General features: G+C 45.9%; 2 protein-coding genes and 2 long non-coding RNA genes across 9 annotated transcripts; 1 reads left to right on the forward strand and 3 right to left on the reverse strand.

Moving 5' to 3' along the window:
- The first annotated feature begins 29794 nt into the window (after positions 1-29794).
- PRSS23 (serine protease 23) lies at positions 29795-57842 on the forward strand. The gene is made up of 2 exons (XM_053312889.1): positions 29795-30261; positions 55783-57842. The coding sequence occupies exons 1-2, from the start codon at positions 30254-30256 to the stop codon at positions 56912-56914; spliced, it is 1140 nt and encodes a 379-aa protein (XP_053168864.1). The 5' UTR covers positions 29795-30253; the 3' UTR covers positions 56915-57842.
- On the reverse strand, positions 47608-60847 carry LOC128352352 (uncharacterized). The gene is made up of 3 exons (XR_008320347.1): positions 60729-60847; positions 52253-52362; positions 47608-47880 (listed from the first exon to the last, which is right to left on the reverse strand). It is a non-coding gene; the product is annotated as an uncharacterized LOC128352352 (long non-coding RNA).
- Positions 60848-78322: 17475 nt separating this feature from the next.
- Positions 78323-154167, reverse strand: LOC128352089 (uncharacterized). Its single transcript, XR_008320199.1, has 2 exons — positions 153732-154167; positions 78323-87566 (listed from the first exon to the last, which is right to left on the reverse strand). It is a non-coding gene; the product is annotated as an uncharacterized LOC128352089 (long non-coding RNA).
- Positions 154168-155750: 1583 nt separating this feature from the next.
- On the reverse strand, positions 155751-243392 carry FZD4 (frizzled class receptor 4). Of its 6 annotated transcripts, none has more exons than XR_008319704.1 (3): positions 242961-243392; positions 234570-236475; positions 155751-156130 (listed from the first exon to the last, which is right to left on the reverse strand). XR_008319704.1 is itself a non-coding variant. In XM_053310773.1 (2 exons), exons 1-2 carry the CDS (start codon positions 243222-243224, stop codon positions 235144-235146), a joined length of 1596 nt encoding a protein of 531 aa, XP_053166748.1. In that variant the 5' UTR covers positions 243225-243392; the 3' UTR covers positions 228725-235143. The 6 variants fall into 6 exon arrangements, 2 of the variants coding, with proteins under 2 accessions (XP_053166748.1, XP_053166749.1); XR_008319702.1 differs by lacking the exon at positions 155751-156130 and adding an exon at positions 161863-162093; XR_008319705.1 differs by lacking the exon at positions 155751-156130 and adding an exon at positions 203857-204000.
- Between the last annotated feature and the right edge of the window lie 6067 nt (positions 243393-249459).

Here is a 249459-nt window from a genome sequence, read left to right on the forward strand (position 1 = left end):
CACTCTCTTACCCTCCCCTCCCATCTTCCATGCCCCACTCTCTCTTGCCCTCCCCCTCCCCCTTGCCCTCCCCCGCCCCACGCTCTTTTGCCCTCCCCCTGTGCCACTCTCTTGCCCTCCCCCTCCCCCTCCCCCTGCCCACGCTCTCTTGCCTTCCTTCCCCTGCCCCTTGCTCTCTTGCCCTCCCCCTCCCTCGCCCTCCCCCCCTGCCCCATGCTCTCTTGCCCTCCCCCACTCTCTCCTCCCCCTTCCCTACTTTTTACTCTCCTTACCGAGCGGCCAAAAAGGGCCCCGCCGCTGCCATTTCTCCTCCCGGGCAGTGAGCAGGGAAGTCCCGCCGCCCAGTTCCCTCCCACCCCAGCATCCCGTGGGCGCCTGGCCTCGGCAGCCGGTCCCACCACCTCCTGGCTGAGAGCCACCTCTGCAACTGGGCCCAGCACCTCTGCGGCCTGGCCTGCTTCCGGGCCGAGTACTGCCTTTGTGGCCGGGCCCGCTGCGGCAAGTGCTGCCTCTGTGGCTGCCGCTGCTTGCCAGCCTCTGTGGCCGGCCTCTTCGGGGCCGGCTACCTCTCCCCCCACCTTCTGCCCCAGTCTCCGGGCGGGGATGGGCCCAGGCTGCCAGGCCGAGTGCCGCCTCCGTGGCCGGGCCCGCCGCCTCACCTCACCTTCGCGTCCGGGCCAGACCCGCCGCCACCATAGCCGTGGCCTGGCCCGCGCTGCTGGCCAATTCTCCTGGGTGCGCCAGCCAATCAGGCGCCTCTGCTGCCCAGCCAATCAGGCTGGGTGCCGGGACGCACATTCGAAGGCACAGCCAGGAGAAATAAATATATCGATATTTAGATCAATTTAGAGCCTAAATGAAATACTTTTTCATTTAGCCTCAGGGGAAATAGAAATAATTCATCCATTAAAAATAATTATGCAGATCTGAACCATATTTCTGTTCCTCAACCGAGTGCAAACTGGCAAGCATGCCACTGCGAGACCTGGATGAGGGCACAGATCAGGGAACTGAAGCCAAAGGAAAGTTACCCAGAATGATCAAGCTGCCACCTGTGGTGTTTTTAGTTAATCTGTTCCTTGATCCAGGCCAGCTTTTGAATGAGGCTTTAGATACTTTTATTCCAGTCCTGGAGTAGAGGCAGGGACTCGGGATAACAAGTAGCCCGCAGCAAGAACACTGAAAAGCAGTCTGCACGTGCCTCTCTGTACATAATATGTTTTTAATTTTTTTAATTTTAAATTTTTTAAATTGTGTTTTAATAGTTTTAACTTTTTAAATTCTAATTGTTGAAATCTGTTAATCTTTTTATTGGTTGTTTTTATTGTCTAGTAAACCTCCCAGAGAACTTGCATTTTGGGCGGTATTAAAAACATGTTAAATATAAATAAATAAATAAATAAATAAATAAATAAATAAATAAATTCTATTTCATTAAACTATTAATATTCCTGATTCCAATCCACTGCCTTGTCCTTGCATACCACAACTCTTTCCCTTGGATTTGACACTACCTTCAGTTGCACTTATGAATCTGCCTTGAACTTTGCCAGCCCTGCTCCTTCCAGCCAAGCCAGCAATTCGACATGTCATTCTAATGACATGCTGCCTGTTAATGCCTGCACTTGGTGTGTGCGTGCTTAATGTTTGCTTTACAGACTGTGTCTCCAAGCATAATGGAAAAGTAGGGAAACTCAACAGCTGACCGTGTGTCTTCGTCATGCCTTTGTAATTTGGATGAGGCACAATTAGCAGCTGAAGAGTCGGGATCAGCTTGGTTGGTGGCAACCAACACGATTCTAGGACAAGCTGAATCACTGAAAGGGTTCTGTCTCTCGTCCCATCCCGCCCACCCCATCCCAGCTGGCTATGCAGGCAGCTACTGGAGTCTGATCTGCACCAAGAGACTTAATTGCAAACTGCCATCCTGCTCGCACAAGAGGGAAGCTGGGCTCCTGGGACAATGAGGCATTTGCATTTGTATGGAATAAGAAAAAACAAAGTAAGATATACTCAGCAAAAGGAACAGATTCCCCCCAGCCCAAAATGTTGTGCTGAGAGAGACTCACAATGCACTGAAGGACAGAGATCCATCTTCAGTCAGTGTGCAGGGAAAACCTAAATATGGTTTGTCTGAATTAATGTTCTTAAAAATAATAATAATCAATTTTACCTATCTTTTTAAGGTGGCGAGGGGTGGGGGCAGGGGGAGCCACTAGCAAAGCAGTTTCACAAAACAAAAAGCACAATTGTTAACATTCCAAGGGATATCTTGGACGACTGTGGGGAGACATGATAGAGGTCTATAAAATCATGCATGGTGTGGAGAAAGTGGAGAAAGAGAAATTCTTCTCCCTCTCACATAACACTAGAACCAGGGGTCATCCCATGAAATTAATTGCCAAGAAATTTAGGACCAGCAAACAGAGGTACTTTTTCACACAACACATGATCAACTTGTGGAATTCTCTGCCACAAGATGTGGTGACAGCCAACAACCTGGATGGCTTTAAGAGGAGTTTGGATAACTTCATGGAGGTCTATCAACAGCTACTAGTCGGAGGGCTATAGGCCACCTCCAGCCTCAAAGGCAGGATCCCTCTGAGTACCAGTTGCAGGGGAGCAATGACAGGAAAGAGGGCATGCCCTCAACTCCTGCCTGTAGGCTTCTAGAGGCATCTGGTGGGCCACTGTGTGAAACCGGATGCTGGACTAGATGGACCTTGGGCCTGATCCAGCAGGACAGGGACTGTTCTTATGTTCTTATCTGTCAGGTTCGAGACAATTATCAGAACGATAAAAACAGAATAAAAGAGCCTCTTCTTCTTCTTGCAGGGAGAAAGAACAGCCTCCCAACCTGTAAAATGTCTCCTAGAACCATGAAAGCTATCCAGATATTTGTATATAATACTAATAAAAGGGCTTGCTGTTCTCAATCATCCCGCCTTTACCACAAAATTACCATGCACTGTCTTTTCACTCCTTGTTAGTTGAAGACCAGAAGCGCTGCTTTGTTTTGAGGATGTAATAGTGTTGCCACCAAGAACCTTGAAAAATACAGATTTAGGAGACTGAATGAGCCAGACTAATGAGTGTGAAAATTTCTGAAGCAAGTTTTGTGGAAATTCGATGCAGATGGAAATGCGGTGAACTGAAACAATAGATTGTTTGTTTCTTCATCATTCTGTGAAATTCTGGACTTTCTGTCTCGGAGAGTACTCAAGAAAATGCCCAAGGTTTATTGGAAGGCATCATTTCTGATGCTTTACCAATGATTTCCCACAATTTCAGGGAAACTAATGTTTTTTTCTGGTTTTTTATTTTTATTTTTCTGATAATGTGGGTGAAGTCTGGAATCTATCTGTGAAAACTGCATGTTTCTATCTTTCGTGGTTTGGTCTGGGAGTTTCATGTTACTGAGTGAGTGAATGAGTGAGACTCAAACGGCTTTATATATTTAGATAAGAGGGTAGCAATGGTAATTAAAACAATCTGAGGTGGAAGATGGAATACCTATAAGATGGAATCCCTATATTAGGGATTCTCAAACTTGGGCCCTCAGATATTGTTGACCTTTATAGTGTTCTTTATAGGATCTTTATAGTACTCCCAGATGTTGATGAACTACAACTTGCATCTTCATCAGCCTCAGTGGCTGAAGACTGGGGATGATGGGAACTGTAGCCTTGGGATGAAATGAGTTGTAGTCCAACAACTTGTAAGGGCCCAAGTTTGAGAACTCCTAATTTATAGGATTTTTATTTTTTATTTTTAAACAATTGTATCAAAGAACATAGAAAAGTGTTCATATTTTTTTTAAAAAGATTGTACCGTCTCTTCATAAATGCCATGAAAGATGACCAAAATGATTCTGAATGTCAATTGTCATCTCTTAATAAAATGTATTCTATAAGTTCTAACATTTCCAACACCCTCTACATTTTAGCCATCCATCCATTCAATGGAAATAGAACAAGTCACTTTTCTGCAATCAGCATTTTACCTGCACTTAATTGGTTCCAGAGTAGCTCATGATACTCTTGTCAGATTGGCTCATCAAAATATCTGAGTAACATTAGAAGGAGATGAACAATGATTTTTCCCTAACCAGAATAACCATTGCCTCTAGTTCTCTACACAAAGTCATTAATATTGCTTATGCCTTTTATGCCTAGAGTGACTTCCTGGCACATCCACATGATCCCCTTCTCTCTGACTTCCTTCAAAGCCTTCCTCAAAACACAAATTTTCCATGAAGCCTTTGACACCACCCTCTAGTTCTCATACCCTTCTGTACCTAAGTGAAATAAATTACATTAATTTATTGACAAGATTATATAGCATCCTGCTTCATAGTAGGGCTCTTAACACAGGCCTGCAGCAGAGTATCATTTAGTTCAAGGAAGGGAGAGAGAGCAGAGTCAGGAGGCTGGGCTACACTTAAGGGGAAAGTGCACTGTTCCTTCACCATGCTTGAATGCAGCAAAAAACCAACAAAAAGACAGGCATAAATGTGATGTTTGGGGTTAACCCATTCCTTGATCCAGGCCAGCTTTTTGAATGGGGCTTTAGTTACTTGTATTTCAGTCCTGGAGTAGAGGTCGGGCTAACAAAACAGCCAGCAACAAGAGCACTGAAGGCAGACTGCACTTACCTCTCTGTAAAGTGAAGTAAAGTGTGCCGTTGAGTCGATGTCGACTCCTGGCAACCACAGAGCCCTGTGGTTGTCTTTGGTAGAATACAGGAGGGGAAGAATACATCTCCCTATATTCCAAATATTCTATTTGGTAGAATACATCTCCCACACACTGTGAGATTATGCTTTTCAGCACCTTCCTATATTGCTGCTGCCCGATATACAGGTGTTCCCCATAGTCTGGGAAACATTCCAGCGGGGATTCGAACCGGCAAGCTCTGGCTTCCTAATAAAGTCATTTCCCTGCTGTGCCATTAGGTGGCTCCTGTCTCTCTGCACATAATATCTATTTCATTTTAACTGTTAATATTCCTGATGCCACTCTCCTGCCTTGTCCTTGCACACCACAACTCTTTCCCTTAGAGTATATGATAAAGAAAATAATTCATGGACACTATTTGAGGGGCCAACATCTCCTCTTGCACAATGGCACTGAAATGAAAAAGCTTGATTTTTACAGTGTTTTGTTTTTCCCTTTGCAGGAAATATTATCAGTTTCAGCGGTTTGGCTCCTAGCTCCAGATTTCCTCTTCTCCGACTCCTTTGTTCACTTGACTCTTGGATCAACCCTGCCACTGGCTCCGATTTTAGAGTTGCATCATTCACATTAATGTTTAATCGAAGCAGTCCTCAAATCATAAGTGGAAGCTTTTCAGTCCCTCTTCCATACGCTGCCTCCTCTCCAGTTCTGAGCAATGCTTCAAGCTCAGCTTGGTTGGCCAAGACCAGTTACTGTGTTTGTGTTGACGTTGTTTCTCGTGACTGTTCTACATTAATTGTGGCTTTACTGCACATCCAGATTTGGGAGTCCCTCCAAACAGAAAGCAGAAATCCCACCAGGCATTCATTGTCGCTTGCCAGAATCCTGACACATCACCCAAGGGGCAGTCCAAAGTATTGTGATGCCTGAGGCGAAGGCCAGAGAATGCTGCCTTCTCTCATGCCATTAATGGGGAGCAGTGCCCATTCAAAATTGACCCTTGCAAGTTTTGAAATTACTCAGGGGGCAGGGAGGAGGGAAGGTTGCTAGTCCAACAACATCTGGGGACCCAAATTTGAGAACCTCTGGCTTAAGCATTAGAGAGAACCTCTGACTTAACCATGTAGAGTCAAAGCAACTGCGGGGGGGGGGGGGGGTATATAATTATGCACAATGTGGAAAAAATGAATAGAGAGCTGTTTTTCTCCCTCTCCTGTAAATACTACTGTTTATATACTGCTTTTCACAAAAGTTCTCAGAGCAACTTCCATAGAATAATAATAATAAGATGGTTCCCTGTCACCCAAAGAGCCCACAGTCTAAGAAGAAATACAAGAGAGAGACCAGCAACAGGCACTGGAGGAATGCTGTGCTGGGTTTGGACAGGGCCAGTTGCTCTCCCCCTGCAGTGATCAGAGAATTACTACTTTGGAAAGTGCCTCTTTGCCTGTTTAGCAGGGGAGAGCAATTGGTCTTACTAGTAGTCATACCTGAATTTGGTCATCCAATTACATTGATCAGCAGATTTTGGACTGGTCTTGTGGTAGCAAGCATGACTTGTCCGCATAGCTAAGCAGGGTCTGCCCTGGTTGCATATGAATGGGAGACTTGATGTGTGAGCATTGCAAGTTATTCCCCTCAGGGGATGAAGCCGCTCTGGGAAGAGCAGAAGGTGTCAAGTACCCTCTCTGGCATCTCCAAGATAGGGCTGAGAGAGATTCCTGCCTGCAACCTTGGAAAAGTCGCTGCCAGTCTGTGAAGACAATACTGAGCTAGATAGACCAATGGTCTGACTCAGTATATGGCAGTTTCCTATGTTCCTATGTTCCTAATACTGATGGAATTTGCTGTTTGAAGATATGGTGGTGGTCTATTGGTTTAGATGTCTCTAAAAGGGAATTTGGCAGATGAGGTCTGTGATGAAATGGCTTGGGGCTTTCTGTGCTTACTTTGTACACACTGGTCCCAATCAACTTCTTTGAACCCTCAGTCCAGGCACAGCAAGATGGTGTAGCTAATGCCCAAATGCACAGACACGTAACTGGTAAATCCAGGAAAGAGACACACAGATTGATTGTGTCTTGACTAGAAATAGACAGCATCTTGCCCTGAGGCAAAATGCTGACCACAGCTTTCTGTTGAAAAGGGTGGCAATGGTGATGAAGAAAGACTACATTGTCCGATTCAGACTTTGCTGGATGTGCTTCTACTAGCATAATCAGGTGAATAGGTTAAGGAACCTGTGTAGGGTGGAATGAAATGGGTGCATCAAAGCTTACCTTGTGGTCAGGAAGGACCTTGGGAGTGACAAAGAATGTTCTAACAAGCTTGATTCCCTTGCCTCGAGCCAGCCATTAACACTTGTTAGAGAAGGAGAAGTGCCTGTTACCTCTTATCTTATTCCTTCCTGTGAAGGTGATAAGCTTGAACTGATCTGATGTGCCAACATAGGAGAGCATTTGGCTAGTTCTTTAGAAGAAAATTGCTTAATTAACTCATGTCTACTCTGGCTTCCTCACCTGGTTTGGAATCAGGCAGGTGAGCAGAGGGATCGTCCTCCTGCAGTGGTGGGTTAACTTGACCTAGAGCCACCTTTCCCAAACTACATGCCAAGTGACATGCCCCAAGAGTTAGCTCATGTGAACCAAATGGTAAACTCACAATCCCATGGGTTCAGAGAGACATAAGTGGAAACCACAAGCCTGTCGCTCCAAATCAGGTGTAGGGGTGGTCCTGGGAGCTCCCAAACAGGCTATCGGTGTAACAGCAGATGTGGAAAAAATACATGGAAGATTAGGGAAGCAATGTACATAGAACAACTTTGTCCTACTATAAACATAAAAGAGGAAATGAGGGAAGTGATTACATTCATTGCTTTTTTAAAATTTAACATTTATATCCTGCTCTTCCTCCAAGGAGCCCAGATCATGCTTACCCTCACAACAACCCTGTGAGGTAGGTTAGGCTGAGAGATACATGATTGGCCCAAAGTCACCCAGTGAGTTTCATGGTTGAGTTGGGATTTTATTTATTTATTTTTATTTATTTATTAAAACATTTTTATACTGCCCCCAACTTGCGTTTCTGGGCGGTTTACAACAAATTTGAACTAGGGTCTCCCCAGTCCTAGACTTGCTGGATTCAAAGAAATGTTTATGTCTGTATATAATACTATAATCTTGTTCTTATCTGTCTGGGTAAAAATTAGGGACTAACTGAAAATCAGACTCAGGCAAATGATTTACAAATAAATCATGTGCATATTTATGCAAACAAAAGTTATACGTATTCATTTGTGCACAGCGATTGACATTCAGAGCAAGGAAGCAGTGAGAGAGCAGCCTAACAGAGCTTCCAAACTAACTGCAAAAGTACAGTGGGGAAGCAGCAGGTTTTGATGCCCTCCCGTTCCCCAGGAAGCCCTCTGTGCCACCCAGAAATACATCCTTGAGAGTTGTGCAGCCCTTGGGGACATATTTTTGGGTGACATAGAGGGCTTCCCCTGGGGAAGGGGAGGGCGTCCAAAATGTCCTTGCCACCTCTCTGGTGCCCCAGTAATCTGCTGCCTGGGGCAACCACCTCAGCTCACCTCATGGAAGGGCAGACCCTGCATTTTATACATTTAAAAAATCTGTTCCTTCCCCTTGTCCTGTTAGGTTAGGGAAACGTTCTCTCTCTCTCTTTTAGATCAGAACAGTCCCATAAATATGTATGATTGCTACTTTTAATGGGGTTTTATTAATTGTGGTATCCGAACCATCCCTCAATGTGCAGGCAAAATATTGCTTCGAAGTTGTATTTTATTAAGAGTCAGTGCAGACAAAACAACCACTCATGGGATCAGTTGGTGGCGTTATGACACACAGGACGGGAGGAGTTATGCACCTCCATGATCCTCCCTCATGCTTTTGAGAGGGTTGGCAGACTTATTGTTAGCTGGTCCAAAGTGTTTTTGTTCCATTTGAACAGAAGGGTGTAGGTGGGGGGATTCTGCAGTTTGGCAGTGCAGTAGGGAAGATTGTCAGAGATTCCGCTGAAATCTCTTTGCTCCTTTCACCAGTGTTTGGTAGCTAAAAAGCATTCCTTTGCATTTGGCAAGCGCCAGGTAATGTGTTTATTCATGGTGATGAATTGCTTAGATTACAAGGCTATTTGTTTTTCTCTCCAGCAATTTATTGGTTATAAAATCCTTGGAGAATCAAGGGTGACATGTTTTATTTCCAGGCGAATAAACATTTTGGTCAGCTTCATTCCGGCCTGATTTTAATGTGGGAAAGAAACAAACTGTGGTGGTGAGGCTGATCTGGGGAATTTTCTGGAGGTAGGCATTTAAAGAATTTGTCACAAAGAACAACAAACAGACTTGCAGTACCATAAAGACTAGCAGATTTATCGTGGCCTTGGCTTTCATGGGCTAGACCCCACTTAGAAAAATGCATAAAGCCTTTTATGCAGCTTGTGATAATTGTTTTATTATTTAGAATATTTATGTACTACTTTTCGACAACAAAAATATTTCAGAAAACAGTTTACATAGAAAATGAACAAAGCGAGTTCTGTTCTGTGAAAGCTTATATCCCAATAAATCTGTTAATCTTTGAGATGCCACAAAATCCTTGGTTGCTTTTGCTACTACAGACTCTGGGATCCATCGCTACAGCAACCTTCGATGTAACTGGTAAACTTTGCAGACAGCTATTTGTTTTTGGTATAGCCCTCCCAAGTTCCTTCAAGCCAAGAAAGTCTGATCTGGAGGTTCCTCAGCCTCCAAACTCAATTGAGACATGATTCTTCGGATCTTTTTCTGAAAGAAGGCAGTCAGGAGAGCTGCCAGGGCTAGAACTAAGAACCATAGCAATATGCACAGTTGCCCTGCATGGTAGTCACGAGGGCTACAGGTTGGAGCATCGCCTAGGCAATAGAGGATTCCATTCACACAGACTGATCTTTGGCTCTCCTCAACAGAAAGGGCTATAAAAGCTTCCTGTTCAGGTTGGGACTTTGCCTAAGTAATCATCATCTTCAATGGCTTTCTGCTATGACCTCAAGACCAGAAACCTGTACTCTTTTCTGGTCAATACACTAAGAGCTAAGACTACTCACTTCCCTGAAGTCACCCGGTTGAGAAAATAGAAGGTCTACCTTCAGGTCCCTCAAAAGCACAGCAGTGCTCAAAGACAAAGCACTTCCTGTTTAAATTCTTGCCAGCCTCAGGTGATGCATGGAACTTGGGCACCCATCAAACCAGCACTGGGATAAGCATTCACTTTTGTTGGATCAACATCTCTGTTATATGCTGAGCTGTCTTAGGTGCTGCAGACATGATGCAGACCTCAGTACCTGCTCCCTTGTTATCCTGCTGCCTTTCTATTTTGTTGACAATTATGACTACTCACTAATCTGTAACGTTCTCCCTGCCGCTGGTCATCTTCATTGCCACAGATTAACATGAGTCCCTTCTCACGATCAGAGAAAGGACTCAAAAGGGGTGAGGGGAGGAAGCCTTCAAAAGCGTATGTTCCCCACAGACGATCCTTTTGAAGAGTCTGGGAGCAGAGATAGCTGTAATGACCTGCCTTGGGCAACTGCCCAGCAGCTGCGAAAAAAACCACTCTTTTCAGAGGGGAAGGGAAAGCTGACAGACAGGAACGGAGAGTAGTCATAAACACTGCCAGAAGTCAACACCGGGAATTCCATAGGATCAGGGGTAAACAGGAATCGGGGTCAGACAACAATAAAGAGGTCCAGATTTCTAGGTCAGGGTTGCTCACAGTAGTGCTGGTCACCACGGATGTTGTTTCCAGAACAGACCCAGCTTTCAGGCTGCTCTATATAGGCAGTGTGGTGAGAGCCGGGCCTTGTCAGGGAGATGCAGCCGGGCCAGAGCTGGGACACCTGTTCCTTCTGGCCAGCCTCTCCGACCTGCGGCGTTCCTCCCTCTGAGCCTGTACTCTGGCCAAATGTCACTGTCGGGGATCTGGGGCAGGCACCTAGACTTCAGCAGCCTCGGAGGTTTCATCAGGAGGAGGAGGGAGGGAAGGAGGCAGAAGGGCCTGCAGGCCTGTCAGCTCTGGCTCTGCTGAGTCAACCGGAGTTTCAGCCGGCTTCCCCTGCTCTGGGTCTTCCTCTGAGGAATCCTCCTCCATGACCCCCATGGGAGTCATCACAATAGCGCGCCCAGATGTGCAGCTGCCTCCTAGGGCAGGGTGGAAGGTCGGGGGGCTGGGAGCCTCTCCCCACCCCCGGAATTCCCATAATGCCCCACTCTAGTTTGCAGGGCATTATGGGGATCCCCTGGTGCTGGCCAGGAGCCCTGTAGCTGGGGCAGGGGCGTAGCAAGGTTGGAGTGGGCCCAGAGACAAGATTCTAAAATGGGCTCCCCCACCATTTAATGGTACTGGAGAAAGACATGCTGTTCTGGTAGCTCCAGGTCTTAACACTCACATCAATTTCAGAGGATGAATGCAACTGAAGGGAGCCTTGGCAGGTGTGCGGCTGGTGGAGTCAGTCATGTGACTTGTCTCTGCCCCCCTCCCAGGCAGTGGGCCCCCAGACAACTGTCTCCTCTTGCCCTATCGTAGTTACGCCCCTGAGCTGGGGCTACTTGCTTTTCTCCAAGCAGCCGGGGCTGGAAGATGATTGCCAAAATGAGGTTATGGGAGTGCTTGCTCTCTTAATCTAATTTTGTTGGTGGCTCCGGAGATGGGCTTGTCTCTTTGTGGGCTGGTCGCTGCACTGCCGCTGGGAGCCAAGCAGTTCTCAGCAGTTCTCGTGCACGGGTGAAACTGGGCTGGGCTGGGCTTCCTCAGCCCAGTTTCACCTGAGCGTGAGAACAGCCTCTGTCTGGTACTGACAGGAGACCCATTCACATGTTACGTTCAACACTTGTACAAGTATAAAGTGTGCACAGGTACAGAGCTGTACACAGCCATTCACACATTATGCTGAACACAGGTACAGAAGTACACTTTTAAAATGAATGCAGGTACAGTCATTCACACAAATACATGTACGCATGTACAGACAACCGTGCACTTGTGCAGCATAATGTCTGAATAGGGCTATGGTCTTCTAGCTGGCCACTGCAAGCAGCCGGCTACTGTTTTGACAAAGCATGGCTTTGTCAAGAAAGAATGCCTCAGCTAGTAAGTCCCTCTGCGCCTCAACGATTTTGAGGTGCCTTTGTGGGTTCCACATTACGGAACCTTGAAATTTCCCTTCATTTTCCCTAACTGTAAAAGTATTGGCAAAAATGAGAAGGGATCTGGGACCAGCTTGAAGCACTGTGTGAAGTTCTATATACATATTGGCTATTGTTATTACCATCATTGCGCCATAAGGTGAGCACTGCCAATGTGTCCACATGTCCACATTCAGAGACATGCAATGGAGAGGAGAGCTGGTCTTGTGGTAGCAAGCATAACTTGTCCCCATAGCTAAGCAGGGTCTGTCCTGGTTGCATCTGAGTGGGAGACATGATGTGTGAGCACTGCAAGATATTCCCCTCAGGGGATGAAGCTGCTCTGGGAAGAGCAGAAGGTTTCAAGTTCCCTCCCTGGCTTCTCCAAGATAGTGCTGAGAGAGATTCCTGCCTGCAACCTTGGAGAAGCCGCCACCAGTCTGTGAAGACAATACTGAACTAGATAGACCAATGGTCTGACCCAGTATATGGCAGTTTCCTATGTTCCTATGCACTCCCATCGCTGTCCACTTTGTCCTGCCTGTTCATTAAGTTATTCTGGATTGATAGTTCTGTGTCTCCGGATCCAAAAATTAGGCTCAAGTATCTGGTGAAATTTCTGGGCTTTTATTGGTAAGGATTTTCAAGCTATGCATGTTCCAGGGTGCAGAATCCAGAGGAAAGAGTTGTGGCACAAAAGGACCAGGCAGTAGAGTGTGATTTAGAATACTATTATTTTTATTATGTTATATTATTTATTTAATTGATATACTGACTGACTCCAAAGGCTCTAGGCGGTTCACAAACAAACACAACAAAAATAAACAGTGAAGACAATTTAAAACATTCAGAAATTACTAAAAGCCAGGCTAAAAAAAAGTGTCTTAAGGGCTCTTTTAAAGGTCGGTAAAGATGATAAACCATGAATGTCTATAGGGAGCACATTCCATAGCCCAGGAGTGACTACAGAAAAGGCCCGTTCCCGAGTCACTGCCAGACGAGCTGGAGGCATACGGAGACGTACTTCACTCTATGACCTTAATGTGCGGTGGGAATCATGCAGAAGAAGGCACTCTTCCATGTAACCCAGTCCTAGGCCATTTAGGGCTTTAAAGGTAATTACTAGCACTTTGTATTCTGCCCGGAAACCTATTGGCAACCTATGCAATTGTTTTGAGACAGGCCCCGGAGACCAATCTGGCCACTGCATTTTGGACCAACTGAAGCTTCTACAGTCTTCTACGATCTACATACAAAGGCAGCTGCACTTAGAGCACATTGCAGTAGTCATGCCTAGAGGTTACCAGAGAATGCACCACAGTTCTGAGATCATTATCTTCAAGGAATGGATGTAGCTGTCGTATCAACTGGAGTTAATAGAAGGTGCTCTTGACCCTAGCCTCAGCCTGAGAAACCAGTGAGGCCTGGGTCCAGAAAAACTCACAAATTAAACACCTAATCCTTTAGGGGGGATGCAGCCCCATCCAGAACAGGAAGATCTATCACATCCCTCGAAGAATGACCCCTGACCATGAGTACCTCTGTCTTGCTTGGATTCCATTTCAATTTAGTATCCCTCATCCAGTCCATTACTGCCTGCAAGGCATTTAGGGGGTTATGCCATTTAATATTGATTGATTGATTGATTGATTGATTAAAATTTTCTTATATACCGCCTCCTCCAAAGACTCTAGGCAGTGAACAACAACAATACCAATACCAATTAATCTTAAAATAATAATAATAATTGTTGTTGTTATTTACACAGTCAGACAGGGGTTATTGACTGGTTTGTTTTATACAGACATTGAGTCCTTCCCAAGGACCTGGGATGGCTGGATTTTATTATCAATGTTGTTGCTGTTATTATAGATATTGTCGCAGAATATAGGCTGTTCCCAGTAAAGCTGCTTTTTGTAATTGTCTGATGGTAATTTCTGTGGCCCCTATGGTGTTGAGGTGCTCTTCAAGTTGTTTTGGAATTGCATCTAGGGCACCAATTACCACTGGGATTATTTTGGTCTTTTTCTGCCACAGCCTTTCAATTTCAATTTGTAGATCTTTGTATTTTGTTATTTTTTCTATTTCTTTTTCTTCTATTCTGCTATCCGCTGGTATTGCTATGCTGATTATTTTAACTTGTTTTTCTTTCTTCTCGACTACAGTTATATCTGGTGTATTGTGTGGCAGATGTTTGTCTGTTTGTAGTCGGAAGTCCCATAATATTTTTGCATCTTCATTTTCTACAACTTTTTCAATTTTATGGTCCCACCAATTTTTGGCTACTGCTTCTTTACAAAGGCGGCACTTGCTGTTTGCTGTGGATTTTTTGACTTTTGCTCTTATTGCATTTGTTCTTAGTGCCTGTTCTTGTGCAGCCAGTATTAAACCCTCTGTTTCTTTCTTCAAGTTGCCATTCTTAAGCCATTGCCAGGTCTTGGTGATGTCTGATTTTCCACTTATATTGTGCAAATATTGACCATGCAGGGGCTTCTTTTTCCATTTTTCTGCTCGGTTCTTGACTTGTTCTTTCTTGTAGGCCTGCTTTCTTTCATTGGTGTTGAATAGTTTTGCATTATTGACCATTTGAAGTGCATCTTCTTCACTGTCCTTGATATATTCTTCAAGGCCTCTTTTCTCCTCCTCTACTGTTTGATGGACTTGCAGCATTCCTCTTCCACCTGAGCTGTGAGGGAGGTATAGCCTATCAACATCACTGCGGGGGTGCAGAGCATGATTGATGGTCATTATTTTCCTGGTTTTACGAGCTAGTGTCTCTAGCTCTGCCTGGATCCAGTCTATTATTCCTGCAGTGTATCTGATAACAGGTATAGCCCAGGTGTTTATGGCTTGTATGGTGTTCCCGCCATTGAGTTTGGACTTGAGGATTTTCCTAACTCTCCTGATGAATTCACTTCCAATTTTTCTTTTAACTTCAGTGTGTGCGATATTATCAGCCTGGAGAATGCCCAAGTATTTGTAAGGTTCTTTCTCTTCCAGGTTCTTGATCTTGCTTCCATTGGGCAGTTCTATTCCTTCTGTTTTTCTTATTTTTCCTCTCTTCATTATTAATGCAGCACACTTGTCTAGTCCACACTCCATTGCTATATCGCTACTGAATATACGGACAGTGTTTAGCAGTGATTCGATTTCTGACTGGGACTTTCCATACAACTTCAGATCGTCCATGTACAGCAGATGGTTGATTTTACTTGATGTTTTAGATGTTTGGTATCCGCGGCCTGTTTTGTTGAGTATTTGTGAAAGTGGGGTCATGGCAATTACAAACAACAGAGGGGATAGTGAGTCCCCTTGGAAAATGCCTCTTCTAATGCTAACCTGTCCAAGTGTCTTGCCATTGATTGTTAACTGTGTACTCCACATGCTCATTGCCTTTTTTTATAAATATCTGAATGTTTTTGCTGACACCAGTTGTTTCTAAACATTTTAGTATCCATGTGTGAGGCAATGAGTCGAAGGCCTTCTTGTAGTCAATCCATGCAACACTTAGATTTGTTTTTCTTCTCTTGCAATTTTCTAAAATCATTTTGTCAATCAGCAGCTGGTCTTTTGTGCCACTGATGTTCGGGCAATTTCCTTTCTGTTCAACTGGAAGCTGCTTATTAGTTAATAAGTGTTGCATCACTTCATCTGCTATTATTCCAGTAAATAATTTGAACATGGTTGGCAGGTTCGTTATCGGTCTATAATTACTTGGAACTGCACCTTTTGCTGGGTCTTTCATGATGAGATGAGTTTTCCCAGTTGTTAGCCTTTGTTCAATATCACCTTCTTGCAAAATGTGATTGAATTGTTTTGATAGTTGTTTATGGAGGCTTGTTAGGTGTTTAAGCCAAAAGCCATGCAGTTCATTGTTGCCTGGTGCAGTCCATTTTTTAATTTTCTTTGTTCTTTCACTAATTAATTCTGGTGTTATTATTAGATCTTGCATTTGTTGGTTACATTTTTCGATCTCTTTCACCCAGCCTGCTTTTTTATTATAATCTATTGGATTGTCCCATAGTTTCCCCCAGAATTACACTGTTTCTTCTTTATTTGGTGTTTCTACGTTTCTTGCAGTTTCTCCTTCTATGCTTTGGTAGAAACGTCTCTGATTCGACTGGAATTGGAGATTCTGCCTGTGTTGTGTAATTCTAGCTGCGTATCTGCTAATCTTCTTTGACACTGCTGTTATTTGCTGCTTTATTATTTACAGGACGTCTCTAATTTTCCTTGAATCTAGATGGTATTTTTGGATCAGATACTGTTTGGTGTTTTCTTCAGCTTCTTGTCTTTCATATCTTTCAATTTACTAGCATCTGATCTAAGCCTGGCGATTTTATTTTCTAATCTAATCTTCCATTTAGGTGATGTACTACTTTATTTTTTTTACGGGTCCACTGATCTTATATCCGAGCTCTTGTGTTGTTATTGTTGCTGCACTGTACATTAGTTGGTTTGTTTCTTGCAAATTCTTGGTTGTTATTTCTGCAAGTGCAGCATTGACATCTTTTAATGCCTGAGCAAGTTGTTTTTTGGCAACTGTTTTAAGAGCTGGAAGTCTAACCCTGGTGGTTGTTTGGTTCATGTGCTCAGTTATTTTTTGCTTTAGTTCTTGTTGCTTTTCTGTTAAATGGCATTATTATATTAGGTTAATATTATATTAGGTTATTTAATAACCTCTTCTAGTTGGACTGGTAATAGCAGATCATTATTTCCTTGTTGGCATTTTTCGTATATTTTTTCCAGTTAAGTGACATTTCTTCCAGTAACCCTGCAGTCTTCAGCCCTGGTTGCTCAACTGAAGATCCTGAGTCCTGTAGCCCACTTGCCACCAGATGTTCACCAAATGTTCAGGGACTCCAGCACCTGGCACAGTCCTTGTTGACCCGGGCGATGACCGATCCGATATAGATTTATTAAAGTTACGTCTCACCATCAACCATATTGTTGATGGGAGAGGCACTCTTCATCTGGCTCCTCTAGTAAGACCTGTCCAGTATGGTTGGACCTCTGGCATAGCTCTCACCTTCCTCAGAGCACGCAAGCCCCACAACCATGCCAAGATAGTGCCTCACTGGGGGATAATAATAATATTTATTTATTTATTTATTTATTTACACAGTCAGACAGGTGTTATTGACTGGTTTGTTTTATCCAGACATCGAGTCCTTCCCAAGGACCTAGGATGGCTGAATTTTATTGTCAATGTTGTTGCTGTTGTTATAGATATCGTCACAAAATATAGGCTGTTCCCAGTAAAGCTGCTTTTTGTAATAAGGGCAAACACTTCACAAAACAGGTGGGTCCTAAGAAGGGCTTAAAAGCAGCCAGGGAGGGGTCTGAAGGAATCTGGGGGGGAGAGTGTTCCAAAGATGAGGGGTGGTCACAGAGAAGGCTCTCCTACAGGCCCAGGCACCGATGATGTCATGGAATAATAGGTTTGGGTGTCATCAGCATATTGATAACACCTTGCTCCAAACCTCTTGACATTTGGATGTAGCAGCAGTTTCATGTAGATGTTAAAAAGCATTGGAGATAGGATGGAGCCATGAAGGACACCATATAATAGCTCTCACTTCAGAGAGCAACTATTTCCGAGTGACACCATCTGGAATCTACCAGAGAGATAGGAATGGAGCCACTGCAAAGCAGTACCATCTATTCCCAAACCCCACAAACAACCCAGAATTATACCATGGTCGATGGTATCAAATGCCGCAGAGAGTTCCAAAAGAACCAACAGAGTCACGCTCCCTCCCTCCATTCTTTGGTAGAGATCATCTATAAGGCTGACCAAGACTATCTCCACCCCTTAGCCCACTTTAAAGCCAGTTTGAAATTGATCTAGATAATCAGTATATTCCAAAACTGCCTGGAGTTGATCAGCCACCCCCTCTCCAGTACCATGCCCACCAAAGGGAGGTTGGAGATTGGCCTATGATTAGCCATCACTGAGGGCTCTAGGGCAGCCTTCAGTCTTAAGCGAAGGTCTCACAACTGCCTCCTTCAAACATGAAGGCATCCTGCCCTCCCTCAGAGAGGCATTTATGATGTCAACTAGGCCATCGCTCAGCCTCCCTGTTAGATGTTATAAGCCGTGTTGGGCATGGGTCCAAAGAACAAGCGGTAGGCCAAACACTTCCAAACAGTAAACATATTAATCATTTAATTAAACAGGTCTAGTTTCCAGAAAGGCAAGTGCAGGCTGTTTCTACTTTTCTGCTGCTTGTGGTTTGTTCGCCCTGCCTCCAGTCTAGAGTGGAGTGAAACTTTAACTAATCTAGAACTGGGGGTCATGCCGAGGCCAGGCAGAGGCCCATTGTGCAGGTGCAGTGGTCTCCAAAATAGTCACCGCACTGGGGGAAAGGCCTGAATGGGCCGAAGAACAGCTGAACAGGGCCATTTTTGAAGGAAGAAAGGCTGGCGCGGAGAGGGGGAACCTCTGTAGACCCCCCCCACCTGCCCACCGCCTTGGAGAACCCCCTTTATGCTGGTCTCTGAACGTAATAAAGGATTGATTGATTGGAGAACTACCACCCCCCCGGAGGGGTAAGTTTAATTTTTTAAAAAATATTTTTTAACCCTAAAAAGGTTCGCAAACCCCTCAAATGAGTATGGGGGGGAGGGTTTCGGTCTTGGGTTGGTCCGGGGTCGAGCCAAACCGGGGATGGTTTGGCCCAACCCCGAGCCTTCGAACCAAACCAGTTTTACTTCAAACTGGTTCAGTTCCGAACCTGTTTGCACATCCCTAGAAGCAGAGGGACAGGCCATGGATTCAGCAGAACAATGTAAAAGCTGACAGAACTGACTGTCCCATTCAGCACCGAATGCATGAAGCTGCCTTCTTTGGAGTCAGACCATTAGTCCATCGAGGCTAGTACTGGCTGCAGCTTTCCAGGGTTTCAGATCGAGGTCTTTCTTTGTCCAAGCTGAAGATGCCAGGGAATGACCCCAGCCCCTGTTATGACAACGGCGAATACAACAAATATCTATGCGCAATGCATGTGCTCTAGCACTGAGCTATGACCCCTCTGCAATTGAGGGAATATTCCCTCCATGCTGAAAATGGGGCACACAGTGTCCCTGTGTTCACAGGACAAGCAACCAGGCTTCGGTGACCAGCCTAACACCTTGTCATTCCTCCTGTCAATATGCAATGCTTATCAGTACGAAGGCTGGTACTTGTTGCCGCCTTAGAGCATATTATTGTCTCTGGTACCGCACTTGTTTCCTTCCCATGCAAACAGTGTTCATATCGGTGTCCCTTGTTTAAGGAAAGATAACATCAGATGTAGTCATTCTGTAAACGATCCGGCATAGTCTGACCTCACAACCATGCCACCATTTCATGAGGGAAGGAAGTATGTTTGTTTGAGTGCCATCAAGCCAAGGTCACACTTCTCCATGGTGGAATCCAGATATGGATAGGATCGATGACCCCTGCTAACTCAGCAAAGAGGCACCCTTTAACGTTGTTTCTCTTTATTTAGCAGGGGGAGAGTAACTGGCCCCATCCACCCCCAGCACAGTACCTCCAGTGACCGTTGCTGGTGTCTATCTTCCGTTTCTTTTTAGATTGTGAGCCCTTTGGGGACAGGGAGCCATCTTATTTATTTATTATTTCTCTGTGTGAACTGCCCTGAGCCTTTTTTGGAAGAGTGGTATAGAAATCAAATGAATGAATGAACAGTTTTGCCCATTTCTCTTTCTTCCAGGGGCCTCAGTGTGTCCTGTCTGCTAGTCCCTGCTGGCATCTGTCCAACCTTGCCAAGATCCAGGGGCTAGGCTTGCAACTCATGAATGTCTTATCTCCCAGTTAATTTCTGGGCAGGGACATCCTTAGTGGGTGCCAACTGCAAATCTCAGGAGCCACGTCCCTCCTCCAGAAAGGAAATGCAGCAGTGGAGGCACCTACACAGACTACTGGAGAGGGTTCCTAGCCTCACCTAATCCTCCGCGGCTTCAACCTTCAGAGGTGCTATAGAGACTTTTGAAAACACACGTCATTATCTTTGGGGAGGCATGATTGAATTTAATTATCAAAAGGGGGCTGTGGGCCTGGGGCCCGGATCTCTTAAGTACCTAGCACTGCCTCTGTTTCTGGGCACTGTTTAAGATGCTGGTTTTGACCTTGAAAGCCCCAAGTGGTTTGTGAGTGGAGTAACTAATGCATTGCTTGCACCCATATAAACCTATGAACATGGCAGTGAGGAGCTGCTACTGAAATTACTGTCACTGGCCATCAGTTGCAATTGTCTTCAGGCTTGCTGAAGACTTCTGGCTAGCCACTATGGAAAGAGGATTACTGGGTTAGATGGACCTTTGGTTTGATCCAGCAGGGCTCATCTGATATCCCAGCAGCTAAGATCATTATGGGATGCCCTCCTTCAAGTACCTTGAGTGGTGGAAGCTGAGCAGCTGGCTACCAGAAGCCTTTTCGGTGGTTGCAACCCAATTTTGGAAATCCCTCCCAAGGGAGTTGTTGGACTGCCAATCCCATCATCCCCATTTGGCCATCATGGCTGAGGATCAGTGTTCCCTCTAACAGGGGTTCCCAGATGTTGTTGACTACAACTCCCAGAATCCTCAGCTGCAATGGCTTTTGCTTGGGGTTTATGGGAGTTGTAGTCAACAACATCTGGGAATCCCTGTTAGATGGAACACTGTTGGGGATGGAGGCTTCATAGTCAAATAACATCTAAGTTTAAGAATAGGGGTTTGTACAGTTCAGTGTGAATTCAGACTGAATTCGGACCGGTCTGTGAACCAGTTTGGTCGAAAGAACCAGCTGGTCTAGTTCGTCCAACTGAACTGGCTTGAACTGGTTCGCCTGTTCGAGCGCTTGTAAAGGGCAATCCAGTGAGGATTCCTCTTTACTTCCAAAGGGAATAAAAGGCGGCAGGGGAGAAGCGCCTTTAAAACGGAAGAGGTGCTTACCAGCAGGCCTGTCTGGCACTCCCCCCACCTTCTCAGCAGTACTTCACTTACCCTCAACATGCAAAAGGCTTCCGTGCATATGCAGATGTCATTTGCATGCTGCTGTTGCTGCTGAGAGGGTGGGGGGAGCTTTGCGAAGGCCTTCTGGTAAGCACTTTCTCTTCCATTTGTAAAGCTTCTCTATCTCCCCACTCACCCGCCACCTTTTATTTTATTTGGAAGCAAAGTGGAATCCTCACTGGATTCCCCTTCACAGGCACTTGAATCGGCGAACTGGTCTGTCAACTAACCAGGTTTGGTCCGGTGTGATTGTGGACTGGACTCCTTTTGCCAGGGCTGGTCCAGTCCATGATCAAACCAGTCGAACCGGCTCGGTTCGCTGTGGACTGGTTCTACTGAGGACTGGTTCAGCACACCCCTGCTTGAGAACCCCTGGCCTATGTGAATGGTAGCAGAAACTCTGCATGACCAAAGATGGAGAAGCATGGCCCAGTTCTCTGTTACTGAGAAATCTTCTCCTCATCCTCCAGGATTCCTTTCTATGTCACAACAGAAAACGGCCTTTTTAAAGCCTCCTTTGGTTGCCTGGGTTGCTAAGTGCCTTCCAGCTGCAGGACTCCATATCTTTAATTAAAGACACATGTTTAAGAACGTGCTTATTTCAGCCAGGGCTTGTAGTTGCTCATTCTGGAGGTGTAACATGGTGGCACCTTGTTGAGTCAGCAATTAATCAGGGATTGGTATCAGGCCAGAGGGCCACAGCAAAACCCAACTTGTTAACCCCCATCAGAAGAGATTAACTGACAACTGATTCTTGGGGGATTTGCAAGCCACTGTCGAGGTGCTGTGCCAGATCCTTTTCAAGTTAGCAAAGATGGGAGCTTGTGCCAAAAGCATTTACCTGCTTGCCTTTCAGTGCTTGCCAGGACATTCGTTTGGACTCCTTTCTACTTAGGTTTCGAGCTTAGGAGACTGTTGCTTGCTTTTGTCATTTTTTGGGGGAGGAAGAAATATACGTTTTATCCTGAATTGTGGATGAAAGACAGATATGATGCTCATGTGTTTGTAAGCGTGAAGTATAGCCAATGTTGTTGCAAAGTTAAAGCACTCTGGTGAACTCAAATAATCCATAGTTGTCAGATTTTACAGTTGTGCTGCAGTTTATGGGTCTTTCCAGACAATCATTTTATTGTGCAGCAAATGACAGTTATTACTCACCGGTTGCAGGAGATCCAATTTCTCTCTCTCAATCTAATGCATCTGTTGTGGGGAGGGTGGGAAATACTGTCTTTCCAGCAATAAATATCAATTTATGCACTTATTTTTTGCTGAGGCAATGGGTTTTCCCCTTTTCCCCAGCTAGCAGATCCAATTTGGAACACTGTGCACTGAGGTTGCACAAATGTCATGGGCACCTACTGGCTAGTGCTTGTTTCTTCACTGGTGTACACTATCCCAGTGACTGAGTGCCAAAATCAGTACGGAAGATACACTCAGATGAGTGCATTGTTCAGAAATATCTCTGAAGAGACTGGTTTATTTTAAGGCGCAGTATGTTAACCAACACTGATATAAACACAAGAGGAAAGCAAATGAATATTTAAGGCAAATAGGACAATATAGCAAATAAAGCATATAAAGTAAATGAATAGTGGAGAGGTAAACTCACAATACATCTGGATGCATTATGAACAGAGCAAGCAGCAATAATTACTGATGAAAAATCTACTTAAGCCTTAACTTTTCTATTCTCCTGTTGCCTTCTGCATCTGCCTTATATCCAAGACATTTTAAAGCTTCAGAACCTCCAATGATCTAACAAACTGAAGAAAAGAATGAAAGAACATTACAGGAAAGAGGAAGAGCAAAAAGAAACTAGTATAGTCCGAGGAAGAAAAGCAGTGTGAAGGGGGAAGGTGGGGACAAAGGGAAGACAAGAGAAGAGTAAAGAGAGACTCCAAGAAAAAGATGTTCCCAGGGAGTTATTTGCACATGGCTTCATGCTGCGGAGTAAATGTTGAATGAAGCCACTTAGAATCACACTTGTGGCATTGAGGGATGCAGCCTCTCCCCTCTGCTTTCGGGTTTTGTTTTGGTGCAAGTTCACATCACATGCCTCCATGTTTTCCTTCTAGCCATTGTGGGGGGCAGATACTAAAGAGCTACTTACTAAAGAGCTACTTCTTCATTTCTAAAGAGAGTATCCTTCTCATCATGCTAATGATTTTATGTCAGTGCTTCTCCCTATTTGTGCCAGCGTTTTCAGAAAAAGTAGCTTAAAAAAACAGCATTTTAAAAACCCGGAAATACCTCGAGATAAGTTAGAATTGGCAAGACAAACCCCGACTTATGTGTGGAGTGGGCCCAAGGATCTCAAAGGGACTTTGGAGTAAGTTTGACTGGTGTGTGAATGTACACACTCTTTTCTGAAGGAGATTTGAGGTATAAACTCTGTCTGTAAAGCCTCCAGGCGACATTGCCTAGATACTCCCCCACCCCCACCCGGCCTTTGATTCCAGTTTACAGTTATCAGAAGCATTGCACAGACGGAGATAATCTTTCCCCCACTTCTCCACTCAGTTTTCTTTTAGGGGCAGAATGACCTGGTTGAGTTCCAGTAAACTTCATGACTCAGTGGAATTCCTTTGGCTGTCCTAATGAAGGTGCCACATCTCTGGACCATATCGCTGCTGCCGTGGCCAGAGTTAGCTCAGGCCTTTGCGTGCCAGAGGTGATGCTGTCAAAAGCTACCTCTCCTGTGCTGAATGCCTCCACTGATGCCCCCACCCCGAACTGGCAGTGAATGCCACCTGCCTCACCTGTCTGATTTCCTCCTCAGATATTTTTCAAATATCTTTTCGGCCATTACTGTAATTAATTATGTTACCTATAGGGATCAGTCATGGATGGCTCAGTCAATAGGGAGGTGACAATTTTGGGGACTATTGGAAAACCTAGTTTACGGCTGAATTCTTACAGGAACCTTGTGCTAATTTTGTGTGGGAGGTGGGCTTGTTTTTATATTTCCGTTCTAAGTTACTTTCCCCCACCCTACTGGAACAAAGCAGTTTTATTCTAAGTTTGCATCAGATGTTTGGACAGGGGCGCAATTTCAGTGCTTGCCCTGGGCACTATTTTCTGTAGCTACGCCTCTGGATGGGGCCGCTCTGGGAAGAGCATCTAGGTTCCAAGTTCCCTCCCTGGCAGCATCTCAGCAGATGGGGCTGAGAGAGATCCCTGCCTGCAACCTTGGAGAAGCCACTGCCAGTCTGTGAAGACAATACTGAGCTAGGTAGACCAATGGTCTGACTCAGTATATGGCAGCTTCCTATATTCCTATGTAAAACTGGCACAAATGGTGGATTTTTTTAACCCCTGGATATAAATCAGGTTACACTCTAATGCACAGTGAAAACTCAGATTGTGTGTGAACTCCTCCCCGATCATTCACAGGGACTTCGGGGTAAATCTAGCTGACACATGAATGCACCCCCTCCATTCCTGAGCAGATGTGATTTAAAGGGCTTCAACAAAACCCCATGTGAGAAGCTTCCAGGTAAGTCTGGAAGAGACCCCTGCCTGCAAGGGGCGTAGCTAGGGGAGAGGGGGCCGTGTTCATCCCTCTCTCTGGCGCCCCCCCCCCGAGTGAAGGAGATAATGAAGAAAATAGGGAGGTGTGGAGCTGGAGGGCCCTCAGGAGCTGGGGGCCCATGTTCTTTGAACCCGTCAGCTTAATTATAGCTGTACCCCTGCCTGCAACCTTGGAGAACCGCTCCCAGTCAGTATAGGCAGTACTGAGCTAGATGGACCAATGGTCTGACTTGTTATTGTTGGAAGTTAAAGGACTTTGCGCTGTCTCTTTGTCTCAGACAGTGGAGGACAGACTAGTAAATCAGAGGGCTAGAGGGTCAAGATATTGGTCATCCCTTCTCCACTGCTCTGATACTATCCCTTTGAAATGTAGATTGCTAATCTCAGGGACTTCCTTCCTCTCTCTCTTCCCTACCTGGCCTCCTACCTTGCAACATGGCAAGCCTCTCTCCCTGCACCATATGTGCAGAGAGGATGCAGAATCCATCTGCATCCAGCTAGCTAGCTAGATTAGAGATCCTAACTCCTCACTTTCCTATCTAGAATGGAGTTCCTTAATAAATGCCTTATATATTGATTTGAAACTATGAATTGGCTCCAAGTTACTTTACTCTCAGCACACACGCATGCCTAACTAAATTTCCGCTGTGTTGTGCCTCTGTGCACTCTGCTATAATGAGAAAAGGATTCTCTCACCACAGAGAATTTCCAACAGTTATAAGGCAGCTTTCTATGTAGGTAGGAGACCATTAATTACCTCACCTATAAGTATTTATTGTATAGCAAAATCCTTCCCTGAATAACGTTCTTTGCGACCCCTTTGTTCCCCCAGACTAATGACTCTAGAGTCACTCCTGACAGCTTTACGTCAGCCACTGTTTCCACTAGTCAACTTATATGTTCAGAGGCAATAAAGCACCAGATGCCAGCAGCTGGGAGGCATCCGCAGAGTGGGTGGTTGCCTCCACCCCCTGCTTGTCTGCTTCCCGAGGCATCTGATTGGCCAGTGTGGGAAGCAGGATGCTAGACTAGCTGGACCTTTTGTCTGATTCAGCGGGGCTCTTCTTATCAATAGCATAGCCAGGCTGCAGGGGGCCTGGGCACAAAATCCGGAGTGCAACCTCTTGCTTGTCACCCACCACCTCTTCGCTCACCGCTCACCACTCCACTCGCTCCCCAGTGCTGTCTGAGATTAGGTGGGCAGTGAGGAGGCAGATCTCCCACTGTTGTCCGGCATCTCACATGGCTAACCTGTCACTCAGCTGGCCAGTGTGCATACATGCGGCAGCCATTGGAGGGGTAGCAGGCAAAAACTTGTCTTCCCGTATTGAAGAGAATGCCTTCTTTGCTATGAGCCTTGCCTCCTACTGAGAGGGAGGTCCACCTGCAGTTGCCCCCGACTGGACTGGTGGCCTTCTCTCTTGCTGCCCCAAGCTTTGGAATGTGCGCCTTGATGAAATAAGAGGCTCCCCATCTCTGGCAGCTTTTTAGAAGACTCTTAAAACACATTGGTTCACCCAAGCTTTTATCTAGATGTGCAAGTTGCAAATTTGTTTCAAACTGTTTTTAATGTTTTGATTGGCTGTATTTGTCGTAAACCACCCAGAGATGCAAGTCTGGGGTGATAGACAAATATACTAAACCAAATTAATTAATTAAATAAAAACTTGCTGGCCCCCTTCAGATGAGGTCTTGCCTGCTGACCCCCCAAATAGGTGCTGCGTATGTGTGCATTGGCCAGCCAGCATGGAGTTGGGGCCGGTGAGATTGGCGGGGGCGGGTGAGGTGGCAAGTGTGGTGGCCCCCAGGCACCCGTAGCCCCGTTCCCCACACGTCCGCACCCAATGGAAGTTATGCCACTGCTTCTTATTTGTTTATAGTAAATTTGCTCATCACACATGGCTATGCTGAGTTACTGAGTCCCTTATGAAGAGACGGGCAAAATTCTTCCCATATGATTCTTCTTTGGAAACATAACTTGTGGTTGCATATAAGTTAACAAAAACAACAGTGAGGGAAGACGCCCTTAGATTTTTGTCTCATCTCAGCCATCACAATATGATGTGTGTGGGGGAAGTCCACTTTTGTGATTAGGCTGCTGCTGCCCTCTGTCTCAGACAGCTAAAATCTGTGTGTCTGGAATCAACCTTGCCCTCTGCATAGATGCAAATTACCTTTCACTTTTGCATGGTGAAGAATTCTGCGTAGCTCAGATGCTTACAAATTCTTATCAGCAACTGGTGTTGGCCCAAATGCAAGAAATTACTGTACCTGTTTGGTATCTCTTAATTTCTAACATTGTGAGCTAGCAACTCTAAAACTAAAGATATTTGCCAACCCCACACCCGACCCATCTCACTGTATTAAGTATCAATTTGTGTCTGGATATAACAGAAATAAACATTTGGTGTGCAGCAGGGTTTCAAGTTCTAAGTGATTTAATAGGCTAATCAATCATTAAAACCTTTCATTGATTTATCAATAATTTTTCAAATTTCTGACCTTCAGTCCTTTTGGATAAATTTTCATCTTGTTGGAGATGGACTCGGGAGAACAAATTATGTTGTTATGGGTTTTCTCATGACTTTTTAGTTTCATTGGGATACGTAAAAGCCACATTAGTGATTAGGCAACAAATGCACAATATGAAATGACAAACAGATTTAAGTCATGTATCAAGAAATGATATCCTAGGAAAATCAAACTACAAATATCACTAGCTCGTCTTGAAGCACAACATATTAGAGATGTGCATGAAACGGATTTAACATTCAGTTCCAAGCTTGTAACAGAACGCTAAATCCGTGGAATGTTCCATCGGAAGAACCGGTTGAGCTGGTTGTTCCAACGGAGTGATCCCATTCTGTGCCGGAACATCCCGGCGCTGACCACACACATGCTAACCATTCAAATGGCCAACACACTAGTGCAGAGACCAGAAGAGTGCCATTTTGGATTCCAAAATGGCACCCAGAATGTTCTGACTCGAAACAGGCTGTTCCATTCTAAGCTCATTTGAAGGGCATTCTGTTCCAAGCTTGGAACACTCAAGATAACCTATTTTGAGTCAGAACATTCTGCAGCAGTGCTCGAGGGAAGATATAAGAAAGTGCCTTATGCTGAGCATCTTTGCCTGTGTAACACAGAAAGCATCGAGACAACTGCTCATGTATTGCTCTACTGTAACTATTATAGAACATGCTATAATAGAACATTTATAGATAGATATTCACAATTATTTTCTCTTCCCCTTTTTGAAAGATTACCCAAGATGATTGGACAGTTTTTATGTGAAATTTCTTGTATCAGATGAAAATGATTTAATATCTTTAAATGCTGCTAAGTTTTGTTCAATGACAAGTGAAGTCCATCAGAAGATGATCACTTCACTTGATTAGCAAGCATTATGTGTGATTAAGTAGGCACAGGGTTTGTTTTTTTAAAACCTTGGGTAATTTCTCTAGTGTTTAGATTCAATTTTATGAGAGGTTATTAATTAATTGATGCTAATTTGTAATTGTTTGTTCTGGTCGTTGACCGAAATAAATATTCCATTCATTCATTCATTCATCAATGGAGCAAATTTTAATCAATGGGACTGAGGCATGCTTGTTTATTTTTGAACCTATTACAGCTCTGGTAAGCTATAATAGAGAATGAAAAATAAAAATTAATAATAGTTTTTCTTTCTGAGTGATAGTTTTTGACTGATGCAACTGTAGATTATGTCACTTTTTCTCCAGTATCCTCAAAGAGGAACCTTTGTTAAGGAAGGTTAATATGTGCATTTATTTAACCCATCCATGGATTCATCATTAACAGAAAGATTATTAATCAACTAACATTTCCCTCCATTTCAACATTTACATTAAAATGCAGAAAAGCAAACTGTATAGTTTGAAGTCCTGTACAGGAAGGTGCTGAAAGGCATCGTCTCATACTGTGCGGGAGAAGGCGATGGTAAACCACTCTTGTATTCTACCAAGAAAACCACAGGGCTCTGTGGTCACCAGGAGTCGAAACCGACTCGATGGCACTACCTTTACCTTTGTAGTTTGAAGAGATGAAAAAGGTGCACAGAGAAGGGCAACCAAAATGATCAAGGGGCGGAGCGATTCCCCTGAGGAAAGACCACAATGTTTGCACTTTTTTAATTCAGAAAGAAGGTGGGTAATAAGGACATGATAGAGGTGCATAAAATTATGCACGGTGTGGGTCAAGTGGATAGAGAGAAGTTCTTCTCCCTCTAATATTAGAACCAGGGTCATCCGTTGAAGGTAAACGCTGAGAGATTCAGAACAGAGAAAAAGTACTTCTTTACACAACATGAAGTTCAACTATGGAATCCACTGCCACTGGATGTGGTGATGGCCACCAATCTAGACAGGTTTAAAAGGGGGTTTGACAAATTCATGGGGGATAGGGTTATCAATGGGTATTAGCCATGCAGTCATCCACCAAATGCAAACCAAGGTGAAACCAGCTTAGCAAGAGGGCAATTCATGTCCGTGACCACAAGACCAGCTCTCTTGTGGCAACTGGGAAAGACCCCATGCATTCCAAAGGCCAAGCCAGCATAATCTATGACAGGGGTGTGCAACCCTTGGGCTTTCCAGTTGTTGTTGATCTATGACTCTCATCATCACCAGCAACAATTTATTGTGGCTTGGGATGATGGGAGTTGTAGTTCAACAGCAGCTGGAGAGCCAAGGTTGCATACTCCCAACCTATGAGATACAAAGATCTTTACATGGTGCAGAAGTTAGTGATAATCCTAGTTCGAAGTTCCTACTTTGTTTAGAGAGTGATCAGGACTGTGGTCTTAAGCTTTCTGCTGTGTTCCTTTCTCTCCCTGTGACCACTAGAAGGGGACCCCCTGCATTCCACAGGCCATTCAGTCTTTTCCGGGAATGCATCGCCCCCCCCCCCCGCACAATTCCTTGTGTTTGGAACTCTGCTATTTTTTTTGTTCTCTATTGAACAGAAACGGCCCAAGTGGCTGAACTGAGTTAACTTTGGGCACTCCCAGGAGACGTTCTAAGCCACACACACACACCCCGCCGCGCAATCAATGAAACAACAGGAGAATAAATAAAACTTTTGGGGACAGGAAAACTGGAGAGCTAAAGGCACACAGAGAAAAACACGGGGGAGGGGGAGAGTTCTCTCTCTTTTCTTCCCCATTCCAAACCCACCCACCCCAAATGCTTTGGAAAAGAGGGGGCCTGCTGCAACACAGCCTTTGAAATCTGCAGCAGCGGATCTCTTTCCCTACTTTGAGATTTGCTTTGCAGGGAGGGGCGTGTGCTGGGGGGGGCGTTGTTTAGGGAGGGGAGGGGCAATAGCTCCGCAGAAAGAATGAAAGGGCGGCTTGAGTCACATGGCGCCTGCGCTGCAGTGCCGGCAGACGAGTTGCAAAGAAGTTTTCCTCGCTGCTCCCCCCGCCCCGCCGGCTCTCTCCTTTTGCACAGAGGGCTGAGAGCAACAGATTGCAGAAGGAGAGGACCGGCTCCGAAGTGACACCTGCGAAGAGTGCGCGTCCGAAAACCACCATCCTTCCCGGCTCCTCTCTCTGCATCTCCTTCTTGGATTGTGAAGGTCCAGGAGTTTGGTGACTGGTGGCGGAGGAGGGAACCGTGCAAGCCCCACAAGTTGTTTTGTGTGTGGGGCCGCGGGTTTGCACTGATCTGTGCTGGGGCGAGCAGAAGGCAGGTCTGAGCTAGTGGGGGAATTCCCGCCCAGCGTCAGCAGCATCAGCACCACAAACCTGGACGCGATGGGACCTCTGTCGTCACCTGCCTAACTTTTCTTTTTTCAAATTGTCCTCTGGGGCACTTGGAATCCCAGATCGGCGCTCGGCACCGGGATGAAGCGGTAAGTAAGTTGGCAAAAGAGCTCCAAAGCCAAGGAATGAGATCTCAGCCAGAGCGATGCGCACTTCCATAGCAGTAAGCGCTGCTGAACCGAGGGATACTTGCCTCCAAGTAAACATGCGCGACAAGGGACTCTTTCTGGGAGGGTAGCTAGAAACCAGTCTGTCAGAGCGGAGTGAGTTTCTGCTCGGGTTTGGGTTGCTGCTGCTGTATCTTTAAAAATAGGGTAAAAAATAGCATTTATTTATTTATTTATTTATGCATGCATGCATGCATGCCGAGGAGTGGGAAGGGCTATTGTGCATGGGATACCCGTGGTTTTCATCTTAATCCATGGGATTTGAGCAAATCTCAAGAGATTAGGCAAATTTTCTCCTTTTAGGATGTAAGAGAATGGTTTGAAGTTCTTGCCTTTGGGGTGGTGCTGATTCTTCATACCCGTTTCTTGTCCACCTGATTTCTGATTACCTGGGCTGCCCAACTTTGGCCCTGCTGCAGATGCTGGACTACAACTCCCATCATTCCTGACTGTTGGACACTGTGGCAGGGGATGCTGGGAACTGTAGTCCAAGAGCAGCTGGTGGGTCAACGTTGTGCAGCCCTGTCTTAAATGCAGGGAATCTCTCTTTGGCACAGATCAGAGGTGCCTGATCCCACAACAGGGGCTTTCTAGCCTGGGTCCCCAGATGTTGTGGAATCCTACAACTCCCAAAGGAGATAATGGGAACTGTATTCCAACAAAAGCTGGGGACCGACACCTTTCCTGTAACACTTCATTATGGCCACTGGGATAATTTTCTTCATTCCCCCTTTTTGTTCACTCTCTGTGGTCTTTCCCAATTCCCAGGGATCTACTAGATGGTTTTGTGACAATCTCTTTTGCAAAGGCGTTCCCCTCAAGGCACATTCTGGGACCTTGCAGTTTTCTCCCTAATTCCTGATGAGTATGTGGGTGACGAAAAGAGAGGAGCTGGTGGCGATTGCTATGTGCCGAGCATCAGGCACTCTGTGCATGCTCAGTGACTCTGATAATAATGCCTAGCACTTACATAAAACCTTGCAGCTGTTCTTCTGTACAGTTGCCAGCCAGGTTGTGATCTGGAGCTGCATCCTGCGCCTTTCAATTTGACATGAAATGGGGAGATGAAACAGCGGCAGCAGTTTTTCATGGCTGTTCCCTGCCCCATCCTTTCACCTGGATGTCCATCTGCTCTGCAGTAGACCTGGAATCCTGCTTGCAGTAGCAGGCATGTGTCATTTCAGTAGCCCCTACAGAAATGTGTCCTGGAATAGCGGCTCATAAAATTCAGACTTGTTTAAGAACCTATTGAGATTTGGGTTGCGTTAGGATTGGAACCAGGGCCTTCCCAATATATACTTTTAGCCGCTGTGCTAGGACTGAATCAAACTCTGCATTACACCTCAGGTGCCAAGCCACCTAATGGTGCAGTTGGGAAATGCTTGACTAACAAGCAGAAGTTTGCCAGTTTGAATCCCCGCTGGTACTATATCGGGCAGCAGTGATATAGGAAGATGCTGAAAGGCATCATCTCATACTGCATGGGAGGAGGCAATGGTAAACCCCTCCGGTAGTCTACCAAAGAAAACCACAGGGCTCTGTGGGCGCCAGGAGTTGAAATCGACTTGACGGCACACTTTACTGGGTGTTTGCTTTGATCTGGCTTGGGACCCACCCATTCTTGAGCTCAGCTGTTTAGTTAAGCTTCTTGCCATTTCTTGGAATGCCTGTTTTCAATGCCTTGTTAAGGAGAAGTCAGGGCTCTTCCAAATGATGACTTTCCTACCAGGAGGAAACTGTAGCTCAGTGGGAAAGCACATGCTTTGCAAGCAGGAGATCCCGGGCTCAGTTGCTGGCACCTTCAGGTAGAACTAGGAACAGACCCCGTATGAAGCCCTGGAGAGCTGCTGTCAGTCAGAGTAGGCAACACTGAGCTATGTGGATCAATGGGCAGCACTGAGCTAGGTGGATCAATGGTCTGACTCGGTATAAGGCAGCTTACTATGTTCATGAGTCTGTTTCCAAACAATATGTGCTTCATGTGGGAAAGTTATGCAAGTACAGGTTGAGTATCCCTTATCCGGACTGCTTGAGACCAGAAGTGTTCCGGATTTTGGATTTTTTTCGGATTTTGGAATATTTGCATAATGAGATATCTTGGGCATGGGATCCAGAGCACCAAAACAGACACCAACAGAGCAGGCACCAAACTGAGCAGGGAGTGGAGGAGGGGTTTTTCCCTTTTCCCTCTAGTGCCAAAGCAAGAACATCAAAAGCCTTAAAAAGCTTCACAATAAAAACAGAGCCGCAACTAGAGAGAATTGCAGACAAAAACAGCCTTCTGAAATAAGTAAGTTTTGACTGCATGTTTAAAAGCAGCAAAATTGGGAATCTGCGGGTGAGTGAGCTGAGGCGTTGTTGTTACGGCGTGGTGTCCGGATTTTGGAGCATTCCGGATTTCGGATGTCCGGATAAGGGATACTCAACTTGTATCTATTTTGACATGATCCGATGTAAGAGCTAACAGAAAGACACATAACTTCAGCCAAAAAAAAAAAAAAAAAAAGAGTGCAGGTTTCATACATGAAGGTGTGCATAGTTTCCCCTACATTTGGGTAATTTCCATGCAGCAGTGTTTTTTTGGCACAGTAGTGCCGAGCGATGGCTTTTCAGATCATGTAATTTCAGCAAGAACATGAGAAGCTGCCATATACTGAGTCAGACCATTGGTTCGTCTAGCTCAGCATTGTCCACATTGACTGGCAGCAGCCTCTCCAAGGTTGCAGGCAGGAATCTCTTTCAGCCCTGTCTTGGAGATGCCAGGGAGGGAACTTGGAACCTGATGCATGCAAGCAGGCAGATGCTCTTCTCTGCATGGCTCTATCTCCAAAGGGGAATATCATACAGTGTTCACGGTGCATGTAATCTCCCATTCATATGCAACCAGGGTGGACCCTGCTTAGCAAAGAGGACAATTCATGCAGGTTGGTGTTCATGGCGTGAGTTTCATATTGTTGGACTACAGCTCCCATAATTCCTGACCAAAATGGGAATGATGGGAATGATGGGAGTTGCGGTCCAAAAACATCGGGGGGGGTCCCAAGTTTGTGGACCCCTCCTCTGGTTTATTTCATAGGAATATAGGAAGCTGCCTTATACAGAGTCAGACCATTGGTCCATCTAGCTCAGGACTGCCTACCTACACTGAGAAGCAGCAGCTACTCCAAGGTTTCAGGCAGGGGTCTTTCCCAGCCCTACGTGGGCTCCTTCCAGAGAACAGCAGTAAAATGCTTTGGCTTGGCAGGATTTGTTTTGAAAAAGACCCCCCAGAATCTCAAACTCCTACAACAGGGAAAATACAGCTGTTTTTCTGCAATGGTCTTGCAACGTTATAGCACTAAATCGCAAAGGTAAAATCCAAAGTAAGGCATCGGAAATGTGAACGGCACCTTGCTGTCAGCACAGGGAGTGCGGTGTCACAACACAGGGAGTGCGGTGTCACAACACAGCACACCTAGCAGATCTGTAGTGGCACTGTGGAAAAGGTTCATCTGGAAAGCGCCCTGGAGATGCTTGGGGTTGAACTTGGGACCTTCTGCTTATAAAGCAGACACTCTACTACCATTGTAAAGATAAAGTGTGCCATCAAGTAGGATCAACTCCTGGTGACTACAGAGCCCTGTGGTTGTCTTTGGTAGAATACAGGAGGGGTTTACCATTGCCTCCCCCCACACAGTATGAGATGGTGCCTGTCAACATCTTCCTATATCACTGCTACCCGATAAAGGTGTTTCCCATAGTCTGAGAAACATACCAGCGGGGATTCGAACCGGCAACCTCTGGCTTGCTAATCAAGTCATTTCCTGCTGTGCCCTTGTACCATGGCCTCATCCCCAAAGGTGGCATATGTGTCTCTCATCCAGGCATCAAGACCTGCTTAGCTTCAGTTGTATCATGTGGCTTTCTAGGGTTGCCAACAGTCCCTTATTGGCAGGGACGTCCCTTATTTCATTCCAAAATTATCTGTCCCTTACAGGACACCATTTGTCCCTTATTTTCAGCTAATGGGAAAAACCTATGACTGAGATCAAATCATTTATTTTCACTAATAATGAAATGAAGGTCATGTCCATGTGCTTCAACTCCTCCCCCTCCCTACCAGAGTACTCTGTGGTTCTTGTGGGCTGGTTGGGTTCCCCCAGTAGTCCCATATTGGGGACATTAACATTAACAGCCATCAGTGATTGGCTAACTTACCATTCTCCAGGTATCAGGCTCATGAAAATCACGCAAGTGATGATTGCTAGATAGTGTTCGTGTGCGAAATGACTAACAACTCAGCTAACTATGGCTATATCAATAAGTGGAGGAGAAGCGATCTAAGTTGTAACCACGTTCCCTCTAACAGGGATTCCCAGATGTTGACTACAACTCCCAGAATCTCCAGTCAAAGGTCACTGCAGCTAGGGATGCTGGGAGTTATAGTGAACATCATCTGGGTATCCTTGTTGGAGGGAACAGTGGTTCTAACTAGTTTAAGTTGAAAGTGGTTAGAACACACATAGCACTGCTACTCAGGCCTCTGATGTGGCCCCTAACCCACATATTTCCCCTCTGTGTCCCTTATTCTGCTAATGGACTGTTGGCAAACCTACTTTAAACCATGCTCTGGGGCCATGTTGGGAAAATGTCCCATCAGAAGCAACAGGGAGCCTCGCTGCTTCCATGAGAATTTCCCTGCATATGGGGCAGATGGGTACTTTTAAAAATCATATGTGGTGGACATGTAAAAAAGCTCAAAAATGTTGGAAAATAATCCATTCCAAGATGCAGCAAATTTTACATATAAACTTCCCTTTTCTTCCAGAAAATTTCATGTTAAATTTTACTAAACCGCATATTCCTGCAAAACGTATTGAACTTTCTTTATATATGATAACGGCGGGAATAATCCTTTCCTGTTGGAAAACAAATTTGATTCCGACTTTAGATGACTGGCATCTCAACCTTTGGGAATATGCCTCAATGGCCAAAATATCTGAATATATTAAAAATAAATCTGAAGATTTTTTTCTTTTCAAGTGTGGGAACCATTTATTCAATATAATATACCACAGGGATTGGAACCCCATCCGGGATATGGCTTTTCTTTGTAGAGGAAATTAATGCAGACAGCAAGATATCATTGTTGTTTCAATTCTGTACTCAATAATGCGCAGAGTATGGGGTGAGGAGATATGTTGGCTGAAGGAATAAAGGTCAGTGTATATAGACTATATTGAGAATCTTTGTAATTGCTGGGTTTGACTATTCTATTTCTTTTTTCTTTTTTTCTTATTTCTCTTTGTTTATATCTTTTTAAAACAATATTAAAAAGAGAGAGAGAGAGAGAATTTCCCTGCAAACATACTTCAAAGCATAGCCTAGTTCAGGAATTCTCAATGTTGGGTCCCCAGATGTTATTGGACTTCAACTCCCATAATCCCCAACAAAAGGCCACTGCGGCTGGGGATTATGGGAGTTGAAGTCCGAAAACATCTGGGGACCCAACACTGAGAACCCCTGGCCTAGTTGAACTTGTAGAGGCAGCGGGCGGCCCCCTCTACAGTTGGTATAATAGCATTAAAACTGGAAAGGAGGGAAGCTACTGCAAGGAAGTAGTTATGAAGAGTGGCATGGGGGATTGTGCAGTAGGTACTGGACAAGGGGGTGGGATGTGGGGATCGGGCTCTGCATAAGAAAGCTTGGCACCAGTGTTCCATCTAACAGAGATTCCCAGATGTTGTTGACTACAACTCCCAGAATTGCCAGCCAAAGGTCAAAGCTGGGGATGCTGGGAGTTGTAGTGAACAACATCTGGGTATCCCTGTTAGAGGGAGCAATGCCTGGCACTCATCTTTCTGAAAGTGTCCTTAGAGCAGAGCTGGGCAGACTTGGCCTTCCAGCTGTTGTTGAACTACAACTCCCATCAGCCCCCCAACCACAATTTATTGTGACTGGGGATGATAGCCGTTGTAGTTCAGCAACATCTGGAGGGCCAAGTTTGCCCAGCCCTGCATTAGAGTGACTTTGGACACAATCCCATTTGTTTATCACATCTGGGCTCCCTCTTTCCTCCAGGGAGTTCAGGAAGGTATATGTCCTTGCATTTTATCTTTGCAGCAACCCTGTGAAGCAGATCAAGGGCCGTGAGAGCAATCCGCATTTCATGCATGGTGCAGTAAACCTTGGCATCATGTGCCAGGGAGCTCATGGTCTGTGCCTTCCCCCTGGATGTTTGAGAATGTAGATCTCCCCTTCTCCTTTATTACATGGATATCCTCCCTTTCTTCCACCAAGAGGTTCAAGGCAGTGTCTATGGGATGCCCAGGCATTCACCCATCCAGGCACTGACCAGACTTAACTCTGCTTAGCTTCAGGAAGGTGTTTCAACACATGCCCTCAAACCAATCCTAGGACTATTTTGTATCTTGAATCCACTGAAAGCATGAAACATCCCTTCATGACATCCCCTCCTTGCTAACTGAGCAAAGAGGCACTTTTTAAAGGTGTCGATTCTCTTTATTGAGCAGGGGGAGAGCAACTGGCCCTATCCAGCCCCAGCACAGCCTCCCTTCAGTGGCTCTTGCTGGTGTCCATTTTATGTTTCTTTTTCAGATCGTGAGCCCTTTGGGGACAGGGAGCCATTTTATTTATATCTATGTAAACCACTTTGGGAACTTTTGTTGAAAAGCAGTATATAAATATTTGTCCTCGTCATATTCGGGACTACATGGAGATGTAAGTCCACCCACACTGGCTCTCTTCTAATGTTTCAAAGGAGGCAGGAGTTCCTTTTATTTCCTGTCCTCCCACATCTCTGAAATAGAACTTGTGCATCTCTCCTCCTTGTTGGGAGGAGAGCTGGTCTTGTGGCAGTGAGCATGAATGGTCTCCTTTGCTAATCAGGGTCTGCCTTGGTTTGCATTTGGATGGGCCAACCTCATGTGAGGGCTATAAGATATTCCCCTCAGGGAACGGGACCATAGTTCAGTGGAAGAGCAGCTCCCTGCTTGCCTGCAGTCGGTCCTAGGCTCACTCCCTGGCCTCTCCTGGTAGGGCTGGGAGAGACCCCTGCCTGAAACCTGAAACTTGGAGAGCGGCTGCCAGTCAGTGTACTGAGCTAGATGGATGAATGGTCTGACTCGGTATGTTCCTGACTTGGTAGGTCTCGATATGTTCTCCGTAGGTCTTGGTATGTTCCTTGGTATGGTCATATGTTTCATGACCCAGGATCTATGCACTTCATAAATGCAATGTAGATCCTGAATGAGAGAAGAAATGCAGTAATTCTATATTGGGCAAGGCAAAGATGTGGAGCAATAGGAAGAGCTCCCTCTGCTGTATTGCCACATCTGCAGCAGTCCTTAAGGCTCAATCTAGCAACCAGCAATGAGGAGGAGCTGGTCTTGTGGTAGCAAGCATGACTTGTCCCCTTAGCTAAGCAGGGTCTGCCCTGGTTGCATATGGAAGGGAGACTAGAAGTGTGAGCACTGTAAGATATTCCCCACAGGGGATGGAGCCGCTCTGGGAAGAGCATCTAGGCTCCAAGTTCCCTCCTTGGCATCTCCAAGATAGGGCTGAGAGAGAGTCCTGCCTGCAACCTTCGAGAAGCTGCTGCCAGTCTGTGTAGACAATACTGAGCTCGATAGGCCAATGGTCTGACTCAGTATATGGCAGCTTCCTATGTCCCTATGAGGAAACCCTGTTCCTTGAGCACTTTAGAATCCTGATTGAGGAGAGGGCTTTTATAATTGATTGCTCTTTCTTACAAAAACATCCCCTACCCGAAGACAACTAGATTTCAGGGAGAAAGGTTTTGATCTCGCCCTCTCCCTGACACGCTATTTTCTGTGTTCCAGGATTCTTCTTCTTCTTTTTCTTTAAATGCAGGGCATCTAGAAATCGAACAAATAATAAATTCATTCATCTGAGGCCCCACTTGCAGCCTACAGTGGCATAGTCCAGAAACAGGTTGGCTGCTTTGTTAGCTGTTTGTGAGAATGGGACGCACATTTCCAACATGTACATTCATTTGGCATGCAGGGGTGGAGAGAGATGTTTGGTTAAAGACAGTTTGCAATTTCAGTATAAACTCTGAAATTCTTTTGCACACTCTATACTTATCAGAAAGAGGCATGTTTGTGGTTTAAGAATTCAACAATGCAGCTCTGCTCTCGGGCTTAATTTTGCTCCCCCTCCATTTTCCTTAAGGTTTTTTTTCTTCAAAAAGTGCTATTTAAAGTGGTTTCTTTGGAGATAGATTAATGTTTAACTTCTTATCTGTATGCCTGAGCACACACCCTGGCTGGACTGCCCTGCTCCCCTCCACCCCTCAATTCCATCTGGCCAAAAATAGACTCGCTTTTCTTTGTTCCTGTGTGTATTCTGACTGCTGACTCCAGAAGCAACACTGATTAGAGGCAAATGTCCAGCCATTATACTTCATGCTTTAATGAGGTAACGAGAGCAAGTCTTGCCTGTGGCAGGATAGTGGAGGGGTGAGGAATATTGTGTGCAACACACATTTTGGAAACACCAGCAATGGATGGACTGTGCAGCTCATGATTAAAATGACGCTTGCTTTATTGGGTGATGCTCAGGGGATCTTGGCTATTTCCACCAGCTGTAAAAAGTTTGCCTTAGTTGCAAAATCACTGGGCTGCTGTGTCTTGTGATGGCCTTGGAAGATTCTTGGAATCTATAGCAGTAAAGTGAGTTCTGCTGGCCTTGAACTCTTGGTATGATTGGGGTAAAAGGCACTAATGTCTCTAAAGCACATATGCCATGTAACTTAATATGGATGTGTTAGAACATGAGAGGAGCCTTTCTGGAGCAAACCTAAGTAGGGATGTGTTGAACGTTCTGCAGGCACAACGTTCTGCCTTGGAACGGGCTGTTCTGAGCATTCCAAGCTCGAAACAGAATGTCCTTAACAAGGGGGCCTGTTTCGAGCTCAAAATGACCCATTCTGAGGTGGAATGTTTCAACCCATTCTGAGTGCCAGTTTGGATTCCAAAATAGTGCCCATGCATGCGAAGAGGCCAGAAGAGCACCATTTTTGAATCCAAAATGGCGCTTGGAACATTCCATTCAGAATGGGGTCATTCTGACAGAAGGATCTGCGGTTTCTGCATCCCATTCTGTTCCATTCCATTCAGAATTGAACGCAAAACATTTTCCGTGCACACCCCTAGACCCAAGACCTATCTGGTCCCATAAAACTTTTAAAGAAATTATAACTGGGTGTCCACTGTTGACCCATATTGTGTCACAGCCGTGTTTTTAAAAGCCACTCTTTCCCATTAAACTTAATAAAAATTCATGAAAACTTTTTGTATGGTTTTGTTATAACTGCTGATGCAGTTTAGTTACAACTACTGTTGGCCTATAACTACTAATATTTCTTAAAATAAGGCCTGTGACTTTAAATGTTACTAGAAAGGGTTTGTTTAAAAATATTACAATTTATTCATATTGACAATGCCTGAGATGATTCCCCCCCCTTCATTACATGAATGTTGTGTGTATAAATCATGCTTACTGGGTGTCCACTAGCTAAGATTGGGTGTCCCGTTTGGTACACAACTCTAATAGCCTCTCTAGGCCAACACCCTGTTTCCTACAGTGGCCCAACAGATGTCTTGGGAAGCTACACTACTCGGAGATGAAGGCATGCCCCCTCTCCTGCCACTGCAGCTGGCATTCAGAGGGATCCTGCCTCTGAACCTGGAGGTAGCCTGTAGCCATCAGGATTAGTAGACACTCATAGTCCTCTTAAAGCCATCCAAGCTAGTGGCCATCACCACATCCCATGTCAGAGAATTCCATAGATTAATTATGCACTGTCAGGAAAAGTACTTCCTTCTGTTGGTCCTAAATTTCCTGGCCATCAGTTTCATAGATGATGCTGATTCTCCCTTTACACATTCTCCAACCATGCATGATTTTATAAACCTCTATCATGTCTCTCCTTAGCCACTTTTTTTCCAAATTAAAAAGCCCCCGGTATTCTAGCCTTGCCTCATAAGGAAGGTCCCTGGGCCCCTGATCATCTTGGTTGCCCTCTTCTGCACCTTCTCCAATTCTGTAGTGTCCTTTCTGAGTTATGGTGACCAGAACTCTACACAGTATTCCAGATGTGGCCATGCCATAGACTTGTATAAAGGCATTATAGTATTAGCAATTGCATTTTTGGTTTTATTTTCATGATCCCTAGCATGTGTTGCCCAGAAGGCTCTCTTTGTACCCCCATGGAAGCCACTTCCTCTCACAATTGTTAGAGTTCTTGGATTGCACTTCCCACTGGCTCAATATGTGCTGGAAAATGTATCCATCCGTCCCCACCCTTGTGAGTACCAAAAGGCGTTTTAGGACTCCTCCACACAGAGAGGTGCTATTCCAGGTCCAATCCCTGGTAGCATCTCAGACAGGGCTGTCTGAATCCCTGCCAGTGTAGGAAACCCTGAGCTAGATGGGTCTTGACTCGCAGGATCGTGAAACTTTAGGGTTGGAAGGGACCTCAGAGGTCTTCTAGTCCAAACCCCTGCTCCGTGCAGGAAGCTGCTACAGCATCTCTGACCAACGGCCATCCAGCCCTCTAGTTCAAAACTTCTAATGCAGGAGAACCTATTGCTGCAGGAGGCAGACTATTCACTGTCTGACAACCCTTAGAGTTAGGGAAATCTTCCTAATGTCTATCCTAAATCTGCTTCCTTGTAATGTTGACTGATTGGTTCTAGCCCTGCCCTCAGAGCAGTAGAGAACAAATCTGATCCTTCTTCTCTGTGTGAGAGCCTTTGAGATATTTGAAGATGGCTATCAAACCCATTCACCCGCAGTGTTCTGTTCTCTTTGCTAGGCTAAACAGACCCAGCTCCTTCCACCTTTCCTTGCAGGATTTGGTTTCCAGACCCCTTGCTATCTTTGTTGCCCTTCTCTGAACCCCTTCTAGTTTTTCAATGTCCTTACAATGCAGGGTCCAGAACTGAACACAGTATTCCAAGTGAGGAAGCTGCCATACACTGAACATAGGAAGCTGCCATACACTGAGTCAGACCATTGGTCCATCTAGCTCAGTATTGTCTACCCAGACTGGCAGCGGCTTCTCCAAGGTTGAAGGCAGGAGTCTCTCTCAGCCCTATCTTGGAGATTCTGCCAGGGAGGGAACTTGGAACCTAGATGCTTTTCCCAGAGCAGCTCCATCCCTAAGGGGGAATACCTTACAGTGCTCACATGTGGTCTCCCATTCAAATGCAACCAGAGCAGACCCTGCTTAGCTAATGGGACAAATCATGCTTGCTACCACAAGGCCAGCTTTCCTCTCCTTAAGGTCTGACCAGAAGAGAATAGGGTGGAATGATTACATGAAGAATACGACTGATACTTATATACTGCTTTTCAACAAAAGTTCGCAAAGCGGTTTACATTGATATAAATAAAATGGCTCCCTGTCCCCAAAGTGTTTACAATCTAAAAAGGAAACATAAGACAGCCACGGTAGGGATGCTGTGCTGGAGATGGATAGGGCCAGTTGCTCTCCCCCTGCTAAATAAACAGAATTGCCACTTTTAAAAGGTGCCCCTTTGCTCTGCTAGCAGGGGTATATCTATCTATCATATTTCTATGCTGCCTGACATGTGCATCCCTAGGTGTTGTACGTAAGTTAAAATGCAACAAATATAAAAACAGCATAAAATGATTAAAACAACTATGATATAAAACCAGTTAAAATTAATATAATTATAATGAGATAATGACATCTCATTATCTGGACACAGTGCTGCTGTTAATGTGACCTGAGATTGTATTCACTGTTTTAGCAGCTGCATCACACTGCTGGCTCAGGTTCAACTTATTGTCCGCTGACTAAAAGGCAGCTTTCAACAGGTCACAACTAAGGAAGCTTCTCATCTTTATTGTGCTTCATGTTGGGAGAGCCAGTGGCCAACTTGAGAACCTTTCAGTGCTCAGCAAGAGGCTCCAGCCTGTAGCCCTCCCACCTGGGGCAGGTATCTACAGAACTGTGGGTTCCCATTCAGCCTTTGACAGTGGGGGAACTGTTTTGGGGAGCACAATCCTATAGCGCAGGAGAGTGTGCCTGGACAAAGCAGCCACATGGTCAGGGTCCTCCTCTCTGGATGGTGATTGGATGAGAAAGATCCATGTTATAATTCCATCAGCTATAAGCTTGGATGGCTTTAAAAGGGGCTAAGACAAATTCATGGAGGAAAGGTCTATTGATGGCTACTTGTCTAGTGGCTATAGGCTACCTCCAGCCTCAGAGGCAAGGTATGTCTAAATACTAGCTGAAGGGGAGCAACAGCAGAAGAGGGGGCAAGCCCTCACCCCCTGTCTGTGGGCTTCCAGTAGCATCTGGTGGGCCACTGTGTGAAACAGGATGCTGGACTGGATGGGCCTTGGGCCTGATCCAGCAGGGCTGTTCTTATGCTCATGATTAGCTCCATCCTCTGGACTTGCATCACTAGAAAGTAGCTCACAAACTATTATGGTTGTATGTGAAGCGGCCTTAACCATCCCTGCAACCAGTGTGGTTGAAAGGTAGACCCCCCCTCCTTGAATTATTCAATTGCACTTGTTTATCAAGCTGAGGTTTTAACGTAATAACCCAATCAGCTATAAGTACGAAGCTAGAGGAACTTAGTTATTAACAGTTATAGTGTCATAAGAACATAGGAAGCTGCTATAGACTGGTCAGACCATAGGTCCATCTAGCTCAGTATTGTCTACAGACTGGCAGCGACCTCTCCAAGTTGCAGGCAGGAGTCTCTCTCAGCCCTATCCAGGGAGGGAACTTGGAACTTTCTTCATGTAAGTATGCCAGTGCTCCAGAGCAGCCCCCTCCCCTAAGGGGAATGTCTTCCAGTGCTTGCACTTGTAGTCTCCCATTCAGATGCAAACCATGGTGGGCCCTGCTTAGCAAAGAGAATGATGCATGCTTGCTACCACAAGACTGGTTCTCTTCTCTGTTGATGTTGGGTAGGAAGTCCCATCTCGATGCTGTCACTAAACCCCCCACCCCCCAGCCTTCTCTAGCCACTCACGGTACAGCAGCATTTGTGTGCACAGGGAAATGCTGTCACTGTGGTGGCCAGGTTCGTCTGTCATTGGCAGCCTGGGGCATTCCAGGCTGCCAGTCACGGAAGCGCCTGCCCTCGACATTTATTATTCTAGGCACCAGGGCTCCCTAGTGTTTAGCATTTGTCAAGCCCAAACTTCATAGCCACCTAATGACACAGCAGGGAAGTAACTTGCCTGGGAAGTAAGAGGTGGCTGGTTTGAATCCCTGTTGGTATGTTTCCCAGACTATGGGCAACGCCTATATCGGGCAGCAGCGATATAGGAAGATGCTGAAAGGCATCATCTCATACTGCGTGGGAGGAGACAATGGTGAACCCCTCCTGTATTCTACAAGAGACAACCACAGGGCTCTGTGGGTGCCAGGAGTCGACACTGACTCGACGGCGCAATTTTACCTTAACTTAAGCAAAGAAGCACCTTTTAACATTGTGATTCTCTTTATTTAGCAGGGGGAGAGTAACTGGCCCTCTCCACCCCCAGCACAGGACCTCCAGTGACTGTTGCTGGTGTCTGTCTGATGTTTCTTTTTGGATTGTGAGCCCTTCGGGGACAGGGAGCCATCTTATTTGTTTGTTTGTTATTTCTCTGTGTAAACCACTTTGAAAACTTTTGTTGAAAAGCAGTATATACATATTTGTTGTTGGTTGTTGTTGTTCAGTATAGCCAGTACTAAAAAAGAATGTGAGATGGATAGAGTGAGGCTGTGTGGAAGGGAACAGCTCCGTTGATTCCACAGCACGTTTCTTTCCAGTGGAACACCCAAATTATTTTTTAACGGAGGGAGGGAAAGTGAAAACCAGAACAAGTAACTCTGAAAGTAGCTTTGCCAACTGGTAACAAAATAACACAATGATCCTATTACTTTGCATGTGGGTGCACTCCTGCCCGCGTGCCAACATACCTGCTGTGTCTCCTGTATGTGTTGGCAGATACCCTGGGCTTGACACTCTTGCAACCTGATTCAGTTTTTCCAGCACGTCTCCGCTCATATCCTTCAAATTAGCAGGGATTTGGCAGGGGAACAGATCTGAGAGGTTGCTTTGCAGAGTTCTGTGCAATATCCCTGATAGACTGCATGGAATATATACAGCTTGTGTTTAAAACCCTGTTGAGGGCATCTGTCAGCCTTACTACACTTTGTAGCCAGCGACCTTGATTTGTGTTTTTAACAAGTTGCATGGCCAAGGAAAGCTGTTTGGATATTTTGGCAGGCGAAAAACTAGCTGGATTCCCATTCTGAAATTGGTTATAAGAAAATCTCCTTTCTTTCTTCTCTTCCCCCATCCCCCACCCTGGCTCGGCTTTTCTGTTAATCATTTTGGCCTCTTGCCTCGTGGAAAAACTGTCTTCATTGCAAAAACTGTAATGGAGACTATTCTTCTCACACAGTTTATGCACTGTATGTTGTGGGAATGGCTTCTAATTAGTGGGCTGGAAGAAACACCTCCTAAATAGCAACCTTAAAAAAAACACAAAAAACCCATTAAAAATGGATGGCCTTATTGAAAAGAGAGATTCATGGTATATAAATGCTGGGGAAACGAAACCAATTTCTTTCCAGGTCATATTCTTTGAGGCGGAAAGGGCTGTTCGTATTTCATTCAGATGTATGTGGAACTTGCAGCCATCGGGACACCGCTCAACTGACGACTGAGTATTTTACTGTGGTCAGACCGTCAGATGGTGAAGGACACCCTAGTGCCGGTCCACCCAAGCTGTGTGCTGTAAGAGAACTGCCAGTATGCCATGAGAAACTGATGAATCACATAATTAAAGGCTCCTGTGAGCACAAAGTTGCCACCCACAGAGGAGCCTGTCGGTGGCCACCTCTCTGCATGATTCATTGCTCGGTGTTGCCTCCTAGAGGTAGTTCAGTGGCAGAGCATGTGCCTTGCAATGCAGAAAGTCCCGGGTTCAATCCCTGGTATCTCCAGGGTTCAATCCCTGGTATCTCCACTACACCACGCTGGCTCACTGACAGTTACTGACATTGCTGTTGGAGAAGACTTTTGAATGCACCCCCCACCCGCCCAAGGGCTTTGTTGGCCTCCCTCTTTGCTTAATTTTAAAAAGAATTAAAAACCTTTCCTTCTAAAAGAAGCTTTTTTTTAAAAAAAAACCTGGCTGTGATTATCTTCTTGTTGAAATCCTGGCTGCTGTTTTGCTTTGATTTGCTCTGTCTTTTATTATGTTTTAGGATGATTCACTGTCTTGTTTTTTAAAAACATGTTTTTATACACTTTATGTGTTTATGCTTTTATTGTAAACTGCCTCTAGCAGCAGAGTGCTGGAGGGGTGGGATATATATAAGTTAAATGGGCAGCTTTGGCATTTCTCAGCTGCGAAGCAGCTTGCTGTCCATTTTAAATGACCCACACAGCTTCTCTCAGCTGAGAGGTGCAGGGCAGGGAAAAGCCCTGCTGGATCAGGCCCAAGAAGGCCCATCTAGTCCAGCATCCTGTTTCGCACAGTGGCCCACCAGATGTCGCTGGAAGCCTACAGGCTGGAGTTGAGGGCATGCCCTCTCTCCTGCTGTTTCTCCCTTGCAACTGGTACTCAGAGGCAACCTGCCTTTGAGGCTGGTGGTGGCCTATAGCCCTCTGACTAGTAGCCGTTGATAGACCTCTCCTCCATGAAGCTATCCAAACCCCTCTTAAAGCCATCCAGGTTGTTGGCTGTCACCACATCTTGTGGCAGAGAGTTCCACAAGTTGCTTATGTGTTGTGTGAAAAAGTAATTCCATTTGCTGGTCCTAGATTTCCTGGCCATCAATTTCATGGGAAAGTGTAAATGACTTTACATTTCACATTACACTTTTACATTTGAAAGTGTAAATGGTGAGTGCTGTGCTTCTCAGCAGAGAGGCACCAAGATGGCCATTTAAAGTGAGGGTCAAGTGACCCTCGAGTGGTGTGGGGGGTGGTTGCACCTGGAGGGGAGAGGTCCCACACATCCAGCAGCAGAGTTTCACTGGTGAAGCAGATCTTTATGCCTGGCTCCTTCCGCTTTTGCAGCTGCCCACGGCATGGCTCCCTTGTCCTTTGGCAAGGCTTTTGGGGGAAGAGGCAATGGGACTCTGTGCCACAGAGCATCCCCCTGCATGCGAGTAATACTGTGCATGCCACAGGGGCAGACTACTCGGAGGTCTCTCTGTATGCTGCCCAGATAGCATGGCAGGCATTCTCCTGGAGCTGTTTCTTCAATGCAGTTTGCTTACAGATGGAGAGGGCAGATAGATCCCCAGTCTGGCCTGCTGGAGGATGGAGGGGCCTGTTTTCTCCTTTTAATTCGGTAAAATGGGATGCTTGACATCCAGTGCTATGCAGCCAGCTTATACCATACTGCAAGAGGGCCAGTGGAATGGAGGTAGACGTTGGGCACTTTCATTGGCTGTGTTGGCTTTTCTCCCAATCCCCTCTTATGCCAAAACCCGTAATTAAAGGGGTGACAGGTGTGTGTGGGGGGGAGAGTTATCTGTCTGCCAGCTTTATAATACCAACTTGGATATAAATCATCCCTCCTGTTTTGGAGACCCCTCATCATAAGATCACTAAAGGGGATGGTGCAGGTAAGAATGTGGGAGCACAAGAATTGCTTTGCTGGTGGATGCATTTTTGTTTCCAATAGTGGTCAGTCAGATGCATCTGGAAACTCACAAATAGGGCTGTTCATAGTGATAAGTCTTTGCCTGTTTGTCTCCAGCACTTACTATGCAGAGATATAGTGCTCCTGAACATAGAGGTTCCATTTAGCTCCTCAATGGATAAATCTCCCACACATTTGGCCATTCCTCTTAAAAGGCCAGTCAAATAAATGACCATCTCGTATCTTACGATACTGGATTCCACAGATTGTGTGCCACAGAAAAACAGGTGCACCCTGTCATCTGTCCTGCACCGATAGCTAGTCAGCTTCATTGGGTGCCCTCGAAATCACTGATATGAGGAAAAAGTATTTTATATCCACTCTATTCTGCTCATAATTTTATGTACCCGACTCTGTACCTACGTTTGGTATGTCCCCCCTGCCTTCTAAGCCAGACATATCAATTGTAGGGTTTTTAAACTTGGATCCCTTGGACTACAACTCCCATCATCCCCAAAGTCATTGTGGCTGGGAATGTTGAGTGTTGTAGTCTCACGACATCTGGGGGCCCAAGTTTAAGAATGTGTGAGTTAAACTATTTCCAATAACATTGATACCGCCTCCTAAAAAGAGAGAAGAAGAAGAAGGTATGCCTTAAGAGTGTAGTAAGAACTTTGGTCCATCTTATGAGATGGTATTTTCTGGAGCCAGCTTGGAATCTGACAAAGACAACTCCCTCTGTTGCCATCTGCTGGACAAGATTGTAGTGAACGAAAACTAGGAAATGTGAAAACTATCATTAAGTGATGAAACCGCTCCATTCTTTTCTTCCTATTGAAGCAAGCCAGCTAATCTGCAAGAGGGATTGCCTCCAACCTAAAATGCAACAAAAATGAATGGTACACTCTTAAGAAAGACAGTCCTTTAAATTATGAATTTCCATGGCAGTGAGCAACTTCTGCCTGTCTAAAAATATAAAACAGCATTTCAAAAATCACAACATTTCAAAAAACCAACCCTAAGATTAAGGCAGCAGCTTAACGGTAAAAGCAACACTATGAAATATGAAGCACAATCACGGCAGCATAACATGTCAATAACTGTACCTGCATAAGATCTGTACCTGTGTGCACTATACATGGGTTGTATGAGTGTTGAACTTGATGTGTGAATAGGACTCATGAAACACGTGTATTTGCTTCTTAAAGTACAGGCATGTAAAGACTAAATTTTTAACATGTACCTGGTAAAAATCTACAGGTGAAACTCGGAAAATTAGAATATCATGCAAAAGTCCATTAATTTCAGTAATGCAAATTAAAAGGTGAAACTGATATACGAGACAGACGCATTACATGCAAAGCGAGATAAGTCAAGCCTTAATTTGTTATAATTGTGATGATCATGGCGTACAGCTCATGAAAACCCCAAATCCACAATCCCAGAAAATTAGACTATTACATGGAACCAAGAAGACAAGGATTGTAGAATAGAACAATATCGGACCTCTGAAAAGTATACAGTGTACTGTGCTTGATTGGCCAGCAAACTCGCCTGGCCTGACCCCATAGAGAATCTATGTGGCATTGCCAAGAGAAGGATGAGAGACATGAGACCAAACAATGCAGAAGAGCTGAAGGCCGCTAATGAAGCATCCTGGTCTTCCATAACACCTCAGCAGTGCCACAGGCTGATAGCATCCATGCCACGCCGCATTGAGGCAGTAATTGCTGCAAAAGGGGCCCAAACCAAGTACTGAATACATATGCATGCTTATACTTTTCATGAGCTGTACGCCATGATCATCACAATTATAACAAATTAAGGCTTGACTTATCTCGCTTTGCATGTAATGCGTCTATCTCATATATCAGCTTCACCTTTTAATTTGCATTACTGAAATTAATGGACTTTTGCACGATATTCTAATTTTCCGAATTTCACCTGTACTATCTGGAAGAATGTGTGTATGGTTCTTAAAGGAATGGCCATAGCTCAGTGGAAAAGCTGTCACTTTCCATGCTGAAGGTCCCAGGTTCAGTCTTAGCATCTCCAGATATGGTCGGGAAAGTCACTGTAAAACTCTGGGGAGTTTCTGCCAGTCATTGTAGGCAATCTGGATCCATATAAGACAACTTCAGATGTTTCAGATGAATTATTGCAGAGTGTAAAGGTGCACACCTGGTGTTTGTGATGCTGAAATCAGTGGCTGACATGACATGGCAGCCCCTTCTGATAATGGTGGGGACCCCAAAAGCCTTCTCTGCAACTTAATAGGCAGCCCTGACAGAGTAGTGACAGGGCTGTTGTGGCATGACTTAAAACCACATCTGGGCAACCATGCAGCGCTTCTTCCATTGGTAACAATGAGGATGTACTCATGACCTCATATTCTGATGGAACGATCACCGTCCCGGACGCTATTCTGGATTTTAAAATTGCCACCATGCACGCATGGCCACCATACTGGAATCTAAAATGGCAGCTGGAACGGGTTGGGATGTTCCGGCCAGAACAGGGTTGTTCCATTCCGATCTTGGAACAGGACCCCCTTTTCAAGCTTGGAACGTCCTGGATTGCATACCCCTAGTGAGAACAGCGTCCATGAGTCCCTTCTGTCAATGGAGAGTTGCCCATCATGTTGCCCACTGGCCCATTTTTTATGTAAATGTTCCTAGCACTGGAAAAAGGTTGGGTGCGCTGCAGTATCGGGTCCTTTCCCTGGAGCCAGGGATCACAGAGCCCTGCAGGCTCCCGCAATCCCCAAAGGGAAATGATAGATTTGGGACTGGGTAGGCCATGGTAGGGGACCAAATTTGGATTGGCTCAAAAACAAGCCAAGCTGTTTCTCATTTCTGAGGGACTTGTTTAATTATTCTTTTATTTATTCGATTTCTATACCGCCTTTCCAAAAATGGCCCAGGGCAATTTATGTAGGAAGCTGCCTTATACCAAGTCAGATCCCGTTCAGTGTTGAACTCGAACCCGACCGGGCAAATACGGTCCAGCACCCCCTCAAACCCCCCCCCCCGGGCTCGGTTCAGTCGGGGTGGTGGTGGTTTGTAGACCTTTGTAACATTTTGTTTTACCTTATCCCCCCTTGGGGGAGTTCCTGGAGGCGGTGGGGGTCCGCGGAGGTTCCCCCTCCCCTGCTGGCTCCCTTTTGGCCAGCTCTTCAGCCAGTTTTCAGCCTTCTCCCCTCAGCTCGGCACCCATTTTGGAGGCTGTGCGCCTGCATGATTGGCCTCTGGTCGGACCTTACTTGCAATACTGTGTTCAGTTCTGGATCCTGCATTTTAAGAAGGACATTGAAAAACCACGGAACACCCCCCCCTGCGCCTCCAGGAACTCCCCCAAGGGGGATAAGGTTAAAAAAAAATTAAACAATGTGGTTCGGTTCAACCCCGAACTGTCGAACTGAACCAGTTCGACTTCGAGCCAGTTTGCACATCCCTAGTGTTGCCTGCAATCACTGGCAGCAGCAACCCAGTGTTAAGGGTGTCCTTCCCAGACCTAGCTATATATGCCAGGACGTGAACGTGGGACCTCTACTGAGCTGTGGACCTCCTTTTAAGAACAGTTGATCCAACTAGCTCAGTTGTCTACACTGACTGGCATCGGCTTTCCAAGATTTCAGCCAGACCATTGGTCCATCTAGCCCAGTCTTGTCTGTGCTGTCTGGAAGCAGCTCTCCAAGGCTGCAGGCAGGAGTCTTTCCCAGCCCTACCTGGAGATGCCAGGGAAGGAACCTGGGACCTTCTGCATTCAAAGCAGATGCTTTACCACTGAGCCAGGCGTGGGGGGCGGCGGACGGCTTCTTTAAGTGTAAACGGAGCCGGTGCTCCGTGCCTCCCAGCAGCCCCCGTGGCGGGGAATCGTGTCCACCACTCATCTGGCCATTGGTGGGGGCTCGCCTCCGTGGGAGCCAGGTGAATGGCGGAGGCGACTCCCCACCGCAGGGGCTGCTGAGCAGCACGGAGCACTAGCTCCGTTTACTCTTAAAGAAGCCACCCACCACCACCCCGGAGGTGCGTTCACGGGCCGCGCCTGCACTGAGCGATGGCCCCATCCCTAAAGTAGCTGGGTTTCTTTCTGAGCCCTTTCAGTGTGAGTGATGGGGAACTTGCCCACCAAATAGGCTTGAGCACAGAGGATTGGTTTGTAAATGCCTGGGAGACAATTCTGCCTCTGGATAGCTGTGGACACCTTCTGTGTTGGGTTTTGTGTTTATTTTTAGCAAAGTGCCAAGAAAAAGGAAGCTACCCCCTCCAGTTACAGAGTAGAGTGCAGAGTTTAGTTGTTGCAGTTATTTAAAGAACACACATGGAGATTGTTGTGCAATCTAAACTAGGTTTATTGCTGAAGTACATTTTGGATAGGAAAGACCTAGTCCTATCTATCAGCCACATAATGGATAGGGAGGGAGGGAGATATATATATTTCTATCTACTCTCTAAGAGGACAGGAAGAGGACAGACTCACCACAGGAAGGAGGAGTCAAGGCAGGGGTCATAGAGTAGAAGTAAGCAGGGACAGGAAAGGAGACCCTCACTAACTACCTCTGCTCCCATTTGTTTGGCTTATGGCCGTAAATAAAATGATTGATTGATTGATACCTCTGCTCCCAATGCCCCTAGTGGTCATTAGGATAGCTGGTGCATAAAGTCAATGCACTGGAACTCCATCTCCAACATTCTGTAGGGCCTGGATGAATTCTGTCCATGTGAGGTATTTCAAGAATGATGCTAAGCTCCAGCCATTATTGGTTTAACCCCAGCCGGGTTTAAATATGCATAAGCTGCATCTAATAGCCATGATTTGTTTGAATAATCCTTATCGGGACTGGGAGAGCTCTCCTTCCCTCCTTCCGGCAGGGAAGATTTTGGCTCCTGCTGTTCCTCAGCTGCCTGGCTAATTTTCAAATAAGCCCCAAGTTCCATATTTTTCTTGACACGGCTCCAGTCCCTGCGGTTCTCTTCTGCTGGAGATCTCTCTTTGCCTGTCACTCACAAATACATTTGGAGCTTTTACCATTTGAGCTATGGTTTGGGAGGGGGAATGTTGGTCTGGGTTGTGAAAGGATTTAGTTTCATGTGGAAAGCAGAGGCTTGAGTAGCTCAAAATGTTGTATTCCCCCCACACTTTAGCTGCCCCGGGGCTGTTTTCCCCATAGAAGAGGGTCTATGCTTGCGTGCTATTTAAATATTAATGCTCTGGAGCAAAATAAACAAGATCATGTGTCTCTTACCTTGTCGCAGTCCATGGGTTTGTTTCAGTCATGGGATGCATCTTGTTAACAAGTTACTGGGGGAATCTTGTGTAAAGCCCTTCAGAGCCAGTCATGGATCCAGTGTTGGACTAGGAGAAGAAAGACCTGGGTTCAGATTTGCCTTTCATGGAGTCAATCACTAGGGATGTGCATGGAACCGGATGGGGGAAGTTCGAAGGCAAGCGGGGGGTTGGACTTTAAGGGCAGGGGAGGGTGCACTTACCCCTCCCTCTGCTTTCCCCCTGCTGGTGCTCCATTATCAAAGGCTCCTTTGGGGCGGCAGCATGCCTCCCTGCGCCCCCCGTCTCCTCTTTGTCAGGAAGTAACAGGAAGTACCTGGCATGCGTGGAGTAAGTGGAGTTCACCTCCCCCCGCCCTTAAAGTCTGACCCCCTCACCTTCAAACTGGCCAAACAGCCGGTTGTTTGAACCCGTTCGGAGGCCCTTTTAAGGGCCTCCATACGGGTTCGTGTACATCCTTGTCAGTCACTGATCCATTGAGCTCAGTATTGTCTACACAGACTCTCTGGCAGGGTTCCCCACCCTCCAGTTACCTGCTACCACCTTCTTTTTCTTTTTCTTTTTCTAAATTGGAGTTGTCGGGGATTGAACCTGCGGCCTTCTGCATGCAAAGCATGTGATCTGCCATTGAGCTATGATCCCTCTCATCCGGAGTTGCTTGATTGAAGTGCAGGATAAAAATGTAAGATTTTAGGGATATACATCTGGTTGATCCAGACATCGTGGAGAACCAAACCTTCGTTGGAGACTTGGTTCTGTATGCCGTCCCTGAGCCTTGGGAGCATGCACTCTCCCCCTGGCCTCCCCTCCCTACATGAGCCTCCAAAGAATTCTACTTCTTGTTTTTGTTTTCAGGTCAAAGACTGTAATAAGCAAACTGATTAAGAATTCTTAAACAGAGATTAGCTGTGACCAGCGGCGTATCTAGGGAAAATAGTGCCTAGGGCAAGCACTGGAATTGCGCCCCCTGTTCAAACATCCGACACCCATCTTTCAGATAACTTTACCATAATATCAGCTCAAAAATACAAGTCAAGCTCGTTAATCTTTTAATATTTCAAAAACTATTTAGCTGTGGGTGTAGCCAGACCAAAAAGTGCTGGAAAACTACAAATTTCAGTATGCTGGGACTCATGAAATACCCAAATACTATGTGGAGGTATACTTGGAAAACTAAACAGAAGTGCCTGTCTAATTCTCTACTATGCATTGTAGCATCACTATTACATAAGTTTTAAAAATAAATGGAGAATTTGGCTTTTCCCAGATACTCTGAAAATAATTAAAGGATATGCAGAGTGAACTGTGTCACTGCTTGGAATATATTCTATTTTATATATCTATAATATATTTCAGAAAGACAGTTAAAATGAGAGAAAGAGAGCAAGAAACTCCCAGTGGGCCTTAATACTAAGGATTTCACACTGAATCAAAGACAAACTCACCATTAATAGCCATATTATTAAGACATCACATTTAACTCACTTGTCACAAGAAGCAAAGTAAGAGCAAATGAATACAATCCTAGCTCATAAGCTTCAGCTCATTATTCACAAGCCCTGATTCTCTGTACATAGTGCCAAACTGAATATGTGTACAGTGACTTATATTATATTAAAATTTTAAAAATACCTATAGCCCCTTCAGGGGCTTCCTAAAGGCTGTGGGGTGGGTCTTCAAAGGTTCCCCCTCCCCTCGCTGGCCTCTAGGGCTTTACAGGGACCATTTGAGCATGTGCGGTGGCATATATATGGCCGCTGAAAACAAAATGGCTGCCATGCAAGCTCAAATGGCCTCTGTGAGGCCTGGCATAGCCTAGGGCCTCACAGAGGCCATTTGAGCATGCACAGTGGCCATTTTGTTTTTGGTGGCCATTTTTTTAAATTTTAAATTTTACAAAATGGCGTCCCCTTCAAGTGGTGCCCAGGGCACATGTCCTGCCTGCCCTACCCTAGATACGCCCCTGGCTGTGACATCCAGATCAACCAATCTTGGTTTATCTAACCAACTTCCCTAAAATAGTCTGAGATAAAGAACATAGGAAGTGCCTTAGACTGAGCCAGACCATTGGTCCATCTAGCCCAGTCTTGTCTGTGCTGTCTGCAAGCAGCTCTCTAAGGCTGCAGGCAGGAGTCTCTCCTACCTGGAGATACTGGGGAGTGAATCTGGAACCTTTTGCATATAAGGAGATGTTCTTCCACTGAGCTACAGCCCTGTCCCCTAAGGGGATTATCTTACAGTGCTCACATGTAGTCACCCATCCAAATGCAATCCAAGGCAGACCTTGCTCAGCAAAGAAGATGACTCACGCTCATTACCACCAGACCAGCTCTTCTCCCCAAAAGAAAAAAGCCATAGGAACAAGGAAGCTGCCTTATAACAGATCGGGCCATTGGTCCCTCTAGTTCAGTATTGTCTGCATTCCCTGACGGGCAGCAGCTTCAGGCCGGAGTCTTTCCCAGCCCTACCTGGAGATGCTGCCAGGGATTGAACCTGGGACCTTCTTCATACAAAGCAGATGTTCCGCCACTGAGCCTTTGGGTCTGAATCCAGGCTTTGAAGCAGGTTTCATATTTCAGTTTATTCTAGGGAATTTGGTTGAAATAAACAAAGGTCTATCTGTCTGGATGTCACAAACAATTGTTTGTTTAATTCTGACTTAAATCAGATGTAGAATTATTTGGAGGCTCATGCAGGAAAGGAAGGAGGGAGCATGTGCTCCTGAGGGTTGGGGAACATCACATGGAATTGAGTTTTAACCATTCTGTGTGATGTCTGAATTGTCAGTTAAATCCTATTGAATTAAACAAGATGTTGAGGCAAGAGTTTTCTCACTTTACAAATGAGAAACTGAGACTAAGAAAGGGAGACACAGGGTGGCCTTCAGAGCATCATTGCAGCCCTCTTCAGAAGTTAGTCTCCATGGAGGACCATGCATGAGTGGGGCAAATAGAAGTGTGCTGGCTATCCATGTCCCTTTTCCTGATTTAGAATCTCCCTAGAGGGATGTAGTGGGCTGGTATACTCCTGTTTACCATTTCCTCCCATGCACTGGTCCTCCAAAGAGGATTAACATCTGAAGGGGGCTTATTGCTAACCTGGATCTAAACCAAGGTTTAATGGGCACGTGTCCAATAGTCCTCTCTGTTGGAGCATGTTGGAATCAGATATGGGGATGATGCAGTTAAAAGATCCTAAGGGCCTATATCTTCTCTTAAACTGAATTAAGAGCCATTCCTTTCTCCCAGGGTACCAGAACTGTGATTCTGTAACAGGGCTCTTGAAATTTCTGTTGGAAAATTCCCTACACTTCCCCACACTACAATTCCTAGGATCCTTTGAGGAAGCCATGACAATTAAAAGCGGTACGAAGCTGATGTAAATGTGTAATGTAGATAGGTTCAAAGAATTCTGTCTTAGCAGAATTGTTTAGCAAGGTGCTATGTTAAGTCTGCATTTAATAATAAGAGTGTTGTTCCTTTTCTGCAGGTTGGGGTTCAGCATGGTGGGCCTCCCAGCTCTTCTCTTACTCCTATGGACTGTAAAAGGTGTTATGTCCTCCAGTCCTCACCGGAAGCCAACCTGGCCATCCTACAAGGTCCCAGTCGTCCTCCCACAATCGACCATTAATTTGGAGAAACCACAGTTTGCGGCAGAAGCCAAACTGGAAGTGGTGTCGCCTTGCGGCCCATCTTGCCACAAGCGTTCCCCGCTACCGACTTACGAAGAAGTGAAAGACTACTTGTCCTATGAGACTTTGTACTCCAATGGCTCCCGCACTGAGACCGAAGTTGGCATTTACATTGTTACCAGCAGCAGCACAGGGGGACAGAGCAGATCTCGGACAAAGAGACAAATCTATGGATATGACACGAGATTTAGTATTTTTGACAAAGACTTCTTGCTCAATTACCCATTTTCCACTTCTGTGAAGTTGTCCACAGGCTGCACCGGAACATTGGTGGCTGAGAAACATGTCCTAACGGCAGCTCACTGCATCCACGATGGCAAAAGTTATGTCAAGGGAGCCAGGAAACTACGTGTGGGGTTCTTGAGGCCCAAGTTGAAAGATGGTAGCAAGGGGGCGAATATCAGCACCTCCTCAGAGCCTGAGAAGATGAAATTCCAGTGGATTCGAGTGAAACGGACACACGTCCCCAAAGGGTGGATAAAAGGGAATGCCAACGACATTGGCATGGATTATGACTACGCCTTGTTGGAGCTCAAGAAGCCCCACAAAAGAAAGTTCATGAAAATAGGTGTGAGCCCCTCAGCCCGCCAGCTGCCTGGAGGGAGGATTCATTTCTCAGGCTACGACAACGACCGGCCTGGAAATCTGGTGTACCGTTTCTGTGATGTCAAAGACGAAACTTTCGACCTGTTGTATCAGCAGTGCGATGCCCAGCCGGGAGCCAGCGGTTCTGGAGTTTACGTGCGGATGTGGAAGAGACAGAACCACAAATGGGAGCGTAAAATTATTGGGATATTTTCAGGGCATCAGTGGGTCGATACCAATGGCTCCCCTCAGGATTTCAATGTGGCTGTTCGCATCACACCTCTCAAATATGCACAGATTTGTTATTGGATCAAAGGCAACTATCTTGACTGTAGGAATGGGTAAAGGCGATGAACATCCCAGAAAAGACCTTCATTGCTTATCTGGGGCACGGTGGGGGTGGGGATAAGGGTAAGCCAACCTTCTCTATATTGCCAATGTGCACAATTCTGTTTCATAAATAGCTGGATGTGGGAATTAACAGGGTGATCTGTCTTGTTTGTGTTGGCTGATAAGCACAGTTGGAAGATGTGTGTCTGGCAAAGAGATCTGTGCTGCTCCTAGATAGTGGGGTGACCTGAGCCCTATTCACTAATCACACGTGTACAATCTGTGCATAGTGTACTTGGGTACAGATCTCTATGCAGGTACAGTTATTCGCATGTTATGTCGAATGCTGGTCCAGCCCTACACTTCCTATCTGTATCCTTTATTTCAGGGGGCCTGTACCCAGATTCATTTTTAAAATGAATGCAAGTGCAGTCATTCACACAGAAACATGTACAGACATCTATGCAACATGATGTCTGAATAGGGCTTTCTTATCTGTATCCTAAATTTCAAGAGGCCTGTATCCAAGTTCACACAAGTCATTCACACAAAAATATGGATATGCATACAGACATCTGAACAGAAGTATGACATAATGTCTGAATATGGCTCTGGCATGCACACTTCACCCCATCCTTCTTGAACATGATTTCTTTTTCCTGTGGCTTCCAAGCAGACACATCATGACATCGCTTCTGTCTTTTTGCTCATCTGCCATCTTAGGGCCTTTCTGCACTGGCCCAAGTTTGGAGAGTTGGTGCTGCACCCAGTTCACCTATGTCACACCTAATCTATACAGCCTGCTTGGAATCAGGTCAACCTACAGCACAGTGTGGGTACAGTCTGCACCGTAGCAGGGATGGTGGCAAGGGGTGTTTCCATTTTACATTGTTGCTGCTTACTGGAGTATATGAATTTGGAATAATTAAATGGCAAGCACAAATGTTGCTGTGGCTTTGATTTTGCGCGGCTGTGTCCACTTTTACTGGCAAAAACGCCAGAGAGGACAACCCTCAATTGATGCTTCCGTAGAAGGGACAGCAAAAGAGGCATTGCTATATGGATGCTTTGAGTGAGTTTGAATTGATCAACCCTGAAGGAAATGTTTCACCCCAAATGTGTTGAATTACAGCTGCTCTGAATTCTGTTTTTGATATCTTCTTGTATTCAGGTCTAGGTGTGTGATGATTCTGCATAATAGCTGCAGAATATACCCGTTGCAGAATCTAGTTTCCTAAGAATCTCATTGTGTGTCCATAATTTTTTCAGTAAGTCCGCTGTAGAAGCACATTCACCGTATTTTAGTCAAAAGTACAGCCTTCTCCCTTGGAGTGAGTTAAAACACCTACTTTTCTAGTTTGCTCAGATCTGAGTTCTGTTTCTGTATTGACCATAGGTTGTAACAAACTTGCCACTGGAGTTAGAGTATATTTGCAGAATGCTGCTTACTTGGCTATTGTATTAATCTTGAAGCCAGCTCCCCTTTTGGGGGGAGAAGGGCTGTACCCAACACTGATTGGCTGGCTTTTGTTTCAACCACAAAGCCAGTTCTCCTCTTGTCAGAGCAGGGCTTTGTACAGCACTGATTCCGTAAGTGCCCGTCTGTCAATCACAAAGCCACCATTTTATTTTTTTTTGCAGTTTTTCAAGAGTTAAAAAAGTTGTTTTTAAAAGTGTTAACACTTAAAAAGTAAAATGAAGTGCTGAACAAAGTTTGCTCAGGCAATTATGCAAGACACACAACAAAAAAACAAGAACAAGAGCAGGCACCCCAACTGAAAAATGGGCGTTGTGGGTGGTTTGCATACAAGAAAAGGCAACAAGAATTCCTAGAGGCTGTACATGTGTTCTTTGAGAATCAACGATGGGGAGAAGCAGAGCTATGACTAGCAGAAAAATCCACCCACTCCACTTTCAAGGTATGTCTTTAAGCATTCTCAGCTTAAATTAAAAAACAAAATAAAACCCACAACTTTCTAGCTCTTCTGTCTTTAAAGCTATGATTGAAAAGTGTAAGAGTTCGTGCAATGCTTAGAAACATCTCATAAGTTAAAAGGAGTTGCTGGATTTCCAGTTGTCAGGGAGTAACATGACATATAGTTACGGTATATAAGTGTATAGAAAAGTAAAGGTAAAGTGTTCTGTCGAGTTGGTGTATAATAGGGATGTGCAATTCGATCTTGATTCGAATCTGGAGGATTCGAGTGATTTGGATTCAAATCAAATCAGCCCTTTAAAAGGGCAATTCATTTTGAATTCAGTTTGAGAGCCATTTGGCATCTTTAAAACAAAGCCATTCAGGTCCCTTGATTGGTTAAAAAAAAGGCGCCCAAACAGAGTCCAATTGATTTGGATTCAAATCAAATTTTTGGACCAGATTCAAATTTGATTCAAATTCAAAACAATTTTTTGGAAATTCAAATTGAATTTGAAATGAACAAAAAAACTTGTTTTGTGCACAACTCTAATGTATAGCTCCTTTGTTTCAACCACAAAACCAGTTCTCTTCTCAGAGCAGGGCTGTGTACAGCACTGATTGGCTGGTTCCTATGATTAGTAAAGACCCAGTATATGTTCCAAAAGAAGAGAAATCCTGAAAATATGTGTAATTTATACAGATGGCAGAATTCAGTTTTTAAAATTTGGATATATTTTTTTTAATTAGCACAGGGTTCACTATATTTTCCAGGGGCAGTTGAGAGGTCTTCGGTTAGTTTGGCGCTTCCTCCATTTTCCTCCCCTTTTTAATAAAGGGGCCCTACAGCTCATTGGCCAAGCATATACTTTGCATGCCAAAGGTCCCAAGTCCAATCCTTAGCATGTTCCATTTAGAAATCTCAGAGAGCAGGATTAGGAATGACCCTGGGGTATTGATGCCAGCCAGAGTAGGCAATACTGGAGTAGATGGATAAATGATCTGACTCAATAGCCTGGTTCCTATGATCGTTGTGAGGTGGTTAGGAGCCGAGCTGAGATGTTGCCCTGTAAGCAGCACGATAAACACCCCTGCTGACCTTTGCCAGCCCAACCAGCGCATGAGTACAACTGGCAGCAAGCCCGTTGTTGAACTCGAGGACTTCAAGTCCCGCCCCCTGTGGGAGGCCCTTCGAAGCCTGGGATGCATTCTCGGCATCCCTTTCCTTGCCAGCAGACGGGAAAAACTTCCTGAGCATAGAGTGCACTTTGGAGGCTAGCGTGTCCTTTGTCAGCAGCTGCTCTGGGCTTCAGTGTCTATGGTTGCTGTGTGGATGGGGCGCTTGTGGGTAGGCAGTGGCAGATTAGCACAGAGGACGAGGAGGCATCTGCCTCTGGTGGCAAAATTTGAGGAGCGGCTCCTCAGATTTTTCTGCACACCTCTGTCCTTGGGGTGGTGGCAGGGGGCGAGAGGAAAGTCCCCCCCCTTTACTTCAGTTTTTTTAAAAGGCATGGAAGCAGTAGCTGCTGCGGGGTGGGGGTGTGTGGACCAGGCAAGATGAAAGTTCTCCCTTTCCCCCCCCAAAAAGATCACCGCTGCTGGTGGCGGGATGGGACAGGGTGTCAGCGGCTGGCTTCAGGGAGGCTGGCGGGGGCGAGGAAGGGAGAGTACTCCCTTTTTAACCTCTAAAAGCCTTCCACTGACTGCGGCAAGCTCAGCTCCTCCCAAGTGAATGCACTTGGGCTGAGGCTCCACCTGGCTGGAGCAGCAGGCGGGTTCTCAATAAAATGATCCGGCTTCTGCTCTCCTCCCATCCTTGGCAAAAAGCTGGGTGGCCCTTCCGGGAGCAACTTCGGCTGCAGGGAAATGTGTGAGTTCCGATGATCATACAAATCTGGGTAGCCCACCTCCTACCTTGATTTTAACGGTCATGTGAACCAGCCTGATATCAGGATGCTTCACAAGGGGATGTGACCGGAATACCTGTGGACGGAAAGAAGATATGTTCAGAGATGAAACAGCAGAGATACATGGGAGCAGTGTTCCCTGTAAGAGGGATTCACAGATGCTGTTGACTACAACTCCCATAATTCCCAGCCAATGGCCATTGCAGCTGGGGGCTATGGAAGTTGTAGTCAACAACAACTGGGAACACTGCCTGGGAGCGGGCATCTCCAGCAGCATCAACACCAAGAATAATTGCCCAAAGGTGGTCCAGCAGCAAAGCAACCTATTTTCCTTCAAGCCAGGTGAATTGGGAATGCTTGGCTGAGGTGGGTATTGCAGAAAAAGCAGACATGGAGCTGTATTTTTCTATATGTCATATGAAAGAGATACTGCCGAGTATCGTATGCCTAATTGGTAATACTGATTTCAGGAGCAGTGTGTGTGTGTGTGTGTGTGCTTGAGTTGCAACCTCTCGGGTTTTGCCTGCTATGAAGGATATGCTCCATTTGTTTATGCTTTCATTCTTGTCTCACTAAGTTCACCAATGTTTCTCATCAGCTGGGCAGCAGGCAGGAATGGTACAAATGCAGCCTCTCCGTCATCACCCACACAAATACATTGAGAGGGGTGTTTTGAGACGTTGGCAAGCAAATATGGCAAATCCCCATCAATCCAGTTTCAGCTGCTTTGAGGGCTGCTTCTGGGGCTCCTTTTGAAGGACGTGGTTATTGCACTCTCCTTGCTGAAGCCCCAGCACAGCTCGATGCGGCAAACGGGGCCACACTTGCTGGTGCCCTGTCAATCCCGCAAGAAGTGGAAGAAGATGGCTGCAAGATCATTTCTCCTTTGTAAATTGGCTAGTGGGCAGCAGGATATCCAGGGCCAGCACAGCTTTTGGAAACCCTCGGACAGCAGTTCTACACCTGGCTTCAGTCTGGGACCCTAGTTGCCCCTGAAAACTATAAGGTAGACTTTCAACAACAAACATGGGGCCAGGAACCCCAATTTCTGCCATACAGCTGTGAAGTTGCAGGGGGAATGGTGACTTGCAGGGGAGGCCTCACCCCCCCCGCAACCAATGTTCCCTGTAATGGATTCCCAGCTGTTGTTGACTACAACTCCCATAATCCCCAGCCAAAGGCCATTACAGCTAAGGATGATGGGAGTTGTAGGCAACAACAGCTGGGAATTTGTGTTACAGGGAACACTGCAGCCCTCCTCCACCGCCCAGAATACATGGGGGGAGTGTCTAGGAGTGGGGATTGCAGGAGGGAAGGTGTGAGTGCTTTGCTTGCTGCTTTCCCCCTGCAAACCATCTCCTCCCCCCACCATTTTGCAGCTGTTTGGCAGAGTTTGGAAACGTATATTAGCCCTGGGCTGCGGTCCAACTGTGTAGCAGGGTTCCCTCTAAGGCGTGTGCATGTGTGTGTGCACACTAGGTTTTTGAGGTCTGCTCAGTTAATTTTAGATCCCGCTCAGGTTGAATCAAGAAAACCTCATTCTGACTGCATGGGCACACACACACTGAGGTCATTCACACAATCGAAAACTGTGTTCTACCCAGGTTTGGGAGCTGTGTGTACTCCCAATTTCTGATTGTGTGGAAGTAAGGTTAGAGGAAAACCTGGGTAGAAGTGATTGTGTGGAAGCAAGGTGGGAGAAAAAGCTACCCAGGTTTTCCTCTAACCTTGCTTCCACACAATCAAAAATTGGGAGTACACACAGCTCCCAAACCTGGGTAGAACACAGTTTTCAATTATGTGAATGACCTCACTGCCTTGGTATTGCCGCCCAGAACAAAACCCATTCCACAAACATGAAAAAAGTTAGAGGGAACATTGCTTTGCATCAGTATGTAGCTTACTGTCAAACGGCATGAGCTGCACTTCTGCACGAGTGTGGCCCAAGTTTGAATCGTCTGGATTACAATATGTCTGGCTGTGGTTCTATCCTGTGCATTGTATTAATATATATATTTTATTTTCCTCCACTTTCTTGAGGACTAGGGTGCTAATATATCCACGTGAATGGTGCTTTATTTTCACTTCTGGAGGCAGAATGGCCTCCTGATACGTTCAAAACACCAGGTGTCGCTTTTGCACATAATGGGAACCCCATGCTGTTTCTTTCTTTCTTTCCTGGTGTGCTCTGAAACATGCAGTTATGAATGATTTGTAAGTCAATATGAACAACCTCTTTCTGTATTTGACAAAACCGACATCTGCTTCATTCACAGACAGCTGACTGAGAGCTGTTTGCTGGAGCACTCCTATTTTTGAATGCATCCCAGCAGGAAATCAAGAGAATTGATGGAACTTCAATGCAGATGATCATGCAATTTAATGTTCATATATATGTGCCTGAAACTTAAATTGCATTCATTGCAAGCAATGTTACTTATTTTGTATGGATGTTCCAATACAGCACTGTTTTATCAACATTCACATCAATGCTCCTTTATTTGTTTCTTCTTGCAGAAAGCTGAATCTATCTATCTATCTATCTATCTATCTATCTATCTATCTATCTATCTATCTATCTATCGAATTTGTCTACCGCCCCAAACATTCATCTCTGGGCAGTTTATAACAACACAAAACAAGTTAAAACACAGAAGATAAAAACCTTAAAACAATTGAAAACCACAGTCAAATTAAAATAGGCTTGTTTTAAGCATTCTTGTGCTTCCTATCCCTGAACGGTAGGAAGTTCCAAGGACAGTCAGTTACAGGATCATGTGAGAAGAGGGTTTTTAGAGAATGTAAGTTCAGATGCTACAATAATGCTCATTTGCAAGTAGTCCCCCTCCCCGAAACACAAAGCAGTCTCAGAGGCTGCAGCTGAGAATGGAAAGAGAAGGGATCAGAAGAGTAGCTGAGAGTTAACCTTGTCCCTCTCTTGCCATCTCAAAAGTGCTGCCCTGATTTGTTTTCCTCTACCCTCAGATCCCTGTGGCTGACATCTGGACAAACACTGCACTAGTGCAAAGATATTGCACCAGTTCATTTTGCTCAGTGAGAAACTTGCATTCCAGACTGATGTTGCACTGGTGCAAGAGGGTATGAAAGCTCTTCCTCACTACATATATGTTGCAGGGAATGATGCCAAGCTATCTGCTATGCTTCCTGTGCAAGTGAAATGCTTGTGCAAGAGGACCAAACATGCGAAAGACAGAGCAACTCTGAGCATCCACCCAGCCATGTGACTTTCTTGCATGGGCACATCTTTATTTGTTGCATCCAGTACAGTGCCAGGCTGTATTTTTCCCTTGTGGAGGGAAAATCAGCTGGATAGGAATTCTGAACAACCAAATGGCAGGATGAGAGAAAGCTCATCAGTTCTCTTTTGCACCCTTTCCACTGCTGTATGCAGCTTCCATATTGCATTACTCAAAGTCCCAGTAAAAAAATCATGCAACAAGGCATTATATTCAGCTTCTCAATGTCTTTGTAATGAACTAATTTTTAAAATATACAGGCTGAATAGGTGAGAAGCAAGCAGATTATTGGGTAATACTAATCCCCAAGCAACTTCAGTGGAGCTTCACAACATCTTAGAAGTTGCTTCGGTGTGTAGACAAACCAGACAAACTGATTTAGATAAAAATATTAAAGCAATTGGTATCCATAGAAATTCTACAATAAACTTCAAAGCCTAGCCCCAGAAAAACGTTTTAAAAGCCAGATCTTTGCACGCTGCGTTTTTAATTTGGGTTTCCTGATAAGCTATACTATCTCTTCTCTCCTTCGCTCAGGGCCGGAGGGTTGATCTGAGAACTGGGAGAGGGGAAATAACATACATATTTTAGTAACATTACCCAGTAAAAGTGAAACTCAGGGTATTTTTCTCCCTTCTCCTAAATGCACAGAACTGTAAATAAACATCCCAAACACTTTTTCCACCCTGCCTGCCTGGAGGTATGTGTGACACATTCCAGAGGCTTAGAATTTGGCTATCAAAGGCCATCAGTTCGAGTGCCAGATTGGAGCTGTACAAAACCCTATGAAGGGCTGGGGGCTAGGGGCTTTGGGTCTAATCAAGGCAATTGACAAGACAAGAAAAACCTTAAAGATGTGCAAACTTCAAAAATCACTTAAAAATCAGCCCTTTGCCCAATCCTTTCAAATAATTCTGGTAGCTTCCTTGCCCCCCTTGGAATGCTCATTATTTCCTATGAGGAATTCAAAAATACTTTTAAATTTCACCAATAATTGGAGGAGTGTCCGATTGCCTTGGGTGACCCTAGGCGCTCCACAATAGGGGATAATGGGCTGGTTCGAGTCCCATTACACCCTATGAGAAAAATAATTAAAAATATTTCAAGTATTCATAAAAAATCGTAGGAGTGTCCAATTGCTTTGGGGTTTGGGTGGTAGTTGGCACGCATGGGTGCTTCACAATAGGGAATAATGGGCTGGTATAAGTCCCATTATACCCTATGAGGAAAAAACAATTCAAAAATTCATAAAAATCATACAAGTGTCCGATTGCTTTGGGGGTTGGATGGTAGGCACCCATGGGTGCCAACTACCACCCCATCCACTTTTGGAGATTAAAACCAGTTCAAACTGGCTTGTACTGGTTCAAATCGGAAACACAACACCCCCCCCCCAGTTTGGTTCGAATTTGAACCTGCAGCTTGAACCTGATGGCTGGTTCGGTTCAAATTTGAATCATCAAACCAAACCAGTTCAAATTTAAACCGGTTCCTATTTGAACCGGTTTGCACATCCCTAGAGGCTTTACTGCAAACTCAGAGTTGTCCCAACCCCGCCCCCCCGCTGCAAATAGTGGATTTTTTTAACCCCGGATATAAATATGTGAACGAATTAAAGGAGATGCGAATTAAAGGACTTCCAAAGCCCTGTGTGAAAAGCTTCTGGGAGGTTTTAACCCAGGGCTTCTACCCCAAATCTCCTTCAGAAGAGAGTGTGTGCGTTCACACACCAGCCAAACTTACCCCGAAGTCCCTTCAAGATCCTTGGACCCACTCCACACACAAATTGGGCTTTGTCTTGCAAATTCTAGCTTATCTCAAGTTATTTCCGGGTTTTTAAAATACTGGTTTTAAGCTACTTTTTCTGAAAACACCAGTGCAAATAGGGAGATTAGCATAAGAAGGATACTCTCTTTAGAAATGCAGATGCAGCTCTTTAGTAATCTCCCCCCCCCCCGCACACACACACACAATTGATCAGGCATGTCATGTGAACTTGCATCAAAACCAAAACCAAGAGCAGAAGGGAGGGGCTGCTTCCCTCAATGCCGCAAGTGTGATTCGAAGTGGCTTTGCTCAACATTTACCCCGCAGCACGAAGCCATGTGTGAATAATTCCCAGGGCATTTTTCACACAGCAGGCTTTACTGCAAATTTACTGCGAGTTTGAAGTTGCCCCCCCCCCAAACCATGCAAAAAGTGAATTTTTTAAAACCCTGAATATAAATAGGGCTACATGCTAATGTGCAATGGAAAACCTGAATCGTATGTGAAGTGCTCCCCAATAGCTTGCAGGGACTTCAGGGTAAATCTGGCCAATTTAGGAATGGTGTCAGCGGGGCCCTTTTCGGCCGCCCGGTAAGGAGGGCCAGTGGCAGCAGTGAGGTCCAGCTGAAAATGGCCACCTGCCGCGGTAAAATGCTCAGTGCAGGTGGGAGGGACGGCAAGAGAGAGTGGGGCAGGAGGGGGGAAGGAGGGTGGGAGAGAGGGGTGAGAGGGAGAGGGAGGGCGAGAGAGAGTGAGGCAGGATGGAGGGAAACAGCTGGCCCCAAATAGCACGCAGATGCTCTGTGTGGGTCGGCCAGTAGTAGCAGTAGTAGGAACATAGGAAACTGCCATATACTGAGTCAGACCACTGGTCCATCTAGCTCAGTACTGTCTTCACAGACTGGCAGCGGCTTCTCCAAGGTTGCAGGCAGGAATCTCTCTCTCAGCCCTATCTTGGAGATGCTGTCAGGGAGGGAACTTGAAACCTTCTGCTCTTCCCAGAGCGGCTTCATCCCCTGAGGGGAATATCTTGCAGTGCTCACACATCAAGTCTCCCATTCATATGCAACCAGGGCAGACCCTACTTAGCTATGGGGACAAGTCATGCTTGCTACCACAAGACCAGCTCTCCTCTCCTCTAGTAATAGTAGTAATAATAAATAAATAAATAAGATGCCAAATTCCTGTACACAGAAGAAACCAGCTTCTCCCTGATGTGCTAACTTTCTGCATGCAGGGGAAAATACTTGTTGGTATGGTATATTCTGTCATGCAAGTCTCCACCTGCAGACTGAATTGGTGCAGGCCAGACCATGGGTGTTGCTAGATGCTTAAAAGGCCTGGGCCCTTTGATAATTAAGTTCCGTCATGCCCCCTCCCCCGAGAGTAATGATGTCCTTTCAAGAAGCCTCTTATCATACAGCACCTATGAAGGTGGGCGCAGCAGAGAGCTAGGTGAGGCTAGGAGTTTTCTCCCACACTCTATGCGGCTGCCTCCAGGGCTGTACTTCCTTTCCAGAAGAGATCACGGAGGAGGGAGGTGGCTGACAAATTCCAGGGCTCGGAGCCGTTCACTAAATGGGCCATCCCCTAATGGTACCCTTGCACAGACACAGGTTCACCCTCTCCAACTGAAGTAGGCCAAACCATCTAGGCTCTGGTTAAGGAAAAGACAGAGAAGAATTGGTTTGGCTGAGTGGACGTGAGGCACTCAGCTATAAGAGCAAGAGGCCGTGATTACATGGCCATACATCCACAGTCTGCCTCTGCGTACAACTCTAGGAACATAGGAAACTGCCATATACTGAGTCAGACCATTGGTCTATCTAGCTCAGTATTGTCTTCACAGACTAGCAGGGGCTTCTCCAAGGTTGCAGGCAGGAGTCTCTCTCTGCCCTATCTTGGAGATGCTGCCAGGGAGGGAACATGGAACCTACTGCTCTTCCCAGAGTGGCTCCATCCCATAGGGGGAATATCTTGCGGTGCTCACACTTCTAGTCTCCCATTCATATGCAACCAGAGCAGACCCTGCTTAGCTATGGGGACAAGTCATGCTTGCTACCACAAGACCAGCTCTCTTCTCCTCTCCTCTCTCACAGGAGCCTAGAAATGTTTCCGCCCAATGTCTTCTTGCAAGCCAGAACAATGCATACTTCAGATTCTTCTCTGTATTGCCACTTGTTAGCACTTCTTGGTGGAGTGCCAGCACAACACACACACACAGAGCCTGTCCTTAAGAAGGGAAGCTTTCAAGGAATGGAAAATCAAGGCAGCTGGTAGGCAGGACCAGGAGAGGCGAGTATGCAGCTGGGCCTGAAGGGAATGTGTCAGGCAGATCTCTGGCCTTTCATGACTCAGACAGAGAGAAGGACCTGAAGGTAGCATTGCCAACCAACCAACACCCCCTCCAAAAAACTCTTTTCTTTTCTTTTCTTTTCTTTTCAGGCCAGCTGTGGACAAATAGTAGGTCTTTTATTTATTTTTATTTATTTATTCTTTTCCCAAAAAGTTCTGTACTACTTTTTATCAACTGCAAAACAGCATGCAAACCACACAAAATAAATTAAAACAAAATGGGGTGGAGAGCCGGTCTTGTGATAGCAAGAGCTTATTGTCCCCTTTGTTAAGCAGGGTTTGCAAATGGATGGCTGACTGCATGTGAGCACTGTCTGCTGTAAGCTGTTACCTTAGGGAATAGAGCCCGTAACTCAGAAGCAAGAGTATCTGCTTGCTTGCAAAAAATCCCAGGTTCCCTTCCCTCCCTGGCATATCCATGAGCGTCCCAAGATGACGACTTTACTTTGCTTAACCACAGAAGAGCAAGTGTTATTTCACATATCGTCCAGAGTCAAAGTCCCTGTGAGCTATTGGGGAGCATTCCATACATGATTCCGGTTTTTAATTGCTCATTGGAACTCAGCCCAAGTTATGGGGTCAAGAAATCAACTTTTTGTGTTGGGCTTTTGAGCAAATTCAAAATTAGTATTATTATTACATTTATATCCCGCTCTTCCTCCAAGGAGCCCAGAGCGGTGTACTACATACTTAGGTTTCTATTTCACAACAACCCTGTGAAGTAGGCTAGGCTGAGAGAGAAGTGACTGGCCCAGAGTCACCCAGCTAGTCTCATGGCTGAATGGGGATTTGAACTCGGGTCTCCCCAGTCCTAGTCCAGCACTCTAACCACTATACCACGCTGGCTCTCAAATAGTCATAACTCGCAGTTCTTCACCCCTCTTAATCCCACAGTAAAGCCAGCTGTCTGGGAAAGCTCCAGCTAGTGCTCGAGATTTCAGGCAGGTGTTGCCTGCCTGAAACCCTGGAGAGCTGCAGCCAGTCTGAGCTAGATAGACCAATACTGAGTCTATACTAGATAGAGAGGCACTTCACACGATCGGTGTGAAGCGCTGGAGGGGGTTCTGCAGGGAGATCGGGCTTAGCCCGCTCTCCCTGCAGAAGATCAAGAGGCAGCCCTGGGCGGCCGGATCGGCTGCCCACACGGCTGCTGGCTCCATCACAGAGCAGGCGGGGGCTGCGGAGATTGGGGGCCACACGACCCCCAGAAGTTCCAGGATGCCCCGCGCGAGTGCGTGGGGCATTCTGGAGAGACCTCCGAGCCTGGGAGGCTGTTTGCAGCCTCCCAGTCGGGGGGGTCTACTCGTGTGTCGCCGTGCGCCACAGCAACACACAAGCAAGAAGACGAGGTTAACAGAGCCCTTGCTCCATTAACCTCATCTAAGGGGAGGGGTAATTAGGTGGGCTAGCCACCTTGGGAGCACCAGGCTCGCCTGCAAGCCCAGTGGTTCCCACGATCTCTGGAAAGTGGGCTAAGCTCCCTTAGCCCGCTTTTCAGTGATCGTGAGAATAGCTTCACTGAGTTAGATAGGCCAATGCTCTGACTCAGTATAAGGCAGCTTCCTATATTCTTATGGAAATATTTATTTATTTATTTATTTATTTCATTTCATTTCATTTCATTTCATTTCATTTATATCCCGCTCTTCCTCCAAGGAGCCCAGAGTGGTGTACTACATACTTGCGTTTCTCCTCACAACAACCCTGTGAAGTAGGTTAGGCTGAGAGAGAAGTGACTGGCCCAGAGTCACCCAGCTAGTATCATGGCTGAATGGGGATTTGAACTCGGGTCTCCCCGGTCCTAGTCCAGCACTCTAACTACAAACAAAATATTTATTTTTATACTGTCATCTCTGGGCATGGCACTTTACAAAAAACTTCTGGACCCTGTCCCACAAGTTTGCCAATTCTGACTGAAACTATACTTGGGGTTTTTTTTAACCCCTCCCCAATATTTTTCACCCCATCAGGCCATTAAAATCTCCTGCATTGCTTTCAAGAGTCACCTGCAAATTCATAATGATTCTAAGGAATTGTGGGCCAGTCCTGGAAGGCTGGCAATTCTGTCATTCCAAGGGGGTCATAAGGGAAACATTTGTGTAAAATACAGCTAAATGAATGGAAATGAAAGCTCAAAGGATTTTGGGGAAAGAACATTACTGAATGGCATTTGAAAAGCATCAGAGAATGCCACCTCTGAAGTGCTAGTATTCTACTTACAGGGAGATCTTTCTGTAGAGGATCATTGCCAAATGTGATCCTGCAGTCCGTAATGATAGCTCTAGGTCTCTGCCCCCCACTAATAGTCCATATCACTTAAAGATACAGTAACACTTAAATCATTACACTTCAGGTCTCTATCACTTACCACCTCATTACTACTACTACGACTATTTATATGCCACTTTTCCACAGAAAAAGTTCCCCAAACCTTTTACATAGGAACATGGGAAGCTGCCATATACTGAGTCAGACCATTGGTCTATCTAGCTCAGTATTGTCTTCACAGACTGGCAGCAGTTTTTCCAAGATTGTAGGCAGGAATCTCTCTCAGCCCTGTCTTGGAGAAGGCAGGGAGGGAACTTGAAACCAGAGAGGTTGACACATTACACTGTGCAAAAGCTTCTGATTGCCTTGTAATGAAGTATGTGTGCAATTGTGCAAGAATGCCCTTGCACAAATGTGCAAAATTATGCAAATGGAGTTGAATAAAGGATACCATTATTTCCAATGGCCGTCCATCATGTTTTCGCAATTGCACATATGCTTTATTACAAGGCAAATGGAAATTTGCATTGTATGTCAACCACTAAAAGGAAAACATGATTCCCATCCCTTTCCCTAGAAGGCTCACAGCCTAAACAGAAATGCAAGGGAGATACCATCAATAGCCACTGCAGAGATGCTGTGTTGGGGCCGTATGGGGCCAGTTGCTCTCCCCTGGCTTAATATAAAGACAATCACCACTTTCAAAAGTGTCTCTTTGCCCAGTTAGCAGGGGTTAACATCCAGTTAGCACCTCATTCAACTGCTTGGGTAGACCAGGCCTAAATTGCAGGCCACATATTATGAGGATGGCACTATTGGCTAAACAGATATGGGATTCCCACCACCCCGGTACTTTTGAACACAGCAGGCTTTACCTCGAGTTTACTGGGAGGCTTTATTGCGAACTCGAAGTTGTCCCCAAAAACCCGACACAAATAGTGGATTTTTTTTTTTTACCCCGGATATAAATCAGGCTACACTCTAATGCACTATGAAAAACCCGAATTGTGTGTGAACTGCTCCCTGATAACTCGCAGGGACTTCGAGGTACATCTGGCCGATATGTGAATGCACCCCCTCCATTCTGGAGGAGATGCGAGTTGAAGGGCTTTAAAAGCCCCGTGTGAAAAACTTCCAGCAGTGATGTGCTATGCACTCAGATTGGAAACGTCCTTTCTCTGGGCACAAAAGCGTGTTTCTGAACCTCCCTTCTGGATATACTTAGAACGATGCCAGGGATGATACAGGTGCAAAAGGAGGTGGCAGTGTTTCAGGAACAATTCCTCAGCAGGTTTGATCTGGCAAGAAACCCTTCGGGGGCACTATCAGAAGGACCCCATGCTGCCTATAAGACCGCACTTTATCCTGGAAGTTGGGTCTCTGAAAACCAATGGTGCGTGGAGGTGTGGAGTATGTGTGTCCCAGTTACTGTTGCTACTGTAAGCGTGAGGGAACAGGCTGTGCTGATTCTTGTCAGTGAATTATTAAGAACCAGTCACCTGCATTGGAAGCCGAGTAATGGAGCTTGCTCTGTTCTTTTTTCTAAGTGGGAAAAGGAACAAAGGGTTTTTTTTTAATGGTTTGGAATCCTGAGCTTGGCAAAGGTGCCAAAGGAACAAATGGTTTTTGTTGAAGAAAACCTAATTGTTAACCATTCGGCCGGGGATGGAGAGAAGAGGGCAGGAGACAACAGACCATTGTCCCTTTCCCCTCTAAATCTCTTGGACACCACCCTTGTTAATTTGATTTATTATCAGATTAATGGTCCTGTTCCACTTTTCTGCACTGTACCCAAGGCAGATTAAATACGATAATACTTCCCTTACGGTAAAGCTGTACAAGTTCTCTTACAGTCACAGCGCTTCTTGAAAATCGGTGTTACATTTGCTACTCTCCAGTCCTCTGGTACAGAGCCCGATTTCAGGGATAAGTTAAATATTTTAGCATTTCACATTTGAGTTCTTTGAGGACTCTTGGATGGATGCCATCCGGCCCTGGTGATTTGTTAGCTTTCAGTTTTTCCAGACAGTTTAGAACATCATCCCTTGTCACTTCTATCTGACTCAGCTCTCTAGCCTCCATCCCTAAAAAGCCTGGTTCAGGAACAGGTATATGCTCAGTATCCTCTGCCGTGAAGACAGATGCAAAGAACTCATCCAGCTTCTCTGCAACCTCCATATCCTCCTTAATAATCCCTTTCACTCCCTCATTGTCTAATGGTCCAACTGCCTCCCTGGCAGGTTTCCTGCTTCTGATGTACTTAAAGAAGTTTTTTGTTATTCCCCTTGATACTTTTGGCTAAATGTTCCTCAAACTCTCTTTTTGCCTCCCTTATTGTCACCTTGCATTTCTTTTGCCAGAGTTTGTGTTCCTTTTTGTTCTCTTCGTTTGGACAGGCCTTCCAATTTTGGAAGGAAGTCTTCTTCCCTATTATGGCTTCCTTGATGGTACCCGTTAGCCATGCTGGCATCCTCCTGACATACGAGACACCGTTCCATGTGGGTTTTAACAGAATGTGTGTGCAGTTGCACAAGGGATGGAGAGCTGGTCTTGGGTAGCAAGCATGAATTGACCCCTTTGTTAAGCAGGGTTCATCTTGGTTTGCATTTGGATGGGTGACTACTCCCCTTAGAGGATGGGGCTGTAGCTCAGTGGCAAACCTAATGCTTTTCATGCAGAACGTCCTAAGCTCAATCCCTGGCAGCATCTCCAGGTAGGGCTAGGAACAACTCATGCCTGAAACCTTGGAGAGCTACTGCCAGTAAGTGTAGACAATACTGAGCTAGGTGGACCAATGGTCTGACTTGGTATAAGGCAGCTTCCTATATTCCTGTAGTGACCAGTCTCCCCTCCCTCTAAAGCAGGGTTTCTCAACGTGTGGGTCCCCAGATGTTATTGGACTCCAACTCCCATAATCCCCAGCCTCAGTGATTTTTTAAGGTAAAAATAAGTTCTCAGAATAGCTGGTTGCATAACTCCCCCTTCTGAGAGTTTCCCTTGATGTTCGCAATTACCCTTGCAGCTTTACACCTCCATTTTAACACTGTGCATCACGGCACTCCAGATTTCTATCTCTTCCAGGCCTGCTCAACTTTGGTCCTCCTGCAGATGTTGGCCTAAAATCCTTGGCTATTGGCCACTGTGGCTGGGGATTCCCAGAGAGTTTGGAGTTGTACTCTGAAAACAACCGGGAGGCCAAAGTTGAGCAGACCTGACCTATTCCCAACATTTGCTCAGAAGGTCTTTAACTGGTTCTTTAACAGGTTAAAGAAGTTCTTTAACTCCCCCCCCCCATTCAGGTTTGGACCATTCACTCATTTCCTGTCAATCTATTTCCCCCGCCTGGTCCTGACTCTCATCTCTCTGCTTGTCTCTTAGCTGTGTTCTTCTGCTGGCTAGTTAACAGTATCCGGAATGTGGATGCTGCTTTTTTTTAAAACCGGGGGTGGGGGGGGAGTGGGAGGGGGGACAAAACCAGGAAAAACCCACTTGCCTCTTGCAACCTTTCCTCATTACCCTTATCTCAGCCTTTGTAAGCCCTCTTGTTCCGCACGGAATGGCCATTCTCTTGATAAAGATGTCTGCTTTGAATTTATTTATGTCATATTTAACCTTAGTCGCCTTAAATGGTAATTGGTTTGCTTTCTCTCTTGTGCTTGCTCCTCCTCCCTCTGTTTCCTGACAATTGTCCTGTTTGTTCTCTGTTGTGATTCTCTCTTTTCAGGATATAAAAAGATTTTTTCACATCTAGCCAAGCCACCCACTCTTAAAACATTTGGAAAGGTCAAGGAGTGTTACCACCATTTCCCCCCTGACAGGACTCCTCCTGTGTTTTAGCAGCTGCTTGACATGCAAAATGAAGTTTCTTCTGGGAGAAGAGGACCATTAATGGCTGTCGGTCCCTCTATATTTAGACAGTATAGAAATAACTCTGTTCCATCCCCAGTGCTAATTAAAGTGCACAGGCCAGAGGACAGAAGTGAAGGAGGAATGTGCTAGTTTTTATATCAGCAATATCAGAAATTAACTTCTGGTGCTGCACCAGGTAGAGAGTCAAGAGAAGCCAAAGTGGTAGTATCACCTACTGGTTGGAAGTTATTTATTTAACCTTCAAGAAGTAAAATCCTATCTTAGGAACATAGGAAGATGCCTTCTACTGAGTCAGACCATTGGTCCATCTAGCTCAGTAGTGTCTACACAGACTTTTCCGAGGTTGCAGACAGGAGTCCCTCTCAGCCCTATCTTGGAGATGCTGCCAGGGAGGGGACTTGGAACCCTCTGCATGCAAGCAGGCAGGTGCTCTTCCTAGAGTGGCCCCTAAGGAGGATATCTTACAGTGCTCACACATGTAGTCCCCCATTCAAATGCAAACCAGGGCAGACCCTGCTCAGCCAAGGGCACAACTCATGCTTGCTACCACAAGACCAGCTCTCCTTCAGGTGGAAGAAGACTATTTCTCTCCAGTTTCAAGGTTCCTCTGCTGGGGCAGCTAATTGCAGTGGCTGACATGACACACAGGGAAACATCAGTGCTCTGGACCTGCTGGGGCTGCTGTACATGGGAAGGCCAACCCTGGCAGGATTGTACAAGTGGGCAGTTGTGCCACTTCTTAAAGTAGCTCATGGGCCACTGTGCTGGGGAACTTCAATGGTGTACGATGGACTTCACTTTTGCGGTGTACGTACCCACACACTATTTTAAGGGTTGGTTTTCCCATGCGCTGCAGCCCAAGCAGGTAGAATGTTGACATTTGACTGTGAGTCATGTCAACTGGTATTTCTCAATTTGCATAAAACCTGAAGGTAGTCATTTTGGCCCATTAGAAAAAACTCAAAAATGCCCAGTGCTCCTCCTCTTCCATCTCAGAAGCCCTGGAGCTTTTTCAGACATCGACTGCAACTTTACTTTGGGAGGGTGAGTGTCTGTTCAAATATCAGCCAGATTTACCCTGATGTCTGTGCAATATTTCAGAGATCATTTCACACATGATTTGGTTCCCCCCCTCCATTTTGGAACCTAACCCGATTTATATCTGGGGTTTTAAAAAATTCTTTTTAATGCATTGGAGTATACATTATGCCCCAAACTCACAGTAAAGCCTTGCAGTAAACCTGTGGTAAAGTCTTCTGTCTGAAAAAGTTCTTGGGTGCAGTCTGAGATAATGTCTAGCACCCAATGAAACTGAATCAATATGCATCTGCTTAGCTCTGCCTTCCTGTACTTCCATTTTAAGATTATGCAGGGTTTCATGGCTATTGCACCATGTCCAACTACCATCCCTTCCTCTTCCTTCCTTCCTTTGCAACATGCAACTTGTTGAAGAGTTCTGAAGAATTCATCAGGCTTGCTTAAGATGTTTGTGTCCTTTTAGTTTGTCCTAATAACAGTATGACCAGAACACGGCATTCTTTTATTAAATTCCTAGAGCTCCCTCTGCTGGTGACCTTTCCCTCTTGTGCAGTTCAGTGGACTGCCTGGCTGTTTTTCATACAATAGGCTTTACTGCAAGTTTATTGCGAGTCTTTACTGTGAGTTCAAAGTTACCCCCCAAAAATGATGCAAAAAGTGGATTTTTAAAAGCCCTGGATATAAATTTCAGCTTTGGCTGATACACCAACTGCAACCTTACCTGGACAGAGATAGCTTGGCCATAGTTACTCATGTAACCGCTTGCTTAGATTACTGCAATATGTTGTACGTGCGACTGCCTTTGAAACTGGTCTGGAAACGGCAGCTGGTAGAAAACAGAGCTGCAAGATTATTAACTGGAACTGGACATTTTGATCACATTGCAGAAGTGCTTCATCAGCTGCACTGGCTCTCAGTCTGTTTTTGGGCCCAATTCAAAGTGCTGGTTTTAACCTTTAAAGCCCTAACTGGCCCTATCCACCCCCAGCACAGTATCCCTGCAATGACTGTTGCTGGTGTCTACCTATGTTTCTTTTTAGATTGTGAGCCCTTTGGGGACAGGGAGCCGTCTTATTTATTTATTTCTCTATGTAAACCGCTTTGGAAACTTTTGTTGAAAAGCGGTATATACATATTTGTTGCTGTTGTTGATGATGGCTTGGGACTGAGTTACTTGAGATAAGTGCCTTGCCCCATATGTCCCTACCCGTACCTTAAGATCTTCTTCAGAGGCCCTCCTCTGGGTGCCCTGCCAAACGGGGTGAGGTGGGTGGCTAACAGGGAGAAGGCCTTTTCGGTGGTTGCACCCCATTTATGGAATAGCCTCCCCAGTGAAGTTTGCCTGGATTCATTACTTTGTTCTTTTAGACACCAAGTAAAAACCTTTTTGTTCACTCAGGCCTTTTAAATTTGGGTTTTCAGATTTGTTTTGATTTTTAACTAATTTTAAAATGAATTTTAAAGCTGCTTTGTATTGTATTTTGTATTTTCTCCCCCCCTCTTTTTTGTCTGTTATGATTTAATGTGTTATGTGTTTTCATTGTATGTTTTAATTCTCTGTTGTGAGCTGCCCAGAGAACAATTTGTTATGGGGCTGCTTACAAATAAAGTTGTTGTTGTTGATGATGATGATGCTATTTACACACAGTCTACCAGATGTTATTGACCAGATTTGGTACTTATCAGACCCTTTCCAAGGGTCTAGGATAACTAATGAAAAATTAAAGATATTGTCATAGTATTTGTGCTGTTCTGAGTAGTGTGACCTTCTGTAGTTGATATGTTGTAATTTTATTGATGCCCAGGGTGTCAAGATGGTGTTCAAATTCTTTTGCCAAGGGCGCCAAGGGCACCCACAACTATTGGCACCACAATTGTTTTCTTTTTCCAGAGCTGCTCAGTTTCAATCTGAAGGTCCTTGTATTTAGTTATTTTCTCCAATTGTTTTTCATTGACTCTTCTATCCCCTGGGATTGCAATATTAATTATCAGAACCCGATTCTTCTCAATGACTGTCAGATGAATCAGGTTCTAATAACTAATGTTGCAATCCCAGGGGATACACAAGTCGATGAAAAGCAATTGGAGAACAATGGAACAATCATCATCATCGTCATCGTTGTCGTCATCATTATTATTAAAGTAGGCTACACTCTAAAATGCAATAAAAAACCCAAATCATGTGTAAAGTGCTCCTGAATAGCTTGCAGGGACTTCAAGGTCAATCTGGCCGATATGTGAATGCATACCCTTCATTCCAGAGGAGATGCAAGCTGAAAGCCCTGTGTGAAAAATGCCCAGGCCATCACCACACTGGTTGTCATGTTTCACTTCTGTTTTATCTCCCGCTGGTTTGGAAATCATCTTCATGAGTTTCTTGTTCATTCACAAACCTCCCTACCCCACCCAACAGCAGACCTGGCTTATCTGGCAATATTTGTAAGAATATGCAATATATAAGACTGTTTAATTGTAACCTCTATATTTAATGTGTCTTTTTTTGGAGTGAGTGTTTATTAATTTGAAACGTTGATATTATTCTTTGGTGTCAAATGCACAATATTCTATAGTGTTGATAATTGCGAATTTAGTGGCTTGCATCCTGCGCAGAGACCTGTAGGTCCAAGTGTGCTGCTTCGATACCACTCTGCAGTCCACCTAGGCTCTGCACCTACTAAGTGGTACATCATCACACATAAAACAGTACTCCCAATGGACATACCACTCCAACTGTGATGATGCACTCTTTGGAAGGCACAGAGCCTCCCTGGAGCATAGGAGGCTTGTACCGAGTCAGACCATTGGTCCATCTAGTTCAGGATTGCCTACACTGGCTGGCAGGACCTCTTCAAGGTTTCAGTCAGGAGTCTCACTCAGCCCTACCTGGGGATTGTGCCAGAGCTTGAACCTGGGACCTTCTGCATGTAAAGCAGATGCTCTACAACTGAGCTACAGCCTCATTGAAGTATCGGGGTACCCCTGACCCCAATAGGGGAGGTTCGTTCCTGGGTGGACGGAGCCCAATAATCAGCCCAGACGAGAGGACTTAAGATCAAAGTTTTATTTGCCCTTAAGTAGCAAAGGTGCTGCTCGGCTCGCACTCAAAGCAGGACAAAGACCTAATACAGAAGCAGCACATTTATACACCAAAGCATTCTTAAGAAAACGGTCACAGATAGTTACAGAAAAAGAAACAGTTATATGTCATAGGTCATAACTCATAGTTAGTTCCCCTTTCGTCTGGAAATGGGTCTGGCATTAGGTCATAAATTAGTTGTGCAAGCAGTAGGCCAGTCTGGTCTTTATCTTGCTCCCTCAGCACTTGCGGTTCCCATGCTAAATATGAATTCTGCTAACTGTGGGAAACCAGGGGTGAGCATTGTTTCAGCGTAAGCAAATTCCTATTACAAACTCAAACAATATGGTGAAACTTATGTCAAGCAGTTAACTTCTATATTCAACTTATATAGCCCATACACCATCATCCTAGGGAGGAGAGCTGGTCTTGTGGTAGCAAGCATGACTTGTCCCCTTAGCTAAGCAGGGTCTGCCCTGGTTCCATATGGATGGGAGACTTGATGTGCCAGCACTGTAAGATATTCCCCTCAAGGGGATGGAGCCGCTCTGGGAAGAGCAGAAGGTTTCAAGTTCCCTCCCTGGCTTCTCCAAGATAGGGCTGAGAGAGATTCCTGCCTGCAACCTTGGAGAAGCTGCTGCCAGTCTGTGAAGACAATACTGAACTAGATAGACCAATGGTCTGACTCCATATATGGCAGCTTCCTATGTTCCTATCCCTTAAGGCAGTCTTCTTCATTGTAAGGCCTTGGGGCCAGTGGTGGCCACCATCAGTTCTAAGAGTGGCTCCTTGAACAATGGTTTATTGGGCCTGTGTGAAGCTTCAGCCGAAGCTGAATACTCTGCACAGTCCCCCTGGCACCATGCAGAGGTGACCGTTCTCAACATGCAGTGCTGGTGGGGAGAGGTTCTCCTTTGAGGGAAATGAAGCCACCTTGAGCCCCTGCACCACCTTGGGAGGTGCGCACAGAGGTCTAGACGTTTAGCCCTTCCCAGTGCTTTCCTTCTAGGGCTCTTAAGATTGGGCTCTGTCTCTCTTTATGGGCCCTCCCCACACTGAGAAAAGTGCAGTACCATGCAGAGGTCAACACAGTGGGAAATGGCACTCATATTGTTTTTTGCTTTGCCAAAGTGGCCCTGGCTGTAAAAACAGTAAAGATCACTGCCCTAATGGGAATATCTTACATCAGAAAGTGTTCACGTGTGATCTCCCATCCAAATACAAACCAAGGCAACCCCTGCTTAACAAAGGGGAGAATTCATGATTGCTACTGCAAGACCGGCTTTCCACCCCTGCCTTCCAAAGGTGCATGAGTGGACTGTAGCACGGTGGCACAGAAGCGCTGTGCCCTTGGACTCATGGATCTCTGTGCACAATGTAAACCAAGGTTCTTTATTTTGTGTGTCTGGCATTGTACTGAAAATGGTAAAAACAAAATGTTCAGGAAAAGAAATTAGATATAGATCGATTGCACTTGAATATCCATATACCCCTGACGGAGAACCCCTGAGGTGGAGCTGATTGCCGTGGGGAAATGCAGCAAGCTCCATAATGAAGCTTCCCCTGCCCGGGTCTTGAGGGGACGAGCCTAACAGGGGGGAAGAGACAACAAAACGCCCACCTGGAGGCGTTTACACTGGCCCCGGCAGGGAGTTGCTGCCTCACCATTAAACGGCGCCGTTTCGCAGGCCTGAGAGAGGCTCTGTCAGATCTCTCTGCAAGATCTCGTTCAATGATGAGATCTCGTGAGACCTGCCCGGGCTGTCAGGGGACATTTAAGGGAGGACTGGCCACTGATGAGCGGCAACGCCAGGACAGGACTGGTGAATAGGACAAGCCCTGACCATAAACTATAAACACTCCTCCAGCTGAAAACTTTGAGGCCACCTCAACCTCCTGGGCAGTGGACAGCCGATGGAAAACCTGACGACACCGTAATTTATTTCGATGACCTATTTTGAGGTGGCCAACCTGAGGCTTTCTGGCTGTTTTTGGATTACAGCTTCCATTATCCCAAACTGCAGTGGCTGCTGGAAAGGTTGACCTCCTGGTCCATTTCAAAAAAGGGGAGAACCTTGAGAGACACTTTTGAGGCAGGCAGCTTCTTGGATGGTTACAAAGGTCGACTTAACTCCCGCTGAACAAACTCAACTAGCAAAGTGTCTACAGAAAATAAGCATGTCGGTTCAATGGTGCAAATTGCTGTTTTAAAAGGGGTGGGTGGTTTGATCACACAAAGGAGGCAAGAATTAATTGCGCATAGATAGATCTGAATAAGAGAGACGGATGGAGCCTAACCTGCTGATGAAAATAATTATAGCCTGGGGAAAGAGCCAAACACCAAGTGAATGTCACTAGCAGGCCTCTTTAGAAGCAAAGGGACCCATTTATGCAATTCCAAGACAAGAGGTGGGAAGGTAAACTTGGAGGCTGCATTTGAAAAACTGCTGAAAGCTAATGAGCTTTGGCCCAGTGTGCAGTTACTCTTTTGTGTGTGCGAGAGAGTTATTACTATATAACCAAGACTTTAGCAGGATTTCAAAGGTTTTACGGTGAAGGCGGAAAGTTTGTTTTTGAAGCAGAGGAGGCTCACTTTGGAAATTATCTCGATGGCTGACATTCAGAAGAAGGAAGCACCAGTGCAGTGAGAGAGCATAAGAATGTAAGAACAATCCTGCTGGGTCACGCCCAAGGAGGCCCATCTAGTCCAGCATCCTGTTTCACAGTGGCTCACCAGATGCCACTGGAAGCCTACAGGCATGTCCAGCCTAACAGAGTTCCCCAACTGGTGCAGCAAGGAAGTGGCAGTTTTTGGCACCCTCCCCTTCCCCAGGAAGCCCTCCAAACCACCTGAAAATATGTCAGTGAAGGTTGTGCAACCCTCGGGGACACATTTTTGGGTGGTTCAGAAGGCTTCTTGGGGAAGGGGAGGGCATCAAAAATTATCTCTTCCCAGCTGCGCAGGTGCAGTTAGTTGGGAAGTTCTGTTAGGCTACTCTCACGCTGAACTGGTGCATGGGGTTTTGAACTAATCTCACCAAATGGTGCTCTTGCGCAATAAAACCTCATTTTTAAAAAAATCACTAAAAATTGCAAGATTGTCTGCTTCACTTCAAATTCTCTACACAGAGTCCTGCCGATCTGTACCTCTCCTGTGCCAAATTTCAAAGTCCTAGGCCCAGCCCTTTTATTTTTCCTGAATTTCTTTACATTTCCCCATTGGGCTCTATGGGGAACAATCCAATGTTAAGTCGGGTTTCAATATGAATTGCAATATTCCAACATGAATTTTGGCAATTCCGAGCCAAAACGGGGACCTGGTATTGGATCAGAATATGGGTCACTTTTTAAATTGATGTTGCAACAACGTTGGATCAATCCTGACACTGCCAATCCAACTTTGCACAGGCCTATTAGCAACTAAGGGAGAAATAAGCATGAATAAACAGTGGATAGAGAGAGATGGCTGATAGCTGTACCATCCGCTCCAACATTTCTTGTTTGTCTCTGGGGAAGCCTGAAGAATTCTCAAGAGTCAGAACCCGGTCTTCCACAATGAGTGTCACATCTAGCCAGGCTCTACAGCAGGACCGCTCAACTTCGGCCCTCCTGCAGATGTTGGCCTACAACTCCCACAATCCCTGGCTATTGGCCACTGTGGCTGGGGATTATGGGAGTTGTAGTCCAAAAACAGCGGGGTGGTGGTGGTGCAAAGTTGAGCAGACCTGCTCTACTATTTTTACTACCTCTGTTACAAAGCAAGCATCCATCATCTTGAGTTTTGACAGATACCAAAATGTTCAGTTTTCAGGTATTAGGAGCAAACTGGGGCTACATGTGTGAAAAATGGCAGCTTCTTCTGTTGCGTTGCTTGTTTCACTATTTCACTATTAATAGGTTTTACTATTGTACATATAGAACTTGTTACAGGCTTTGAGCATGGAATCCCAGCAACCCATTAGCAGTGGTATATTTCTTAAGCACTGCTTAAGAATTCAGACAAGCTTTGCAAGCCCAAATCCCTCATGAAAGGAGAAAGAGGGAGCAATGGTCTGTGAAAATATGTTTATTTACAAATGTACAGATTGACAAGGAGTGGCAGGAATGTAACAAGTATCACAGTCAGTAGCAATCCAAACATAGAAATGAAGGTTGGTCCGAGACTACAGCAGAATCTGAACAGAGTCTGGCTTTTGTCAAACTCCTACTTTTCAACATCTCGCAAAACCAGGATCAAACTCTCTTCCAGACATTTAGGTCTTATCTCTGGCTTCCAAGAAAGCATCATCTCTGCAGGCCTCCATGAAACCACTACACAGGAAGATTATACAGGAAGCTGTCTTTATATCAAGTCAGACCACTGGGCTACCTGGCTCAGTATTATCTACACTGACTGGCAGCAGTTCTTCATGGCTTCAGGCAGGAGTCCTTCCTACGCCCTCCTGGAGATGCTGCCAGGGATTGAACCTGGGACTTTCTGCAAGCAAAGCAGATGCTCCACCACTGAGCTATGGCCTCACCCCAACTAGTAGAATTGGGGGATGTACAGAGAGTTTAGGGATGCAATGTGATCAGTATGTAGTCAGCACCCAACTCTGTCTCTTCCTGATTTCAGGGAAGTTACTGAAGTTTTGAAATGGCCCCTGAGAAAGATGCTTTGGGCAAACAAACTGAACAAGAGGGAAAGTCACGCTAGGCTGCTTCTTGGGACTGGCTGGTTTGAAGCTATCGGTATTATACCAGGGCTACATCAATAGCACTGGTTGCCAGTCTGCTTCTGGTGCTGATCTCGAAAGCATTAAACAGCTTAGGACCAGTCTAGCTGATGGAACGCCTTCTCCAACATGTTCCTGCCCATTTTTTAAGCTCATCTTCAGAAGCTTGCCTCTGGGTGTCGCCACCCACAATGATGCGATGGGTGGCTACTGGAGAGAGAGCCTTCTTAGTGGTGGCGCCTCATCTTTGGGTCACCTTCCCTGGGCGCTTTCCAGATTACACCCTGCAACGGGGTCACAGCTGATCTCGGAAGTCTGCTTCCACACTTCCTGTGTTGTGACACCGCAGTTGCTGACAGCAGGGTGCTGTTCAAATTTCCGATGCTTTGTTTCGAATTTAATCACTGCAATATAAGGCTATGACGTCGTGTATCCGGCGTAAAAAGGTTGCTGCTTTTTCGGGTCGTTAGTTTCCGTGAGACTGCTCCCCCTGCTGTTTACATTTCAAATGTGTTTTGCCTGAACTAAAGCATTTTGCTGCTGTTGAGCAGCTAATCTGGAAAGCGCCCTGGTGACTTCTTTGTAATTATTTAGGTGCCACGCGAAAGCCTTCCTTTTCAGCAGCCTTTATATCTGTAATGGCCACTTCTCTTGACTTCTACTGGCTCTGTATCGGCTTGCTGGCTGTTTTAATTGTTTTAAAGTTGCATGCTGATTTTTGCTTTTATCATTTTAGACGTTCTTAAATGTTCTTGTTGTAAACAGCTTCAAGGACTTTGGTCCATTGAGTGGTATATAAATATGATAAATAAATATCTGGGGAGAAATGTCCAGCCGGTTCTTGGAGGAGCAGCATCCCCCCTAGGAGAGCAGGTGTGCCATTTGGTAGTGCTCCTGGACCCCAGCTTTGCTCCTGGAGAGACAGGTAGTGGCTGTGGCCAGGGGTGCTCCCTTGTCCAGGTTTTGCTGGTGCACCAATTGCAGCCTGTTCTGGACAGAGCTCACCCAAGTAAACATGCCTGGCTCACTTTCCTATTAGACTACGTTGACATGCTCTACTTGGGGCTGCCCTTGAAACGTTTCTGGAAACTACAATTGGTGGGAAATGTGGTGATAAATCAGGAGTGCCACCACATGACCAGACTGCAGCAGTTCTTGTGTCCAGTATGTGAGCCCCCAACGGGTCTCCAGCTCAATCCAGCATGTTTCACACTCCTGAATAGGAGGTATTATACCTTACTGTCCAGGGTAGTAAGTTCTGGTTCGCCCTCTAAGCCATTCAAGTGGAAGATGGAGGTGGTTTTGACTGAATGTGCTTTTTGTGGTCTCCTCTGAGGCTTGATGCTTTTTGTTGCTTCTTCATTTTATCTTTATTTTCTGCCTTTGCTCCATGAATCTCTGACGTCAGCTGCTCGCTCCTTGGTGATCCTCAATGCTGGAGTAAGCTGATTATAACATCGGTATAACATATGCCATGTTAAGCCTCTTCTTAAACAGTTGTAATGGCTGCCGATATGTTTCTGGGCAAAGTACAAGGTGCTAGTTATTACTTTTAAAGCCTTGAATGGCTTAGGTCCCAGTTACCTGAGAGTGTGCCTTTCTCTACAAGATCCCCACCACTCAATAAGATCATCGCGGGGGAAGGGTCCATCTTTGGATGCCACCGATTCATCTGGTGGCGACCTGGGATAGGGGCTTCTCTGTTCTTGGCCCCTAGGTTGTGTAACATGCTCCCCGTGCGTATCAGAGGAATGTCTTCCTTGGAGGCCTTCGGGAGAGCCTTAAAGACCCAACGTTTTGCCTGGCTTTTAATGATATTTCATTTTAGCTGTGATTGCAATCTGTTTTTAATTGGCTTCTGATTGTAATTGTAATCTGATTTTAATTGTTATGTATTTTTTATTTTACTGTAAACCACCCTGAGCCACTTTGGGAAGGGAAGTATAGAAATCAAATAAATAGATAGCTAAATAGCTAGATTCCAGGGGCTTGAGTGGGCCCTGGGACAAAATGTGAAGATGGGCTCTGGCCCCACCTTCCTTTTCATTTGTGGGGCTGGTGGCACTGGCGATACTCTTCTGTTTATCAGGGGGAGAGCACCTGGCCCTATCCAACCCCAGCACAGCATCCCTCCAGTGGCTGTTGCTGGTGTCTATCTTATGTCTCTTTTTTTAGATTGTGAGCCCTTTGGGAACAGGGAGCCATCTGATTACTTTATTATTGTTTCCACTGTGTAAACCGCTTTGGAAACTTTTGTTGAAAAGGGGTATATAAATATTTGTTGTTCGTTCGTTCGTTCAGAGCATCATGAGATGGAGAGCAAAGAGCAGGCTGTCACCCAGGCAATCTCCCCCCTCCTCCTCAGGGACATTTGTCCCTCCGCCCTTGTTCAATTATAGCTACACCCCACCCCCCGATGCATTTAACATATGCTAGGGATGTGCATTTTGTTTTGGTTACAAAACGTTTTGTGTCCGAAAATGGCACATTTGGACATTTTGTACAACTACTGAAAAATGAAAAATGCCACAATGAAGATTTTTGTAGACGAATCAAAATGACCTCATTTCGGAAACGAAGCTTTGGGTTTTTTTGGGTGGGGCGGGGTGGACCTGTTTTGCAATTGCAAGCAGTCTCTCAAGAGTCTCCCTTCAGTTCTTCTGACGTCGGTTTGAATTCCCTGCAATTCAGGCCTGCAGATTGGCAGGCGAAAGCAGGGCCAGATGCGGCAGGGAGTTTCCGGAGCGGCAGGGACAGGGACTGGGAGCTTGGCTTGCTGGCCCAAGAGCTCCTTGGTGTGGGTGGCGGCAGCGGGCACAATTATCTCAAGGGTGACACACAGCCATCATGGGTGTTGGGCGCATGGCGGGGTGAGGAGGTGGCGGTGGCGGGCCCTGGCAGAGGAGGCAGGCGGGCAAAAATGGCAGGGAGGAAAGGAAGGAGGCCAGTGCCGGGGAGAGAACAGACAGGAGAATGGACTGGGGAAGGAGAACAGAACAACAGGGAACGGGGAATGGACTGGGGTGGAAGGGAGTGAGGGAAGCAGTGGGGAGACTGGCAGCCTGTAATTTGGTTTCGGGGCAAGTTGGCTTCAGAACTGAAAATTTGGGGTTTCAGGGGGCTTCATTTCAGACCATATCCAAATTCGGGGGGGGGGCTTCAGATTTGGCTGAAAACAAAACAAAACAACATTCAAAATGCACACCCCTAACATATGCAGTCTCTCAATTCATGCAAACGATGCTATCCAGGCCTGAGCTCTGTAAGTTACCAAAATCGAGGGGTAGAGTGACACTGTGGTATGTGTCGCTGAGGGGGACCCAGGTTCAAATCCCCATCCAGTCATGAAGCCCACTGAGTGACCTTGCCTCAGTCACTCTCTCTCTCAGTCTAGCCTACCTCACAGGGTTGTCGTGAGGACACAATGAGAGGACCTCAACTGTAGAGGGCGTCTAGATGTTACGCATGGAAAGAAAGAGCAAGTGTGATGAAGTGCATGCAAGTGTTGGACGAGGGAGACCAAGGTTCGACTCGCCATTCCACCATGTCTGACAGTGGGTGACCTTGCACCAACCATCTCGCAGCCTAGCCTACCTCACAGAATTGTTGTGTGGACATAAGAACTGGGGAAGAAGAGCCATTAAGTTTATCCCTGAACAGGATAAAAATGTGATAGACACATGTAAGGGATCTGTGGTCCTAACTGAGCAGGGTTCACTTTACTCCAAACAGGAATGAGGTTGCATTCACCTCAACCACTACGGACTCAAAAGGATAACTTATAGCAGCAACTCATCCATTAATGGCACTGATCAAGCTCGCCATTTGCATCAAGGCCCATTTTTCCTCACTGCAGTGGCTGTTAAAGAGGGAGGTCTCTAGGGGGAGCTTTCAAAAACTAGAATACCAGACAGGAAGAAGCAATGCACTTCCATTCCAGCTTCTGAACACCTCTTAAGGGAACAAAAATGGCCTTCTAGCCAGTGGCCCCAGGAGCTTGGCTCATTGTATTTTGACCCAATGTAGAATGTAGCCAGCCTCTGAGTATTAATGCATTATTCAGCAGAGGAAAGTCATATGTATATCACCAGGTTATTGATAGAAAGCTTCACAAGTCTTTTGTCTTGACTGAGTCCCCTAGAAAGGGCATTTCTCCTTTTTAGGGTGTCTCCCAATATGTATCATTTTAGGAATGGACCATTTCTCTGACTCATCGATGTAAATCTTGTTCTTCCAGGCTGGGCCATTGACCATTGAATGATGATAGGGTTACACTTGCTCTTCCGATCTGCTTGGGTCTAGTCTCCTGTCAGGTACCACCTGTGTGGATTTACAGCAACCAGTGCAGATGTATTTCAAGAAACACAAGTAGGCACTCCCGGAGATGATGACGGTGACAATGATGATAACAGTGGCACTGAAAGCTGGAGACACTGTGTCTTCCATAACAGAGTGGAGTCCACCAGTGGCTGAGAATGTAGGTCGCTCTGTGTTCTCTCCTAATGAAGAAAGGAAAACACAAAATTGCATAAGACAAGGGATTAGCCCAGTGGTTTCCAAGCCATTTGAACTTGACTTCAAATCCCCACTCAGCTGTGAAACTCACTGGGTTTCACTTACCTCTCAGCCTAACTGACCTTACAGAGTTGTTGTGAGGATAAACATAACCATGTACACCACTCTGGATTCCTTAGAGGAAGAGCAGGATATAAATGTAATTAATATGGTTTTAATTTTTTTTATGTTGGTTTTAAATGATTTTAATGTTGATTATTTTAATGTTTAAATGATTTAATGTTTAATTGATTTAGTTCTGATTTTAATTAATTGATTTTAATTGTTTTTATTTTTAGGTAAACCACCCTGAGCCATTTTTGGAAGGGCGGTATATAAATCAAATAAAAATAGATAGATAGATAGATAATAACTTTGGAATAGAGTCAATGGTTGACCAGCAGAGCAAGGACGCACCGGTCCAGTGAGAGAGCAGCCCAACAGAACTTCCTAACTAAGCTGCACTGGTGCAGTGAGTATGCACCAATTTTTGATGCCCTCCTCTTCCCCAGGAAGTCCTCTGTGCCACCCCAAAATATGTCCCCGAAGGTTGTACAGCTCTCATGGACATATTTTTGGGTGGCCCAGAGGACTTTCTGGGGAAGGGGAGCATGTTAAAAATAGCTGCTTTCCTGCTGCACTGGTACAGTTAGGAAGTTCTGTTAGGCTGCTTTCTCGCTGCTCGGATGCATCCTTGCTCTGCATGTTGGCCAGTGCAGGGGTGTAACTACTATTAGGCAAGGGGAGACGGCTGCCTGGGGCCCCCCACGCCTCGAGGGGCCCTGCAGAGGCAAGTCACATGTGAACTGTGTGTGTGTGTATCAGCGAGGGGCCCATTTTAAAATTTTGCCTCTGGGCCCATCCAGCCCTGGGCCAGTGTATGTACAAAGCTCCATTCAGAAATTACATTGAACTTATGGAGGGCAGGGTCAGCAGGGATGATCTCAATCCCCCTTTTGCAAGATATGTTGCCTGAGCCGAAAACTAGTTACTTGACTCTCCTATGCATAACCAATGGTATCACCAAAGCAGAGGGATGTCAGTCGGAATGGCTGACAACTGGACCTCTCCCTGATTGAATCTTCTAATTGGACCATTACCTCCAACCCAGGGGACAAGGTTTTGTCAGCATGCTGCATTTTCATGATGCACTCAGCGTCAAACTTTGTAGCTAACAGAATATCCTACTTGGATGATGGCTTGTTTGTGCATCATGTCTGTATCCTAACCTTTCTCTGATGAACCCTGGGCAGCATGAGTGGGATTATTTGGTAGGCTAGGCTGAGAGAGGAAGTCTGGCTCAAGGCCGCCTCCTCCTCCTCCTCTGGATATTTAGACACTGTTTTTCAACAAAAGTTCTCAAAGAGGTTTCCAAAGAAAATAATAAATAAATAAATATGTGAAGAACTGACTTCCCATGCCAAAGGTTTAGTTAAAAATTGTTTATGTCTCTTTGTATTTGGCATCTCAGGCCTTGCTCATGGCCCCACCACTGATGGAGATCCAGTTGGCGAGGAATAGAGATTGGGGCCTTTTAGGTGGTGGCCCCCTTGGCTTTGGAACCCCCTCCCAGGGAAGCTTTACTATGCTTTCTCCATCAGGGTTTTTTTTTTAAAGAACTACTTACTTGACCCATCTTTTTAGACAGGCTTTCCAATGTTTTATCTGCTGCTTGTATCTGGTGGGTTTTTAAGCTTTTACCTTTTAATTTGTAACTTTTAATTGTGTTTTTAACTGGGTCTCTTCATTTTTTTTATTAATTGTATTATTTTTATGTCGTTTTATCCATTTTAGTACTTTTGTGAGCCACCCCAAGCAGTAATGCACTGGAGGGGCCAGTTATAAATATTTCAAAATATAAATAAATAAATAAATAAATAAAGTTGCTTAGTGAGCTAAGCATGGTAACTGTTGCTAGGTACTGGGATTCATGGAGGAAGTCTATGGATGTGAGAACCTGGGCAGCAGAATGCAAATTAGAAAGGCACCCGACAAGGGAGGAGAAGCTTGGAGAAAGGGAGACAGCTGGAATGACAGTAAATTAGTTAGTTGTGCTATGAACACTGTAAACTACACCAACACCGATTCTGCATCTCAAGCCAAAAGACAAGCCGGGTTCACCCAGAATGATAGTGTCCATTTGTATGGCCTGATCGTTATTGTGGGTAATTACTTATCTAGCAGAGTATTTCAGGAGGTAACTCACTCCCATTACAGCAGAAGTTAACACTGCCTCAGGGGCAATAGCTTGTAAATAGTAAGGATGGAGATTCATGTAAGGTTAAACTAATCTATTTATTCAGAAGTCCATGATGATAGGAAAAGACCTATATCTTACTGCAGGCTACATGTTGGCTAGAGAGAGACCTACAGAAGCTAGGGGTGTACACAAAACCGGTTGCCTCGGTTCGGTTCGAATCTGGACCAGACTTGAACTGGACTGAGCATGTTCAATTTTGCACACCCCCGAACACCCCCCAGCTTGGCTCGGGGAGTCTAACTGTGGGGGGAAATTTAAACTCACTGCTGGGTACAGGTCACCCGGTGGCCTCTGTGGGGTGGGTCTCAGAAGGTTCCCCTGATGTGTTTAGAAAACCAAAGAAACTCCATGTATGCCCAGAATACCTCATTCTAACTTAAAGTAACCCCAGCCCAGCTCAGGGACATCACTGCCTCTCATGATCAACGCCATTATCTCTCTCCACTAAATTGTATCTATGAAACTTGGTTCTCACAAGGTTCTCACTGTTTTTCGCTGACAGTTAAGAAACAGGATTTAACCAAATAAGGAGTAATCACTAGATGAACAATGAATCATTCGCATGCATACTAGATACTTAGACCACCATTTTATTGTCACGTATACTATGTCTAGGGTGTCAGCATCATTCCGATTGTTTGTATAAATGTAAGACGCACCTGTAACCAAACTGTAATCGGTTTGAGAGCGAGAGCCTAATGATTACCTATTGCTAAAGTGCAGTAGCAATAAAGCCTCTAAAATGATTCCCACTGAGTCTGTTTGATTGACTAAGAGGCAGACCCAGGGATGGACCGAATTCACATCACCCCCTCCCCCAGCCGGCCTCCCCTGGTCTTCTTCAGGCTGTTAAGGCCCATTCACAGGTCCTTCCAGCCCTCTCCCAGCTCACAGCAGCCATTTTGAAGGCTGCTGTGCATGCACACTGGACATTTGCATGCCCGGGCTTTCACAAAAAGCCCTTCGGTGTGAGAGCCATTTCTCATTATGCTGACCTCTGTGCACTGCAGTGCTGACCTTTTCCTAGTGCTAGGCGAGCCTTTAAGAGAAATGGAGCCCTGTTAAGCCTCAGAGCCCTCTTGGAAGTGCCAAGATACAAATGGCCAGTGTGCATACGTGACGGCCTTCAAAATGGCCGCCACAAGCCAGGAGAGGGCCAGAAAGGCCTGAAAATGGGCCTTAATGGCCCGAAGAAGACAAGGGGGAGGCCGGCTAGGGGAGGGGGAATCTTTTGAGACCTCCCCCCCACCGTGACTGCAGCAAGACCCCCTGGAGGTTACCAAACGACCCAGACCCAGCAGGGTGTGTGTGTGTGTGTGTGTGAATATATATATACAGTATATTCACATTTCGAACGGCTTGGCTCAAAGCTGAGCCGAACCGAACCGGGTCCATGTCATCTGGATTGCTTAGTCCACCTGGATTCACCCGGATTTCAGTTTTCACTTAAAATAAAAATCTAAGCTCTAGCCCTTGTAGAAGTGGAGTTATGGAGCAAAATGTGCTGTCACGATTCTTCTCAACCGCTGGACTTGGATTAAGGCAGGTAAAGCATAGGAGGCTAGCCAAGAGAGGTTCACAAGTACACTAATCCCCCAAGGAATGTTGCCTTTGTTTTTTATCAGCAGGGGATCTCTATCACGTAGTTGAGAGGGTAGCTTGCTTTTTATGTAAATCACTGCCTGCCTACCAGGCTGTGTATTGTAATGTTTAAGGACTTTGGCTTTACATTCTATGCATGTCTACTTAGAAGTAAGCACCCTTGTTTGCAATCAGATCTTCTCTCAAGTAAGTGTGTACAGAATTGCAGCCTTAACTGAAAAGCTGTGCATTTCCCCCCCTATTGCTGCTGTTAATACGTCAAAGAAAATGGCCAGGCAAAGATATCTTCTCCAACTACTGGAGCAGCCAACTGTGTGCTCCATATCCCCTGCTGGAACTCAAGCCTGAACTAGGCATTGCTATTTCTTTGAGGGGATTAGGGGTGAATAAAATGGTTCCAGGGCAGGTGCTGAGAGCCCTATGGGGTGCCAGATCTTCTGGGCTCTCTAAAGGCCCCCAGGAGTGGCAGTCTCTTTTGGGTCCAGTGCCACTGATCCCGGGAGTTCAGTATGAGAGCTGAGCCTCTCTCTCTTTTTAAAATCCTGTTTCATCTTGGTTTTGGAGCCACCTGTAAACAGTTTTATCCTGTTTCATCTTGTTTTCAGAGTCATCTGTATGTTGCCTTGATACTTTAAATCAGAATTATGCATGCATGCATAAGTGTGTGTGTGTGTGTGTGTGCGTGTGCGTATGCGCCCACATAGATAATGGTCTCCATTCTCAGTCTGCATTCAAGATTTTTTATATAGGCAGATGATCAGAAATGGCTACCTCCCTCGCCAGTCAAGTGTCATGTTACAAAAGGAGGCGAGAAAATAAAAAAGCTGTTTCAGTGCTATTTGCTCTGTCAGCTCAGGCACTTTAAAGAGCAGGTTAATATTAATAAACAGCTTCCTCCTGGGCTTCTTGGTGTCAGTCTTCATGCTTCAAAGTGCAATTTTCTAGTATTTATATGCTTGCCTCCAAGGTTTTACCCTAAATAGCAGACAGCAAAACAGGTTGAGCTGCAAACAGAAAAAGAAAGGTCAAAAGATGGTTTAACTGATTTATCTTCTGCCTGGGAAGGCTGTGTAGGCTGGATTAAAAAATGGAGTGGAAAACAGGATCGGTGTGTCTTTTTATAACAAATAAATGAATATAGGAAGTGGACTACATGTGTGAGCACTGAAAGATATTCCTCTTAGGGGATGGAGGCCACTCTTTAGGCCACTCTAGGAAGAGCACTTTTATGCTTGTATGCAGAAGGTTCAAAGTACACTCCCTGGCATCTCCAGATAGGGCCAAGAGAGACTCCTGCCTGTAACCTTGGAGAAGCCATCTCCAGTCTGTGTAGAAAATACTGAGCTAGATGGACCAAAGGCCTGACTAAGTATAAGGCAGTTTCCTATGTTTCTATGTACCCCCTTAGAAACACAGGAAGCTGCCAAATACTGAGTCAGACCATTGGTCCATCTAGCTCAGTATTGTCTACACAGACTGGCAGCGGCTTCTCCAAGGTTGCAGGCAGGAGTCTCTCTCAGCCCTATCTGGAGATGCCAAGGAGGGAACATAGAATCTTCTGCATTTAAGTATGCACATGCTCTTCCACTGAGCTATGGCCCCATTCCTGAAGGGGAATATCTTACACTGCTCACACATGTGGTCTCCCATTCAAATGCAAACCAGGGTGGACCATTCATGCTTGCTACCACAAGACCAACTCTTCTCCCAACCCACCCTGGTCCTCTGCAGTCTCACACAGCTGACATGAGTCAGAGCAGAAATAAGGTAGGCGGGGCGGCCCTTCCATGAGGCAAGGTGAAGCAGTTGTCTTAGGTGGCAGATTACTGGGCCCCAAGCAGATCAGAATGATGGCCCCTGCTGCCACCTTTCAGGACCAGTGTGACCCTTGCAAGCTTTGCAAGGAGTAACTCTCCTCACACTCTTTGCAAAGCTTGTAAGAAGCAATGGATGAGAAGATGTTTTTGGTAAGCTTCCCTCCTTCCTGTCCCTCCACCATCCATATTCAAAACTTGCAAAGTTCAGTTTTGAAAGGGGGCCAGCCCCCACCAGGTGCATGGGCCAGGAAGCATGTTTGTGCCTCACTTTAGGTCCCACAATTCTTGGGCCGCTCCTGAAGATGAGCTCTGGCATCCAAATAACTGGGTTCCTTCTTCCTACAAAGAATGTAAGAAGAGCCTTGCTGGAGGCAAGGTCCAAAGGTCCATTTAGTCCAGGGGTCCCCAACCATACAACTCCCATATAAATTGTAATCACAATAAATTGTAACTGGGGATAATGAGAGTTGTAGTTCAACAACATCTGGAGTACCATAGGTTCAAGCCTCCTGATTTAGTCTACTGATCTTCCCTAGGCCTGTTCAAGGAGTCATTCAAATCTAGGTTTAATTTGGTCTACTGACATTAGTGTGATTGTGTGAACTCATGGCAAGGGGGTTTATGGCCCAAGATGAATCTGAGATTCCCCTCTTGATGTGGTTTCATACAATCATGGTAATGTTGATAACTCACATTAAAACAAGATATACATGATTGTGTTAAACCAGGTCACCATGTTTCAGGGGCACTTTAGCAAAAAATCAACAACCCTTCAGTGTGAGAGCCATTTCCCAATATGCTGGCCTCTGCGCAGTGCTGACCTTTTTCCTAGTGCCAGGAGAGCCTTTAAGAGAAATGGAGCCCTGTTGAGCCCCAGAACCCTCTTGGAAGTGCCAAGATGGCATTGGGGCTCAACGGGGCTCCACTGAGTGCTGGGCAGTGCAGTCCTTCCTAGCTGCTTTCCTCATAGAGCTTTATGGGGAAATCATTGTGAAGGACTACATTCCCCAGCATTCCATATGTGCCTTCCAAGACTTCCTTTCCCCTTAAAAAGCCCCACTAAGACTGGGCAAAGCCCAGCACTGTGTGGTGGGAATGGTCACCTCAGTGTGGTGTCAGGGAGGCTGTGTGGAGTATTTGGCATTGGCTGAACTTTCACACAGGCCTAATAAACAATTAGGCAGGGCACCAAACTTAGGGTTGATGGGAGCCCACCACTTGTTCCCAGGACTTGTAATAGCAATAGCAATAGCAATAGCACTTACATTTATATACCGCTCTATAGCCGGAGCTCTCTAAGCGGTTTACAATGATTTAGCATATTGCCCCCAACATTCTGGGTACTCATTTTACCGACCTCGGAAGGATGGAAGGCTGAGTCAACCTTGAGCCCCTGGTCAGGATCGAACTTGTAACCTTCTGATTACAGGGCGGCAGTTTTACCACTGCGCCACTAGGGGCTCTAATGAAGAACACAGATTTTGTCCAACATCTTTCCCCCCAGTTTAGCCAGCCAGATGCTACTGGGGAGTCCACAGGCAGGGCATGAAGGCAAGAGCCCTCTCTATAGTTTGCTGGTCTTCACCTGGAGGTTCAATTGGGCTGTTGTGGGAAACCACAATTGACACTGAATTAATTTATCTAAAAGGTCACTAAAGGCAGTGGCCATCACCATGCATATGGCAGCAAATTCCATGTTAATTATGCACCGTGTGGAGAAGTTAGGGATGTGCACAAACTGAGGTTTGTGCAAAGGTTTGGCGCTCTGAGGCATGGTGGTGGTGGGGGGGGGGAGGGTACTGTACTGTACTGTAGGGAGTACTGTACTCCCCTCCCCTCCCTTTGCATGAACCTAGGTTCGTGCACATTCCTAACTTCTTCACATGGTGCATCATTAACATGGAATCAAAAGGAAATACAGCAGGCAATTACCTGCTCTCTGCCACCCCATGCAGCTTCCTGCGGCGATGGTGCTCCCCGCAACAGCCCAGGTGGCGCCCGAATACACATGGACATTGTGCATGCACAGATGCCATTTGCCTGGTCAGCAGCAACACCTTTGACGATTTCCTGAACTGGTTTGGCACCAAGCCTTGGTTCGTGCACATGCCTAGAAGAAGTACATTTGTTTTGTCTGCCCTGAATCTAATTTAATTGTAGGGGGTGATCCCAAGTCATAAGAATGTAAGATGCTTCAAATTATTATTATCCACCAGATAATATAACAGAATATAACAGCAGCCCTGCTGGATCATACCAAGATCCATCTGGTCCAGCATCCTGCTCCCTATAGTGTCCAACTAGATGTCTACAGGAAACCCTTAACAAAGGCATGAAGCCAGTAAGTGTCCCCTGCTGTTTTCCCCATCCCAGCAATTGGAATTGAGGTATATTGCCTCTGAACAGGAAGGCTTCACATATCCATCACTGGCTGTGGGTGCCCACATGCTAGCAAGAAGCATCTCAGCTGTGGAGAGCTTCTGAAGCTTCCTTTGTGGCTATTGAGCAGGAGGGGCAATGTTTGCCAATCTCCACTTCCTCTACAAGTGCCCAGAAACACTCAAACATATGTCCCTGATGGCCACTCATCCCTCAGGTATATATTTTTGAGTGGCACTTGTGTGGGAAGGAAAGATCACGGAAAATCACTCCTCCATGTGTGATAGCCACCTCAGCAGAGCTCCAGAAGCTCTCCACAGCAGGGATGCTTCTTCCTGGAAGATGGGTACGTGATTAGTGAAGTTGCTGGCCACTGACTACTTGTCATGATTGCTCTGTGGAACCCCCATGTTCAGAAGCAGTATACCTCTGAAGATTGAGAAATTATCTCAAGCAGAGAAGTTATTTATTTGCCATGATGAAATCTTTGTGAGTCCTGGGTAAAATTAAGCCTCAACAGCTTCAAAAGGGATGGTCCTGAAGTCAGAGTAGACAATAACAGCCAGAGAACTGTGCAACTACCCACTGGATCTCATGCAGCTTTGGATGCACACACCCACTTTTAAATGTGCAAGTTTCAAAAGCAGTTCAGTTGCTCAACCAAATAGCAGCTTATGGAGGCCTCTGGTGTGATCAAGCCCTTTAAAGCCCTGTGTACGGTCATAGATATAAAATAATAATTTGATGTGTTTATATTTTGTTATACGCATGTAGAGCCAACCCACTCATGAACTGAATTCATGAAGATTTAAAGACGTGCCCCAAATGTCTTCTGAAGCAATAGCAGCAGCTGCATAGGGGGTGGGGGGGGTGAGGCATTAAGCAATCAGCCAGGAGACACAATGACACCAAGCGGCATAACAAAACATAAAGCAAGCAAACAAGCAACTAACAGAATCATACGTGTGTCCAAATGGTTTTTGGAGAAAGGATCCTATCACACTACATTTGCTAGTTCACATCAGAGAATCAAAACTATAATCCTGGGTGCCATCCTAAACCAATTCCCTCTGAATTGTTGTCATCTCCTTAATTCAAGTTATCTGGCGATACTTCTCTGTTTCCGCGGATTCAGAAAAAACCACAAACTGGTGTTCCCAGCTCAGATACTGTGAACACAACTCATGGCTTTCAGTCTCTTGGGAGTTTTCAGACTCAGATTGATTAGTTCAGAGCACTGAGCCAAGGCAGAAATGGAAGAAATGGTTAAGATTGCAATCAGGTACACATATCCAGGCAGAAGGCAGAAAAGCGAGGCCTGGAGGAAACAACCAGACGCTCCATATTTTAAGCTTTGGGCCACTGACTAAATGTAATATCTGGGGGACAGAAAAGGTCGGGATGTGTGAGGCCAAGAGGCCACGCAGTGCAACAGAGATACCATTAGAAATTTCACATCACTATGCAGAGAGCAAATTTAATACAAGATTCAAGCACCACGGTATGATCCACTCTCGGCACGGGGCCACTGGCCGTGAATTACTTTCTGCAGTAAACTAGCGATTTGTTAAGATTTCCATAGTGTTAGACTCGGCAATGAATTCCAGCTTCATGCTGGAGTCTACCCAGGTTTGTTACATGCTTCCTGCCATAGGTAGTGCTGGGCTCAGGGGCAGCGGTTGCAGGGCGGGGCGGGGGGGGGAGAGACCTTCACACAAGTAGCTTCTTCCACCCACCCACCGCTGCTCCCGACTGCTGGACCCCTGCAGCAAACTGAAGGAAAGGCACTTTCTGCATCCTCGGAATGCTTTTCTTTGTCATCTTCAGTGTTTATATAGATCACATCACTATATTGCAGGGGGTTCTCCAACTAAGGTCTCCAGGTGATGTTGGACTACAATGCCCATCCACAACTCCCCAGGCCATTGTGGCTGGTGCAGGTGATGGAAGATGGAGTTAAGCAGCATCTGGGGCTCCAAGTTTGAGAACCCCTGGCACAAATAAAGAGCAGTTCCCCATGGGCTTACTTGCACATGTTTAGGAGGAAAGCATTAATGTGAAACACTCCGTTGTTTTCTTTTAAAATTTTTAAAAAATGTTTTATATTTTATATTATGTTTTAATTCTGTACAGGGATCCTCAACGTTGGGCCCCCAGATGTTAGTGGACTTCAACTCCCATAATCCCAAGCCCCAGTGGCCTTTGGTTGGGGATTATGGGAGTTGAAGTCCAAGAACATCTGGGGGCCCAACGCTGAGGATCCCTGCATACACGACCTAGAGATTTCTATATTAGGCGGCATATAAATTCAATAAATGAATACATAATAAATAAAATTCAACCCTTTCTCACCAAAAAGGCACATTGCAACTTCTTTACTCCTCCAGTATTTTTCTGGTGTTGCCACCCAGATCACAATACACAAACCACTAGGTAAAGTGTGCCATCGAGTCGATGTCAACTCCTGGTGACCATACAGTCCTGTGGGGTTTTTTTTTGGTAGAATACAGGAGGGGTTTACCATTGCCATCTCCTGTGCAGTATGAGATGATGCCTGCTTATTGCCAAACCCTTTGAAATAACTGCATTTACTCTAATTTATTTACTTATCTTTCACATGTATATCCTGCTCTTCCTCCAAGGACAAATCAAGGCAGTGTACATGATACTTTTTATTCTCACAACAACCCTGTGAAGTAGAGTAAGCTGAGAGAGAAGTGAGCATCCCAAAGACACTCAGTGAGCTTCACGGCTGAATAGGGATTTGAACTCAGAACTCTCTGGACCAACTCCAACACTCTAACCACTCTCCACACAGGCTCCAGTACTTGCCTAGCTTTAACAATAAAACTGCACCATATGTACTGTTCCATAAGTTGTGGAATGCACTCCCTATGTGAATAAGAGCTTTATCATCCCTGGAGGCTTTCAAGAGAGCCATAATGACCCACCTTTTTAGTTTGGCTTTTAATAATAATGCGGTTTTAAAATGAGTTTTATGTCAATATTTGAAATGGCTTTATTTTATGTTTTATGCTGCTATTTGAAATGGTTTTATTTTTTGATTTGGAACTGCCCTGGGCCATTTTTGGATGGGTGGTATAGAAATGAACTGAAAAGGGGGAAAAACAAATAAATATGCCCATTGACCACTCTCTTTGGGTGCTCTCTATTTCTCTACAGAAGTTCATTTTGTCTAATTTCTTGTATCAAAATTTCTTTTTCAGAGATAGGAGCTCTATTCACACATTATTTGTCACAATCTGTATGAATACACATTCAGTGCACATACAATATATGTACAGCATACAAACATACAGATCTATATGCACGTACAGTTATTCATGTTGTGTTATGTTATGTTATGATTTATGTTATGTTTTATGTGGTGTGGTGTGTTGGTTAGGTTAGGTTAGGTTATGTATTTACTTATCATATTTTCATACCACTTGTTCAGTATGTTCAGCACCCTTATGGTAAGGATGTGCACAAACTGGTTCAGAGGCCCTTTTATGCACCTCCGAACCGGTTTGAAAGTCCAGGGGTTCGGCTGGCTTGAAGGTGGGGGGATAGCTTGAAGGACTGGGGAGGGTGCTCTTACCCCCCCCCCATTTACCCCTCCGTCACTGTGCTTTAAAACAGTCCCACGTGGGGCAGTGTACCTCCTGGCCACCTTAGTGCATGGTGGACCGGAAGTGCCCGGTGCACATGCGCACATCACACTCATGCACACACATATCACAAGCACGCATGCGCACCGGGCACTTCCAGTTACTTCTGGTCTGCCATTCACTGGGCTGGCAAGGAGGTATGCTGCCGCCCCGCAGGACCGTGTTAAAGCACAGCACGGGGGCGGGATGTGTGTGTGTGTGGGGGAGAGCACCCTCCCAGGTTCTTAAATCCCCCCCCCACCTTCGAACCGGCAGTCGCCAATTTCGTGCACATCCCTACCATACAGTAGCACACATCCTATCTGCAACTTGCATTTGAGAGAGCCTTTACATGAACAACATGTACAGTCATTCACACAAAAATTGGAACATGTGTACAGACAATTGTAAACATTTAAAACATAATGTCTGAACAGACCTATTACATTCAGCCGGCTTTCCATTGCAGATTAAGGTTTCAATGGCTGTTATAGCCTCCTCTTTCTCCCTCCCCCTGCCCCTGCTCCATCCACACGTTGTTGCATATGTGTATCTTCCATCATAGGAGGCTCGCTTCTGCTTTATGTGACTGCAAATGAGAATGTCAAAGTGATGAAACGTGTTTCCTGCAAAAGGGGTGGGAGCTGAAGACACCCACATTACTCTGAACCGGGGCACAAACATCGATCATGTCATGAGACAGAGAAAAGACCCAGTGCTTCCTGAAGACATTTTGCATGCCATAAAGTCCAATCACAACAGAGCAAGCAGGAATGGAACTTCTAGACTATGACTCTGGAGCTTTCACAGATGGTGACTTTACTTTAGGGGGGTGGGTGTGTATTCACATATTGGCCAGATTTACTCTGAGTTCATGAGATATATCAGAGAGCACTCCATACACAATACGGGGTTTTTTCTCTGTGTATCGGAGCTTAGCTCGATTTACATCCAGGGTTTAAAAAACCCCAACTTTTTGCACTGGTTTTTTTGGGCAAATTTGAACTTGCAGTAAAGCCTCTCAGTAAACCTGCAGTAAAGCCTTTTTGGGGAAGCTGCTGGTGTGTCATGCCTCAGATTTCTGACTCAGAGGAATCAGGGCAGGAATGGGAGGATTCGCCTGCTGGTGAGGGCACAGCAAAAGGACTTGGCAGGGAGCCCAGACTCTGGAGCTGAGCATTCGCAGCAGCTGCCAGACATGATTTCTGATGGGGAAGAGCCGGGGATTTCACCTGTCTTGAGAAGACGGCTCAAGAGGGAGGCTCAGTGGAAGTCACGCAGGCGCAGGAGATCACTAGAGAGGATGCCGAAGTGCTGACTCAGGGCAGCTTGATTGGCTGCTGGTTCTCTTGAGCCCTTTATATTTGGTACTCTCTCAATTGCTCAGGGCTGTTTGCAACGTTCGCTGGCTGCAGACAGTGTGCCACTGAATTCCCAAACTTTGTCCGAGTTCTAGTTTGCCTTGTTTATGCTTCCTGCTTTGTTCTGTTAATTCCTTGCTCTGTTGTCCTTTGCTATTTTCATTCCTTTGCTCTGTGTTTTCTTTCACTTATTACGCAGTTATTGTTAGAGGGGGGTACCTAGTGCAATTCAGGGGACTTAATTCATTTACTGTTTTCTTTGTGAGCCTTTTATTTTTCACTTGTGCCGTTCCACTGCACCGGGGAGTGCTGAAGGGGGTTGTAAATCCTGTTGGGTTAGCCAAGTTAACAGATTTACGACATGGTGATGGCAAAACAGGAAGTGATATAGGAAGTGGTGTGATTCCAGACATCTTGGATGAGAACCCTGTGTCTTGCCTCTTGGGCAGTCTCAGGGCCCTGGAATGAGCCAGAAGTAGTTTCTTGAGCGTATCTGCCCTATTTGCATCAGGAATGATGGTGTGGCGTTACTAGACTCTGGATGTGAACTGGTCAATTAAGACCTTTCAGATGAAACATCGAATAATCTTGTGACACTTTAAAGATAGGCTTTCCCCCCACTACCCATATTTCCTGCTCCTCTTTCCACGTTCTGAACCAACTGCAGTTTCCACACTACATACAAAGGCAGCCCCACATAGATTGCATTGCAGTAATCCAGCCTAGAGGTTACCAGCAGATGTACTAATGTTTTGAGGTAGTTCATCTCAAGATATGGACACAGCTGGCATATCAGCCAAAGCTGATAAAAAGCACCTCTGGCCACCGCCTCAACTTAGGACACCAGGGAGAGGTTTGGATACAAAAGCACCCCCAGACTGTGCACCTATTCCTTCTGGGTGAACGTGACCCCATCCAGAACTGGCAGATCAAACTCATCTCCCGAGTTTCAACCCTGCACAATAAATACATCTGTCTTATTTGGATTCAGCCTCAGTTTGTTATCTCCCATCCAGCCCATTACTGCCTCCAGGCAGGCATTTAGGGAGGTTATGCCTTTGCCTGATGATGCTGACATGGAGAAATGGATTTGGGTGTCATCAGCATATTGATAACACCCTGCACCAAATCCCCTGATAATCTCTCCCAGCAGTTTCATGTAGATGTTAAACAACATTGGAGACAATACGGAGCCTTGAGGGACACCATATGAAAGTTCAGATTTTGAAGAACAACAGTCTCCGAGATACACCATCTGGAATCTGCCCGTGAGATAGGAGTGGAACCACTGCAAAGCAGTGCCTCTCACCCCCAATCCCCTCAGACGTTCCAGAAGGATACTATGGTCAATTGTATCGAAAGCCGCCGAGAGATCCAAAAGGACCAGCAGAGTCACGCTCCCTCTGTTAATTTCCAATTGGAGATCATCCATTAGGCCGACCAAGGCAGTCTTCATCCCATAGCCTACCCGAAAGCAAGTTTGAAATGGGTCTAGACAGTCAGTTTCCTCCAAGACCTCCTGGAGCTGGGAGGCCACCACCTTCTCAATCACCTTGCCCAACCATGGAAGGTTGGAGACAGGCCTGTAATTATTTAACTCTGAGGGAGCCAAGGCAGGCTTCTTAAGAAGTGGTCTAATGATTGCCTCCTTAAGACAAGGAGGCATCCTGTGCTTCCTCAGAGATACAATTAAAGCCATGTCTGGCGTCCCTTCCAGAGTGCAGAAAACTGTGCAGTCTGAAGAGCTTAACCAGCTTCCAGTTATTTCCAAGTGCAAGTTCTCAGGCTGGTCGCACGGCCAGCAGGGGCCTTGCACAATTTCACAGCTCCATCTGCTGACCATTGGCAAGCCATCGTAATAAAAACCAGACCTTTCGAGACTACTTTAAAAGTACTTTAATGTCCATCGTGCATTGCCTATAAGTGGCCAACAGATGGTGCTGTGAAATAGCATGAGGTCCCTGCTGGCTGTGTGACCAGTCCATGAGCTCATGCTGGTAAAGAAGGCAAGAGCCTGCAGGAGTGTCTGGACGGTGAGCAAGCTCTCACTTCCAACTTGTGGGCAAGCTCCTTGGGTCATGCAGTTTGGCACAGTTCAGAAGCCCTGCAGATCCAGTGCCAGTCAGTGTAGACAATACGGAGCTAGGCGGACCAATGGCCTGACTCAGTATAAGGCAGCTTCCTATGAAAGTGTACTGTGCTCTATTGTTGATCTTCTGATGGGTTACAAACTTGCAGTCCTTGCACCTGGATCTCAGGAGGAGCTGTGCGCCTTTTTCTACATGGCGTAGAACTGTCTTCCATGTGTATGTGCCCTTGCTTGGTTGAGTACTGGCCCCATTACAGCTTAGGAGTTTCTGCCTCTCCCACGAGAAAAACAACCAAATGCCACCCAATAAATAAATACATTATCTCTCCAATAGGGAGCGAGACAACATTCTGTACCTCCAATCAACAAAGCAAGGTTGAGGTATCTTTTTCTCAAGCTAATCAAAGCAAAGTTACCTTAAGTGGTGCAGCAGGGAAATGCTTGACTAACAAGCAGAAGGTTGTCAGTTCGAATCCCTGCTGGTACTATATCAGGCAGCAGCGATAGAGGAAGATGCTGAAAGGCATCATCTCACACTGCATGGGAGGAGGCAATGGTAAACCCCTCCTGTATTCTACCAAGAAAACCACAGGGCTCTGTGGGCCCCAGGAGTAGAAATCGACTTGACGTCACACTTTATCTAATCAAAGCAAAGAGTGTTGAAATGGACCCTTTCTTAAATTAGCATAGGAAGCTACCTTCAGCTAAGCCAGACCATTTAATTGGTCTATCTAGCTCTGTATTGTCTACACCAGGGCTGCTCAACTTCGGCCCTCCTGTAGATGTTGGCCTTGAACTCCCATAATCCCTGGCCATTGGCCACTGTGGCTGGGGATGATGGGAGTTGATGTCCAGCTGGGGGGGGGGGCAAAGTTGAGCAGGCCTGGTCTACACTGACTGACATCAGCTCTCCATGGTTCAGTCTGGAGTATCTCCCAGCCCTACCTGGAGATGACCCTGGGACCCTCTGCATGCAGATGCTCTACCACTGAATTATGGCCCCATCCCCTAAGGGGAATTATCTTACAGTGCTCACATGTAGTCTCCCATCCGGAAGTACTCCCGCAAACGGAAGTACTTTTTCACCCAAAGCATAATCCACTTGTGGAATTCTCTGCCACAAGATGTGGTGACGGCCAACAACCTGGATGGCTTTAAGAAGGGTTTGGATAACTTCATGGAGGAGAGGTCCATCAACGGCTACTAGTTGGAGGGCTGTGGGCCACCTCCACCCTCAAAGGCAGGATTCCTCTGAATACCAGTTGCAGGGGAGTAACAGCAGGAGAGAGGGCATGCCCTCAACTCCTGCTTGTGGCTTCCCATTGGCATTTGGTGGGCCACTGTGTGAAACAGGATGCTGGACTAGATGGGCCTTGGGCCTGATCCAGCTGGGCTGTTCTTATGTTCTTATCCAACTGCAAACCAAGGCTCACTGTGCCTAGCAAAGGAGATCGTTCATGCTTGCTACCACAAGACCAGCTCTCCACCCTGAGGGGAGCTCTAACACTTCACAAACCTTACGAGAATGGAACAAAACAGTTGATTTCTTGCTTGTTCTTAAAATAAATGTGTCTTCAGAACAACATTTCATTCAATCCTAAAGGAAAAAATTAAAAGAATGAAAACCATTCACCTTTCCAGTTTAAATGACTGGATAAATTCCAGGGCTGTCAGTTTTCTACATTCAAAGTTGAAAAACAGAGGGGAAATTATATAGATTAGAGCGGAGGCAAAAATTGCCAGCTAAGTGCTTTTGTGAACCAGCCACCATTTCGGAAGCTTGTTACCTTTTCTTTCAAAATGTAGCAAACAACCACCACTACCAGGAGAAATCTAACAAGTGAAGCAATAAAAAGGTTTTATTCCATTATCTATGTCTAATTTGCTCAATTGGAAGCTATTCACAGTCATGGCCTAATGGCTTGCTTGTGGAAACAGAATGCTGCATGCATTTTTAAAAAGAAAACATGGGCTAACTCCACATCATTCTCTAGGGCTTCTCATGGACTGCGATCCAGCTAACATAAGAACAGCCCTGCTGGATCAGGCCCAAGGCCCACCTAGTCCAGCATCCTGTTTCACATAGTGGCCCACCAGATGCCACTGGAAGCCTACAGCCAGGAGTTGAGGGCGTGCCCTCTCTCCTGCTGTTACTCCCCTGCAACTGGTACTCAGAGGCATCCTGCCTCTGAGGCTGGAGGTGACCTATAGCCCTCCGACTAGTAGCCGTTGATAGACCTCTCCTCCATGAAGTTATCCAAACCCCTTTTAAAGCCATCCAGGTTGTTGGCTGTCACCACATCTCGTGGCAGAGAATTCTACAAGTTGATTCAGGATAAGCAACATATTATTGGGTTATGAGCTACCTGATGTAGCAGATAGCTCAGATGTCTCTTATTGTGAGGAATGTGGCATGGACAAGGGACTCAAACAATCACCCTGTTCAATTTTTTTGTCCTGTAACTGGATATTCTATACCAGGCGGAGGCAACCTTGGATCTCCAGCAGTTGCTGAACTAAAAGTTGCCTACCCCTGTTGGCGCAGTGGGGAAATGGCTTGACTAGCAAGCCAGAGGTTGCCAGTTCGAATCCCCGCTGGTACGATGGGAAACACCTACATCGGGCAGCAGTGATATAGGAAGATGCTGAAAGGCATCATCTCCTACTGCACGGGAGGAGGCAATGGTAAACCCCTCCTGTATTCTACCAAAAGAAAACCACAGAGCTGTGTGGTTGCCAGGAGTTGATACCAACTCGACGTCAAACTTTACCTTTAATGGCGACCTAATGGCACAGCAGGGAAATGACTTGATTAGCAAGCCAGAGGTTGCCAGTTCGAATCCCCGCTGGTATGTTTCCCAGACTATGGAAAACACCTATATGCGGCAGCAGCGATATAGGAAGATGCTGAAAGGCGTCATCTCATACTGCATGGGAGATGGCAATGGTAAACCCCTCCTGTATTCTACCAAAGACAACCACGGGGCTCTGTGGACTCCAGGAGTTGACACAGACTCAACGGCACAACTTTACCTTTTTACCCCTGTTCTATACCTTAAGAATTCCTAGCAAGTGCCTATTCAGAGTCTTCCCTTTGGAAACCTGGAATGGGGTTGAAATTGAATTGCTGATCTATACATTCAAAACCAATGGACACATGGCTTGCTTGAACCATGTAGATCAGGGCCTCCAGCTGTTGTTTTTATTTTATTTTCATTTTTCATTTATATTCCACTCTTCCTCCAAGGAGCCCAGAGTAGTGTACAGTACATAGTTTCTCCTCACAACAACCCTATGAAATAGGTATGGCTGAGAGAGAAGCGACTGGCCAAGAGTCACCCAGCAAGTCTCATGGCTGAATGGGGATTTGAACCTAGGCCTCCCCAGTCCTTGTCCAACACCCTAACCAATACACCACACTGACTCATTTTTGCACTGCAACTCCCATTCCGACTGTTGGACTACAACTCCCATCACTGAGTTATACCGAGTCAGACCACTGGTCCACCTAGCTCAGCATTGTCTACACTGACTGGCAGCAGCTCTCCAAATTTTCAGGCAGGAATCTTTCCCAGCCCTATCTGGAGATGCTGCCAGGGAGTGCAACTGGGACCTTCTGCATGCAAAGAAGAAGGACTGCCACCAGCCTAAGGTCCCATCCTCTAAGGGGAACATCTCACAGCAGCAGTGGTCACCCATCCAAATGCAAACCCAGGTGGACTCTGCTTACCAAAGGAGTATATGATTTATATTCACTGCCACAAGAGAAGCTCTCCTCCTCCTCCTCCTGTTGTGAAGGGAGAATGTTTTGAATTGTGGGTGTAGCCCTGATCAAAATAACCCTACGGAGGCACTTATTAGCCACGGAGAGGAAAAATATACAAGGACTTGTTGTATCTGTATATTTCCCCCTTTGTGGGTAACAGCAGCTTTGAGTGAGGGAATTCAGATCAAGGAGACAGTGCAAAGGGAAACAGCAATCCTGGCTTTCCTGTGGCTGCTTTGAGTCAAAGACGACATCAGGAGATTAGGTCTCCCCCATCATGTGAAACTTGCCCCCTTGAATCCATATATGTGGCTGAATTAGGTGGCCGAATTTTTAGGTTGTAGAAGGGACTATACCATTTCAGACTGCAAGTGGGGGAAATGCCGTTTTTGCAGATACCGCACATTTTTAAAAACTGCCTGGTTGCAGAAAACTAGCACGTTACAGAAAACGTTCCAGCCCCAACCACTCCCTGCTTTTTTAGTTTCTACTTGCAGTTGTTGTTGTTGTTGTTGGTTTAAAAACAGAATTGCATTCAGGAACACAGTCCTCCACCTGTCGTTTGAAGTGGTACAATCCATTCTATCACTTCTGGAGTCTCTTCCATCTCACTCACACCTGGGGGTGTCGGCCCTTCAGATTTGGCCTGGGGTCTCCAGGGATTGCCATCAATCTTCAGGTGTCTGTGGACACAATCTTGGGGATTTTAATTGCTATTGTGAAAAATATTGGAGAGAGAAATTGAGGGATGAGGGAGTTTCCAGGAACAGCTGCAGTCAGAGCTGGCAAGCCCACTCCCCCTTCGTTCTGGTGCATATGTAGAATAGTTCTAAGTGAAATTTGGTATGTTTCCAGGCAGCAATAAAGCACACAATTTCACTCACTTTCCACACACACACACCATCAGGCTTCTGTTGTCCAAAGCTGTGCGAATCAACACTTTGTCTAGATGGACAGCAGAAACCTTGCGTGATTTCCTCAGCGCCACCTGCTGGCCAGTGATTGCATCTTATGAAAAACTGATTGCTGCTTTAACGGCAAACTAGCTGGGTCAGGCGCAGAGCATCTGCGCCTCTGATGGCCTGCCCAGCCCCCTTCTCCCCCTGACTGCGGTTTCTGGCTGGCTTTCAAGCTGGCCCGTCCCCTCCTGCTGCTGCCTCCTCATTCCGGTGGACGGCCTGGCCTGCTGCCGCCTCCTCATACCAATGGTGAGGGCCCACTGCCACCACCTCCTCCTGGCAGCCCAGCCGCCGCCTCACCCTGGTGGCTGGGCTGAGCTTTCCACCGCCTCTTCACCCAGGCCAGGCCCACCACTGCCTCCTCCTCACCCCGGCAGCCGTGCTGGGCCCGCTGCCACCATCACCGCCACCTCCACTTAACCCCGGCAGCTGGGCCCACCTCCTCCTCCTCCCAGCGGCTGGGCCGGGCCCGCTGCCGCCTCATCCTGGCGGCCGGGCTGGCCTGCCACCGCAGCCTCATCACCCCAGTGGCCGTTTTCTCCACATCCTGTCGCTAGTCTAGCAGCTTCTTGTGAGAGCTGCCACGCATGGGATTAGCGACAAGTACGCCTAGGAGAAATAAATATATAGAAGACTGTAGTTCTTCAAGAAATGCAAGAGCTGGCCAGAAGGTGGCACTGAGAAAGTCACACGTGGTCCATGCTGTCCATCTGGACAAAGCATTGATTCGCACATCTTGGACAGCAGAATCCTGCTAGCGTGTGTGGGAAGTGAGTAAAGTTGTGCTTGGAAATCTGCTGTTCCGGGGTTTTTTAAAATTGTTGTCTGGAAACATCCTTGCTTTGGATTTGTGTGTCCCATTTTGCACTCCTCTCCCAGCTGAAGGTGCTCATGTTTTGTACCACTGGAGTCCTGCTCAAAGGTGGGCATTTTGACAGAAACAATGACGGGAGGCAGGCACTGTTCCCCCCTAAGGCATGCGCACAGGCACACGCTCACAAGTTTTCTGATGTCCGCTCAGTTAATTTTAGATCCCACTCAAGTTGAATCAGGAAGGCCCCACTCTGAATGCACATGCGCACACAGTGCCTTGATACTGCCGCCCAGAACAAAAATCATTCCACACAGAGATGGGGGGGAAAGAGGGACAGGAGATGGGAGATCTTAGGAAATCTCAAGTTATCATACTAAGGACAGAATACAGAGACACTGATTCCCTGTACAACAACATGAATAAGTGGTTCTGAGCATCCATATTCATGAAAAGCTCCCAAATGACACTTTCATAAAGGAGTTAGGGTGGAAATATGCAAGGTGGGGGGAGGGAGATATGTCTGATCATACTTAAGAACGACATTCTTGTCATAGGAGCTTAAGTGATAGGCAAAGCAATGGGGATGGCCAAAGCAGAGGAAAGTGAGCAAGTCCAGGCTGTCTCCTCTTTTGCCAACTGCAGAGCAGAGAACTATATTTAAGAACCATCATCTGCACAGAAGGGAGTGGGGAAAACATACTGGCAGCATGTAAATAAAGTGTCTGCAGAGTGCATGCGGAAGGAAGGAGAAAGAGCTCTGGAAATTACAGCTATTTAAACTTCTTTCTGCTATAATGCCACCTGGTGGATTAAGCACCGTGTAACTGCAGGCACATGAGAAAGGAGACTGTAAATACTTTTCTTTTAGCTACTAAATGGCTAAGAAAATTCTTAAAGGAAAACAAAATAATCCTTCATAAACTGTTCTCTGCCTCCCACCAACAGGTGACAACAAGCACTGTGGCAGGCCATGTGATGGAAATATGCCTTGACCACGCTTTGCAATATCCTGTTGCTAATAGAAACTGTAACTCCTCCAGGAGGCTTGAAGATCTCAAACTCTGGTTCTCCACTATTTTTTTCTGTCTTGTACAAAAGGATATTTCAGTACATTACCCATCGCTTGCTGTAAATTACAGCAATTTTAACATTGTTTTAATATCTGCAATGATGTTCTAAAGCCCAAATTCTAGGCCATGATCTCTCCACATTATTATAAAGTCTAGATTTTAAATGTCACTATGCATTTTAATATTAAAATGCATAGTGACATTTAAAATGTAGACTTTATAATAATGTGGAGAGATCATGGCCTAGAATTTGGGCTTTAGAACATCATTGCAGATATTAAAATAATTACTTCATTCAAATTAATTAATTCATTAATTTAGTGCATGTATAAACCACCCTATACAAAAAGTCCCTGGGCAGCTTACTCAAAAGTCAATCACTAGATTTTTGCTCAGAAGTCAACCACTCTCCATTTAGCAAAAACTAGTTATGTTTCCACAACTCTAACATCCCATAGTTCAGGGGTTCTCAAACTTGGGTCCCCAAATGTTGCTGGACAAAGCTCCCATCATCCCCGGCCATAAAGGATTTTGGATCCCAAGTTGGAGAACCCCTGTCGTAGTTTAATCATCAATTTTTCACTTTAGGTACTCTACGATCCTTCCAAAACTGAACTAAACACATCTGGGCAGTCATTAATATTGAATTAAAATTCCGTTCACCTTCCTAAATTCAATGAGATATTTCCCAATTTCAGGGCAGTCTAATAACTGAGGTTCCCATTGTGGGGAGGTGGAGCCATCATGCAAGGGATGTGATAGTGCTGCCTGTATTGGATGGGATAACTCTTCCCCAGAAAGACCAGGCACAGAGTATGGGAGTACTCCTGGATCAAAGTGTCTCTCTGGTATCTCAGATTGAGGCGACAACATAGGAACATAGGCAGCTGCCATATACTGAGTCAGACCATTGGTCCATCTCGCTCAGTATTGTCCACACAGACTGGCAGCGGCTTCTCCAAGGTTGCAGGCAGGAATCTCTCTCAGCCCTGTCTTGGAGATGCCAGGGAAGGAACTTGGAACTTTCGTATGCAACCAGGGTGGATCTTACTTAGCTAAAGGGAACAAGTCATGCTTGCTACCACAAGACCAGCTCTCTTCCCAACCACTAGGAGTACTTTCTATCAGCTTCAGCTGATATATCAGGTACACCCATTTCTGGAAGACAATGACCCTAATATAGTGATGCCTATAGGGATATGCCTGAACCATAGTTCGAAGTGTGGTTTGAACACTTTTAGAGAAATTAGAAAGGTAACTTTAAGGAAAAGGTGCTTATCTGCCACCCCCTCCAGCTTCCTGATGGAGCGGGGCGCGTCTCAAAAAGTCCTGCGCACTGTCAGGATGAACATGGCATCGGCACATGCGCAGGCTTTTTGGGATGCACACTGCCCAGCAAGGTCTGACCCAGCCAGGCAGATGGCCAGCGTGCATGCGTGGCAGCCTCCAAAATGGCTGCTGCCAGCATGAAGAGGCCCAGAATGGGCCCCAAACAGACTAAAATGGCCTGAACTGGGCTGATTGGAGACTGAGGGGAGGCCGGCGGAGGGCGAGTGAGCTGCTGGAGACTCCCCCACGGCTGCAGCACCGCCCCCTGGAGGCAGTGAGTTTTATTTTATAATGTGTGTGTGTTAGAACCCCTGGACAGGCTCGAATTCAAGCCGAACCAGTGTGGGTGTGTGTATATTCAGGATGCTAAAGCCAGACATGCCTGGTTCCATTCGAGTCCGGTGTGGATTTGAATTGAACCAGGCATACCAGTTTCATGCACACCCCTATGAGAAGCCCACAGGCTGCCATCACCCACAGCAGAGCTGTACAACTTTGGCCCTCCAGCTGATTTTGGGTTTACCATCATCCCAAGCCATAGTGGCCAGTAGTTAGGGCTGATGGGAGTTGTAGTTCAACAACATCTGGAGACCAGTGTTCCCTGTAACACAGATTCCCAGCCGTTGTTGCCTACAACTCCCATCTTCCCTAGCTGCAATGACCTTTGGCTGGGGATTATGGGGTTTGTAGTCAACAACAGCTGGGAATCCCTGTTACAGGGAACACTGCTGGGGACCCAAGTTGGAGAAATCCCGCTTTCAAAATTTTGCCATTTCACTTTAAGTGCCTTTTCTTGTCAGACACATAATTTATTTATGGCTAATAAGAAGATCTGATTTTAAAGTATATTCTTCTTCTTGTCTCCGGACCATTCCTTCTGACTAGTAGATCTCTTGAGATTATCGACCCCAGAATCTTTAAAGTTGCTCAACACAAGCTTTTTGATAAGGGATGCTTTTAAAAAAAGAACAGCCAGAGAATGTGCAAAGACACAATAACTTCAATTGTTTTATTGTGTTGTTATTTCTGGTAAAAGGCCAGCAACAATGCTTGCTTGCAAAGACTGTGATAACAAAACAAATTCACCCTGAACTCAAGAAAGTGCTTATTCTCAAAGGGCTTAGAATCCCATTAGAAATCCCAAAACTGCTAATAAGAACTTCAGCTTATTGATCAGGCTGTCCTCATAAATGTCAAGATTGTTTGTGGCAACTGTGAGCTCCTGGTAGAGTTCAGTGGGGGCACTGTTATAACAACACGAAAATATCATAATGAATGAAAGAAAAACACACACAGAGAAAAGTCAATATTCCTTAGCAATGTTAAAAGCTTGAGTGTATGATCAGAATGTCCTTATTGTCTTCGCTATGCAATTCATATATAGGGTGGGTTGTTATAATGAGTTATGGATTGCACAGATATCTCCCAGACAGCCAGTGTTCTTTCTGAAATCAAAGAACATATTATATTTAAGAAGGTACATCGCGGGCTTCAGTTTTAAAATTTTAATTTCCCTGCAGTTAGTGGGGAAATTGGACAGAGAAATTTTGGTCACGCTTTCTTCAAGAGAGAGAAAAATGAAGATACTCAAGTGTTTCTTTTGGCATTTTGAATCCCTGCCAACCCCATCCAGTCTATGAAAATGATGCAGCAATGTGAATCTGGTTTGCTGTGTGATCATCTACGAAGAAGATACAACAGCTCCAACTGATGCTATACGAATTTTGAGAACGATACTTCAAAAGAAGCCAAAGAGCACACGCCAATTAAAGACCAGTAATATCAGTGGAATGCAGTAGGTTGGAGCCCGAAACATTTCGGAGGCCATTATAAAGGCCTCTGAAACGTTTCGGCTCCGGGGGCCATTTCGGCGCTTGTGGGGGGGGTAGTTCTTTAAGGGCGGAGGTGGGTGCACTCAGCCCGCCCGCCGCATTTCCCCCGCCGGTGCTCTGTTCTTTTAAAGCCCCTCGGGGCGGAAGCATTCCTCCCTGCCGCCCCATTGTCCTCATCGGCCAGAAGTGGCCGGAAGTAACGATCGCACGTGCATCCGTCGCGTGCATGGCAGACGGGCGCACGGACATGATGGGCGCACACGCGGTTGCTACTTCCAGCCACTTCCAGCTGATCAGAACAATGGGGCGGCAGGGAGGAACGCTGCCGCCCCGAGGGGCTTAAAAAGAATGGAGCGCCGGCGGGGGAAATGCGGCGGGAGGGGTGAGTGCACCCTCCCCCGCCCTGAAAGAACTGCCCCTGCCGGCGCCGAAGCAACTTCGGGCACATCCCTAGAATGCATGATACAGGAACTTGAGGCAAGTCTTTAGATGCCTTATGCTACTCTTGTATTCTTATTCTGTTTATTTGTTTAATATCTGGTTTTAATAGTGAGGCTGTTATCACAAACAGCCAAGACTTGGCTAGGGCAGCTAAGCCCGAGCTTGGCTGCCTGTGGGAATGGCGGGGAGCCACTTGGCTTCTGGCAGCACGTTGGTGGCAAACCCGGCTAAGACGGCGGGCTATTAAATGAGGTTAAGGGAGCAAGCACTCGCTTAACCCTGTTTCATTGTGTCAGCACCAGCTGCTTTCAGCCAGCACTGAAAAACTGATGGGAGCCTGCAATTCGCTCAAGGGATCTCCACAATGCACCGTGCAGCAGAACGTGTGGGCACATGATCTGCGCATGCAGACCCGGCACCAGGAGCATCTGTAGGTAAGACGAGCTTCTCCAGCCTTCCCCACTGCCCGCCCACAAGTCCGCTCACATGATGGTGAAAAAAGGGCTCAGTATCTGGCTTTAACTATGTTGTAAACTGGCGTGAGCAACTGAAGAAAGACAGTACAAAATATTTGGAATACATACACATTTCTTTATGATTTTCTAATCTATTTGGGGTCTTCAGTGGGTGAATTTTGATCTACAGATGTGTAATGACAGTGTTGCTTCGGGCACATGAATTAAAGGTGTACTGCTCCCCTATGTATAGTCCAGCTCCCCTTGTCCCTCTCTTCCCTTAGACTCAGAGGAATCCTGCTGCACGCCTGCATTCGGAGCATTGGCAGGGAGCTGTATATAACCTTCAATCAATTAACAACTAAATCCTGCAACAGCTTATTCAGATTTAACTTAGATTCAATAGGACTGCAGCCCAGGTTTATTTTTATTTTATTTTTACATGTATATTCTGCTATTCCTCCAAGAAGCCCAGAGCAGTGTACATGGTTATGTTTACCCTCACAACAACCCTGTGAAGCAGGTGAGGCTGAGAGATAAGTGACTGGCCCAGAGTCACCCGTCAGTTTCATGGCTGAACAGAGGTTTGAACTTGGGTCTCCCTGGTCTTAGTCCAGCACTCTAACTACTACACCATGCTGGTTACCGATACCAACATGGATCTTGAATTCAGTTCAATAGTCATGATTCAACAGACAGCAAAAGCAGAACCTTAGGGAGATCTATGGTTGGGCCAACCCAACAAGCAGTACAGGCAATTGCTTGGGGTGATCAAATTCCATGGACTTCAGATGAACTGGAAGAATTCAGGGAGTACAGCTCCCATCCCAATCCCCTGGGACAACAGGGTCTGAAGTGGAGTGCATATTTTTCCTCATTCCAAGTGAGTGAGTGAAACCAAATTCCCTTTGCTTCACTCCATTCACTCATATGGAAAAATATGCACACACATTTATTTATTCATTGTTCAGTTTTTATACTGCCTTTCATAATGCATCTCAAGGAGGTTTGTTTGTTTGATTGATTAAGTGCCGTCAAGTCGGTATCAGCCCTTTGCGACCACATAGATAAGATTCTCTCCAGGAGGATCTGTCTTCAACTTGGACTTTAAGGTCTCTCAGTGGTGCATTAATTGCTGTTGTAATCGAGTCCATCCACCTTGCTGCTGGTCGTCCTCTTCTCTTTCCTTCAACTTTCCCCAGCATTATGGACTTCTCAAGGGAGCTGGATCTTCACATAATGTGTCCCAAGTATGATAGTTTGAGCCTGGTCATTTGTGCCTCGAGTGAAAATCCTGGATGGATTTGTTCTATGATCCATTTGTTTGTTTTCCTGGCTGTCCATGGTATCCTCAAAAGTCTTCTCCAGCACCAAAGTTCAAAAGTGTAAATGCTTTTTCTATCTTGCTTCTTCAAAGTCCAGTTTTCGCATCCATAGAGTATCACAGAAAAAAACATTGTAAACCAAGGTGGTTTACAAAAGTTAAAATACAATAAAATTCCATAGAAGTTGTTGGAAGTTAAAGGACTTTGCGCTGTCTCTTGTCTCAGACAGTGGAGGACAGACTAGTAAGTCAGAGGGCTAGAGGGTCAAGACATTGGTCACCCCTTCTCCACTGCTCTGACACTATCTCTTTGGATATGTAGATTGCTAATCTCAGGGACTAACTTCCTTTTCTCTCTCTCTTCCCTACCTGCCCTTCTACCTTGCAACATGGCAAACCTCTCTCCCTGCACCATGTGTGCAGAAAAGATGCAGAATCCATCTGCATCCAGCTAGATAGATAGATTAGAGATCCTAACTCCTCACTTTCCTATCTAGAATGGAGTTCCTTAATAAATGCCTTTTATATTGATTTGAAACTATGAATTGGCTCCAAGTTACTTTATTCTCAGCATACACGCATGCCTAACTAAATTCCGCTGTGTTGTGCCTCTGTTCACTCTGCTATAATGAGAAAGGGATTCTCTCACCACAGAGAATTTCCAACAGAAGTTACATTTAAAACCTTAAAATCAAACATTAAAACCATAAAACTCCAAGAAACCATTGAAAAGAAACAAACGCAAGAAACCTGAGAAACCTGGAGCCTCCAGAAGGTAAAAGCCTGAGTAAATAAAAAAAAGTCTTTAGTTCTTTTTTACAAGCAGCCACAGTTGTCACAGAGTGAATGTTTACTGGGGAGCATTCCAGAGTCTGGGGGCAACAACAGAGAAGGCCCTGTCCCATGTGCGCAACAATCTAGCCTATCTCAGTGTTGGCACACAGAGCAAAAGCCCTCTAACAACCTTGTTGGGAGGGCAGAAAGCAGTCCTTCAGCTATCCAGGGACCAAGCCGTTAAAGGCTTTAAAGGTAATAACCAACACCTTGAACTGGATCCAGAAACAAATTAGCAACCAGTGTAGCTCCTTCAAAATAATATGCTCTGAGCAAGCAGTTCCAGAGAGAACCCTGGCAGCTGCATTCTGCACCAACTGAAGTTTCAGAATATTCTTCAAGGGTAGCCCCACGTAGAGTGCATGCAGTAATCCAGCCACGGCATGACTAAAGCATGGGTAACCGTGGCCAGATCTGTCTTCTCGAGAAACATACCTTCACATCCTGTAACATACAAGATGCTGGAGTGGGGACAAAATGCAGTTTTGGCTAGTTCACAAAATCAGCATGACCTGGCTCTGGATAGATTGCGCCACTAGAAGTGGTACCATTTCCTCCTCTTTAAACTAATGCTTTTCTTCAATTCAATTCCTTTATTATGATCACAGACCAGCACAATTTACAAACAGAAGCCCCCCCCCCCAAAAAAAACACCCTACATAGCCTACAGGTTTGTGATACAGTAGTTAATCACATAGTTAAGCATAAAGATCAACAATTATTCTTAATGAACTCCTGGCAGATTTTACTGGCTATTACACAGGACTTAGCCATATTATAAGATTTCAGGTCATTCTGGTCAGTTAAAAGATAATCAAGATAAAAAGAATCTGTACAACTTGGATGGCAGCTAATAAAAGGGGTTATATGTTTATATATCTTGGTAAAACTGACAATAAAGGAACACATGAGCAGTTGTTTCAATATCTCCCGATTTGCAGAGGCAAGTGTGTTCTTTGTAGGGGATTTTTTGATATTTCCCTTCCAGGACTGCTGATTGCAAGGCATTGCATTGTGCCTGTGTCAGAGCTCTGCAGTATTTTGGCACAGTTATCTGTTTTAGGTGTCTGGTGGAGTTGAAACTCAGAACTTGGTTGCCCAAATGGACACCAACAGAAATAGAATCCTGATCAATTTGACGCTCCATGTCATTTATTCTTTGTCTGAGTTTGACCCTGGCATTTTCATATTCCAGAGTTATCAGTGCAAAAGGGGAGAAACCATAATGTCGCAGCATCTCCTCCAGCTCTCTTTTCCACCTGGAGTGATAGATGTCCTTTAGCACAAGTGGAGCTACACCTGCAGGGTGGAAAACCAGCTTCAGCCAGAATTCGAAGAGATTAATCCATTCTCTGGCCTCTACTTTAAGCAGTCCTGCTTCCAGATGAAGGACAGCATTGGGCACACACTGGGGTACCTGAAAGATGTTCCTCAGGAACTTAGATTGCACAGCTTCTACCTTAGAGAAGTTAGAGTACATGCCAAGTTGAGCTCCATATAGGAACTGTGCTCGTACTTTAGCTGAAAAGAATTTTATTGCGGAGGAGATAAACTGGGTACCCCTGGAGCGCTGAAAAGATTGGATTGCTTGTGCACTCTTGTGTGCATTCTGCCTTACATATTCTCTGTCTGCACCCCTTCTGCCTGAAGACTGGAATATTACGCCAAGGTATTTGAAATACTTAACTTGTTCTAACCTGTGCCTATTTAGTGACCAGTTCCGAATCTTTGGTCTCTTCGCAAACACTAGGATCTTAGTTTTGTTATAATTAATTTCTAAATATTGTTCTTTGCAATAAGTAGCAAGAGAGCGAAAAGCTCTTCTTAGACCTATTGGAGTTTGCGAGAGAATGACAGCATTGTCTGCATATAGAAGTACAGCAAGATGTCTGTCTGCTAATTTGGTGGATGATGGTCTAGATTATCTAAATGGGGGACAAGAGAGTTAATATAAAAGTTAAATAGCAGTGGAACATGCTTTTCTTTGCCACTGATACTTAGGGGAGAATCTTCCCTATGTTTGTCAAATGGCCTTCACAGCTGGTGGCTATGAGCTAGCTTTTGAACACACCCCGCCTACTTGCAGGTGGGGGTGGGGCCCAAAGAAAACACTGGTTTTCTGGAAAGTGCCAAGAACAAGATCTTTATTCCGGATACTGTGCCTCGGTTTTTCTTGATTTTCTTTTTTAATCAATGTGGACAAGCAGTTCTGATAGAAGACAGTGAGGTGCTTCACATGACAAATGGGAAGCACCAGGGGTTTGTGCGAAGAGAACAGGCTCATCCCGCTCTCCCAACACACAAGCAGCTTCCAAGCCCTGGGCGGCTGGATGATCGAACACTCACACAACTGCTGGCTCCATCACGGACCCAGTGGGGGCTGTGGGGATTGGGTGCCACTCGGCCCCTGGAAGTTCCAGGATGCCCTGTGCAAGCACACGGGGTATTCTGGAGAGACCCCCAAGGCCGGGAGGCAGGGGTCTACTCATGTGTTGCTGTGCACCAAGGTGGCACATGAGCAAGAAAAATTAGGGGAATTAGGTGGGCTAGCCGCCTTGGAACCACTGGATGTGCCGACAAGCCCGGTGGTTCCCATGGTCAGTAGAAAAAGCAGGCTAAGCTCCCTTAGCCGCTTTCTACTGACCATGGGAATAGCTTCACCGTAAAAGAAAATTAAATAGAGGAATGAGTAGAACTGGCTAGGAATCTCCTTAATGTCCAAGGTATAAATAAGAAAAGCTTTTTGGGTGTGGGGAAAAATGATGTTGTGTATGTTCATCATGGGAGCGGAAGATTTAGTCTATTCGTTGTACATAAACAAGATGTTACACCATATTTATTGGTTGGGATGGGGAACATACAAGTATTGATACACTTAAAGTAACATCTGAGATATTACTTTAGACATCAGATTCCGCGAAAGTTGGTATATTAATCTGAACGTGTGTGCCTATGCAGTTTCTGTAAAGCAGGTAAAGAAATGCAATACAATGTCATTTCTATGCTGTGTGTCATCTCATTTTGTGCTGTATCCCAATTTGCAAAATAACATGGTCATATCTCAGCAGGAGCATTTCCAGATGGGGTTTTTAGCTCACTTCCCCACCCCTGGAACGGAAGGTGTACATCCACTTATCGGTCAGATTTACCTCCAAGTCCTGCGAGCTATTGGGGAGCACCCCAGACACAATTTGGGTTTTTCATTGTATGTTAGAATGTAGCCCGATACATGTCTGGGGTTTTAAAAAACCCAGTTTTTGTGTCAGTTTTGTCAAGTCTTGTGGCAACCTGGGACCGGGCCTTCTCTGTGGCTGCCCCAGGGCTTTGGAACGTGTTCCCTGCTGAAATAAGAGCATCTCCTTCTCTGTTTTTAGGATGTCCTTGAAGACGTATCTGTTTCCCCAGGCATTTAATTGAATTTTTTTAAAACATTTTAATGTATTTTTATCTATTATGATTTTTATCATTTTTATGAATTTTAAATTCATAAGAGACATAAGTTTTGGGTGGTATAAAATATGCTAAATAAATAAATAAATAAGCAAATAAATAAATAATTAAATGTTTTATATTTTATACTATGTTTTGATTCTGCACACCGCCTAGAGATTCCTATATTAGGCGGTGTATAAATTAAATGAATGAATGAATGAATGAATGAAATAAGTCATTCCAGAGACTAACAGACTGGCTGCCAAATTTTGTACTAATTGAAGTTTCAAAAACTACTTACAAAGCCAGCCCTACCACAAAAACAACAACAAAAAACTGGGGGAGAACATATCCAGGGATAGCTTCAGTCAGAGCTGACAACTCTCTCTGTGCCAAAGGAAAAGGTTTGCAAGTCCCCACTGCATTTTACTATTCTAAAGGAGGCCAGTATATACCTATGGCTCTCCAAGTTTTTCGAGCAAAGATTGTAGCCCAATTACTTTATGGTGTCCCACTTTGGATTCAGGGAGTAACATCAGAGATGGAAACGGTTCAGTCATTATTTCTTAGGGCTATCTTTGGGGTACCCAGGTGTGTACCTTACTCCGCATTATGTTTGGAATCTGGATCCCTCACTATTCTTTCTAAAGCATGGGAACTTACTTTTACCAGAAGGATCAAACTTTGCTTGGATATTCAGGAGCCCTCCTATTTTTTGTTTTTATGGAGAGACTCCTTTCCTAGTCCTTGGCTGTCATATGTTAACAACAAAATATTGCAAATGGGTCTATCTCCCTCTGAAATTCTACTCATGGGAAATGAGAAGGCGAAGGTTACACTTATACAACGCCTTCATGACATTGAGCACCAGACTCTTGTTTCTAGGGGAAATAGGACCTGCTCTCCCCTATTTTTTGGTATCATGCCCCCCTTGGGGAATAGAGGTGCTAAATATTTAGCTTCCCTACACTTTTCAAAGTTTAGGATAGCTTTTACGAGGGCCCGTATGAATGTGTTGCCTTCAGCCCTTTTGGAAAAAAGATTTAACAAGGGATCGTCAGATTATGGCCTATGACCTTGTGGTGCAGGCCTCCTGGAAACAGTTTCGCATGTGCTGCTATATTGCTCCCTGTACTCTGATACCAGGAAAGAACTCATATTCCCTCTATTAGAGCATTTTCCAGGAAGAGCTGACCCCTTTTATTTGAATTTTTGTCTTGAGGATCAAGATAACGAAATTACTAAGGTGGTGGCGAAATTCTTCTATGTTGCTATTAGATTAAGATCCTGTTTAAGATCTAATTTTTAGGAGCTATTGTTTATTATTATGTACCATACTACTGTTGGTATGTTTTGCTTTTAATCTTGTTTTAACTTTTGCATGTTTTCTGTATGGCTTACGGCTGTAATAAAATTGATTGATTGATTGAAGTCCCCACTGCTCTGGAATGGGCAAAAGGTTTCAATTATCGTCTGCAATCTCTAAAATGCTTCTTACTCGGATGCAACCTATGCAACAGGAAGGAGAGCTGGTCTTGTGGTAGAAAGTATGAATTGCCCCCTTTGCTAAGCAGGGTCTGTCCTGGTTTGCATTGGAATGGGACATAACATGTGTGAGTACTGGAACATAGGAAACTGACATATACTGAGTCAGGCCATTGGTCTATCTAGCTCAGTATTGTCTTCACAGACTGGCAGCGGCTTCTCCAAGGTTGCAGGCAGGAATCTCTCTCAGCCCTGTCTTGGAGATGCTGCCAGGGAGGGAACTTGAAACCTTCTGCTCTTCCCAGACCGGCTTCATCCCCTGAGGGGAATAATCTTGTAGTGCTCACACATCAAGTCTCCCATTCATATGCAGCCAGGGCAGACCCTGCTTAGCTATGGGGACAAGTCATGCTTGCTACCACAAGACCAGCTTTCCTCTCCTTCCAACACAACATGTATCCTGTGTACCATCTGCAAGATGATAAACCACTCACTGCTTCCCTTTCTTAACCTAAATGTCCCTGACTGGATATGGTATTGATGATTGCTCTCTATCTTCTTTCCCACTCCTGACACTCTTCCAGGTAACACTTCCCTAGTTTCATATATACCCAATGGACCTTTGACACTCAGTACTACTGCACAGTGAGCAATCGGCTGGTTCATACCTATTAAGATGCAGATTACTTCCTCCTTATGCAAACCAATCTCAAGGCCAATTTCTGTATTGTGTCTATTATGAGAATCATAATAACTTCCAATTGCACTTGGCTGCTTGTTTCTTAAGGCTTTGTTTGATTCTCCTTTTAATGCTGCTGCTTGATGCAGACCCAGAATTAAATTACAGGGTATTTATTTAAACACAAAAGCTGCAGACAAGTGTGTCTTGCAAGTGTACCAAAACTCTAACCTTGCATTCTCTTCTTTCCTAATGGGAGCACAACCTAATGTCTGTCTTCTGAAACACACTCTTGACCAGGGCCGGCTCTAGGGGATCTGGCGCCCAGATGCAACACTCTGTTGAGCGCCCTTCGTTATCATGAAAAATAAAAATTTGGAATACAATTAGTGTGTATTCAAAATTTAATACACAAAGATTTTATGTAATTATGTACATAATATTGTATATAATATAATTATGTATTATTATTTTTATTTTATTATTATTTTGCATTTATATCCCGCTCTTCGTCCAAGGAGCCCAGAGTGGTGTACTACATACTTAGGTTTCTCCTTACAACAACCCTGTGAAGTAGGTTAGGCTGAGAGAGAAGTGACTGGCCCAGAGTCACCCAGCAAGTCTCATGGCTGAATGGGGATTTGAACTCGGGTCTCCCCGGTCCTAGTGGGTTTCAGGCAGATTGGGTGGAAGATACTGTATGGGACGGAAGTCTTAGGAAGAAGGCTGAAGATGGAGTCAGAGCTGAAGGAGGAAGGGCAGGCAAAGAGCTAAGGTGCCTGTTCCCTTTCAGGAAGTCAGTTTACCAGGGAAGAGAATCATTGCTGGCTAGATACTGATGACCTGGGGAATGGCTACCCAGTTTTAATAGTTAATTTGTTTAATTGTTTATCATGTTGTGAACCACCCTGAGCCATTTTGGAAGGGTGGTATATAAATCTAATAAATAAATAAAATAAAATAAAATAAAGAGAGACCAGATTGAGGACTGCAAGAATTCAAGCAAGCCATCAGGGAACAGGAGCCAAGCCTGTTTGAAAAATTCAAGGCTGAAGAATCCATCCCAGCTGTCAAAAGGCAGGCCTGGCTCAGAACCGTCCAAGGCCTGTGGCATTTAAAGGGATAGCACACCTTTGTCATCAGCTTCGGTGATTGCCACTTGAAAGGACAATTAGGGGGAACTGGTGGAAATGTCAGTTACAGATTCAAACTGATATTATAGGAGGAGAGCTGGTCTTGTGCTGGCAAGCATGACTTGTCCCCTTAGCTAGCTCCGCTCTGGTTGCTTATGAATGGGACACTTGATGTGTGAGCACTGGAAGAGATTCCCCTCAGGGCATGAAGCTGCTCTGGGAAAAGCAGAAGGTTTCAAGTTTCCTCCCTGGCTTCTCCAAAGATAGGGCTGAGAGAGATTCCTGCCTGCAAACTTGGAGAAGCTGCTGCCAGTCTGTGAAGACAATTCTGAGCTAGATAGACCAATGGTCTGACTCAATATATGGCAGCTTCCTATCTTCCTATGTTCCTACACGCAAATAATGTGCCATGCACAGTGTGGCACACAAAAACATTATATCTCACCTCCAGCCCCTCACCTCTGGCTCTGACTTTACAAGAAGTAAGGTCTCCAGGATAGCTGAGAAGAGATAAGTATCTGCCTCTCAAGCTATATTATTTATGGCATATAGAAGAACAGGTTCATTTCTCATGGGGTTATGAAATCTCATGGCTCCTCTGTCCCTTACAGATTATTATGACATTTATATCCTGCTCTTCTTCCAAGGAGCCCAGAGCGCTGTACTACATACTTAAATTTCTCTTTCACAACAACCCTGTGAAGTAGGTTAGGCTGAGAGAGAAGTGACTGGCCCAGAGTCACCCAGCTAGTTTTATGACGGAATGGGGATTTGAACTCGGGTTTCCCCAGTCCTAGTCCAGCACTCTAACCACTACACCACGCTGGCTCAAATAGTCCCTACCTATGCCTGTAAATTCTACTCAATTAACTCAAAATAATCATACTGAAAATTAAATTGAACATTATACTGCATTAAGCAACTAAAACATATTGCATTTTTTGCATTTTTGCCCTGGATTTTACAGGCACTGCATGTTTTGCATTCAATACTCTGCCATCCCCAGAATCACAGACACAGAGTGATTCCATGCCTGGTATCTCCCCATTTCATAAAACATACATCCCCCATAAGCACCCCCTCCATTTCTGCTTACTGTTTTTGAAATAGGAATGATAAAGGATGCTTCTTCTTTGAAATGAGACTGTGCCTGTGGTCTTGCTCGCTCCCCATGTCTCCTTTCTCCTAGCCCAGAGCAAGCAAGGGGAGGAGGAGAGCCTCTGGTCAAGTTTGAGAGGCCCTTTGCAAAACAAAGAGAGTCCCTTTGTTTTGACTTGATGACTTGTTGACTCAGACTGAGCCAGAGCCCAGAGGGGGCAGCTGGGAGAACAAAGGGAAGCCACCCCACCCACCCCCACCTCTGTGAGTCTGTCTGTCTTTGCATTGCAATCCACTTCGGAATCCATTTAGCTGCCTGCAGAGGATTCCCTGTCCTGAAAGAGACAGAAAAGCCTGTTGCTTTTCTTCAAGTTCCATTGGCACCTTCCCAGACTCCAGTGGGTGGCGCTCCGATGCTACGCATCTCTTGCTTCATAGAAAAAGCTGGCCCTGCTCTTGACAGGCTGTTGGAAATTCTCTGTGGTGAGAGAATCCCTTTCTCATTATAGCAGAGTGCACAGAGGCACAACACAGCGGATTTAGTTAGGCATGCGTGTATGCTGAGAGTAAAGTAACTTGGAGCCAATTCATAGTTTCAAATCAATATAAAAGGCATTTATTAAGGAACTCCATTCTAGATAGGAAAGTGAGGAGTTAGGATCTCTAATCTATCTATCTAGCTGGATGCAGATGGATTCTGCATCTTCTCTGCACATATGGTGCAGGGAGAGAGGCTTGCCATGTTGCAAGGTAGAAGGGCAGGTAGGGAAGAGAGAGAGAAAAGGAAGTTAGTCCCTGAGATTAGCAATCTATATATCAAAGGGATAGCATCAGAGCAGTGGAGAAGGGATGACCAATGTCTTGACCCTCTAGCCCTCTGACTTACTAGTCTGTCCTCCACTGTCTGAGACAAAGAGACAGCGCAAAGTCCTTTAACTTCTTTCCCACTCCTCACACTCTTCCAGGTAACACTTCCCTAGTTTCATATATACCCAATGGACCTTTGACACTCAGTACTACTGCACAGTGAGCAATCGGCTGGTTCATGCCTATTAAGATGCAGATTACTTCCTCCTTATGCAAAACAATCTCAAGGCCAATTTCTGTATTGTGTCTATTATGAGAATCATAATAACTTCCAATTGCACTTGGCTGCTTGCTTCATAAGGCTTTGTTTGATTCTCCTTTTAATGCTGCTGCTTGATGCAGATCCAGAATTAAATTACAGGGTATTTATTTAAACACAAAAGCTGCAGACAAGTGTGTCTTGCAAGTGTACCAAAACTCTAACCTTGCATTCTCTTCTTTCCTAATGGGAGCACAACCTAATGTCTGTCTTCTGAAACACACTCTTGACAGAGGCATGTCTGGTGAGTGGCAAGGAGAGAGAGAAAGAGATGTATGGAGAAAGAACTGGAAAGGAGTAGAATAGAAAATGGATTCAGGTAAGGAACTTAGGAACATGGGAAGTTGCCTTCTACTGAGTCAGACCATTGGTCTCTCTAGCTCAGGATTGTCTACACAGACTGGCAGCAGCTTCTCCAAAGTGGCAGGCAGGAGTCTCTCAGTCCTATCTGAAGATGCCAGAGAGGGAACTTGGGAACTTCTGCATGCAAGCATGCAGGTGCTTTTCCCAGAGCAGCCCCACCCCACAGGGGAGAGCTGGTCTTGTGGTAGCAAGCATGACTTGTCCCCATAGCTAAGCAGGGTCTGCCCTGGTTGCATATGAATGGGAGACTTGATGTTTGAGCACTATAAAATATACCCCTGAGGAGATGGAGCCACTCTGGGAAGAGCAGAAGGTTCCAAGTTCCTACGAAGTGAGGGACTATACGCTCTCTCTTGTCTCAATGCCATAGGAGGCCAGACTAGTGAGTCAGAGGACTAGAGGGTCAAGACACTGGTCATCCCTTCTCTACTGCTCTGACACTATCCCTTGATATGTAGATTGCTATTCTTAGGGACTTCCTTCTAGCCACTTCCTACTTCCTTCCCTTCTCTTCCCTTTCTTCTACCTTGCAACATGCAAGCTCCTCTCCCCTGCACCATTAGGGCAGAGATGCAGAATCCATCTGCATCCCACTAGATAGATAGATTATAGATTATAGAGCCCCTGGTGGCGCAGTGGTAAAACTGCCACCCTGTAACCAGAAGGTTACAAGTTCGATCCTGACCAGGGGCTCAAGGTTGACTCAGCCTTCCATCCTTCCGAGGTCGGTAAAATGAATACCCAGAATGTTGGGGGCAATATGCTAAAAGCGGTATATAAATGTAAGTGCTATTGCTATTGCTATCTCTTCACTTTACTATCTAGAATGGAGTTTTCTAATAAATACTACTTATATTGATTTGAAACTATGAACTGGCTCCAAGTTACTTTACTCTCAGCATGCACACATGCCTAACTAAATTCCGCTGTGTTGTACCTCTGTGCACTCTGCTATAATGAAAAAGGGTTTCTCTTACCAGAGAGAATTCCCAACATATGTCAAGCTGACATTTCCAGAAAAAGAGATAAAGTTCTCAGTCACCAGACATTTATGAAAATTTAGCACCTTGTGAAAATCAGATTAACGCACCAGAGCAAGAGACCTTGGTAGGATGCAAAACTCACTGGGTGAAGAGCTGGTCTTGTGGTAGCAAGCATGAATTGCCCCCTTTGCTAAGCAGGGTTCACCCTGGTTTGCATCTGGATGGGTGGACTACATGTGAGCACTTTCTGCTGTAAGATAATCACCTTAGGCAATAGGGTCATAGCTCAGTGGAATGCAGAAGGTACCAGGTTCACTCCTAGCATCTCCGGGGCCATTCCCTGACAGCAAATTTACTTTGCTTCACCACAGGAATGGTGGGTGTGCGTTTGCACATTGGCCAGGTGGGGTTTCCTTGAAGTCCCTGTGGGATATCGAGGTGCACTCCATACATGATTCTGGTTCCCCCCTGCGCATTGGAGCTTAGCCCAAATTATGCCCCTGAAAAAAGGTCCCACTTTTTACAGTGGTTTTGGGGGGCTCAACGTTTCTTCTGAGATGTATGGAGGGGCCACAGTGATAGAGCAGCTCTTCTTAAAGCTTAACTTTCCCCATTTAATTTTTTTTTTAATTGCTTGGTGATCTTGCGTAACATCGTTCTATGTACCCACATAACACATTTTGTTTCCCTCTTTTAAAAAACATTATCTCTTTTCCCCCCTTTTGAAAAGCTGTTTGACTTCCAGTGGTACTTTGTGGTAAACATAAGAAAATAAGTAGAGTTTTCTTAAAGCCTTACATTTTGTCTGCCCACCCCCCACCCCCAAGCACAAGCATTTGCTTGGTGATCTTGCAGAATATCATATGCACCTGCACCAAGCAGGTTCATATAATGTTCCACAAGACTGCCACAACAAGCATGATTTTATAGGCCTCTATCATGTCTCCTCTCAGTCATCTTGTTCTGGACTAAAAAGCCCCAGGTCTTGTAGCCTTGCCCTGTAAGGATGGTGCTCTAGGCCCATGATCATCTTGGTTGCCCTGTTCTGCACCTTCTCCATAATGTCCTTTCTGAGATATGGTGACCAGAAATGGCTGCACCACAGTTGTGTATAAGGACATTATAATATTAGCATTGTTATTTTCAATCCCCTTCCTAATGATCCCTAGCATGGAATTGGCCTTTTCCACAGCTGCCGCACATTGAGTTGACACTTTCAATGAGCTGTCCATCATGACCCCAAGATCCCTCTACTGGTCAGTCACTGGCAGCTTAGATGATCCCATCAGTGTATATGTGAAGTTGGAGAGTTTTTTGCCCTAATACGCATCACTTTACACTCGCTAACATTGAACGGCGTTTGCCATTTTGTTGCCCACTCCCCCAGTTTGGAGAGATCTTTTTGGAGCTCTTCACAATCTGGATTTCACTACTCTAAATATTTTGGTGTCATCTGCAAATTTGGCCACCTTGTTGCTTACCCCAACTTCTAGATCATTTACGAATAAATTAAAGAGCACCGATCTCCATACAGATCCCTGAGGAACCCCACTACTTATTTCCTTCCATTTAGAGAAATGTCCATTTATACCTACCCTGTTTCCTGTCCTTCACCAGTTAAAGGTAAAGTCTGCCATTGAGTCGGTGTTGACTCCTGGCGACCACAGAGCCCTGTGGTCATCTTTGGTAGAATTCCAATACACAACGGAACCTTTCTCCTTATCCCATGACAGCTAAGTTTTCTCTAGAGTCTTTGATGAAGAATTTTGTTGAAAGCTTATTGAAAGTCCAAGTATACTATGTCAACCAGGTCACCTTTATTCACATGCCTGCTGACACTCTCAAAGAACTTCAAAAAGTTAGTGAGGCAAGATTTACTTTTACCTTGAGAATGCTTTCCATCAATTTACCCAGAACAGACATTTCCCAAATCCTCCGATACCTTTTTGAAAATTGGTCTTGCATGATACTTTCCAATGTAGCGATTTTACATATTTTTGCAAGGAGGTCAGCAATTTCACATTTGAGTTCTCTCTGGCCGATGCAATCTGTACCTGGCAATTTTTAATTTTCCCAGTTTAGGATGTCATCTCTCGTCACCCTGTTTTAGTCCCAGAGAAACTCAGTTCAGGCACAGGTATACACTCAGTATCCTCTGCTGTGAAGACAGATGCAAAGAACTCATTTAGCTTCCCTGCAATCTCCATAGCCTCTTTAATAATCCCGTGTCATCTAACAGTCCAACCATCTCCCTTGCAGGTTTACTGCTTCCGATGTATTTAAATAAGTTTTTGTAATTCCCCTTGATGCTTTTTGCTTAGTGCTCCTCAAGCTCTATTTTTGGATCCCTTATTGTCTTCTTGCATTTCTTCTGCCAGAGTTTGTGTTCCTTTCTGTTCTCTTCATTTGAGCAGGCCTTCCAATTTCTGAAGGAAGTTTTCTTCCCCTTTATAGCTTCCTTGACTACTTATTAGCCATGCTGGCATCTTCGCAGACTTAGTGGTATCTTTCCTCCTTTTTGATATACATTCTAACTGGGCTTCTAGTATTGTGGATTTAAATAAACTCCATGCATTCTGTAGTGAAGTGACTCTCCTGATTTTCCCTTTCAGTTTTCATTTCACCAAACTTAGAGAAGTTTCCTCTTGCGTAGTTTAAAATGTCTGTGTTAGACTTCCTTGGCAATTCTCTCCTTTCATGTATGCTTATTTTGCTCACACTATAGTCATTGCTTCCTAAAGGTTCCACAACACTGACATCTCACACCAAATCCTGGGCACCACTCAGGATTAAGTCCAAGGTTGCCTTCTCTATCTCATTCTCTCATTCAGCGTTTCTAGAAATGTGAATGTGAATGTGTATTTATCCAGCTTATGTATGGGTAAAGCCACCTTATGGCTCAGCAGGGAAGTAATTTGCCTAGGGAGCAAGGGGTTGCTGGTTTGAATCCCTGCGAGTATATTTCCCAGCCTATGGGAAACACCTATATTGGGCAGCAGCAATATCAGAAGATACTGAAAGGCATCATCTCATACTGCACGGGGAGATGGCAATGGTAAATCCCTTCTGTATTCTACTAAAGAAAACCACGTGGCTTTGTGGTCGCCAGGAGTTGACACAGACTTGACAGCACAACTTTACTTTATGTGTGGGTAATTGAAGTCACCCATTATTACTGCTCTGTCTCTCTTTGATGCCTCCCTGATTTCGTCCTGCAACTCCCAGTGTAATATGCAGTTCAGGAGAGAAAGAGGGCAGGGGTGTTCAGATGCCAGAAATGCAATCCCTGTGTGACTTCCAACACACATGGAGGATCTATCCTCCAACCCAGGTTTGTTGGTCTCAGTTTATACAGGCGAGATAACAGGTGAGAGACTGAATTTTGATATTTTAATATTTATTCCAAAACATACAGATTGTTGCTGCTATCAGGCACATAAGAATCAGGTTACTTGTGAGTCCTTTCCTTGTGGCTAAAATGTTAACGGCCCAGTAAGGGAGATTTGGATCCTCACCCACTGTGAAGGAATGTTTGTTAAAATGGAAAATATTAAAAATTTCCCAGATAGACTGGCTGACAGACAGGAGAAATGAACTTTGATGGGGGGGGGGGTTGTCCAGAAATGGCTACAATGTATTACATACTAGAATATACATTGTGATACAAAACTATCCAATCTTTTTTTATTTTCCTCAAAAAAGTATTTTTATAAAAACAATGGAAATGGTTAGAGAAAAAATCTAGAGCCAAACATCAAATTGACAATATATGTGAACTGCGGGCATAGATACCAGATGGCCACAATTCAATGCAGAGGATTATAAAATAGATTTTGTAAAACCAAAGAGTGAGCTTTAAACTTTATTTAGAAGATCAAGGAGGCTTTGCAGGGTTGTCTTTGACAGGTCTGGAACCCAAGTCAATTCACGATTTGGATTCTTTCACCTTGGAATTTAAATGTGATGGCATTGCATTCTCAGCCAGTGAGCTATATAAATCTCAGAGAATCACAGAGCTGAAGAGATGCTTGCAGATCATCAAGTCCAGTTGCCTGCTTGATGCAGGAAATCCAGAGCAAGAGCATCCCTAACACATGGCAGTCCAGCCATCTTCGACTATTCCTCAATATCTCTAGTTCAAGTGTAACAAGGTTGATATAGCCTTGTGGTCCAAAAATCAAGGTTGATATAGCCTTGTGGTCCAAAAATCAAGGTTGATATAGCCTTGTGGTCTAGCATCTGAACCAGGATGCATTTCTCTGTGCATCCATGTTCATACGCAAAGGTTTTCCAGACAGATGTTCTGGGGCCCTCATTTCTTTCCAAATACTGTGGACTTTGCATTCTGTAGAATCCAGAGGAAAGAACTGTGGCATGCAAAGACAAGGCAGTGGAGCAGAATCAGGAATATTTCTAGTTTAATGAAAACAGATATTATTTACAGAGAGGCAAGTGTGGACTGCTTTCAATGCTCTTGCTGCTGGTTGTTTGTCAGCCCTGCCTCCACTTCAGGGCTGGACTAAAAATAACTAAGGCACGATTCAAAAGCTGGCCTGGGTCAAGGAGCGGATTAACCAAAAACATCACCATTTCCACCAAAGAAGCTTTTGCACACGTCATCAAAGTTATGGCCATCACTCAAGACACAGCCTCCAAACAGTGATTGGAGAATGGAGTGAAGACCTGCAGGGAGCTATTCCAAGGGTCAAGCTATTTGCTCACAACCAACTGAATCACAACTGAATCTGGCTCAGGTTGTTTCTAGGTCACCCAGAGGCAAGTGTCTCAGAATAGCATTGCCTCTGGCTCCCTTAGGAACAACCAGGGGCAGCTGGAGCTGGAATAGAACATGCAGCGAAAAGGCGTGGAAAGCGATATGCTTTAAGCACCCGAGCTGTGCACACCACACATGGTGACTAAAGAATCTTATAGTGCAGGGGTCCTCAAGCTTGGGTCTCCAGATGATGTTGGACTACAACTCCCATCATCCTCAGCCACAATGACCAAAGGCCAGCAGCAGGCAGGCCTACTTAAGGCCTCAGTTAGCTACAGACCTCTGCTGAAGCAGCATCTGCTATACGTATGGTGGGTGCTCGGCTGCATGCTGTCCCAATCCTGAACCTGGCCCTGGACACGATCCAGGGTCCTGGTCCCGTGCTTGTCTCCCTGGAGAAGCTGGAGCCCAGATCTCCTCAGCGAGACTCTGACCCTGTGAACATGGCAGACACTGGCCTGGAACCAAATAATTAATTAGAGCATGCAACTTCCCTGCATAAAAAACTTTACTCGTTACCTGTTTGCTTCTGGACCTAGTACCCAGTGCTACTTCTGAGCCTTAAATCTATTATAATCTATTATAAATCTAATAAATAAATAATAATAAATAATAAATAAATAAATAAAAAATAAATTAAAGCCCTTTACAGCTTAGGACAGGGATCTGCAACCTGCATACTGAACTACAGACATTAGGCTCTTGGTTAATGCAACTCACCATTAAAAAATGAATGTTCTGGCACTACAAGGCAAATGATCTTAAATGTATGGTCTCAAAAACGGAAAAGACCAAATTATATTCCATGTTTGGAATTGTCAACCGGACAGGTACAGTCAACTGAAAAAATATGCATTTGGGCTAGGGATGTGCAAACAGGTTTGAGTTCGAACCAGTTTGAATTTGAACTGGTTCGGTTTGAAGGTTCAGATTTGAACCAACCTGGCACTGCATTGGCAATGCCGATCTGAGTCTGAACCAGTCAAGCCTGGTTCGGTTCAAACTGGTTCGAAGGCTCGACCCTCCATTTTAGGTGCTATCCTCCATTTTGTGTTACTTGTGTTGCTTGATTTCATTTGTGAAGCTCATGCTTCCCTGATTGGCCAGATGAGTCTGGCTCTCTGGTAGACTCTGCAGTGGTGCCACTCCTTGAGAACTGGTACCCTATTGGCCGGGGGGAGGGCAAACGTAGGGTCTCCAAAAGGAGGGAGTTTCAAGTTCTATTTAATGGCAAGCCTCTGGCCTTGAGAAATCACTCTTTCTGCAGTCCTCCTTGGCTTGTAGAGTGCTGACTGCTGCTTCTGCTGGTGAGAGTCTGCCTGCAGACTTGTGCTGTGTTTGTTCACTTCAGTCCCCACTCTGCTTGTTTTTCTGCTCCCCGCATTCTCTTCTGGTTTAAACCTTTTTCCCTGGTGTGACTCTGTGTGTGTGTGTGTGTGTGTGTATGCTTCTGCTGCTGGTTCCCCCCACTGAGTGAGTGAGTGACTGTCTCTCCCTCCCTTCTCCTGCTCTGGCCTGGGGGGGGGGCTTTGGCCTGAGAGGCCTCTCTGGCCCATTTCCCTAACTCCCACTGTCCCCCACCTTTTTGATTCTTTGAAAGCCTGCATGATACCCAAAGGATTACAAATAGACCTCATTATCTGCAGATTCAATATCAGAGGATTTGCATATCCGTATTGGGGTAAGACACCCGACCTCAGATACTCGGGTAGAGGGACCACATCGACCTTGTGTATCTGTGGGTCAGAGGTGGTTGGAAATGTCCGAGGAAATAATTTCTGGACGTCATTTTGTTTCTCAGAGCCACAAAATGGCTCTCTTTTAAAAATAAAAACAAAAAATTGGCAATTCTTGGCCAATTTTCAGCCAATTTGCGGGCATTCTGGGGGCACAGCATGATGCAGAGGGAGCAGCAAAGAATGGTAAGGAGCTTCCCCCCATTTGTCTCCCCCATTTAGCCAAAAATCTGCAGTTTTTCTCATTTTCCTGGCAACCAGGACCTAACCGCCAATTCCCCATTGAATCAATGCCTTAATATTTGCGGTTTCTGTATCCGCAGTACAACTGCAGAATGGAACCCCCATGAATATTGAGGTCCTCCTGTACTTTCTTCATAAGAGCCTGCCTATGAAGGTCTTTTACAGAGGGGTTTCTCTGTGTCTCACTGACATCAGAGGTTCACTTGATCAAGATCAAGCCGTGACTTGGTTGTGGAATTCCCTACCAAGGCAGGCCCACCACACCCCTTCTCTACTGTCCTTCTGCCACCAGGCAAAGACCTTCATTCTTAAACAGGCTTCTTCCCTAAAGGGCTCTTGATTTCTCCTGGTTGTTGGCAGTTTCATATTGAATTTTAAACCAGGAAGAGTAGACAATTTTCTGGGAGCTTTTTTTTGGGGGGGGGGTGTTGTTGGCAAGAGCTTTGGGCACTACCAACCTGAAATAGCAGCTTGGAGACATGAAATCAGTCACAAAATGGCAGCTTGTACAAACATTTACAGTGACAGCAATGAGGGATTTTAACATCAAACCCTGAATTCCTGGAGAATTTTGCTGCTGGATGGGGGAGCAAAAGAAGCTTCTTCGTGGGGGAAGGAACTGGAGAAAAAACAGGAAAGAAAGTAAGAACAAAACTGAGAACCCAAAGAGAGATTTAAAAGGTTGCAGCCATGCCTCCACTTGGCCAGCCAATCAGATTTGCAGTACTGGCTGGAGGGGAAGAGAGGAAGAAGCAAGACCCAAAGCCTGGAGAGCTTCTTCAGGCAAGCCTGAGAGGTACCATTGGCTCCAAGCTATTTAATTCCTGCCCCGGCTAGACCGTTCCTTATCTACTGCCTGCAGGGGCGGAGCCACCATTGGGCGAACGGGTTCAAAGAACCTAGGCCGCTGTGAATCAGGGGCCGCGTCTCACGGCCCCGACACGCCCCCTGTTTCTGACGTCAGACGCGGGGAGCATTATTTCACTCCCAAACAGGGTTGCACGGACCCGTTTGGGAACAAAATCGGCCCGCGCTGCATTGACAGCATGGGCTGAAGCAACTCTCCCTGCCTTTAAAGACCGGGAGAGCAGCTCCTGGCCTCGCTGCCAATGCAGCAGGGCTGATCTCCCTCCCAAACGGAGCCATGCAGCCCTGTTTGGGAGGGAGATCGGCCCACGCCCAGCCAGAATGGCTCTCCCTGCCTTTAAAGGCAGGGAGAGCTGCTCCAGCCCACTCTGCCCGATGCAGCAAGGGCCAATCTGTCTTCCAAATGGGGCCACACGGCACCATTTGGGAGGGAGACCACACCCCCACATCTGACGTCAGACACGGGGCATTGCTAGCCGAGTCTCCCCATCTGACATCAGACGTGGAGGTGGGGTCAGGGCCGAACACGGGCTGCCGCCAGCCTCACTCCGCAGCTGACTGCCTATCTGCCATTGCTATAATAAGAACATAAGAACAGCCCTGCTGGATCAGGCCCAAGGCCCATCTAGTCTGTTTCACACAGTGGCCCACCAGATGCCTCTGGGGAGCCCACAGGCAAAAGGTGTGTGCATGCCCTCTCTCTTGCTCCCCTGCAACTGGTATTGAGAGGCAACTTGCCTCTGAGGCTGGAGGTGGCCCATAGCCACCAGACTAGTAGCCATTGATAGACCTGTCCACCATGAATCTGTCCAAGCCCCTTCTAAAGCCATCCAAGCTGGTGGCCATCACCACATCCCATGGCAAAGAATTCCATAGATTATTTATGCGCTGTGTAAAAAAGTACTTCCTCTTGTCAGTCCTATATCTCCCAGCCTTCAGCTTCATGGGGTGACCCCTGGTTCTAGTGTTGTGAGAGAGGGAGAAAAAATCCTCCCTGTCCACCCTCTCCACTCCATGCAGAATGTTATACACCTTGATCATGTCTCCCCTTAGTTGCCTCTTTTCCAAAGTAAAGAGCCCCAGATGCTGTAGCCTAACCACATAAGGAAGGCACTCCAGGCCCTCGATCATCTTGGTTACCCTCTTCTGCACCTTTTCCAGTTCTACAATATCCTTAAGGTGCAAGTCACCTTAAACATTTTGAATGGAAAGGCAGGGTATACATTTTAAATCAACAAATACTTGTGATGTTAGCAGCACAGAACGTCATCCCTAAATAAGGGCAATATGCCACAACATTCACACCACTTTTGAATCAGGCCATACAAGAAGAAGCAGTTTCGGAAACAAGCCTTTAGCCTTAATTCTGAGGTTTTCTGAACAGCATAAGAGGGGGCACAACTGGCAAATCACTTTCCGGAGAATTGATTACTTTAGCCTTCCTGGCATGTCGTCACTAGCTCCTGGGATAACGCACTCTTGTATCATTTGTGCAAATTACAGTATGTATATTATTATTTCTACTTACGGTCTCTGTCAGTGTGGATGAGTTGCTATAATTAATTAAAGAGTGGTGGTGGTTGCAGTTTCCACAGTGGGAGATTCCATGTGACTCACCTATTAGTCAACCGCTCATTAGCACTAAAATGTGACTGTATTACCATCCGTTTCCTGGGAATTAATGAGGCTACTGACATTGCATTTATTTGGTAGCTCTCCATTTCCTTATATTTTCCCAAGCTGTATTGGAAGGGGGAAATGACAGCAAAAAATCCAACTTAGGTTTCCCTAAATCTATTGTCACATCCCAACTCACAGATGAAGAATACAGATTTCCTGTAGATCATGGGGAGGGGAGGGGGAATGCAAGATTCCTTTTGAGGTTCAAATTTGGGGATCCCAGGAAATCACACTCTGTTTTGGAATGCACACTTTTCTGCGAAAGGGCTTCACCACCTTCATTCAGAAGAAATAATTCATTCAGAATAATTTGTTAAAAGCAACTATAATTCTTGTCAACCAAGAGCACTTCCAAGAATCATCTTGCAAACCCCAACACAGACAGGATAAACAGAAATGTTTCACAGTATGTCTTCTTTTGTGAATGTCATGGTAAATTTTTGGCCAGTCTATGCCTGCGTAAACTCTGTAATGCAGACACACTGAGTGCCAAACCATACAGTACACCAACTGTGTAACTAGGATCTATGTGTTTGCTTTTCAAAAGCGTAAATATCTCTGCAGAGCCCCAACCTGGAGCAGGGAGAGGGTTCACTCCCTGTGCCTATTTGCCCCAGGTGGAAAACTCCCATTCGTGCCAATGGGAGTTTTCCTCCCAAGCAAACTGCAGCCACTAGAAGGCGATATGGATCAGGACCACAGCAGGAACAAAGGGTTAAAATGTTACTTTCCCCACTCCAGTCCTGATCTCAGCTGGGGGATACAGGTGCTATTTACATTTCTTCACACAATCACACAATAGACACACTGGCTTTTCCTGCAGTGTTCTTCTGTTCTTATGCATCGAATATTCCCAGAAAAAAATATAGTTTTATACTATTTTTGAGACAGCCTCCTTGATATGGAGAAGAGAGAGATGGCACAGCCCATGCTGTTGAGCTCATGCTGCTGTGCCAGCTGTCCGCTGGAGCCTGCTTAGCTCGAGGAGAGGAGAGCTGGTCTTGTGGCAGCAAGCATGACTTGTCCCCATAGCTAAGCAGGGCCTGCCCTGGTTGCATATGAATGGGAGACTTGATGTGTGAGCACTGCAAGATATTCCCCTCAGGGGATGGAGTCGCTTTGGGAAGAGCAGAAGGTTTCAAGTTCCCTCCCTGGCTTCTCCAAGATAGGGCTGAGAGAGATTCCTGCCTGCAACCTTGGAGAAGCCGCTGCCAGTCTGTGAAGACAATACTGAGCTAGATAGACCAATGGTCTGACTCAGTATATGGCAGCTTCCTATGTTCCTATGAGACTGTACCTCCCTCTACAATATTGCTACTGCTTTTGGCAGGGATAGTGGGCAGTTCTTCCTACTTTTTTGCTTTAGCACATCAAACTCCCGTGAAGTGATGCTTTTGGACTTGAAAGGAGGGTTCCTGTGGGCCATTTTGGATTATCTGCCCAAGCTAAGGCCACCTACCACGTGGTCAGGGGTGTGTACAAGCACCTCTCCTCTTAGTGTGCCTTTCTCTTTTTCCTAATCATGTGAGGGTGGAAGGAGAAAGGAACGCCAGGAGGGGGAACAGGACATGCTCATGCACAGCCTGAAACATCCAGGTGTATTGTCTGCCCAGGAAGTGCTGTTCATATCATTCGGATACATCATCTGGAACAGCGAACCCCATGTCCGCTGGCAACACACCAGAGGGGAAACCGTGGTTACACAAAGGACAATTAATCTATGCTGTAGGACAGAGCACACGAGGGGGCGGGAGGACAGAAAGCACAAGGCACATTAGGAGAGGGCATACATCTGGATCCAAAGGACACCATAGCTCCATTTATACATTATGCTGCACCTCCATTCAGATGTCTGTACACACACGTACATGTTTTTGTGTGAATGACTGTACCTGTGTTGGTTTTAAAAGTGAACCTGGGTACAGTAGAGGCCCCCTGAAATGCAGGATACGGATAGGAAGTTCACTGCTAGCATAGTGGTTAGAGTGTTGGACTAGGATCGAGGAGACCCGAGTTTGAATCCCCGTCCAACCATGAAACTCACTGGGTGACTCTGGGCCAGTCATGTATCTCTCAGCCTAACCTACCTCACAGGGTTGTTGTGAGGGTAAAAATAAGCATGTACACTGCTCTAAGCTCCTCGGAGGAAGAGTGGGATATAAATGTAATAAATAAATAAATTGTGTTGAACCTAACCGATTATATTATATCTTGCAGAATTTGTGCGTAATAAAGTCATGCTTACTGATTACCTACAGATAACAAATTCTGCATGAACAATCCTGCCACTTAAATTAGCTGAATGCACAAATTTCAAACTGCACTAGTGGAAGGCACTCCTTTTTAACCCAGAATATACTTGGGGCAGAGGCGGCCGGCGAGGGTGGCAAGAGGTACCTTTCAAAGCCATTGCCTCGGATACTGCTTGCCCCTGGCAGCCCCCACGAGCAGCTGCGCACCGCATGGCATCCCGTGCAGAGGCTGCCCCGCCTACAGCACTCATCTGACCATTGCACATGTGCAGCAGCCATTTGCGTCATCAGCAATGCCATGCTGACTGCACATGTGGCCGCCATGCATGCACAGCAGCCAGATGAGCGCCATAGGCAGGGGACCCTCTGCACGGGATGCCGTGCGGTGCGGAGCTGCTCATGGGGGCTGCCAGGTGCATAGGAACATAGGAAGCTGCCATATCCTGAGTCAGACCATTGGTCTATCTAGCTCAGTATTGTCTACACAGACTGGCAGCGGCTTCTTCAAGGTTGCAGGCAGGAATCTCTCTCAGCCCTATCTTGGAGATGCTGCCAGGGAGGGAACTTGGAACCTTCTGATGCGCTTCCCAGAGCAGCTCCGTCCCCTGAAGGGAATATCTTACAGTGCCAACACTTCTAGTCTCCCATTCATTTGTAACCAGGGCAGACCCTGCTTAGCTAAGAGGACAAGTCATGCTTGCTACCACAAGGCCAGCTCTCCAGCAAGCAGTATCCAAGGCAATGACTTTTAAAGGTACCTCTTGCCACCACCAGCAGCCCAGCGCCACCCTCACTGTCTGCTTCTGACTTGGGGAGAGGTTTTTTTAAATAACCTTTTAAGAAGAAATTCTGAATACAATCATCATATTTAACTGTTATTCTCAAGGGCAAGAGGGAACAACAAGAATGCGATGGGACTTGCACATTGGTTGAAGCAGCCAGAAGTGGTCAAAAGTTTTATTGCACTCACAACGGGAGATGAGTCAGAGTCTATTCTCAATTATTATATCACGTTTATAGACAAGTTGCAAGAGTTCTATGCAAAAGAACAAAAGAAGGCTAAATCTGATACTGTGAATAGGTCTCAAACCTGATTTGACCAGGATTGTTTTTTGACAAGACAGAATCTGGTCCAAAGTTTTAATTCTTACAAGGCAAAACCCATCCTTAGTTTCAGCATGGGAAGTCCTTCTCCATAAAAAACAGTATAAAACATTACTTAGGGAGAAAAAGCAGGCACCTGTCAAAGAAACTTGGCCTCTTCTAACCCAATCAGTCAAGGCTAAAAATCCATCATTATCTTGGAAGTTAATGGCATGCTGTTCTATAAAACAGCCCTTAAGATTAGTCAACCAGGTTCCAGTGGACGCTTGGGAAGAACATTAGAATGCTTTATGAGGATTCAGACGAGAATGAGATAGTGGAGAAGGAAAGGGAGAGTTTACCAGCATGGGCCTCCATAATCACAACTGAAATAAAATCTTTAATACATGCATTAGGCAGGCAAGTGAACTGCCTCCAGTAGAACACAATCAAGGCAAACTTAGAGTGGTGGATCCCAATCCTGGCCTCATTATTCACCCATATTAGCTTCACAGCGCATCCCCCCAAAGATTGGGGTCCCTTTTTGTAAGAGCGGCAACAAGAATAACCTGGCCAATTACTGACCAATCAATTTGCTAAATGTAAGCATATTGTACACAAGACACCTCTATTGGTAATTTCCCTTGTGCAGACATTAGAGGATGTCGTAGTGCCAAAAGGATCTTCGCATGATCTCTGACTGCAGATGAGAGTATTATGCAAGTATCAGCCACTCTCCAGCAAAATATCTAACATCACTTACTTTTCCCAAGTTACCTAAAACAGAGCCAGATTTGAGGTATTCCCCTCAGCAGTACATTTTGGAAGGTATAATAAAATGCCTCAAGCCAATAGGATTCATCCTTGTGGTGAAATGTTTGAGACAACAAAGCACATTCTTTTGTATTGCTCATTCAATAAAGACTCAGTGCCAGTTTGATTACACACTTGCTACTGAATAGGCCAGGTAGGGATGGCTCTTACTATACACGGTTTCTCCTCTCTGATGTTTGTGTAGATACTACTTGAAAGGCAACTAAATTTTGCTTGGCAGCCATTAAAATCAGACAACAAAGGACCATCAATGAGCCATAATATGATCTTGTATGCAAGAAATATCATTATAATATTTAATTTGATTTATTGTATTTAATGTATTGTATAATGTATTGGGGGGGTGTTTTGGTTTTTGTGTATCTGATCATTGATCATAAATAAAGTTCTTCTCATCGGATCAATAATTCCAAAATGACATCATGCCCAAGAAAAACAGAAGATCTTTCCCAGATTCAAATGTATTGTGAATTAAGTTTACCCTATATCATTATTCAACTTTCAATTTGAAGTTGAAATCCTACAAATGTCAAACTGCTCTTTTACTTCCCTTATAGAAGCCTATTAATAAAAACATTATTTACATATATTTAATCTATTGAACATTCCTATAAGTGTAAATAAGGACCATCTTATTCATGTAGTGTTTATTTTTCTATGTAAACCGCTTTGAGAACTTTGGTTAGGAACATAGGAAGCTGCCGTATACTGAGTCAGACCATTGGTCTATCTAGCTCAGTATTGTCTACACAGACGGGCAACAGCTTCTGCAAGGAGGCAGGAATCTCTCTCAGCCCTATCTTGGAGAAGCCAGAGGGGGAACTTGAAACCTTCCGCTCTTCCCAGAGCAGCTCCATCCCCTGAGGGGAATATCTTACAGTGCTCACATGTGGTCTCCCATTCAAATGCAACCAGGGCAGACCCTGCTTAGCTAGGGGGACAAGTCATGCTTGCTACCACAAGACCAGCTCTCCTCTCTGTTGAAGAGTGGTATATATGTAGTAATAGTGTTGGTGGTCTCCACAATGACTTTGCCCAGCCGATGGGCCTCACCCGTCGGCTGTGTGAATAACTGTACTTGCATACAGATCTGTACCCATGTATACTGTACAGTATACAGACCATATGAGTGAGTATTAAACATAACATGTGGGCAGGGCTCATGAACCTACCTTGGCTGAATTAATTAATTAATTAAATTTATGTCCTGCTCTTCCTCCAAGGAGCCCAGAGCGGTGTACTACATACTTGAGTTGCTCCTCACAACAACCCTGTGAAGTAGGTTAGGCTGAGAGAGAAGTGACTGGCCCAGAGTTACCCAGCTAGTCTCATGGCCGAATGGGGATTTGAACTCGGGTCTCCCTGGTCCTAGTCCAGCACTCTAACCACTACACCATGCTGGCTCAATCTCAAGGCAATCATCTCTGCACAGCTCCCAAATTAATAGTCTGTCTTTCTTCCCTCTGTCCTTAGCATAAGGCACGGGGAAAGCTGATCTCCCACCAAGAAGGCACTAACAGAACCACTGGCAGCTTAATTGAAAAGCCAGATGCTTCTGCCTCTTTAGTTTAAGTTGATCAATGCTTCGCTCGGTGAATACTGCACTTCGATTGTATGTTACGTACGCCATGCTGGCTGCTTCACGCCAAGCACAAATAGGTGATTTGAAGTTAGGTAGAATAACTCAACCACCAATTTATTTTTCCTCCAGTACAGGCTGCAGCCAATCTTTGCTATCCCCCACAAAATTATTGTTTTTTTGGTTAAGCGCAGCAACACGTTCAGACGCATGTTGCCCATTCCAGACTCCTACGGTCAAGTCCATTACACTTTCAAACCACCTACTCAGCCTCCCTCCCTCACCCCTGCTAGTTATTCCATCCCCACTACAGATGTTCCAGTCCTTGGATTAACCCTGCAGCTGCTTTTTAATCCACACAACTCTTCTCATAGAACTCTCAGATTCCCCTACGCAAGCATCGCCTCTGAGATGACAAGTATCCGTCAGAGTCAAGTATAACCGGCCCGTGAGCCAGTTCCTCGATCCGGGGGCTGAGCTGGTTTGAATTCAGACCAGCACCCCGGCCTCACTGGAGAACGGTCTGGTTCAAATTTGGACCGCCTGAACCAGGCTGGTTCGATGTTGAGCCTGGCCAGTGGCGGAGCCAGACCACCAGGGGCCCGTGTGCGGCTGCTGGGGGGGCCCCCGGTCATCCCAACCCCCGCGTCAGAAGCCGAACGCGGGGGGCGTGGTCTGGCTCCGGAACGGATGCAGCGTTGGCCATCCAACTCCCGAATGGGGCTGCGTGGCCCCGTTCAGCCCCGGTGGTTGTCTTGGGTAGAATACAGGAGGGGTTGATCATGGCCTCCTCCTGCGCAGTATGAGATGATGCCTTTCAGCATCTTCCTATATCGCTCCTACCCGATATAGGTGTTTCCCATAGTCTGGGAAACATACCAGCGGGGACTCGAACTGGCAACCTCTGGTGGTAGCAAACGTGAATTGTCCCCTTTGCTAAGCCTTGTCGACCCTGGTTTGCATTTGAATGGGAGACTACAAGTAAGCACTGTAAGATCTTCCCCTTAATGGATGGGGCTGCTCTGGTAAAAAGATCTGCATGCTTGCATGCAGAAGGTTCCAAGTTCCCTCCCTGGCAGCATCTCCAAGATAGGGCTGAGAGAGATTCCTGCCTGCAACCTTAGAGAAGCCGCTGCCAGTCTGTGTAGACAATACTAAGTTAGATGGACCAATGGTCTGACTCAGGATAAGGCAGCTTCCTATGTTCCTTTTGATATTTGCATCCAGGGATTCTCTCCAATGAATGTGGCAGCCCTACTTGGGCCTGATCCACCAGAGCTCTTCTTACGTCATCATCATTAGTTTGCTGATTCGGTCCCAGCAAAGTAAAATCTTCCCAGCAGTTCTGTATTGTCTGGGAAAGGTCTTAGGATCAAACAACACATGATATTAAATGTGCTTACAATTCTGCCTCTCTTTTTTCTCCATCTTTCAATAGAAGTCCAAGGGGTCCTGATCCTTCAGTATAGCTTCAGTATAGTGGTCAGGGTGGAGATGTTTTTACTTCAGCCATCATGTAAATTTCCAGACTGAAAATGCCTCCCCTTCCCAAGCCAGTGCTGCTTCTCCAAGGAGGGAAGCTGCGAGTTTTATTTTCTTCACTCCTTTCTCCTTGTTTCAGTTCAAGCACTGACTGACTACCAACACTGCACTGCACCTGCAGAATACCATCCGAGGAGAATATGTTTAAACTTGCTACTCTGAACTAAAAACTTCTCCTGCCTTGCAAAAGTCTTTCTTGAAAAGGGAGAGATAAATACATTTTTAGTGGAGCTGAAAAGCGCTCCCCACTACACTATAGACACACACTCTATCTCTTAATGAAAAATCTCTGGCTGGCAAGCAAAAGTTAAGGCAATAAATAGATATCTACTCTGCTGTAATATCAGTACCTTCAGCAGCTTTCAAAGACACTTTCATAGGACAAACCTGCATGGATGGGGAACAGGCCCTTGTGTGTGTGTTTTCTCCCCCACACATTTTGTGCTGTTTGATTGTGTGAACAGGGCTTCTAAAGAGAAATCATCAGGGCTCAAAACCTGCTTAAATGTTCATCACCCTCCTAAATGGATGCTCTTCCCTTTTCATTTCTAATGCGTGGCAGCTGCCTATGGTGATTCAGTGCTGAGGAAAAGCCACATGCTGAGAACACAAGCCTCTTTTTATTATGTGCCATAGATTTAAATGCAAAGTTTGACACAAACCTCTTTTTATTATGTGAACAAATATATTAAGTTGCCGTATACTGAGTCAGACCATTGGTCTATCTAGCTCAGTATTGTCTTCACAGACGGGCAGCGGCTTCTACAAGGTTGCAGGCAGGAGTCTCTCTCAGCCCTATCTTGGAGAAGCCAGAGAGGGAACTTGAATATCTTGCAGTGCTCACACATCAAGTCTCCCATTCATCTGCAACCAGGACAGACCCTGCTTAGCTATGGGGACAAGTCATGCTTGCTACCACAAGACCAGCTCTCCTCTCTATAGATTTAAATGCAAAGTTTGACACTTAATGTCGGTTCTGAAGCTTTGCATAAGTCAAGCATCTGCAAATAAGTTGCTGATGGTGCTGACACTTGCTTTTGAAGCAGGGGCATCATTAGCTGGTGGTGCATGGGGCTTAGGCCCCCAATAGTTGGCTCAGAGCCCCGGATCTAATCAGCTATTTCCTTACCAAATGTGTGTGGCTGGGTGAGTGGTGACTTCTTTGGCTAGTCCAGCAGCAACTTTCACTTCTCATCTCTGTCTCTTCCCTAAAAGGTGCAATGCGGGGGACAAAACAGGTTGTTTAGCCTCTCAATACAGCACTTGTCTCCTCTAGTTTCTCTTTGGGAAAGGGTTAGATGTAGTTATGCTTGGGAGCACCACAATTGGCTTTAATTGTCAAAAGCAGGGCTGTGTGCCCAGACCTTTAAAGTACCTACCTAGCAACACTCCTGTTTTGAAGCCTTTTCACATCTGCAGAAAAACGTGCACCTCCAGCCATGATCTGATGTACATTTGGTAGACAGGAGCGGGGGGACCTTTCCTGTACTAGGCTGTGGAACTCCCTGCTGCAGGAAATCCATCTAACACTCTTCTTACTCTCTTTTCACCATGTTCTCTTTGGGTTTAGGCAGGTGTTTAACAACAACAAAAAACAACAACAGCCCAGCAAGTCTTTTTTGTAATATCTGCCATCTCTGCATTCTCCAGTGGCTGGCAACTGTGCTCTATTTATGAATGTTTTAAATTCTAATTTTAATGGTATGAATTGTGTTGACTGCCTTGAGCACTTGCATTAATGGAAAGGAAGGATAGACATTTATTTTGTAAAAATATACAAGATTTATAAATATACGAGGCGGCGCTGGTGGAACTGCCCTAGGCAATGTACTCCAGAGAGAAAGATCAGTCAGCTTAGAGTCACCTAGCTAGCTATGCAATCTGTAAAGTCAGATTTCCCAATTCAAAGTCTGATGGCGACTCAAGACCGGGCTTTCTCTGTGGCTGCCCCAGAGCTTTGGAATAAGCTCCCTGCTGAAATAAAACAATCTCTTTCTCTGTTTGTTTTCAGGAAGACCCTCAGGACTCTCCTGTTCTCGCAAGCTTTTAATTAGAATTTTAATAATGTTAATTTGTTTTAATAACTGTTTTATACTATTGTTTTAATTGTAAGAACATAAGAACAGCCCTGCTGGATCAGGCCCAAGGCCCATCTAGTCCAGCATCCTGTTTCACACAGTGGCCCACCAGATGCCACAGGGAGCCTGCAGGCAGGAGTTGAGGGCATGCCCTCTCTCCTGCTGTTACTCCCCTGCAACTGGTACTCAGAGGCATCCTGCCTTTGAGGCTGGAGGTGGCCCATAGCCCTCCGACTAGTAGCCATTGATAGACCTCTCCTCCATGAAGTCATCCAAACCCCTCTTAAAGCCATCCAGGCTGTTGGCTGTCACCACATCCTGTGGCAGAGAGTTCCACAAGTGGATCACGCATTGTGTGAAAAAGTACTTCCATTTGTTGGTCCTAGACCTCCTGGCAATCTATTTCATGGAGTGACCCCTGGTTCTAGAGTTGTGTGAGAGGGAAAAGAATCTCTCTCTCTCCACTTTCTCCACACCATGCAAGATTTTATAGACCTCTATCATGTCTCCCTGCACTCGTCTTTTTTCTGAACTAAATAGCCACAGGTCTTGTAGTCTTGCCTCATAAGAAAGGCGCTCTAGGCCCCTGATCATCTTGGTTGCCCTCTTCTGTACCTTTTCAAGTTCAACAATGTCCTTTTTAAGATGTGGTGTCCAGAACTGTACACAGGACTCCAAGTGTGGTTGCACCATAGTTTTGTATAAGGGCATTATAATATTAGCTGTTTTATTTTCAATCTCCTTCCTAATGATCCCTAGCATGGAATCGCAGCTGCTGCACATTGAGTCGACACTTTCAATGAGCTGTCCACCATGACCCCAAGATCCCTCTCCTGGTCCGTCATTGACAGCTCAGATCCCATCAGCATATACTTGAAGTTGGGTTTTTTGTCCCAATGTGCATCACCTTACACTTGCTAACATTGAACCACATTTGCCATTTTGTCGCCCACTCCCCCAGTCTGGAGAGATCCTTTTGGAGCTGCTCAATATGTTTTAGATTTCACTGCCCGGAAGAGTTTGGTATCATCTGCAAATTTGGCCACCTCGCTGCTTACCCCTGCTTCTAGATCATTGATGAATAAATTAAAAAGCACCGGTCCCAGTACAGATCCCTGGGGGACCCCACTTCTTATTTCCTTTTATTGTGAAAACTCTCCATTTATACCTACCCTCTGTTTCCTGTCTTTCAACCAGTTAGCAATCTACACATGTACTTGTCCCCTTATCCCATGACTGCTAAGTTTCCTCAGGAGTCTTTGATGAGGAACTTCGTCAAAAGCTTTTTGGAAGTCCAGGTATACCATGTCAACTGGATCACCTTGATCCACACACTTGTTGACACTCTCAAAGAAGTCCAAAAGGTTGGTGAGGCAAGATTTACCTTTGTGGAAGCCATGCTAGCATCCTCCTGGACTTAGTGGTACCTTTCCTCCTTTTGGGTATGCAATCTAACTGGGTTTCTAGTATTGTGGTTTTGAGTAAACTCCATGCACTCTGGAGTGAAGTGACTCTCCTGGATTTCCCTTTCAGCTTTCTTTTCACCATACTCCTCATTTTGGAGAAGTTTCCTCTTCTGAAATTCAAAATGTCCGTGTTAGACGTCCTTGGTGATTCTCTCCCCACATGTATGCTGAATTTGATGGCACTATGGTCACTGTTCCCTAAAGGGTCAATGACACTGACAACATGCACCAGGTCCTGGGTGCCACTCAGAATTAGGTCCAAGGTTGTCTTCTCTCTGGTTGGTTCCATGACCAACTGTTATAGGGCACAGTCATTTAGCATATCTAGAAATCTGACCTCTTTGTCATGACCTGACTGAATTTACCCAGTCTATGTATGGGTAATTGAAGTCACCCATAATTACAGCCCTGCCTCTTCTTGACGCCTCCCTGATTTCCTCCTGCAACTCCCATTCACTGTCGGCATTTTAATCGAGAGGGTGATAGCATGTCCCCAGTAGCACGTTCTCTTTCAGGCCTTGTATTGTCACCCACAGGGTTTCTGTGGAGGACTCCAGTCCACCTAGGTTTTCTAGCTTGTTAGATTCGATCCTGTATTTAACATACAGTGCTACCCCTCCTCCAAGGTGCCCCTCCTTGTCCTTTCTATAGAGATTATAACCAGGGATGACAGTGTCCCACTGGTTCTCACTGTTCCACCATGTTTCTGTTATGCCCACTATGTCTATTTCTGCGTTAGCAACCAAGCACTCCAGCTCACCCATCTTGGCTCGGAGGCTTCTGGCATTGGCATACAAGCACCTATACACTGAATCTCTCCCCTGATGTATGCTATTCTTTTGACTCTTTGACCTGCTGGCACAGGCTCCCGTCTGCTCTTTATACGGTTCTGCTCTGTCCCCTTCTGTTTTATCTGAATTATTTGCAGCCTCACACTTTAAAGGATGGCTTTTGCCAAACGGGATACTGCCCAGCTCCCATCAGCTGTTCCCCAAATGTCATTTTAAAAGCTGTTCTGCAACCTTTTTTATTTTAAGCGCCAGCGGTCTGGTTCCATCTTGGTTCAAGTGCAGCCCGTCCCTTTTGTACAGGCCTTGCTTCCCCCAAAATGTATCCCAGTGCCTAACAAATCTAAACCCCTCCTCCCGGCACCAACGTCTCATCCACGCATTGAAACTCCTCAGCTCTGCCTGTCTCACTGTACCTGCGCGTGGAATAGGTAACATTTCTGAGAATGCTACCTTGGGGGTCCTGGACTTCAATATACTACATATCAGCCTAAATTTGGCTTCCAGGACCTCCCGACTACATTTCCCCACATCATTGGTGCTGACATGCACCACGACAGCTGTCTCCTCCCCAGCACTGCCTAGGAGCCTGTCTAGACGCTGCGTAATGTCCGCAACCTTTGCACCAGGCAGGCAAGTCACCGTGCGGTCAACACGCGGGTCACAAACCCATCTCTCTATCCCTCTAATGATCGAATCACCAACTACAAGGAGGCCCCCACCCCCCAGAGGAGTATCCCCTGTGCGAGAGGATATGGGCTCATCATCCACGGAAGGGGTCCCTTCTAAAGGAGCATTTCCCACTTCCTCGGACTGATGTCCTCCTTGCCCAAGACCTTCATTCTCCCTGACAGCAGAGGAGCTACCAGCCCTGGAGTGGGATGCCTCTATCACATCCCTGAAGGTCTCGTCCACATGCTTCTGTCTCTCTGAGCTTCTCCAGATCCGCCACCTTGGTCTCAAGGGAACGGATTTGTTCCCTGAGGGCCAGGAGCTCCTTGCACCGAGCACACACCCATGACTTCTGCCCATGGGGCAAATAGTCATACATGTAGCACTCTGTGCAATACACTGGGAAGTGCCCCTTCCCCTGCTGACTTTCTATCTTCATACTGGTTTTGTTGGCTGTTTACAGTATTTAGAGATAGTTTATTAGAAGTAGTTTATTATCTGTTCATTAAATAGTTTATTAGAAGGATAGGTCTCAGTTGTAATGGTCAGCTATTTATCTGTCCAAACAGCCTTTCCCAAGAATATGAGGGATACGAGTGAGGGATTTGTACTTACTATCTCTTCTCCACCAGGCTCCTTGTGATCACAGGGGTTAGTTCCAAACTCCCCCACACACTTCCCGCTAAACTCCTGCAAAACTCCTACGTCCTGTTTGCTACCCCTATTCACTATGCTCTGTTCGCTATGCTCTTGGGCTTTCACCTCTTATGTAGAGTAGCCTTCCAACTGAGACACAGGATGAGAGTCAAAGGAATGTGGGGCCTCTCCCAGCCCTAGCTGACCAAACCCTCCAGGCAGGGACAAAGTAAACACTGGAGTTTGGTAGTCCTAGCAAATCCTAACCCTGGGAAAGTATAACCCTAGCAAATAACACACAAAGAGAGAGAGACTAAGACCTACCCCTTAAAGAGAAACAGCCCCTGAAAATATCCCCTCTTCCTGTTAGTTTTTTGAAGGGGGAAAGGCTAGATGTTTAGAAAAGCTTGCTCACCTTCTCAGCTATGTCTGCTCTTCACAGATTAGCCTTCTTGAATAAATATTATGAATATTAATATAATAAATGAATATAATAAATATTCATAGTAGTAGTAGTAGTAGTAGTAGTAGTAGTAGTAGTAGTACTTGCCCCTAAGAATGTCACTATGAGGGCTGTGTGTGCATCGGACAATTGGATGCTGATGAATTTGCAGGTTGCCCCTCCCATTACTGCACAGACGGCCACTCTCTACAGGAACCAGAGTGCACAGAGCTGGCCAGGAGGGTGCATGGGGACACTGGGAAATGAGGTTCCTCCCAGGACTTCGCCCCTGGCGGAAGCTTGGGGAAGGAACCACATTGTCCCCATGCACCCTCCCACCATTCCTACATGCTCAGTGATTGTGAGACCCGCTCCATAGTCTTCCTGCCTCTGCTTGAAAACCTCCAGCAAGGTTTTCAAACAGAGGCAGACTTATTCCACTGCCAGCTCTTCCAGTTAGCAAATTCTTCCTAATGTCCAGCCTGCATTAACTTTCTTGTAATTCAACCCATTCATTCTAGCAACAAAGAACCAGTCCACTCCTTCTTCTAGGTGACAGCCTTTCAGATATTTGAAGACAGCTATCACAGTAAGAGGCTCTTCACACGATCACTGTAAAGAGCCTGAACGGGGTTTGTGGGGAGAGAGGGTTTAGCCCGCTCTCCCTGCAGACGATCATTTCTACAGCCCTGGGCGGCCAGATCGGCCGCCCACACGACTGCCGGCTCCGTCATGGAGCCAGCGGGGGCTGTGGGGATCAGAGGCTGTGCGGCCCCCAGAAGTTCCAGGATGCCCCACATGAGCGTGTGGGGCATCCTGGAGAGACCCCCAAGCCCGGGAGGCTGATTGCAGCCTCCTGGTCGGGGGTCTTCTCATGTGTTGCTGTGGCACGGAGCTGCCCCACGGCAATACACAATCAAATAAGCAGGATTAGTGGAGCGCTCGCTCCGCTAACCTTGTTTAGCAGGATGGGTACTTTAGCGGGTTACCCGCTTTGGAACCGCTGGGCTTGCCCGTGAGCCCTGTGGTTCCCACGATGGCTGGAAAGCGGGCTAAGCTCCCTTGGCCCGCTTTCCAGTGATCGTGAGAATACCCTCATAGTCTTCTTTCCTCCAGGCTAAACAGATCCGGTTCCTTCAACCATTCTTCACAGAGCTTGGTTTCCAGACCCCTCACCATCCTGTTGCTGAGGGACTCACGGTTTCAAAAGGAATTACTGCTGCCAATGGTATTAAAGCCGAACGAGAAGCCAAGCTGGCACAGCACCGAGCCGGCCTCCGCTCCGGCGCCTCCCCCATCCTGAGCCGCCGCCGCCCAGCAGCCACTGAGAACAGCTCCGCCAGGGAGGACGCGCCGACGTGCCCAGTGGCACACACTGTATGTGGGGGGAAGTCGCATGGAAGCCGGAAGTGAGGGTGGACTGGGCGCCGCGGCACGTCGGCGCGTCCTCCCTGGCGGAGCTGTTCTCAGTGGCTGCTGGGCGGCGGCAGCTCAGGATGGGGGAGGCGCCGGAGCGGAGGCCGGCTCGGTGCTGTGCCAGCTTGGCTTCTCGTTCGGCTTTAATACCATTGGCAGCAGTAATTCCTTTTGAAACCGTGAGTCCCTCAGCAACAGGATCTTTGCAAAGCGAAGCCGCGCGTGTGCCCACCCCTTCCTGGAGGCGGCATTGAGGAGGCAGAAGGGGCGGCGGGGAGGTATCCTACCACCCCAATTTCTACAGAGAATACGGGCGCTGGAGGGGGCAAAGTGGCGGGAGGGGTAAGTAAACCCTCCCCGCCCTTAAGGGAACCCCCTCCACCCAGACCGGCCAGGTCCAAACCGGTCCGGACAGTCTGGAGGCCTTTACAATGGCCTCCGGACTGGTCCGGACCCATCCCTATTAAAATGCCCAGAACGGAACAGCATTCCAAGTGAGGTTTGACCAGACCAGAGCAGAACAGAGTAGAACTACTTTCCTAATCATATTGAAAGTAATCATAAAAAGTAGTCATACTTTCCCAAATGTTTTTATGCCAGTCTCTGTAAGTAGGTGAAACAGAGGTTTTCCATTTGCTTGCCCATATCAAAAATGAATTGAAAAGTACAGTACAGTATACGGCAGCAGACTACTGTATCTGATATAATATGCAAAAGTACAGTACAGTATAGTAGACTATCCGATACCAAAATACATAAAAGAACCAAACGTTGGGTCTAAATACACAAAGAGAAGGTGATAAGCCATTTTTGGAAGGGTGGTATAGCAATCAAATAAATAATAAATAAAATAAAGTTTTTCTCAATGCCAAGAAAGCATCACTTGGGCGTTTTCCAGATTACACGCTGTCACATGTCCCATAAGTGTCCCTCCATATTGCCAGTGTTTTGACATTGTACTCGCTGTGCTGTCAGCAGGGTTCCATCCATATTTCCAATGTCTTGTTTCAGATTTTAATGATGTGTTATGGCCCTATAACATGGTAAAAGTGTTACAGGAAAGTAGCTGTATTTTTCCGTGGTAGGGAGGCTTGCAACGGAGTTTATGCGTTGCAGCGTGTTGCAGTATGGACAGTTCTCTCCCCCGCCCTGTGCTTGCTTCCTCTGCCCCCTTGCCATGGGGAGAGAGAAACAGGCAGGGAGAAATCTCGGCTTTCCCCTCCTTTCCTCCCCACAGATCCCAAACCCCACACCTCCCTCCTCCTCCGCTTGCTTGCTTCCAATATAACTTGAGCTTGTCAACACAGAAGGGAGGGGGAGGGAGGAGATTGTGGGGGGGGGGTTGTTATTATTATTTTTCCACCCGGGTTCTTTTGTGCAGCTCCCCTTGTGCGATCTGGCTACTTTGGCCAGAGATTCATACTAGTGCAGCTGAGCAGATTTCTGAACCCAACCCTTTCTTGTGAACATTTACTGAAGAGGAAGCCTATTGAACAAAATCATATACTTCTGTGCAATCCTACTTGCTTACTACAAGGCAAAGGGCAGGGAGAGAGAACAGTGACTTACCTAAAAGGAAACCCATTGAACTGAATCACGATTCATTTACTTCTCTGCAATCCCACAGCCCTCACTGGGAGGAGTGCTCGTCTCCCCCTCCCCCATTTATTTATTTATTTCTCTGGAGGCGCAAAAGTTCCTGTCTTTCCCCCGTTCTGGCTCACCACAGGATTCCCTTTCACTCCTCCCACCCGCCCAGACGCAGTTCCCTTGTTTTGTCACTCCACATGCACCCCACTCCACCTCTTTTTTTAATTTATTTTTTATTTCCCTGGTAATTACTCGCGCAAGATTGGAATGATGCAAGACAAAGTTAGGTTTTTGTTTTGGGACTGCGCTTCCCCCTGCTGGAGGATTTGCACAAGGCAGCCAAGAAGAGAGAAGGATGAGCAGCACTACCAAAAAAAATTTCCTGCCCCCACCCACTTCATTGGCCCAAATGGAGGCGGGGGAGGAGAGGGGCAGATAAATCCATTTCAGGGAGAATATGGACAGTCCTTCCTAGAAAACATGTTGCAATGGACAGGAAATATGAATGACTACCAGCCTACAGCGAAGCATTGAATAACGCTTTACTCTCCATTTTAAACAGAGAAAATGCCCTGGCAATTTCTATAGCTCAAGCTGAAGTAAGGGACACAGGAGCAGGTCAGAATGTTTTTTCCTCATCATCTGGCCACCCTATCATCTTCGTGTGCCTGGATTTTATATAATACACACACACACACACACACACACACACACACACGTGTATATATATGTATATGTGTGTGTATACACACACACCACCCCAAACTTGCATCTCTGGGTGGTTTACAGTAAAACATAAATTAAAGCAAGAATCAAACCATTAAATATTCTATTTTAAACAATTTAAAACAGAAAAAGCACTCCTCATTTGCCTCTTTCCTTCCTCTTAGGATAAGCAGATACAAAGAAGAGAGGGGGCTGCTGTACCCCCCAAAAGTTATGTAGAAGAGAGAATTTTGGCAAAGACATCTTGTCCCATGACGGTGTGGCAAAGAAGAGATACGTTACACCAGCAAAAAATCCCTTTTTTAACACATCAGTGAAAAAGTGACAAGAGTTAAGTCAGGGATTCTCAAACTTGGGTCCCCAGATGCTGCTGCTGGGGGTGATGGGTGCTGTAGTCCAACAGCATTGATTCTAGGGACTCAAGTTTGAGAGCCGTTGGATTATTAGGGTGTTGGGTCCAGGCAGCAGATGTAAAAACAATGCCAGCAGACTCCTGTAACTTTAACCCTGGACTTTGAAGAAGCAAGATAGAAAAAGCATTCACGCTTTTGAACTTTGGTGCTGGAGAAGACTTCTGAGGATACCGTGGACAGCCAGGAAAACAAACAAATGGATCCTAGAACAAATCAATCCAGAATTTTCACTCGAGACACAAATGACCAGGCTCAAACTTGTATCATACTTTGGACACATTATGCAAAAACCCAGCTCCCTTGAGAACTCCATCATGCTGGGGAAAGTTGAAGGAAAGAGAAGAAGAGAACGTCCAGCAGCAAGGTGGATGGACTCCATTACAACAGCAACGAATGCACCACTGAGAGAGCTTAAAGGCCAAGCTGAAGACAGATCATCCTGGAGAGAATCTATCTATGTAGTCGCTAAGAGTCGACACCAACTTGTCGGCACTTAATCAATCAAATCAATCAACTTTAACCCACCATAGAAGACAGGTAGAGGTTGCTTGCTTGGGCTTTGTCCAACACTTGAACTGCTAGCCTACACTGGATCTCTCTTTTCTGCAGCTGCTTATAGGACTTCTCCCTTCCTTGCACCTTGCCCCCGCCCCCCCGCAACAGAGAAGAGCGCGCCTTCCCTCCGGAGGGACTTTCTGAGCGCTCAGTCCAGCGATGCTGGGCTGGTTTAGCGCCAGCTCGCCAAACCGACAAGTGGGGAAAAAAGCTCAGCTGTGGGCTGCTTGCTCGTCCGAGGGGATCGCTCCTGAGACGGCAGTGAGAATTGCTTTCCCAAAGCTGTCAGCATGGCTTTGCTGTGGCAGGCAAGACCAGCCACCGTGGAGGCAAGCAGGTGAACCTCGCTTCGACCCGTGCTGCGGCTGCAACCCAAAGAAGCGCGGAGTAAACGGAAACCCGCACCGACCACATTCCTCACCTCCGCCCCCCAAATCAGCCCCCCCCCATCACTCACCCAGCACAGCCGAGGAAGGCAGCAGGAGCAGCAGCTGCAGGCAGAGCAGGAGCCCGGGGGTCCTCCCCGCGCCGCGCTGGCCCGTCTCCGGCAGCATCTTCGTAGGAGCCTTGTTACTCGAGAGGAGCGTAAGCAAGGAGGAGGGCGGCGGCTGGGAAACCCGGAGCCCGGCAGCTGTGCGGCTGGGCCGTCTCCCCCGCGCAGGCAAGTCCCGCTCGTTGCGGAGGGAGACGTCTCTAGCCCCGCGCCGAGAGAGGGCTACATCTCCGGCCCCAACTCCCCTCGCGTGCGGCTGGCGCCAGCTGCGAGCAGAGCGCATTTCTTCCCCTGATGGCGGGAGTCTGGGCGCGGGGCGGCGCTGAGCCGCCTTTCCGGAGCGCCAGACCCGAACGTGGCGTCCAGCCCCCTTCCCCTGCTCTTTGCTTCTCTCCCGCTGAATGGGGAGGGAGGAGGCGGGACACTCAACTCACCCTTCTCTCCCCACCCCCGCAATCCGCTTATTGGGAGGGGGCTGCGCAACACGTGCGTCTCCGTGGAGGGAGGCGGGGGGCTGCTGGTGCTACCTTCCCCCGACTGAGGGGGCTCAGGGGGTGACCAGGCGCCATGGAGAAGCTCGGTTTGTCATGTTTCCTTAGCGACAGTTCTCTTTCTATCCCCTGCCTCCAACTAGCTCAGGGTGGGGAGGAGAGTCTCCCTTGGATCCTCACAACAACCCTGCGAGGTAGGAGGAGGCTAGGTTGAGGGAGCGTGAGCGGCCCAACAGCAAGAGACCCAAACATTTGGCCTCACCTGGTGGTGGTGTGTGTGTCCGTGGAAATGGTAGCTGCCAGTGAAATCCTGATCTAGACCACAATGTCTGGGGTTGTGTGTGATGTTTTGCTCCCACCACAGGTCTGATTCGCACTGAGACCCCTGTGCAGAGGTGCACCTAGGTTATTTTGGGGCCTGGACCTAAAGGCCTTTGGAGGCCCCCCTACCTACCCACCCACCCAGTATTTTAAAGACATTTTTGACATGACCACACCACCCCGGGAAAAACTCAATAGGATTTGGAGGCCCCCCGGGGGATGTGAAAGCCCTGTGGCTTCTCTTTGCTCCAGGACAGAAGCTGCCTTTGCACCCAGACTCCAGCCCAGCTCTCTAAGTCCAAGGTGGCCAACCTTGGAGTTTTTTCCACAGTTGTTGGGACTGCCCCCATTGCATTTTTGTGGCTGGGGATGATGGGAGTTGTAGTCCGACAACAGCTGGAGAACCTCCGGTTAGCCACTCCTGCTCTAACCCTCCTAACACTTGACTCCTGCTCTGGAGTAAGACTGCTGCTCTGCATCTACCACTGATCTTCAGCTGGCGGCACTGTCATCAGTTTCCTTTTTGGGGTCCTTTTTTTAAAGACCCAGATTGAGGAAAATGTTACAGAAGAGAGGAAGCGTGAATACAAAAAGGACATGCACCATACACCTTTAATTTAGGGTTACCCGCTGACCAGAAACAATGACCGGGACTGTTCTTGTGCCATTTACAGTCACTGTATATGTAGAAAGAAGCAGGTGACTTGGGCTTGGGGGCAAGGAAGGAACCATCTGCTTATGACTTTTTCTATGTGAACTTCTTTGAGTATTTTGTTGTTGTTGAATAGTGGCATACAAATATTTGTAATATTTATTTATTTATTTATTGCATTTATAAACCACCCCATCCAGAGGCTCTGGGCGGTGTACAACAACTTTTAAAGAGACATAAAAACACACAATTCGAAATACAGTGCTAAAAACAATAGAAAAACACTTCAAAAGCCACTTAAAAACCATTTAGAACCAATTAAAATACTTTTAAAAACACTTTACAAACTTTGGAAGGTTTCTATTCCCTTGCCCTCTGTATGTTTGGGTTTGGGTTAGCAATACATCTACTACCACCAACCTTTCGGTTAACAGAGACAGAGACGATACCTCGGTTCGTATCCGAGTCACGGACACGAACCGAGGTATTGTCTCTGTCTCTGTTAACCGAAAGGTTGGTGGTAGTAGACTACGAACCTCCCCTATTGGGGGCAAGGGGTACCTGATACTCCAGCCAGGCCAAGCAAATAAGTTTTTAGGGCTCTCTTAAAGGCCGACAGCGAGACTAAACTGCGGCTATCTGCCGGGAGTGCATTCCATAGGCCAGGAACAGGACCTATTTGTGCCGCTGCAGATCAGACTGCTGTTATAGGCACCAGAGCAGGGGGTGGCAAAAAAGCTTGGAGAGAGGGCTGTAGCTTAGAGGCTTGGTATGCAGAAGATCCCAGGTTCAATCCATGGTGTCTCCAGAAAGGGCAGAGAAAGACGCCTGCCGGAAATCCTGGAGAGCTTCGTGTGGCCAACACGGAGTTGACTCTGTAGAAGGTAGCTTCACATGTCCTTAAAATAAAAGGAATAGCATCTTTGACAGAGCCACTGTGGAAACATAGGGAGATTATTCACACAATCAAAAACTGTGTTCTACCTGGGTTTGGGAGCTGTGTGTGTTCCCAGTTTCTGGTTGTGTGGAAGCAATATGAGAGGCTGAGGCGTAACTATAATAGGGCAAGGGGAGACAATTGTCTGGGGGCCCACTGCCTTGGGGGGTCCCCAGAGGCAAGTCACATGACTGACTCCCCCAACTGCATACCCGCCAGGGCTTCCTTCAGCTGTATTCATCCTCCAAAATTGATGTGAGTGTTAAGACCTGGAGCTACCAGAACAGCATGTCTTACTCTAGTACCATTAAATGAGTGGCATCATCCACAATTTACAAAACCTTTAAAAAAATAATTTAGGATGATGTTCCAAAATGGATGATGTCCCTAAAATGGGGGGCCCCCATTTTAAAATCTTGTCTCTGGGCGCACTCCAACCTTGCTACGCCCCTGACCTGGGTAGAAGTGATTGTCTGGAAGCAAGGGAGGAGGAAAAGCTACCCAGGTTTTCCATCTACCTTGCTTCCACACAACCAAAAATTGGGAGCACACACAGCTCCCAAACCTGGGTAGAATGCAGTTTTTGATTGTGTGGATGTCTTCATTGTCTGGTACACATGAAGAGAAGAGTTATAATTATGCCTGAGTGAATATGGATGTGTTCACAAACACTTTTTTTTTTAAAGGCCAGACACTAAATAGGAGGAATGACTGTTTGGTGGATGTAGATGCTATTTCCCGCAGTCTCACATGATGATGTTGGATTGCTGTCAGGCCACTTTTGGATGTTTGATGGGAAGAGGGAAGGTTGCTCCAGGGGCTGAGAGGAGAAGCTAGAAGAGATCACTCAGGAAAGTGCTTTGTTTATCTAAGAAAAAACTATGGGGAATTGAGAGGGGAGGCAGAATGTAGTTTGGGTAACTTCGTAGTAGAGCATCTGCTTTGCATGCATAAACTACCGTGGTATATAAATCCAGCAATAAATAAATATATCCAACTTCAGTCTTTGGCATCTCCGGGTAGGGCTGCGAAAGACTACTATTAAGAACATAAGAACAACCCTGCTGGATCAGGCCCAAGGCCCATCTAGTCCAGCATCCTGTTTCACACAGTGACCCACCAGATGCCACAGAGAGCCTGCAGGCAGGAGTTGAGGGCATGCCCTCTCTCCTGCTGTTACTCCCCTGCAACTGGTACTCAGAAGCATCCTGCCTTTGAGGCTAGAGGTGGCCTGTAGCCCAGCTAGCAGCCATTGATAGACCTCTCCTCCAAGAAGTTATCCAAACTCCTCTTAAAGCCATCCAGGTTGTTGGCTGTCACCACATCTTGTGGCAGAGAATTCCACAAGTTGATTATGCATTGTGTGGAAAACGTACCTCCGTTTGCTGGTCCTAAATTTCCTGGCAATCAATTTCATGGGATGACCCCTGCTTCTAGTGTTATGGAAGAGGGAGAAGAATTTCTCTCTATCCACTTTCTCTACACCATGCATTATTTTATAGACCTCTGTCATGTCTCCCCATAGTCATCTTTTTTCTAAACTAAATAGCCCGAGGTGTTGTAGCCTTGCCTTATAAGAAAGGTGCTCTAGGCCCTTGATCATCTTGGTTGCCCTCTTCTGCACCTTTCCCAGTTCTACAATGTCCTTTTTAGATGTGGTGACCAGAATTGTACACAGTACTCCAAGTGTGGTCGCACCATAGTTTTGTATAAGGGCATTATAATATTCGCAGTTTTATTTTCCATCCTCTTCCTAATGATCCCTAGCATGGAATTGTCCTTTTTCACAGCTGCCACACATTGAATCGACACTTTCAATGAGCTGTCCACCACGACCCCAAGATCCCTCTCCTGGTCAGTCAACGACAGCTCAGATCCCATCAACGTATTCTTGAAGTATACACTCCTGCCTGAAATTTTGAAGAGACACTGCCAGTCAGTGTAGACGATGATGAGCTAAGTGTCCTAATGGTCTGACTCAGCAGAAGGCAGCTATGTTTTAAAATTACAATATTATATTGTTGCCAACTATGAAGACCTTATCTGGGTGGAAAATAGATCTCCTGGACCATGAACATGCTTTGCTATCTTGTATATACTGGTCTACAACCATAATAAAGATTGATTTGATTTGATTTGCTATCTTGTACTTTGGTTCTTATGTTTTCCTCTTGGATAAGGAACCATATCCAAGTGGTGTATACTATGAACATGCATTTTGTATGAATGTACCAGATAACTAATTGAAGGAATATCTACCCTGACCTTGGCCATCCAAACTCACATTGCAACAAAGTGGTTTTTCACATCCTCCTTCCAGCAAGACATTCGTGGGTATTTCATTATGGCTTTGTGCTCTTATGTGCTTCCTGAAAATTATTCTTAATTGACTGATGTCAAAGAGAGTGAGGCTATCAAAGGTGAAGTGAGGCTGAACAACACATGTCAGTGAACATCAGCATGGAATGGATCTGACATTTAAAATAACAGAATACTCTTCTGGTCTTTAAAGCATAAACAAGTTGCTAATGGGAAGCACAGTGATCTTTGTATGACATTTTTTTGTGTGTATCTTTGAAAGAAAGCTCGCAGTTGCCAATATGGCAGTTTTTTCACAGTTATTCATAGCTGAGTTCTCTTTACCAGAAATAAAGGACTAGCCAACATGAGGTCTGTCATTGGCTACTAGTTGGAGGGCTAAAGGCCACCTCTAGCCTCAAAGGCAGGATGCCTCTGAGTACCAGTAACAGCAGGAGGGAGGGCATGCCCTCAACTCCTGCCTGTGGCTTCCAGCAGCATCTGGTGGGCCACTGTGCAAAACAGGATGCTGGTCTAGATGGGCCTTGGGCCTGATCCAGCAGGGCTGTTCTTATGTTCTTATCACACTGTTCAGTTTGATTGTACTTTCCTCTGGCCCAAGAGATGAGAAAGTTAATTTTTGAAAAACACTGTACATGTACTGGCTAAGCATAGAGTTCCCAACCATTTTGTATCTTAATGCCCCAGTGGTAGCAAGCATGAATTGTCCCCTTTGCTAAGCAGGGTCTGCCCTGGTTTGCATTTGAATGGGTGACTAAATGTGAGCACTGTAAGAGATTCCCCTTAAGGGATGGGGCTGTTCTGGGAAGAGCACCTGCATGCTTGCATGTAGAAGCTTCCAAGTTCCCTCCCTGGCAGCATCTCCAAGATAGGACTGGGAGAGACTTATATCTGCAAGCTTGGAGAAGCTGCTGCCAGTCTGGGTAGACAATACTGAGCTAGATGGACCAATGGTCTGACTCAATATAAGGCAGCTTCCTATCTTTCTATGTTCTTATATCACAGTGAATGATCCTGGGTCCAGACTCTGTCCAGACTCCACCCTCTTCCCCTGGACTAGGAAAAACCTTGCTGCAGCACTGTGTGGAGAGCCCTGTCTGAGAGCTGTATAAACCCTTATAAAAATTGCATTCTCAACACATGTGTGCAACCTCAATTCATGCTAGTCAAAGTGCAACAGACAACACGCCAACCACTGAAACGTATGTCCTGTCAATTATGTCATAGTAGGCATAGAACTGCTGGTTTAAGTTACACAAATGTGTGTTCTAGAATGTCATGTTAGAGGTGGGGAGCCAGTCTTGCAGTAGCAAGCATGAATCCCCTTTGCTAAGCAGGGTCTGCCTTGGTTTGCATGTGGATGGGTGACTAATAGATATGAGCACTGTCTGCTGTGAGATATTCCCCTTAGGGGAGGAGGCCATAGCTCAGTGATAGAGCATCTGCTTTGCATGCAGAAGTTCCAGGTCCAATGTTTGGCAGCATCTCCAATTAGGGCTGGGAGAGACTCCTGCCTGAAACCTTGGAGAATTGCTGCCAGTCAGTGTAGACAATATGGAGTTAGATGGACCAATGGTCTCACTTGGTAGAAGACAGCTTCTTATGTTCCAGTGTAGCCATTAGCTGGGGCTGAAAAGCCAGGAGACACCAGATTCTGACATGTGCCATGCCTGACTCAAAGACGATGTCAGGCTTGACTCCTAACCCTCCAGTTGTGCCAAATGCTGATTCTGCTCCACATCTTAACATAGCAATGTTTTTGTTCTAGCAAGTTCCTTTTTTCCTAGTTTAAACATGACCCTATTTCCCCATTGTTGTTAACTGCCCTGGAGTCTTCAGACAAAGGGCAGAATGATAATGATAATGAGAATTGAGCTCCCTCGCAGCTCAGGCGGAAGAGGAATGCTGCAAGTCCATCAAACAGTAGAGGAGGAGAAAAGAGGCCTTGAAGAATATATCAAGGACAGTGAAGAAGATGCACTTCAAATGGTCAACAATGAGAAACTATTAAACACCAAAGAAACAAAACAGTCCTACAAGAAAGAACAAGCAAAGAACCGAGCAGAAAAATGGAAAAACAAGCCACTGCATGGTCAATATTTGCACGATATAACTGGAAAATCAAATATCACCAAGACCTGTCAGTGGCTCAAGACAGGCAACTTGAAGAAAGAAACAGAGGGTTTAATACTGGCTGCACAAGAACAGGAACGAAGAACAAATGCAATAAGAGCAAAAGTAGAAAAAAACAACAACAAACAGCAAGTGCTGCCTTGTAAAGAAGTGGATGAAACATTGGACCACCTAATCAGCTGTTGCAAAAAGATCGCACAAACTGACTACAAACAAAGGCATGACAAGGTAGCAGCAATGACATATTGGAACATCTGCAAAAAAATACAAGCTACCTGCAGCCAAAGACTGGTGATACTACAAAACTGAAAAAGTTGTAGAAAATGAAGATGTAAAAATATGGGACTTCTGACTACAAATAGATAAACATCTGCTACACAATACACCAGATATAACTGTAGTTGAGAAGAAAGAAAAACAAGTCAAAATAACTGACATAGCAATACCAGGTGACAGCAGAATAGAAGAAAAAGTAATAGGAAAAAATAACAAAATATAAAGATCTTCAAATCGAAATTGAAAGGTTGTGGCAGAAGAAGACCAAAATAATCCCAGTAGTAATTGGCACCCTAGGTGCAATTCGAAAACACCTTGAAGAGCACCTCAATACCATAGGGGCCACGGAAATTACCATCAGTCAATTACAAAAAGCAGCTTTACTGGGAACAGCTTATATTTTGTGATGATATTTATAACATTGACAATAAAATTCTGGCATCCCAGGTCCTTGGGATGGACTCGATGTCTGGATAAAACATACCAGTCCATAACATATATCTGACTGTGTATAATAATAATAATAATAATAATAGTAGTAGTAGTAGTAGAAGATATTATTTATTAGCTGCCATAACAGATTGTTCGCTGGGTGGCTTACAACCCATAAAAACATGAGATTAAAACACACAACAAATTAAATCATAACAGGGAGGAGAAAATACAAAATACAATACACAATAATTTAAAAGACTTAAAACAACAACAACAACAACAACCAGTTAAAATCAGATCAAAATTTAAAAATTTAAAAGACCTGAGTGTAGGGATGTCCCCCGCCCTGCCCCTTTCCCCCTGTCGGCGCTCTCATAAAAAGCAGGCATGCGGGACTGCAGCAACCCCTCCCTGCACCCCAGTCAGCGTCATCATGGAAGTGGCCAATGCGTCTGTGCATGAGCACATCAACGTGAGCACATGCATCGGCCACTTCTGTGGCAATGCTGACCAAGGCGCAGGGAGGGACGCTGCAGTCCCACACGCCCACTTTTTACAAGAGCACTGACGGGGAAAGTGGTGGGGCGGGGGCTGGCAGGTAGACAGCGCCTCCCCTGCCCCTGAAAGAAAACCCCCTGCCCTCCAAACCAGCTCGAACGCCAGTCCACGACTCCACAAAACCGGTTCGACGCTCCTAGGAAGGCTCCGAATGGTTCTGTGCACATCTCTACCTGAGTGAACAAAAAGGTCTTCGCCTGGTGTCTGAAAGAACAAAGTGATGAAGTCAGGTTAACCTCACTGAGGAGGCTATTCCATCAATGGGGTGCAACCACTGAAAAGGCCCTTTCCCTAGTAACCACCCACCTCATCTCTTTTGGCAAGGGCACTCAGAGGAGGGCCTCCAGAGAAGATCTTAAAATATTAAGTATAAAAGCATTAAGTAAATAAATCTGTCAGATTCTCCCAGCTCCTGACCCACTAGATTCCTCCAGGTTCCACCCTGACACTGTCGGATTTTACTTAGGCTGTGGGCAAAACCCAGAGCGCAACAAGCCAAGTTTTTCAAGCCAAGTTTTTCAAACAAATCAAACATTGATAGCCCTGGTTAAGAGACAGCATGAATTGCAAAGTCTCCAATTCATCTCTCTTCTCAGACAGAGGTGGAGCAAGGCAGAAGAAACTGTGGCCGCGTCCTCCTTTGGCAGACTGTTAAAGAGACAGCACAGGGGGCTTCTCCCGATTTCAACCTGGCAAGCCTACCCTTTACCCAAGACAGAATTATTTCCAGTCATTTCTATAGCCTTTTGAGTATGCAGAGGGAGGCTGAAGAGAGACTTATCATATAACATGTTAAGACCAGTGGGACTAGTTTGAGTGGGGTCCTCCCCTTGTTCTACAGAAATGTACCTTATTCTGTCCTGAGGTGAGATATTTAAAAACTGGCAAGTTTTGAGGGTGGTTCAGACTGAAATGAGGAACAGCAACTTGCAGAGGGTGCATATTGGTCAGCACCTATCACGTCACTGACACACTTTCCACAAATCCTCAGCACAGGTATGCAATTCTTTTGTTGTTAATTGAAATAAGGGAAGTGTGTGTGTCATAAGAGGGGTGTGTGTGTGTGTTTGTGTGTGTGTGTGCGCGCGCGCTTTAAACATCCTTTTTAAAAGGCAGACAGCCTGTCTAATGCATGAGGAGAGAGGCAGTATTGATGTTTGAGCAACCACTGAGAGGCCTAATATGTAGGTATATAAACCAGGGATGTGGATTTGCACTGAACATTTTACAATAACCTAAACCAACTGGGATCTGATTTCACACGTTTGGCCTTATATCTAATAAACTGAACTACAACAGTGTGCCATGTTAATTTGAGATGCCATAGAACTATCCCAAAAATATTTCCAGTTGCCACAAGTGTTTGAACAGCGATAATGTATTAGGGAGAAATTTCAGTAAGTTTGCCTAATGTAATTTAAATGCTGTATACGAACACATTTGAATATATAGCTTTACCTGAAATGATTTTTATTGAAATACTTGTAAATATCTGAAGATATGACAGTGGCATGCAAGGGCGAGGATGAACGCATTTCATAAAGTTAACATACTAAGAGTTATGCATGCATATTTATGATTATTATATATGCACACATGTTTTCTAGGAACAATTATAACTTTGAAACTGCCCAGTTGAACTGGAAATTGTATCCCTCCATTATGTTCCAAACAATTTTCATGAAGCAATGAATTTTTTTAGAAACAAGGAGTTTTCTGAAATGTTTCTAAAACAGGAAAAACTGCAGAACAAATATTTCTGGAAAGTTTTCCGTTCAGATTAGACATTCAGATAAACATATTTCCAGTTGCCTCCAAACACACACCCTGGCATCCAGTGAAGGTTAAACATTTACCAAAACCAATCAAATCTCTCTTGTGGGAAGTCTTTAGCCCTTGAATGCAGTCAGTCATATGCCTGATTCAGACATTATCCAGAAGCCCTGCTATAGCCATGTACCATGGGGAGAAGGGGGAGGAAGTTCCGCCCCCACCAAGTCAGTCACCTGGATGCCCCACCACTCACATCTCACGCTTACAGCTGTGCTTGTCTGAAGAGGGAAAAGCCCTCCCCGTGATGGCGGGCACATCTGTGATTGTGAGATCGATCCAGCCTTGCAATTATGCCTGTGCCCGCCATCACAGAGAGGGCTCTTCCCTCTTCAGACAAGCCCCACTATAAGCATGAGCAGTGGGGTGCCTGGGTGAATGACACGATGGGGAGGGACTTCCTCCCCCTTTGTGCCGGAGCTAGGATTCTGGCAGCATCCGCTCTCAGCTGCAATGTCTCATAGTGATGACTGGGGGGGTTTCGGGTCATGGTTAAAAGTGCTGAACTCCTCCCCTCTTTATTCTTCCTGTGTTGGTTGCCATTTTGTCTCTCCAGAGATGGTTGTTTGTAGGGATGTGCAAAAAATTTCGGGCACAGAACGATCTGTGCCCGAAACGAACAATTTCGAGTGATTCGGGGCTGAACCGAATCACCCCCGATGTCCCCCAAATTTTTTCGGGCATGAGCCGAATCACCCGAATTTCGGGCACAAAAAATTCGGGTGATTCGGTTCATGGTTGATTTTTAGCGATTTTTTAAAGTTTTAGTGACTTTGGGGCAGTTCGGGGGCATAGCATGGGATTTGGGCAAAAGGAGTGGGGTGGGGTGGTAGTGCATAATGGGTGCAGGCTACCACCCCAATTTCAGGGGGATTGGGCAAAGGGCTGATTTTTGGTAAATTTCTGAAAATTTCATGTCTTTGGGGCAGATTGGGGCATATTGGGGCAGAAAGTGGGGGCTGGGGCAGAATAGTGGGGTGGGGTGGTAGTGCCTAATGGGTGCAGGCTACCACCCCAATTTCAGGGGGTTTGGACAAAGGGGTGATTTTTTGAGAATTTTTGAAGTTTTGGTGACTTTGGGGCAGTTTGGGGGCAGAAAGTGGATCTGCCCCAAAATAGTGGGGTGGGGTGGTAGTGCCTCATGGGTGGAGGCTACCACACCAATTTCAGGGGGATTGGGCAGAGGGCTGATTTTTTGAGAATTTTTGAAGTTTGGGTGTCTTTGGGGCAGATTGGGGGCAGAAAGTGGATCTGCCCCAAAGGAGTGGGGTGGGCTGGTAGATAGTGCCTGATGATAGAATGAGAATTCACACCTCAGAAAAAACTTCTGAGGTGTGAATTCTCGTTCTATCATAGCAAATGAGATTTTTTTCTATTAAACAACTCTCATGACCCCACTTTCACTTTTTCACACTTTCCTTTACTATGAATAATATGAGGAAGTAATCAATTTAGCACACTTCACCTTATGAAGACAAACCTCATACAAATAAATTCACCATAATTCACCCCTCTGCCCAATCACTCTTAAATTGGGGATGGGTGGTAGCCTCCAGCCATCAGGCACTATCTACCAGCCCACCCCACTCCTTTGGGGCAGATCCACTTTCTGCCCCCAATCTGCCCCAAAGACACCCAAACTTCAAAAATTCTCAAAAAATCAGCCCTCTGCCCAATCCCCCTGAAATTGGTGTGGTAGCCTCCACCCATGAGGCACTACCACCCCACCCCACTATTTTGGGGCAGATCCACTTTCTGCCCCCAAACTGCCCCAAAGTCACCAAAACTTCAAAAATTCTAAAAAAATCACCCCTTTGTCCAAACCCCCTGAAATTGGGGTGGTAGCCTGCACCCATTAGGCACTACCACCCCACCCCACTATTCTGCCCTATCCCCCACTTTCTGCCCCAATATGCCCCAATCTGCCCCAAAGACATGAAATTTTCAGAAATTTACCAAAAATCAGCCCTTTGCCCAATCCCCCTGAAATTGGGGTGGTAGCCTGCACCCATTATGCACTACCACCCCACCCCACTCCTTTTGCCCAAATCCCATGCTATGCCCCCGAACTGCCCCAAAGTCACTAAAACTTTAAAAATTCACAAAAAATCAGGACTTTGCCCAATCCCCCTGAAATTGGGGTGGTAGACTCTACCCATTGGGCACTACCACCCCACCCCAAAATTTTGCCCCTGGGCCCCTTTTTACCCCCCGAATCGATTCAGATTCGGATTCGGATTAAATCCGAATCCGAACCGAATCAAGGGTGATTCGGGTGACCCAGATTCGGGCACAAAACAGAACGGGGGTGATTCGGCTCGGGTCCAAGCCGAATCACCCAAAAATCCGAATTGCACACCCCTAGTTGTTTGTTCTGATCTCTCTCTTCAGCCATGAGCTACAGCTGAAATAAAGTTGCAGGCTTTTTCACATTTGTTTGTAACCATATCTTTAAATAAATCCTTGTAGTTCTTCAATATGAAAGAATTGTCTCAAGACCTCTTGCTTTGCTGCTTTCTCACCAAAATGGTTTTGCTTTGCTATTTGCAAAATAGCAAAATATTTGCTGCCAATAGGCTTCTGGGCAAAATACAAAGTGCTAGTTATAACTTATAAAGCCCCAAATGGCTTAGGCCCTGGATATCTAAGAGTACGTCTTCTTCATTATGAGCCCCACCGCCCATGTCCGGAGAGATCCGTCTCCAGTTGCCGCCAACTTGGCTAGTGGCCACATGGGGATGGGCTTTCTCGGTTGCTGCCCCGAGACTGTGGAATGCGCTCCCTACTGAGATACGATCCTCCCCATCTCTGGCAATTTTTAGAAAGCATTTGAAAACCCACCTCTTCACCTAAGCTTTTTCAGTTCCTTAAAATTTTAAGGTTTTAATTTGTACATGATTTTTAAATTGTTAAATTGTTTTAAGTTTTTGTATATGTTTTAACTTGTTTTATGCTATTGTTAACCGCCCAGAGATGAAAGTTTGGGGTGGTGTACAAATAATACATAATACATAATACATAAATAAAATAAATTTGGGGACGGAACTGCCATTCTTCCCCTACTCTTTGTCCCACTGTAGATGGCTACAGTGAGGCTAATAACATCTGAAGGAGGCTTCGCAAACACAGGAAAAGAGGGGACTATATATATGAATGACATCATGAGTCAGCTGATCTCTTACAAAAAGAGAGTATGAGGATCTGCCTTGGTTTGATATGCATATATTGATTATTGTTTGTGCTTACGTTATTTGTAGCTTTAATACAGGTTTATTTTCATATGTTTGTTTTGTCACATTCCCAGGCACAGCCTTAGGTCAAAACCCTAGTGAAAGATTAGCTGCAATTCCAGACCTAAATCTTGTTAAATCAGCAACAGCAAAAACAGGCCCTCTGGTCTCTGGACAAAACTACTAACAAGAAAGGAAAGTGAAACTCAATCAAACCAACCCATCTCTTCCTAAGGAGCTGCTCCCACACTCTTCAGCAGGGAAACATAATCAAATTCTCAGTTGTTCACAACATAACAGTACAAGCAGTCCCGAAACAATCAAAATGGCTTTCCTTCTCCTGCAGCAGGCTTACTCTCTCAGGTCCTCACCATGGGCCTAATTACTATACAAAATTAATAAGCCGAGACATCAGCAAATGCTCAGCAGTCTGATACAATTACAACCAAATGACTTTACCTCAAGAAAGTTCCCACACACTGTTACTGTCAGTCTTCATTAAGATCCTGCTTGCTGATGTCTAGCAAGCACAGAAACATATTGCTTCACGGAAAGTTCCCGGGAGGAAGCCGTGTGGTGCATCATCAGTGCATCAGCATGGGAGGGAAAAATCACTGTTCATCTTAGATAGATGGATTATGAAATGTAAAGCTCCTGTGAGTAAGATGCAGATAATCAAACCAAACACCCAGCAAGTGATGGAAAACATACCACAAGGCAACACCCTCTGAACCTTAAAGCGTCAAGATATGACTTAAATCTGACAAACCATATAAAGATTCAGTTGCTACTTCTAACTATATTACTCAAGGCAGGGGCGTAGCAAGGTTGGAGTGGGCCCAGAGACAAGATTTTAAAATGGCCCCCCCTCACTGAAGTTCAGCTCATGTAGTAATGAAATCTTAAATGAGGCTGAATAGTGGTAACAAAAAGCATACACACACACACACACACACACACACACACACACACACACCCCTATGTGCCACAATAGAACATCATCCTAAATTATTTTTTTTAAAAAGTTTTGTAAATTGTGGACGATGCAAGTCATTTAATAGTACTAGAGAAAGACCTGCTGTTCTGGTAGCTCCAGGTCTTAACACTCACATCAGTTTTGGAGGATGAATACAACTGAAGGAAGCCCGGGTGGGTGCGTGGCTGGGGGAGTCAGTCATGTGACTTGCCTCTGGGGGGGCCCCCAAGGCAGTGGGCCCCCAGACAACTGTCTCTCCTTGCCCTATGATAGTTACGCCACTGACTCAAGGCCTTGTGCATGGTGAGAGAGAGTGCCCACACATCACACAGACATGCACACAACATTGCAAACTCAGCCAGTCATTCCCAAAAGGCACCTTAGTGCTTCTGCATACGATAGCTCAGGTATCCATGCTAACTGCAAAACAAAGACTGGATCTTCCTTCCTGGCTTTGTATCCTCGGATTCTGGCAACCCGGGCTGCTCCTTCCATGAGGCAAGGTGAGACAGTCATCTCAAGTGGCAGATGCAGGGGGTGGTAGCGCCTTGCCACCCCACCTGCCTGCTCACTGCCACGGATATATATATTCTGTCTCTCTGACTACACTGCAAGATCTGCCACCCTCTGTTGCCCCTGCTTCTGCAGTGACCTGTTTCTAATCTCCTCATTTCAGGACAGTAGAGTGGAGCTGGCAGTGGGGAGAAGCTTGCTCTGGGAGAAAGTGGTGGCACTCGGTGTCTTTCTTGTGGGGCCCAAAGGCCCGGGCCCACCCTGATGGCAACGGGCTGCACAATCCTGGCTGGGTTGTAACTTTAAATATGTAATGTGCAGGCTGAGGATGTAACTTTCCAAGTGCCACCCATTCAACACTGATTTAATCAGCGGGAGAGGAGCTGGTCTTATGGAAGTGCGCATGAATGGTCTCTTTTGCTAAGCTGGGTCTGCCTTGATTTGTGTTTGGATGGGTGACTGCATGTGAACTTTGTGAGAGAAATCCTCCTTAGGAGATGGAGCCATAGCTCAGTGGAAGAGCCCTAGGTTCGATCCCAGGCAGCATCTCCATATAGGACTGGGAGAGACGCCTTCCTGAAATCCTGGAGAGCTGCTGCCAGTCAATGTAGACAGTACTGAGCTAGATGAACTAGTGATCTGACTTGATATAGAGTCTATATAGAGGTTATTATTAATAATAATTATTATTATTAATAATATAATAATTAATAATAATTAATAATAATAATAATAATAATAATAATATTTATATACCGCTTTTCAACCAAAGTTTGCAGATATAGACTATAGATATAGACTGCTTCGAGTCTGTGGTGCAGGTGGCATATAAGAATTTTTAAATAAATAAACAAATGGCTGTTCAATATGTTCCTATCTTTCTCCTTGAAAAGGAAAACAGCTAGTTTGATTTCCACTAGTGAATGTACTTGGTGACGTGCGCCTGACAGCTGAATAACAAAATTCTCCCCATGGGAGCTCTCATAAACCTATATGCTGCGTTAGGTAATGCTCATAAGAAAGAGATGCCAGGAATGCTCAGGGGAAAGGGACTCCTTGCAGGAGGAGCTGTATAATAGATGTAATTGCAATTTCCACCAGAGTTATTTGTGTTTATGTTCTTTTAGTAAATTGTTCATAATTGACATACCACTTTTTCTTTCAGCTCCATGTAGGGTTGTGACGAATGGTCTTCACTTTTGATGTTCAAATTGAAATGAGCAATTTTGGTGGAGTGTAAATTCTCCCCTCAATTTTTGTTTGTGAATATTCAGTCCTGTTTTTAGGCCTGTTTGACACCATAGTTTCCCTTGACTGTCTCTTCTTCCTCCTGTATAGATTAGGCACAATCATCCATGTACTGTCACTAATCAGGGATCGTATCGGGCTGGTTCAGATGCCACTCCAACCAGAGTTCATCTGAACCATCCCTGAACATGAACTTTGTTCATAGGAACATAGGAAGCTGCCATATACTGAGTCAGACCACTGGTCTATCTAGCTCAGTATTGTCTTCACAGACTGGCAGCGGCTTCTTCAAAGTTGCAGGCAGGAATCTCTCTCAGCCCTATCTTGTAGAAGCCAGGGAGGGAACTTGGAACCTTCTGCCCTTCCCAGAGTGGCTCCATCCCCTGAGGGGAATATCTTACAGTGCTCACACTTCTAGTCTCCCATTCATGTGCAACCAGGGCAGACCCTGCTTAGCTAAGGGGACAATGCTTGCTACCACAAGACCAGCTCTCCTCATGGAGGAATAGTTCTGATGAACCAGCCACATGCAATTAAGTGACATTGCACTGGGTAAGGTAAAGTGTCCCATCAAGTCGATTTCAACACCTGACGCCCACAAAGCCCTGTGGTTTTCTTTGGCAGAATACAGGAGGGGTTTGCCATTACCTCCTCCTGCGCAGTATGAAATGATGCCTTTCAGCATCTTCCTATATCGCTGCTGCCTGATATAGTACCAGCGGGGATTTGACCTGGCAACCTTCTGCTTGTTATTCAAGCATTTCCCTGCTGCGCCACTTAAGGTGACAGTGCACTGGGTAGGGGGAGGCATATATCTGTGTTCCTTCTCTATGTGTTTAGGACAGGCTATGTGGTTCCTGTTTAGGTAACCCTGTGTGAAGTAGATGGTGTCATGATACTACATAGGCTGTGTGTGATCCCTGATTAGCTAGCCCTATGTGAAAGGGATGATGTCATGACATTACATAGACTATGTGATCCCTGATAGGTGGCATCATCCCTGTGAGAAAGGGATGATGTCATGACACTCACTACATAGCCAATCTGATATGGCTGTGTGATAATATTGCTCAGAGCCATTAAAACATGCAGAAGAATATATTTTCTCAAGGAGTTCTGAAAAAAATCAACCCCAAAGGGAGGCATTTTTCAGCACAGCTGAAAAGGTTTGCAAAAAGGCTATGAATAGTTTCAGCTCATCTTGTTTCCCTGTTGCCTTCCTGACAGTCTATCATCCATGCCACCTTGTGTCAGAACAAAGGTAAAATAAACATCAAAAGGTTAGTCAGGAAGTGTGTGTGTGTGGGGGTGCTATTTGAAAAACAAAATGTTCCTTTCCATACAATGGCCACCCACATACCCAATAAGTATGCTGAGTGGAAGAAAAACACATTATCTCTCTATATGAGAAACACAGCAGAGTACTGCAGCAGTGGTAAAGGAATACAAAGTGCCTACAATGCTATGATGGAATTGAACATGCATGAGTCCTCACCCAGGTTTTCGCCACTAAAATAACACAGAGTTGGGTCCACACACGGATATGCATCACTTGATTCCACTTGAGACCTGGCAGCTGAAAGCCAGTCAAGGTGTCACCACATGGATCGGTGCCTCCAGGGTGGCTTTCTTGTCCTATGGCCACATATTTAGCTCAAAGTGGGAGCTGGAACCATCATCTGGTGAATTCTCCTGCCCTCCTCAGCAAGCCCTAGTGAGGTGGATGGCAAATGGGGAGACGAACTGCAACAGCATCCCTGACAGACGGCCCCTCCTGGAAACCCTCTAGACTAGAGAAGGAGAGCCTGCCACTGCCAGGAGATTTCTCCTGATTGTAGCCTAAACCTCCTTCCTTGTCATTTCAACCCATCGGTTCTAGTTCTTCCCCCAGGAACAACAGAGAACAAGCCCACTCCTTCTGTGTGACGGCTCTTCAGCAGTGACGTAGCCACCATTGAATGGGGTGGGTGAGGTGGGTGGGTTGCATATGCCCTGGGGCCACGGGTCTCTTTGGGCCACCAGCCTTACCCTCCTGCTAGTTGCTTGGGCCCGGTGCCAGCTGCTCCGTGAGTCACCAAGGCAGGGGGGAGCTGCCTTGACCCCCACAGGGCAGCACGACCACACAGGCACTGTGATGTCATCAGGGGCAGCCAGTGCAGAGTTGGAGCCCACAGGTAGGCAGAGGCAGAGGCAGCCTGGTGGCAGTGGTGGTGGGCTGGTGGGTGAGAGGGGCTGCAAAGGGGGAGGGGCTGAAAAGGTCTACGGAGGCAGGCTGGCGGCAGAGGGCCCATCCTCAAAGCTCTCCCCAGGGCCACCCCCATTCTTGCTCCACCCCTTCACTATCTCCTTTAGTTTTCTTTTCTCCAGTTAAACACAGCCAGCTCCTTCAACCATTCCTCATAGCTCGGTTTCCAGACCCCTCCCTAACTTTATTGCAGCCTGCTTACAGTCTCCTGCTGCCTAAAGGAAAGGGGTTTTTTTAACATCTGTGGATCAGAAGGATAGCTGTACCTGCTAACCCAACTAGACATCTGGCTAAGTTGACATTCCAGGACTAGCACTTTTACGTGGATTGCATCCACTCGAGTTGTAACTACAGTTACGTATTTAAGGTTCTCCTCCTCGAGAGGAGAGCTGGTTCAAGAGGAGAGCTGGTCTGGTGGTAGCAAGCATGACTTGTCCCCTTTGCTAAGCAGGTTGCATCTGAATGGGAGACTTGATGTGTGAGCACTGTAAGATATTCCTCTCAGGGGATGAAGCTGCTCAGGGAAGAGCATCTAGGTTCCACATTCCCTCCCTGGCAGCATCTCCAAGATAGGGCTGAGAGAGACTCCTGCCTGCAACCTTGGAGAAGCCGCTGCCAGTCTGTGTAGATAATACTGAGCTAGATAGACCAGTGGTCTGACTCGGTATGTGGCAGCTTCCTATGTTCCTAGGGTTGTCATTTTACCTGTCATATTATGTTGTATGTTGTATCTGTTTTTCTTTCTACATGCTGTGTTAGCTATTATGTTTTATGCTCTTTTATTACGTTCAGTCATGTGTGTTATGACCTATGGTTGCAACGATAAACATATTATATTCACAACATCTTTGGTTCTGGAAGTCTCTTTTCTGCTACATATGCCTCCATTTTGTCCCCCACCCCCACCCCATCCCACCCATGAGAAAAATGGCTGGAGGGAAGAGGATTACAAAACCCCACACCCCTGTGTGTTTCTGGGACAGATTGTTGCCTCTGTGCCTTAATGTTCTTACAAGAAAAAGACAGCCCTGGCAGGGGGGATAACATGTGACTCAGTGTCACATGTAGATTAGCCCCCCCACCCCCCCAGACATGAATTCTAACTATAGACTCCATTGGGATAATGAGTACAAGAGGATAAAAGAAGGGGAAACAACATAACATTTTTCAGGCAATTGTGTTTTTTTCTATTAAGAGCCCAGGCGGTACAAAAATAATGTTCCTCCTTAGGGATGCTCCATAGAGTGAGCATCAACAAGTCCATTATCTTTTTCTTTGACATGAAGAATACCAGACTGAAAGGCTCACAGTGCTAAGCTCCACCTGATCAGCTTTGTCTTGGCGCCTTGGGCACAATGCAGCCAACAGTTCACATGAACACAGAATTCTTGAGTGAAATACACATTTGTCTTCTGCAGGGAATGAGCAAGGCTCCTCAATTTGTCTAGCACAGGGTTGCAAAGGCAAAATTAAAGGGAGAGTCAGGGGGAAATCTGAGAGCAGCCTGGGTGAGGAAAGCTTTTGGCTCACCTCTTCATGGTTCGTTTGTCAGTGTTTCCACATTGTGTTCCTAGTGCAGGTTTGCAAAACCTCGTGGGTTTTTTAAAAAATTATAATTTCTTATAAACAAAGAAAAATATTATCATCTGTCCATATACGTATAATTAACTGATTTTACCCCCAAATCATCATATCATTGAAAATACATTATGTGTAATCTTGTATCGTGGTATTCCAATATTGAATAAGTAGAATCCAATCATGCAGAAATTTATTTGTAGAATCATTCTCATTAAAAATTTTATAGTATGTCAATTTAAAAATAATAATAATAAAATTGTCCATAATCCCCCACCCCCATCAAACATAATTCAGCCAATCTAATTTAGAAGGAGGCAAAGTTTTCCCCCAATAGATATCTGGGCTGCAAAAGACAGGTTACTAGTTCTGGATCTTCTTTTAACATTCCTTTTCTCATATATCCAAAGAGTTTTCAACTACTAGGGGCCTGTTACTACTACTACTAGTAACTAGGGGCCTGTTATTACTAGTAGTTATTGTTACTAGTAACAGGATCTACCACTGTTCCCATTGCTTTTTCAGCAATGCCTGTGAAAAGAGTCCAGAGTACCTCTCAGTAACTTGCTGCTTGTGCTCTCCTGATCCAGTTCTGGAATCCCATTGAAGTCTCACAGGCCTTCTGCAGCTTCGCTTGCAGACTGTACACTCAGCAAGCACTAATCCACCAAGTTTAGCTCTGCATCACCTTTGAGTAGATGTCTTGGGCAACTGCCTGACTTGCCCACCCCTAAGGCCAGCTGTGAGTGCCCTACTTCCTGTCCCACCAGAGCATCATCTTGGTTAGGTACATCCTGGTCTTCGTTGCACTGGAGCACCACCCAGATAATGGCCAGAAAAGGTACTGCAACCCAGTCAGTCCAGGTGATCTGGGGAGCCAATAGTGGCCTTTTTGGCCCCTTAGGAACATAGGAAGCTGCCTTATACCAAGTCAGACCTTTGGTCCATCTAGTTCAGAATGGTCTACACAGACTGGCAGTGGCTCTCCAAGATTTCAGGCAGAAGTCTCTCCCAGTTCTACCTGGAGATGCCCGGTACAGGGAGTGAACCTGGGACCTTCTAGGAACATGGGAAGCTGCCTTATGCTGAGTCAGACCATTGGTCCATCTGGCTCAGCATTGTCTACACAGACTGGCAGTAGCTTCTCCAAGGCTGCAGGCAGCTATGGTCCCATTTCCTAAGGGGAATTTCTTACAGAATTCACATGTAGTCTCCCATCCAAATGCAAACCAAGGTGGGCCCTGCTTAGCAAAGGGGTCAATTTGTGGTGCAGTTGGGAAATGCTTGACTAACAAGCAGAAGGTTGCCAGTTTGAATCCTCGCTGGCATGTTTCCCAGACTATGGGAAACACCCATATTGGGCAGCAGCGATATAGGAAGATGCTGAAAGGCATCATCTCATACTGCATGGGAGGAGGCAATGATAAACCTCTCCTGTATTCTACCAAAGACAGCCACAGCTATTGTATTTAAGAGCACACTTTACCATAAGACCAGCTCTCTCCCCTATATAGCTTCAGAACTAAAAGCATTTTAAAAATGCTTCTTCAGTCTGAGCAAAATCCCCTTTCCTCCCCTTCTGGACTACTGCTTTTAGGAACCTGACAATCTGCAAGGCTTGACTATGTACCTGCCTCTGTCCCCTCTGATATTGATTGCTGCTCTGGCCTGGACCTTTGCTTAACCTGGAGAATGTACTTGCCTCTGGCCCTTCCATCTGTTTACTTTGAAGCCTAACTCTGAATACAAAAAAAGTGTTTCTCCTTCACACCGTGAAGTCTATCCATCGTAGACTGTGTTGAACTGAGAAAAAAAGTGAGTGACGGAATTAAGTATGCAGCTGTAGCAACAAATCTCATGTAGACACTTCACTCTTTTAAAAAATATTTTTAAAAAATATTTTATATTTTATTGAAGTTTTTTGTTTTTAATGTGCTTTTATTGCAGTGGTTCCCAACCTGGAAGCCTCCAGTTATTGCTGAACTACAACCCCCATCATCCCCAGCCACAATAAATTGTAGCTGGGGCTGATGGTAGTCATAATTCAGCAACCTCTGGAGGCCCCCAGGTTAGGAACCACTGTTTTAGCCCATTGTTTTCTGAAGAGAACAATCATTATGGGGTGAACAATAAATAGATCAGATATGGTGGTGGTGAATCAGAATAAATATGCCATAAAAATAAATGATTGTTAAGATGGTATTACGGTGACAAAATGCACATATTCCAAAATCCACAAGGTTTCTAAAAGACCTCATTAATGTGCTAAAACATAAAACAGGTGTTCAGAACCAGCAAACGTTTCGATGTAACATATCAGCGTCAGTGCTATACACTAGTGGTTGAAGCATGCTCTTAAATACAATAGATATCTCGGTTTCTCTGGTCCCTGGATGGCACTACCAAATATTCATAAGCCTGTAAAAAAATTCTGCTCAGAATTTGATGCATACAGAAAAGGCGCAACAAGTCCCTGGGTGGGTTTCATGTTCATTTTATTGGATAGGTTCGCACATAACATGGAACCTGCTTGCAAAGTCAGTCATGATGCCTAGCTATTGTATTTAAGAGCATGCTTCAGCCACTAGTGTTTGTTTGTTTGTTTGTTTGTTTGTTTGATTTTTATACCACCCTTCCGAAATGGCTCAGGGTGGTTTAACACTGAAGCTGATGTGTTACATCAAAGCATTTGCTAACTCTGGACATCTGCTTTATGTTTTACATTTTTACACTTTAAAAAGCTCTTTTAGAAAACTTAAATGATTGTTTGTGTAATGCCACCAATGTACATACCATCTGACAGAATTTCCTAAGCCAGGGGTTCTCAAACTTGGATCTGCAGATGTTGTTGTACTACAACTCCCATCATTCCCAGCCACAATGGCCACAGACTTTGACCATTATGTCTGGGGATGATGGGGGTTGTAGTCTAACAACATCCTCAGACCCAAGCTTGAGAACCCTTGTCCTAAGTCAAAAGGACAGATCTCTGCGCCCTAGGTAGCTCATAATCAATGGCCCAAACTATATGTTATGTGGGAGCTCTATAACTAGATCTCCTGAAATGTTGTCCCTTTAATACAATGAATGTGTGTGTCTGTGTCTGAATCTAATTTCACAGTGTGCTGGTGGATGAGAGTGTATAATGCTTTCCCCACAATTTCCCCACAATTCCCCTCCTTCCAAAAGGACTGTTATTCACATTCTTCTGCTGCTTCTGCTCTTTTCCACGGAACCTGTATTTTTCCACAGTGAGAATAAGTGTGGTTATATATACTTAGGGTGGTTTTTTTTCTCATCTGGACTAAGATGAACAAAGGCTCTAATTTGGGGAGGGGGAGGAAAAAAGTACAAAAGGACAATTATAATCACAGAAGGAAACAAATTTGACAGTAGCATTGTTTGGTTTCTAGATTTATCCCTTTAGAAATCAAGCAAGAAAATTGGTCAATGACTCTTTCGCTCTCCTGAAGAAGAGTTTAAAATAGTGGAAATTAATTATGAATCATGAGTACCATATGTTGGTGAGAAGAGCCTGTTTTATCTCGATGAAGTAATTTTGTAAAGTAATTTTGTTCTGTGAAGTTATTAGGTTTATTTCTTCTTCTTTTTAAAGTGAAGTGTTTTGGAGCTCATGGGCCGTATCCTCTCTTATCTTGTGCAGTTACAAATTCTTATTAACCTTCTGCCAGCAGCACTAACGTTGGCATCTGTCAGGCAGATTGTCTGGAGTTTCAAAAATCTGTTTCCCAGAACAGAATAAAACTGTGACACATCATCTGACTTTGTTCTAAATGTGCGCACTTGTAGGATACTCTGGGAAAAGAAACTTCCATAGGTCGTGCTTGCTCTGAAGGGTCATTTTATTTCAGGGATGCTTCTCTGGCATTTGTGGCTGAATCTAGCCTGGATTCCAAATTTCCTCTGGTTCCCAGATGGCCCTACTAATTATTCATAAGCTTGTAAAAAAAAATCTGCTCAGAATTTGATGCATACAGAAAAGGAGCAATGAGTCCCTGTGTGGGTTTCATGCTCATTTATTGGGCAGGTTTGCACATAACATGGACCCTGTTAGAGATGTGCAGTTGGGTTCAACGTCAAATAGTTTCGACGCTGAACTGGCCAAAGATTGACTGAACCGGGGGATTTTTGGCATAAGGAAGGCTGGTGGGGAGAGGGGAAACCTCCATGGACACACACCCCCCCGCAGGCGTTGGAGAAGCACCCCTGGAAGGGGTAAATTTTTTTTAAAAAAATTGTAAACTCAAAATGGCTCGCAAACCCCCCCCCCACCCTGAACTGAACCAAACCAGGGAGGGTTCAATGGGGAGCAAAACCGAACTGGCCTGGTCTGGTTTGGGTCTGGTTCAGATCATGGAGGTCACTCGAAAGGCCTTTTTTCAGTTAGACCAAATACAGCGGCTAGCCCCTTATCTGTCCCCTCCGGATTTGGCCACTGTGATCCACACAACGGTCACTTCTAGGTTAGATTATTGCAACTCACTTTATGTGGGGTTGCCATTGCGCCTAACTCAGAGATTGCAACTGGTGCAGAATGCAGTGGCCAAGGTCCTTACTAAGGCGCCTTGGTGAGCACATGTGATACCTTTGCTCTTTCAGCTGCAGTGGTTGCTGGTTGAGTCCCGGGTTAGGTTTAAGATATTAAATTTAACATTTAAAGCCCTACACGATATGGGCCCTCCATACCTCCAGGACTGCCTTGTTTGATATGTCCCTCACCGGGTCCTGAGATTGGCCACAAGTAATACCTTGGTGATCCCGGGCCCTAGGGATGTTAAACTGCAATCAACGAGAGCCAGGGCCTTCTCAGTGGTGGCCCCGGCTCTATGGAACGCTCTCCTGGATAATATCAGAGCTCTCCATTATTTGTTGGCTTTCCATAAGGCATGCAAGACGGAAATGTTCCATCGGGCGTTCGGTCGCTGAGATAGCTGGTCGTGGAGTGATCTGGTAATCCATAGTTATTATGTCTTGTAATGAGTACTGTATGGGGTTGTGGTTATGATGTTATGTATGTTGTACTTTATAGAACTGTGTTGCTTTGTATGTTGCTTGTAAGCCGCCCCGAGTCCTATGGGAGTAGGGCGACATATAAATCTAAATAAATAAATAAAATTCGAATGGAACCAGACCAGCCGGGTTTGTGCACACCCCTAGGACCTGCTTGCAAAGTCAGTAACTGATTTGACTGTGGCCGCCTGAACCCACACCAAAAAACCAGAGGTTCACTCGGGGCCTTACACCAAGATTTAAAGTTGGGTTGCCAAACCAAGAGCTGCTCCCTGTGAGAGGAACGCTATGTCTGAACCCATGCTCTTCAGGAACCCCTCGTTCGTTCCAGGCAAGCCATCCCGCTTTGTAATTGGGAGGAATGGCTGCGAAGCAGATGACATATGGAAGGCTTGCTGGTTGAAGAGCAGGCTGGGAGAGCCGGTCAGGGGATGTCTCTCTGGATCAACTCAGTGACTTCCAGCAAACTGAGATACATGATCATCTGCAGTGCCTCCTTCAAGTTCCCTCCATATCTTGAAATGGGAGCCAGCGTGGTGTAGTGGTTAGAGTGCTAGACTAGGACCGGGGAGACCTGAGTTCAAATCCCCATTCAGCCATGGGACTCGCTGGGTGACTCTGGGCCAGTCACTTCTCTCTCAGCCTAGCCTACTTCACAGGGTTGTTGTGAAAGAGAAACTCAAGTATGTAGTGTATGTAGCTCCTTGGAGGAAGAACGGGATATAAATGTAAAAATAAATAAAAAATAAAAAAAATTAAATGGGGAGACCACCAGTTCCACATGATGTGTAAACCCGCCCATTGTATTGCTATGTCATGTGCATTCTGGAAAGAGGAAGACCTGTGAAGTGACCACAGAGTGCCAGTCCTTCAGAGTTCCTAGCATGGAGAACTTACTAAAAGGAGAGACTTCCAGGTCAAAGGTCACTCACTAGCTCCTTCTTAAGATCATGGTGGTGTGTGTCTCTTCCTTAACAGAAGAAGCCCAAAAGGGTCAAAGCACATGTTACAAGGAGTGCGTGAAAAGTGCTTCCACGCTTTAGTGCTTCCATGCTTAAAAAAAAAAAAAAAAGCATAAATAGCAGCTGTAGGGAGTGGGGTGTAGATCAGGAACACAGGATGGGTGAAGAAGATATACCCCCAGTAGCATAGCTGGGGAGAAGGGGCCTTCGTTCTCCCCCTTGCCGGAGGCCCTGTGGCGTTTTTAGTGTCATTTGTTTGCTTGCATGTGCACAATGCACACACCAGCAACGCACGCTGCATGCATGTGACATTACATGCAAGGGGGCTTGGCCAGAGCCCTGGAAGGCTCTGAACTGGGCTTATTCCCAGCAGGTGCTTTGTTGCTGGGTGCCTGGCTTTTTTCGAGGGAGAGGAAGGGCGGGGGAAACAGCAACCAGCAATAAAGTACCAGCTGGGAATGAGCTCCAGAGGGCTCTCATGGCCCTTGCAGGGCTCTGACCACACCCCCTTGCATGAACGTCATCTGCAGGGGGCACGGCCAGAGCCCTGGAAAGGCCACACAAGCCCTCCAGAAAGGATTTCCCAGCCCCGCTCGTTGCTGGGTGCATGTCTCGTTCATTCTCTCCCACTCTCCAAAGAACAGAACACACACAGCTGGCAACCAACGTGGCCTTGGGGAAAAGAGCCAGCTGGGTGGTGCTCAGTGGGGTGGGGGCGAGTCAAGTGGCCCTCAAGTGCTCAGTGGCTCAAGTTCTTTGAACCCGTCTGTGGTGCTTTTAGTTAATCCATTCCTTGATCCAGGCCCACTTTTGAACGGGGCTTTAGTTGTATTCCAGTCCTGGAGTAGAGGCGGGGCTCACCAACTTGCCTTAATAATATCTACACAAGATAGACACCAGCAACAGTCACTGGAGGTCCTGTGCTGGGGGTGGACAGGGCTAGTTACTCTTCCCCTGCTCAGTAAAGAGAATCACCATGTTAAAAGGTGCCTCTTAGCCAAGTTAGCAGGGGTCTGCTATTATAGGTTCACCCCTGTGTACCCTTCTACCCCTGCCACAGTTGTGATCCATATCAGGCTTCTGAATACCAGTTGCAGGGGAGCAACCGTAAGAGAGAGGACGTGTCCTCAGCTCTTGCCTGTGGGTTTCTCAGAGGCATCTGGTGGGCCACTTTGTGTAACAGGATGCTGGACTAGATGGGCCTTGGTCTGATCCAGCAGGGCTGTTCTTATGTTCCAATTGCCACCAAGGGGAGGTTTTTTTCCCCTCGGTGTGTGTGATCTGGATCAGGAGCATGGTGGGAGAAGGTTAAACCCTCTCCCTCCATTCTGTCATCCTAACCCGGATTGCTGCTGTTTAAACTAAAAGAAAACCAACTTCCAAGCACCACTGTGCTACCACTTCTACGAATACTTGTATACTCTTGTAGCAACAAAAGTTCTCAAAGCAGTCTACACAGGAAAATAATGAATAAATAGGATAGTTCCCTGACCCCAGAAGGCTCACTATTTAAAAAGAAACATAAGGTAGAGACACTGGCAACAGCCACTGGCGGAATGCTGTCCTGGGGGCTGGATAGAGACAGCTAAGCAAAGGGGCACCTTTTTAAAGTGGCGGTTTTCTTTACTGAGCAGTGGGAGAGCAACTGGCCCTATCCAACCCTTGCACAGCATCTCTCCAATGGCTGTTGCTGGTGTCTCTGCCTCATGTTTCTTTTTAGATTGTGAGCCCTTTGGAGACAGAGATCTTCCTTCCTTCCTTCTCCCTCTCCCTCCCGTTTTGGGAACTTTTGTTGAAATACGGTATATAAATATTTGTAATAGTTGCTCTCCCCCTGCTGAATATAGGAGAATCCCCTCTTTGATTCTCTTTGCTTAGTTAAGCTCACACTTCTCATGTTGCGTAGTTTGACCCCAGGGCCAGCTCTACAGTTTTTGGCACCCTAGGCAAAGTATGACTTTGATGCCCCCCACATTCTGTTAAAATTATATTCTGTACTACATACATATGGTATATAATTCTAACTGAATATATTTTTAACTGAGTCATACTGGCATGATTGTGCAAGTATAGTTACGGTGGAGAGTGTTTTCAATGTTCCACCATTATTATAAGCCTTGAACATTCTGTTTCTTATAAAATCAAAGCCATTTGTCTGATCTGCCTGGCCATCAACATGCACTCACTAGGTGACAAGAGACACCTCTCCTGCAAATTTGATGGAGATCTGTTGGAAAATTGTTTAGATAGAGCATTTTAAAGTTTTTCTCTTTTGAACAGGACTGTAGGGTTAGCGACATTTTTTTTCAGATTGCGGAAGAGCTATTTAAATTATTTTGTAGTCCATTTACCTAGTTCCAGCCTTTAGACTGCATGCCAGAAAAGCACTTTTTGTATATCCCCGGGACCCAACTGATTTGTAGTCTAAAAAACAGCTGCGCGGAGCAAGGGGAATAAGTTGAGCAGGCCTGCTTTAACATAACACATGTCTCCTTCCTGGACATAGAATTGACAAGTTATACCTCTGTTACCAGTCTTGGGGATTTTTCAGTAATCACATTCTGACCTTGGCAGGTTCTCCCAAAACTGATGTTCTCTAGCTAAGCACTCGTCCATGGACGGAGTCCCCAAGCGTGGCAAATTTCTGTGGACCAATTTGCCTCCTTTCTTTCCAATAACCAGCTTTAGGGAAGCCTGGCTTGTGATACACTAATTGGATTTGTCTGCTTTTCCACGCAGAAGCCGTACATTCCCCTCTGAAGAAGAGATCAGAGTGTTCCAGCTCCCCCTGCTCACTGCCAGCCTCATGAATGATGCAAAACAGCAGCAGGTGTCTACCACAACACAAAATATCAACAGGCATAACGCTACCGATCCCAGGGCAAAGATGCTGGGTCCCTTTCATGCAATCTTTGTAACTTAAAATGGCGGTGTAGTCATGCTGACTCCGCTACGACACAGTGGTTAAAGTGAAACGATGCGCCTGCTCGTTTCAGGCCTTTTGGAGCTTCTGGTGGCAGTTTAAAGGGGTCATACTGCACACACTGAAGGCCAAACTAGACAAAGTGAGAAACTGCATGCAGAAGGTCCTAGGTTCAAATCCCGGCATCTCCCAGTAGGGCTGGGAGAGATCACCTCCTGAAACCTTGGAGAGCCACTGCCAGCCAATGTGGACAATATTGGGCAAGATGAGCCAATGGTCTGACCCTCTATAAGGCAGCTTCCTATGGTGGCTACTCATTACAATGGCTAAGACTTGGAGGCCTCTGCTTATGAGATACTGCAGACTAACAATAGGGTGTAAATAAGATATTTGTTTGTTTGTTTGTTTGTTTGTTTAGCATATTTGTATACCGCCCAAAACACAAGTCTCTGGATGGTTTACAATGAAACAATAAAAACCACAAATAAAAAGGTTAAAACATGACAACAATTTAAAATTTTAAAGATTAAAACGATTAAAAATCAAACAAAACAATTAAAACATTTTAACGCTGTTTTAAATTTTACATTGTTTAAATGTTTTAATTTTTTTAAAAAATTGTGCTGTTTGACTGTAAACCACCCAGGGACGTGAGTTTCGGGGGGTAATATAAATATTTTAAATTAATAAATCATAAAAATAAAGGATGGGTATCCATCATGCCCTGCATATAGGAATACAAAAATGATGTATATTTATATATTGCTTTTCAACAAAAGTTCCCAAAGCAGATTACAAACAAACAAACAAACAAACAAACAAACAAAATTTTAAAAATGGCTCCCTGGCCCCAAAGGGCTCACAATCTAAAAAAAGAAACCAATAAAACAGAAACAAGAATACATAAACCAGTCCTGAATCTGATTGCTTTCAGATGATCAATTCTTATGGTATAGACAGTAAATCTGTATTTCATCAATTGTACTTTACCATAATATATAGAAGTTTAGAGATACCTTTTTTTTTAAATTCAATCTTTCCCCCCTTGCCTTTTGTACTCTCTGTATTAGAAATTAATAAAAAATCTTATTTTTTAAAAAAGACAAATACCAGAGACAGCCACTAGAGGGATGCTGTGCTGGGGATGGATAGGGCCAGTTACTCTCCTGCTGTGGGATTTGGCTTGTCCAGAGTGCTGGACAATATGTGGCTTTGGTATAACCCAGAAAAGCAATTCATATATAACTTTCTGCTGACCAGTATTTATGTATTATTTATTATTTATTAAAAATATTTATACCCTACGCCTCCAGTACGCTACTGGTCGGGGCAGCTCACAACATTAATAAAACAGATAACAATGTAAACTAAGAGACTGATAAAGTTAAGCAAGTTAAAGGTAAAGTGTGCTGTCGAGTCAGTGTCGACTCCTGGCAGGAGCCCTGTGGTTGTCTTTGGTAAGTTAAACTTAAAAGCCCAGGTTAAAATGACAATTGAAATTACATTTAATTACATTTTTTAAAATTACATTTTAAAAAAAGTTTCAAATTAAAAGTTAATTAAAAAATTGAAAACTGAGAACTATAAAAACTAAAGAACCTACCAGATATAAGCAGCAGGTTCAACATTTAAAAGCTTCTTTTAAAAGATGTGTTTTTAATTGTTTTTTTAAAAACACTGAGCGAGGAATCATGGCGAAGGTATTTGGGGAGGGTGTTCCAAAGCTTAGGGGCCACAACCAAAAAAGCCCCGCCAATGGGATCTCTGTTAGTGGCGGGGCCATGTATAGAGCCTGAGATTATGAATGGAGGATCCTGGCAGGTTCATATGGGCGAATGCAGTCTCACAGGTACTCCAGCCTCATGCCATGTAGAGCTTTAACAGTCAAGACCAATACCTTGAATCTAGCCTGGAAGCAGATCAGTAACCAATGAAGCTGCCACAGGATGGGTGTGACACTCATGAAGTGACTTGCCCCCACGAGTATGCTTGCAGCAGCATTCTGAACCAGCTGAAGCTTCCGAACCGTCTTCAAGGGCAGCCCAACATAGAGTACATGGCAGTAGTCTAATTTAGATGTTACCAAAGCATGAGTGACTGAGGTCAGGTCCAACTTCTCCGACTAGGGTTGCAGCTGGTGTACCAGCCATAGCTAGTGAATAGGGGTGTGCATTTTGGAATTTTCTTGTTTCGATTTGTATCTGAATCGAAACATCCCCGTTTTGTTTTGTACCCAAATTTTCTGAATCCGAATCAGCCCTGTTTTGTTTTGTAGCCAAATTTTCTGAATCCGAATCGATTTGGATTTTTAAAAAGGGTCCCAGGGCAAAAAGAGTGGGTGGTGTTGGTAGTGTCCAATGGGTGGAAGCTACCACCCAAATTTCAAAGGAATTAGGCAAAGGGCTGATTTTTTGTGTGTGATTTTTTTTTTTTTTTTAGTTTACACATCTTTAATAATTTTCCCATAGGGAATAATGGGGATTCCAGCAAATGTATCACTTCAAATCAAGGGGAAAGCGATGACCCAGCTCTGGTGTGGTGGGTGGTAGTGCCCAATGGGGGCAAAGAAACTTCCAGAATTATTTCAAAGGAATTGGGCAAAGGGCTGATCTTTTGTGATTTGTTGAAGTTTATGTGTCTTTAAGATTTCTCCCATAGGGAATAATGGAGGTTTCAGCAGCCCCATAATTCCACTGGGGGGGGGGGGCAAGGGGTTGTGTAGTGCACATAGGATGCCAACCACCCCCATACCCACAAGCCTGTGGGGTACTGGGTTTTGTTGTTTCTGAGGTGTTCATTGTAAATTCTCTGGTAGCATATGAGATTTTCAGTGAAAAACAAGAATCCACTCTCATATGCTACCAGAGAATCTACACTCAGAACACCACAGAAACAGCAGAACCCAGCACCCCATGGGTTAGCAACCCTTCCCCTGGCCAATGTGGGGTCGGTAAAGAGTGGGAAGAAGCAAAAGAGTCAATGGGGAACAAGGAGGGAGTTGTCAGCAGGTCAGCCCATGATTTAGGTCACTGATCAGAAGGCTGGAAGGGTGGGAAATTCAAAGAGATGTCAAACACAAAATGGACTCAGAGATCACCACAAAATGGAGGTCCAAAACAACAAAACGTTATATAGCCGAAACAGGGACGTTTTGTTTTGTATACAAAACTTTTGAATCTGGAAAATGGGTGTTTTGTTTTGTCTACAAAACACCCGAAACAGGCTGTTTTGGGTACAAAACGTTTTGTATCCGAAACGTTTTGCACATCCCTACTAGTGAAAGGCACCTCTGCACACCGCCGCCACCTGCGCCTCCAAGGACAACGTCGGGTCCAGAAGCACCCCTAAGCTGCGGACTTTGTCTTTCAGAGGGATTGTGACCCTGTCTAAGACCAGATTTACCTCATTACTCGGATGATCAGTTCTACCAACCCAGAGCACTTCTGTCTTATCTGGATTAAGTTTCAGCATGTTTGCCCCCATCCAGTCCAGAACAGCTTTCAAAACCCGGTTCAGAGCATCCACTGCTTTCCTGGTGTCTGCTGACTTAAAAGATAGGCAGAGCTAGGTGTCATCAGCATACTGATGGCACTGCAGCCCACACCCACGGATGATCTCTCCAAGAGGTTTCATGTAGATGTTAAACAGAACAGGGGACAGAATAGATCCCTGTGTCTCCCCATAGGCCAAAGGCTAAAGGGCGGAACAGGCACCCCCCAGCACTACTTCCTGAATACGACCTTCCAGGTAGGAGCAGAACCACTGTATAACCATGCCCCCAAGTCCCAACCTGGAGGATACCTGAAGGATACCGTGGTCGATGGTATCGAAAGCTGCTGAGTGGTCCAAGAGAATCAACAGAGTCACACTCCCTCTGTCTATTTCCAAGCATGGGTCATCCTCCAGGGTGACCAAGGCAGTTGACATCCCAAATCCAAGTCAGAAGCCAGAACGGAAAGGATCTAAGTAATAAGGTTCATCCAGGGCTGTCTGAAGCTGAGATGCCACCATGCTCTCCAACACTTTGCCCAAGAATGGGAGGCTAGAAACTGGATGAAAGTTATCTAAATCATCTGGGTCCAATGAGGGCTTTTTTTGAGAGGGGCTTAATGATCACCTCCTTCAGCTGAGGGGGCATCACCCCCTGCTTCAGAGAGGCATTCACCAAACCCACCACGCATGGACCCAGTCCCTCCCTAGCAGCCTTCACCAACCATAAAGGGCATGGGTCAAGCACACACATAATTGGCAGCAGACCTCCAAGTAGCCTGTCCACCTCCTCAAGCAACACAGTCTGAAAACGATCCAATAGAACAAGACCAGATGGTGCATTGGCAACATTCATTCATTCATTCATTCATTTAACACATTTGTATAATTCTCAAAACATCCAGTCCTGATGCTGCAAAAACCTTAGCAGCCAAGTCAGAATGGATACGCACCATTTATCTGCAAAATGTAAAACAAATTGGTCACAGTGAGCATATAGCCTGCTACATGCATGGAACCAGAAATCAGTTTAGACAAGCCCATGGTCGTCATGGAGCACATGAAGTCCTGAGCTGCACCAGACAAGGTGGTCTCAGAATGGATGTTAAAGTCCCCCAAGACTAACAACCTCAGAGTCCTCAATGCCATATCTGAGACCACCTCAAGCAGCTCAAGTGGGTAGGTGGTATACCATTGGGGTGTGTACCAACAGAATCCCAACTTTGTCTTGCCATCCCATCACTGCATGCACTCACTCAACCTTGTCAGAATGGGAGATAATGCATCTGGTGGTGGCTGTGGTCTTTGCATTTAAGGACCTGGCACTTAATAGCACCAGCTTCAGACAAGGTGGGCTGACCAGAGGGCATGAAGGCTTTGTTATTACATTGCAACACACACACACACACACACACACACACACACACCCCTTAAATCACATGTCCTCGCTTTAATTCACTTGATCACTGCAGAGATGAAATTATTCAATTACTGACATTTGAGCCAAAAGCCACACATAATTACAGGGTTGTTGACATCTGACATAGTTATAGCTGTTAATAATTAACATTTGGATTGAACAATTTGAAAACAAGGTCACATTTGGCCCATAGCTGTTTCCACAACTCAAACTACACTGGCTTTTAGGAGGAGAATTGCCTGTGGCATGTATTTCATCCAAGTATTTACTTGCATTTCCTCCTCCTCTATACAGCAATTATAGAGCAATCAGTCAAAAACTCTGTCATCATGCTAACAGTTGAACCAAGAAGGTGTCAAAATGCAGGGCAGGGCGGAACTCAACAAGTAACGCAAACCATTTCTTTGGGTAACAAGTGTTAGGGGCACTGATGAAGCAGTATGTTATCTGAGGTGTGTGGCTCAGAGCACCTTGCTGTATCACAAAGGATTCTGGGACAAAGCTGTTGGACTGCACAGCACAGCTGCTGGTGTCATGGACTGAGATCCAGGAACCCCCATTGCGGGATGAGATGGAGGGATGTTGCTTCAGCAGATAGTTAAGGGGATGAGACACTTAATTAAGGGGATGAGATAGAAGACCCTAAAATCTTAGGCAACTCAGTGCTACCATAATCCCTCACACTCAAGTCAATACCCCCATCATGACCAAGGACATACTCAGAGGAGTCCCTTGAGGATCTGCCTGTTCAAGTAAAGGTGTCCCAGGTTTACCAGAGCTGGCACTTACAAAATCAGACAGGGATTTGATCAGCCTCTTTAAACTATAGAAACTTCCCCAAGGAAGGTACAGGGCCAATCCACTTTTTCTGGATAGCAGCCATATAAAATGGCAATCAGCTTGAAGCATCTGCTGGAGCAACATCCTTTTCTTGCTGTTTCCAGCCCTCCTGTTTGGAGCTATCCACGGTTCTGATCCATCCTTACTGGCACGCTTCCCTGGGAATTGTATCCCTTCCAGAACCCTTACCAACATTTGGATCCCTGTCCCAGTAGAAACCCCGGTTAGGCTAATTGAGCCCCTGGTGGCGCAGTGGTAAAACTGCCACCCTGTAACCAGAAGGTTACAAGTTCGATCCTGACCAGGGGCTCAAGGTTGACTCAGCCTTCCATCCTTCCGAGGTCGGTAAAATGAGTACCCAGAATGTTGGGGGCAATATGCTAAATCATTGTAAACCGCTTAGAGAGCTTCGGCTATAGAGCGGTATATAAATGTAAGTGCTATTGCTATTGCTATTGCTATTCACCCCAGTTCAAAACAGGATAGCTTGAAGCTGTGGCAGCAGTAGCAAGAGGAATAACAATATGGTCTTTCCCACCAGAGGGACATTGGAAGGTTGACCCCCTCTTTCTTAGGAAGAAAATTCAAGCAAAAGGAAGACCATCCTGGTCCCAACAACTGATCAGAGAACAAGCAGCTATAGGGAGCTTATTTTCCTCTCTTGCTACCAGTTGCTGTCAGTTACCATGATACTACAGAAGAGAGAAGAACCCTCTGGTTTCTGCCACCAACCAGAAGAACAAGGACTTCTGGGATCTACTAAATGAATACAATGTCTTGGGTAGACCCTGTTGACAAAACCATAATAGCTTCATTACGTATATTATTCCTATTCATTTTTACATCATTCCTGAAGTATTATCATTTCCTTGTTACCAAAAGGGGTCTGAAGCTGAGAGCTGCAGAAGTGGCCTGTAGCCCAGAGGTAAGGCACATGCTTTGCATGGGGAAGGTCCCACATTCAAACCCTGGCACCTCCAGTTTTAAAATAACATAAGGAACTCGGGTAGCAGGGCTGAGAAAGACCCTTACCTGAGATCCTGCCTGTCTAGACAGACCAGTGGTCTGATTCCGTATAAGGCAGATTCGTATGAGATGGCTTAAGAACATAAGAACATAAGAACAGCCCTGCTGGATCAGGCCCAAGGAGGCCCATCGAGTCCAGCATCCCGTTTCGCACAGTGGCCCACCAGATGCTGCTGGAAGCCACAGGCAGGAGTTGAGGGCATGCCCTCTCTCCTGCTCTTACTCCCCCGCAACTGGTACTTTGTCGCCCACTCACCCAGTTTGGAGAGATCCTTTTGGAGCTCTTCACAATCAGTTATGGATTTCATTACCCGAAAGAGTTTGGTATCATCTGCAAATTTGTCCACCTCGCTGCTTACCTATGCCACCTCGGCTTGGCATAGGCAACTCTATAAGTTTGTGGCTGAGTCACCTCTAGCTATTCTTGATGTGCAAATACCCAGAAAATATGTTATTATCTGACTCTGTGAAATGAGTTACTTATAAGACTGCCTTGCTTGCTATGACTGCAGAGATTATTAGGAGTAAGCATATATCTTTCATTAATATCTAGTCCCTGTCATGGTGATCATTTTAGTTTATGTTTCTCAGTTCTTTTGTTCATCATATGGCCTCTTGAATTTACCACTACATGCTGCAGTTATCCATGATAGAGAAAGAGTCTTCCTTCCTTCCTTCCTTCTAACTGAACCAGGGGCTTTCCAGCTAGAGTTGCCATTGGTTTTTTAATTAGCTCCCTTCCTGTGCCTTCAAATGCATCTTAATATACAGTCATAAAGCAAGTGTAGATTCTTCTGGCCTGTAGATCAGTGGTGAGTAAAGCTTCATTTGCTACATGTTTCTATACAAGTTGATGACACTATTCATATGACCCAGTACAACCCAGTACAGCCTCTGTGTAGGTTCAATATGGCTGGGGCGGCACTGTATACGAGGCCCTCCTCTGTGTCATGAACATCAAGCCTGGGTCTGAGAGTCACAGAGGCATGGCAGTCAAGAGAGATTCACAGAGAAGGCAGTCAATAGCCCTGAAACCGACCCCCCAACGCCCTGGGAGAGAACCAGCGTGGCTTCTGCAAAGGTAAATCTTGCCTCACAAACCTTTTGGAGTTCTTTGAGAGTGTCAAAAAGTGTGTGGATCAAGGTGATCCAGTTGACATAGTATACCTGGACTTCCAAAAAGCTTTTGACAAAGTTCCTCATCAAAGACTCCTGAGGAAACTTAGCAGTCATGGGATAAGGGGACAAGTACATGTGTGGATTGCTAACTGGTTGAAAGACAGGAAACAGAGGGTAGGTATACATGGAGAGTTTTCACAATGGAGGGAAGTAAGAAGTGGGGTCCCCCAGGGATCTGTACTGGAACCGGTGCTTTAAAATTTATTCATAAACTAGCTGACCCGTGCGGCCGCCGCCGCCCTGCGGGGGCCGAGTGCGGCCACCGCCGCCTCGCCTCCGCGGCCGGGCCCGGCCAGTCGCGCCGCCCCGCCTCCGCGGCCCGGCCAGTCCCGCCGCCTCGCTTCCGCAGCCGGGCCCGGCCAGGCCAGGCTACCTCTCTCTCTCCTCCCGCCCCCGGCGGGGCAGAGTGCGGTCGCCGCTGCCAGCGGGCCTGGCCGGCCCCAGAGTGCCGCCGCCGATGCCGCGGCCGGCCCCAGAGTGCCGCCATCAGGCCCGCCGCCTTGCCTCCGCGGCCGGGCCCAGCCCGGCCAGTCCCGCCGCCTTGCCTCCGCGGCCCGGCCAGTCCCGCCGCCTCGCTTCCGCGGCCGGGCCCGGCCCCGCCGCCTCGCTGGGCACCGCCGCCTTGCCCCGCCTCGCTGGGCCCGCCGCTCGCTGGGCCCCGCCACCACGGCCTGGCCCGCCACCATCGCTCTGGGCCCGCCGCCTCGCCCCGCCTCATGGCCGGGGCCGCCGCCACCTTGCTGGGCCCACCGCCTCGCTGGGCTCCGCCGCCGCGGCCCTGGGCCCGCCGCCTTGCCTCCGCAGCCGCCCAACAAGCGAATTCTCCTGGGTGTGCTGCCAACCAATCAGGTGCCCCCTGCAGCCCAGCCAATCAGCTGGGCTGCCGGGACGCATTTCTCCTGGGCACACCCAGGAGAATTATATATATAGATGATCTAGAAGCAGGGGTAAGCAGCGAGGTGGCCAAATTTGCAGATGATACCGAACTCTTTCAGGTAGTGAAATCCAAAACGGATTATGAACTGCTCCAAAAGGATCTCTCTAAACTGGGTGAGTGGGCGACAAAGTGGCAAATGCAGTTCAATGTTGGCAAGTGTAAGGTGATGCACATTGGGATGAAAAACCCCAACTTCAAGTATACGTTGATTCGATCTGAGCTGTCGATAACTGACCAGGAGTGGGATCTTGGGGTCATGGTGGACAGCTAGTTGAAAATGTCGACTCAATGTGTGGCAGCTATGGAAAAGGCCAATTCCATGCTAGGGATCATTAAGAAGGGGATGGAAAATAAAACTGCTAATATTCTAATGCCCTTATACAAAACTATGGTGCGGCAACACCTGGAGTACTGCGTACAATTCTGGTCACCGCATCTAAAAAAGGACATTGTAGAACTGGAAAAGGTACAGAAGAGGGCAACCAAGATGATCAGGGGCCTAGAGCACCTTTCTTATGAGGCAAGACTACAACACCTGGGGCTGTTTAGTTTAGAAAAAACGATTGTGGGGAGACATGATAGAGGTCTATAAAATCATGCATGGTGTGGCGAAAGTGCACACAGAGAGAAATTATTCTCCCTCTCCCATAACACTAGAATCAGGGGTCATCCCATGAAATTGATTGCTGGAAAATTTAGGACCAACAAATGGAAGTATTTTTTCACACAATGCATAATCAACTTGTGGTATTCTCTGCCACAAGATGTGGTGACAGCCAGCAACCCTGGATGGCTTTAAAAGGAGTTTGGAAAACTTCTTGGAGGTCTATCAATGGCTACTAGTCGGAGGGCTATAGGCCACCTCCAGCCTCAGAGGCAGAATGCCTCTGAGTACCAGTTGCAGGGGAGTAAGAGCTGGAGAGAGGTCATGCCCTCAACTCCTGCCTGTACGCTTCCAGTGGCATCTGATGGGAGACCCCACTGAAGGGGCAAGTAAAAAAAAAGTTTTAATGTTCACAAACCCAGCCCCCTAAGACCAGACCAAACCGGGGGTGCATTTTGAGGGGGTGCCAGACCAAACTGGCCTGGTCCAGTTCAGACTCAAACCGAACCGGGCCAGCTGGTTCCATGCACACCCCTACATCCCTCCAGGGGTTGCTACTGGAGTCTGCCTTGTGTTTCTTTTTTATTGCCAGTCTGCTAAGCAGCGGCTGGGTCAGGCTGCTTTTTATCCTGCCTTATTAAAGAGAATATAACATTTACAGCGAATAGTACTCCCAGGGAAAATTGGTATAAAATGCACCTGCGCTGGTATATGACTCCAGCAATGATTTCAAAGATGGACAATAACGATCCTTGAGATTGTTGGAAATGTATGGATCAGACAGGCACTTTCTATCATATGACATGTAAAAAAGCTCAAGAATTTTGGAAAACAATACATTCCAAGATGCAGCAAATTTTGCATACAAATAAATAATTTGTATAATTATTTGCATAATAAATAAATAAATAAATAAATAAATAAATAAATAAATAAATAATCCTGCAAAACATTCTGAACTTTATATATGATAACGGTGGCAAGAATCCTTTATGCTTCCTGTTGGAAAACAAATGTGATTCCGACTTTAGATGACTGGCATCTCAAACTTTGGGAATATGCCTCAATGGCCAAAATAACTGCATATATTCAAAATAAATCTGAGGATTTTTTTTTTCCTTTCAAGTGTGGGAACCATTTATTCAATATAAAATATCACAGGGATTGGTACCCCATCCAAGATATGGCTTTTCTTTGTAGAGGAAATTAATACAAACAGCAAGAATATCAATGTTGTTTTAGTTCTGTACTCAATAATGCGCAGAGTGCGGGCGGGGGGGGACGACACGTTGGCTGAAGGAATAAAGGTCGGCGAATATAGACTATATTGAGAATCTTTTTAATTGCTGGGTTTGATTATTCTGTTTCTTTTTTCTTTTCTGTTTCTTATTTCTCTTTGTTTATTTTTTAAAAAACAATAAAATAATAATAATAATAATAATAATAATAATAATGATGATGATGATAATGATAATAAAGAGCTGGATGCAGCTGCTGAGTAGGAGGGAGCCCTCTGGCCCATCGACCACTTAGCAATCACCTCCTCCACCTCCTCCTCCTCCTCCTCCCTTGCTTTTTAACTCACAGACAATTGGAGGATGGAAGCATACGTTGCTCCAGAACTTGGGTAGGCTGCCTCTCCTACCCTAATTCACCCTTCTATCAGAGCAAAGAGGCACCTTCTTAAAGTGGTGATTCTCTTTATTGAGCAGGGGGAGAGCAACTGGCCCTATTCATCCCCAGCACACAGCATCCCTCCAGTGACTGTTTATTCTATCTATCTATCTATCTATCTATCTATCTATCTATCTATCTATCTATCTATCTATCTATCTATCTATCTTATTAATCAAATTTCTACACCGCCCCAAACTTTCGTCTCTGGGCAGTTAACAATAGCATAAAACAAATTAAAATATATACAAAAACTTAAAACAATGTAACAACTTAAAAATCACCCACAAATTAAAACATCATCATCATCATCATTAGACTGTTGCAGGTGTCTGTCTTATAATTCTTTTTTAGATTGTGAGCCCTTTGGAGACAGAGAGCCATTTTATTTATTTATTTTATATCTATGTAAACCGCTTTGGAAACTTTTGTTGAAAAACAGTATATAAAATTTTGTCATCTTCGTATTCATAGAATTAGAATTGTGTTAATCAGCCTGGTACGCTACAAACCAAGCAAGGGTCATTACAAAGGAGCTTTCACTGCCCAGCAAAAAAATTCTCTCAGCCGCACCATTTCGTAGGACTACTTTGATGATACATGAGATCAGCCCACAAACACGTCCCTGAATTCCATGAACACGGATAGCCTAGCAAAGTGATAACTGAACAAATGGGTAGCCGTGGTAAGAGGCCGCATCTGGTCAATCTACAGGCTGATTCACACAGGCCTCTTAATCACACATTTCAGCATGTGTGAAACCAAGGTTTCGGAAACCGCCCAGCCCTTCTTTTAAGGCTTAAAAAAAAGTTTCCGCTTCCAAGAAGGTGACTGGCAAGCAGAAATGGCCGGTGCGGGTGCCGCCAGCTAGGCGTGCTGGTGAGAGGCACCTTTAAGCATGAATTGCTTCCCTCCGCCTCGGCTGCAGCTGCACGCTCCTCAGAGCAGCAGCGTACTCCTTGGCACTCCCTGTGGTAGCGGATCAGCTCCGCCACTCACCTGGCTTCCGCGGAGGCCTCACCCCACCTGTGGCCAGGTGAGTAGCAGAGCTGATCCGCTGCCACAGGGAGTGGCTGGCTGCCGCTTGGGGTGGTTTGCAGCTGCAGCCAGAGTGGAGGTCAGCAATTTGTGCTTCAAGGTGCCTTTCACTGCTCCCTTGGCAGTGCCTGCACTGGCCACTCCTGCTGGCAAGGAACGTCAACGGTAGGAGAGCGCCACGTGATTCTTAATCCACGTTATGTGCTGCATTGGCTGCAAGGTTCCCTTCCCAGAACTGTTCAACCCTCTGATCTCTGGAAGCTAATTGCCTTTCTCGGCTGCTCATGGACCACAATGCTCATGTCTCATTGACTTCTCTCCAAAGTGGAGCTCATGAAAAAATGGCCTAGATGTCATTTGCGGGGGGTCCTTTGTGGTTTGGGCATCAGACGCAGGTAGGCAAAGGTCTCCATGAAAAGTTGCCAGTTGCCAGAATGAATGAACCTTGGGAAGCGAGAGACCCCTCTGTGGCTTCCTGTCTTCCTCATACTGAGAAAGGCCTGTGGATTTGGTCATTTGAAACGACTCCTGTGGGCAACAGACTTTTTTCTAATGATCAGGACTGGCTCCAGGAAATGGAATACAAGAAAAAATGGTCATCGTTTGGTATGCATTTGAAACTATAAAACCTGGAATTTACAATTTGCCTCACAAAATGAGTGTATATCCTGTTGGAAGTGAAGGACTCTGCGCTGGCTCATGCCTCAGTGACAGAGGGGGACAGATTAGTGAGTCAGAGGGCTAGAGGGGTCAAGACATCGGTCATCCCTTCTCTACTGCTCTGACACTATCCCTTTGATATATAGATTGCTACTCTCAGAGACTTCCTGCCTGCCTGCCTCTTCCTCTTCCCTTTCTTCTCCCTTACACATGCTTTTCTCTCCCTGCACCATGTGTGCACAGAGATGTAGAAACCATCCCTCTGCATCCAGCTAGCTAGCTGGATTAGAGATTCTGTCTCTCCACTTTCCTATCTAGAATGGAGTTCTCCAATAAAGACTCCTTATATTGATTTGAAACTATGAACTGGCTCCAGGTTTCTTTTGGCTCTTAGCATACATGCATGCCTGGGCACACTCCGCTGTGTTTTGCCTCTGTGCACTCTGCTGTAATAGAAGGGTATCTCCTACCAGAGAGAATTCCCAACATATACTACACTCAACTGGCTGTCAGTTTTGGGGAAGGAATATAGCTCAGTGGTGGAATCCCTGCTTTGCGTGCAGAAGACCCCAGGTTCAATCCCTAGTGTGTCCAGGTAGGGCTGGCAGTCAGTGGCTTACATACAGTGCAGCATGCCACCCATGTTAGAGTGAGGTGGGCATGCTGGCTCCATGAACGTGGAAAGCCCATTTGCACTGCTAGCAAACTCGCAGGGACTCTGTGCCTCCTAAGGACTTCATCAGCGCTGTAGCAACAATGCAGCAACATTAGGGGTAGAGTGTTGCTACAGCAGTGGCGCAATCCTTAGGAGCCACAGAGGCTCTGCACATTTGCTTGCAGTGTACATGGGCTTTGTATGCTCATGGAGTCAGCAAATGTGGTCATAGGGACATAGGAAGCTGCCATATAGTGAGTCAGACCATTGGTGCATCTAGCTCAGTATTGTCTACACAGACTGGCAGCAGCTTTTCCAAGGTTGCAGGCAGGAGTCTCTCCCAGCCTTATCTGGGGGTGCCAAGGAAGGAACTTGGAACCTTCTGCATGCAAGCATGCAGGTGCTCTTCCCAGAGAGGCCCCCTCCCTTAAGGGGAATATCTCATCGTGCTCACACACCATTCAAATGCAACCAGGGCAGATTCAGCTTAGCAAAGGGGACAATTCATGCTTCCTAGCACAAGACCAACTCTCCTCCCTAGACCAGCTCTCCTCTCCCCCCAGCCCTGCAATTTTGAGCAAATATTGACATTAGGCCTGGGCTTTTAAAAAGGATCAGAGAGCTGCACAATAGTATGTGTATAAAGGATCAGAACTGTACAATAGTATGTGACCGTAATCTGCATGTGCATGCACCATGTGCATCACCTTAGGAACATAGGAACATGGGAAGCTGCCAAATACTGAGTCAGACCATTGGTCTATATAGCTCAGTATTGTCTTCACAGACTGGCAGCGGCTTCTCCAAGGTTGCAGGCAGGAATCTCTCTCAGCCCTATCTTGGAGAAGCCAGGGAGGGAACTTGAAACCTTCTGCTCTTCCCAGAGCGGCTAAATCCCCTGAGGGGAATGTCTTGCAGTGCTCACACATCAAGTCTCCCATTCAGATGCAACAAGGGCAGACCCTGCTTAGCTATGGGGACAATTCATGCTTGCTACCACAAGGCCAGCTCTCCTCTCCATAAAGGAGAGGTGGCACCTTAAGTGGCACAGCAGGGAAATGCTTGAATAACAAGCAGAAGTTTGCCGGTTTGAATCCCCCCTGGTACTATATCGGGTAGCAGCAATATAGCAAGATGCATCATCTCATACTATGCAGGAGGAGGCAAAGGTAAACCCCTCCTTTATCCTATCAAAGAAAACCACAAGGCTCTGTGGGCACCAGGAGTTGAAATCGACTTGACTTGACTTTTACCTTTATGTGCACCTTTACAACACATATCTACACACACATTTTATTGTGTGTGCACACATACCTGGCTGCCTCGAGTCATAGTCCATGCCATTCAGGAGCCTACACAGAGTGGGAGATAATCTTCAGAACTGGGAATGTGACACAGCACTATTGCAAATGGGTGCTCTTTTAATTGGTGAAGACACTGCAGAGAGTAGCTGTCAAGTCTGGGGGAAGCATCTTTGGCAGGAGGAGGAGATATGGGTACACTTGGTAAAGATCTGGGCTCTAGAGGAACCTGGACTCTCCACTTTATTTTTTCTCATTGGCAGTTGCACTTTACATCACCCAACAGAAGGCAACGTTTGCAAGTCTTGAATTCCTGAACTGCACAAATGTTCTTTTGGAATGGTACATTTTGTGTCTGGTTGGCTGCACATTAAAAACAGTCCTCTATTGGGCTCAGCCTTCATCAGAATCAGTAAATCTGCGGAGACAGCTGCTTAGAGTTTCTTCAATTTGACAAGTTTGCATCCTTTAGCTTCCAGCCACACTTGGCTTTAACGCTCAGCACACAAGATCATTAGCAAAGGGGCACTGCAGGCTGTTTACTCAGTCTTGCAACTTTGGGTCAACGGTGCTCAAAAGACCCCTGGAGCATTTATTTTATTTATTTATTTTATTTATTCACCATCTGACTCCAAGGCTCTAGGCAGTGCACAACAGTAAATACAATCAAAACACAATAAAACATATTATTAAAACAACAATGAATTGTTGCAGGATGCCTCTGAGTACCAGTTGCAGGGGAGTAACAGCAGGAGAGAGGGGATGCCCTCAACGTCTGCCTGTGGCTTCCAGCAGCATCTGATGGGCCACTGTGCGAAACAGGATGCTGGACTAGATGAACCTTGTGCCTGATTTAGCGGGGCTGTTCTTACGTTCTTAATTAAAACAATTTAAAACATTCAAAGATTAGTAAAAGCCAGGCTAAAAAAAAAGTGCCTTAAGGGCTCTTCTAAAGGCTGATGAAGACATTAAGCCTCGAATATCTATAAGGATCGCATTCCACAGTCCAGAAGCAACTACAGAGAAGTCCCGCTCCTGAGTCACTGCCAGACACACTGGAAGCATCCAGAGGCAACATGCGGTGGGGATCATGCAGAAGAAAGGGCTCTCCCAGGTAACCCAGTTGTATGCGGTTTAGGGCTTTTAAGGTAATTACCAGCACTCTGTATTTTGCTTGGAAACCTATTGGCAGCCAATGCAATTCTTTTAAAACGGGCATAATATGGTCTCTCCAAGAAACCGAGAGACCAATCTAGCTGCTGCATTTTGAAGCATCTGAAGTTTCCAACTACATACAAAGGCAGCCCCACGTAGAGTGCATTTCAGTAGTCAAGCCTAGAGGTTACTCGAGAGTGTACCACAGTTTTAAGATCATTATCTTCAAGGAACGGTTGCTGCTGTTATATCAACTGAAGTTGAAAGAAAGCGCTCCTGGCCATAGCCTCAACCTGAGAAAGCAGAGTGAGGCCTTGGTCCAGAAGCACTCCCAAGCTACGTACCTATTCTTTCAGGGGAGTTCAACCCCATCCAGAACAGGAAGGTCTATCGTGTCCCTCAAAGTATTACCTTTTACCATGAGTACCTCCATCTTGTTTGGATTCAGTTTCAATTTATTATCCCTCATCCAGTCCACTACTGCCTATAGGCAGGCATTTAGAGGGGTTATGCCATTTCCTGATGATGATGTCATGGAGAAAGGAATTTGGGTATCATCAGTATATTGATAATGCCCTGTTCCAAATCTCCTGATGGTCTCACCCAGCAGTTTCATGTAGATGTTAAAAAGCATCAGAGATAGAATGGAGCCCTGAGGGACACCATACAATAGCTCTCGTTTCAGAGAGCAACGATCTCCTAATGACACCATCTGTAATCTACCTCAGCGATAGGAAAGGAACCACTGCAAAACAGTATCACCTATTCTCAAATCCCTCAAACGATCCAGAAAGATGCAGAAAGGTTCAAAAGAACTAACAGAGTCATGCTCCCTCTGTCCATTCCTTGGTAGATATCATCCATCAGGCCGACCAAGGCCCACCCCATAGCCTGCTCTAAAGCCAGTTTGAAATGGATCTGGATAATCAGTATCTTCCAAAACTGCCTGGAGTTGATCAGCAACCACCTTCTCAATTACGTTGCTCACCCAAGGAAGTTTGGACAGGCCTATAATTATCCATCATTGAGGGCTCTAGGGCAGGCTTCTTAAGCAAAGGTCTTACAATTGCCTCCTTCAAACAAGGGGGCATCCTGCCTCCACACCCCGCAGCAAGGCATTTATGATTAAGGATGTGCGAAACGATTCGGGTACAAAATGATTTGTACCCAAATCTGATTCGGGTGATTTGTAGACAAAACAAACCACCCCTGCCCTCAATTTCCCAGATTCGGGTACAAAACAAATCACCTCAGATTCGGACCCAAAAAACCGGCAAACCTCTGGCCCAAAAAACCGGCAAACCTCTAATCAAGCTGGCGACCTTCGAACCGGCGACCTCTGGCTTGCTAATCAAGTCATTTTCCCCACTGTGCCATTAGGTGGTTGCTTCCATCTTCCTTACTCTCTTCTAAACTCCCTGCTTTCAGTTTTCAGAATTAACCATGGGGTAGCATTACACCTGCACCAAGGGTAACACTAACCATGGTTACAGTTCACCAGGCTTTGCAGCAAGTTCTACACCACCCCGTATCCTGGAATGAAAATATTTTGCAACAGTGTAGCTCTTGCCAGTGCAATTTGGGTGGTGGACCTGTTAGGATGGTCTGCCCAAGATGGCGGCTTGATCCAGTAGGATTCCAAAAAGCCTTGGAGGGTTTTAGTGTTGGTTCTGCCAGTGATTCTGTTGATGCCCTGGTGGGTACCTGGAATAGGGAGCAAAGTAGATACAATTGCTCCCAAGTCTTACCTCCAAACTGTTTCACAGATGGCCCCATGGTATACAGAAGAGTTACAGGAGCTGAAGCAGCAAGGTAGGTGACTGGAACTCAAGTAGAGGAGAACTTGGCTCAAATTTGACAAGGATCACCATAGAGCCCATTTGAAGGCCTACACAGTGGTGGTGTATACAGCAAATAAGCAATTCTGGTCTGCACACATTGTGTCCATGGGTTCATGTTCAGCAGAGTTATCCCAGGTTGTAAGGAGTTTAATTCATGCTCCTTATGTTTTAAATCTGCCCCCGGTGACTATATTCTGCTATAATGCTTTGAATGGGTTCTTTGAAGACAACATATCTTGTATCTGGTCCGACCTGGACTCCACTATTTCTGCAGAGTCTCTTAAGGGGGTGTCCAGCAATCCCTCTTGCAGTGTTATATTGGGTCAGTTTCAATCTGTGACTCCTGAGGATGTGGACAAGCTGCTTGGGATCGTGCGGCCTTCCACTGGATCCTTGCCCAACTTGGCTTTCATCTTGTAGGGAAAGTGTTGGAAGCGGCCTAATTGACATCATTAATACATCACTGAGGGAGGGCATAAAGCCCCCTTGTTTGAAGGAGGCAGTGGTTAGATTTATTATTTATTTATTTATTCAATTTCTATACCGCCCTTCCAAACAATGGCTCAGGGCAGGTTACACAGAGAAATAACAAATAAATAAGATGGATCCCTGTCCCCAAAGGGCTCAGAATCTAAAAAGAAATATAAGATAGACACCAGCAACAGTCACTGGCTGTACTGTGCTGGGGGTGGACAGGGCCAATTACTCTCCCCGTGCTAAATAAAGAGAATCACCACGTTAAAAGGTGCCTCTTTGCCAACTTAGCAGGGGGCAGATCGCTTCTTAAGAAGCCTACCTTGGATTGACTATTGCAAGTGGGCTTTTGGTAAGGCCGAGTCTACTTCAACAGCCCTTCCAGGAATTCAAAAAACCCAAACCAAACCTTAGTAGAGTGGAAAGGCCTATAGGCGTAGGGTGGAGACTATCAACATGCTCTACTATATTAACAAGTAAGTTCTATACTAAAAACAAAAGTTCCAGTTGAAACATTACTTTACAGAAAATCACAAAATAATACTCACAGAGCAAGTCAGGGTAACTAACAATCTGTAGGCTTTTTAACACTGCTCTGTTCTATACAGGATCTCCTTGAGAATCTTTTTCTTTACTTTCTCAGGCTGGCCGGCCAGACTTCTTTGTTCAAGGGATAGCACAGGTCTGGCTCAATGCAGCCTGGCTCCTCCCCCACTTTCAGTGATTTCAGCTCAAAGTCCTGGCTTGCTGGCTGGGCAACTCCAGCAGTCTCCATCAGGCACCAGTTCTCTGCTTCCTTAGTTCTCTCCCAGGTTTGTTTCTTTGGCCAGCTTTTCTTTCCAGGTTTCTCTCTTCAGTAGCCTTTTGCCAGCTCTTCTTCTGCAGACTCTCTCAGCTGGACTCAGCTGGACTCCAGCTCTTTTTAGCAGACAGCTCCAGACTGAACTTCTCCAATTCCACTGCACTTGATCCCTCTCAAACTTCCCCAATATATACACTTCTTCCATTACATCAGTTACTTAGTTCAACCAATCAGAAATCAACAAAATGTTCCCTCAATAATTTAAAATCATTTTTTCTTCCAAAGCCCAACTGAGAGATTTGCCAAAACCAAAAGTGAAACAAGAAAAACACAACTGAACTTTTACCCTATACAGAGACCAACTATAATACAGAACACTTTTACAAGGGAGAAGTGGCCCACCAGATGGAAAGGAGAGCTGGTCTTGTGGTGGCAAGCATGACTTATCTCCTTAGCTCAGCAGGGTCCACCCTGGTTGCATATGAATGGGAGACTTGATGTGTGAGCACTGTAAGATCTTCCCCTCATGGGATTTAGCTCCTCTGAGAAGAGCATCTAGGTTCCAAGTTCAGCAACTCCAAGATAGGGCTGTGAGAGATTCCTATCTGCAACCTCAGAGAAGCCGCTGCCAGTCTGGGTTGACAATACTGAGCAAGATGGACCAATGGTCTGACTCAGTATATGGCAGCTTCCTATGTTCCTAAGGGGTCTGTAAGCACAAACATCAATGCAGGTTTATAATTCATTTAAGTGGGCTTATCTACAAAAAAACAACCACCTTAGGCCTCATTGCTTCACAGATGCACTGAGCACCTTGAGGGAGGGAGAGTGGGATACAAATGTGACAGATAAATAAGAGACACACCCACATGCTATTTACATGCCGTCTAGCAGTGGGCATTTCATTTGGGGTGCCTGTTTAAAGGAAAGAGACAGCGTGGTGTAGTGGTTAGAGAGTTGGACTAGGACTGAGGACACCCAGGTTCACATCCCCATTCAGCCATGAAACTCACTAAGGCTGTTCTCCCACATAGCTTAACCCAGGCTAGGGCAGCCTAGCTTGGGTTAGGGTGCATGTGTGAAGCGCCAGGATCCATGTGGATCCTGGCACTCCTGCCCAGCCTAACCTTACTTTTAAATCTGGCTCTTAGCCAGGGTTAAGGGCATAAGGGTGCCCTTAACCCAGCTCCTGGAATCACATACATAGGCAGGCACCTAGAGCGCCCATCTCACGGAGATTTCCCCAGATGCACTGTGTTCATCACGTGGTGCATTGTGGGATACGTGGAGGCCAGGACAATGCATCCCGGCCTCCAGAGATCCATGCTGCATGCAGCCGCACGGATCATGTGGAAGCGCAGTCTGCTCACACAGGGGGATTTTGCATAGCCTTCCCCCCACCCGCCCTCCGCATTGGCCATCTGGATACCCTTGCTGGGTGGCCCTGGGCCAGTCCCTGATCTCTCAATATAACTTACGACACAGGGTTGTGCTGTGAGGATAAACATAACCAGGATCTCTGGGCTCCTTGGAGGGGCAGCAGGATAAATTAGTTAATCTAAAATGCCCCATTCTTTCTGGCAGATGTTAAGTTTAAAGAGGATGAGGGAGGGAGCTTGTTTATTCACTACCAGTTTCGTTCCAGGCTGAATCCAAGCATTGGTATTCACTTGTAAAACTCTTCAGAGTCCAGGGCCAGGAGACTTGAGAGAGCCTCTTCTCTTCCTTATGTTCCTTCCTGCTCTTCATGATCTGGGGACAAAAGCCTCCTTCATCTATCAAGCTGGTGGCCACCACTGGACTGTGTTTATCCACTGAGAGGAGAGCTAGTCTTGTGATAGCAAGCATGACTTGTCCCCTTATAGCTAAGCAGGGTCCACCCTGGCTATATATGAATGGGAGACTAGAAGTGTGAGCACTGTAAGATATTCCCCTATGGGGACAGAGCTGTTCTGGGAAGAGCAGAGGTTCCAAGTGCCCTCCCTGGCAGCATCTCCAAGATAGGGCTGAGAGAGACTCTTGCCTGTAACCTTGGAGAAGCTGCTGCCAGTCTATGAAGACAATACTGAGCTAGATAGATCAATGGTCTGACTCGGTATATGACAGCTACCTATGTTCTTATGTTCCTATTTCTCATCTCTAGGGGTATACACCTTGTCAGAAATCAGTGATGGAACCAACCACCCCGCGGGCTCATGTACTATTAGGCAAGCCTTTGATGACAAAGATCTTTTATTAAGCAGCTCTTTGTTTTGTTTTTTAATCTGTCCCTGTTATAATGTTGTTGTCTTTATTGTACTGGGATTTTATTTCTCTTTTCATAGGTGCTTTCCAGATTGGACACTACAACAGTGTCACTAGGTATCCATTAATTGTGCTTCCATATTGCCTGTGTATCAACATCGCCGTCCCTGTGCTGTCAGCAAGGTGCAGTTCACACTTCCGATGCCTTCTTTCAGATTTACTGCTGTGTTGCAGTCCTACAACATTGTAAACAAACAAACAAACAAACAAAAAACCAGCTTCCTTTTCCCGTTGTAGGATGGTTCGTGGAAGCTAGAAAAGACTGCTCCCCCTTCTGGTGGCTTTGGGCAACATCCTTTATTTACCGTTTCAATACGATTCTGCCAAGCCGAAGTAAGCTATGGCTGTATTACCATGTAATCTGGAAAGGGCCATGGTAAAGGGTTTTGAGAATAATTGTAGAAGAGTGCTCTATAAATTTGCCAAATAAATACATGCATGTTTATACAGTATAATAGATTGATAACCCATCTTTCTGTGCAGTGCTTCCAGGGCTCAGCTGTATGGATAGACAGACGCAGCTGATTCTAGGTAAAATAGTGACTATAAACATTAGCTGCATCAATTTATGAGTCCAATTTTTAAATAAAAATAACACTGCATCAATATAAGTTAAATTAGGAGTCCCAGTCTAAATATGAAATTGCATAGTAATAGAAGCAACTTATCTGGTAGCCTCATTGAATACCAAATTCAGCAGCTTTTTGAATTAGTATATTTGCTGCTCCAGTTTGCACAATCTCCAGCTATTAAGTTTTAATCATAACTTAACAATTTACATAGCTTGGGAGTGTTCCTGGACCCAAAGCTCTCCCTGCTGTCTCAGGTTGAGGCAGTGGCCAGGAGCGCTTTTTATCAGCTTCAACTGATACATCCATTTCTAGAGGTGAATGACCTTAAAACAGTGCTATATATGCTGATAACCTCCAGACTTGACTACTGTAATGCATTCTACATGGGGCTGCCTTTGTACATCGTCCAGAAACAACAATTGGTACAGAATGCAGCAGCCAGATTGGGCTCTGGGACAACACGAAGGGACCATATAACACCAGTTTTGAAAGAACTGCACTGGTTGCCGATATGTTTCTGGGTGAAATACAAAGTGCTGGTTATTACCTATAAAGCCCTTAATGGCTTGGGCCCAGGCTATTTAAGAGAGTGCCTCATTGTCATGAACAGGAAGCCCTGCAGCAAAGGGAGAGACCACCTGCTTCCCAGACAACCCCAGAGTGAGAGACTGGTGTTGGCTGTCTTCTGCTGCTGCTGCTGTTGTTGAGTACCTGCCTGCAGGAGAGGGAGAGGGTGAGACCATCTGCCAGCCCCCTGCCTGTCCTGTGGGATTGTGGCCTCTGGCAGTGGCTGCTTTGCAGGACTGGGACCCTGGAGTGACTCAGCAGTCCCCGCTTTCCACCTGACCAGGGAGGCCATCTCTGGCCCTATAAGGGACGCTGCCTGTGGCAGTGGGCCCACCACTGAAGGGGTCGCCACCAAAGGGGCGACACCAAAGGGGGTCATCAAGGGTGAGGGCCAGGTCTCTTCATCCATTTACTAATTGGGCTTCTGTTTTAATTTGTCTTGGGTGAGGCTCTTTTATAATGTGTCTGGGCTTACTTGGAGATGGGGAGACAGGGGGCGTGTCAACTGACTGTGGGGCAGCTATTACTGTGGTGGTGGGGAACAGAAGTAGCAGCATTGGCAGGTCAGCGGGCCGTACAAGGGAAGGGGTCATAGAAATTTAACAGCTGTTTCCCCTTCCGACTGTCCTGCCAGCTCTTTGACCTTGGGGAGCAGTGCCGACCACTCTTGGAATCTCACCTTGCTCCTCTATAATGCCAGGTTGGTCCAGAACAAATCAGAAACCATCTATGATTTGATTCTGGATGAAGGAGCCAACCTGGTCTGTATTACAGAGACCTGGCTGGGAGAGGCTGGTGTGGTCCCAGCTCCTCCCTCCAGGGTACTCTGTTGAGGAGCAGGTGGGGGACTGGGGGTGGGGAGGTGGAGTGGCTGTGGTCTATAAGAATAATATCTCCCTTACCAGGATCCCTGTTGGAGTGTCAGACCATATCGAATGTGTGTACTTACCTTTGGGGACCAGGGATAGACTGGGGCTTCTGTTGGTGTACCGATCTCCCCGCTGCTCAACAGAGTCCCTAACTGAGCTGGTGGACTTGGTCTCGGGTTTGGTGTTGGAGTCCCCTAGGCTTGTGGAGCTGGGGGACTTCAATGTTCATTTCGGGCCCATTTTGTCCAGGGCAGCTCAGGAGTTCATAGCGGCCATGACAACTATGGGCCTATCTCAAGTGGTCTCGGGACCGACGCACATTGCAAGTCACATGCTTGATTTGGTCTTTCACTCTGATCAGGGTGGTGTTCCGTGGGTGGGGACTCCTCTGATTTCCCCATTGTCATGGACGGACCACCATCTGGTTAAGGTTGGACTCACAGTCACACACACCCTTCGCAGGGGTGAGGGACCTATTAGGATGGTCCACCCAAGAAGGTTATTGGACCTCTCGGCGGCTTTCAATACTATCGACCATATTGGATTTCAAGAAGCCTTGGAGGGATTTAGTGTCGGCTCTGCTGGAGATCCTGTTGATGCCCTGGTGGAGAACTGGAACAGCAAACTCATCGGGGCAGTAGACATGATAGCTCCTAATCGTCCTCTCCGACCCGCTTCAAAATTGGCCCTGTGGTATACAGAAGAACTAAGGGGGCTGAAGCGGCAAGGTAGACGACTGGAGCACAGGTGGAGAAAAACTCGGCTTGAATCCAACAGAATGCAACATAGAGCTCATCTGAAGATCTATGCTCAGGCAATACGTGCGGCAAATAAGCTATTCTTTTCTGACCGTATTGCATCTGCAAGTTCACGTCCAGCGGAGTTGTCCAGGGTTGTGAGAGGGCTAGTATGTGCCCCTCCTCCCTTGAATCAGAATCTGGAACCATCGATTACCCGCTGTGATGTGTTTAATGAATTCTTTGTGGGGAAAATCTCTTTTATTCGGGCCAACTTAGATTCTGTCTCCACAATTACTTCAGTGTCTGATGTGGAGGTGTCCAGCGACTCCTCTTATGCAGTTAGGTTGGATCAGTTCCAGTTTGTGACTCCTGAGGATGTGGACAAGCTGATTGGAACGGTGCGCCCCACCACCTGTCCTCTTGACCCTTGCCCGACATGGCTTATACTATCTGGCAGGGTGGTTGTTGTAGAAGGCCTGGTAGAGATTATAAATGCGTCTCTGAGGGAAGGTAGGATGCCTCCTAGTCTTAAGAGGCAATTATTAGACCACTTCTGAAGAAGCCTACCTTGGATCCCTCAGAGCTGAGTAACTACAAGCCTGTCTCCAACCTTCCGTGGCTGGACAAGGTAATTGAGAGGGTGGTGGCCTCCCAGCTCCAGACAGTCTTGGAGGAAATGGATTATCTAGACACATTTCAAACTGCCTTCCAGGCTGGCTATGGGGAAGGGACTGCCTTGGTTGGCCTGATGGATGATCTCCAACTGGCAATTGACAGAGGATGTGTGACTCTGTTGGTCCTTTTGGACCTCTCGGCGGCTTTCAATACTATCGACCAAAGTATCCTTCTGGAGCACCTGAGGGGGTTGGGGGTGAGAGGTACTGCTCTGCAGTGGTTCCGCTCCTACCTCTCGGGCAGGTTCCAGATGGTGTCCCTTGGAGACTGTTCTTCAAAATCTGAACTTTTGTATGGTGTCCCTCAGGGCTCCGTATTGTCTCCGATGTTGTTTAACATCTACATGAAACCCCTGGGAGAGATCATCAGGAGATTTGGTGCAGAGTGTTACCAGTATGCTGATGGCACCCAAATCTATTTCTCTGTGACAGCATCATCGGAAGAGGGCATACCCTCCCTAAATGCCTGCCTGGAGTCGGTAATGGGCTGGATGAGGGATAACAAACAAACTGAATCTAGATAAGACGGAGGTACTCATTGTGTGGGGTCGAAACTCTGGAGACGATTTTGATCTGCCTGTTCTGGATGGGGTCACACTTCCCCAGAAGGAACAGGTATGCAGTTTGGGGGTGCTTCTGGATCCGAGTCTCTCCCTGGTGTCCCAGGTTGAGGCAGTGGCCAGAGGTGCCTTCTATCAGCTCCGGCTGATACTTCAGCTGCGTCCATTTCTTGAGATAGATGACCTCAAAACAGTGGTACATCTGCTGGTAACCTCCAGACTGGATTACTGTAATGCGCTCTATGTGGGGCTGCCCTTGTATGTAGTCCGGAAACTACAGTTGGTTCAGAATGCGGCAGCCAGGCTGGTCTCTGGGTCATCCAGGAGAGACCATATTACTCCTGTATTGAAGGAGTTACACTGGCTGCCGATATGTTTCCGGGCAAAATACAAGGTTTTAGTCATAACCTATAAAGCTCTAAATAGCTTGGGCCCTGGGTATTTAAGAGAATGTCTTCTTTGTTATGAACCCCACCGCCCATTGAGATCATCAGGAGAGGTCCGTCTGCATTTGCCACCGTCCGGCTCATCTGGTGGCTACTCAGGGATGGGCCTTCTCTGTTGCTGCCCCGAGGCTTTGGAGTGCACTCCCTAGTGAAATAAGAGCCTCCCCATCTCTGACAAATTTTTAAAGGTCCTTAAAAACACATCTGTTCACCCAGGCTTTTAACTGATACTGTTTTGATTGTTTTTAATATTGTTTTAAAAAAATTTAAATTGTGTTTTAAATTTCTTTTTTGTTTTTATCTGTTGTGAACCGCCCAGAGACATAAGTTCTGGGCAGTATAGAATTGTGTGAAATAAATACATAAATAATAAAACCCTGCCGCCTTTTACAGTCTTCTGGAGAAGTCCAGTTACGGTTGCCACCAGCTCCTCTGGTGGCAACTCAGGCATGGGCTTTCTCTGTGGCTGCCCCAGGGCTTTGGAATATGCTCCCCGCTGAACTAAGAGCATCTCCTTCTCTGTCTGTTTTCAGGAAGGCCCTCAAGATTCTCCTGTTCTTGCAAACTTGTAATTAGAATTGATTTTAATAATTCTAATAATGTTTTATATTGTTTTTATTGTGTTGTAATATTAAAATTTCTACACTGCCTAGAGATGTACATATCAGGTGGTATAAAAGTATGATAAATAAATATAAACAAACAAACAAACAAATGATGGTGTTCTACCAGTAGATAGATTCACAGAGTTCAATACTGAGTTTTCAATTGCGTCAATTAATTGCATTGTATTTTGACATATGTCAATACAAGGAGTTAATAGGGCTGAACTTTCACAAGTATCTGCAATTTTAGAATATAAATATTTGTTTTAAAATCCGTTGGTATTTTTAATTAGAAAAAGATAAATTGATCTTGTGTTCAAAAACCAGAATACATTTTTCGACTCATTTTGCAGGAGGATCCTTGCTTCTGCTAAATAATAGCGACATCTGCTGGACATATATAATTGTGAAATGATTTCAGGCTTCAGAGGGTAACTTGAAGGCATACGATTGAGGACCAAATTATATGTTACACGTAGCTGCATGTAACTTTGCCCTGATATTAAATTTTTAATTAAAAGCAACCACTGGAGTTTGTAATCTTGAGCAGTGGTCTGGTGGGTGGAGAATGCTGCTTAACCCTTACTCCTGGTAAACAGAAAGAGCCCCCCCCCAAACAGATCTCTCTCTGTGTGTGTATATATATATATAAATCTAAATCAGAATGCACAATATTCTCATTTTGTAAAAGATAGGCACCATATGGTCATAAAAGTAATCTGAATAAAACCAGTATCAACCCAGACAGATAGATACACACACACACACACCATGGAGAGTTTGTTTTGTTAATGAGACAATTAACAATGAGACAATTAACAAAATAAATTCTCCATGGTACAGAAAAAAGCCATCAAAACAAAATATATATAGAAGGATCTATATAAATATATACTGAGAAGTCCCAAAGGGAATGCTCCAATGGGAGTCCTAAGCTTCAAGGGAGTAACACTTCTGTACCTGAGGTGTGGGAGAAACAGTTCCACAAGTAGCTTGTACTCCCATGATACAGTGCAGCACAAGGAGTTATTTTAGCAGTCTCATGTCCTGAGCCAGACGTGTTTCCATCGATGCACAGTCTTCATCAGTGGCATTAACTGTGATGGATCATGCTCCTTGCATTCCCATGCGGTTGTTTAAAAATGCAGCATGTAATCTACTTCAGAACAGCTCTGTTGCTGTGAATATCCTTGCTCAGTGCTTATTGGGACCCTACAAGATTTTGAATAGCTGCAGTAATCCTGATTCCTTACTTCATTTCCCATGTGCTTTCCACTCGGACTGTGCATAGGCTGAATTCACAGTCTGAACCTGTTCTTGATAATGATCCAGCCCATTCTTATATCATGCAAATGATGGAGGGATTGTCTGGATCACTAATAATAGCTAATAATAGATGGAGCTAATAATAGCTAAAGTTACAGGGCATGGCCATTTTTCCTCCTGTGATGCACCTTGAAAAGGATGCAACATAATGACATTGTTTCTTTTCCTGGTGCATGATAGGGCAAGACCAACAGAGAAAGGGTGGCAATTTGAAATGCCACCACAACTGCCCAGAAGACAGCCAATTCCTTTACAAAAGTCAGATCTTCATTAAAAGGTAAGCCTCTCACCCTCCAATGCTGTTAGATACAATACCAATACAATTCAGTATTGCATCGAATCATCCGCTGGTATCCAAGACATCTTTCATTGAAATAATTTTCCAGTAGGGCTTTCATTGCTTCGGAAAGTAGGACTTTATTATCAGTCCAATGCAATGCACAGCCCTACTTTCCGCCCACAGCTGCTTTTATCCTTGGGGGCAGGGGAGAGAACTAAGTAGCTTGTGGTGGCGATTTTGAGATAGGAAAGGATGAAGCAGTCCTTTCCACCTGCTGCTCCTCCATTCCTGACTGCAGCCTCCTACAACTGGAGGAGGAGGAGGAGGAGGAGGAGGAGGAGGAAGAAGAAGAAGAAGAAGAAGAAGAAGAAGAAGAAGAAGAAGAAGAAGAAGAAGAAGAAGAAGAAGACTGTTTCATAAAGCAACTGTGGGACAAAAGAAATGTGTGTGTGCGCTCCATGGGGAGTGAAGTCTCTCCCAAACCATTTTCATCTCTCTCAAAGGTTATTTTCTGTCTCAGCCAAAAGCTCTTTGCTGCCCATCTGGAATCAGGTGGATAATTTATACAAGAAGTCTGAGAGCCTATGTGAACAATTGGATAAATTGTGCTTCAGGTGCATTAGGACAGATTTTCTGCTCCTCTGTACAGAATAGATAAATGTTAAAAAACCGGCCAGTTTAGTGTCCTATACAGATGTATGTTTTAGTGTCCAGGTGTCTATATGCGTATGTACGTGTGGGGTGTGTGTGGAGCTGGACTTGTGCTAGCAAGCATGACTTGTCCCCTTAGCTAAGCAGGGTCTGCCCTGGTTGCACATGAAAGGGAGACTTGATGTGTGAGCAGCACTGTAAGATATTCCCCTCAGGCGATGGAGCCACTCTGAGAGGGTTCCAAGTTCCTTCCCTGGCATCTCCAAGATAGGCCTGAGAGAAATTCCTGCCTGCAACCTTGGAGAAGCCGCGTCCAGTCTGTGTAGACAATACTGAGCTAGATGGACCGATGGTCTGACTCGGTATAAGGCAGCTTCCTATGTTCCTATGACTATGGCTGAGCAATGACTGCGCAATGTGAACCAGGGCACAAGCTAGAACTCTGTGTTGTAATCTCCAATTCTGACCAGTGTGCATCATGCTCTCAGCCCCATAGAGGTGAGCACTCCTGGCCAGCTTTGCTCAGTATCTCCCATTCCAAGTGCTGGGAGCCTTTTCAATGGAACTGGAGGGGAAAACTGGAAAGATGTGCAGGGATAACTGTTGTCCTCTGCTAGTGCTGTCCCATAGGCACATCACCAGAAGTCCTTGGACAACTTCCTCGCATCCCCCAGTACAGGAAATGTCAGGTACTGTGTGAAGCTGGCCAGGCCAGCTGGTGGCACACATTTGTTGGAATTGGAATTTCTGGTGCACAGCCATAGAACAAGGTCTCTTATATGCAGGGTACAGATAGGAGGTGTACCCTGCCCAATTCGCACATTATGTTCAACACATGTACAATGTGCACAGTCCATGTGCATACAGATCCCCACACATACAATTATTCATACATTATAATCAATGCATGTGCAGTTGTGAGTTTCCTATCCATTCCCAGCATTTATGGGTCCTTGTACCCAGGTTCACATTTAAAATGAATGGATGTACAATCATGTATACAAAGGCCAGGTGTGTGACGATATGTTCCCTGCCCACGCAATTGGAAAAAGGATGCTGTAAGAGTGCACCCCTTGTGATGTCTTCTGCGGACTTCCCAATACTGTCCCGACATGTCACAGGGACACAGGAAGCTGCCATATACTGAGTCAGACCATTGGTCTATCTAGCTCAGTATTGTCTACACAGACTGGCAGCGGCTTCTCCAAGGTTGCAGGCAGGAATCTCTCAAAGCCCTACTGTATGCTTTGGTAGTTGGTTGGTTCAATAAAAAAATCTTGTCCTATTTAAAAAATAAAATAAAATCTTGTCCTATCTTGGAGATGCTGCCAGGGAGGGAACTTGGAACCCCATTCATATGCAACCAGGGTGGACCCTGCTTAGCTAAGGGGACAAATCATGCTTCCTTTCACAAGGCCAGCTCTCTTCTCTATGTCCTTTTATGTTGGTGGGGGGAGCTCTTCAGCTGAATAACCAATCAACTTGCACTTCAAATACTGATTTGAGCTAGTATTTTGGGTGTGTGTAGAGCAGCTTTCGGGAGGAACAGCCCCACCTCCACAGGATAAAAGGTTCGCTGGGAGGATGTCCAGATGTCCATGGAAGACATTCAAACAGGGGCACTCTCAGTGCATCCCCTTTCTAAGTGCATGTGGAGGGAATTATTGCTGGCACCAGTTCCAAAACCTGTACATACATACTATACAGAGAACTGTTCATACTTACACACAGCCTGACATCTGAAGAGAGGTTTTCTGAGCTGAACATTTTATGTGAATATGTTTTATAATGTAAATACCCCCCTTTTTTTAATTTTTGCATAAATATACAAAAGAAAACCAAATACCAAAGGTGGGGGGGACCCCACAGCAAATATAGCTCAGCTCAGGAACTAATGAATATAAAGCTTCAGAATCATCCTCCCCTGCTAACTGAGCAAAGAGGCATCTTTTAAAAGTGGTGGTTCTCTTTATTTAGCAGGGGGAGAGCAACTGGTCCTATCCAACCCCAGCACATCATCCCTCCAGTGGCTGTTGCTGCTGTCAAACTTATGTTTCTTTTTAGATTGTGAGCCCTTTGGAAACAGGGAACCATCTTATTTACATATTATTTATTTTCCTATGTAAACCGCTTTGAGAACTTTGGTTGAAGGGCAGTATATAAATATCCGTAGTAGTAGTCTCCCCACCTTAAGTGGCGCAGCAGGGAAATACTAGCAAGACTAACAAGCAGAAGGTTGTCAGTTCGAATCCCCGCTGGTACTATATTGGGCAGCAGCGATATAGGAAGATGCTGAAAGGCATCATCTCATACTGCACGGGAGGAGGCAATGGTAAACCCCTCCTATATTCTACCAAAAGAAAGCCACAGGGCTCTGTGGGCACCAGGAGTCGAAATCGACTTGATGGCACACTTTACCTTTACCTAGTAATAGTAGTAGCAGAATCATTACTTCACTTTATTCATTTAGAATATTAGTAGATACAATTATAAAATAGAAATCATTTCCTACCTTTCAGGTCTTCCATACACAGTTTCTCCAAGCATTGAACACAGGGTGGGAATAGAGCAGGGCTGGGCAACCTTGGCCCTCCAGAGGTTGTTGGACTACAACTCCCATCATCCCCAGCCACAATAAATCACGGTTGGGGGTTATGGGCCTTGTAGTTCAACAACATCTGGAGGGTCACGTTTGCTCAGCCTTGGAATAGAGCTAGTATTAAACAAGCTGTCACTAAAAATGACAAGATGCCTTTAAAAATGAAACTCTATACAGATAAGAAAACATAATGCCAGGGAGTGTTTCATAAGATTGGTTTAGCCTAGTCCCTTCATATGTATTTGGAATGTGTATAGCAGGGTTGTCAAACTTAGTTCCCTAGATGTTGGAGGACTACAACTTCCATCATCCCCAGCCACAACAGCCAAAGGATGATGAGAGTGGTAATCCAACAACGTCTAGGGACCCATATATGAGAGCAGCTGGTGAACTGGTCTTGTGGTAGCAGGCATGAATTGTCCCCTTTGCTAAGCAGGGTCCACCCTGGTTTGCATTTGAATGGGGGACTACATGTGTGAGCACTGTAAGATATTCCTCTTAGGGGATGCTCTGGGAAGAGCACTTTTCCCTCCCTGGCATCTAAATATAAGGCTGAGAGAGACTCCTGCCTATAACCTTGGAGAAGACACTGCCCATCTGTGTAGTAGACAGTACTGAGCTAGATGGACCAAGGGTCTGACTCAATATATGGCAGCTTCCTATGTTCCATGTGCGGAATTTTCCATGTTCTTATTTTCCATATGTTCCATGTGTGGGGGCACAGAAGCAGATGAGCTGTCCCCACTTGCAACCTCGATGCACTGGTGAGTTCTATGTGCACCGAACTCTCCTACACATGGAAGTCATCTGTGGGGAGAGATGGCGCGACCCTCCACCTGTACAGCTTATAAACATTTCAGACACAATGGGCCCTCTAGTCTTAAGGAAACAAAAGGAGGAAAGAAAGGTGGATGGATCTTTATTTCAATCACGGAACAAGGAAAGGGGAGGAAAGAAAGCTATCTATCCCTTTAAATGCAAATCTACACTAATGGAAGTTAAGGGATCTCTGATCACAGTACAGAGAGAAAACACCATGTAGTCACTAGGAAAGTGCTTCATTAGGAAGTCATCAAGACACCATTAACTGAGGAGGAGGAGGAGGAGGAGAGGAGAGGAGAGGAGAAAATAGGCAACAATCCAGCAGTCCAGCTGATAGGAAACAGAAAGTCACAACACCAGCACAAAACACTTGCCACCTCCTGCAAGACATCCACGCTATATAAAGGTGGGGCTGCAGTTGAGGGGCTGTGCATTTGCTCCGCATGCAGAAGGCCCCAGTTTCAATTCCTGGCATCTCCAGGAAGGGCTGGGAAAGACCCTGCCATTTGACAAGAGGGGACATAATTCCCTGGACCACTGTGCACACTTGACCCTTCCCCAGGGCAACCCCTTGCACCCCTCCAGCACCCAGTTGGCAAGTGGAATGCTCCCTGACTGGGAGTGCACTGCGTGCCCACTCCCACTGGTGAACACTCTGTTTGCCAGCTGGGTGTTCTTGTTCTCCCTTGCTAGCAGGAAATTGCTCATGGCTGGGAAAGATGGACCCAGTCATCAGCCCCTTGCTGCGGGTGAGGACCTCCTTCGCCAGCTGGGTGCTTTATTTCTTTGGCTTGCTTGGAGAAAGGGAGAGAATCAACACCCAGCTGGCAAACAAAGTGCCAACTCCAGTTCGGAAGGACCGAAGGGCTGCATGTCCCTCCGTAGTGCTGGCTACATCCTCTGCATCAGTGTGCACCTGACGCCTGTCGTAGGGTTGCCAACTGTCCCTCATTATGTGGGACATCCCTCATTTCAGAGATGAAATGTTGGTCCCTATAGGGACAGCCAAGATAGAAAAGGTATTGATGCTTTTGAACTTTGGTGTTGGAGAAGACTTTTGAGGGTACCATGGACAGCCAGGGAAACAAACAAATGGATCATAGAACAAATCCATCCCATAATTTTCACTTGAGGCACACAAATGACCAGGCTCAAACTATCATATTTCGGACACATTATGCGTAGACCCAGCTCCCTTGAGAAGTCCATAACGCCTGGAGAAGTTGAAGGAAAGAGAAGAAGAGGACGACCAGCAGCAAGGTGGATGGACTCGATCACGACAGCAATGAATGCACCACTGAGAGACCTTAAAGGCCAAATTGAAGACAGATCATCCTGGAGAGAATCTATCTTCTATGTGGTCGCTAAGAGTCAACACTGACTTAACAGCACTTAATCAATCAATCAATAGGGGCAGCATTTGTCCCTCATTTTGGTGATGGGGCAAGCAGCTTCCTATTTTGAGAAGTTTTTGCTTGAAAAGTGGTATAACTTGAATATGTTCTAAATAATAACAATGCTACTATTATTCAATAGCATCTAATTCAATTACATATACGTCAATGATACTCAGGCTCTTGATTACCACTGCACACACCTCCCAGTCCCCTCCCCCCCAGCCAGCCCCAACGCAAACATGTGTCCCTCATTCTGGCAATGAAATGCTGGCAACCCTACATCCTTGCAAGGGGGCATGGCTGGCACAGGTGAAAAGCTATGGAGCATCAGCAAAGGCAAACACCGGTGGATTATCCCTAGGCTACTGCAAAGCTCTCATCACACACCTGCTGTTACAGGAGGTACAAATCTGGAAGCCTTCAAATCTTGCTTCTGCCATGAATCCATTTGGTGATTTTTTGGAAAGCCTGACCTGCCTGCCCCCGCCCGCCTGCCAGCTTCAGTCCCCTCCATCCCCAATATGGTGATAATAATACGAACCCCTCTTACTGCATATGTGGAACATTCACATCAAATTTGAACACAGAATTGAAACTGAAAAATGCAAAGTATTATTGTATTTTGTGGACATCAATAACTAATTACAGTGAGATCCACTGCAATTAACTTCAATTAGTTGTGTTTCGATGGTGAGGAGGGTATTGTTCTATTTCAGCATTTATTAGAATTCATTTCAACTTTTGCTGAAGTTAAAGCAACATATGAATGTATTTATTAAAAATATTCCTATCCCACCAGTCTCCAAAGCCATGAACCTAAAAATTAAAAATCCAGTTCATAGATAAAAATCTACCACAGATTTAAATGGCATTATGTTCTATAACAAAATTTCTTCTATTCCATCCCTTAAAAAACACACAACAAAAACCTTTTTAAGCATTCAAGATTTTGCCTGCAATCCCGATCCCTTTGGGACATTGTATATAGAAAGAGCCTCCAGTCTTTCTCTGCAGTATGGGAGATTTTGTTTTTCAAATGGAGAGATTATTTGTATTTGCTAGTCTTGCTAACAGATTAAAAAGAACAAAAGGTCTCAACAGGGGAAACCATCAAAAGTGACTTTGTTGGAGTTCTTTCTGTTTCAGTTCTTTCTCTAGGGAGCCCTTTCAGATGGAGATTTCCCCACTGATCATCTACTCCATCTTCAATCAACTGGGTCCTTAGATTTCCTTCTGTTGTTTTGGGGTTAATTGGAATCTTTTGCAAGCTTCAAAACCCTTTTGGAGAGGGGCAGAAAGCAATTTTCACTGACAATCCCAGCAAAGTCTGAAAGGTTCACTGGGAGGCCCACAAGCATCTTGTTCGGGATTTTTTGGTTGTAATTGCTTTGTTGAAAGGCACATCCAGATGTTAATTTTTCTTTTGTGTCTCTGGAAAAGAAATTGCTCTCTGGATTAAAAGGGTAGTCTCTGCAGACATACTTTTCTTGAAGCTTCATTATGGGTTTAAGGATTATTCATGAAGTTGTCATCACTGCCTCTGGGTGCACAGACATTCCACAATTATCCCTGTTTCTCACTTTCTATAATGCTTCAAAATCCATTTTGACTGGAGATTACAGTGGCCCGGTTCCGATATAATGCCTAACCATGGCTAGGCATCATGCGAATGAGTCTCAGGCAATTTACCAGACTTTTGGAGTCCCAAGCCAAGAAGCTGCCTGGCTTCAGAAAGAAGCAGCTCCGCATCGTAGCTTCCTTCATGGAGTCACGTCCACAGGAAAATGCAGAGAGGTAGGCCTGGTTCTAACAAATCAGAGATGATGGCAAACCTGTTTCTGGGCAGCACCATTATAGACTGCAGGTGTGAGCTTGTGCACTAGGGAGACATGCCCACGCTGCCAAGAGTTTTCTTAGCTTGGCAGAGTGGAACGCAAAGGGTGAGGGACACAATTTTAGTCAATCTCTGCTTCCCCCAGACATGCCCTATGACACTTGGAAATATGTCCCTGATGGTTGCACAGCCCTCAGGGACATATTTTCAGGTGGCACAGTGCACTTCCAGGGGAAGCAGAGATTGACTAGTCCTCCTCCATTGTGCATGCTGTGGTACTCTGGAAGCCCTCTATAATGAAGGCATGTCTTAGTGAAGATGTCAGCCACTGAAAGCGGAAAAACATTTTGACACACAGACAAGCTGGTGGCAACTGCAAATGGACCTCTCTGGATGATCTCAATGGGTGATGGGGCTCATAGTGAAGAGGTTCTCATAAATACCCTGGGCCTAAGCTCTTTAGGGCTTTATAGATTATAACCAGCACTTTTCATTTTGCCTGGAAACATATTGGTAGCCAGTGTAGTTCTTTTAATTTAGGAATAATATGGTCTCTTCGAGATGACCAACCTGGCAGCTGCATTTTGCACCAGTTCCAGTTTCTAGAATACATACAGCAGAGTTTTAATTATTTGATTATGGCTGAAATAATAGGGGTTTTTTTTGTGGGGAGAGTGTTTTTAGATGGCATCTGTATATGTTTCAGCAGGCATTCTCTCCTCTTTTAAGATGGTGCCTACCTTCTGTATTTTTTTAGTTTAAAAAAATAAAAAATGAAAACTGCAGAAGATAGGCACCATCTCAGAAGATGGATTCCCCTTTTGCTTTCACACAGAAGGGAAATGTCTTTTTCGGATATTAAAATAATCCCAAAGCAGCTTACAATTATAGAGAAGAGCAAAACCACACTAAAAATGAAATGGTAACAATGAAAGATAACAGAGCAGTCAAAAAAGAATTCAACAACAAATATGAGCGGAACAGATTTCAGACAGCCAGAAGGTTAAAAGCCTAAGTAATTAGAAGTGTCTTAATGCAGTGGCAAAAAGCCACGAGGTAGGGAGATGCATTTCTGGAATCAGACAATTCCACAGAGCCTGGACATGACCACAGAAGGTCCTCTCCTGTACACCTATCTAACAGAACTATGATCTGTGGGCATGCAGAAGCAGGGACAGCAGGGAAGACACTTCCATGAGGCAGGGCAAAGCAATTACCTCAGATGCAGGTTGAGAAGGGGGTGGCAAACACTACCTCACCACCACCACCCCAGGTGCACCCACCTGCAGATGTGCGGGGTGTCATATTAGAACATAAGAAATTAGGAACAGCTCTGCTGGATCAGGCCCAAGGCTCATATAGTCGAGCATCCTGTTTCACACACCAGATGCCGCTGGAAGCCTACAGGCAGGAGTTGAGGGTATGCCCTCTCTCCTGCTGCTACTGCCCTGCAACTGGTACTCAGAGCCATCCTTCCTTTGAGGCTGGAGGTGGCCTTTAGCCCTCCAACTAGTAGCCGATGATAGACCTCTCCTCCATGAAGTTATCCAAACCCCTCTTAAAGCCATCCAGGTTGTTGGCTATCACCACATCTTGTGGCAGAGAATTCCACAAGTTGATTATGCATTGTGTGAAAAAGTACTTCTGTTTGCTGGTCCTAGATTTCCTGGCAATCAATTTCATGGGATGACCCCTGGTTCTAGTGTTATGGGAGAGGGAGAAGAATTTCTCTCTATCCACAATTATATATATTTTTAAAGGCTCCCAGAAGCATATCCCATTTCCAATCCCCCATTCTAAATGTGCCCAGGGGCAGGGGAAAGTTGCGGAACACTGGACTATAGTTGCTCCCCTTTTCTTTGCTTCCATCCCCCTGGAATTGCCATCCTGGGCCTCTGTGCTTTTTATGGACCGTCTGTATGACGCCATTGTCATGACAAGAAATTAGGAGCATCTGGTGGTCATCTCAGGTACTATTCATTAATGTCTGAGGCCTGGTCTGCAGATGCAGCAGAATCTGGTAGGATTAAAGTAATACAGGATTGGCGTAGACTGTACCATTTTTGTTTGTTCTTTTAACTTGTTTCATCATTTTGTAAAAGTGTTTAATCTTGCATATTGGTTTTTAAAAATTGTTTTACATTATTTTTTAAACTGCTGTTAGATATTTTTTTTTTAATGGCTTCTGTCTTATCTTTGTATGCCACTTCGACAGCCTCAATTGGCCAAAGGACAGCATATATGTTTTAGAATTAATTTGGTGTAATAGTCCATTCTGCCATGGTGCAAGCTCTACTACTTGGTTCTCCTGGGAGTTATTTGCACATGGCTTCATGCTGCGGGGTAAATGTGGAGTGAAGCCACTTCGAATTACACTCATGGCATTGAGGAAAGCAGCCTCTCCCCTCTGCTCTCGGGTTTTGTTTTGGTGCAAGTTCACATGGCATGCCTCTGTGTTCTCCTTCTAGCCAATGAGTGAGGGGGAGATTTCTAAAGAGAGTATCCCTCTTATCATGCTAATGATTCTACATCAATGCCACTCCCTGCTTGATCCAGAAAAACTCACTTTAAACCAGCATTTTAAAAACCCATAAATACATTGAGATACGCTAGAATTTGCAAGACAAAGCCCAATTTGTGGGTGGAGTGGGTCCAAGGATCTCGAGAGACTTCCAGGTAAGTTTGGCTGGAGTGTGAACGCACACACTCTCTCCCGAAGGACATTCAGGGTAGAAGCCCTGTCTGTACAGCCTCCTGCCAATGTCATTCTGCTCTGCATCTGGAGACTAGACCTGAAACGTGAATGAATAATACCCAAGACTTCCACTAGATGTCACTAATTTATTGTGTTACAATCACATAACCAAGCACTGAGAAGCGCAAGTTCAATCAAAGTTTATACCTTACTTATAAAGAAAAGTTCTGTTGCTGACGTTTTAAGCACTTCTGGGGAAAGTAAAGTGTTTGGATCTCTTGTTCTGCCTAACAAATGCTGAGAAACTTGGTGCTGCTGCTCATTTCCCTAAAATTAAAGCCTACTCAGAAGCATATGTACCTCAATTGTATGTTCTGTCACGTGAGGACACTCAACCAAATGTGCCACTGTCTCTTCTGAAAAATATTGTGGTGTTTGGGCTCAATTAGATTTAATATGGGAGATCCATTATTAGGATCTTGGGGGCAAGGAGGGTTCCTGCTATTAAAAGTTTTTTAAAATAGTAACAGATGCACTGTAACAGCAAACAAGGAACAGCAATTAATACCTCACTATTTAAAGTAAAGTTGTACCATCGAGTCTGTGTCGACTCCTGGCAACCACAGAGCCATGTGGCTTTCTTTGGTAGAATACAGGAGGGGCTTACCATTGCCATCTCCAATAGGTGGGAAACACACCAGCAGGGATTCGAACCAGCAACCTCTTGCTCACTAGGCAAGTTGCTTCCCTGCAGCGCCATTAGGTGGGTAGTTGGTTCACTATTTACTATCCCTGAAATTGTCCCTTTTAGTTTCCCACTCTGTGCAACCCTGGGAGATCCTCATTATTAAAGAATGCAGATAAATGAGAAAAGTCCAGAAAACACAAGTGAACGAACAAACCCAGAACTATATAATAGTGGCTGCGTGGACGCCAGTGAGGGTTCAACCTAGTCATGTAGCCTCTAGGCATTAAACAGTTTTAGAAATTCCTGCCAGATCCTGTAGAAGAGGAGTCATGGTCTCCCAGAATTGGATCCTCCGTGCTGGGGAACATAGGAAGCTTTGGTCTATCTAGCTGTACAGACTGGCAGCGGCTTCTCCAAGGTTGCAGGCAGGAATCTCTCTCAGCCCTATCTTGGAGACACTGCCAGGGAGGGAACTTGGAACCTAGATGCTCTTCCCAGAATGGCAGCTCCATCCCCTGAGGGGAATATCTTACCATACTCACATGTAGTCTCCCATTCAAATGCAACCAGGGTGGACCCTGCTTAGCTAAGGGGACAAGTCATGCTTGCTACCACAAGACCAGCTCTCCTCTCTGTGGGGAGAGGAGGGGACGAAGAAGACTTAATCCTTTCCCTCATGCTGGTGTCTTCGCCACTGAAAGCCAGCATGGTGTAGTGGGGAGCCAGCGTGGTATAGTGGTTACAGTGCTGGACTAGGACTGGGGAGACCTGAGTTCAAATCCCCATTCAGCCATGAGACTTGCTGGGTGACTCTGGGCCAGTCACGTCTCTCTTAGCCTAACCTACTTCACAGGGGTGTTGTGAGAAGAAACCTAAATATGTAGTACACCGCTCTGGGCTCCTTGGAGGAAGAGCGGGATATAAAATGTAAATAAATAAATAAACAATAAATAAATAAATAAATAAATAAATAAAATTAAATTAAATTCCTGCCTACTGAAATTCTGTTCCAGCTGCTATTTGGATTTAGGAGGAAAATGTACAGGTATATTTATGACACCTGTACATTTTCTCACATGGGCCAAATAGCTTCAAGGAGGCACTACTGATTGGGAAAAGGAGGCTTAAATCTCCCTGCCTAAGTGCTATGGATCTTGATCTGATTAAGTGGTGTGGGGCTGCTATTTATTTTTTAAACCAAAAAAAAAACTAAGGAAGGTTCTGACCATGGACCACTCATGCCATGTCTAATTCAGTCCTCCGTTAAGTGATTGCACCAGGTAATCTGCAGATACTCCCAGCCTCAGCTCCAAAATGCAGAGCTTTATCCAAGCCAGCCAGGCACACTGAGATCTGGAGCAACAGGTGAGCCAGAAGCTATGCAACATCTGCTGATGCCACACATCTGTCCAGAGCAGGAGTCAACAGCTCTTGGCCCAGAAATGTCTGCGGTGTTGCTGATCACCAGCTGGAGTGTGCCACTGGTTTCCCCTCGCCCACCTCCCAGAACAGAAATGATTATTCCCCATGAACACAATCTGATTATTAAAATGTATCAGCACAAAGGAGGAAATCTAGTCTTGCAGTAGCAAACACGAATGGTCCCCTTTGCTAATCAGGGTCTGCCCTGGTTTGCATTTGAATGGGAGACTACATGCATGAGCACTGTAAGATATTCTCCTTAGGGGATGGGGCTGCTCTGGGAAGAGCACCTGCATGCTTGCAGGCAGAAGGTTGCAGGTTCCCTCCTTGACATCTCCAAGCGGGGGCTGGGAGAGATTGCTGCCTGCAACCTTAGAGAAGCTCTTGCCAGTCTGTGTAGACAGTACTGAGCTAGATGGACCAAGGGTCTGATCCAAGGGAGCTTTCTATGTTCCTATGTAACCAAAATAAATGCACAACATATGATTTTTTGCACCACTGCTATAGTCCATGTCAGGCACTCACCCAACATAGATGGCAGTAGATGTGGTAGAAGCCGGGCAGACAGTCCACAGGCAGACAGTGGGCTAGGCAGAACAGAGTCTAGCAGAGGATAAGACAATGAAGAGGCAGGCAGGGTCAAACCAGAGAGCAGCACTGGGGACACCAGACGAAGCAAAGTAGAGCCAGATAGGCTGAGTTCAAACCAGTGAGCAGCAGGTACAAATAACTAGACAAAGCAGAGTCCAATAGTCCAAGATCAAACTGGTAAGATGATAAGAACAGCCCTGCTAGATCAGGTCCACCAAGGCCCATCTAGTCCAGCATCCTGTTTCCCACAGTGGCCCACCAGATGTCCCTGGGGAGCCCACTGGCAAGAAGTGAGGGAATCCCCCCTCTCCTGCTGCTGCTCCCCTGCAACTGGTATTGAGAGGCATCTTCCCTCTGAGGCTGGAGATGACCTATAGCCCTCGGACTAGTAGCCATTGATAGCCACAGGTGCCTATGAATATGAATAATATTTATATACCACTTTCCCACAGAAGTCCCCAAGCGGTTTACATAGATGTAAACAAAAACAAACCAACAGAACCGCTCCCTGTCGCCAAAGGGCTCACAATCTAAAAAAGAATCAGAAGAGAGACACCAGCAACGGCCACTGGAGGGATGCTGTGCTGGGGACGGACAGGGTCAGTTGCTCTCCCCCAGTTGCTCAGTAAAGAGAATCACCACTTTCAAAAGGTGCCACTTTGCTCAGTGAGCAATAGGTTCAGGGAGCTAGGCAAAGCAGTGCCGGGCAAGCCCTGGTCAGAGCAGTCAGGGCTGGAAACCAGAAGACCGACGAGAGACACAGTCCGAGGGGGAGCTCCGCCTGAGCGGTTGCTCCAACAGAGACCTGGAACAGACTGCAGGGTGGATCAGTGCAGCCCTGGCTTGGAGGGAGGAAAACCCACCCCAGAACAAGGCTTCATACTATTTAAAGAGATCTCACCTGCTGCCTTGGTCTCTGGCTCCAGCGGCTCTAGCTGACTCATGGATTCCTCTTCTCGTTTCCAGATAGGCTTGGAAAAAGAGCCTGGAATGAAACCCCAGAGTGCTGCTGCCAGTCAACTCAGGCCATCCTAGGCTAGATGGGCCAGGGGTGTAAGGCAGATTCCCATGTGGGAATAGGAGCAAAGCTCCCTGGTAGAGGGAGCTCATAACTTGGCATGCACCAAGTCCCAGGTTCAATCCCTGGCACAGGAACATAGAAACCTGACATGTACCAAGTCAGACTATTGGTCCATCTAGTACAGTATTGTCTACTATACTTGTCTTGTGGTAGCAAGCATGACTTAGCAATAGCAATAGCAATATAGCAATAGCACTTACATTTATATAACGCTCTATAGCCGGAGCTCTCTAAGCGGTTTTACAATGATTTAGCATATTGCCCCCAACATTCTGGGTACTCATTTTACCAACCTCGGAAGGATGGAAGGCTGAGTCAACCTTGAGCCCCTGGTCAGGATCGAACTTGTAACCTTCTGGTTACAGGGCGGCAGTTTTACCACTGCGCCACCAGGGGCTCATATTAAAGCAATTGTCCCCTTAGCTAAGACTTGTCCCCTTAGCTAAGCAGAGTCTGCCCTGGTTGCATATGAATGGGAGACTAGAAGTGTAAGCACTGTAAGACATTCCCCTCAAGGGACGGAGCCGCTCCGGGAAGAGCAGAAGGTTTCAAGTTCCCTCTCTGGCTTCTCCAAGATAGGGCTGAGAGAGATTCCTGCCTGCAACCTTGGAGAAGCCACTGCCAGTCTGTGAAGACAATACTGAGCTAGATAGACCAATGGTCTGACTCAGTATATGGCAGCTTCCTATGTTCTTATGTACACGGACTGATAGCGGCTCCAAGGTTGCAAGCCGGAGTCTCTCTCAGCCCTATCTTAAGATGCCAGGGAGGGAACTTGGGAACTTCTGCACACAGGTGCTCTTCCAGAGTGGCTCCACCCACTAAGGAGACTATCTTACCGTGCTAGTCTGCTTTCCAAATACAAACCAGAGCATCTCACGGTCGGGCTGGGGGAAGAGTTCTGATGGAGAGCAGCTGCTATTCAGTGTGGATGATACCACGCTAGGTGCAGGGCTGTCCTTAGGTCGTGGCAAGCAGAGCAGCCACCCTGGGCCCCGATCTTTTAACCCCCATTAGTATTAACTGGAAAGGGCCCCCGCACTGGCTGATTTGCCCCAGGCCTCACACCCTTCCAAGGCTCTCTAAGGACAGCCCTGACTAGGTGGTCCAATAGTCTGATTCTGTAAAAAAGACAGCTTTATCTGTAGCCCCTTCACCACATTACATTTCCTGAACTTATTGGGTAAGGAGCTGGTTAGAGAAGCTTGAAACTGGCTTAATTGCATGATGTAGGCATATCTTTCTTCTACGACAAGTATGTAGCTTACAAGTTTAGATTTTGATTCGTGGCCAATGTGCCACCTATGAATCTCCCTTATCAAAACATGGCTAGCGGAGAGATCAACAGTCACAAGTAGCAGGCTGCCTCCCTTGCTCTTAGATCAACAGTTTATACCGTTTCACATGTGAACCCAAGGGGAAGAGAAGTGACCGTGTTCAGCTAACGCCTGTTAAGAAGGAACCCTGCGTTCCGTATTTACACTAGCCTTTAGCTAATTTCCTGAGTGCTACTCCCATTTCCTGAAGTTTATTCTAAGGCAGAAACACATCCTTCCTGGACTTAATTTGAAAATCTGCCTTCTCATATAGGCTGCTAAGGACTGCAGTGTTTGTAAAGAATGCAGGACTGTGGGCTAATATTGCATATTAGCTGGAGAGCTGGTCTTGAGGTAGCAAACACAGGAACTGTCCCCTCTACTAAGCAGAATCCACTCTTGTTTGCATTTGGATGGGTGACTACATGTGAGTACTGTCTGCTGTAGGGTATTCCCCTCAGGGGATGAGGCCGCAACTTAGTGGTAAAGCACCTGCTTGCATGCAGAAGGTCCCAGGTTCAATCCCTGGGATCTCCAGGTAGGGCTGAGGACTCCTGGCTGGAAACCCTGGATAACGATAACAACTATTTATATACCGCTTTTCAATTTAAAAAAGTTTCCAAAGTGCATAGAGAAATAATGAATAAATAAGAAGATGGCTCCCTGTCCCCAAAGGGCTCACAATTGAAATATATATATAAGATAGACACCAGCAATGGTCACTGGGGGTACTGTGCTGGGGGTGGATAGAGCCAGTTACTTTCCCCCGGCTAAATAAAAGAGAATCACCATGTTGAAAGGTGCCTCTTTGCCAACTTAGCAGGGGTTGCCAGTCAGTGTAGACCAGGGTTTCCCAACCAGTGTAGTTTAGTGCTGCTGGACTGCAAATAAACTGTAGCTGGGGATGATGGGAGTTGTAGCTCAGCAACATCCGGAATACTACCAGTTGAGAAACCCTGCTGTAGACAGTACTGAGCTAGCTGGACCAATTGTCTGACTCCGTATACGGCAGCTTCCTATGTTCTTATGCATTTGTATTTTGCCTGAGAGAAGCACTCTGTGACCCTTGACAGCTAGCATATCAGCTGTCAATACCGCCTTGGTGATATCTGTGCTTTTGTTCTTTTCCAGAAGTGCAGTTGGGTTAGTAAGCTGGGGCTACACAAAAAGGGAACACACCCAACATCCCTGCTGCACTGGAACACCACCACCACCACCACCACCCCCAAAACCTGTGGCTTTCACTTGAAGAACACTTTCTAGTCATTGAAACCAGAGTTTGATCATCTAGCCCTGTTCGGGTTCCTCTGTAGCAGGAGTCAGTGGTCATGTGAACCATTGCAAATTCCAGTAGGGAACAGGCAAGAATTGTAGTTTCCAAGGCCTTCTCTTAGAGATACATACATAACTTTAAATGAGAAGGACCTGCCCTAACAGCTGCTAAGTTTGCCAAGTCCGGTCCTGTTCAGACCCTACTACAATCTCTGCCCACATGTTTAGGAAGTGGATGTGCCAATTGTGTGTCGGGCCATCCTTTGCTGATGTCCCAACAACCTCCCAGCACACCTCTTTATCTAACATAGGAAGCTGCCATATACTGAGTCAGACCATAGGTCCATCTAGCTCAGTATTGACTACACTAGGGCTTCTCAACGTTGGGTCCCCAGATGTTATTGGACTTCAACTCCCATAATCCCCAACCAATGGCCACTGGGACTGGGGATTATGGGGGTTGAAGTCCAATAACATCTGGGGACCCAACATTGAGAAGCCCTGGTCTACACAGACTGGCAGCAGCTTCTCCAAGGTTGCAGGCAGGAATCTCTCTCAGCCCTATCTTGGAGATGCCAGGGAAGGAACTTGGAACCTAGATGTCCTTCTCAGAGGAACTCCATCCCAGGTGGAGAGGCATGGATCTGTTCATGTGAATGGCCCCTCTCTAGAGCTACAAATACTTGATTGTGCGATTTGTAGAACAAAAAAATGTTAAATGGCCGGTCGAGATCCCAAGCAATTCAAGCGGTCTATGAAAAAGACAAGAGCATCTCAGAAAGTACAGACAACCACTCAGCTCCTGCCTCAACTCCTGCCTGTGGCTCCCAGCAGCATCTGGTGGGCCACTGTGCGAAACAAGATGCTGGACTAGATGGGCCTTGGGCCTGATCTGGCAGGGCTGTTCTTATGTTCACTAGGAAGTAAATCAGTGGAAATCACTGGTTCTCGGGGAGCGCATGCTCCTGGCGGAAGCCACAATAACAAAATGAGCATGCACTCCTGGAGGACTAGTGGTTCCTACTGAATTACTTTCTAGTGGTCATCTGGACCTTCTCAGATTCTCAGTCTTTTTCATGGACCACTTGAGAATTGCATGGGATCTTGGCAGGCTATTTAGCTGTTATTCTGCTCTACAAACCAAAGCAAACAACATATTTTTTAAAAAAATAATAAAGTGCCGGGGGAACAACAGAAGTTCTCATCTGGTCTGCAACCTTTCAGCAGACCATCTGGATGGAGCTCACAAACCACAGGTGGCTCATGCACCAGAGTTTGGTAATCTCAGGTCTAAAATATTTAAAATGTTTTAAAGGTGTAATTCTGCGGCTGTTTCAGCCAGCTTCTATATGGATTGCTGTACTAAAATTTATGTCCGTATTTAATGTTGTTTCAGAATGCGGCAGCCAGTTTGGTCTCTGGGTCATCTAGGAGAGACCATATTACCCCTGTGTTGAAAGAACTACACTGGCTGCCAATACGTTTCCCGGCAAAATACAAGGTGCTGGTCATTACCTATAAAGCCCTAAACAGCTTAAAATATTTTAAATAAATAAATGATATATTTAATCATTGCACTCTTATTGCTGTGAGGTACTTGGAGTGCTCTGTGGTCAGAGAAGTGGGATCTAAATATTTTAAATATAATAATGAGCTGGGAAGTCTCGAGTTCAAGTCCTAATTCAGCCATGAATTCACAGGGTGGCCTTCTGGAAGCCATGGCTATCTTGGCAACTTGCCATCTGCAATATGGAGAGAACACTGACCTACCATAAACAGACATGGAACAGATCATCATGAGGCTATGCTGAAATGCTTTGAAAACTCAAAACTCCATAACACTCATGTATTGTTATAATATTATTATTAAGTAGTAGTAAACAACCCATTACGTGACACTTTAATAAAACAAAAATTTATTTTGATACAAAAATTAAATAGCAAAGGGTTTTTTTTTACAATGATAAATTAGAAATTTACAATAGATGTAGATATTTTTTCTGTACATCAACAAACAAACATCAGTGTCCATTTACCTTAAAATCTTTCAGAGATGAAGTAATATTGTCCTTAACATAAGTAACAAACATGTACCTATGTGTCACAGGGTTTAAAAAAACACACACCTATTTTAAAACAATTACTATCCTGGCAGTAAGGGAGGGCATAAGTGGTGCGAATCACTCCGGAATGGAAGGGAAATTTGTAAAGGGAAAGGGAAAGGAAATTTTAAAAGGTGCTTCAGTCACAGTAACTTCACTTTGGACACAGGATGAGCCACATTTTAAATAAAGGAGGAAATGCAAGCCATAACCCCCCCAATCTAGCAATTTCCTCCTAGATTGCTAGGCCTGGGTCTAGACAAGCAGCAAAATGAGGTAGTAGGATTCTGAGGTGGGAGAACAGAGGTCCTATTGCAGAATGCAGATGGGAGACCATTTTTGAATGCTCCCGTGTTACACCCACACACTCCTAGAACTAGGACACTAGCACAGCAAGGAGCAGGTTGGGTTAGAACCGCTCCCCCAATGTCTGAGCATTTCTACTTTTTAAATTTGCATGCTGTTTTCTTTCTTTCGTTTAACATGGAAAAACAGTCAAAATTTGCAAACCCAACCTGTCACCTGGAGTGGTACAGTCTACCTCAGAATTCTACCACCTCACTCTGCTACATGCATAGACCAGATCTGAGGTCAGAGAATTACGGACTGTTCCACTTCAGATTGCTGGGGGCATAACTTTAATATATTTTTTTAAAGCTTCCCTATGGAAAACACCCAACAGATAGAAAACTAGCACCATAGGGAATGAGCTGGGCCAGAAACCCTCCCCACAATGCCAAATTTTTACTTATAGGGATTTGTTTTTACATGAGTGGGGTATTCATCATACTGCCCCCATCTGTAGCCTAAAATAGTACAGGAGAAACTCAGTATTTGCGGGGGTTCGCCACAATTACCGCAGATAAGGAAACCGCGAATTCCGAGTAATTATGACTATGGGATTGTGAGAGAGATTCCTGGAGGTTAAAAAAAAGTGGGAAAAACTGGTTAAATGGCACAAAAAACACAGAAGTGCCCTGCCATGGTTAGTCTGTCCTGAGCTGTCCAGCAACGCTCCCAGAATGCTGCAATTTTAAGTTTTTTCCAAGAATGAAAACAAACAAAAACAAACCAGAAAATGGTTCCCTTACACAAAATGGTGGGTGGAAATTATGTCAGAGGTCATTTCTGCCCACCCACCCTGACCCATGGATACGCGAAATTGAACCCTTTTTTTTGCCATTTCCCCCCCATGTATACTGAGCCACAGATACATGAACCCGCAGATGTCAGGTCTGCAATTAACAAGGTTCTCCTGTACAGTCTACTCTACCACCTCATTCAACTGTGTAGATCAGACTTATTCAGAGCCAGGTCAATAAGCACCTCCAGCTGTTGGGTCAAGAATATTTCAGGGCCATCAGAAAGGTGTGCCAGCCGCATCCCTTGCAATGTCAAGCAGGATGCAACACTGCAAGGAATTCTGGGAACAAGTCATTCTGGTTACACTGCCAAGGTGACCACTTGGCCTCTGTACCAGTCCATTGGCACCAACTGCACGTCAGTATGGCTGTCTCCTTGGCCAGAGAACACTGGTATGCAATTGCTATGCACCTTTGTGGAAAAGAACTTTATCAACAGGACACAACCCATGTGGTATTCCTATACAAGCCAGGGCTTTTTTCCTGGTGGCACACATCATGCCTAAATTGATCCTTACAGGCAAGAGCAAAATAAAAGCAACAGCAGCATGGCATTTCCAAGCTGTGTGGATATTCCATAGTTGGGGCCATTTCACCCTGGCAGTCTGATTTGTCTATAAGAACATAAGAACAGCCCTGCTGGATCAGGCCCAAGGCCTATCCAGTCCAGCATCCTGTTTCAGACAGTGGCCCACCAGATGCCTCTGGAAAACCCAATGGCAAAAGGTGAGGGTGCGCCTTCTCTCTTGCTTTTGCTCCACTACACCCGATATTCAGAGGCATCTTGCCTGTGAAGCTGACTAGTCACCACACCAGACTAGTAGCCATTGATAGAGCTGTCCTTCATGAGTTTTAATGACATGCAAAAGGGGATGCTGTTCTTGCGTACAACACGTCCCAAGCTGAAAGTGCTAATGCACCATGATGGCTCTTTCAGTCATGCTTTCCTTGCAGAGTTTGTCTGAAGCATGATGGCATGGCCGTTTCTGTGAGTGGAAGGCAGGGGCACCTCACAGCTGCCATCACACTTCCAGTGTTGGCCTCTTCAGACACTGGAAGCATGGTTCTTGGTAGGAGGCTTCTTCTCAGAACGTCAGCTTTGAGGCAGGGTTTGGCAGCATGCTCTCGAGATACTGTACCTAAGCACAGCATCCCTTTTGGGGGGCATGTCTGAAGAAGGCTATAAGCCAACAGGCTATCTAAAAAGGTAGCCAGAGCAACAGCAAGGAAGATCATAGTCTGTGCTTCTGTAGATTTGTCACAAGTGTGGTTGAGTCAGGGCAAGAAGCCCGAGCAGCCAACCAGGAGCTGAGTGGTTATGCAGATGGGCTCTTTACCCAAAGTTTCATTCAAGCACATTCGGAGGTAAATTTGCTTGTTTGCAACTTGACATCCCAGATCTTCCTCAGGCTTCCCTGAGCTTCTCTTCTGCTTCAATGCCTGTGGGGGCAGAAATCCCTCCCACCTCCCCATTTATCCTGGAGGAAGTTAACACTGAACACTAATTCTAGAAAAGTGTCATTACTGCTAATTTAGGAGCCCCAGGGAGCTCTGAGGAACTGGTTGCTCTGGTGCAAAGACTCTGAAGCTGGGAAAAGAGAGAAACTGCAAGCCAACAGTACTTGGGCATCTTTCAAGAGGCACATCACAACAGTGACCCTTCATACGTATAGATTTGGTGGTCAAGAAGACCACTTAAAAGAGCCACTTTAATACTTTTTGAGGTGGGGGGTGAGGGTGACAGATGCTGCTGCCCACTCTTCTACTATCACCAATCTGATAGGACCGGAGAAAATCCAGCAAGGAAGAGAAGAATGCTTTCCATGCTCCCAGTTCAGCTGGGCATATGCACACACCAGTGGTACCCTTTCTCCAACATGAAGTGTGCCACCCATAACACCACACATGCAGGGGATCAGTGAGGGCTGCACAAAGGTGACAGGGGTTGCAAGCACACACCATAGGGGGCAGGGAAGCCTATGGGAACATGCCCTAGCACTCTGAACTCAAGCCCCACACAAAGAACATAAGGCATATCGGTTAAAGCAAAATCCCAAGGCAATTAGGTATACTTACAAGTCCCATTTAAAACACCATTCTCCTACAGACCTCTGAGCGACTTAATTGCAGAAGTTAACTCAGATTCTGGCCGTTGCAGGCTAACACTCCACTAAACTTGGCCATTCTCTCTTAAAACAGCCATTACTCATCAAGTGGCTAATTCTCTTGGAATCCTTTAAAGGGGGAAGGAAAAGGTCCTGATTTTAGCAAGAGACCAAAAAAAGTGTACACTCAAATTCCTCCACTGATAAAGACAAAAAAGCACTCTCCTCTTGGTTTGGAGGGAGTCAGCTGTACCCGTATCTCATGGCTGGAGAATGTCCTTTTAATTGTAATTGACACACAAATTATGCAACTGATCTGTGTGAATGCAAAGCTGCCAAGGAACTTAACATTTCAGTTCACCCAGACTGGCGTCGACACAGATGCAATCAAACAGAGTGAAATATATTAAGCCTTAATTGCTTAATGCAATGGGTCTCTGGGGAAAGCCAGATAAGTTTACTTGGAGGGATGGAGGGGGGGAGAAGAGTGGAGGCGGGCGAGAAAAAGGCTCTGAATAAGCCAATTGTCAGAAGTGACCCTCCATTCACTTTTCCTCATTAGCCACATGCTGCAGACAGAAGGAGGACTATAAAAATAAAAGGTGGGCTTTTTTAGACATTATTGAGGCTGGAAAATACGTAGTCAGTGGGAGGAGTCTGGAAAATAAGAGTCACAAGCCCAAGCAGGGGAGAAGGCCAAAGACGTCAAGAATTGTATGGGTATGGAGGGAGGTGGGGGCAAGAGATGGGATCTGACTGTAAGCGAAGGTTGGGTTTCAGTTTCCAATTTTTTCTTTTCCTGATAAGATAGTGGCACAATCAGCCATGACGCTCACTTGCACAAAGCCACACTGAAACAAAGAAAGAGTGTGCAAGAAGGCACATAACTTTCCCAGTAGACGGTGCTATACAATTCCCATCGAAATCAATGGCAAACATTCCTACTTGCTTCAGGGGATATGAACTGCATCCCTCAAGAGTTGACCTACACATTCAGAGTTGCAGAGTGGAACTATTCCATCAAGGCTATACTAGTCTGGACAGCAAGTGGGAGTTTGTATGCTGAATCTTCTTGTGTGTAAATAAAATCCCTGCACTTAGAAGATTTGTACATGGAGAAAGAATCTAACCGAATGCTCTCCCTATTGTGCTAGTACATGCAAGCAGGTGTGTTTTGCACGAACAGGGGAACATTTAAATATTCAATTTCCAAGTTGCTGTTTGAAATGGTACAGTCCAACCAAGGCTGTATCACATAGGGTAGTTTGTTTTTTAAGTGTGATAGATCAGTTCTGTGCAAATGTGCACAGTTTAGCATGTGTAAAAAGCACATACATGCCCGCAGGCGAATGGATACTATGTCTTCGGTTGAGATATAAAAGCTAAATCACCCTTTAAAATTTTATTTATTTATTTATTTATTTATTTATTTATTTATTTATTTATTTCTCATAATTAGTTCAACCCTGGGTGTATTTACTTTCATTGCAGCCCTTCGTAAATAAATGGCTCAGTTTATCAGACTGCCTCAAGTAAGGGCTATCTTCTCAATTTATACCCTCTCTCACTAGGGGCTCTGTATGAGATACATAGAGACAAAGGAGCACATGATGGCACAGCTATAGAGCCAATGGCTGACATCCTAATGAATGAAGCTCTGGTGTAGCACCAGTGCTTCTGAAGGGTTCCAGACTAGCACTGCATTGGTCCTAGAGCGTGTGAGAGTTTCAACAACCTCCCCCACCACCGGAAGCCCTCTGTGTCACCCAAGAAGAAGCCCCTGAGGGCTGTGTGATCCTCAGGGACGTATTTTCAGGTGGCACAGAGGACTTCCAAGGGGAAGGATTTGCCCCCACCACTAAGCCAACAGTGGAGCTGAGTTAGCTGAACATTTCAGAAGTACCGGTGCTTCGTTAGTCAGGAGCTCTTACAATGACTTTAAAGTTTAATATCTCGACAGCCTAAACTAGAGAGTCATTAGGATTCTGGCTGAGCAAAGCAACTGTCTCCTTAAAGCAGGGGTGGGCAAACTTGGCCTTCCAGCTGTTCCTGAACTACAACTCCCATCTTCCCCAGTCACAATCAGTTATGGTTGGGGGTGATGGGAGTTGCAGTTCAACAACAGCTGGAGGGCCAAGTTTGCCCACATCTGCCTTAAAGCAAAAATTTCTCACAAGGGGAGATTTGTGTCCCACAAGTTTTTGAAAGCCACTGATTTTATCCCTTAGGCTGCATTTTGTTGCATTGTTATACTTGTCTAGCAGCTTCTGCTCATGGAGCCTCCGGGTGGTTTGTACAGAAATCTAAACATTCCGGCAGCTGGAGAGGTTCGACTCCCGCCAGCACGCTGTCAACAGGGCAGGCACCAGAAGATAAATTTAATACTGACCATCAGGCTCCAATCCTCTAAGGTGGCGCAGCACTGTAAGAGGATCCCAGGGCCTCTATCCAACGCCCCTGAAGACAGCCAGCCTCACAGCCCACAAGAACAGGTTCCTCAGTCAGCAGAGAGATTTGCCCTCAGAATTCTTTCCTTCGCTGCTCTAAAAGACACAGCTAAAAATACGACGGTTGGGTGGGGTGTGAGCGCGGGAGAGCGCGAAGGCGCATCGTGGGGCAGAGTTCGAGGACTCCCAGAGGCACAAGGACGCTGCTTCCTGCTAGAAGTCCGAGAGGTTCCAATTCTGTTCACAGCTTTTTAAAGCCACAGCAGGCTCTGGTTTCTTTTCCAGAAGCGATCAGCTACAGTTTGCAGCACATGGGTCTGCATTGCTGATTCGTTAAGGCCTTTCGTCCCCCTCCCCCTCCCCGACCATTCTGCAGAAACACAGAAGCGGCTTCCCAGCACGACGTAACCCATCACATCATTCCTGCTATAGACACTTATGTGTAACCAACTCTGGGGGGTAGCTGGGGATGGGGAGAGAAGGAGACACCAAGCCCGCCTGCAACCACTGCTGGTTTTATACCACCGTCTCGTTCCCTTTCCCTGGTTTCACCCAACCATCTGCTCTTTTCTCCCCACGTTTCACCCTCCCTGAGTTCACCAGTCTGTTGGAGCACTTCTGCCAGGTGTGCAGCGTTTTGGCAGACCAGATCCACATGCCTGACGTGATGCCCACTACCAGGGACACAAGGATCTTAAACATTTCCACCACCACGTTGGCGTAGTCTGCCGAGTAGCGGAAGTTAGTCCAGTTAGAGATTTCGTAGAAGTAGCAAGCAATGACGCAGGTGGCCGGGACGGTGTACAGCACCGAAAAGACGCCGATTTTCACCATCAGCCTCTCCAACTTGTCAGTCTTTGTCCCGTCCTTTTGAAGGTTAGACCGGATTTTAAATAAAGCCACCAAGCCGGCTGCTATGAAGAGAGTCCCAATGACTAAGTAGGTGAAAAGTGGGGCCACCACAAAGCCCGTCAGTGCATCTAAGTTCTGGTTGCCAACGTAACAGAGTCCGGTCAGCTCGTCCGCGTCCACCAGCCTCATAATCAAGATGACGATGGTCTTCACCGCAGGGATCGCCCAGGCTGCAATATGGAAATAAGAGCTGTGCATCTCTATGGCCTCGTGACCCCATTTGAGTCCTGCTGCCAGAAACCATGTCAGAGTCAGAATCACCCACCAGATGGAGCTAGCCATCCCAAAAAAGTACATCAGCAAGAAAATTATAGCACATCCTGTGTTCTTGAGGCCCTCTTGGATAAGGACAGGTTCTGCCGCCTCTTCAAAATCACAGGAAATCCTCTCCCGGCCTACAGTCAGCCGGACAATATAAGCAATGCTATAAATATTGTAGCACATGCTCAAAAATATGATGGGGCGCTCAGGGTAGGAAAACCGAGAGGAATCAATCAGAAAGGTCAGGACCGTGAAGGCGGTGGATATGAAGCACAGGCTGGCCCACACGGCCATCCAGATATCAGCAAACTGCTTATAATACCTAATATAGAGGCCGGCATCATAACCACACTTCAGCACGCAGTTTGAGCTTCTTTTCACCCAAATATACTGATCTGGATTAGATCCCACAATATGGCACTCTTCTCCAGGATGTGAGGATGTCTTACTGTGAAGGGGCACCTCTTCGTCTCCGGGACCTTCCATACACATGTGGTTGTGGTCATTCTGGGGTGGGAATTTGCTGCAGTTCAAGCTTTCAGGCCAGGAGAAGCCAAATTCCTTCAGGACTGGCTCGCATCGGCGTTTGACAGAGAGACACATGCCACCACAGGGACCTATTGGAATATTAATCTTCTCCGTGCACATGGGGACGTAGACGGAACAAAGGAAAAACTGGGAGAGAGAGAGAAGACACAAAATGAGTTCAGTAGGTTGCATCTGGAAATCAAGCTCTCTTTTCAACTGCTTAACCCATTAATAGAGAATATTGGGAATATATGTGAAGGTTTGTCACTGAGTTGCCATTTGAAAGAGAGAGCTTCTGCTCTTCCCAGAGCAGCTCCATCCCCTGAGGGGAATATCTTACAGTACTCACACTTCTAGTCTCCCATTCATATGCAACCAGGGTGGACCCTGCTTAGCTAAGGGGACAAGTCATGCTTGCTGCCACAAGACCAGCTCACCTCACCCCACCTCTATGTACATTGGCCAACTCTGCTTTAAAATGCAAGCAAAGGTTGTACTTTTATTTTCATACCATTTAAAAAGCAGATGGTGCACCACTTAAAAAACAAAAACAGGACATTGTTCTTGAAGGCAGAGTTTTAAAATCATTTTAAAAACTCCTGTTCTCTTGCATTTCCTTTTATACTTTCTCTATCCTTTGGGGACAGAGAAACCTCTCCTCATTCCTTTTGTTACTTAAGCCAATTGGAGGCTCCCCTCCCACTTGTTTGCTGAACGGTGGTATATAAATATTTGTAATAATTTAATAAATCAAAACAAAAAAAAAAATTCGGGGAGGGGGGATTTCAGCAATGACATACAATGATATATTCCCATCAGCTTCAGTCCATCCATACAACCCCCTCACATTCTTTAACAATTCAGTATCACAATTGACCAAGGGCCAATTTATATATGCAGAAGAATCAAGCAGTAAAGTTTTTTTCCTGGACAATAACACAGGCAGCAGGTAGAGGAAAGAATCACACATGCATGAGTGCACACAGACGTGGGTGTTGGTTAAATTAGTATGACTGGGAGCAAGGTTGAGCCTGCCTTTCTGTGTGCATGTGAGAACATTCAGAACTCACACTATGAAGTTTAAGAGTCCAGGAGACACTTCACAGTTGGGCCATTCACACGACCAGGGAGAAGACTGCGTGAATCTAAACCCTCCCCGCAGATGATTCATTAAACATTGCTGGGAGCACAGACCGCCCTCCCAAACAGTCTGCTGTTGTACCAGGCAGTGCAGATCTCCGGAGGCCTCCGAGTATCCCCCAAGGCACCAAGCGCGGTACACTGGGGGATTACGCCAGGAGGCAGGCACTCTAGGTTCTCATCTGCCTCTCCTCAAGCTGAATGAAGCCTGAGACACAACAATCTTGGAGCCTGGGTTAACAGTGCACTGGCACTATCAACCCAGACTAAAAGCTGGGCTAGGTAGTGCTACCCTGCCAGGATAAGGCCTGATCCTGGCAGTTCGGTTCTCAGCCTAATCTAGGCTGGGTTTCCCTAGCCCTCATTAGGCTGTGTGTGAGAACTGCCTCTATATGGTCTTTGAGCTGGGTATTCTAAATAGGTTTCTCTCCAAATCTATGTAAGAATGATCGGCTTTGCCATGTGTGGTTAGTATGTCAGACTAGGGCTTGGGAGATCCAGGTTCAAATCTTGGGAGATCCAGGTTCAAATCCTGACTCAGCCATAAAACCCACTAGAAGAGTTTGGGCCAGTCACTCTCTCTCCCTGCCTAACCAAGCTTACAGGACTGTTGTGAGGATGTTTGCTGCTCAGAGCCAGCGTGGTGTAGTGGTTAGAGTGCTGGACTAGGACTGGGGAGAGTTCAAATCCACATTCAGCCATGATACTTGCTGGGTGACTCTGGGCCAGTCACTTCTCTCCCAGCCTAACCTACTTTACAGGGTTGTTGTGAGGAGAAACTTAACTATGTACACCGCTCTGGGCTCCTTGGAGGAAGAGCAGAATATAAATGTAAAAATAAACAAAATAAAAATAAACGAAGAGTTCCTTGGAAAAAACATGGGATGAAAATGTAGTAATATATGAAGTTAATGTACTTAAATCGCCTAGATTTAAATACTTAAATTGCCTTGGGTGGTAGAAAAAAATCTAACCATCCAACCAACCAAACTTGTATCAGTTCAACAGCAGCTTTATGCTGGCGCACACAGAAGCAACTGAGATCAACTAGAGTTGAATACCTATTATTAACAACACTCATTTTGTGCCAACATGCTATTCACACATTACTTTGAACATATGTACAAGTGAATGTGAATGTACATGTTTTTGTATGGTTGCACATTCATTTCAGAAGTCATTATGGGGACTGGATCTCTTTACAGGGTACAGATTGTATGAGTACTACTGTATATGCACTGAACACTACACATGCATACATGTCAAGCATCACGGGTGTACTGTGCTGTTATGTGCATTAGAACTGAAGAGATGAAAATGGCTAATGTGCCATAAAGTCCTTTTACAATAAAGGCTGAGGGCAAGAGTTTGTTCTTTGGCTAAGTCATTCACGGAGACTTGCATTTCAGAAGGCAAATTTGAACACAGGTCTCGCAAACTCAAGCCCAAATCTCCAGCCATTGGATCGGATCAGAATCTGGAAGAAATTACAGCGTAGTCACTACTCCCAACCGCACAAGAAAAATCACAACAGCCTAGTCATGGCTGTTTTAAAATTAGGTGCAGAAAGAGCGACTCATATAAGTGCCAGTAGCAAGAAAATACTATTCTCCAGGTGACCAGTCAGGGAAGCTTCTCAATATTTATTTGAGCCACAAATTATTAATGTGGGCATTTGGGCTTGTCAAAATATGTGGGCTAGTAACTTAGCTAGATGCACTTCAAGGCTTTTTTTAAAAAAAAAATTATTTGCCCTCGGAAGCTGCAGAGTTGCTTATTTCTTTAGCACGTTCTATGTTCTTGCTTTAAGCGAACAACAAGAAAATTCTCTCTCCAGTGGTGTGAAAATAACTGGCATACTTAAGGATAGCTGTTTCTCGTTTTGTTTATTAACTCCGATGCAGAGTGTACTCGCCGGTGTTAGCCACAGTCCAAATTCCTGAGCTACCAGAGGAACATACACTTGGACAGGGATAACCTGCCAATCAGCAAAAACGCGTTTGGCTTCATCATTTTAAGCCAACTGTTTCAACGTGGAAATTCACTTTGGGATTGGGGGCGGGGGAGAGAGAGAGCTCTTTGGAAATATTCCGTTTCAGTCTTGCAAGCAAATCACAACCCCTCCTGGATTCACACTACATTTGTAGCTTGGTTTCCTTGTCTGCAGATTCACACCAAATGGACAAGTTTGCTCCTGGGAAGTTCCTTCTTGTGTGTCTACTTTGGGCCTTCACGGTTTTCTCCCAAAGATCTGTTCAAGCATCCATACATGGTTTCTGCAATTGTTACGTCTGTATCCCTGGGTTGGGTTGAGAGTCCCCAGGCTGTGATCCTATGCACACTGGCTGACATACAGCACAAGGATGCAACAGGGCAGCCAGAGAGCAACCTAACAGAACTTCCCAATTAACTGTACCCGTGAAGCAGCAGTTTTTGATGCCCTCTCCTTCCCCAGGAAGCCCTGTGTGCCATCTGAAAATATGTACCTAAGGGTTGCAACAGTGTTGGGGACATATTTTGGGTGACACAGAGGGTTTCCTGGGTAAGGGGAGGACATCAAAAACTGTCCTTTCCCTGCTGCACTGGCACAGTTAGTTGGAAAGTTCTGTTCGGCTGCTCTCTCGCTGCTCTGTATATCAGTCACTGACCTGCGTGTAAGTCCCATGGACTCCTGAATAAACATGCATACAATTGGGCTAAAAGTCAGACTTTAGCTGCCCAGAGTAGCTTTAAAAAAAATCACACACACCAATAACTAGTACCTTTTCTAAAAAGGAATGATGTAGAATTGATGCAGAATTCCAATATGCCTTCAGCCGAGCCACTGGACCCCCCCATAGGGCAGCGTAACTAAGCCTGAGTAAATGTAGAAGAAAATCACATATTCCTGCCCATCTTGCCACTCCTCCACAGTCTCCTTGTCTCTCAGATTGTGAGCCCTTTGGGACAGGTACTTTTCTTCTCACTCGCAAAAAGGGCCACACACAGAGAGGGTATTATTTTAAAACCACCACTGAATGACAAACCTAGGTTACAAGAAATGGATAACTTAGGGAGGGAGGGATCCTGTCCAGTTTTAAACACGCACCTGCCATGCCCTTCACTTGAAAGAGGAACAATTACTTTCTTGAAAATCCACAACATGTACCAGCAAGCTCAGCACTGCCCTCCCTATCTGCAATCCCCTGCAGAAAGAGTCCAATTGCTTCTGCTCCATTAAGATCCTGGGCCAAGGTTCCTTAGCATGTTTTTTTTCCCTCTCTCCGAAACATCAGCCACTACCCACTGTGACTTGTGCTAGTCTGTGCCAAGGCTTAGGAAAGCGAGAGTTCCACCGATAGCAGCCTGTGGCCTTTTTTGCTCTGCAATGGTATAATTCCCTGATCATCACTGCAAGTGTGTATGTGTATGTGTGTGTGTGTGTGTGTGTGTGTGTGTGTAGGAGACTGTAGCAATCTGGAGGAAAGGAAGTGAAGGCACAGCAAAAGTGGGAGAAAAGATATGATTATTTCACGTACACGAGATAATGCAAAGTTCTAAACTGCATGAGGAGGTGGGAAACATTCTACAAAGCAGGGGTGTTATGAGGTTTTATACAGGAGTGAAAGGAGAGGTCACTTTTATGCTGGGATGGGCAGGAATTGCAGTCTGTTGTGGGATCTCTGCACTGAGGACTCACCCATGCAGGGCTGAGTGTATGCATCTGCTCCACGGAAGAGGGGTAGAGAATTTCTGTTGCTCTGGGTGGTGGGAGGGAGGTTTGTGGGGTTTTAGGCTGCAGGAAAGTGGAGGCTCTCTGAAAGATGGGGCTTGCTCTTGTGAAACCAAGACCTGTGTGTGAACATTACAGAACTAAGGTACAGAAGCGCCTGTTGCTGGATGGCAGTAAGGGACCCATCAGTACTCAGCATATGAAGCTGCCTTCTTCGGAGTGAGACTATTCATCCACACAGACTGGCAACTCTTTTGGGTTTCAAAGAGGGGGCCTGTCCCCCATTCCACCAGGGGTTGCCAGAGACTGAACCTAGGACCTTCTGTGTGCAAAGCATCCATTCTGCCACTGACCCACGGCCCCATCCTCCAGCAGCTGGGGTCAAGAAAGGGAACATCTTATAGCTACAACAGCTGGATGCAAGTTTCCAAAGGGGGATTCAGAGCTCACCAATCGCTGCTGGAGTAAGCAGCTCTTTAATCATATGATCAACACAGCACAAGGCAGGATTTGGCTAGGGGGGCAGAGGAGAAAGCAAAGCAAAAGTGGGGATAAAGAGCAGGTGCCACAGTACCAGCACCAAGACATTTACGGGTTTTACACAACTCCTTGGATCTCTATACTGATTATTCAGCCCTCAAGTGGTGTTGGAGCTAGCAGGGACCGGTACAGCCCCCCCAAATGCTTGCCAAGTCCAGCTCTGCTGAATCAGCATGCTTGATCCTTCCCAAAGCCTTCTGTCTGGAAACACCCGAGAACGGATTAGGATTGCCACTTCTCCCATGAATGCGGGGGGCGGGGGAGTTCCACCACATCTCCAGCCCAGCGGCATACAGATCAGTGCTGTGCTGAGAGAAGATAACCGGAGCCTGGAGTCAAGTGAGGACTAACAGATGCTTCACCCCTAAACCTATCTGCAATGCCTGGGCTAACGCCCGTGTGAATGCAAGACAAGAGTACCTTCAAGCATGTGCAGAAAGCATTTCCTTTATTAACACTGTGTAGTCACGGCAAACACCCCCCCACACACACGTCTAGGATTACAGAACAGGCTCCTGGCCAACACATTTCCCAGAAAAGCATTCAGATCTGCTAGAGCTGGGGTTCTCAAAAAGGAGTCCCCAGATGTTGGTGGACAACAACTCCCATCATGCACAGCCACGACGTAGCTGTGGGTGACGGGGCCTGTAGTCCAAACACGTATGGGGGGCCACAGGCTTGAGAACCCCTGCCCTCAAGTCCGAGCAGAAAGCTATGCCCCGGTGCATGGAGGCCAGTTTACAGCGTGCAGCGGTAAAGTCAAGCCAAGCCAGGCAGTCTGAGCGTGCTCCAGGCTCCTCTTACGATTTGCACTTCATCCAGGACTCAGCCCCGGCACTGAAAACGGAACTTGAGCTGGACCCTGAGGCCTCTCCTCTTAGAAATCAAACCCGTCGAGTCCCGAAACCGAGTCCAGACAGACTGAGGTCTTTGAAGCCAGTTGCCACGCGCGTTTACCCGCAAGCTAAGCACCGGTAGGGCTTCTACTGGAGCAAACGCGCTCAGGATTGCCGCCCAAAATCTGGTCGCGCGGAGTCCCACGGGACTTGCTCGCCAGCAAGCGCGCCTAGAGAGCCGCCCTAAAGTGTGCGCCCTAAAGGGAGCGGCCACCCTTTCAATCCATCCAAGGCCCATCTGCCGAGTTTAGACGCAAGGGAAGAGAAAGCAAGCGGCTCGGCCAGGGAGAGTGACCCAGGAGAACGGGATAAGGGCTGGAGGCGGTGGCGGGGCGGGCACCCACCTGCAGCTGGCTGGAGCAGCCGTACTGAATGAGCGGGGTGAAGGTGGTCAGCTGCAGCTCGGCGTCCGCTTGCCACGCGTGCCCGACCAAGTTGGGCATCTTGGTGAGGTTGTAGCCCAAGTTCTGGCACATGGAGATGCGGATGGCATCGCAGCGGGGCTCGTCTTCGTCGCCGAAGCCCCGCGCGCCCTTCGCCAGCCACAGCAGCAGCAGCGCCGCCGGTAGCCACAGCCGGGCAGCGGCTTCCCCCGGCTCCGGGGCCATCGCCCAGCAGGCTGCCCGGCTCCCCTCCGCCGCTGAGCTCCAGCCAAGAGCCCGAGGACCGACCTCTCTCCCCGAGCCCGAGGTGCCGCCCGGTCGTCTCCTGCCGCCCGGTGCGCCCTTGGAGCGCGCGTCTGGCTTAGCCGGCGGCGCAGGGCGCTGTGACACCAGGCGAGGCGGCCCCGCTAAACGAGAGGGAGGCGCCGGAGGCGGAGGCAAGGGAGGGGAGGGGAGGGGAGAGGTGCAACCTGCCCAGAGGCGGGGCGGCATCGCCTCGGCCCGCCCCTGCCGCGAGGCGAGCGCCGGCCGGCACTGCAGCACCAGCAACCCCGGCCGGCTACTCAGCTCCGTCTGGACAGGCGCGGGGGCTCGGGCGGAGGAGGGGGCCGTGGTGGAGAGGCTCCCCCGCCGAAAGCAAGTCCGGCTCTTCCGGACAACTGCCCTTCCGTTTGTGGTAACAGAGCCAAAAACTCGCCGCGTGGCAGCACCACCTGGCAGACTCGCCGGTGCCTCATGCCCTGTGCCCCGCTGCCGTGGACACGTGTATTCCAGAGCAGGGGTTCTGAACCGGGGGAGTGGCGGAATTGCAACTCCCTCCGCCCATTGTGGCTGGAGATGAGGGGAGTTGTGGTTTTTTCAGCAACACCGGGCGAGCCAAGGTTGCGAACGGTGTTCCAAAGTAATCTCCACCAGGTCTGTAGTCCAACCATTTCGAAGGCTGGAAATCCCCGTCCCGGAGCAAGTCGTAAGGGGTCTGGCGCTCCGGGAAGTAGGCACAAGATTGGGGCATCCGTTGTCATGAACTAGAGTAGAGCCTGCCTACTTCATCAGAGGCACGAAGGGTTGCTTGCTTTCTGTTGGCAGATGTACAGAGAGAGAAATTTTACACCAGGAGGACAGAAGCTATGTGGGGCTGGCTGCCCTTGTATGTATTCGGGAAACTACAGTTGGCCCAGAATGCAGCAGCCAGGTTGGTCTCGGGGTCATCTTGGAGAAACCATATCACTCCTGTGTTGAAAGAACTACACTGGCTGCTGATATGTTTCCGTTTCCGGGCAAAATAGAAGGTGGTGGTTATAACCTATATAAAGCCCTAAACAGCTTGCCCTGGGAACACCGCCCACTGAGATCATCAGGAGAGGTCTGTCTGTCTGCATTTGCCACGGGGGCTTGTCTGGTGGCCACTCAGTGACGAGCCTTCTCCTTTGCCGCCCCGAGGCTTTGGAATGCACTCTCTAGTGAAATAAGAGCCTCCCCATCTCTGACAGCTTTTTAAAAAGTCTTTAAAGACACATCTGTTCACCCCGGCTTTTAATTGATATTGTTTTAATGCTCTCTTAAACTATTGTTTTAAAATGTTTAAATTGTTGTAATGTTTTAAACTTTTTGTTTTTGTTTTAACTAATGTTTTACTTTTTCTGTTTTTATTTTGTTGTAGACCACCCGGAGACGTAAGTTTGGGGCAGTATAAAAATATGTCAAATAAATAAACAATAATATAAATAAACAGAGGCAACGTCGATAACATTTTGCATGTCAAGACCTTTTGGCTCCACAGTTTATTTATTTATTATTTTTATTTATTTATTACATTTATAAGCCACCCGCCCCATACAGAAGCTCTGGGCAGTGTACAACTGTTCACAGTTTAATATACAAACCCACATGAAATATCTCCAACCACATACTATTTTTATGGCCCAAACAATCAAAACAGAGTAATACTATAAAGTACTAACAATGGGCATTCCCCGCCCCATATTTGTGTGTGCTCGCACTTGCCTGTGTGTGTGTGTACATGCACCACATGTGCATCATGCACAGAAACATGCACCATCCAGAACCGTATGCCGCAGCAACAGTGCAAGCCCATGCATTTTTACTCAGAAACAAGGCTTTCTGTGTTCCACAAGACTTACTCCCAAGTAAGTTTGCATAGTGGGATTAGACAGTGGGGATTAGACAAATGCATCGGGAAGGATACATTGGTAGATGTGTCTCCCAATCACTACTCATCAAGATGGCTATGTAGAACTTCCAGGTTCAGAGGCAGAGTGCCAGGCATGATTGCAGCTCTCCAGCAATTGTTAGGCTACAACTAACACCATGAGGGATGATGGGAGTTGCAGTCCAAAAACAGCACGAGAACCTCAGGTTGACTACCTCTCTGCAGTATGTCATTGAATGCCAGTTGCTGGGGAGCATCAGTGGCAGAGGGAGTGTTATCTTCATGCCCTGCTTGTGGTTTTCTAGAAGCATCTGATTGGCCACTGTGGGAAACAAGAAGATGATGAACTAGAATGGGCCTTTGGTTGGATCCCGACAGAGCTCTCCTTACTTTATGATGCACCTTGGCTTATCCTTGGGGCTTTTGGGGAGCTGGGGGGGGAGGTTGTGTTTACATTAAGTGCTGGCTCCTCAAGAAGGCCTAGTTCTCCACTTTGCCATGCCCTCGCCCACGGATAACAATGAGGAGTGGGAGGCTGGCAACCCTCCAGCAGGCGAAGAGGCACCGGAAGGGGAGAGCTCAGTTGTTTGGCCTCAGGAGATCGCTGAGACAGGCCAGGGTGAAGGTTCAGGACAAGAAGGCCCATCGGGAGCAGGGGAGATAGCGGGGTGGGGTGGAAAGCCAGACCCTGAGCTGGAAGAAGATCAACCATTAACCCCACAAGAGCAGAGATGTGCAAAACGCCGACAGCAGGTGCAGGCACTCAGAAGAAGTCAGCGCCTCCTCAGCAGGCCAGATAAGCACTGCACCTCTAACAGAAGAGGAGAGCTGGTCTTGTGGCAGCAAGCATGACTTGTCCCCTTAGCTCAGCAGGGTCCACCCTGGTTGCATATGAATGGGAGATTTGATGTGTGAGTACTGTCAGATATTCCCCTGACGGGATGGAGCTGCTCTGGGAAGAGCATCTATGTTCCAAGTTCCCTCCGTGGCAGCATCTCCAAGATAGGGCTGAGAGGGACTCCTGCCTGCAACCTTGGAGAAGCCGCTGCCAGTCTGTGTAGACAATACTGAGCTAGATGGACCAGTGGTCTGACTCAGTATATGGCAGCTTCCTATGTTCCTATGTCACTGTGAGCTGGCCGGGGGAGGTGAGCAATTAAGCCAAGGAACATAAATCAACCGGCAGGCAACGATCAAGCTGCTGGAAGCAATGTGTTGGTTGCGCTTGCGGCGTACCAATCCTTCTGTTATGTGGAATCCCCAGCTTCGTGGTGGAACTCTTGCTTGTAACCTGATCTGATCCCTGAGCTGGGTACCAGGCAGCTGCAGCTGGGACAGGCTGCTGGAGAAGACTCATCACCGCCTCGATATCTCCCTCAGTGACGCCTTGGACCCTTGGCTCAGGACATCTGGGATCTGGTGAGCGACCTGGGTTGCGGGGGATTCGGTGTGGACTTGGTATGTGGTAGTGATTTGTTCTTTTGTGCCTCTTCACAGACGCAGAGCGACTCATGAGCTACTAGCTTCTCCGATAGAGACCTGGGACCAGACAGCAGACCAGCTCGTGACACCCTTGCACCACTCACACCCAGTAGCAACCCATAGAAATGAGCCCGAGCTGCCTTGGCACTGGCAACTGCTCTCTGGCTGCCTTCTGCCCCCACCCCGGCTGAAAATGAGTCATGTATGCTGTTCATTCTTCCAGTCGGGATGGAAATTCTTAGGAGGGAGAATGACCAGGGTTGCAGGTTTCCCTATGAGAAACACCTATATCGTGCAGCAGCGATATAGGAAGATGCTGAAAGACATCATCTCACTCTGTGCGGGAGGAGGCAATGGTAAACCCCTCCTGTATTCTACCAAAGAAAAACCACAGGGTTCTGTGGGCGCCAGGAGTTGACATCGACTCAATGGCACCCTTTACCTTTTCTGGACAAATGAGCAGCATACATGGCTCATTTACAGCCGGGGTGGGGCTAGGGTTGCCATGTCCCCCAGAATTTAGGGTCGCCCCCAGATTTTGGCTCCTCCACCCAGCTGCTAAATTCCACCCGGATTTACACGGATTTCAAATGCGTTGCCCGTATTGCCCAGATTTTGCTCTGGATCCGATAACATGGGAGGGCAGAGAAGGAGGGGAAAGTATACAAATCTGTCAAATAAATAAATGCAAATTAGTTGCTGCATAATTTCTTTATTATTTATTTATTTATTTATTTACACAGTCAGAGAGGCGTTATTGACTGGTTTGTTTTATCCAGACTTCGAATCCTTCCCAAGGACCTGGGATGGCTGAATTTTATTATCAATGATGATGATGATGATGATGATGATTGATTAACATTTTATATCCCGCTCTTCCTCCAAGGAGCCCATAGTGGTGCTTAAGTTTCTCCTCACAACAACCCTGTGAAGTAGGTTAGGCTGAGAGAGAAGTGACTGGCCCAGAGTCACCCAGCAAGTCTCATGGCTGAATGGGGATTTGAACTTGGGATATGGCAACCCTAGGCGGGGCAGGGACAGAAAGCAGGGAGAGACTGGGTGCCGGCAGTACCCAAACAGCTGGGGCCTGTTTTCTGCCCATCCAGCTTCTTCTTAGTACAGGCTGCTCCTGCTCACACCAAGAATACGTCCCTATCTCCAGCCTTTCAGAAAATGTCCTCACTCTATCCCCCCAAATCTCCCACATCCTTTCCAGTCCCCACATACCCCTGAATGGGACAGTGTCCCAAATAAGACCCATCAGCTGATTAGATAGAGAGACACCTATAAATGAGATGGGGGTTTGGGCCTGACAAGATTAGGGACAAGATTCAGGGCTTAATCTTTTTCCAAATACAAGTACAGAGCTGCCATTTACTGTATTTACCTGAAAAGAAGACAACTCTGAATTTTAGGAGAGGAGAGCTGGTCTTGTGGTAGCAAGCATGACTTGTCCCCATAGCTAAGCAGGGTCCACCCTGGTTGCATCTGAATGGGAGACTTGATGTGAGCACTGCTAGATATTCCCCTCAGGGGATGGAGCCGCGCTGGGAAGAGCTGAAAGTTCCAAGTTCCCTCCCTGGCAGCATCTCCAAGATAGGGCTGAGAGAGATTCCTGCCTGCAACCTTGGAGAAGCCGCTGCCAGTCTGTGAAGGCAATACTGAGCTAGATAGACCAATGGTCCGAGTCAGTATATGGCAGTTTCCTATGTTCTAATTTAAGAAGACCCCCTTTGAAAAAAGAAGTTAAATACAGGTTATACCTATATACCTGCCGTATTTACCCACAAAGAAGAGAACTCTGAATTTAAGTCAACCACCCACCCCAATTTCTAACATCAAAGAACCTGGGGGAAATTTGGTCATGGATTCAGGTAGATATGATGTACTGAACAAAATGCAGAAACACATTTTGTATTGAATGGAAGACGGCCAATCCTCACAAATGAGGTAATGTGTACGATGGGGAGAAATCCAGCAGGAAATAAATCTGTGTGCGTGGATACTGAAGGGAGAGGTCAACTCAGTTCTCAGACATGCAGTAGATATAATGGGATCTAAATAATATTGTGGTGCTCGCAATATAGTATAGAGAAGTGCTAGGCAACCTTGGCACTCCCACTGTTGTTGAACTACAACTCCCAACATCCCCAGCCATTGTGGTGGGGGATGATGGGGGTTGTAATTCAGCCACAGCTGGAGTACCAGGGTAAGGGTTGCCTACCCCTGTTCTAAGCTTAGGGACAGAAATGCTTGCTTTTCAAGATGGTCATTTTGGACAGTAAATTACAATTTTACCAGATCATGTCTGTTGGCTGTTTTCTAATGGACCAAAACAGCTACTTGTGAACTTTAGGAGCAATGGGTTACAGCAGGGCTTCCTGACCTTGGGTGCTCAGATGTTGTGGACTACAACTCCCATCATCCCCAGCAATGGCCTTGGAGCTGGGGATGATGCGAGCTGAAATAGTCTAAGAACATCTGGGCACCCAAGCTTGGGTGTTACAGGTATGTTACAGTATGTGTGAGGCAACTTGATGTGAACTCTGCTCTTAAGGATTGGTGTGACATGAGCCAGTGTCTTCACTGAGGTATGTTGACAATTAGTCTGCAGCCTAGGGCCTATGTGACCGGTTCAGACCCGCTTCGCCACTTCTGTCACCACCGAAGAGCCTGTTGGGCTGGCAGGGAAGTCACCTGAGGTGTCCTACACAGGCAGCCACAGTCTGCACAAAGTCCCTAGATGTGCTGGAACTTGCTGGCTGCTCTGCAGTCATACTGCATTGTGGGAAATGTAGTTCCGCTGCT

The sequence above is a fragment of the Hemicordylus capensis genome, chromosome 3 (genome assembly GCF_027244095.1).
Source record: "Hemicordylus capensis ecotype Gifberg chromosome 3, rHemCap1.1.pri, whole genome shotgun sequence".
NCBI lineage: Eukaryota > Metazoa > Chordata > Lepidosauria > Squamata > Cordylidae > Hemicordylus > Hemicordylus capensis.

Excerpts from the sequence above, each read along its gene's own strand:
- FZD4 (XM_053310773.1), bottom strand. The coding sequence starts at position 243,224 with ATGGCCCCGGAGCCGGGGGAAGCCGCTGCCCGGCTGTGGCTACCGGCG. Across the intron at positions 236,476-242,960 it reads GCTGCTCCAGCCAGCTGCAG|TTTTTCCTTTGTTCCGTCTA; the intron begins GTGGGTGCCCGC and ends TCTCTCTCCCAG.